The sequence below is a fragment of the Coccinella septempunctata genome, chromosome 5 (assembly GCF_907165205.1).
Source record: "Coccinella septempunctata chromosome 5, icCocSept1.1, whole genome shotgun sequence".
Classification (NCBI taxonomy): Eukaryota; Metazoa; Arthropoda; class Insecta; order Coleoptera; family Coccinellidae; genus Coccinella; species Coccinella septempunctata.
This window is the reverse complement of record NC_058193.1, coordinates 30,163,719-30,392,196: the sequence shown is the minus strand read 5'-3', so window position 1 is coordinate 30,392,196 and position 228,478 is coordinate 30,163,719. Positions and strand designations below refer to the sequence as shown.

The window sequence follows — 228,478 nt, the reverse complement described above, 5'->3', positions numbered from 1 at the left end:
GGGAATGGGTATCTCCCGAAGGAATTAACAGATAATTACAAGAATGTTAAATTCTTCAACAAAAATCATCTTGCATCAATATAAGTAAAAGGAATTAAAGGAAGTTTCAAATCAAGATAAACTTCACCTTTGAACAAAAATTTCACATGAATAAACAATTAACAGGACAACTGGCGCATATTTGTGACTGTTCATCTTGATACATTGATATAATAATAATAATTAGGTATATATTGGTACCTTGAGATATTCACAATGTTTAGGACAAGTCAAATGAAAAATAGAAAAATCAATTTTCGGGAACTTATTCTACAATGACATTAATCGAAAATCCTGTAGTAAACTTTTCGCATTAATTCATCCAAACATTAAATTCTCAAATGCCACCACTTTTTTGGGTCTCCCAATAGGAGGAAATTCTTTGTCATCCTCTTCATTCACAATCTTTCTGATTGTGGATATTCAGCTGAAATATAAGTCGTTTAGATTCAGATGAAACACGATATAAATTCACTTACATTGAATATGTTCGGTTCCGTCTGACATATTGTGGATTTTAGAATATCAGGGTATAACTATTTGAATGAGCAGACCTGAATTCCAAATAGCACATCCTGAAACCCTTTATCTTTTTTCAATCACTTTCGGCATTTTCGTCATAAAAATCGATATTAGTTGTGGCAACGGCATTATGACATTAAGGACATTTCATGAGTACCAACCTTACTCCGTTCTAGTTACAAAAACTTGAGAAAATTAATGGCCAACCGACTGCTAAAATAAATGTGAATGGAGTATAGATTTTCCGGCTTTAAAATGAAAATGTGGATAACGCTCGGCCCGTCAATTTCTGATTCGAGGGAGAACAACTTTTCCGCTTTTTTCATCCCTGTAACTTCAACCCCCTAACGGGGATGAGCACAACCCCTTGATTTTGAGTAGGGATGAGGACTGTTCAACTTATTTTAAAGATCGTATCGAATACCATTCAACCGTTAAATTACGCTTCAAAATATCCATCAATAATGAAATAACAGCGAAAATAGTGGAAGAGGCATGTTGTTAATTTTTTCTCCAAAAAAGTATTCTTTTTTGTCCAAAAAAATAGACAGACCATGTTTTTGATTTTCCTTAGTCTATCGTGAATTTTTACAAGTGTGTCAAAGCGATTGTAAATTTGCAGTTGTGTATTGTATTTGCCAGAAAAAAGGATTTTTTAGATATAACAACTGTATTTAGAATACAAGAAATAATAAAAAACTAATTATTATTAAGAATGTCGGTTAGAGATGAGTCAAATTCTTGGAGATTCAAAAAGTTTGATGTGAACACGATAATCTACATATTCGCAAGGTTGCGAACATTCCAACTCTTCATAAATTCCTGAATCCTCAAGCCAAATTAACCTCGTTTCACATCCACCCTGAAGATGCTTTTATGTTTAGGACCCTCTTTCAATTGAAAATTGTGCAAACTTCGTTCAACTGAGCAACTGTTGTTTTTATGAGGAATATAATCCTGTTCATCTATCAAGGAAAGCAATCTGTATCCACATTTTATGTCCAATCATGCGATTCAATCCCTGTTTATGTTTCTCGTGATTCAACTCGATTAATGAAATCCTCTCAGGATAATTGGATCCATGTTTTATTGTGGACACTGGGAAGATTGAATTTGTTTGATGGAGCCCCAATTATGCATTGAAAAGAGCGAAATATTTAGGGCAGTTCCAAGATATGCGATGTTTATGGTGGTGAAAATATTGATAAAGTTTCTATTTTTTGTAAAATTCCCTGTTTTCTAGATGTTTCCATGGAAAATAATCCTTGCCTCAAAACAGATTACTCAATTTCTTAATTTTTGTAAGGAATTCCTCTCAAGCATGAAGAAGCCGTGTAAGGAAAGGTAGAAGGTGTAAAATTAGGTACATGCGATTCGAACAATTTCATCCTTTCTATTTGAAATGTGGAAATATTTGACAGTATATACAGGGGGAGTCTTTGACTCGTAGAAATATTTAAACAGTAGATTCTGGAGTTCAAAAGAAACGCTTTTTTCCTTTATAATTATTTCCGAATCGGCTCGTTTTAAAAGAAACAGACTGTTGAAAAACCATAAAAATATATTATTTTTAGTTCTCCCTCACGGCCTTATCGAATGAAATGAATTTTGGTATATAGTTCCTCATTTTTTTGATGACTCTTTTCCGAACACAAGATATCACCCACGTCTTCAAGTTGTCTCATTACGACCTTTACGTACCATAAAGTTACCAAAAATTCCAAGAACCCAACTCTTGAAACTAAGTTGGACGCTATCTAATGAATATTTGAACGTTTTATAAAATAAAAGTATCCCAGCAAACACTGAAATCCAGCCACTGTGCAAAAACTGTACAGCGTTTGCTGCACATGAATGCATTGACTGTAATCCATAGTAACTGCACCAAAACCGTATATGTGCCGCTGAACTGTACAGTTACGGCGTAGCTGCACTTCAAATACAGCGATGGTTTTGCAATCACTGTACAGCAAGCTGCACTTAAAATGCAGCGTCACTGTACAAAAACTGTACATCACACTGTATTTTAAATGCAGTAGCAAAATGAATCCCCAAATGTTTAACTGTTGACCAAAAGCGTGCAAGGGTAGAAGCTCGATTTGAAAACGATGTAAACTTCTTAAACCGAATTGTTACTATGGATGAGACTTGAGTACATTTCTACGATACAGAAACAAAGCAACAATCGATGGAATGGCGACACTGTGGTTCTCCAAGACCAAAGAAGTTTCGTGTCAAAAAATCTGCTAGAAAGTTCTTGCTTAAGTTTTTTGGGATTGCCATGGAGTAATCATGATTGATTTTTTGGAAAAGGGTAGAACAATAACCGAAGATTACTATTCGACATTACTGACCACTCTACGGGAAGGGAAAAAATGAAAGAGAAAATACGCGGAAAGCTATCCAAAGGTGTTTTGTTCTAGCAGGACAACGCCCCTGCACACAAATCTCCTGTTGACAAGCAAAAAATTCGTGATTTAGGGTTTGAATTACTAGAACACCCCTCTTATTCACCAGATTTGGCTCCATCCGACTATCATCTCTTTCCTCAACTGAAAAAAAGTTTAAAAGGTCGTAAATTTTCTTCCAACGAGGAGGTAATAAAAGCTGTAGAGGTCTGGTTTGCAGACGAAGAAGGAACATTTTTTTTGAAAGGTCAAGAGACGTTGCAGGTTCGCTGAAATAAATGTATCTAATTAAGAGGAGAATATGTTGAGTAATAAAATATTTTGACATTAAAATTTTGTTTGGTTCTATAGTAGGCTAAGAATTTTTCAATATATCGTCGTACGTATTAGATAAGAAATTTCCATACAAAATGCAAAACATAAATGAACACGTCCACAAATCTTTCAAATACAGAATGATAAACAGTAATATGTAGGTATTGTAGATGGAATTTCTCGAAATAAAATAACGCATCAACGATAAAGAGCCCCCATTCTTCGAATACATCCTCGAAATATAAGAATGAAAGGTAGAAAACAAGAAATGCAGGAAAATCTCGCTGAGCCGTACGTTTGAGAAGGATCAAGACGCACCTACTGGGAGTTTGCAAATCTTATTCCCAGATTACCCAGGCTTTTCCCAATTGAACCTGGACTGGACTCTGCGAAATTTCAGGATGGCGGATACTTCGGTAGGGACAATCTACTTGAGCCAGGGACTCGGGATTCTATTCCTGTTTGCGGGAGTGTGCGTTCAATCGTACAATTTGCGGTAATCGTGGGATCTCGAGGTTTGGAATTGTTCAAACGATTTATTTCGAATTTCTGAGTGAACTATCGTTCAGATAAAATTCGAATTTGGTGGATTGAATTGATTATTCTCTTTTCGAAGGACTATATGGCGTGGAAAATAATATTGGAAACATAGTATCAATATAAAATATACTGATACTAAGGCGATGCAAGGATGTATTGATATCTAGTTAGCCTAGACCAGATCCATGCATAAATAAAATATTGCGTTACCATAGCAGCGAACAATGACTCATTAGAAGTGTCAGTGTGAAGTTTGAGGTCGAAAAAGTAGACCAGAATGACGCAAGAAATAAGAAAAGAAGATGTCCTCCGAAATTGTGAAAATCGAAAAATTGGAGTATCGAGCCATCATGAAGTAGCTGTATTCAAAAGGGTTGAGAGGTAAGCAGATTTACGAAGATATGCTCAATACCCTTGGTCTCTCGAAATATAGCTTCCTTTGGGTCCAATTGTCATATCCTCCAAAAATCTGACACGCTCGAAAAAAATTTTTTTACCATTTTCAATTCTACAGTACGGCCAGCCCCACCACGCAAACTGTCAGATGAACATGAATTTATTATCAGAGACACGTAGGACATATACACCATCTTAATCTGACACGCTCGAGCATGTACACTTGACGGTTTTTTTACATCTTTGAGAACCTGCAGACGCTTTCCCCACCACTGGAAGTGCATACATCATAGAACCTTTTTTTCTTTATACCATCTAATCGACAAATCCACAAATCACGGTTTAGCATCGTCGACTCCCCAACTATAATGAAAACGCCCAAATCATAAGAAAAGCTCTGCCAAAGGGTTAGTTGGTCATCAAAACTTTTAACTACCCTTTTCCTCTCATAAAATATGCCTGACAAATTTTCAATTGCACATGAAAAGTTGCGTAATTTGCTGTAAAACTTGTTCGAGTGAGGGGTATTCTTCCACAAAATAGTGAATAACAAAGATACGAATATCACGAGAATTCAAAGGCAAACATTTGTTGTTGAACAAGAAATCCGCATTCTACACCATATCACAGCCGAGCTGCACATAAACTCGCCTTTCATATCATTTCATTCGAGAACAATATCCCCGATACGACACGTAATGTATTCAGGAAAATTTGTGTAGCGTTATTCAAATTTCGGTATTAAATATGATATAACGTAACATGTTTAGCCTTAGAAGCATCTGTTGTTTTTCATACTGTGGCATGTTGTTCAGTTATTCAAATGAAGACAACTCGTCAGAGGAAAATTGTACACGACGACTTTCATTAGAATGACACGCTTTGATGCCATTCTCGAAGTTGTAACATGCACGGAGTATATTTGGCTTTTCATAAATCAGCATACGGGAATATTGTAAACATCGCGTCTTTTCGACAGCGTTTCTGTGTAAGGTTTCTGAGCATATTTCTAGGACACTATACGATAGACACTTACCCTATAATGCCAGCAGAATAGCCAACCACTAGATAAATTCAGGCAAGTTCTAATAAATTCCTTCAATACCGTTTATATTTTTTTCAAAAACCTTCAGAATTCAAAATGGACCAAGTTATCAAAAATTAATTTCTCGATGGTAGTATAACATGAATAAGGCGAAAAGTTCCTTGTGAAACAAATTTCAGGTCTTTTTTCTGACCTTGCAGTAGCGAACATAGCCAAATTTTTTTGTACTGCCTCCCTCCCATAGGAGAGAGAAGAGAAAGTCTTCTCAATCTAATTTCTAATACTTTCTTCTGCGACAAGAAAGCACCCTTTAAATTTTTCACACGTTTTCATTTCAGATAATAGTCTTTTTTTGAATGAACTAGATCTACAAACAATTGTGTGAGTAACATCTACTTAGTGCTTCAAATTATGTATAGTTTTATGGCTCAGTGTTTTTCAGTCATCACCTTCCAAAGGCTGTATCTTGGAAGGGTGGTCGATTTCGAAAAAAAATTATAGGAACAACCCCTCCTTATTTTCATCGAGGAACCATCGCCTTAAGTCCTTCGCATTTGTTTAGACACTTCTGTATAGTTACACAAGTTTTTTGCATATGAATCTCTCATAAATGATGAAAAATTGATGCTTATTGGTCGAGTGAACTCGGAAAATTTTCCAGAGAAATTATCACGTCAAACTAAACTCTCCATGCACCATGCCTCTTCAAGTTCTCCTCTCAGCACATACTCGCACTTTTTGTTTTGGATGACAAACTTCCATGTCCATTTCTTAACGAATCCGAAAGTTATTCCATCCTCAGCGAATTCTCACGTGAAAAAACCGGAGCACCAAGTGAATTTATGCTTCCATCCACCGAAGTAACCCTTACTGCACAAATGACGAAAACAAACAACTCAATGGATTGGTCCTGATATTGCATAATATATACCAGCTATCTGTCTCAACTTTGGGAAATCGTTTCCTATCCAGGAACCCCATCGTAGCCATAAAATCGAGAAAAACTTCCCGTTTATCAGTATATATGTATCACATCCATCTGATAAACGGATGAAATATATCTACAGTTGGAAATGAGAATTGCGATGGGAAAATGCACATTTATCACTCGACAAATTATTTCCGTACTGTGGCCAGATGTATTTTGTTACGGATTGTTTCCTTTAGCGCTGATAAAAATAGAAAAAATTCTTTATTTCAAATGAAGCTTATAATTTATGATGATATTATTCGAAAACTACTCGGAGCTCGTCTAAATTTTGCGATTACTTCCTTCTCTGGGTACTTTCAGTCCATTGGTCTACTACAATATTGAATCATTGCAATTTTCAACTGAATATACTGCTCCACAAAAGATAAGGAAGTTGAGACTCTTTCAAAAATTGCTGAGAAACTAGAAAGGTGACGGATAGACCGAGAAGTTGACGACCAAGATCTACCACTCCCGCACAAGATCGGTTACTGATTTTTCTACCAATCTACCATAGAGATTCTTTGAGTACTTGTCAAAACATGCGACAGCAGCTTTTGCATGCTTCTTGTGTTTTAGTATCGACTGAAACAGTTCATCGAAAACTTCGAGACTTTAATCTACATTCTCGAAAACTTTTGAGAAGGATTTCACCAACTCAAAATCCATTTAAATGGGCCAATGAGCAGATGAATTGAATCGATCAAGGTAGGTCTGCATTGATAACAGAAGAGTCAAGATATGGACGAGCCAGTGTGTTCGAGTATGGACCCATCCAGGGATCAGGAATCGCAGATAGGTTCATCCTTTCAGAGGTGGTATAGTTACTGTTTGGGGAGATATTTGTTTCAATAGACGTATAGAATGATTAGTGCTCGATGCTATCATGAATTCACAGTTTTTACAAGGAGCACATCATTGACAATATTATTCCTTTGTTTCACGCTATTATTGAATGAAATTTTTCAGTTTTGGTCGATAAGGTTGGGGCCTTATCGACCAAAACTAAGAGGATAGTCATTGAAGCTCTGGAAATTCATGGTGTTTCTTATTTGGCCTAGCTCTCTCGGTCGTCAGATCTCAATCCTATCGAAAATTCTGGGGATCAGCTACAAAGGGCTTAAGATTCTCATTAACCATCTCCACAGACACTTCAAGAACTCAGACGGATGCTGCGACTCTGAAGAGACATCAAGATCAAGGCTACTTGAACAATCTGATGCGAAGGCGTTTGATCTCATAAACACCTTATTATGGATAAGTATTTTGAGAAACAATCGTGAATTACAATAGCTTGCTAGCTATTTCATGGAGTGACTAAGGTCTTGTCGCTGAACTTCATTTCATCAGACATAACATTATTCGTTGAAAAATGATCTATTATTGGGACAACTGAAAATATCTACAGATTGTCTATGCAGACTACAGCATATTGAAGGAAATGAGAATTTTTTCAATCAAACTACCGACATCTAGCGAATAGGAATTGAACAGATGTATCTTACAAAGAATATTTTAAATCGAATAGTATTCTCTTCGATGAGAAAATTTTCATTATAAAGTGGTAGAATTCTGAATTCCTGATGAAGCATCCTGCGTTCTTACCCCTATATCACTAATCGATAAGGTATGAAGGGTCTCTACCCTCCATAGTAGGAGGGTTATCGAAGAAGCGCCATCTTTTGCAGGTTGGTGTAAATTATATAGGTTTCCACCAATGCAATACTTCATTGATCTCCAAAGTCTCTAATAAAATGGTTAAAAGATCTAATAGAGTCTTTCAAATTATCTCAGTTGGCTTCGAATTATTCTGCGCTGCTCCTTACCTAAAAGGTTTTACACTTAAATATCATACAATCATTTATAAATATGTACGATTAGCGATAACTGGCTGCTGCTGAAATTCCCTCCGTTAAAAGTTCAGAACTCTTTTTCTTTTCTCTTTTATCATTTCATATTTCTTTCTTTTCATATTCTTACTTCTATTACTGCGTTTAGTTAAGTAATAGGTGGATATAAAGATGAATAATAATCGATCAATAAAGATACGGAAATATTTCATATTCTGGAACAGTTTGTCTACCTATAAAAAAAGTTCTTTTTCGTTTTTTTCTTTCTTCGAGTTTTTTGTTTCAACGCAAGTACTAGATACTGGAGTTCATTGTTCCTTGAAGGAGTATTTTCGCTAAAGAACTTTAATCGATTTCTTGGTTCTATGCTTGGAAACATTAGATACAAAACACGTATAAGAATGAAAATATATTTGAAACAAAAAATAAATATATATACAACATGTCATCAATATCAATTCATAACAAACTTGAATAAACATGTATACAGGAATACGAAATACCTATACCCAAAGCTTAATCCATTGGTAATTATATTACGTTGAAGAACCCTATATTTTATTCGATCAGTCTGTGTTTATATAATTTATAGAGTAAAAGATCAATAATAACAAACAATTATTTGTCGGAGTGATTATCTATTGTGAAGCACATCACCATAAAAAAGCACCGATTCCAGAAAAAAACATTAGCTTAGTTTTAAATCGGGTTTTTCAGTAGCAAACATCTATTCGAATCTATAAAAATACAATGGAATTTTGTAAAATATGTTGTTTTTGATTTGTTTTCCTTCAAAGGCATGAGTTTATCGGAGGTTTTAAATATTCATATAATTTCGATTTTCTCCTAGTTCCTTAAAAACAACGAAATCTTGAAAGATTTCCAAATATACAACATGGAATGTCTTTCATCTCACAGCGTTTCTCGATTCATTCGAAGTCCAGTCTCACTATACAAAATCATTTTGGTTTTTCATTTCGTTGAATCACTCCCTTTAGCCATATCCGTATAATATTGGGGGTCTTCATTTGACGGTGTTTTTACTGCTCGTGGAATGTTCACAGGGCTCTCGTATCCTTGATGAATGTTATTCGTATTCTCATAACCATTTTGAACAACTTTCTTTTCTAGGGTATCCACGATATGGGGTAGAAACTTTTCTGTTTCACCACATTTTTCCTCAGAATCGTTGTTCTTCAAGTAGTTTAATTTGTTGGATGGTTTATCTGAAATGTAGATAAATAAAGATTTGTTTTCCTGGTCAGTTTTATACAGGGTGTTTACTCAAGATGCACAAAAATTTTAATGGATAATTTGCTTGAATGTGATACTATGAAGGGTAAGCTAAGTCGAAGGGCCTTTACCTTCCAGGTCGTCAAACGGAGAGAAGAAGTAACTCTTGTTTTGGATTACGTTATCGGATAGGTCCATGTAATCAACGCCATCTCCAAGCATTTTTTCCAAAACTCCGGCCATGTCACTGAAACGTGGTCTATTCTCCGGTTTGATCTCCCAGCAACTCCTCATTATCTGATATCTTAAAAAGAATAATCAATGAAAAATTTGCTGGATGTGAAAATAATAGCTTACAATTTTTCCGAGCAGTTATTAGGTCGCTCCATTCTATAGCCTTGTCTCAGCAAATGGAATAGGTTTTGAACTGCTATGCCAGGGTATGGTGAGGCCCCCAAAGTGACCAGTTCCCATAGCAGGATCCCAAAGCTCCAAACGTCTGATTTAGTTGTGTAGACGTGATCTTGTAGAGATTCTGGAGCCATCCATTTCACAGGAACTGAAAAATTTCAAAGGATGCACAACATATCGGTTATCAGGCTGAAGGACTTCGGTCGATGGCCATTAAAGAACAGTTATTATTATTCATATCGGTTATCGGATTTCATAATTGATTCAAATATAAAATCGATTGAATTAAACCCTTTTTGAATGATAATATTTATGATATAGCACCATTTTTCATGATGCAAGAAGATAAGTACCTATTACTCACAAGACGAAAAGCAAACAATACCTATGATGTACCTATATCTAATAATATATGCGATTGATATTGGGAGTAGAACAAATACAAGTGGGAGTCCGGGAGAGTTGAACCCCTTTTCACTCTGAAGCCACTTAAGTTGTATCTGTAAATTTTTTTGCATGACCAAATAGGTAACGATAGATAATAGTAGAGTAATGGTGAGATGAACATTTTGAATACAGCAATTCTTTTTTTAGGAACCGAAAATTGGCTCTTGTCTCCCTAACCCATGGGAGAGTTGAACAGGGGCGAGAGAGACTTGACCATAAGTTTGTTCATCAGGAAGAAAATTGAAAGAAAACAATTTCCAATGACCAACGATTGTCTATGTCAAGGTTTTCATCATCAGATGTATCAGCGTATGGAATACATATTTTCTATTTCAGAGTCAATCTCACTTATTTCCGAGATGTTTTTCACTTTTTTTGAACCTTTGTATATTCTTTTATATTCATTTCTAGCTAGATTTTCATGAAAACACACGGGTATTCGACTCTGGGGTCCAAACTAAAATTGTCATCTACAAGACTATCACGTTTCGTCCTAGAAACCCATAAATTCTATATCCCTTTTATTTCAAGAGCACCCACATAAAAAACCTAATAAAACCTATAATTCATCAGACCTTCTCCCCTCACCTCTTCCTTTACTTCGCTTAGTGTAGGCGTTATCCTCATATATGTCCCTGGTCAGGCCAAAATCGGATATTTTGCAGATTTTGTCTGTCGCTAGAAGAACATTTCTTGCTGCCAGATCCCGATGGACCAACTGAAAAAGAAAAATCATGAAATACGTTGTTTTTTTATTGTTCATGAACTAACCTTAACGCTGCTAAGGTAAGCCATTCCGTTGCAAATTTGCCAAGCGAAAGACAGTAGTTCCTTCGATGTTATCTGGCTGGTTTTTGGTTCGTCGTAATGGGAAGTTTTCTGATCTTGCTCCGATGTTTCGGAAATCTGGGAGATTCTTATATTCCGACTCCTTCTCAAGTAATTCCTGTTTGAAAAGCGGAGAATTAATTAATGTTCATACTGTTTCTCAATTTCGTAGGTGAACTATGCAAATAATGAACAATGTTTTGGTTTCTTTCACCTAAACTTTCAGTACAACTGATGATTTTCGAGAGAAATTCAGGCATATAACGCCCGCTGATATAAAATCAATAAATGTTAGGTTCTGAGTCGAACTAGCAAACCATCCTCACTCAAAGTATCAACGTCGAGCATATGTTTCGGCATATGTTCACCTCGTCAGTGCCGAGAATTCGAACGTTTACCAACGCCCTCCCTCCTGAGCTAGACATGAATGAACATAGGAAATCCCAGAAAAGTCGCAACGCAATTGTAGACCCGTTTCGGGATCATTGTCCCTCATCAGTACAGTGTAGCGCTGAATATTCCGAGCTGAGACAATGATCCCGGATCCGGTCTGTTGTTTCCATAAATTTGATATTTCCGACGTACCTCTTGGTAATTCATCCTTTTTTATTGTCAAGATACATTTGATGGTTGATGGTGACAATATTATGGCCTGATACATCGTAAAGTTTCATATATAAATGGTGAAGAATGTACATAGTTGCATTATTTGATATCTGTGAAATTCGACAAATGGGGTAGTTTGACCGAATGCAACTCTTTTTAACAGATCCACAGATGCGTAGTGTCACAGATTTAGCTACCGCGTAGATTCAGGTGACTTGGGACGATTTTGAAATTCAACTTGTCATATTTCAAAAACGGTGACTTATTTTCATATGAGAAAGAGGTTCAAATATGCTCAATGACTCAGACTATTGATTCAGAATTTGGATATAAATTTAAAAAAAAAATAAAATATGCTTGTCCCAAGTCACCCACCGAATTGGAAAGCTTGGGACACAAGTTAAAATCCATTGATTTCTCAACTCTCAAATGATATAGTTGACTTGGGACGGTGTATAGTTCTGAAAAATTAGAATTTGTGATTATATAGTTGAAATTCGGTAAAGAAATTAAATGATAAACCCCTATTTCAGCGAAAGTAAATATATTGCAACTCAAATGTAAAAGAACTGAACAAAACAAAGGAACTTTGATTTCCTTCATTCTTTGGTGATTTCTTTGTGGAAATATCGTAAATAATAATATCCTGCGAAAAATCTTATATTTCCTGCTGCCAATGCGCCTCTTGTATCTATTCGGCATTGTCCCAAGTCACCCTATAAAACAACACAATAAATGAATGAGATCCGTGTTGCCGTTTGATTTGTAAACAACCTTGTTTCATGACATATCCAATATCTCCATATCCCACGTATACAGAAAAAATTACACATGCACAAAGTGAAACACATGTACAGAACACTAGAAAGTATAAGGGCCATAAAAAACGCCCTTTTACTCTCCTGAATTCGTTGAGTTTTCCTGTCAATTCAAACGCTCTAGTCACGGCAAACTCAACAGGAATTAATTGTTAAACTAACCGAAAAAACGTCACACAATCTTATAAGATTGTCCCTTCACTCATAAATGTTAAGAAACAAAGAAATCTGCAATGAGGGTAATTGTCCCAAGTTACAAAACTGTCCCAAGTCACTCGAATCTACCGGTAGTTATTTGTGGCACAGCTCATTATGAAAACTTAAAATGGCTATATCTTTTTATCAGGGCCGAATCAGAAGAAATGGTACGGGAAAAAAGTGTTTCTTTTGACCTCAAGAATCTACTGCTGAAATATTTGTATGAGTCGAAGATTCACCCTGTATAATCTTCCTACATGACACCCTAAGTATCTTCAAAACTAGACATAAGATTTTTCAGTGCATATGAACTTTTTTGCCGGGGAGTTCAAAGTGTACAATATATCAAAAATTCAGGAATTCAACCGAATGCAATTTTCCCTTAAAATGGTTCTGGGTAGCATTCATTTGTTCAGTTTCAGCAACAGACAGAAATAATTAGGTTAGACTATGACCCCGTCCATTCGAAACCCCTACACCTATTATCGCCAGAACTATAACCCAGCAAAACTCCCTTGCACCATGTGCATCCCCATATCAAAATACAACGAAAATTCAACCCTCTCAACTATAACCGAATATCATCAACTTACCGAAGTGCTCCGTGTTCCGCATACTCTATAATCAGATAAATGGGCCCGCCAGGCGTTGTGCAGACTCCGAGTAACTTGATTACGTTGGGATGTGAGACCTCCTTCAGCAGTTGGTATTCGGACAGGAGGTCGTTCAGCTCAGACTCGCGAGCGTCATCCTTCAGTGTCTTCACGGCCACAGTCGTGATTCCTGAAAGGGAAAGGGTGCAATCTGACTGAGTCTGTTCTGTTTCGCGTGAACCCGAAGGCAAAACACTTTTTTAATCTTTGAAATTGAGAAATCGACATTCGTCAATGTATTCTCTTAGGAAGCTGGGAATCTGTGTTTCAGATTGATTTTTTCATACTTTCCTACATTTCCAACACTCATTCTTCAAAATCTACCAGAGAATTTCACATTTGTCCCCTTCGTTTTTTTATGGTAAAAAATTCGGTTATTTCAAAAAAAATTCATGAACATATCACTCAAGGTATTATTCTCCAGCGCTGGCTACTACTTTATTTCACCTCTCAGGTTATTTCCGAATACCATCTCGAAAACATACGAGGATATATTGAAAAATTCTTAGCCTACTATAGAACCAAACAGAATTTCAATGTCGAAATATTTTATAACTCATATTCTGCTCTTAATTGGATACATTTATTACAGCGTACCTGCAACGTCTCTATTGAAAAAAAAAAGGTTTCTTCTTGCTCTGCAAACCAGACCTCCACAGCTTTTATTACCTCCTCGTTGGAAGAAAATTCACGACCTTTCAAACTTTTTTGTAGTTGAGGAAAGAGATGATAGTCGGATGGAGCCAAATCTGGTGAATAAGCAGGTTATTCTAGTGATTCACACCCTAAATCACGAATTTTTTGCATGGCAACATGAGATTCGTGTGCAGGGGCGTTGTCCTGCTAAAACAAAACATCTTTGGATAGCTTTCCGCGTCTTTTCTCTTCAATGTTTTCCCGTAGAGTGGTCAGTAATGTCGAATAGTAATCTCCGTTTATTGTTCTACCCTTTTCCAAAATATCAATCATGATTACTCCATGGCAATCTCAAAAAACTGAAGCAAGAACTTTTCCAGCAGAGTTTTGGACATGAAACTTCTTAGGTCTTAGAGAACCAGAGTGTCGCCATTCCATCATTTGTTACTTTGTTTCTGGATCGTAGAAATGTACCCAAGTCTCATCCATAGTATCAATTCGGCTTAAGAAGCCTACACAGTTTTGGTCAACATTCAAACATTTGGGGATCAATTTTTCAGCAATTTTTCTCGTGTCCAAATTGACGTGAACTATATGATGAACGCGTTCTTATGAAATATTCAGTGCTTCAGATATCCGTTTCAGCCCAATTCGACGGTCTGATAAAATCATGTCATGAACTCCATACATATTTTCGGGGACTGACACAGAAACTGGCCTTCCCGATCGTTCATCATCTTCAATGGAAAATTTACCTCTTGCAGTCCAATTTTTCACTGTCGCATAAGGACATTGATCACCAAGGGTATTAATCATATCTTCGTAAATCTGCTTACCTCTTAACCCTTTTAAATAGAGTTACTTGATGATGGCTCGATACTCCAATATTTCGATTTTCACAATTTCGGTGGACATCCTCTTTCTGGACGTTCTAGCCATTCGTGTAAGACTTAAAGGGGGAAAGACTACCAGAATGTGGGGTGTTGCCAGAACACTTGAACGATAAGGAGAAGTTTCGAAAATTACAAAAGTTTCCACTTTCGTCGAAAAGATTGCAGCACTCAACAAACGTCTTTTTTTTTCAATTCCACCAGGATAGGAATTATAGCCAACGGCGAGACTTTTCGAGAATTTTTTTCCTCTGGAAATTCATAGAAGAGATAATTTCACCTCGGTAAGTTAATAACATGAAGGAATATTTGTTCTTCAATGAAAAAATGTTTCATTTATTTTTTCCGGTGGACGAATAAAAAAATTTCTGACTTTCCGAGGTGACGAACTGATTGAGTTGAATTTTAATGAAACCTCCATACAAATCAGTGGTTTCTGAGGTAAGATATTCATCTTCTCTTTTTGAACTGACCACTAAAACGGTGTAGACCACTTTACGAACAATCCTAAGTGGAAAAATGAACAGTGTTATTCATTAAACATGCAGATCGATCAATTCAAAGATGAAACAATTTCTTTTAAATAGTCCAACCAATATAAAAAGCAAATTTTTCATGTAACATAATTGAGAAAAGATATTCGTTTCCCCAGATGACAACTACCAAAATATCACTCGGTTATTTGGCGACGTTAACAGACGACAATGTGAATAAGACATCAAGACCCTACATACAACAAAGCATCTTGTTTATCTATCACAGTTACACCCCCATGATTTCGCAAGTCATCCTTGGCCCCACCCCTAGATAATCCCCTTAATCTCTATTGAAAACCTAAACAATCCACCATCCTCCCCGATACAACGCAAGAAGACAAGATGAATAGTTTCTTACCGCTCTGCCCATTAATGTCTGTAGCCTTAGCCCTCAGAACACGTCCAAACTCTCCTTCTCCTAAAGTCTTTTCAATTTGCAGCTGCGTTCTTGGAAACTCCCATTTTGGGTCGGGCTGAAACAAAAAAGATATTTTTCATAGGAGAGATTCTCAATCAGATGAAGGTAACTTTCCAAGTAAGGAAACTCGTAAAGAAAGATTCATCAGTTTTTATTTATTTAACGAAATAGATGTCAATCTTTGTGAGGAATGATTATTAAGTAAAATAGAGTGCATATAGACAGCGTGGAAAACAGCTGGAAAATAGCTGTTTGAGTTCAATCCTTCAAAATCTGAAAGGTTAAGGAATAAACAATCATTGTAGCTGTATAATTTGAAAATCAACTGTGAAGGCGAAAAATTCACGAGTGTTCTGGTTTGAAACCTGAAAGTATTACAACACAATGAACATCTACTTGTTTCCAATCAAATCATTGAGTTTTCATCTCTCAGAGAAGCTGAACTCACCTCGTACTTCTTCAATAGATTCATGATGTTCTGATCTATCAGAGAAGTGACCATGTCGAATTGAATTGGCAGATTCATATCGTTCCCATCGGTCCTGGTGTACTCAGACAGTGTAGCCATCATTTCTTGGTCTTCGAATTTCTTATGCACGTCCTTTTTAACGCTACTGAGTCGCCAGCAGAGCACTATGAAAGAAACAATGGAACCCACCACAAAAACGGCAGCTACTAGACCGATAACGCAAAAAGTACCGCATTTCGATACGTGACCTGAAAAAAAATTGAAAACGCAACATATTACATTGTAATAATACAATTTCTTTAAAATCATAAAGTACTTACCGAAAAATTCGCCTGTGGTCACATTCAGGGTTGTCGAGTTATCCATCACTTTATGAAGCGTCGTCTTTTTCTTGGTTTTAGCCCCAATTCCGCAATGGCAAGCCCCAAATGAATCACATATGCAAATTCCTGATGCTACCTCTATACCCCTGTGAGTTCTCGGGTTTCTTTCTGTCGGAAAACCCACACTTTCTGGAAACAAAATAATTTTATCACATATCTGACGAATGTGATCGAAAAAATTGAATCTGCTCAAAATTTTCATGCATTTTTTACCTGTGCAATCTTGTGGACACAAACTATGGTTCAAGTATTCTAATGAATCGCAAAAACCATCTGGACAGGTCATTACGTCAGGTGTGCAAGTTGAGTAAAAAGGAGTTTTCACAAATTTAGATGGGTTTTTGTCTCCTCTCCATTCACACCTGTGGTAACCTACGGAATCCCTGAAAATCCATCGAAATTACATCTCTTATAATTACTAATTGATGGCTTATACACTCTCGTTCTGATGAATTATACAGTTATGAACTTTCGGAATATTTAGCTGAGTAGCCCCTTTTATATTGAAGGAGTAACTTTATAGACAAACTTTTTCTACGTTTTCTTTTATTTCCCTTCGCTGGAAACACTTAAAAGATTATTTGTCCCCTCGACTTCCAAACACTTCCTTCTCGCTCAATAACAGCTTTCTCTGGAATAGTTGAACGGAAATATCTCAAATTCTCGGAATTTGAATGGTTGTGAAAACTACAGAAACTTCATTGCTATTCGTTAAAAAAACTTTCTCGGGAGACATTACAGATTGTTACTATGATTCGATAAATCTGATGAAGATGGAAGAGTTAGCCAAAATAAGATGAGGGTAAGACTCGGAATTTTCTCCTCCATTGTTATTGGTCGAAATTTCTCTTTCCTAATTTTTAATGGCTTTTCCTTGTGCTAGTCAACCACGCCGAAACTATCCTGATGAGGTAAAAGGGTCAGATTAAGAGAGTGGATACTTTTCAACATGTAATTAACCACATTTATCTTAATCTGACATGTTTGAATATGTACGAGGATATATTGAAAAATTCTTAGCCTACTATAGAACCAAACAAAATTTCAATGTCAAAATATTTTATTATTCAGCATATTCTCCTCTTGATTTGATATATTTATTACAGGGAACCTGCAACGTCTCTAGACCTTTCAAAAAAAATGTTTCTTCTTGCTCTGCAAACCAGACCTCCACACAGCTTTTATAACCTCCTCGTTGGAAGAAAACTTACGACCTTTTAAACTTTTTTGCAGTTGGGGGATGTTCCAGTAATTCAAACCCTAAATCACGAATTTTTTGGATGGCAACATGAGATTTGTGTGCAGGGGCGTTGTAAAAACAAAACACCTTTGGATAGCTTTCCGCGTCTTTTCTCTTTAATTTTTTCCCGTAGAGTGGTCAGTAATGTCGAATAGTAATCTCCAGTTATTGTTCTACCCTTATCCAAAAAATCAATCATGATTACTCCATGGCAATCCCAAAAAACTGAAGCAAGAACTTTTCCACTAGATTTTTGGACACGAAACTTCTTAGGTCTTGGAGAACCAGAGTGTCGCCATTCCATCGATTGTTGCTTTGTTTCTGCATCGTAGAAATGTTCCTAAATCTCATCCATATTAACAATTCGGTTTAAGGAGTCTACATCGTTATCAAATCGAGCCCAGATCGAGCGCGATGCTTCTACCCTTGCACGCTTTTGGTCAACACTCAAACATTCGGGGATCCATTTTGCAACAATTTTTCTCATGTCCACTGGGTCTAAGGTCACCTTGTATTTATCTGACATGCTCGAGTATACCTATCCCAAATTTCCCTCTTGGTCTCCCCAACTATCAACCATGAAGGGCCATGATTCTGGCTGTTTAGATCGAAGCACAGCCGTCTTTGGAGAAGTACTTCAGTACATCAGAAGGCTGTGGTCAAAGCCAGTGTACAAAATCTACCGATATTCTTATTCACTTCGAAGCTTAATCTACTTTAAGCTTGTTGTCGCATGCACTAACCATTTTCAATCATGTCTCCATTTTTTGATCACACAAAACTCACCTATTTTGTACAGCATTGTATCCACCAGTTCCGACAGCACAATTCGTATGGGTAGTACAGTCTTCGTGATTGTCAAACTCGGAACAAAAGTACCAGAATGAAACGTTCTCGCAATTCTTTTTGGGTTCGTTAACCAGCCTCACCTCCAATTCATCGTATTCCTGGATACCATTTCGGGTCCAGGTTATGTTCAACCTGGAAATTTAGCCAAACATGGCAATCGAATTTCTATAAGGACAACAAAAAATGATATAAAATGATCTCCGAGTTCTATGGCCTATTTCGGAGGTCGAAAGATATGGAGATTTTTTTTACAGCGAGTTTCAAACTTCAGAAGTACTCACATAATGTATTCCTTCGCCTTTCTGAGTGCTACGTAATCGTAGACATAAACTATACCTTCTGTCTGCGTGATATTGAAGACGCTCTTCATCCCTTTCCTGGCCTTAATCTTAAAATCTTTAGTTCCGTTCATGAGGGATGACCTAGGCTGTGCCACCCTGGCAAAAGGACCAGCGGTTCTGAAAAAAAGAGAAATTTTTCCATGGTAATGATCCCTAGAGCAGATAATTGCAGTTCTGAATGCGTGACATTCATTGATGTACAGGGCCACCCAATTGAACTATCTTCATACAAACAGAGAAGCCCTGTCTTTTCACAAAAACAACCCTTATCATTCGGAATATTTCGTCGTTCAATTGGGCCAACCTGTATGTGCGAATACGATATAGATACTAGCAACTATACATTCTGGAAATACCAATCAAGCCACCTCCCCTTTATCAATCCACTACACTGTTGTTAAATTCACGCTAATGGAAATTCGATAATTTAATCGGGGCAGATTCCAAACCCCAAAATTCCAGTATTTCACACTGCACATTCTATTCGGCGTAATCGGGGTCTCTTTTTAATGGGTTCGGCGTAAAGATTATTATCAGCTATGGAAGGGCTTCCTATCGCTTTTTACCTCAAAATTCTCAACTCCTGCACAGGATACAGCTTCAAGCTCCGCAAAGAACTCCTCTTCAGAGCTGCTGGGGTCGATGCAGACATGTTGTTGAAGTGGATGTGGATGGGGACTTTGACCTGTGGAAAATTGATGTTTTAGTGTGCAATTCCCAAATGGGTTTGCTGCCAGTAAGTGATCATTCCTGTCTATCAGATACAACATGATTAAATCATCGGAAAATATGCCATTTCGGCTTATATTGACAAATCATAGCAAGTAAGGCCAACAGAATGTTGAAAATACATGGGTCATACTCGAATACTTATTTCAGCGCACCTTCCCACCACTTAAAGTTACTTTGTGCTTTGTGTGAAGTTACATTTGGATTATGAGACGTAAAATTAGTATCTATACTTGTTTCAGCTCTCGTTCATTGTAGATTGTGATTCACTGATTCCACTAATTCAATAATCGATATCAAGGATATTGCAAGTGAATTACCAACCAACACTCAAGAAGTGTTAAGAGAATTAATATATTTCTGGGTCCAGAACTGTTGCCATCATTACCAAAGAAATTCTTTTCGCACATCGTTCGAAATAGAAAAAATACCACTCCTCACAAATTCACCCTAATATATTCCTGAAAAACAGTTGAAGCCATTTAATCAACGTAGTATAAACGGATCACGCGAAAGAAAACTTGATAATGACAACGCGGTCCATAATTATACGGAACTAAATACTCGGAATTAGAACAGGATTCGAATAGAGCGTTTCGCGTTAGAACCGCATCATCAGTATTCATAAATTCGGCGGGTAACAGTAAGTCGTTACATTTAATGAATTTTGAAGTTGACAAGGATCTACACCGCTCATATATTGATTTTTTTCAGAAGGGTCTTCATTTTCCTCAGCATAACAAGTTCGGAATATTTTACGTCTTGAAAATGTGGGATATCGCTAGATCCTCTTAATTTAATCGTGTTTAAATCGGAAAAAAACAAGCAGAGAATTGATTGTGAAAAAATCAGAACTGGCTAAAACTGGAATCACAACTTTTTTCGTTGATTTGTCCTGCATCTTCACTTTATTGAGCATTACTCTGATTGATAATAAAGAAAAACTACCTGTTGAGTACTAACTCACCTCTTTGCTTAAATTCCCTTCATAACTCTCATCAACCAACTTTAATTCCACTGAATATATTTGGTCCTGGAAATGAGCATCTTTTACGAATTCCAGTTCTGCAAGAAAAATTGAAATTTTGGAAAAAAAGGATTAATTTCTAGATACGTTTTTTGTGAACTATAATAGATAAGTAGATATTCATAATTCCCCTTTCAATCTCGCTTGAGTATTTTCAACTATAATGGTGGTCAATATATCCAATTTCGAAACTTTTGAGGAGTTAAATATGCTTGAATACTCACTGCAATGGATTATTGTCGTCTCGATGATACGATCATTTCGGGAAAAATCATCACAGATTGGCCTGAATATATGATTGGTATCATGAAGAACACCAAAAGTGTAATTGTTCACTGCCAAAGAATCGGCATCTTGAAATATGATACTATGCTCTATTTTATGTCCCTGAAAAAAATAATGCAATGATACAAATAACTCCAGGAATGGAAAAATGGAGTTCCAGCGTTTTTATTTTGAGTAATTGGTTGAAAAAATATTATGACCACCCCTGTACAAGAATCGTGAAATATGGTAGGTAATCAGTGAGGCATTGTAGATCGATAGAGATCCTAGGTTGTATGAAGCAGTGAAATTATGCTATAACTTCTTCTGAATGCAAATCATTATAATATATTATTCAACAAGCATATTATAATACCTATTATTCACCCAGATAACATTCACCAACCAAGATGGAGTCGAGTGTGATGAATCATCTAAGTGAATAATAGCTCAAATATGCGATTGTAAATAAATTATTTCTAAAATATCTCACTTCATTTTCGATAATATCTTCAGAAATTTCAATATCTCACAGCTCACTTTAGCAACTTCTGATATTTCAATATTGCTATGTATACAGGGTGTCTATAAACGAATGCAAAGAACTTGGGGGATGATTCTTCGATGAAAATAAGCAGGGGTAGTTTTTATAAATTTTTTTCGAAATTGACTCTCTTCCAAGATACAGCCTTTGGAAGGCGATGACGAGTTAACAGTTTTTAATTTTTTTATGGGTTCTAAAAAACACTGTTAATCACACAGTTTTTTTAGATTTCATAACTTTATTATCAGAGGTTGAAAATAACAAGCCCTCATGATTACCTTCAAAATCTTTTCGTGGGATAGATTTTGGAAAAACAAAATTCTCTTATGGTTTCCCATTGAATTCTGGAAAAAAAAAGTCTCCTGCAAAATTTCGATACAGTCGATACTTTTATCGGAATAAATAAAAACTTGCAAGCAGTTCTGATCACTGTTCATTCCATTTCATCGTATAAGTGTTCCATAGAATGACTACCTTCCGCTAAAATACATGCATCAACTCTCTGCCTCATAGACCTCTTCGTATACTACTTGTAAGTTTTTATTTATTCCGAGAAAAGTATCGACTGTATCGAAATTTTGCTGAAGAGTTTTTTTCTCCAAAATTGAATGGGAAACCATAACAGAATTCAATATTTCGAAAATCTATCTCACGAAAACAATTTTTGAAGGAAAATCATAAGGGGTTGTTATTTTCAACCCCTAATAATACAGTTATGAAATCTAAAAAAATTGTGCGAGTAACAAATACTTAGTGCTTCATATTATGTATAGTTTTATGACTAAGTATTTTTCAGAACACGTAAAAAAAATTGAAAACTGTCAACTCGTCATCGCCTTCCAAAGGCTGTATCTTGGAAGGGAGGTCGATTTCGAAAAAAAATTATGGGAACTACCCCTGCTTATTTTTATCGAGGAATCATCTCCCTAAGTCGTTTGCATTTGTTTACAGACACCCTGTATATTAATACCATTATGTTTAGAACCCATGTCTGTGGTTGTGGCCATGAAGTTCAATAGACCATTCAATAATGGTTCATAAAACCACTAGTGATTTTTGAATATCCTACTGCTCAGGATTATGCTTTTTTCTGCATGGTACCATACTGTCCGCATTATGAATCAAGTAGGTAAGATATCTGTAGGTAAATCAGTTCTTCTGTGAGCTCCCTTTGACTGCCCCATATCATCTGATTTTCTGGCTTGAATACTGTCATAATCTCAAGCGATGTAGCTCCAAGCAAAAACCGTCAGTATTCATCCACCGTTTCCTCTTGTTTCCAGGAATGATCAGGTCCTGCCCAGAGCAGTAATCTTCCGCGTTTCCGTCTGGTAGAGCAAATTTTTCTGGTTTTATTACCCTGGCAATTTCGCCTCGTAATGTTCTCATACAAATTTCATCAGCAACAACGGAAAGATCGATAATGGCATAGAAGAGTCGCGATAAAGTGACCCACACATGACTCCCTATCAGATGAACCGTGAAAGACCTTCATTCTATTTCCCGAGGGATGAATTAACGCTTTTTTATCTGGAACCCTTCCCGAAATAGTCCATATAATGACCGCTGTGAACGATGAAAGAAGTAGACCGTCGTGACATCCTGAGATTTCATGGAGGAAATATGTTACATCTTGACTACTTTTATTCTTCAAAATGGCCATATATTCATTGAAGATTGTGCAACTCACAGTTGAGAGTTGAGTTCTTAAAATTTCTGGTACTTTTATGGTATGTAATGATCATTGAGACTTTTTCACAGGGGTAAGGACCACGAAAGAAAACAACTAAATGGCAATGCCGACGTTTTTTCCCTATATTCGGAATTCTTCAAGGCTTGAGCTGGATATTGTTCAGCTATTCTACAATCACATCATACCATTAAAGAAAAATATCTCCAAACGTTATCTAATACCCTGTTCACTCACCTATTCAGAAGGATCTGATTCAGCTATTATATAAATAGATATTCTGATTGTTTTTTGGTCGTTGTTCAATTGATGTACATGATTTATTTTTCATCTAAGACAGATAATGCACATCAGATGGTTCCACAAAGTTTCGAAGTCTTGCAACGCGCGAGTTGTACAACAATTGAGACTCAAGCAACGAGGGCCCGACTCAGATGGAGCGGCTACATTCTGAGGATGCAAGACACAATACTCCCCAAAATAGCTCTGTATGGCGAATTCACAGAGGGAGCTCAGAAACCAGGAGGCCACTATAAGCGGTTTAAGGATATACTGCATCAATCCCTGAAATCAGTTAATGGCAATTATAACTGGTAACAACTAGCATTGCACAGGTCACAGTGGAGGTCTTTGGTACACAGTTATAATGGAGACTCGAGAAGGATACAGCGGTGGCCAGATCTGGTTGGTGATTATTCATGCCCAGAGTGTGGAAGGATCTGCAGGTCACGGTTGGGTCTCTTCAGTCACAGGAGGGCACACAGTCGCAATCAGCCCTAAAAATTACAAGTCTGTTCGCACCTTTATTTTTTTTTTCCTTTTTTTGTCTTTTTGTAGATTTATTCCCGATAACGGGATGCAGCAATGAAAAAAAACTACATGATGTATTTTATTGTTGCAAATCTTGAAAAAACTCTATATACAGATGGAGTTGACTTCAAGAAACCTTCAGGGGTAGTAGATAGGTTAAATTTTCAACTACGGTTGAAATTCAGGCCAGATTTCTAAGAGGCACTAACAAATCTTGAGTCTCAAATCAACAGGTTGAATACGACTTCCATCCAATTCCACACTCGAACACACGCAGTTTTCAGCAACATCAACAAATGAATTTCCCATTTCCCGCAGAACTGAAAATAGACGATCTCACTTTCTCCTCTGACGAAGACGTGGTTGCGTTATTCAAAACTTTTCCTCCTGTCAGAACAGGACGCTAATAAATCCTTTCGCTCAATTCACGTTTAAAGACGAAGGCAAACATCTGAGAGGGAAAATCGTGCCAATAAAACTTTCGCAGAGAAAGTATGAAAACCCTGGTAACTTTTCAATCCGGGGATGCTCTGATGAATGCGAAAAAGGGCGAGACACGAATAGTGCAAGTTTAAAGAAAACCTCATCGCTGAAATTAATGAAATTTCGATTTGATCATTCTAGCTACCAACAATTATTGAGCAGAATATACACAAATCGTTTTCTTTCATCCCCATCGTACCTTCCTCTTTGTCTGAACAATTCGTGGTAGAAACACGTTTTATAGTTTTACTTTACATAATCCTAAGCATTTGTAATCAACACATCCCATACACACGTACAAATGAGTTCCTGTTTATCTGCGAACCTGCGAAATACTTGATTAAGTTGTAGTATCACGTAAAGGAGCAGTAAAATTCGTGGAAGCTCTCAGTTGGGGGGTTTGACATGCGAAATTCGGTTGAAATATAGTCTGCCATTAGTTATTCGACTTACGCCATTTACCTGCTTACTTATTTTGATATCCACATCTACAGAACTTCGAAGTTCTGAGTTTGGGGTGAAGCACGACGTATTGAAGCTGAATATGCACTTTGTATGTAGGTGTAAATCGAGGAGACTATCAGGAATAACAACAAACACCTCAGCATTGCTTGGAATGAATAATCGAAGGCAAAGGTCTTGAACTCTCAAAATATAAAATGTAAAAATCAATCAATTCAATATCAAGTAATACAGGACTCATATAAAGGAAGTTACTACAGCGATAGAGTCATTTCGGTAAACTAAGCAGAATGCATCATCATAATTCGAGAAATGGAGCTGAAACAGTAACCCAGGTTGTAAAACTGATATGCTTCAATAGATAACTCAATTAAGATGTTGCTGAGACTTGCATTTTCATTATATGGCTCCTGAGAGAAGAGATATCAAGTTACTGGTATGAGAAAATATAATGAAGGGTTTTCCACTTCACACAACATCTTTACGAATTGAAATGGAAGTTAAAAACGTCACACAAGTATTCCTGATGTATTCCTCTGATTTCCGAATGAGCAGAAATACAGACCATCTTGAAATCTATGATATGAGAGCTCAGCAGCTTGACATTTTTGATCGTTTCTTTTCAGGTTAATTTCCACGCATCGTCATATTGCTATCTATCGATGATGCGATACTTCAAAACAAAGGCTTTCAACTGCTGCGAGCTCAAGATCCCAGCTTTCGTTTGGTTATAGTCTCTTATATTCGATCATAAGGTACTTGAACAAACTGAGCATCGAATGAGATGGTTCGATAAATTCTTACGAGAGGATATTTCCATAAAATAATCTAGAAAATGTAATCTAAGTTTCATGGCGGATTATATCTAGCTTTTAAAGTCTTAACAGATTGCCCCCACGTTCAAGAACAATAGTCCCTATCGTGTGCACACTAGAAAGTAATCAGCAATTCACCTACTCGCACGAAACACATGATCGCGAAAAATAAATTGCTGACTGTCGAATTAAGAACGCCCACAAGGCCCATATAAAGCGGCGATAAGTTCCCTCTTGAAGGTCAGGCTCATTTTCCAAACTTCACAAAGTTTTCCCACATCATAAACCTGTTTTACCGACCATAACAGCATTCCGTTGAAAAGCCCAAACTTGCTACACATAAAACGGTCCTAAATGAAAGGTTCGGGCTGTACGTTTTTTCATTCGACGCTTGTACCGTGTATCTAAATTAACGTTATAAATTTTCCGGTATCAACGATTGATGATAACGCGTCACGCTATGGAAAATAATTCGAATGATGAGTGGAATTGATTACTGGATCAATATGGAGCCAGGCAGATTCACAAAGAGGTGCATAGAGTGATAAATAGTTATGTCTGGCAGTCATGGATGGGTGTAGGATTCTACAGAGTGATTGAAGCTTGGTTCAATCTTGGTGGGACAGATGGCGTATAGTGATGAGGATAGAAAATATTCCTCAAGGCGATACGCCGTTTTCGCTTAAAGACAACATCCATCGGTGGAAATATTTATCACTGCACTGCTCTGATGAGGGACAATAAAGATGTCTACAGTTTGTGTACTGTTCCATATTTTCGCCATAGCTGTTTCGATAATTGCTGATATGGGTAGGCCTGTAAGAGGTGTTGGAATAATATTCAGATTTGACGGAGGCCTGTTTAACCTGAAGCGCCTCAGAGCAAAAAACCGTACGAAGTTTATCCTCAACTCAGAGTTTCTACAGGTAATGTTGGACACCTATAAACATATATTTGACAAATCTTATTCCCAGTTCTAACATCGATATTGATGGTTGTGAGGTTGAAAGGGTTGAACCCTATATATATCTTGGCCACGAAGTTCGTATCTCGAGAAATAATAATCAGACCACTGAACTGAACAGAAGACTCACTCTCGCATGGGCAGCCTATGGTAAACTAAGGGATATTTTCAAGAGTGATATTCCTATCCACCTAAAAAGAAAAGCTTTCAATAAGTGCGTGCTTCCAGTTTTAACATACGGAGCCGAAACCCTGACATTAACAAATGCAACTGCAAGAAAGCTGAAAGTGACGCAAAGAAAGATGGAGAGGTCAATGTTGGGTATAACTCTGAGGGATCACATAAGAAAGGAAGATCTAAGAAAAAGAACTGGCGTAGAAGATGTTATCACCGTTGTGGCAAGAATCAAATGGAACTGAGCAGGTCATGTCGCACGGATGAGAGGAGATCGGTGGACGAAGCGACTGTTGGAGTGGAGACCGCGAGCGGACAAGAGAAGTAGAGGAAGACCGCCTACACGCTGGACAGACGACATAAAAAGAAAATCCAATAACTGGGTTCGGACAGCACAGAACAGAAGAGAGTGGTATAGAATGGGGGAGACCTATGTCCAACAATGGACGCAAAGGGTTGCGTGATGATGATGATGATGAGATTGACAAAACCAAAATCCTGGTAAGTCCGCCAGAAAGCCTTCAAACAGATATCAGCCTGGAGGATGAAACTCTAGTACAAGTCGAGCAGTTCCAATACTTCGGAAGCTTCATGAATACTAGGGCTAACCTGGACACGGAAATACACAGCCGCATCAATTCCGCATCACGAGCATTCTGAAAGCTGAAGGACAGAGTGTTTCAAAATCACGACCTCAATCTGAAGACCAAGACAGCTGTTCACAAAGCAGTGGTCCTCCGATCGCTTCTTTACGGAAGCGAAAACTGGACGCCCTACAGGCGACATATTAAACAGCTTGAACAAACGCAACAATGTCATCTAAGACAAATAATGCACATCAGATGGTTCCACATAGTTACAAATGCAGAAGTCTTGTAGCGCGCGAGTTGTATAACAATTGAGACTGAAGTAACGAGGACCCGACTCAGATGGAGCGGCCACATTCTGAGGATGCAAGATACAAGACTCCTCGAAATAGCTCTGTATGGCGAATTCACAGAGGGAGCTCGGAAACCAGGAGGCCAGTATAAGCAGTTTAAGGATATACTGCATCAACCCCTAAAATCAGCTAATGCCAATCATAACTGGGAACAACTAGCGTTAGACACATCACAGTGGAGGTCTTTGGTACACAGTAATAATGGAGACTCGAGAAGAATGCAGCAGCCAGATCTGGTTGGTGACTATCCATACCCGGAGTGTGGAAGGATCGGTAGGTCACGGTTGAGTCTCTTCAATCACAGGAAGCCACATAGTCACAAGTAGCCCTATAAAATTATAAGTTTGATCGCACCGATAGTTTCGTTTTTGACTTTTTTTGTAGATTTATTCTCGGTAACAGGATACAGCAATGATGATGACAGTTTGTGATTAAATGTTGCAGCCTCCCTAGGAATTCTTGCGCTGATAACTAGCTCGCATTAATGGAACGACAATTCTTTGAATTGACGTCTCCGTTTTTGATAAATACTAAGTTGAGGTTTTCTTTAAATTCCAGACTCTGAGTGCTGTCCTCATAAAGCCACCTCCCAGAGAACTTTGATTCTAATCGCGGAAGATTCTCCCAGAGCAATAATAACTTTTCATGATAATTCTGCAAATACTCAGTTTTCATTTCAACCACTAACCTTTTGCACGATGTTTCTCTCCATAGCAACATTATACTCAGCTTCTTGAGGAATTGGTAAGTTGTCGTCTACATCCAGAACATCGACTGTTATATTCTTGTCTATTTCCCTTCGATTCTCTTTGCCATCCTCTATCACACAAGTAATTGAGATGGGTTCCTTGCTGGTGGGTACGTCTCTATCCAGAGGTCTCGAAGTCTGGAGTTGCCAGGGTGTTCCACGCTTCGAAGGCGGCAGCAAGGTAAATCGTTTTTGACCTGGAACAAGGCAAAAGTAGTTTAGTGTGTGCTTGGCGACGGATCTGGGAAGTTCTCGATTGATAGTGAAAAGAGTACCTATGCTTGCAAATAATACACAAAATATATAAAGTGATACAGAACACAGAATGCCTTCAATCAATTCATATAAACGTTGATTATATTCATTGAATCTCTTAGAATAAATTATTAGACATACGTTATTACTAAGACTTTTGTGTTAAACGGAAACCAGGAGGTCATAACCTCACTGTGGAGTTTGTCAAATTTCTAAGGCCAACCGACTGCTTTTGGGAAATTGAAGGAACTATAGATAGGCATGAATTTTCAGTGACATCTTCATTCAATTCCAAAACTGTGATCCCAACTAAGCCCCACACTCGTGAGGTCATCCTCGTGTAAAGCAATGATTAAAATACGTTCATCGAATTATAAATCATCGAGATTCATTGGCAATTTCGGGTAGGTTCCGCCTCTCATAAATCCACGAAACTCACCACGTTTCATTGTATAACTGAGTACATAATCCGGGCACTTCCTCACCAAGTTGGGATTTGAAAGTGTCCCCAGAACTGTCCTTGGTCTGTTCTCCTTGGTTCGATATTCCACAGATGTCCAGAAGCAGAGATCTGGCAGCATGAAATCGCAATCGGATGCATCCAGTGGTAAAGTCTCGATTTTCTTCGAAGTTGCATCATGAAGAGCTACGACAGCAGTTTTATTGTCCCGTCCTGGAAATGACATATCAATAAGGTTTTTATCGAAACGAACAGAAAAATTGTAATAGCAGTTACATTGGTCACTTTTGTGAGAGTTCAAGGAAGGGGAGTGTATTCAATGAACGGTTAAAAGTTCTCAGTGAATTCACGGGGAAATTGAATAACATTTTTCTCCGGATTCGATGGAAATCATCTCGATTTATCTTCCCAGAACGACAGAGATAATTCGTTTTTTCTATTGTGTGTACTCGTGCTTCAGGATATCCCCCTTTTAGGGATGTCTTGAAGTTCGATATCGATGGGAAATAACTGAATGCTATTTGCAACATAGGTCGACAAGGGCTCTAACCGGGAATTGTACACATACCTACATTTCCAAATTGTTTTTACGAAAATTAGTGAATTGATGTGGCCGATACTTGATATAAATCCATAATTGAAACAAAAACTGTTATAATATGATTTCCACTCAACATGAGTTATTAAGCCACTTCACTTGTTTCGTTATCACAGTAGCATCTTCAGGTGAGTGAGGGTAAACTGAATTTATTGGTACCGCAGAAAAGATATACCTAGGTATAATCGATACAATGAAGTCCACTCCAAATGATCTCAATTTGAACATTTTGTAAAATAAAAGTTCTCTTCATATATTCTCGTATAATGCGCCTTTTCTAAGTATGTAATTTGATGTTCAAAAAATAAAAAGTATATGTGAAATTCGAAAAATAGGATACTTTGACTGAATACAACTCTGTTTAAAAGAACCACAGATGTGTAGTGTCACATATTTATAGCTAGTTATTCTGAAGGTTATTTTGTTTCCTTTAAGAAAGAGTATATTCAACCATTATGTGGACAAATTGGACAAATTCTCATTATTGTACAGGGTGGGCAAAATTAGTGATACCTGAACCTCAACTTTCAAACCATAAGGGCTGAAGCCTATTAAACATTCAATAATTCAAATTTCAGATATACTTTATATTTTTCATATCCTCTGAATGAATTTGAGGAGGATATATTATATATTTTTGAAATGGAAAAAACAGTCAAAGTCCAAGGAAAAACAGAACTTTATGATATAGCTCAGTTAATGAACCTCTTGGAAATAAATCAGAGTACGCCACTGGTTTGCTATAAAAAAGTGTAAAAAAAATGACCAACAAAAAGAAGAGGAAAGCAGTTGATGTCATTACCAGTTTCTCAAAAAAATATAAATGATGTGTCATTCATTTTCCTCTATCTCTCAGGATTAAAGAGTTGAAGTTCAGATACCATCAGTTTTGCCCAGCATGTACACATAACTTCAGGTTAACTCAGTTGACATTCCCATAGAATGCCAACTTTCTATTTAATATTTCTGCTTGATCTTTTCAAAGAAATTTCGTGGGAACCAACTTCTTGGAAATAGAGAGCTGTATGATGAGGGGTATTCGTCAAAAGGCCTCTTGATCTTAAAAATTGTTAGCGTTATTTTCATGCCGGTCATGGTGAAACAGTCCTTTCGGTGAAAAATGAATAAATAAATTCCCTCCAAAAGGGAAGACAACGGAAAATTGGAATGTCAGAGTAAATAATCGCTTAATTGGAAATTAATTGAACTGGGTTGAACAGAAACGGAAGCAAGGGGTGGTGGAGTTCTGGGATATTCCATCAATGAATAGAAAAGGGGTGTCTAATGATGAAAAATGCCGAAACAAGTTGAAGACCTCCTCTGAGAAATGTTTATCTCGAAGAGGACAAAAATTCATGAATATCGTCCCCACAGTCCATTAAATATCCTTCACGATTTGAATACCGAAAGCCATCTGCATGTCGAAAGTCTTTACACTATGACAGTTCATGAATATGTTTGCGAAAGCATCCCTTCAAGAAAACCCAAAGATTACCAAGAAATATTTTCATACTGAAGAAGTAAAACATTGTATGAACAACAAACATGGCAGCGGTTCATATAATCCGCAGTATGAATAAAAACTTCTTGGTGACCGTCAAATTTTCGTGGAAATTAGTCCCTATAAATACCTACCTTCGTTATTTACATCTAGATACAAGAACGGAACGTGTCCTGACCTTTGTCGTCGTTCAAGGACATGTTCAACACGCTATGCACCCATAAACAGTTATATTTACATAAAAGTATTACAGAAAAAATAGATGATGTTTCAATGGATCCATTCATCAAAAATATGAATTAGTAGAAAGACATTTTTAGCAAAATAGTCCTGTATTTCGATTGAAAACTTTTACTCAGATAATTTTGATGGGGAGGCTTTAGATCATGAACATGACGAAACAAAAACGCCATTTATTAATCAAATCAATACATCTGGTTTAATAGCAGTAAACATTGCAATGAGAAAATCTGCAATTGATGTTGATGCTAAGACAGTGCAATAGATTCAGTACAACATGCTTTTGATAGCAAAGGATTGAACCTTTGTTGTAATATAAAGTACATACTGAAGTTCTTTATCAGCAAGTCATGATCACCAATGCATATGAAGACATTCCTGAATAAATAATACCAACAAATAAATGCTGCTTCACTTTTATTTTGACAATGATTGAGGAAAAATGACCTATTTAACTATAGAAATAGTCGAATTTTCAATAATTCTATCCAAATCTATGTCAATCATCTAATTTTACCAATAAAGAAGACGGTAATCCCTTATTTGACCAAGCAATATGAAGAATCATTTCCGGTAGTAGCATTTGAAATTCAATTCAACAAAGTCAATCCACTAATTGATGTTTCGCTACAAAATACATATGTGCAATGTGTAAAACATGAACTCGTTTCTTTCCCTCACAAGGCCTGTTTGCCTGGATATGCTCATAATTTCCATCAACGATGGATCAATCACCTTTTTGACTGTCGCTGCACCATTATAGTGTGGTTCTAATTAATTTGTTGGCCATTGGATAGATCATAAAGAGACACGGAAAATAAATCGTATAGGGGTAGTTTGTTGTTTATGGGGTGTAAAAATAAGTATAAAGATCCGATCTTAGGTTAGCTGGGTTTTTCTCCTTCCAATTATGAGAAACTGTTTGGTGAGAGACAAAAAGTAATAAAAAATTTGTTTTTTAACTCGTTCATCGAATGGTTGCCGAATAGCTATTATCTGCCATCAATGAAAATATCTGAAAATTTTGAATAATTTAAAAAATGTCCTCTTTCTGATTCCATCTACAGAAAAATACAAGTATTCAGCCGATGGAACCAGAAAATCCGATTTTAGATACATAATTTCCGTAGTTTATTTGCATAAATTGATTTTGACTTGATTTTTTCATTGCTTTGGCAGATTCAGGGAGTTTCATGATTTTGCAGCAGATTTCGGCTTAATTTCAGAGACTTCAAGCCCTTTTGAGAAATGGAAGGAGGTTTTTTGCGTGATATTTGGAGATTTCACTGATAACTATTTGTGGAAGGAGTAAACTTTCGATACACCTGATACATGAAAATGTTATCGCTTATATAGGAAAGTAACTGATAAATAATCATCATTAATACTAGATTAACATATACCATTTTCAACACATTTGGTCATTTATAGAAAATTGATAGATAATTAATTAACAATTAACTTCGCTTCAGATATGATTCGTAATAGCACTTAGTTTTTCAATTTTTGTTAGGTCCATTTTTGTATTCGACAACTCTTTAAGGATCAACGAGAAAAGAAGCCCTCCTTGAATCAGTAAAGGATATCCTCTGATCATGATTCTTGATTCCTTCAGTTTAGTAACACTTTTTTCAACTCACAGAAGAAACCAATTTTCTGCACTCCTAAGTGTAATCCGTAGCTTTCAAACAATTTTTGTTATCAGAATGCACCATATGTCCTATCATTTCGTTATCAGTAAATGACGTTCATTAAATTCAATTCGCAACAGGTATTTTATATGTAATATGTGCGAATATATGTGAAAATCTCGAAAACTCCGCAATGATAAGCATATTCTCGAATGTGTACCTACCTATTGGACAATATTGAAGGCCTGAAAATAAAAATTTAATCAAATTGTTTAGTTTTCATTATGAACGATGTTTAATATTCCAATTTCTAACAGTTTTAGCGTTCTTTGGAAGAAGAAAAATGTATGAACACCAGCCATTACAAAGTGAAACTACAGTTTCTCACCATGTACATTGAATTTCCACAAAATGAAATATTGTTGAGATTTTTTTTCGGAAACCAATTCACATCAAATAAAATATCTTAGTCATGGGGCTAAAAAGCATGGAAGTTTCAAATATTGAAAGTAGATCAAACGAAGAATTCCCGAAAGGTCATAACACTGAAACCCAATCCATTATGCGAATCTCTTATTCATTCTTATCAACCAACCTCAAACAAATTATTCATTGCTTCGTTAGAAGATCCGCATCTCGATGAATTAACATCCGATCCAAGAAAATATCGAATCATTTACCGACCCCCTGATAGACGTTGATTGATATGTTTCGAGCGATGGAAACGCGATAGAAATTGCAATTTTCCCAGAGAAATTCACGAGGATGGTTTGGGGGATAATCCGACTGGATTCGATGTTGGAGTAAATATAAATTCATCGATTAGAATCGGAGTAGAGAACGCCTCACTTTAACATGCATAATTGAGAAAATATCGATTTTATTCGTGGCCGATGATGGTTAAAGAAATCCTTTTGAATTTATGTCTTCCTCAGTTTTCATAATCAATAATTCAATTTCAGGTTCATAAGCAGCAATTTACCACTGATTAGTTACTCATTCAATGTCAAGCCAGCATTGACGTAAAAGAAAAAACCCGCAAATGTTAACACTAACATCTAATATATTCAACATAGTAAGAAACAAGTTTTGTGCATGCAATTATAAGCAATATGAATTGAACATTATGGACTGATGTCTGACCCCTCTGAATTCATCAGAACTAGCTACCACTATGAGACATCAATAGCAGTCAGAGCCATTTCTCATTCTCATTTCTCCCAATAGAGTTGTAATAGCTATGAGTTTGAGTTCTGGTATCACAGAATATTCATCATAGATATTTACGAGGATATATTGCAAAATTTTTAGCCTACTATAGAACTATAGAAAATTTGAATGTCAAATTATTTTATTACTCAACATATTCTCCTCTTAATTGGATACATTTATTACAGCGAACCTGCAACGTCTCTAGACCTTTAAAAAAAAATGTTTCTTCTTGCTCTGCAAATCAGACCTCCACAGCTTTTATTATCTCCTCGTTAGAAGGAAATTTACTACCTTTTAAACTATTTTTCAGTTGAGGACAGAGATAATAGTCGGATGGAGCCAATTCTGGTGAATAAGGGGTGTGTTCTAGTAATTCAAACCCTAAATCACGAATTTTTTGCATGGCATCATGAGATTTGTATGCAGGGGCGTTGACCTGCAAAAACAAAACACCTTTGGATAGCTTTCCGCGTCTTTTCTCTTTAACTTTTCCCGTAGAGTGGTCAGTACTGTCGAACAGTAATCTCCGGTTATTTTTCTTTCCTTATCCAAAAAATCAATCATGATTGTTACTCCATGGTAATCCCAAAAAACTGAAGCAAGAACTTTTCCATCAGATTTTTTGACACAAAACTTCTTGCTTGCAGTCTAATTTTTCACGGTCGCATACGAAGGATATTGATTACCAAGGGTATTAAGCATATCTTCGTAAATCTGCTTACCTCTTAACCCTTTTAAATACAGGTACTTGATGATGGTCTAGACTAACTAGACATCAATACATCCTCTTATGTTTGCTACATTCTATTTTGATTCGAGGACTCACTTATTATTTCGTTTTGTTTCACTCAAAACATATCCAAAATAGGTTTCAACTATTGTTTTTTAGCGTTTGATGATAGAAACAAAATGGCGTATGAACCAGGTTCGAATATCATGTAAAGAATGTTTTTTTATGTAGCTGATATCATTATGTTCATAATTCGAAATAGAAACTGTTTTGATCAGAAACATCAGTCAGAGTATGCCAAATATAAATTCAATCGTGAGACAGAGATACAGAGCTTGTGTGATCGCCATTTCAAAACAATAATAATATATCATATCAGTAAATCTTCTTCCATCAAAGTTTCCAAGGATGACAGTCAAGTGAATTCTTAATAGCTGACATTTGTTGTCCTACATTTTGTTTCAGAAATTGAATCAAGCCATTCTCACAAAAAAATATGTTGGGATGAAATCAGTGCTGTGTGGTTGCCACTTCAAGGCCCCTGTCAGACAGAGTTGCTAAAAAGTTACAAACAAAATTCATATATTCGGTATTCAAAAAAATGCTAAAACACTTTTTGCCTCAGATGAGATATCGACTGATAATATAATGTCAACTACATGCAAATGTGATAAAAGCCATTAACCCCTTTCCTTGCCAATTCGCCAAATCACCGAACAACCCTCCCAAAACCATCCCATCATCCCTAATCCGAATTAATTTCGATCGCGAGGTCAAAGAACCACATACGCGAAGGTCGGATGCCATTAAAAAATTGAACGATCTACCAGAAATCACTCACTAATCCAATAAATGAAAAAGCAGTTCCATAAATACGTCGGCAATCTGCGGCTGGGCGTCAGAGACGCCCGCGTGGGCGCAACACGACCATGCCACAGGTTTTGCGGATTACCCAAATGGAAGGCTGTCGTAAATTTGCGAAGTATCGAGAACCGGAGAAACTATACGGAAGGGGCAGTTGTAAAAAACAGGACTGAATTAACTGCATTTCCCTATAAAGTTAAATAACGGGTGGTGTTAAGACCTCCGTCCTATCGGAAAAACTTCATTATGCAAATGGTGTTTCCGATCCACTGGATAAAAACGGCGCGGTAGCCTTAAGGCTTCCTAGAACGAAATGAGATTAGGTATATTGAAACACAGGGCATACAGTGAGAAAAAAGGATCATTCTCAGAACTTAAAACATACATTACCTTTTTGATTCATTTAGCAATTAACCCTTGACCTTAACTCAATATGCGTGATCAATAAGTTGCAATATAATTTCATTTTTTAACGTTTATCTCCACATGAGGTTGCTCTGTGTTTGATACCCAATAAACACAGTTGTCTAAAAAAATTAACGCTACTTTTATTTCTCATTGAATAAATGGCAAAATTTAATTAAAAAAACTCGTTTCATAATAGATTCATACCAACGTTACCACATCACGTGGATTCTAGGTTTGTTAAACGTAATATCTACCCTCTTTGTCGCCAAAATTCTAGGGATAAATATCGATGCAAACTTGTTTCGACATAATGCTGTTGACTGTTGAGATACGAATTCTGGACGCTACAACAGTATTCTTACTCTTGTTAGCTAAGATTATTAACCATCAATCTAATCACATTCTCCAATAATCATGGTTTTGTCATCCATGGACATTTACCATCAATTAGTTTTCATTCATACTTTGTAGACAACACAAGCACCCATAACAAGTCAGGACTTGACCCAGGGCTGCACTGAACAATGTTTCAGTATGAGGTACGATCAGATTCAAGTTTGAATAAATTTCGATTGGAATAAAAAATACCATGAGTAAGTGACATAGAAAACCAAACACCTACTATTAATGAATTTATCAAAGGAATTTCTAAGAATATAAAAGTTACGATACACAAAGAATAGATTTTTCAGCTACTTTCAATTGTTCATCATGCCCAGAGTGAGAAAATGGGAATATGCTGAATGTGCATGGTAGGGGTCTTACACGTTATCAATTTTTTTTTTCTACGGTTGGAATTTTCTCCAATTTTTATTGATAACTAACCTATCCAAGTATACAAAAATTGTTGTGATATAAATTCATTAATACCTGATGTTCTGTTTTCTGTGTCACTTAGTATATTTTATCCACACTGAAGTATAGAGGTGATGTAAGTTGTAATATCTAAATAGATTTTCATGTAAACTGATGAAATACATTCGTATAAGTTCAAGTTCCAAGAAACGAGTTTTTAATGTGTCGCGCCCTGTGATGGTTGCGTAGGCGTAGCAATACTAATTATCCAGTTTAATTAGTCGTTTTCGGAAATTGTACTATGGCTGTTAATTCAGAAAACTTCCCCCGAGACAAATTAGTCAAATTGCTGACCGAAATACATTAAAATGCCTACGATGGCAAGCGAGAATATATTCATCATTTTCATAGCAGTTTTATGTCATCAGATATCCAGATATTTATCGAGAAGGTTATTAGTCAAATGGTTAAAAATTTTGCATAATCACTAACGAAAGTAATTTTACGAAAATTGGCTATAGGCGTTTCTTTAAAAATTCTAAGCATCGGAGTCCATCAGTTTTATTGCATTACGCTGAATATTTCCTGTTTCGCAAGTTATCATCAGAAAAATCTGAAATACTGGGTATATTTAATGAACTCATATCATTAATAATATACTTGCAGGGTCTTTACAAATTATTTCAACATCGTAGTGGGGTTGATGTGTTCTTGGCCTCTACATACTGACAAATATCATGGAACTTCGAAACTGAGAGTCATTTAATTTAATCTGATATAAATTCTTACCGGAATTTCGAGAACCTTCCACGTAAAAATTACTGTTATCTGCAAAATGGGGAGATTTTTTTCGATATGTGTTTATTTTGTTGCATATTGCGAAGCACCAACTCAAACCCATTCAGTATTATAATATTTCATTGGAATGTTCCTGTGACCTTATATTATCCTTTTATTCGCACTCTGCGCAACTAACTTCTTATTTTCACCTCCTTCCAAGCCACCTTGCAGCCAATTTATCCCGATAAACATCAGTTCGTTTAGAATCTTTTAATAAATTCGCCAGAGTCGGGATACAAAAACTAAATAATAAAGAGAATACGTCGAAAATACCCATGATAAACGCGCTGACCTAGGATACTTAATTGAAAATTGAACGACGTTATATTTTAAGTTAGACGTAAAAGGAATCAGAACCGAGAAGTTCTATTTCATATCAAGCGTCTGAAAGGAACATACCTGAGTAAATGGAGTGAAAGAGGGGAAAGTAAAGGAAACGGCTTTAAGATGGCTCCATTATTTCCACAGCTGACCACGTCTATTGATTTTAGAATATTTCACTTTGGCGTTTTACTATACGTCTCATGCAGTCGTAGCAACAGTTATGGGAGCTATGAATTCTTTGGTAGCCCTCCCGGAAATGGATGTTAGGAATTATTTCCAAGTATCATTCATTCATTGCAATATCCCGTTACCGAGAATAAATCTACAAAAAGAATCAAAAACAAAACTATTGGTGCGATCAAACTTATAATTTCTTTGGGCTACTTGCGACTGTGTGGCCTCCTGTGACTGAAGAGACCCAACCGTGACCTACAGATCCTTCCAAGTTCCACACTCCTTGCATGAACAGTCACCAGCTTTGGCCGCCGCTGTATTCTTCTCGAGTCTCCATTATAACTGTGGACCAAAGACCTCCACTGTGATTTGTCTAACGCAAGTTGTTCCAAGTTATGATTGGTATTAACTGATTTTAGGGATTGATGCAGTATATCCTTAAACTGCTTATACTGCCCTCCTGGTTTCTGAGATCCCTCTGTGAATTAGCCATAGAGAGCAATCTTGAGGAGTCTTGTGTCTTGCATCCTCAGAATGTGGCCGCTCCATCTGAGTCGGGCCCTCGTTACTTGAGTCTCAATTGTTGTACAACTCGCGTGTTGCAAGACTTCTGCATTCGAAACTTTGTGGAACCATCTGATGTGCATTATTTTTCTTAGATGACGTTGTTGTATTTGTCCAAGCTGTTTAATATATCGCCTGTAGGGCGTCCAGCTCTCACTTCCGTAAAGAAGCGTTGGGAGGACCACTGCGTTGTTAACAGCTGTCTTGGTCTTCAGATTGAGGTCGTGATCTTGAAACACTCTGTCCTTTAGCTTCCAGAATGCCCGTGATGCCGAATTGATACGGTTGTGTATTTCCGTGTCCAGGTTAGCCCTAATATTCATGAAGCTTCCCAATTATTTGAACTCCTCGGCCTGTCCTGAAGTTTAATCCTCCAGACTGATATCTGTTTGAAGGCTTTCTGGTGGACTTATCAGGATTTTGGTTTTGTCGATATTGAGTCTAAGGCCTAAACCTTCGTATATATGTTCATAGGTGTCCAACATTATCTGTAGATCCTCTAAGCTGCTATCGATAAGTGCGCAGTCGTCTGCATATTGAAGTTCCGTGATACACTTTGTACGTTTTTTTGCTATGAGGCGCTTCATGTTAAACAGGCCCCCATCAAATCTGAATCTTATTCCAACACCTCTCACAGGCATACTCATGTCAGCAATTATCGAGACAGCAATTCGAAAATATTGAACAGTAAAGGTGCAGAGTTATGCCATTATGCTAGCATTATTTTAGCGGTGTTGTTGATATGGATCAAGTATCATTCAAGTAGCTGATTATGAGAGGGGTATTTCAAAAATCATCCAGAATTTTTTATAGAAAACCTGTTATTTTCGAAATCCGAGCATACTTACAAAAAAAAACTGTCTTTCATTTACTGCATTTTTTCCAAAAGTTAGAGACTCGAGCTGTATATCAGTATATCAGATTACAAATTGAAAAGATTGAAACACCGGATTTTTCAGAGTGCAGTTTCCACCCCAGGTTTCGTTGCTATATAATTAAAACCTCCCTTGTATAATAAATTCCCCTAAAGACGTATCGAATTCACAAACGCCACAACAAAGTCCTGCATTCTGTGTCTACATCGAGACGTCTCACTCACCATTTCTGTATTCCCAAAACTGCTAAACTAATTTTTGTCCCGAATGCTTATCGGATTAAGGATATAGGGTGCGATATATCAGGAGATACTCTCTGGGAAAGCCCCCGCTTCGGAATTTATCGAACCGAGGGGGATATTAAAAGAGGAACGAGTATCCTTTTGCAGGTTCAACGCAGGTTTCCATTCATTATTAGGACGTCTGCGATATAAATCTTAACGAGTTGACTTTGCCGAAAGTTTTAGCGGGATTTTGGTGCCAGGGAAAGGCACTACAGTTGATGACCGTGTAATTAAAGGGGACAACGCTAAGCAGGTTATTGCATATTTCTTGCTGAGTGCTCGTTCCCCGAACTGCAGATTCCGATGTTGCCTTTTGTGATGTTTGCCTCAAAAAGTAAACATTACAAGTATTGAGATGGAACTTGATTCCAGGTATTCAAGGTGAATCTCTGACTTCCTCAGATCAAAAGAAAAACTTTTTTTTACCAGTTTTTCCAATTCAACTCGGTTGAAAAGATACAGGCTGTTGAAAAACAATGAAAAAAAATTATTTTTAGTTCTATCTCACAAACGGTTTTATCGAATGAAATTAAAACGTCTTTAAGTTTGACGATTTCGTAAAGTTCTCATAACTTTTTTGTCTTTGAAATTACAAATCTGAAACTTGAACCTTCTACAGGCACTTTCTTACGTAAAATCCACTGACGAGCTCAGAATATTTTTCATTTCGAATCATTAGGAAACTTTTGTTTTTTTTTCAATGCAAACTTTTATTGAATTTGTTATTTTTGAAATGGAAAAAAGTCTTTTCGTCAGTAGATTCTACGTATAAGAGTGCCTGAGAAAGTTCAAGTTTCAGATCTGTAACTTCAAAGACAAAAACGTTATGAGAACTTTTCGGAATCGTCAAAATCTCAATTTTTGTTTATAACTCTAAATCTAAAAATGATAGGCCGATTCTGTTTTCAGATTGGGATTAGTCATGAAAAAGAAGAAGAATGTGTCATCCGTTTTCTTCTAACTGCTATAGTTCTCGAGATCCCCTCAGTAGACAACGAATTTTGCCCACCCTGTACAAGTCTAAGACTGGTTTATAAAGAGTGAGTGTTTAACTCGTACAAATATTTCAACTGTCGATTCTTGAGGTCAAAAGAAATACTTTTTTCTTATACCAGTTTTTTCAATTCGGACCTGATAAAAAGATATAGCCATTTTAAGTTTTAATAATGAGCTGTACCACACCTGGAAAAACAAAATTACCTTCAAAATAACTAGCTTAATCTGGGACACTACACATCTGTGGATCTTTTAAACAGAGTTGCATTCGGTCAAAGCACCAAATTTTACGTATTTCACAGATATTTTTTATTTTTGAAATTCAATTACTCGAAAACGGCGCATTATACGAGAAAATACAAAGAATAATTGTATTTTACAAAACGTTCAAATATTCATTAGATGGCGTCCAACATAGTTTCAAGAATTCGGTTCTTCATTTTTTGGTATTTTAATGGTCATAATGAGAAAACTGGAAGACGTGGGTGATATCTTGTATTCGAAAAAGATTCATCAAATAAATGAAAAACTATATTCCGAAAGTCATTTCATTCGATAGAACTGAAAAAACTAAAAATAACATTTCTTTGTACGAGACAAGGACATGTAAGTATACATGTATGTAAGCTTGATCTGGGAATCAACGCTTGATTGACGAATAGACGTCCATTTGTTTTCAATCGATGATTCAGTCATGATCATTCAGAACATCATTCTCGCATCAAATTAGGATCTACATACGTCCATTCAATTACTCTCAATTGCTACTTCTTCTATATGTTCAGAAATGAAAAGATTTCAGTGATTTCGTTTTAGAAATCGACTGACTGTCAAATCGTTGATCGGGCAATCAAAATTTCATGAAATCCGCTGTTAGTTTTCGATGCCATGAGAAAATATATTTTACATTTTGCATGAAGAGTCAGCCTTCTTCTCTGTAGTTCTACTGCTATATAATTGATTTGAGTCTTCTAGAAACTATCACTATCCCCTTTGGATAAATAGAGTAGAGTTGTTAGTGAATATCATAAGTTTAAGTTTAATTTTTTTCATCAAGTAGGTATAGGCCACATCAATTCAATATTGGATCCACTTCTATACTTCATTCAAATTTATTTTAGCAGTCGGTTGGCCATGAAATAATTTTCTCAAGTTTTTGTAACCAGAACAAAGTTAGGTTGGCACTCATGAAATGTCGTTAATGTCATAACGCCATTGCCACAACTTTTATCAATTTTTATTACGAAAATGCCGAAAGTGATTGAAAAAAGAGACAGGGTTTCAGGAAGTGCTATTTAGAATTCAGGTCCGCTCATTCAAATAGTTATACCCTGATATTCTAAAATCCACAGTACGTCAGACGGTAGCGAACATATTCAATGTAAGTGAATTTATATAATCTTTCATCTGGATCTAAACGACTTATATTCAGCTGAATATTTCCACAATCAGAAAGATTGTGAATGAAGAGGATGACAAAGAATTTCCTTCTATTGGGAGACCCAAAAAAGTTGTGGCATTTGAGAATTTTATGTTTGAGTGAATTAATGCGTAAAGTTTACTACAGGATTTTCGATAAATGTCATCGGAGAATAAGTTCCCTAAAATGGATTTTTCTATTTTTCATTTGGCTTGTCCTATACATTTTAAATATCTTAAGGTACCAATAAATACCTAATTATTATTATTATATCAATGATTAAGATGAACAGCCACAATTACGCGCCAGTTGTCCTGCCAATTGTTTATTCATGTGGAATTTTTGTTCGAAGTTGAAGTTCATCTTGATTGAAACTTCCTTTAATTCCTTTTACTTATATTGATGCAAGATGATTTTTGTTGAAGAATTTAACATTCTTGTAATTATCTCTTAATTCCTTCGGGAGATACCATTCCCAACCACTGCAACATATGCATTTCATCTTCGGGTTAATATTTTTGAAATCTACAACTGATGTAACGTATTCAAACTTAAGCCAAAGAAGATAACGAACATTAACTCTCCTCAAGCTAGTGCATATTATGATATTATACTGATCTGTTGTATTTTCCATGCAAATAACTGGATTTGGTATGCCTTCAATCAGTTTGTATAAACTTCAATAATGTTCGTCACATATTTTCCGAAGAGATTCGACATTGTGATAAAATACGTAATAACAGAAACTTTTACGTAGAACGGGCAACATAGCGTTGATTTCAAACCCAAAAATGTTTTGACAAGCTTCATAACCCCACATTTTCGTACTATACAGAGTGAAATGTGTCAAATTTCCATGTCCAACCGACTGCTAAAACAAAAGTGAATGAAGTATAGTTGTATAAAGACAAAATTTGCATTGATCGTTACTGTACTTCGGGAGATACTCAAACGAAATTGGTATCCGGTGAAACGTGTTAGGAAACCAAATGATACCAATACACTCACGTTGCTCCTTCAAGGACCCATCAAGCCACTCGACGCCCCAATATCATTTTCCACTCATCTCGGATGCTGGCAAAATGGGGACCTGAAGGAACAATGAAACCCGAACTTCGACGTGAATCAAAGTCATTGGATGAATCTTCATTGATATTTCCGTTGTTAGTCTGATGGATCGTTCCACGATAACGATACCCGGAATTTTATGAGTTATTAATCTTTAATGGACGCCGTTCAGGGTCCTCCAAGGATGACGAACTCTTTGTTCGTACTTGAAGGAGGTGCGTTGTGTGAGAAATTGCCTTTTTCTGGCTGTGATCAGTAGGGCGAACACGGGGGTCCGCTTTATCTGACAGGTTGTTGAAAGGCTTCTGTGCTAGAATTGGATGGAAAAGGCAGCTGGAATTTCCAACTATTCTAGCTAATTATGTTCTGGCGATGAGCTTTCAGAAGGTGAATGAGTCGCTTCTAGGTAATCTCTGAATAGTGAGCAACTAGTAATAGGTATGAAGTTTCAAAGAACCTCTGGATGAATTGAAATTTGTAAAGCATTCGGCTGCACTTGAAAACAAGATTAAATTTTTGATTGGAGAACGTTTTCTGCCTGAATTTTTTCCGAAACTTAGAGTTTCATGGCTTTGATTTCTTCGAAGAAGATTTTTTATACACAGCTCTTACTTACTTACTTACAAAAAAATTAACGCACATTCTGAAAATCTCAATTTTAATGAAAGTTAACTCTACATTTACTTTATAACTTATTTTTTATGTTCTCTCGGGAAGGTTTTGAATGAAACAAGACACATTAAATGGAAGAAAAATTCAGGATTTCACCGAATCTTATGTGAAAGAAGAGAAATGAACAATTTTCAAAATACTGAAATGCTGATAAGTGATTTAATACTTGGTATTTCCACCCCTTGCGTTAATTACAGCTCGGCAACGACGGTTCATACTCAAAATTAGTGATCTTAAAATGTTCTGATCTAATCCTTCCCAGATTTCTCCGAGTTGGATTCCTAAGTTATTAAGAGTAGCTGGATGATTTTCTGAACTTCTCAGTCTTCTATTGAGGTTGTCCCAAACCTGCTCAATCGGATTGAGATCTGGGCTTCTTGCTGGCAATTCCATTCGAGAGACTTCAACCTCTTCAAGGTACTCCTAAACGATGCGCGCACGATGAGGTCTGGCATTATCGTCCATACAAATGAAATTTTCACCAATGTATGGGGCAAATGGCACTACATGCTCTTCAAGAATGTTCCTTATATACTTATCAGCATTCATAGCTCCATTATCAACGACCACTAGGTCTGTGCGAGCAGTCAAAGATATTCCACCCCATACTATAATCGATCCTCCCGCGAAACCAGTAGTATCCAGGAAATTGCACTGAGCATATCTTTCATGTGGACGTCTGTATACAAGGAAACGTCGATCACAATGGTAGAGGCAGAATCTAGACTCATCTGTGAAGAGAACTCTTTCCCAATCGGCCCCTTCTCAATGGATTTGCTCTCTCGCAAAATCCAAACGCGCCCTTCGATGGGCTGGGGTAAGAGCTGGGCCTTTTGCCGCGACACGAGGCCTTAAATCATATTCCCTGAGGCGATTTCTTATTGTCTGAGTGCTAATTTACACCTCATGAGTTTGCTCAAGCTGAATTTGAAGGAGGCGAGAGGTTGCTAATCGTTGTCTCAACGAAGAAACTCTCAAGTAACGTTCTTGAATGGCAGTTGTTACCCGTGGTCTACCCTGTCCTGTTCTTCGGACATTCATACCTGTCTCCCTGAATCGCTGCAACATTCTGGACACACTTGTATGGGAAACTCCAAACCTTTCTGCAATTCTTGTGTATGTCCACCCTTCTTCTCGCAAAACTACCGCTTGGGCACATTCCTCTTGGGTCAAATTGCGTGTTTCGCGTTGCATAGCGATCGAGTGTAGAAAATCAAACGAAAGAAAAACTATTGATCACTAGAATTGATCGAGAACAACTGATTTTAGAATGGAGCCAATACATTCAAAATCTGATAATATCATCTTTTTCCATCCCTGCTGGGAAAAAACATCTGTATTGAAGAAAACCGTTGAAAGTGGATTACATATGCATGCATAATTCTGATAAAAATAATTATCATTGAGAACACCTTCAGTTGTAGAATAAATTTGAGATGATTTGAAATTGTGCGATAATTTTTTTGCGCAGTGTAGATCTCTTATCTGTTTCCTAACCATCTATCAATAGCAGGTCAAAGTGCATGGAATGGTAAATTGTGAACAAATCTGATCGTCTTTTCCTATGAGAACTTTCGTCATCAAGTAGGCTATGGAATTTGGATGGTCGATATTCTGTGTTTTAACGTAATTCTTAGCTTGTAGATATTGGGAGTATTGGGACCCATTAGGTAGTCTAAAGCTCGCACTCCAGTTGTAGAGTTTTTATGAACTCAAGTATCTGAGTAAGCTTCAAGGGAGTAAACTTCCTCAATTCTACAAGATTCTTCTTCAAAGAATTTTTTGCGTTGGCTTGCAATGGTGGAGTTTCATCCCCCTCCCTACAGAATCTGCACTCGTCGTTCAGTCAATACTCTGGAGGAGCAATAAGATCTTCATCTTGTACAACCAGCAATCGACAGATTCCTATCACAGGAAAATCATCAATCCAAAACATGTCCCCCAATCGACTAACAGACCCAACTAATGGGAAAGTGTACAAATATTTACGAAGAAAAGCGCACACGCTGTATCGAAGCGAGCAATGTAGTTTCCCCAGTTTTCAACGATGCCTTGGATGACTCAGTTATCGCAATGGAAATATCAACTCTGCATCCCCTATTCTCTGCAGATTTGAGGAAAGATTATTTACAATGCCAATAAAGTTGATTGAATGCAGGATTTTTCTTTTGTTTCCTTTTCTATCTGCATGAAGCGTTATATTCGGTCTAGAATGGGGCATTTGCATAGAGGAGGGAACTTATTTCATTGGAGATACTTCAGATCCTTGAGAAGATCAGGCTTTCACATATCTTTACAAAAAAATCACCAGAAACGTTTGTTCAATCGGTTTTTGGATCAATACCTGACAAATTATTTGAGTTTTTCATCTCAATCGCTTATCAAAATCCTCTACAATCTTTTTCTTCCCTTGGTTGAACAGGATTCATGAAAAATGTTGCCATGTAGTGGGAGAAACTCCTCTCCACAATTCCAGTGTATGGTATAAGCGAGTTATGCAGAAATCTGATGAAAAAGCTTTTCTGGTGTTACTAATATCGCTCAGAAGTTTTAATTTCCTTTTTTTTTCAATTTTTCAATGGCAAATAACCACTTTTTCTTCATGGGTTAATTCCAGCACCTGAAGATCCTATACCTATAGTGTAAATTGATCCTTGAATATAAACTGCTCCACATGAGTTAGGGATATTGACTTAAATTGCAAAAAATTATAGTTAAAATAAGATTTTTGTGATGAAAATTCATATTAATATGATTTCAAGTTACAAATTAATTTTAGCCTGTAGGTCTGCAGCGTATACAGGGTGGTTAAAAAAAATCGAGTAAGCATTTTAAGACTATCAATACAATGTATGGCCCCCAAGGCATCAATAACAGCTTGACATCTTCTTTGCATACCACACACGAGGTTGTTGAACATTTCTTGAGGAATTTGGTTCCATAAACGGGGCAGAAGCTCTCTCAGATCATTTAAGGATTCTTGGGTAGGTTGATGATTATCTGATTTTCTTTGGAGCATATCCCATGCATGTTCTATGCAATTCAAATCCGGTGAGTGCGGAGGTATTGGTAAATGTGGAATAACAAGCTCCTCGCGCGCATTCTCAACTATGGCTGTACGGTGCGGTCTAGCGTTATCGTCTAGAAATTGAAAAGTTTCACCAATAGCAGCGTGAAAATTTGGAACAACATTGTCAATCACATGCTCCCTATAGTGTAAGGCGGTCATATTCCCAGGACAAATGTGTGCATCTGTGCGCCCGTTGAAACATATCCCGGCCCATACCATAACACTACCCCCTCGGAATGGATGGACTTCTTGGACATAGCGACGATTACGGGGTATGCGTAGGATTGTCCATACCCTTATTCTTCGAGAATCTGAAAATCGTCCATATCTGGATTCATCAGTGAAAAGGACACTACGCCATAGATTTCCAATTGATATGTTGCCTTGCCCATTCCAGTCTTCGACGCTTATGGTCACGTGTTAATGGAACTCCTCTTAATGGACGCCTAGAATCTAGATTCACCTCTCTCAAACGTCGTCTGATGGTTTCGATGGAAACTTGGACCCCATTTGCATTTTGAAGAGTATTAAGTAGCATTCTACACGTAGATGTAGGGTTTCTTCTCGCCGAAACGGTGATGAAACGATCCTGAGCAGGTGTTGTTTTTCGTCGCCCACCAAGCCTTGGTCTTTCCAAAACGGAACCTGTCTCCCTGAACCTATTCCAAAGTCGAGATATCACACTTTGGCTGACTTGGAGCCTTTCCGCTACAACAACCTGAGTTAGGCCACCCTGTAGCATTCCGATAGCCCTTATTAGCCTCAGCGTTTGTTGATTTACGTCTTGGCATTTTCAGAAAACTCGTTTCAAATCGAAGCCGTTGATAAACTGACTTCATTTCAAAATAAGAACATTCATGAAGCACATGCATTGACATGCAAAGAACCAAACATCAGAAAAAAGGCGACCAGATTGACGAAATGTCTCATACTGTTTTTTATTGGATCGATTCAAGTTGTTATTGAGTTTTAAATGATTTTACAGCGATTTTCTCGAAGATTACATATTCTTTTGAAAACGATTGAATACGATATCCCTAACTCTTGTGGAGCAGATTATTTTCGTTATGATCAGGCAAATTTCATATCGTAAAGATTAGAAATTCATAATGCAACACAGGAAAACACAAAAAACAACTGAAAATTGTTGGAATCTCTGTATTGTGATCCAAGAAACTCAACGAATAAGAAGAATTTTTGATTGTGAACAAGTAACTAACTCAAAACCATTATTGAATGATGAAAAATCTCATTCTTCTGAACCAACACATCGCCAACAGGTTATGGGCCCACATGCTCGAATACAAGCTTTGCAAACTTCGGGGAATGCTGGTATATTCGATGTTTACCGATATTATGCACTGTTAAATGGGGATATATCACAGACAGAAGCATATTCGCGCTCCATCAACCTCCCATTAGTCACGTGACCCAGTTAACCCAAAATCAGTCATTGTCCGAGCGAAATCCTCCTACTTCTCGAAACTATGATAGCTAGACGTGATTCACATTTTCGCAAGATGAATCTACCCCGACGTGGTGCGGGGGTGCAGACTTGCAGACGTGAATGTCGACACACACAAATATCTGAGTCATCCCAGGCACGCCTCGCTGGAGCGGGATAATGTGGAACGTTTGTTATTACAGTCTGGATAGTTTGTTCGGTTTGTTCCTGGTTTGGTGGCGATTTGATTATCGAAAACTGGAGTGGGTTATTGCCTCTCAGCGGGAGTTTTGGAACCGGTCATAACGATGGATGGGTTTCCGTTTAGCTCAGTTCGTTCGAGACATGAAATTTTGGATTGGAAAGTTTCGTTTTATGTCTGGTCTTCATCGGTAAAGCTCGAAGAATTCTTGATTTTGAATAATTCATATCCGGTACATAAGGGGAACTTCTTGAATATCTGTTCGCAATTTTACTTTGGGACAACGTAAATGTGGTATTTTTCTACATGCAGAAAGTGGATTGAAAATTCGATGGAAATATTTCCAACGTCCACCTATAATTTTCGACGTTTATTTTCTGTTTTGTATGAAAGATTAAACAATTCTCTTCATGAATTTCCAGAGTGCATGTAGCCATAAGATAATTCAGATGAATTCTCATAAAAGTCTTGTCCAGCTAACACCATGAAAAAACATTATATAAAACACAGGGTGTATTTAAAGGTGAGGATTTTCTTAACACAAGATAGAACTGGTCAAAATAAAACGTTTCAACAAAAATCACCCATACAAAACTTTCAAAATGACAAATTTTTCAGACAAATCCTGGATCATTTGCAAAGCAAAGAGAAAGAACTTATCTGATTGCCGAATTTTTCGCAATATTTCGTATATAACTTAAACGATTTCATAAAATAGCTCATTTCGATACCAACTGACAAAAAATCACTTAATACCAAGTATAAAAAAAATCCTACTAAAAAAATTCGTCTGAAATATTCACAAATTTTTTCACAATGGTGATCACAATCTTCTTCGAAGAACTCTTCAGCAATCGTTTCAATTTTACCATGAAATAGGGTGACAATAATAGCACTTTGTCAACATAAGGACTTTCAATAAACTGCCTCAATTTTCTGCAATTTTTTCACCTTAAATCTCACGATACAACAATTTTTTCAAGTGACCTAATGCAACTAATCAGATAGACCCGCAAGTACTGAATCATTCATAGTCCAGCCGTATGTTTATGTTTCGTTTCGTCCCATACTTGAAATTTAAAGAAATTTTGTCGAACTCCTAATGGTTGTACCACAGCCATCTTGAATATTTCATGTCCTAGACAATTCTTGGTGAAATTACTTATTTGATGACTTCTACCTTCTGTCGAAAAAACCCAACCTTTGAGAGGACCCTGTATATACTACATAAAGTTTTTTTTCATGAACCGTCTTGGTTCAACGAGGTCTGAAAGAGTTGTGTATTATACTACTGGCTGTAAAGTGCATCGATCTTGTCTATAGGTCAGGATGAGTCTACTCTCCCAACAATCATTCATAAAAGTAGATACGTACTGCCTTCTCAGCATTATACTATTCCTTTTATCGAAAAATATCACTGCTATTTTATTGAAAGAGTATCCAAGAAATTGTGAAAATTCTTTGTTGGCCAATAAGTTAAAAATAAATAGTTACCACTATGTACCTACTTATATGCATTCGAACAATATACAGGGTGGGCTAAGAATTTGCATATTGGGGTTTTCCAAAATAAACGTTCTACATAAAATATTTTCAGACCTCTGCAGCCTCGGATTATTCCAGGAACAGCCTACTACTTTCTTATTTCAAATTGCACGCACAGTAGGTATATATGTATTTTACAATCTATGTCTTGGGAAAAAATTCGGGGTTTATGAATTAATCCTATAGGTGAAATGGAAACTTTCAGGCTGTCACCCAATATGATAACTTTGCACAAACTGAAAATTAGTACGACTGAAAATACATCGCTCAGTAGATTAATACGATATTATCGTGCAAAGTCTAGGACAATTTTTCGCGTTATTAGGCTCGTAATAGCGTGAATAATTCACAACGGATCGAAAAAGTGTGCCAGAAAAATTGTTTCATTCCATTTCTAATTTTGCTACACGCAATTTGCATAACTGTACAGCGCGACAGAGTTCCCCAGGGATAAAATATAGGTTGGAACACATAAATTATTATCTTATGACGAGGGTAGAAATATAAATTTCTCGGGGCTGGTTCAATGTTCGATCAGGTTTTATTTCATTGCAGAACATTTCCCAGAAAAGGACATGGGGAAGATATAGGATGAGACACATTCGGAATTCACGAGAAATATAAGAGATTTATTCCGTTTCGTCTGAAACACTATGTGTTTCTTCTTAATTTAACCATTTCCAAAATAAAATACGAAAATTATTAATATGTAGGTACGTTTTCACTAAACTTGAAACTAAAAACAGCTAAGTATAATTATATTATACAGTAGCTTTCAAAGCTCTGATAGATATTGATTAAATGATATTTTGTGAAGAGTAGGAATTCAACTTTCTGGAGAGTTTTTTTTTTCTTCTATCTACAAGAACTCAAAAATAACAGATCTTTTTTGACAAAAATAATTGAATGCAATGAAAATGAAATTTCGTTGCATTTGACTGACAAAACTACAGATAAAATTTGGTAAAACGTCTCCAATGAGCACGAAAAGAAGAGAAATTTTTTTCCGGTTCCTATTTGGTGGAATTCAGCCTTATGGTCGTGAACTGCATCAACAAGTGCTACAAGTTAAATCCAAAGCCAACAATATCGCCCTTTCTGTTCCAGAACTACGGCTACCACACCAGAGCTTTTCAATTTTATTTATGGGGCTAAAATTTAAGCTATTAGGTCTGCTGCAAATTACATCATGGCTACAATACGAATTAAAGTTTCAGCTGAATGAAACAACAGCAGTTCCAGATGTTGCCCAATTCAATTTAGGACTGAAATTTTGCAGAGGTTTGAATACTGCAATTATTGTTAACAATAAACGAGAATCTGAGTGGATAATTTGTCGGTCGAATCAACTCAAATTATTGCAGATCTGAAGGAAAAATTGGCGCTTTTGGGAAGTTTTAGTTATCGAAATATTCTCTAAAAATATTATGAAATCTCTGAGGAATAGGTGAGTAAGGTTTCGTTGTTTCAGAGATTCAAATATATCGTTTTATATATTTCTCAGCATTATTTTATTGCCCTATTACTAAGATGGAGTATTCTGCATCTCAGAAACTAGTTTTCTTTTTGATGAGGTTGGTGTTATCAAAAGATTCATTATGTCCTACCTAATTCTAATGAATTTTGTACGTTACTCATTCATTTTTTAATTTGAAACCCCGTTGTCGAATAATATTATCCATGTCAACTCTCCATGTTCATTCACAACGTAGTGGAAATAATTTAAACCTCTTTATCAGGAGCTTCCGCCATTTTGTAACCCTGAGTGCTGTAAATATTTTCATTCCACATGCGATGCATAAAGTGATCATCTATAGGTTTCCTCAAACATTATGATATCCATAAATATCCATAAATGTCTTGTGATTAATGAACTGTTGTTCACTGATTTTCTATTAAACATTCATTAATTAGTAATCACTTGTGATTTATGAGCTATTATTATTTTCTGGTCTGTCAAACTTAATACTCAGAATTACAGAATATTGAAATGTTTGAAAAGTCCATTGTCAGTATTAAAATGAATACCGATATTATTGAAAAATAGATCAGATATTCTCAAAATGATCTTTACATATTGTTGGATAGAGAAAAATATTCTACTCACATATTATACAGTGCGCGTCGAAATTATGGAACAAATTCATTTTCTCAGAAGAAAAATATTTCCTGAAACAGGTCAATTTTTGTTTCACTTTTACCAAATTTTTATGTATTTTTGGAGGATTTTTGTTGCACCCTGTGCCATCCCCATCAACCCTCTAAATTTTTTGAATGGGGAAAGTGGGTCATGTGGTACTTTTCTGGCAAGGTTTGTGCACTTTGTCATGGCTCATTTACTTTGAGACGATGGTACCTTATGAAATTTGTCACCCAATGAAAGTCGAACATTACAGTTTTGTTCATGCACAACTTTCAACCCCCTCACGTGAAAAATTAGAATGTGTGAAACACAAAACTGTAATGGTCGACTTTCATTCGGTGACAAATTTCATCAGGTACCATCGTCTCAAAGTAAATGAGCCATGACAAAATGCACATACTGAAAATCTCTTTGAACTAACAAATTTTTCAAAAAAGAAATTTTTTCTTGAAAATTTCTGCACGCCTGTAAAGAAAATACAAAGACCTTGCCAAAAAAGTGCCACATGACCCACTTTCCCGATTAAAAAAATTCAGAGGATTGATGGGGATTGCACAGGGTGCAACAAAATCCTTCAAAAATGCATAGAAATTAGGTAAAAGTGAAACAAAAAATGACCTGTTTCAGGATTTCGTTGCCAAATATTTTTCTTCTGAGGAAATGAATTTGTTCCATAATTTTGACGCGCACTGTATACTTGTGAAGGTTGATATGAGGTGTTTTAGTGTTTCGACTTCAATTATCTTGTTCTAAAATACACAGGGTGATTTGAAACGTAAGGGAAGTTTAGAAACTGTAGGTTACACATAATGATTCGCCTCTTTTGATTACAGGAGTATTTATTAATTTTGTTTTGTAAAAAATAATGCCTAGTATCTCGTGAACAGTAAAAAGTGAAAAAGAAATTTCATCTGTACAGTATTCACTATTCTGTAGGAGACTGCTTGAAAAATGCAGAAATGGTATACCTTTTTCTTCTTTGGTTGGGTTTTAATCAAATCCTATTTTCATTGAAAAATACTCTTGAGTCTTTTAGCTTGTCTTAAGAGTGATTGATGTTTTTGAATTGATATTTAGAACATGCATTTTTCGTAAGGAAGTTATTGTTGAAAGATAAAAGAAAAACGCATCCATGTTCTTTATTTTTCAATTGTAATTCCCATTTCAGATGATAATCAATTATTACTCTACAAAAATGACATGTTTTCGGTAACAAAACCTCAATCACTCTCCAAAATGTCATTTACCTTAAAATAAATTTATAGTAAATTCCCCTAGTAAAATGCAATACATAATATCCTTACAAAACACGCATTTCAATGCAACCATTCAGAGAATTTCCAGAGCATTTCCAAAGGTCATAAGTCGCCTTCTACTCACCTATCCATAATTCTCCCATAACGATGACAACGACCGCAAACAACAACATGATGCTGCCGAGAAAAAGTCGAACGCAAAACGTCCGTCCGCAGAAATATGACCAATTAAAGTCGCGGCAGACCATACGTCCGTTCGACCAGATAAATCACCCAAAAGCTCCGCGAGAATTTCGAGTACGCGTCCCGGCGCTTGTGATTCCCGCGACGCCGACACACGGCAGGACGTTTGAGGGACAAATGAGCGCCGCAACGCCAACGCGATGCTCCTAAACGCCCCCCGAAGGATTCTCTTGCGTGATAACGACCGGCAGGACTTATCGCGAGGACCGGTAGGCCTTGGCGCAGGAATGGAACTTCGAAGGACCAAGTTTTGTAAGAAGTGAAGTCAGGCTCAAAAAATTGCTATGTTCTTCAGTTGTGTAGACAGTGCAGATGCAACAACTTACGAGCTTTATTCTTCTTAATATGAAGCGTCAATTTCAACTTGGAGATTGTAGATTGTGGATTATAGATTCAGACCATTTCAAATTCGAGCCAAACTCAACATGGAACCTAGTTTAACCTGTCAAAATTGTACGAGACTGTCAAAGTTGAGCTGGGCTCAAACTTCAAGACAGCTTAAACTTGAACTCTACAACTTGGATTTAGGGAAGGTTTGATTTTACTGCGACCTTAAAGTTTATGGTGCTACCTATCAAAGTCATTACGTAGTCTAAAGCTCGCCTTCCACTTGTAGAGTTCTCCAGAATTCCAATATCTTGGATAAATTCGAAGGGGTTACTTCCTCAGTTCTACAAGTTCCTTTTCCAAAGGTCAAAGTGTTTCAAAATCACGACCTCAATCTGACGACTAAGACAACTGTTTACAAAGCAGTCGTCCTCCCAACGCTTCTTTACGGAAGCGAAAGCTAGACGCCCTACAGGCGACAAATTAAACAACTTGAACAAACGCAACAACGTCATCTAAGACAGATAATGCAAATCAAATGGTTCCACAAAGTTTCAAATGCAGAAGTATTGCAGCGCGCGAGTTGTTTAACAATAGAGACTTAAGTAACGAGGGCCCGACTCAGATGGAGCGGCCACATTCTGAGGATGCAAGACACAAGACTCCCCAAAATAGCTCTGTATGGCAGATTGACAGAGGGAGCCCGGAAACCAGGAGGCCAGTATAAGCGGTTTAAGGATACACTACATCAATCCCTAAAATCAGTTAATGCCAATCATAACTGGGAACAACTAGCGTTAGACAGGTCACAGTGGAGGTCTCTGGTTATAATGGAGATTCGAGAAGAATACAGCGGCGGCCAGATCTGGTTGGTGACTATCCATGCCCGGAGTGTGGAAGGATCTGTAGGTCAAGGTTGGGTCTCTTCAGTCACAGGGGGGCACACAGTCGCAATTAGCCCTAAGGAATTATAAGTCTGTTCTTATTTTTTTTTAATGTCTTTTTGTAGATTAATTTCCGGTAACGAGATACAGCAATGAATGAATGAATGAATGAATGAACAAGTTTCTTTTTCAAAGCAGTCACACAGAATCTGCTCTCGTCGCTTTCTGCTATACACATTCTCATTAGGTGCTTCCTGAGGGTAATTTGGGACATATTTCTTTATATGTCTTCGTCTAGGTTTCGATCTGGATTGGATTGAATCGGATCTCATTTCATAATGGGTGACGCTCGAGTACTACTCGATAATACTCAGAAGCGTCTGCCAGTATTTAATTAGGGTCCATCAATACTAAACGCTTTTCCGTCGAAGAAGGAGCTGTGTTAGTCTGAAGAGGTCCAATGAGACCGAAACCATGGTCAGCATCTGCTCTTCTTCGGTGGAACTTCTCCATTGAGTTGTCCTGACGATGGCAAATTGGCTAGTTCAATTCGGATCATAACACTTGTTGATATTCAGATCAGCGGTTGGTATGCATCTGAAGTAATTCTTTTTATTCACCTGTAACAGGTGAATTTCTGAGCCAATAAAAAAGTTTCTGCTCCTTCCCTGACAAGTGTGTAGGACTCTTCATTAGCTTTGATTTCGAAATGGAATCTGAAAATTGCCTGAGAAGTGGAAAAAAATGATAGCCAGCGATGAACAATACTTGGCATGATATGTTTATCAATTTTGTGCAGAGATAAATGCATTTTCAACATCAAACAATAATTATAGAATGTGAATGAGATACAGTTTTAGCCAAAGCTAGGGAAAACACCAGTAAAAAAAACTTTCTCCCCGTGAGTGTAGTGGATTGTAAGAGATGAACCAGAGACAAACTCTCTGGATGAACTGTTCACAAAATAACCTGAAATACATATTTCATATTGAAAAGCCTCTCGCACTGCAAAAATTGACCCTTTCCTCGAAGAAAAAGAAAATTTTATCTGAAATAGAAAAAAAAAACAAAAACATAAAATTAAGAGATAATAAAAAACAACCCAACAATGATTACCAGATGATTTATGGTTTCTTCTGGTTCCCCGCATTCACAACTAAGGCTTTCAACTGAATTCCATCGGAAAAGCATACGTCCATGACCTGTTCTTATACGATTCAGAACACACAATATTTTCCTAGGAAGATCAAAACCAGGAACACTATTCGAGGGATCACTAACTAATTCTTGGTTGAAAATAGAGCCCATATTCCATTCAGGCTGCCAAATGTTCCTTACATTGGAATTAAGGAAAGAATTGGACCATAAGAGTTTACGCGACTTCAGTCTTGGAATCGTATTTAGTGGAATATAGAACAGAATTGGAAATGAGTTGGGAAAGGAGTGAAATTTATTCCAAGAATTTATAACTGCAGTCTGTCTACAAATATGGGGGTACAATGTTCAAAAAAACTGGTAACCCTTGAATAAATGAAGATCTTATAGTTTTAGTAATATTTCCCATAGAAATATTCAATTTTTTGCACCTGAGCACTATCAACCCAAACGGGGCAACAATATTCAGCAGCCGGAAAAACCAAAGCATAACCCTTTCAGCGATTTTTTTTAAATGTTGGTTTCTACATGTAACCACCAGGACTCAACTAATAATACAAGTAATATTATTATTTCTTGTGGAAGGCAAGAAAACGGTTTTTTTGTCACCTAAGCAAAGGCCAACTTTACACGCTGTACAGCTCCATTTTGCAGAACTATTGCAATACAATCCGAGAGGAAGCCTTTGACTTACCACTGTTGCAGCTGTTTTGAGATGTAACCATAGGGACGCATGGAATATATATTCTTAGAGGTGGTTTCATAGTGAAACCACTAGGACTGAAAGGGATAAACTGTATTGTCCCCCACGTTACCTACATCATGAAAAAAAACTTTGCTACAATGCTAAAAACTATAAGCCTCAAGCAATAAAATGATAGAAATATCGGAAGCATTTTTACGAATTAATTAGGCAAACCTCCCTGAGGAATGTTTACCAGGGTCAGTGGGCCAGTACAACCTGTAATGGCTCAATCCTCTCCCCTATTCTGGTGTATCGTCGCCATATTTCGGTGCAAATATTTGTTGGTGTACCTTTGTAAACAAGTATTCATTAGCTGCAACGCCCTTTTATCAGTCTAGCGTCTATTCATCGAACACCCCAGTCGAATTAACTGCGGATGGTCGCATGTACGCGAAATATAATTTTGCCGCTCACCCTGTTCAAATATGAGATACGTAGAGGTCATGTTTGTCAGGGGTGTTCTTTGGGGAGACGATCTCCGTCCAATAACGCTAAATGGTGCTTTTTAGTCATCGCGGAATTCCTCAAGCGATATCCAGAATTTATTAGAGGGAAAGGTTAGCGTAATAACCTCTACGATCATTCAGTATCAAATGTATGATCATACAGGCTGAGTCTTTGACTCGTACAAACAGTAGATTCTTGGGGATAAAAGAAGCACTTTTTTCCTTTACTATTTTTTTCGAATCGGCTCAGTTCAAAAGATACAGACTGTTTAAAAACCATAAAAAAATTGTTTTTTCAGTTCTATCTCAAAAACGGTTTTATCGAATGAAATGAATTTCGGAATATAGTTTTTCCTTAATTTGATGGATCTTTTTCGAACAAAAGATAGCACCCACGTTTTCCAATTTTCTAATTATGACCATTACGTACCATAAAAATACCAAAAATTCAAAGAACCCAACCCTTGAAACCAAGTTGGACGTTATCTAATGAATATTTGAACGTTTGGTAAAATAAAAGTATTCTTCATATTTTCTCGTTTAATGCGACGTTTTCGAGTAATTTGATGTTCAAAAATAAAAAAGTAGGTATATATGTGAAATTTGAAAAATTGGGCACTTTGGATTAATACAACTCGTTTTAAAAGTGCCACAGATATGTAGTGTCACAGATTAAGCTATTATTATTCCGAAGGTAATTTTATTTTTTCAGAGGTGGCACAGCTTTTGTCAGGGCCGAATCGGAACAAATGGTATGGAAAAAAAGTGTTTCTTTTGACCTCAAGAATCTACTGTTAAAATTTTTTTCCTCACCCTATATGAAGATATAATTATTCGGATATAATCAGTGAGAGAGATTCAAGATTTTGAATTTGCGTTAAAATAAACTAGGTACATTTTTTTTGAGTCAAAATTATAACTTCGAAGGTGTATTTCATATTTACAAATGAAATACAAAACTTTCTTTCACAAATTTTCACTATTAGCGACTTGACAATGTTCCAATCTGAAATAAACACTTTGAGTGGAACTTTGCTGAGTTTCTGGGGGTAAACTTCCATAAAATCTCTGGTGGTGTTAAATCAGCTGTTCGAGCAGGCCACTGATAAATAAATGCTTTATCTATTATGTAATTGAACTTTGTGTTCATTTCTTTTTAAGAAAATGTAGATTAGATTGCTTCAAACAGGTAGGCAAAATATGAGTACCTACTTGTTATTTCATTTTTTTGAGGTGAAGGAAATGAGAACACTGAAAATGTTCATGATCGACTTCACAATGTATATGAAAATTCGAATTCAATGAGTTCAGAGATCCCTCTAATAAGAATGGTGTGATTTAAAAACCCTATCAACGACTAAATCGTGTTCAGCAACAAAAGGTCTATCCAAAAGTTATGATTGCACTAAAAAAAATTTAACTATCCCCCACCTCTCGTAAAGGGTGCCTGAAGAACTCCTGAATTATACATTAAGCCAGTAGCCTACCGATTATGGAAAAAATTTCAACCAGAGTATTAGTGGAATAGTTTCAGATATGCCCCACTATAAAGAAAATGGCTGATATGAAAGTTATAGAGTATTAAATTCTGCGACAAATGAGACTAAACGCATTTACTTTTGACTACCTGTTTTGGTTATGCAGGACCTCAAAGTGTGCGCTATATTTCAGAACCCCAAAAAATATTCGTTTCACAGTTTTTGGGAAAAGTAATCTCTACAGAAGTTATTCAGCATTAAATTCTTCGTCCAATAAAAACAAGATCGTCTATCTAAAAAAGTAATATATTTTCATCGGGCAACATGTCTTCTAAACACTGAATAGCTTGAGGTAGGTATTATGACTCTATTTCGAAAGATGATAAATTCAAATACGGCCGCAAATTGCGGATCAGTACTGATGTTAACAATGCATTAGTTTAATGAGAATCGATCCCTGTGTCTCTTTGCTGAAACCGAATGAAAAGTGGTCTGACCGAACGTGAAAGCGATACAGATGAACGTAAACTATCGTAGCGACGTCTGTCTAGACTTTGTAGTCCGGAAAAAGTAGAAAATCGAAACGGGAGGAAAAACGGTATGGGTAACGAGCGTTTACACGAAAATTTGAATGTATTGCTGTGGTGAAAACCTCAAGGGAATTTCGTTTCATACTGGAGTACACTGAAGCGAAAAATACAAAGAAAATTGACAAAACAAATCAGGAATAAAGGCAATATTCAGACTCATAGGAATCTTCTTTCAAACAAAAATCCAAAACTTGTGGGCTTTCAGAGGTTTCAGAGGAGACTTATAGGAATAAAGGAATTTTGTTGTGCAGAGGTACCTAATCTCAACAGGCCTCATACACCAAGTGTATGAGACACTTAGTAATTCAAAGAAACGTGCAAACAAAAAAATTATGATATACATACATACCCTCTTATTTCTAGTAGTGCCTGAACTTTGTTTTGAGTTCTAGAAAATGGGGTCATTCCCGAACAACCTACAAAAGTTTCATTCAACTTGGAACTTTTTCTAGATTCATTGTACAGGGTGTCCGCCAGAAAAAGACCCTATACCTTATATGTGAAACTATAGAAGCTACCGAAAAAAATTTCAAGTGAAATATTAATCGCTTTCATTAATAACCTAGTTGATTAAATAATTATTTCGAGTCAAGATTCGCCCTGTATAGTTTTATGGGTCTCAGATTGCCCGTTCAGAATTTATTGATAATTTTCAGCCAAAAATGGTCCAATATTCGAAATACTTTCAAAATATCTCAACACTGCTTGACCTTTCAGAAATGATCTGTTTATAAAAAGGGCTGAATAAGTAAGATATTCTTATTTTTTGAGCAAAAACCGTAAGGTCGATGGCTAGAAAGATAACCTACTTGAAGTATTTCGAATATTGGATAATTTTCGCTTAGTTATCAATAAATCCGAGATCCATAAATCTATATATATATTTGATTTTGTCTTCTTAAGCTCTATTCAAATGTCAAAGGTGACTTTGTATTACCACACTGTATACAAATGAGTTAGTCGTATAGTATTAATAAATTATTGAAGACTGCTTTATCCAGAACAAATTCTACTCGATTTTTTTTTCGGTAGCTTCTATAGTTTCGCATAAATCAGGAAAGACCGCATATTTAGTAAGTGGTAATTCCAAGTCTGAATGCATCCTGGCTATCCAGAGTCGTTGCTTCTTCACCCAGTTTCCAACCGGAGCTATCTTCCGGAATGTGGAAGTGTTCTCAAATTAAAAACCAAACGACGCAATAATGCGCAACAGCCTCTTCCTCATCCGACCTCTTTGCATACTGAGATCAAATTAAATCGAAAGTAGGATAATGACCAACAACATGTGAATTCACTGAATTCAGATGAAGAAGGGTGAATATGAAGTGAACATTGAGATATTTGCGTTATTAGTTAGGGCGGGTTTGAAGGAAGAGTCTGGAATGGGGGTTGTGCTATCTGTTGCACATTATTTTCATATACCTATAGTGGTATAATGAGTGAGTTTTGACACAGGACGAAGTCTATTTGAAATTTTCGAATTTTATTCAACTATACAGGGTGTCTGTAAACAAATGCGAAGGACTTAGAGAGATCAGAGAGAGAATCAAGCTATTCTCACAAAAAAGATAAGTTGGCATTAAATCAGGGCTGTGTGGTTACCACTCCGTGGTGCCTGTCCTAAGAATCAATTTCCAGGTAAAACTTCCAGGAGAACATGGCAGAGACATGTTGAATGTAACAGATCTTCACTGAAACCATGTTTATTGGCAACTAGACTATTACAGCTCAAATAAACTGTAGATTTCTTGAATATTACTATACAGGATGTCTGTAAAAAAATGCGAAAGACTTAGGGATATGATTCCTCGATGAAAATAAGCAGGGGTAGTTCCTATAAATTTTTTTCGAAATCGACCTCCCTTCCAAGATACAGCCTTTGGAGGGCGATGACGAGTTGACAGTTTTTAATTTTTTTTACGGGTTCTAAAAAACACTCATTCATAAAACTATACATAATATGAAGCACTAAGTAGATGTTACTCACACATTTTTTTTAGATCTCATAACTTTATTATTAGGGGTTGAAAATAACAATCCCTTATGATTTTCCTTCAAAAATTGTTTTCGTGGGATAGATTTTCGAAAATTGAATTTCTCTTATTCGCTTTCAATTCTGGAGAAAAAAAGTCTCTTGCAAAATTTCGATGCAGTCGATACTTTTCTCTGAATAAATAAAAACTTACAAGCAGTATACGAAGGTCTATGAGGCAGAGAGTTGATGCATATTGTACTTTAGCCCTTTACGGGATGTAGTAGTCATTCACAGATATTTTGCATCGAAATTTTTGCAGGAGACTTTTTTTCTCCAGAATTGAATGGGAAACGATCAGAGAATTTTATTTTTCGAAAATCTATCATACGAAAACAATTTTTGAAGGGAAATCATAAGGGGTTGTTATTTTCAACCCCTAATAATGAAGTTGTAAGATCTAAAAAAATTGTGTGAGTAACATCTACTTAGTGCTTCATATCATGTATAGTGTTATGACTCAGTGTTTTTTGGGGCCCGTAAAAAAAATTAAGAAGTGTCAACTCGTCATCGCCTTCCAAGGGCTGTATCTTGGAAGGGAGGTCGATTTCGAAAAAATTTTATAGGAACTACCCCCGTTTATTTTCATCGAGGAAACATCTCCCTAATTCTTTCGCATTTGTTTACAGACAGCCTGTATATTTTTATTTCTAAAGAAAACCTAGTCGACTTGTTTCAGCTATCAGAAACCTTGCTTATAGTTTTGGTTAAAATGAGTCGTTAAAGGTCGAGGACCTTCTCCTGAGTCCTTAAATCATAAATTCCAAGCTCTGTAAAAGGGGAGCTGCAGATACAAGCGGCCCAACGGCTTCGTATAAATATTTCAACCTCGCAATATTAATATGAATTCTTGGAACGATTCTATATGTTTTTCAAATGCATTTTACCCATCCCCTTCCCCGCCGTGAAATATTTTAAATCCCCGGAAATCGGTGGTTCACGGGCAGCGTGCTTTGTCTTCCGTTTGCCAGAACGATTTATCAGCGTTGCTGACGACGATTAGGACTACATGAGCGGACAGGTCCTTTCGAATGATGAGTTTCTGGGGAAAAAGGTCCAGTGAATCGTGGACGTCATGAATATTCAGAAAAATGATCTCCGGGGTGAGATAATGGAGTTTTTCTCTTGCTATACACACCGTTTCGTATTTACGATGCTAATGGTGGCATTACTTCGTGAAGAACAATTACATTGTTTATTTCGGGATAACTTGGTCATTGAAAAGTACAACAACTTAGGTATACAATGTCTTTGTCCTACACGAGGCTGTTTTTCTTCATATCAGCCTTGTAAAACTTATAATTTATTTATTTATAGTTTTTCAAAGTATTCCCCTACACAGTTGATTCATTTTTTCACCCACGCAATTTCAAAATCCAATTTTCTACTGTAAATTCCAATCTTAGCTCACAAAGTCACGTGTATCCACCAAGGTATGCATTGCTTAATGGGAACTCTGCAAAAAATAGCTATCAAATAGGTATATATCTCTTCAAACATGTCAGCGCAATCGATATTTTCATTTAATTTATTTTTCCCTGTTGACACAAGAAATTCATTCTGTTGACCCAGCTTATTCCATCGAATGAGATTCAGGTTTGTATACAAAATGATATTTCTCGATATATACACGTAGGATAATATGATTCTGAGTTCTCATTACGACTCAACTTCGATTCCTTGACATATAATAGGTATAATGAGTTAATGTGTACAAGTACGATTTATACGTGTACGATGAAGTATGAACTGCTATTTTTCAACAGTGTATAAGAGAATTACGCTCACTGACAATTGAAAAAGGTAAAAACACAAGTTAAAAAAAAAACATTCAGTTATATACTATTTTTCATAAAATTGAATATTGCTGATTATGGAAGGGAATATTATAATAAATTCTTAGGAAACCACTATCAGTGTTCATATTGTTTCAGAATTCCATATTTATCAGATGAATTTACATGAAACTCCACTACTATTTTCTACTGAATTTTATGAACATCAGTAATTCTTCATATCGGGAATGGTATGAAATTTCATTGAAAAATATGAATAGATATGAAGAATCCGTGATACAGACTGAAATTCAAAAGAAAAGGTGAAATGTTTTGGCGTGCCAATGAAAATAAAAAGAGAGGAAACATCTGTAAGCACATGTTTATTTCATATCCCTTCATTGTTCAGAATCATGAAAGAACCTTTTACAGTTATTAAAAGTACTCTTAAATTACTACTTCACAGAAAGACACAATCAAAGAAAAGGCAAAGATACAAGAAAAATGGGAATGGCCGATTCTGCGAACTATAAAATAGAATAGTTATTGTGCCAACCACCTTCAGTGCCTACCTACCTAGCCTGAAGAAATAAATAAATTTCGGAAAAGTCATGCAATGTAAAATCGAAAAGTGACTCGGGGATTCATAGGCATAGAGAATAAACAAAATTCTTATGTTGGAAACACTGCAACTTGACATTTAAATATTTTTGTGATTTGTAATAATTTCCATTTTCTATGTCTCAATATTTGTAAATGTAAATGTAAATCGATCGCACTTCGGGATTGTTCGGAACTTCCGCGACTGGTGATTAATCCAACCGCTACTTGTCATCCGTCAGTAGAGTTCATCTGAAAAATCCAGAATCTCCTTTTTAGGGATCAAGTACTGCAAGTGCAAGAAGGCACTAAACTGACCTGAACTCTAAGCGACTCGATTATGGTGATATAATAGTGCCTTTATCTAAAATTCCTACAATTTTGCTATTCGGACTTGGGGACAACCTATCCCACATTTCGTAAGTACTTTTAAATTATTGTTTACCTTCTGTGTAAATAAATATTTGGAAATTAGGGACCAAAACGGCAAATACTTGAAATTTTCGATTCTTGTAATCATTTCGGTTCAAATGAATTTTTGTTAGGTATACAATCATTTTCGTTTTAAACGTTAATTTTAACATCTTGTTTGTTCCTGTGTGGGCGCTCTTCAATTTTCACAATATCCATAACACTCGATTTTATTCATCTTTGTAAATTGAAAGTAGAACAGCGAGCTCTCATTTTACCCAAGAATCACCTTTTATTTTTATATTTAGTCATGAATTTATAATTGGGTGTATGACATCATAATTGTAAGGAAACTTAGTTATTTCTTGGAACACATTGATCAGGGATGCATCAGGAATCGGGGTTCAAGTGTGGCTATTTTGGGAACTCTCAGTTTAATCTGTGATATCAATTAGTTATTTTTATTTGTTGTTATTATTATTAGACTGCTGTTATCCTTGATTTTTGTTGTAGTATTATGGAGATGAATAACCTCAGTTTGTTACTGATAAGCTGTTGGATAGTAAGCTGTGTTATAGCACAAATACCAGAACAGTTGTCTGCACAAAACCCATGCATTTCCAAACCGAATTGTCATGAATGTATTCAAACACCTTCATGTGCTTGGTGCTTCGATCCCAATGTAAGTACACGTCAGAAAATAATAATATACCATCATTCATAACATAAATTTATTCAAAGAGAGAAAGTGATAGGGCGCGATGCTTCCAACCTGCCTATGATATCAACCCAAACCAAGAACAATGCCCAGAAGAGTTCACTTTTAACCCAAATAGTATCATGAGCCTGGTATCGAATATGGCTTTGACAAAAGCTCATGGAAAGGCAGCTGTAGCTGGGGGCACAATGGAATCTGGATATTCTTATTCAAACTCATCGTCATCATCATATTCTTCTTCTGCAAGTGCGGGGGAGGAAAGTAATTGGTCTGAAAGTGCTTCTAATCAAATTGTTCAAATAGCTCCACAAAGGATAAGTTTGAAGTTACGAGCAAGTGAGTTTTTATTGGGTGCGGAGTGTCAATATTTATTCCTCATTCATTCATGATTTCAGGACAATCTTATAGTATATACATGAATTACACCCAGGCTGAAGACTATCCTGTCGATCTCTACTATCTTATGGATCTCAGTAAATCTATGGCGGACGATAAGGAAAAACTGTCGCTTTTAGGAGATCAGTTAGCTTGGACTATGAGGAATATAACGTCTAAGTTTGCGCTAGGTTTTGGTAGCTTTGTAGATAAAGTGAGGATGCCATATGTCAGTACAGTTCCTGAAAAGTGAGTAAATTCAAATTTCTTCGTCTCTTTCAAAGAAAGTTGTGCCAATTGTTCAAGTAAGCTTCATTTCTCGCTCTCACTCAGAACAACATGACTTTTCTACAAAACACTTCTGTTTTAATTTTTTTATCAGTTTCCTGAAGAATTTTAGGAATCTAAAGCAGTGTTGCCATTTATTTTGGTGATAAAATTTGTTAGATTTTAGTACTTTCATGAAAAATAATCTGAAATTTGTGTTTTTTCAATTATAAACATATGGGTGATCAAATTTCAGGAGAACTTGGGTAAAAAATTCTGTCCATATTATGAATGTCCTCCTTTGAATGAATGATTTATTTTTTCTATAGAGAATTGGAGACCATAACACATGAATAACATTAATCCTATTCTCGAAGCGTTTTAAAATCGAGATAATTATCAAAATTGATTTCTATGCATCGAATATATTCACTACTTCTTAAACTGATATGAAACAATGTACACGTCCCACAAGTATGTCAAATCACATTCTCACCTTCTGTTGATTAATCCTCTTTTACTGAATAATGGAAATACTATTAAACCTTCAGGTTAAAGCGTCCTTGTACTGATTGTGTCGCTCCATATGGATATCGTAACCACATGACTCTAAGCCAAAACACAGAGCAATTTTCAGTAAGTCTAGGATCACATATATTCTCTCACTAACGATTCCCTCCAATCCCGTCCCACAAATTATTGCTAGTCATATTGAATACAGAATGAAAGTTCATTCAGTAGTCGATATAGCTAGTGTATAATTCATCCCGTTGAAAATGTTATATGTTCGTCCTGAACGCAAACAAATTTGAGTGTCCTCTGTATCTTTCCTTGACTCTTTTGGAACATCTGAATGCCAGGCATGTTTTGTAAAGTCATAGGTATGCACGGTATCTTGGTATATTGATTCTTGGAATGCGTGGTAGGTGGAAGATGCATGTAGAAGAAGGAGCACTCTGAGAATGGTACCATTTTGGTTTGCAGACTTGTAGTAGATCGTAGAAACATGGGGTCTCTTGGTGGTGATAGACTTTTAGGAAAGTGTTGGAATCGAGAACCTAACCTCAAATAATTCACAGTAGTTCATGTTTTTTGGAAATTCTTTGAAATATGGGGATGATAAGGGAAAACAGATCACTTAAGCAATGAGTTTTGATGTTCATATATCCATAGCCTTCTCTGGCTATGGTATATCGAATGCAAGGGTTGGTTGGGTTGATTGAAGCTACATATAATTAGCCTGTGAAAGCTATATCTCAAACTAGTGCATGTTGTAGAAATACTAGGTGAAATTTATGGTTATAGTTTGTTACATCCTTGTCCTGATTGCGCTGCTCCTTATGGTTTTCGGCATATGATGCGTCTTTCCAAGGATACCTGCCGATTTTCAGTAAGTGTAATTGAAACCGCTTGTGATACCTGGATGTGGTTTTTTCCGGCAATCCTAAATAACAGAGATATTAATCGCTTCAGAGTTTTGACGACACGATGTAGCGTCTTCATAGCACTCCACATAACAACGAATGACAAGATTAACAATTTTTCTTCCGAAGATTTCGAATATACAGACGAAGATTGGTGTAGGAGAAGAAATGTAGCTTGTATTTGGCGGTATATAGGTTTAATATTACGATAATAATTTTTAATTCGCGTGGTGGTAAGTACTCATTGTAACATAAAGTAATAAGGTTATTCACCGATACTGTAATTTTCCAATTTCTCCTAATATTTGTGCTAACAGTTGTTAACAAGTTTAATCGTTCGTTATGTGCATGTTCTGTTGGTTGCTTCAGCAAACTTTCCACAACTAACCTTCAATTAGAGGAACAAATATTCACTATCGACTATGAAGAACCAAATTTCGAAGAATAGTGGTAGTTTCTTGTTTTAATATACCAACAACTGAAAACGGGAATTAATTCGATCATTCTGTAGATGATGGTGAAACAAGCAGAGGTGTCAGGTAATCTAGACGCGCCCGAAGGTGGTTTCGACGCCATCATGCAAGCCATAGCTTGTAGGGAACAGATTGGATGGAGACAGAAGGCTAGGCGACTTTTGGTGGTTTCAACCGATGCCGGTTTTCACTATGCAGGAGACGGAAAGGTTAATAACTCATATTTCATCGAATTTCGAGATCTAATTCATTCTCTACAAATTCGATCGAAACTTACGAGGGCGTTTATCGTTCTTCACTTGTCACTTGTCAATTCCAGCTGGGCGGCATAGTTAAACCCAACGACGGGAAGTGCCATCTGGACACAAGAGGCTATTACACCCATTCGGACCTCCAGGACTACCCTAGCGTATCTCAGATAAACGCCAAGGTGAAAAAGAACGCCATCAACATCATCTTCGCTGTGACGGCCGATAAGACGGCCGTTTACGAACAGCTGAAGTCGCACATCGAAGGAGCATCCGCGGCCACCTTGTCCAGCGATTCTTCCAACATCGTCGAGCTGATCAAGAACCAATATCAGCAGATCTCCTCCTCCGTGGAAATGAGACATAACGCGTCGTCGGCCTTGAACATCAAGTTTTTCACCAGGTGTTTGAATCAGGATGGCGCCATGATCAACACGAACAAGTGCGGTAATATAAGGGTGAGATATTTTAATCCATCAAGCCTGTCTCATCTTTGGTAGCCTCTGTAACATGGTCAATTTGTGACTTGTACAGATGCACCACATAAAACCCACCGCATAAGAAAGAGGGCACAAATCAGCAAGTGCGAAAAGCAAGATGGACCAATAGAAGCTTATCCCCCCTTAAAACAGCACGAACGGTAATAGAATATACAGAGTGGTATAGGGAAGATGGGATAAGTAATTCCTCATGTGAAAGGCCTCTCTATTCTGAATTTAGCATATTGAATTTTTTTTTATTCAATCCTTTTCTAAATATGGGGTTTCCCTTCAAGCATGCTGTGTAAATCATTCGAATGTATAGTTCATTCACTTCTATAAAAGCAGGCAGTTAACCTTGAAAATTTTACACATTCTACAAGGACGAAAATGGGCGGTTTGAAGCTTGTCAAAACGTACTTAGGTTATAAATTAGCATGTTCTTCTTAAAAGATATGATGCAGACAATTCTTGAATTCTGGAAAGAGTAAAAGGGTTCGAGCGAGGACTCGAACCTACGACCCTTGATTGCCGGTCAGGCACTCTGCCATCTGAGTTACCGAAGGAGACGTACTATTAGAATTAAAAGATTTCAACGCAAACTGGTACTTCCTGATACTTTTTCTTCGCATTGTACTTTCGGCATTCTCTGTTCGGCAATTCAGTTGTGAGCCGATTGGAAAAGTGATGACGTAGAGGGTGGCAAGGTCAAGCTCACTGACAGAACACGTATCGTTAGCAGTGGCGTAGCATTAGTCTAAGAGAGGCAAATAATTCAAAATACCTTCAGATTTTGTGTGACAACGTTGTTTATCTAATGACTATGTCATAGGAAGTGCTTCACGTGTTTTTCGAGTTAGTAGAAGAGATTAAATTATTTAGATTTATTCCACCGTCAATTTACAAGAACTGGAAGTGGTCTCGTCACGTGGCTTTCCAAGAAGAAAAGAAACCTCTATCTATCTTGCTCTTTCCAGCTGACTATGGGCTCTGTTTTTTATGCGTTGGAAATCGTTTCTCTTGAAACCTATTACATCGTTTATGTACAGGGTGGGCAAAATTGGTGATACCTGAACTGCAACTTCTTCAACCCAACGAGATTGAGAAAAATGCATGGCATATTACGGTCGTCATTTTTCGAGAAACTAATAATGCCATCAACTGCATTCCTCTATCTCCCTTTGTTTTCGTGTTATAGGTCAAAATTGAAATTTCAACTTTGGTAATTTGGTCGTTTCCGTTTGTGCTAGGATGTTGAAATGAAAACATTATACCGACACTTTGTGTATAGCAATCCAGTGGCGTTATTTTTTTCCAACAGGTATATTTGCTGAGCTATAACATAAAGATGTGTTTTTTCTTATGAAAACAGTAGTTTAAAATGACTTATAAAGACTGAGGGCGATGTATGATATATTTCTGAAACGGAACAAAAAATGGCGATTCTTTCGGAGTCATTTTAAACTACTGTTTTCATACGATAGAACGCAACTTAGCTCAGCAAATGAACTTGTTGGAAAAAATCTTAGTACGCTACTGGATTGCCATAAAAAAATCTCCCTAATGTTTTTATTCCAAAATCCTAGCACAAACAGAAACGGAGATAATGACCAAAGTTGAAATCGCCCAAATTTCAATTTTGGCCTATAACTCGAAAGCAAAAGAAGATAGAGGAGTGCAGTTGATGGCATTATTAGTATCTCAAAAAAGGCACATGAATGGCACACTCATTTTTCTCCATCTGGTTGGGTTGGAGAATTGTAGTTCAGATTACACCAATTTTGCACACCCTGTGCAAGGCTCACCATGTGTTAATTTTACATCGGAACCGTTTCATAGGTCGGAGACATAGTGAATTTCATGATCCAAATAGAGGTCGTGAAGTGTCCTAAGAATCCCAAAGACTGGAAAGAAACCATCGAGTTCTACCCGGTTGGTATCAACGAGACCCTGGTTGTGGACTTGGAGATGTTATGTTCCTGTCCTTGCGAACAACCCGACAGTCCGGTAAGTTGCTTTATATAATTGCTTTAGGCGGAGTAATCCGTTTAATTTGTTGATTATTGTTGCCAGAGTTTTGTATTGATACCTGATTTTCTTTGTTTGTTAGTCATTTGTTATGTTTTTTATTGTAACTTGTTTCAATCATTTTTTTAAATGGGTTGTACCGTTACTTGTGCCGAGCTTTGGTCATGTCAATAAATACATTAGTTCTCGATGTCAAAGCGGGAAATTTCTCATCCGAATATTATCATCTTGGCGCAGAACTACCAGGTCAACTCGCCCCAGTGCCACAACCACGGCACCTACCAGTGCGGCATATGCGACTGCAACTTCGGCTCCTTCGGTCGCTTCTGCGAGTGCACCACGGAGAAGATCAGCCAGAACACGACCAGGGGATGCATCCAGCCAGGCAGTCCCAGCGGCCTGGAATGCAGCGGCAGGGGTAGCTGCATCTGCGGTAGGTGCGAGTGCGAAGCTAGGGGCTACAACGAGAGGATCTACGGGCCGTATTGCGAGTGCGACGACTTCAGTTGCGAGCGACACAACGGCCAGCTGTGCAGCGGTCACGGAGTCTGCGACTGCGGACATTGCATCTGTACGAATGGGTGGTCCGGCAACAACTGCGCCTGTAGCGAGGCCAAAGAGGAGTGTGTGAATCCTGGTGAGTCCATTCGGTTGGAATCTATGGTTATTTGATGTTAGACAGATTCGTCTTTTTTGACGATTCGTTTGTTTGTGTGAACTGCTCGATGAAAGTTCGTAAGTTCTCCAGCAGTTTTTATAGGTCATTCGCAAAGCAACGATTTCTTTGCCGAACCTGTAACAAATCTTGAGCATTACAAGAGGCACCAGAAGTTTTTTTAAGGATATGATGGATTATATGAGGATATATTGAAAAATTCTTAGCCTACTATAGAACCAAACAAAATTTCAATGTCAAAATATTTTATTACTCAACATATTCTCCTCTTAATTGGATACATTTATTACAGCGAACCTACAACGTCGCTAGATCTTTCAAAAAAAAAAGTTTCTTCTTGCTCTACAAACCAGTCCTCCTCAGCTTTTATTACCCCCTCGTTGGAAGAAAGTTTACGACCTTTTAAAATTTTTTCATTTGAGGAAAGAGATGATAGTCAGTGGAGCCAAATCTGGTGAATAACGGGGTGTTCTAGTAATTCAAACCCTAAATCACGAATTTTTTGCATGGCAACATGAGATTTGTGTGCAGGGGCGTTGTCCTGTAAAAACAAAACACCTTTAGATAGCTTTCCGCGTCTTTTCTGTTTATTGTTCTACCCTTATCCAAGAAATCAATCATGATTACTCCATGGCAATCCCAAAAAACTGAAGCAAGAACTTTATCAGCAGATTTTTGAACACGAAACTTCTTAGGTCTTGGGGAACCAAAGTGTCGCCATTCCATCGATTGTTGCTTTGTTTCTGGATCGTAGAAATGTACCCAAGTCTCATCCATAGTAACAATTCGGTTTAAGCAGTCTACATCGTTTTCAAATCGAGCAAGATCGAACGGGATGCTTCTACCCTTGCACACTTTTGGTCAACATTCAAACATTTGGATCCATTTTGCAGCAATTTTTCTCATGTCCACATTGACGAGAACGTGAACTATATGCTGAACGCGTTCGTATGAAATATTCAGTGCTTCAGATATTCGTTTAAGCCCAATTCGACGGTCTGATAAAATCATGTCATGAACTGCATCGATATTTTCGGGGACTGACACAGAAACTGGCCTTCCCGATCGGTCATCATCTTCAATTGAAAATTTACCTCTTTTGAAGCTTGCAGTCCAATTTTTCACGGTCGCATACGAAGGATATTGATCACCAAGGGTATTAAGCATATCTTCGTAAATCTACTTACCTGTTAACCCTTTTAAATACAGATACTTGATGATGACTCGATACTTTACTAATTTTTCGATTTTCACAATTTCAGTGGACAACTTCTTTCTTTCAATTTATTGCGTAACTCTGGTTTACTTTTTTGACCTCAAACTTCACACTGACACTTCTAATGAGTTATTGTTGGTTGCTATGGTAACGCAATATTTTTTTTATGCATGGAACTGGTCTAGGCTAACTAGATATTGATACATCCTCGTACATTGATGTCTACATACAGTTAACCTGTTTAAAATGGCAACGGTAAGTAAGACTGTTGTGGAGAAATGAACAAAATGTACCTTGTGGAATCTGCAGGCCTCAAAAAGGTCATATTTTTAAGAAGTTGTAGCAGTTTCAGAATGAACTGTCGTTTTGCAATTGCATTTTTTTGTACAGAAAACAATGAGGTTTGCTCTGGCCACGGCGTTTGCGAATGCGGCATGTGCAAATGCCAAGTAACCACTGAAGGGAGATACTCTGGCAGATACTGCGAGAAGTGTCCGACTTGCTCGGATAGATGCGAGGAATTTAAGGATTGCGTCCAGTGTCAAATGTACGAAACGGGTTCCTACAGTAAGGAAGAATGTCTGGAGAAGTGCAAATTATTCACACCTATACCTGTTGACAAAGTAGTCGGTAAGTTTCGCTTTTAATACCTTTTGTTCATTTGTACTGAGTCGATTTGTTTCTGTGAAGTTGACGAAAAGAAAAACGAAATTTCCTGCGCCTTCTACGATGAGGATAATTGCCGTTACGCCTTTGTGTATTACTTCGAAGCCGGACATTTTGTGGTGAGGGCTCAGGAACACAGAGATTGTCCACCAAAGGTAAGTCACTATCGTCAAATGTCAACGCACATTCCACTTCATTCATTTCTGTGATTCATAAGGTGTTCTTGCTGGGAATCATTCTGGGAGTCGTTGCTGCAGTTGTACTGATGGGCTTGGCCATAGTCTTGCTTTGGAAACTGTACACCACCTTGCATGACAGAAGGGAGTTCGCTAAGTTCGAGAAAGAGCGTATGATGGCTAAATGGGATACTGTTAGTATATTAATCATTATTTCCTGTCGTTTTTGATGGATCATATTTCGAGTAAATGATTTTTTGCAGGGTGAAAATCCGATTTACAAACAGGCCACCTCGACCTTCAAGAATCCCACTTACGCAGGGAAGAGTTAGATCTGATGGAGTTTAGAGGTTTGTCGAACACTTTAACTGCCATTTGTTGTTTTTCAACAGTCTTCGGATGCCATATTTGTTCGCAATTACGAATATTAACGTTGAATATAACGTTAGTACGTTATGAATGGTCTATTTTCCAAGAATATTCCTGAAACGGCTTTTCATGTATAGTCTTGATAGTGCCTTAGATTTGTACTTCGTACTTAAAGTGTAATATTTGTCTAATATGTACTCTCGAATTTTTAACTTTTTACTGTAGATTAACGCAGCTAATATTTTTTGGAATGTTTTTCGTCCAGGTGCTTCTTGTAGTTTACCGCGTTTTTGTGGAGAGACAATTTTTTCGATTCCCAAAATCTTTAGTGTTCGTGTTTTTTCTTTCAATTAATCGCAAAAGTGAAAAGTTGTTTGATGCTGTTCCCATGTAGCGTGAGTTGGAAATATGGGGCTTTTCCTGTATAATTTAGGTTAAAAAAAATAGAGCATTTGTCACTATTGATTTTGGCGTATCATGAACAACAGTGCTTGTTTGAAAACACAATACTTACCATATCCAGAAGTATCGAAGATTTTGAAGTCGAAACTCATAAATATCTCAATTTTCTGTTGAATACTATATGTCGTCAAAAATGAAATAAATTGCTTATTCATTTCTTAAAATACAAACCGTGCCAAACACTCAACACAATAACGTTTCTGTTGTGCTTTTTGAATGATTATCGCTTATTATTTTTTAAATGGCTGAATCATTCGAATGTAAGTATCCTAAAGAACCTTCGGTACTTTTAAAAGTATTTTTGTTTTCACATAGACGCTGTGTTTAGACACAAAGGCGTAGTAAGTACAAATTGTTAATTCAGCTGTGCATAGAATAAATGGGAATCTCTTCGCCTTATACGGAAAATATAAGAAAGGTAATTTTTTTATTCCGATCTTATATATTTCAAGTTTTTTTAAGTGAATAACAAATATTCATATTTATATAGACATAAGACTGAAATTCAATATTGGAATATGTTGTCTGCCACAAATTGAATTTGCCAAAGACTAATGAATGAAGTCCTGAGTTTTATCTTTGATTCCTCATAAACCCTGTGCGTAAATGTACTCCGGTTGATATAAATCCGTATTATGAGAAATTGTTAGCATATATTTGGGAATACTTGTTGTTTATAGCATTTTTTTAGATTTGTAATTATTAAAAGTTTACTAATTGGCCTTGAAAGATTTAAATATATTTATTATAGAATTAAATCAAGTCTTTCATTCTCAGTACTCCCTCACATCACTTTCAGCAGCGCTAATCCTAAAAACGAGAACACTCCAGATCCCAAGAGAAGTAGAAAGAACAACATGGCGATCGTCACTGCCCTGTCTTTGTCGGAGCCGTCGTAGTTTCTACAAGAATAATACTGAAAGTTTCATATCACGTTCAGCAGCCGTTTAATACTTACTTCGGTAACATTATGACACATATATTGGTCAAATATCCGTTACTGACAGCAAATAGTATTATAACCAAGATGTAAACTGCATCGCTGTTGAATAATACTCTTGTGTTGTGTTTTGAGGACAAATTGCAGAAAAGCAACACAGGAATCAACACAATCCGAATGAAGGACAACGATAAAACTGGAATTTCATCAGTAGGCTGAAATTTTAGGAGTTAGAATAAAGGGTGAAATGATTATAATCGGAAGTCTGGGTGACCGCCGGAAAATTTTTAAATAATACATTTCCAATCTTATATGGCTTAATTGGATGTAGTCTACCACATTTTTCCTCTGTGAAAGCTGTGTGCATATGGTTAACCAACCTAAAACAGCAACAGTAGCAAGACTTGAGGGTCAACATGGTAGAGAAATGAACAAAACAAAGTTACATCTAGTGGAGTCGCAGGCTTGAAACAGTTTCCTTCTGATACAAATCTAGGTTCGATATCTGCTCCTCTACTTCTTCTTAAAGCTCTCACACTATTCGGCATTGTGTCAAAGAGGTTATAAATGAAAGTTTGAGGAATGTTTTGTCAAAGCATTGGAAGCTGATATGATGTCCGCGGTGGGTAAGCTAAGCGGTGTTATGGCTGTGACATTGTATTCAACGGTCTTCAAATTCTTGTTGAATTAACGCATGTTGAACTCCTGACAATTAATCCACAAGTGATACTAAACAAGAGGAGTTGCAATAGCACATTGTAGCACATACAGACCACAAACAAAAATATACACCTAGAAGCAATGTCGATTTTCTTGTAATCGCCATTAAGCGTTTAGTCACAGCCCTCTTAACAGTTGTTTAAGAGGTAACAGTGTTTAAGAGGGCTGTGGTTTAGTGTCCTGATGACCATATTTTGTGTATTAAACGCCTCTCCACGTGGTATATACAACAATAGTGGAAATTTGATTCGAGTACAAAAAGTAAGTTTTCTCTCGAATATCCACATCAATTTCTGAGCAGTGTGACTAGATATTGAAGAGAAACCGCGTAACCTACTTTCTGAGAATATTCAGCAAAAACAACCAATGTTTTAAGCAAGGAAAAACGTGGCGCACTACATTCAAAGCCACTTGAAAAGATTATGTATCACTATGTTTCCGACGCCCGAGCACCTAGACTAACAGCTTTAAATAGGTATTCAATACTCAATGCTCTTAGTGACTTACTCTTTCGACCTTGAGGGCCATTTCACGTCCAACTAAATCCAAGAAGTTATATACGAAGAAGGTAATAACTGGTACAAAGAAAGTATCTGAAAAGAAGTTTTTAAAACGAATTCAATTCATGTTTGGGTCATATACGATACCATTCCATTTATTTCCAACACCAGCTCCAGTAGATTGTACAGTGGCAGTTATTCCAGGGTGCACCATACTACTTATCCCAACAATGAGCAACAAAGAAACGAACACAAATTTCTGCCGTTTCCAAATTGAGAAAACCAATTCTTTTGGTATATCTACCTTCACTATATTTTTAGGGTTCGCCCTTTCCACGTGGTAAATGAAGAACTCTGAATACTTCATACAAGCCACAAATGTGACGCATACCATAGCCACAAAAGCTACTGTTGCGGAAAAATAAAGGAAACCGTTAGTTTCCGGTTTTGCATCTATACTCAACGTTAAAATTTGTAGCGACGAAGAAAAAATTCCACAGAGAGCTTGGCCGGACAATATGGCTGATATGTACACGGGTGAAAATTTCGAGCACATTTGGAATAGAGTAACGAGAAAAACTGCGTTTGTACCTGAAAATTAGAGTTATAGAAATTGGGTAAATGATCTGTAGAGAACTCACAAGATATGAGGAAAATCAAGAATAATGTCAAGTAGAGAAACCCTCTCTGCCCTGAAAAAAATTTTTGGTTAGCTGTGGGAAAGGAACTGAGCGAGTTTCTTACCCACATGAATCTGTATCGATTCCGACGAAAAACACAATTATTAGAAACAGGATTATATAGACGAAAAAGCAGGCAATCATCCTGTTGACTATATTCCATCTTCTGGTGTAGATTATGGAAATTATCAGGGCGAAAATTGTCGTAGCGTTTCCAACTAAAGCGAAATCAGCAGTGAATTCATCTTGTAAGTCTGTAGTGGCATTCGAGGAAGGGTTCCAAGGGTTTCCTATATCCCTCAGTTTATACTTCCAATACTAAAACGGTAATGAATTCGATCAGTTAGGGCAAATAAAATATAAATTGCTCGTCAAAAGATATGAGGATATTGAAAAAAAATAGTGTTTTATCTTCAGAAAACCCAATTACCTTTTAAATGAGGACTAGTAAATGTAGAGTTCTTCTTTTGACGATCAGTTTATTTAATATGAATATTTTTTGGGCTTACCAATTGTGCATTAGGGAAAATAGATCCAGAAATTTGCGCTAAAGTCCCCAAACAATACATAAGTATGAATGTTAGGTTGAAACTATCCTTCTTGACCTCCTCATCGCATTGGACCATTTTGAAAAACAAGGCACTTTCCGAAAAACTAAATTTCACTATGATTCATTGCGATTTGACGATGTTTTGCTACGTCTACACACAGATTTTTCGAGACTGATGATAACTAGGTACATACATCAACAAATCCCCTTATCATGTATCGTTCTCACAGGGAAGTTCAATTCAATTGGAGTGAATAATTGAAAAAATTTATTTTTATTTCATAATCTTCGATACGGAATTATGTTTGTACAGGAATAATATTATCGACTCGTGATTGTATACGGAGTAGAGCGCGCTTAAAATCGTAGCGAATTATTGTAAAATTAACAAAAGTTCTAGATTACTATTGTATTTATTTATTGAATCATTCTTCGAGAGGAGTTTATTTGAAAATATCGGTTAGGGAATTGAATAAAACACTGGTTTTTTGAAAAAGTGTTTACGGTTATATTAATCGTTCAAAAATACTGATTTCGACAACGGGAACTTTTTGTTTATAAAAATTCTTATCACAAAATTTGGACACACACTTGACCCATGAAAGAGGCTAGGAAAAGGATGACTCCATTCGAGGTAGACAGGAGGGAAAAGGCATCAGTCTTGACATCCGAAGGAACCAAGCTGGAAAAAAAAAGGATTATTAGGTATTTAAAGGCCGGAAGCTTCGTTTTCTGCTTCTTTCAATTCAGTTTGCCAAATTCATCACTTACTTTTCTACGTTTATATAAGCCACATTGGCCAAATATCCAGAGGAAGCACCAAATGTTATTATGATGATCATGTACTGCCAATCGTGCGGAAACAGCACCGGTAGATTTCTCCTAGGGCGAGCATTGCACATCATCACGGCGGGTACAAAAAGAAGAAACCGAAAAAGGGATATTATAACCAGGGACGGACCGTTGAGTTTCTGCAAAAGAAGGCAAATCAAAATTATTTAACAAACTTAATTGTCGTTCCAACAGAGTGCGAGCTCATTAACGGGCGTAAGAAATCCCAGAGAAGTCGAAACGGTCAAACACCAACTGTAGGACGTTTTCGAGGTTATTGTCCCTCGTCAGAACAGTGTAACGCTGAATATTCCGTGCGAAGGATGGTGTCTTAAACGAAATCAAGGCGACGTTTTGAGAAATTCTCATCTCGATACGCCATCTACCTCGCAAAGACTGAACCAAAACCTCGCTTTCTCTGCAGACTCCTACACCAATTCATGACTCAGAAATTCAACTACTTCCTGCAGTCGTCGAATGTATAAGCATTCATAAAGCGACCGCAGGCGAGTCCAGGGGGTTCGCACGCAAGACGCATCCAAATTATTTAGTTAAAAAAATAGATACCTTTTTCACTTTGGATGCTGTTATCCTCCCACATACATCAGATATGCAGTACATGAAGTATGTCGTCACTGGTACGAAAAAAAGGTCTGCAAAAATAATACAATAATTATTTGTATCGCATTATTACATTATGTTATTGTTTGAGGTATGAGTAGGTTCTATTGTTTTCTCTTAAAATGATTCATTTTCGATGGATGTGGCACAGGAACTTGCTGATTTGTTCTTGACGTCAAGCGACTAGGATTGAACAGATGCATGAGGGTGGGGAGGATCTCATTCTGAAGGGGATATCCTGATATGTCGTGTACCCACAGACGATCCACAAGGTACCATCAAGCATTTTCCTGCAGAACCTACTTTTTCAACAGTGGTTTGATACTCAAAAGGGTTAGACCAATGACTATTTATCGCTCTAGTTTTGTATGATATGATATACTAAATGACAAAACATTATTTTATTTGGTATTTTTTGTGATTTGGTTTGGCAAGGTTCCTAATGTATCAAACAACCACAATAAAAGGTACCTGACATACAGGATCAGTTAAAACTTCTTACCATTCCACTTGCCATCGCCCAGGCTGTCGGAAACGACCAAAGACGCCACCGCAGGATACACCGGCAACACCGTGAATATGACCAGACCCATTATTGCCACACTGGTCCACATCCTCCGAAATATTTGGAAAACCTCGGTGTAGCTCAGAACTTGAGTTCTTTTCGTTATCAGTCCTGTCGTCACGTGATGCTTGTAGAAGCTAGTCTGTAGCGACAGTACGAACATCATCAGGGTGAAGCTAACGAACGCTATGCCTGAGCTGAAGTATATTATTGCCGTCAGTTTGGAATCGGCTCCTATGGCTAGTGATAATATTTGGAATACTGCGGAAAAGATGCCAGCTGTACCCTGGCCTATTAAGTATGGGATGAGGTAGCTAGGGGGGAAGGAGGAGATCACCTCGTAGATGCTGATGTTGATGAAGGATTTCATCGCTGAAAGAGTAGAGAAAACAATTATTGTAAAGAAGATAGAAGCTTAGAAAGGAGTTAGTGGTTCCTCGAGTTTCAACAGTAATGGGGAATTCTCCTCACTGCATATGCAAGTTTAAACTGAATAATTATGAGTTTCATTCAAGATTTTTTCAAATGCACCGCGAAAACTATTCAAAATCATTCTTCAAATATGGGGTTTTAAAATTTAAATCGCTTGGTTTCGAGTTTACGATTTGGCAACAGCGCCTACTAGACAATGAAAAGAACTATGTCCGATCAGCTTGTTTATAAAATAACAGCTGTTGATTTACAGGCGCGTACCTACTGGCGAGCCACAACTGCAACCGGCCATAAAAATCCCATAAAATTTTACGACCTTCCTCGTTCGTCGCAGACTTCATGGACAGCCATCTTTGTCTATCTCATCAAGATAATGTATTTGCTGCCTTTATTATCAAGGCATATTTAAGTCGATGTTGCCAACTTGTGCAATCGAAATGAAACGCTTTAAATTTTAAATACTCATTTTTATTTTTCATTTTTGATTTTTTTGGGAAACGGTTGAAATGGTTATTTCAAAATGTGACGTTTCAAAGATATTTAATAAAAAATACATCATTTTCGTCAGATGTAGTATTCCCTATTCAGCAACAATTCTTAAGATGAAGTTATTCCAATACAAACTTGGTATTCGGACATGATACTCACAATTTATCCCAGCTACAGTGGCCATCGTTAACAAGAAAAACTGATTTTGCCCTGAAAAATATAATTTCATAATCAAACTGTAAGCCTGAACATTTTCCAAACTCACATGCGTCCGTATTGACGAAAATGAAGCTGAGGACCGTCACGAAAAGAATAAGAATCATGGAAATCGCGCACAAGATCGTTATTCTGGTGTTGAGTTTGTACCTGATCAAGGTCACCAACAGGTTGAAACACATACTGGTCGTCTGCGATATTATTGTCAGCACTGATGCGAATTCTATCTGCCACCAAGTGCGGTCTTCTACTGTTATTTCGGCTATGGTTGTGTTGCGAAATTTGTACATCCAGTACTGCCCAGGAAAGAGAAGAGAAGTCAGTAGACAGTCACTAAAAAATCGAAGAGAGAGCTGCCTGAGGGAACCCAATTTCGCTATGTGCCTTCGACTCATAGTGTATTCTTATTCTGATTTGTTTTCTCAGCAAAAATCATCAGAATTTATCTCGACTGATTGCGACCAAGAATACACTTTGAAGAAAAAGCAATACAATAAACAGTGGTTCAGTGGACCAAGCCAAACCCTATTTCAAAATATTCAGCCTTAGCATTTGCCTAAGCTTGAACGCTTTCTAAAAGAACTATGCACAGAGATGAAATTTTGATTACATTATCTACCTTGTAGAGTATTAAAGGAGTTAAGCCCACTACAGTTCAATTTTTTAATGAATCATAAAAGCTTCATCAACTTACGTGACTGGCGGTGGTGAAAAAATGAAACGGTAGAAGTAGAAGCACCCCAATCAGAAAAAAAGTTATGTATATCAAGTAAAAGGTATCCTTAGGTGGTGATGCCTTATCTGCAATCGACGGCTTGATTCCATATTGTATTTTATCTGGAATAAGAAGTTATTTGTTACGAAAAACTGGACTTTTTTGGTACGATGAAAAAGTTCACTGACTTTCGTGTTTCTCGATATCCATCAGAAATTTGAATTATTATTAACATCGTTTCCAAAATGTAACCGTTCTGAGTGCATTTAAGGAGTCCTTGACTTACAAATACACTGATACTGATGTATTAATTTAGGTGTTAAGAGCTCCCACTCTTTTTGGCATTGTATCAGTGGGGTTATCAATAAAAGTTTTAAAAATGTTTTGCCAAATATCCGTCAATGCATTGGCGAGCTCTTGTAAAATCTGCGGTGAATCAAAAGTAAGCTGTGTAATTGGTGTGACATTGCAGACCAAACATATTCAATATAATTTTGGTCTTACATGCATACTCTTGAATTAAATAAACTTGTGAATAATTTATCGTAAAATAAACATAGACTCGCAATCAAATCTCGAAAATATCTATAAGTATCTTTTTTTTTAATTGTATTTTAGCTGAGAACCTGATACATATCCGTTCTGTATCTATTTCGTGTTCGTTCTAGTCGTCTTATATCAGTTCAATATGTGCCTTATTATTTTTATTTGCTAATGTTAAAAGTGGATATAGAATTCTCCATTATGGACCTCAAAATTCCAAAGAATTATCGGGCCGTATTTGTTTGAACCATCTTTACCCATTTCATATCAGAGTATATTCACCATATACATACTCGTGATATGAATGAGAACGTATTTGGTATTTCCTACCATTTAAAAAAAGGAGCTAATCGATCAGGTAATAGAAGGAAAATACAATTTGAACAAAATTATTATTGGTATGCATTAAAAAGAGCAATCAATTGTGGATTGTCAGGTCGAAAGGGATCAGACAAAGAGCATGTAGAGTGTATTCTTAGAAATAATATTCTGTAACATTCCCATTTGAATGCGGTTAATATGAAAATGTTGCATAACTATTAATTAATTTGAATAAGAGAAAGGCACTTTTAATATCTTTCTATAATATGATCTATCATATGGGTATACAGGTACGTAATTGCCCAAAGATCTGATTTGAAATATCTCTAGAGAAATGTTCAGTGAGAGGAACTTATAAAAGTTACAAGTCGAAAGCTCACCTTTAAAGCTCATTGGGTGCATGATGATATTTATGAAATCTTCTGTTGAGACGCACTTTATGCAGCAATTGTTGGATAAATGCATCTCGGAAGAAATGGGTCAGTATAAAATTATCTTTCTTTGTTATAATCACTACCGATAGTGAAAAAAATTTTATGTTCATTCTTCACTTCGAATTGAGACCAAAAGCATAAACACATATCATTTTAGATTGTGGTTGCTTGAAAGTAGCTAAACGTTAAAATCGCTACAAGATGCTCGCTCTCAGATTTAAGATTTTGTTGAATTATTTCATTGGTGTACTGCAGTTGTACTACTTCACAGACATAGAGACATGGAGTGAGCAATGCCTGCATGAAATTGGCTATTTTATAGAAAGAGATAAATGATCGTCGGGCCGTTATCGGTTTCTTTTTTGTTCACGTAGAGGTGAGTGCGGACCAATCAAAATTCTAGAAAAAGACAACTGCATGCCCGATGTTCAGTTTCTCTCTGTCAGTTTTTTTGACCGTATTTCATGCATAGATAGAAAGGGAAGGCACAGTCCATGTCTCTATGTCTATGTATCGATAGATTTCATGTGTGACGATATGAGAATACTCAAAAATTTCAATTATCATCAAATCATAGTCTAGGCTTATTCTCTTCAAATCTAACTCGAATTCAGAATCAATTTTCTGAAGAAGAGAAGGTGGATATTTCCCTTCATGATTCTGCTTTCTGTCTCATCTGAGTGAGGAATATTTGGAAGAAAATTGAATGCTGAATGTTCACTAGTTTTTGAAGGGTCATAAAAGTCAACTTCCATGAAAAATTTCGACATCTATGTACGAAACCGATCGGGATGTCAATATAAAGTGAAAATTTCCTAGTTCCCGAAAACCATCCAATAGTCTCTTGAGATTATTGTCGAGCAAAGAAGCGCGTATCCATCTCATTTACCTTGAGTCATCTTGGATGGAAGATCATCGTTCATCTTGCACTTGATGGCATAACTTAACTTCACTCCCCGCACCGACCTATCATTTTTTTCAATCACAAAATGAACTGGATACCAAAATGGGAAATAATCGATTTGTGAGGTAGGAAATAATGGACCGAAACTATTGTCAACTTTTTTATATACATCCAACCGTTTGTCGGCCAATTTCCACAGGCAATTCGTTAAATTGACAACTTCCTTCACAGTCATTCCGCACTCGTGGAAAGGAAGATAGTGAGCTTTCGCAGGAGCTTAATTGGAGGTTTTTTAACGGAAAAGGAGATTCTCCATGAGTCATTCTACTATCGGTGGTCGATGAATGAGTGTAATTGATTTTGTATTGTTACCAACATATTTCAGAACAACCATGGTCGAATCAAGCTCAGAACATTAAATTCTGTCATTGAAAGCTTTGATGGTAGGAGAATTAGGTTTTAGAGAACAGCAGACTTTGTTAATATGACTCCTATTTATACCAATTTACTCCGCCACTGCTAGAAATTGTCTTATTCAAAAACCACCGCATAAGGAGGTGTATGCAGGGTTAATCTTTTTGACGTACATTTTAACAGTAGCTTCTTGAGGTCAAAGGAAAAACTTTTTTCCTTTACCATTTTTTCTGAATCGGCTCGGTTTAAAAGATACAGGCTGTTTAAAAACAATGAAAAAATTTTATTTTTAGTTTTAGCTCAAAAACGGTTTTATTGAATGAAATGAATTTCGGAATATAGTTTTTTGTTTATTTGATGAACCTTTCTCGAACAGAAGATATCACCCACGTCTTCCAATTCTCTCATTATGACCATTACGTACGATAAACATACCAAAACTTCAAAGGACCCAACTCTTTAAACTTAGTTGAACACCATCTAATGAATATTTGAACGGTTTGAAAAATAAAGGTATTCTTTATATTTTCTGATATACTGCACCTTTTTCGAGTAATTTGATGTTGAGAACTTTGACCATATGCAACTCTTTTCGAAAGATCCACAGATGTATAGTGTGTATAGTGTCACACATGTAGCTAGTTATTCTGAAGGTATTTTTGTTTTTCCATCGGTAGCACAGCTCATTATGAAAATTTAAAATGGCTATATATTTTTATCAGGGCCGAATCGGAAAAAATGGTATAGGAAAAAAGTGTTTCTTTTGACTCCAAAAATCTACTTTTGAAATATTAGTACGAGTCAAAGACTCACCCTGTAGGTATATACAAGGTGTAAATGTTAAGGTGTTATCCCTTGTCAGAAAATAGTATGGTTCTCTCATAACTTCTGAAAAAATCGATATCATATTACCAGAAATTTTCAATTTTTATATAAGATCTTTATCAATTATATGTATTTGGCAATGATGTAGATCTGAAAAATATAGTTGAAGCTATTTTTGAGGAAAACCTCTTGAGTATAAGCTGAAAATTAATCAGAACGGTAAACACGTATGAGTTTCTTTGAATGATATTTCTAAAACTTTGCCTTTTGATAAGGAGAAGAACCTAATTGGCATTCTGAACTGGACGAGTCCTTTCAACCAGCATTTCTCGAATATTCCTCAAGTAATCCTACCTTCTGTGTTTTCCTCCTGGCGGAACCTCAAGACAAACCGAGCAATCTTCCTCTTCCACCAGCATTTGCCCAGTTTTGTCACGGGAATCATTGATGTGAAAACCACCAAAGTTGAAAACACAACTAAAGACGAAACGTCGAAGAATGTGCCAATAGTTATCGTATCTTTTACGTACAGAAAACGGATCACAATGCTCTTTGTTTTGCTAATCAAACGTAGGCATGATTAAGAGCTCTTTTCTTTACAAATACCCGATATTTCGTATCTGAATGTTAATTTCCTCATTTCTTGTTTTCATTTTCTGACGATAAAATGCCGCAACAATTGTTTGTTTGTATCATTCTGATGTTTTACGTCCGATTCCGATTTCAATTGGTGTTCGTCAGCCAGAATAGGCTGATGGCATAGGAGTTTAGAGTCATTTCAATGAAGACCCTATACTTGACGATATTTCGAACCATTCTTCGATCTACACCAAGAACAAATTTGAAATTTTTTTTCATATCAGCATTTTTTTACCTCATATTCAAAAATCCTGCACTTAGATAATGGCTCAAATCATCTCTGTTACACGTAAGTATCGATCAATATCGCACGATTCTTTGAACTGTCCACGATGAAAATGAAACTAGCCATAATTTGAGGTCAACAATATCCTGGGACATAAAGTCGTCTCAAATTTGTACCATATTCATGTTCGTTGACTCGTACAAATACTTCAACAGTAGATTCTTGAGGACGAAAGGAACACATTTTTTCTTTGGCACTTTTTCCGAATCGGCTCGGTTTAAAAGATACAGGCTGTTGAAAAACCATTAAAAAAAAAATTATTTTTACACAAACATTACGTACCATAAAAATACCGAAAATTCAAAGAACACAACTCTTGAAACTAAGTTGGACGCTATCTAATGAATATTCGAACGTTTTGTAAAATAAAAGTATTTTCCATATTTCCTCGTATAATACGCCGTTTTCGAGTAATTTGATGTTCAAAAATTTAAAAGTATCTGTCAAATTCGAAAATATTGAGTACTTTTGCTGAATACAACTCTGTTTAAAAAATCCACAGATGTGTAGTGCCACGGATTTAGCTAGTTATTCTGAAGGTAATTTTGATTTTCCAGGGGTGGCACAGCTCATGATGAAAACTTAAAATGGCCATATCTTTTTATCAGGACCGGATCGGAAAAAATGATAAAGGAAAAAAGTGTTTCTTTTGACCTCAAAAATCTACTGTTAAAAAATTTGTACGAGTCAAAAACCATGTCCATAAAACTGAAACACAGAGGTTTTTTAAGGCATGTTTATTGTAACTTCTTCAAAAAATAAATAGAAAACACAGTCAGAACAGCTATCCAAGCGACCTCTACTCCCAATCCCTTAAGGACACCGTAATTAGTGAGATCCCATCCTTTTTTCAATACATTCCTGAAGGATTCTGTCGGAATTGTAAACGGTGTCACTCGAGAAATCCACTGCAGCACTTCCGGCTGAGATTCGATTGGCCAGAAGGTTCCTGGAAAGTGAATCATAAATTGGTAACATTTTCAAATGCAGTATTGCTTCGATTACACAACTAACTATTTGATGTTGAAGGAAATTCAGTAAAAATCATTCGTAAACACCATAAGTAAATTTCTGGCATTCTGGCATTAGAGACACATAATATAAGATGCATAGTTACTAGCTCTGCTAGTAATTGACCAGCTGGTCCAGTTGACCAGCTGGTCAGTTGACCAGCTGGTCAGACATTCTCATGACTATCAATACTAAAAGTTTACTCACAGCAATCATCCAGTAGGTTGGTACCTATACTCTGGAGAAATGAGTGACAAGTAAAAGTACCATTTCAAATAAGTGTTATAAATTAAGTAAATAACACAACAAAGAAAAACCTTCTTTTTCAATTATCGGTATAAAAAATTAAATAGAAATCGTATGAATAATTATAACAGAATATAACAATGAAAAGCCAATATAAAGTTATTGTACTGAGATAAAAGTACAAAAAAAAATATCAATGTGCAATATCTCAGTACCAAGAGCTACTAAAATAGGTACAATTCAAGTTGTAAGATTTTGCTCACCAGAGATCAACACAGTCGGGTAAAATCCTCCAGCAATGAACACATTGGCATTGAAATAGCTTTCTTTACTGATGATAGACATTAGGAATCCTGAAAAAAAAATTTGTGAAGGTAAAGAGGGTATGTTGAAAATATGCGACATTCTAGATCCGTTATAAAGGGTGGTCCTAGTTGGGAGGGGGGGGGGTCATGGAGATAAATACTTTTTCAAATATCGAAAAATTATTTCCCTATTCAAATATATGACCGAGTTTCAAAATAGTTTTCTTTCATACATATAGCAGTATTTCAAATATAAAATTATGTCCCCACCCCAACATCACTCTTGGAACTGCCACTGCAACGAGATTGATGAAATTTCGAATATTATTACTAGAAGAGTTGCTCTTTCAGAATATGTATCACATTTTGATCTGCAATTATTTTTTTGGGAGATAGATGCGTCAAAAGTTGACCTTCGAAAAGTTCGAAAAAGACACTATAGTAGGGATGCCCACTGACTTCTCATAGGGTCCTCTGATATCCCCTGCCCATGGGTCAGAAAACAGGGTGTAGGGAGGGTCCTTAATGCAATTTTCCATCGAGTTATCAACCCAACATCTTCTTTCAATCTTATTTGAAATGTTCAGATACAAACTGACACGAAGCTACTTTCATTATTTTGTCAAATTCAGAATGATAAGAAGCCACTCTTAAGGGGAGGATTTCCTCCCATTATTTACCGTAACATATCCCATAGACTCCTTGCAATACTCCAAACAGTGATAGAATCCAGAAACTCCCCTGCATTTCTGCCCCGTAAATAACGAAAACAACCACCAACACTTCGAACATCTGGACCAACATAACGCTGAACTGCAGTACGAAATGCGTTGACAGTACTTCAACAACAGTGACTCCTGCCACTGCAGATCTGTCCCATACTCCACTGAGCCTCTCAGAAATGATTATTTCGCAGGTTAACATGGTGGACATGTAGGAGATTAAGCTGAAAAAGATATGTAAGTTTAATTGATCAAAGAGTAGTCTTTGAATTCACCTTATGAAGAAACCTGGGATCATCGTTTCTGTTGATGATCCTCCAATATTTCCATGGATTGGTTCGAAGGAGATGAATTTGGTCATGAAGTCTCTGTAGCCACATTGATGTAACAGTTTGGATATGTGCTTTTGAAACAACTGGAGTAGTTTTGTGTGTGCGGAAATTCCGACGATGTAGTCTGAAAATATGTTTTGATCTAAACTAAGCAGCAAATGAACAGGGACAGATCATAAATTGTCTATGTTCGGCTAGTTATAACTTCGACATCACACATTGATGATTGTTGATTTTGACCTGGAGATGCAAAGCCTCTTCTTTCGCCTATATTACAGGAAATATAGGAATATCTTGTTGTTGCACAGGGTGTGAATGCAAAGCATCCAAAAATGTTATTTTTTTGTCTAATAACTTGGGAATGGTAGAGGTCTTTACAAAGTTTTTTTGATGCTGGGTGGATTGTTAGGTCAACACCTCTTTATCTTAAAATTCTAGCTATAACTTCGACATTTCTTCGTCGATGTTGGATTTTTCGCCACTGTACAGGGTGAGAATATAAGAGACCGATAAATTTACATCTTTTGGTTTAGAATTCAGAAACAGTGGGAGCCTTACGAAGTTTTTCTTTATGTTGGGTGGATTGTTAAGTCATTATACCTCGGCGTGTGGAAATAACGCTTTTCCATGAAATTTAGGTTTTGTCAGAAAATTCGTTTTGAAAAACAATAGCATAGATTGAGTGCAAACTGCATCAAAGAATATTCGTAATGGAATGGATCAAAAACAGTGGTGTGCATAGGAGGTAACTGTGTGATAAAAATACCAAGAAAAATCCTTTATTTTCATTTAACGCATTTATATGCGTTTAAATTGGAGTTCATTGAAAATAGCATTCTGTATTTATTTCTATGAGATTTCATCTGAGAGTTTCTGGCTGACGTTGCTTAAGGAAAATCTTCAAGTTTATCCAATTGGATTGATGTCTGCAGACTAGATCCTCATGAGGATCTAGGAGTAATTCACTACTATTTAAGGATATTGCTTTTGACGATACTTTTACACCCACAAAATCAAAATCCGCACTCCAAGGTACCTTAAGAGATGTAGTTCTCAAAAAACTGTGGAAAATGTTATGTAAAATTAGATTCCATTTTATTGATCATATATCATAAGTCTTATGCGCGTCAATGCAATTGATCTTCTAAATAATATCCTTGATGCAGTTTAAAGGATATCTGGTATCTTTTTATGAAATAAAGTAAATGTCTCGAGAGAAACAGAATTTCATAAAATCTTGAAATTCTTATAGCAACGCAATATATCGAGAAAATGACGAAGAAGAGTAAGTAATGACAAAAGCCTACACTTGTTATCAAAAAACAAATGCCAAATTTGTATTTCAAGATAAATGAATTTCATCCTAATGAATATTTAATCGCAAAAAAAGTCACAATAAAATTGTTTACCAGACATATCCATGAATACTTTGATCGTACTCAGATCCACAACTTCTGGTGGTGATTTTTGACCAGTAAATACTCTTTCTTCGATTCCATAGGAATGATTTCTTGGAATGTAAATCGCCCCTGTATACTTGGCTGTACGAATCCCTTCCACTGCTTCGGAAAGTGAACCAACAGCTTTCTTAAAAAAATTATTCAAAGAAATATTGAGGTACTTTTTAAACCAAGTTATTTCTTAGATAAATATACATATAAATACTTGGAGGATCACTTTTATACTTTTATATACTAAATATCATAGAAAATAGAGCATCTAATATTTATGAATTTATTGCAACATTTTTTTGTATACACATGTAATTATTTTTTATTTTTATTTTATTTTAATTCTATTTCTAGAACGAATGTAGGTATCATTGATGGGGTTCTAAGTTTTTGTAAATTAATTAAGTTAGGTAAGTGTTATGGTGAGTTTGTGCTACTTAACACTAAGTAATACCTAAGCAAAGAGTATTAATAGTTGGCTAAGATCTAAGAAATGGATGGCTTTCGCGCTGTTCATTACATTGGTTTCTTTCTGAGGTACTTAGTTCTTAGTTGCTCTGCATAAACCCACCTTTTTATGGCAAAACAAGTTCAAGTTAAGGGTAGAGTTCGGTGATAATGCTCACAATTTTACAAGATAAGTAGTGATGATTATTTCTATGTATATTCACATGTAGGTATGCATACTTACATGAATGAACAGAGGTTCGTTTTTCACGAATTCTAAGAATATACACCCCAAATTTTCCATATGGCATCTTCCGTATTGAACGGGTTCAATAGAATTAGCTAGAGTTACATTAAGGCAGGTTGTATCTTCGTTGATTATGGCAAACTTCAAGTCTTTCATATCCGCTCCTATCACGAATATGAAAATCATGGAGCACAAAATAGGAAGTACGAAAAGAAGGAAAACCCATCCACTATAAACAGGAAGAAACGTAAATAATGAACAACCATTATACAGTACAATTTGTAATTTTTTCTACGCTCTGATTTACCTGACATTTCGATAAAGCTGCTTCCAATTCTTGTCCAAGAGAGCCAACAACCTATTTTTGTGCATTCCTAGAGCACTAGGTGTTATAAGTCCTTTCTCATCTATATTTGGTTTCGCTGTGGACATCTACGAATGGAATAGTTGCACAATTATTCACAACTTCAGACATTGTAATTTTTTACGTACCAGTGGAAATAATTCTAGTTCTTGTAAACCACTTCCGTCATAATTGTTCATGCTAACAGTGGCGCTGCTCGAATTGGAAATCTTTTTTTCCTGTTTCAAACATAATTCTAAGAAAACATCTTCGAGAGTTTCTGCTTTGAACATATGGATGAGGTTGTCAGGTGGAGCTTCAGCCAGCAGTTTGCCACCTCTCATTAGACCAATCTGAAAAGTCGGACGTTTTTCAATGGCAACTCAACATTGGTGCATTTTATTATGAACCCTCATTCATTTAGAATATTTAATGCTACGAAAATAAGATCTAAATTTTATTCGTTGCTTTTTACCCACTCTGTATAGAAATATTACTGTCCACTGTACTTTTTCAGCTGTAATTGTTTCTAATTGATGACAAATTCGTAATTACGGTGTTTATATAGATTTTTTGAACAACAATGGAAGTTGACGTATTGATTATAAGTAATTATAGTAATCAATATTGTGATTTGTATGGAATTGCAGCACTTTTTTACACTGCAAGAATCATTATTGGGTTAATCAACCTTTATCTTTCAATTAAGTCTTTTTATATGCATAGTACTCACAAAATCAGATCTTCGACTTTCTTCAATGTAATGCGTTGTGATTATCACTGTTGTTTCCTTCTTCATTGTGAGGTCTTTCAAATATGTCCATATCCTGAAAGATACCTCATTTTATTTGAATATTTCAAAGCATTTTTTCTTTTTATCTTGAATCCAACAAAAAATCTTCACCTATCTCTCAGAAGCGGATCAACACCTGCTGTGGGTTCATCTAAAATCAGCAACTGAGGGTTGTGTATTAAAGCTGAAGCGAAAGATATCCTTCTCTGTTGTCCCCCACTACAGTCCTTGACTAACCTAATCAAAAAATTTGTGTCAATCATCATCGGAGTTCGTTATTGAAGAAAACAGGTACCTATCACTTGGAGGAAGTTCCAGCAGGTCTTGCAACTCATAAAATCTCTTCTTGATCAACTCTTCGGGTACTTTCATCAGTCTTCCAAAAAAGTATATGGTCTCTTGGGCTGTGAATTCAGAGCACAAGGCAGTCTCCTGAATTTTGACACAAATATGGAATTATCGTGAAAATTATATTGGATTAGATTCGACAAACCTGAGGCATGTATCCTACACCCGGTCCTGGTATACCGCTACCAATTGTTCCAGGTTTACCACCTAGGACGCAAATTTCTCCAGAGTCTAAATGGTTTCTAGCTACGATGCAGCCTAATAGGGTGGTTTTTCCACAACCACTTGCGCCCAAGAGACCATATCTGGAAATTAATAGGAATAATTTAAACGCAGATATGACGTTTAGGGATGAAGGGCAAAATACAGAAGGTAATCCTTGTCCAAAACATAAGTATTTCGTGCAAAAGCATGCAGTCAAATATGCACCTCTTCTGAGAGAAGATGCAAATTTGTAGATGAAAGCATCATTCTCTAAAACCTTGGGAGTGTCAAGAAAAGTTACTGCAGGGTCTAATGCTCTAAACCTAACGGTTTCCAAAGAAAACTACCTGAAAAAAGCGCAAACAATTTCAAACAGTTTTGTAATATTATGGTATACCGGGTGTCCCACCCTTATAACTAGGTTATTTCAAATAATATGCCCCATAAAGTAGGTATATATTTCCACACGGAATATTAATAGGTACATCACGTATAACTCGCTCAAAACTAAAGGGAAATAATTGAAATCTAAGGGAATGTTTCAAGTTTGCTGGGAATAGTTTTTCTCTGTGCATCCAATTCAACGAACGATATTTTAACATAACCACGTGTCAAACACCGACCAAAGCGTAGCAATTATTAAGCTATAACATCATACGCCTCTATTTTTTGTCGTATCCTTTATAGTATCCGAAACATAGTAATGTTTACATGTAAATGCTCTTCTTCGAAGCATGTTCGTTAATTAATTCGTCAGAGCCAACTTTATTATTCAAAACTAGAGGACATGTAGAGGAAGGAAACTTGACATGGAAATATGGATATGAGAGCACCAGGGCAATGGTGACGTTTACAATGAGGATCATTGAATCCTTTTGAAATCATTCAGTTGGAATTGATTATGCACGAATTTTGGTATAACCGGTTGAATAAACAGAAAATTTCACATGAGTAGTACGTCAAGAATAATTGAATTTTATGTGAATCGGCGGATTGAATCACAATAAGAATAGTTTTAATTCGGAAAAAACTACCACCCATTTAAATATTCCGGGCTTTAACATTGAGATTTGTTCACACGTGTAAGCACTTCCTTCTGTTCATCGTAGCTCCACTTTATTCATCTATCGCTTCAATTAGCTCAGTAAAATAAGCACACAATCCTAAAAAATTGCAAATTGCAACCATTTATTGTTCGAATGGCTTCATAAGATGTCCTAATATGAATATCCTAGTTTTTCTCTTCGGCGGCGTTGTGCATAAGATGAAACATTTCCTGTGGGACTAGACTTTTCAAGAAAATGGTTGATATGAAAGTTGCGGAGCATTAAATATAGCGCCAAATGAGTCCGGACCCATAAATTCTTGACTACCCATTTTCGTTTTCGTTATACAGATCCTCAAAGTTTTAGTTCTCCAGAATAATGAATGGTGTTTTAAGACCAATTTTTCGAAAATGTCTTCCAAAATAAACAACCTTTTAATGATAAAAACGATTTCCATAAATGTTGTTAAGCATTAAATTCTGCGTAGATTGAGATCAAGCGTTTTTCTGTGTACAACACATAAAAACAATTATATTTTGAAGTTTAAGCACTTTCAATAAAAAGTGAGCAATGGTGTTCGAAAATATGATAACTCAGGTTCAAACCAAGGGCGGTTCCAGTGGGGGGGTCATGGAGAAATATTTTTTCGGATATTTACTTCTAGCGATGAGGCTGCTCCTTTAGAATATTTATCAGATTTAGATCCACCATGATTGATGAGATACGCGTGTCGAAAATTGACCAAAAATAATGCAGGGGTCATTTAAAAAATCCTCAACCGAACAGTTGCACAGAGCTGGATGAAATATCGGGATTCATCACTAAAAGAGTTGCTCTTGTAGAATATTTATTGCATTCAGATGTAGGATGATTTTTCTGGGAGAAAAAAACATTCCCAAAAAGATGAGGTCAGTTAAAAAATCGTCAAGACCGAACGGTTGTACAAAGGTCCTTAAATTTCGAGATTCATCACTAGAAAAGTTTTTTTTTTAGATTCATTCAGAACTATATACAGTGATAGATGCCGAGCAGGGCATCACAGCGTCTGGCCAGCTTAGCCCTGGTTTTCTCTGTTTTACAAACAAAACCAGAGGTTTTACTGCAGTAAAACCAAATTTTAGACCACTAAAATGATCATGTTTTCTGTCAGCATGTCTGCATGGTAAGAATTTAACCCAAGGCATCTGCTTCAGATTCTTGGTACAAACAAAATCTGTATCTTCATCTACACATTTATTCGAGGATGTTTTCTTGTCAAATTCGAGAAATATTTTTCGTAAACAAGTCGTGAATATGGCGCCGTTGATTTCAGGCTTTTATGACCGACGCTGAGGAAGCCATAAGAAATAGAGGAAAATCATCAAGTACAATTTCGTAGAGCTCAAAAAGTTCTATGAAAAGATCCGAGATGGTATATGTCCTAATTTCGAGGATACCCACTACATATAACCAATTTTAACATTTGCTACTCAACAGGGCTTTCGACTAGCATGGAATGAGTTAATATGAAAATGAATGGGAACCTTATCTGCTCCATTAATTAGTTTTTCAATGAATAATTCGCGGAATATGGCAGGTTGAAGAAGCGCAAATTTAGGCAAGAAATAAAATCGACCCGGAATCACTGTCACATGACGGCTACTTCGAGACCCAACCGATTTTATTGGCTCATTTTATCGGCAAGCATTTGACAGGTGTGGAAATGTTTCTCAATGAACAATTAGATTTTTCTGGTTAGTGGCAGAGAATGATAGGTAATTTAGCTTGACTTCTGTAAAAAAAATTGTGAAGGAAATATTTCTTCTTTTTTCTTCTCGTCAATAAAAATTCATATCTTATGTTCTGCAAATTCACTTTTCAAAATTCTACCACCGTTTGATTGGGTTTTCGATGTAGACGCTTGAGAAAAAAATCGAATCAACACTTCCACTTACATCGATCCTTTAGGCACCGTCATAGATAAATCGGAAAGCACTTTACAACCCTGCACATAGCACTTTTCTGCATTACGCACAAAAACCGCCGGTACCTCCGCATCCATCCTCTCGCCAAAATTGAAACAGAAAAAATTGCAAACGAACTGCACCTACTCCCTACTTGATCCAAGCATATATTACCGAAAGTTTTATAAGTTAAACTGCCTGAAATGGCGAGCTATTCAATATTTTTATATGTGTGAAATTCAAAGCCAGGGCCGAACTAAGAACTTTGTTCGCGTGAGGACAACTGAATAATTTGTGATTTCATTACCATTGAAAATACGCATTATCCACTAGCTTATAGCCCGCCACTTCGCGTGAGTAAAGGAATTTCGGTATTCATTAACTTGAAGAGAATTGTAAGTAGATAATTTCGGTTGAAAATTACACCCTTACAATTGTCAAGTATACAGGGTGCCCAGAATGAATGAATAAGCCAGGAAAACCTCATAGTATACTGTAGAACTAGTAGAGGTACTCTGAATGAAAAACGAAGAAAGTATTTCCCTTACTGAAATATTCTTCAAGAATCATACATATATAGGGTGTTCCATAATTGGACGTATAAGTGAAGGGGGAAAGTTCTGCAATAATTTAAAAAAAATCTGCAAAAATAATTCCGCAAATGCTTCGTTTTTGAAATGCATTCCGAATATTTTTTCAAGTTTTTTCCTCATACCAAGCACTTCACAAGTGAACAACTGAAATTTTTGATAAATAGGTACTACAATAAATTTGAAGTTCGGTGCATATTGATTTCGTGTAGGAGAGGTAAGAGCTAGGAGTAAAGCAGCTGATTTAGAGTGTTGGGAAATCGGTTTTCTGTGAGCTTTTCGGCTGAACCAATTTTATTCAACATTTTTTTAATCCTTTCTCATACTTCGCAGAAAGTTATATTACAGTAGAAAAATCAGAGAAAAGTTTCCTGAGACTCTGGGAAAATCAAGAAAACAAGCGATGCAAAAACGAAACTTCTGAACCCCGCTCTTGCCGTTTATTACATGTAGGTATAATCTCAATATGATATTTGGGGGCTTAAATTATTCACACATGGAACAATATTAGACAGGATGAACCACTTCAAAAAATATTTATCCTCATAAAATTATAATAATTGAGTAAAAATGAGTCATATATAGTATCTAGCTACATTAGTCACACAAATATACCCAAATGTTTTTCAATTTTTTTGTTGGTGGAGGAAAACAAACTATGTATAATTATGTAGGTACCTATATGGAGGAATTCATATAAAACAATGGTATAAAATTCGTTAAGTGAAGGCTGTGCGTGTATCTTCATTAAAATCTATCAATTGCCTGTTTTATCTATTCGTGTTTCTCGAAAACTATCATCAAAATGGTCGACTCATCTCAAACTGGCCGTCAAAACATATATCTAATATCCTGAACTGATTGAATATAAGTTAATTGGATGATTCGTACTTTTCTTAACCATTCACTCTGTAGATGACTTTAATTCTGGTCAATTTCCGCAATTATGCTCAATCGGAGGATTTTGGGTGGTACACTTGTTTATAGAATCGTGCATTGATTCAATTTTTTTGATACAGTTCTGATATATTGAATTGTCATGGAAATTATTCGAAACAATTTCCAGGAACAAGTATGAAATTAGAAATTATGCCAGAACTATATAACAAAATCTATCACCCAAAACATAATTTTTTCTACTGACGTTTCCCTAAAATTATCGGGAAATATATTCACAAAGAAATGACCTAGGTAGGTACTATAAATTCATAATTGAGTCCAATGTTGATGATGAATTACTGAGTTGTTATTTTTACACTTTGTCAGTATGTTGTGATGAGAAGTTCATGAACATTATTATTCATATTATTATTCTTGTGATTTGTAACAATCGAAATGATTTATTTTTGAGCTCGAATTTTTTTCAACATTCGTTATATAAGGTTAACGAGAATATTATGGAGGTAAAAAAGATTCAGACACAAAAAAAATGGCGTCCAAAAATATTCTTTTATTTTTCTTCTCAAGGGTGCAATCAAGAGCGGTTCTAGGCTGAATTTCTGGGGAACGGGGTAAATAATTCAATGAAGAATTACAATTTTGAACTAAAACTTCAAATATCCCCCTGTAGGTACATATCAATTAAGAATACGAAGCATTTGCACTCGCATATTTATAGGACTTTTTTTTCTTAAAATTGTACAAGGAATTTCTCCTTTTCATTTCATTATTATATTTTTTTGTCAGTTTTTTCATAAATAAAATTTAAAAAATCGAAATGGTTGTACTGCTCTGAGGGAGGGTAATTACCCCTTTAACCCTCTACCCCTTGTAGGACCGCCCTTGGATGCAATCATAATCATAGACAAAAGATGTGCTATGCAATATTAGTGTTCTGTGGGTGCACTACTGTTTTTTCTAATGTTGTTCACTCTGCGCTCTGCCCTACAGAAAATATTTGGAGGTTAGAATCTGTGTGTTTGAATTCTGTGGTTTGTGTTTTTAAATGTCAATAATTTTTATACATAATAAATTTGCTTCTGAAAGTAAATTTTTTTGTCAGCTGTACCCTAAATTCATTTCATTTTGTATTGAAAGAAATAATCCGATCAAGAAGATATTGCTGCTTTCGCTATCATTAAGATTGGATATGTATATTCCTCAGAGTTTTTATAAAAGTACTGAATTCCCATACGTTTCAATGGAATAGATTGGACAATTATTATCGCTCAGATAATATCAATTCGAGTACCGATAAGGATAGTCAATGCCCTACGTTATTGTACGTGGAAATTTAGCCGCGTACGGCCAGCGGTATCCTTGGAGAGTTTTAGTTTCTGGATTGAAAGCAGCAGATATTGAACAACTGAAGAGGTTTGCTTCAGGAGGATATTGTGACGATTGTACTATTGTTTATATGCACCACCCCTGCGTTATTTTGTCAGCTTTGGAGGTCTTGGGATACAAGGTGGTTGCTTCATCTTCTACCTCAGTAAAGCAAGATTACAACGAGTATATGTGGACTATGAGAAAGGAGTTTTCGGAACCAGAACCTTGTGAAGACGTCACAACTAAAGAAGAGTGTTCGTAAATACCTAATTACTTTCCATTATCATATCATCTTATCTTTTTTCAAATGGAAATACCAGCCAGTCTGCTGATGTCCTCTGGATCTTTTGCTTACGTTGCTGTCAAAGCTTCCCTACATGCTTCTGAAACGGCAGTTTTTGGACTTAACAATGATGAAATGGGAGCTTTGTCTAAAAGATTTGGGGATTGTCAGAAATCTGTTATTAATGGAATATCTCTGAAAGTACCACCGATGCAAGTTGTTAATGCATTAGGTTTATTGGGATATAGAGTAGTAGGAACTACTGGAGAAACTGAAGTTGTTTGGACTCTACAGAGAGACCTTTGAAGACTGCCAGATTGACCATAACATTGGTCATACCTCAATATTGAGGTATGATTATTTTCACTCACCTTCTTTGTAGGGATGTAAAAATCCTATTAATTATAGTATATTTTTCTCAAAAAAAAATATGAAACTCTTGAATAATCAAGAAAGCTTTTATTTTTATGGAACAATTATTTGAAAAGTTTTTTAGGTAGATGGCAGGAAGAAAGTAAAAAAACAAATATCCAAAGTTTTTTAGCGATTCATTTTAGACATTTGAATTAGCACTAGATGTGATTATATTCATTTTTGAATTTGTTTGTTGAAATATATATAAATAATATGAATGTTTTTCATAATTGAAAGCACACAAAATATTTTATCTCTAATGCATAGGATGTACTTATTACATTAGAAATGTAGTGATCAACATATTTGTTTCATTTCTTCTATTTATTTTTATGTGCCCACTATATTCATGAGGTGATGATGTCATATTAACACAACACCAAAACTTGTTCATTCCAGCTTATTGAACCTACTTCTCAACACTTCTTGTCAATTTTCAGAAAAATTTTGTATCATCCCAAACATAAAACCATGTTTTTATGAAGGAAAAGGACCAATTTTACTAAAAACTTCAAGTGTGACAAATAGAAGATATAAAGATTAACCATTACTAGTTTCATTCCCAATATATTTTTGTAGATAATACCTGCATAGCAGCTAAATAATACTGGTATCTCAATAAAATTATACATTTGGAAGTTCTATATTTTATTAGCTCTGGTAAATAAAAGTATTTTCACGTGCTTTCTGAGATTCTGAAATTTACGATTAATTCGATCTGATAAAAGGTTCCAATCTACTTTAAATTCGTTCTAAGGTACTATCGAGGACTCATTACGTAACTTTTACATTAACTCCAGCATATATATATTGGATTCTCAAAGACGTAGTAGTAGTTGTGAATGTTATGTATCACACAAGTGTGTTAATTGTGCCCCAAAGCAACCCATATACCTAGGTTGCTTAAAATGTATATTACTGTGTTCGCTGAAATCAACTACTATATGATCTATAAAATTTTATTTGTGCTGTATTACATTTTCAATAAATAATCATATCGCCGAAGACTTAAAAAAGTACAAACTTTCATAAAACTCCAACATATTAAAACAACCTATATTCTAAAACCTTACTGGAAAAAAAATATTGGTACAATGTAAAAATAAAACATCACAAGCAGAAAGTACAGGGGTCTCAAAGTCCCCGATTTCAGCAGTTTCTTGTACTCCTAGGCCGAATGGACAAAAATATCGAAAGGACTATCGATCACCATGTTCATTTTGGGAATTTTAGCAGTTCGAAATTCTTTTTGATATATATGAAAATGGTTAAAACAGAGAATTTTAACCGTTTTATGATATATCAAATAACAAGAACGATACTAGATCAAAGAAATTGACAAATTGGGGTCATATCCCTGAAACAATTCTGGACAAGATTTTCAGGAAAATCGAGATCTGTAGTCCTTTCAACGTTTCGGTTTATGAGGCTAAGTACAATTAATAGCGTAAATCAGAAACTTTGGGATACGCCGTACAGTTACTCATTAAGTATTTAATCCAACATTCAGAAGTAAAAGACAGGAAACAAACTAGGTAGTTAGCACCCAATTAGAAATTTCAACAGTGAAAACTATATAAATAGTGAATAAGGCAGCACACCAGGCAATAAAAAGCTAAAATGCTACGCATAGTAAAAAACGCATTCGAATCTTTTGGAAATATTTAATATAGGTTATTACCACAGCTTTATACATTGTAAAGATTAAGTATACATGACATAATAAATGGATTTGTGTATAATCAGAAGTTGATTTCGAATGAAACCTCACTCAGGTGCAACACCATACCTTCAACAAACGAACAAAATATAAAAACATATAAACATTTTCTTTTTGAATAATGTATAAATTTCATCAAAGAAAAACTATCAGACTAACCATATATCCTATAATTTTTTCACAACACTATCATTGAAACGACGCCTTATGTCAGTCATCTTCACTCACTATCAACAAGGTAAAATTTTCCATTCTAAACTTTGGAAGATTTGAAATACTCTTTGAAGTTAAGAGAATTTGGCCAAATGGACTATTCCTTAAAATTAAAATATTTCGTTGAAGAAACATTCGAAATGTAAGTTGAATAAAACGAACAGACAGTGAAAAACATACTGATTGCACAGGATTCTGGAACATACACAAGGCCAGATTTACAGGAGAATATCCTGGCATCGAGGATTAAAAAAAAGATCTATTCCTTTGAGGCCTTTTCAATCAATCAGCAAACATGCCTGTGATGTAACACTCTCGCTGGAGTTTCACGTGTCAATCCGTCTCCATAATAACCTAAACTTTAATAAAGTGAAATAAATAGGATTCTAATCGTGGAAAAGTAGTTCAATTTGTTGCCGACTCCGATAACTGATCCGTGATAAGTTTGTTGTCTACAGGTGAGTTGTCTTTAACAAATTGCTGATCACCGTTGGTATTCACGCTATTCAATTCCTTTGGGGCGTTATTGACTATTATTTTTTCGTTGACTACTGGAGCTACACCGTTCAGCTTAGGCTTGCCAACCTTCGTAGTAGCCGTTTTATTGGTCTCTGATGGTTTTTTGATAGGTGCTTTAGATGTTGTAGTCGTTCGGCTTGTTGCAGTTCTAGTTCCAGTTACCTTGAAATATTGAAAATTTCTCAAAAACTTGAACAAAGAATCTTCAATTTGAAAAGAAAAATTTCTCACCGTGTATCGTTAAAAAAAAAATAAAATTACCTCAGATTTCTTAGTAACAGTTGTAGTTTTAGCCAGAGACTGAATAGTACTAGTAGTTTTCGAAACTGCTCTCGAAGCAGCTGTCAATTTGTTCGCAGTCTCTTTAACTTGTTTTTCTGTGGTTGATCTAGGTTTCGATATGGTCCTTCCAGCAGAATCCTTCACATCCTTGTTAACCAACGAGGATGAAGTTTTTGAAGCTGTAGTTCTAGATGTCAGAGGCACCCTAGGTGCAGTTGTTGTTCTCGCAGTTGCCGGCTAAAATATTACAAGCTTAGTATATGTCTTCTTTGAGGCATAACGGAGTTTGCCATTTCAGATAAATGTTAATCTGTGTTTACCTTAGGCGCATCCACAGTCTTCGTAACAGCTGACTTCAAAGTACTGGGTCGCTGTTTCGGAGCAGCTGTGCTAGTTGCGCTCCTAGCTGACGCTAAAGTAGACTTGGCGGTTGTAGAAGTCGTCTTGCTCTGACCTGTAGAAGTTGCGCTTCTCATACTGGATCCTAATGATAAAAACAAACTATTACCAACAAGATCAAGGAGAAAATGAGTGGTATACTAGCCTTCTGTGGATTTCTTGACGGTACCAGCGGATAATTTAGTAGCTGGCTTCGCAGCAGTACCATTTGTTTTGTTAGTTGTCGTTGTCGTTCGAGAAGACAATGGAACCCTGGCTGTTGTGGTATTGGCCTTGGAAGCAGCAGTAGTTGACGATTTGTTGGCAACTTTAGAAAGTGCAGGTTCAGTCTTTGAAGTGGAATTCACCTTGGAGGCAGTAGTATTCGTCTTTGAAATTGGTTTAGCAGCTGTAATGTGTTTCAATAAGCATTAGTTGTTGAATTTATATATTAAATGAAGGCTTTACATACCAGGTTTTGGACTAGGCTTTGTTGTTGTGGTTTTGGTGGTTGGTGCCAAGGTAGATTTGGTTGGAGGTACCTTTTTAGCAGTTGTTGACGAGGTCACCTTGGTCTTTGTTGCGGGCTTTTTGTCTGCTTCTTTAGCTTTGGACGTCTTATCATCAGCTGGGGACTTTGCCTCTGTGGCCAAAGATTTAACTACCTCCAATTTATCTGCTACTGGAGTGGAAGTAACTTTAGATAAGTCTGGTTGCTGCTCTCTCACAGGAGATGATTGTGAAATGTTTATAGATTCCTCTGTCTTCAGTAAACTGCTGGTTTCTGGAACCAAATCAAATTGATCATTATAAATCAGGTAATGAAGAATATCAATATATAATTGCTCATTAAAAGTTATATTTACCACAAGACGTAACCGTGGGCTCGTTGACAGACAGATTGGGACTAATAGGACATTTCACCTCTTCAAACAAAGATCGCTCAAGGAACGATGCCGTGTTGATTGAAGACGTGTCAGCAGCAGACTTGTTTAAAGAACACTGAATGTTTGAGACGTCGATTGAGTTCTCAGCCGCTTCCAATGTTTCTTGCAAGTGAAGATCTACATTAGTCGTGTCAACATCCAAAGACAAAGGCGCAACACTTTGTTCAGCTGAAACGAAGGAGGGTAATTCTGCTTTCGAGTTGTCTTCGGATTGATCGAGCTGTACACCGGATTCATCATTGATCTCCAACAGAGAATCAGCTTTTAGAGATTCGTTCTCATTTGGCGGTGCCGGTGAGGGACATTTTTCTTCAAGTGGTGGAACTGAAAAATCAAAATGAATGGTTCCAGGATATTTGGAAAGAATTCTTAAAATAAAGGTAACGTTCTGATTAATCCGGAAAAACTCTGGTTGTTGAGGAAGTCTCTTAAATTCAGAAAAAACTAGGATGGCGTGATAAATTCTATGGAAAATGAGAAAATTTTTGCTTAGAGAGCATACAAATCATCGGAATATTCAAAACATCGATCATTTGTTAGTTCCAGAAATGAAAAACTCCACTAACTCTACTCCAAGTCCTCTGAACCGGTTTTCGTGAATTTTTTCCTAAACGTAAAGGGGCGTATATCAAGCGCCTATAAGCAAGGGAATTTTTCGGCCTTTTGCACAAAATCATCAGTAATTTTCGATATTGGTACACATCAAAATGATAACTCTTGAAAAAAAAATACTATTTACCTGTGCTCAAACTATCTAACTGCAATAAATTCTCTACATTTTCTTTGGCCTTTACTTCTTCAGACTTTTCAGTTTCAACTTTAAGGAATTCCTCATCATTCGGAGATGGAGCAGACGCAACGGGCTCTGGTTCCTGTTGGGGACTTTCCAGATTATCACAGGTCGTAGTTACTTCAATGGGTTCAGTTGGAAGTTCGCCTATCGACGGCTCAACAGTAGCGAAATTATCTTCATCAATTTCTGCAGTGGATACTTCCTGTTCCAAAGATGGACTTTCCACCGTTTCCCTGACTAGTACACATTCTTCTTGAGGAGATAAGACGATATCTTTCTCTTGAATCGAGGTTAAATCTTGGGCAGACGAAACTATTTCCTCCTCTTGAGTGGGAGAAGTCATATCCCTTTCAAATGTTGCCTGAGACGTTATTTCTCCGTCCTGAAGTGGAGAAGCAACCTGCCTTTCCACTTCCGGAGTAACAATGCGTTCTTGTACGGATGATGCAATTTCCTCAGCAATAGGAGCGGTGTCCATTTCTGAATCCGAAGGGCTAATTTCTTTTTCCTGGACTAGGGAATCCTCAACTTCTTCCTCTGGAGAATATAGCTGTCTTTCCTGAACTGGAGAAATAATATCCCTTGTTGAATCTGGGGAGGCTATGGCTTCTACCGGTGAGAAGTTTTCTCTCTGCGGCTCCAATACATCTTTTTCCTCTATCACTTCTTTTTCGGCCACTGATTCAACATCTTCGAGTTGTTTTTCTTCCATATATTTTTCTTCTTGGATTAAGTCTTTTTCGCTAAGCAAATCTTTCTCCTCAAACACTTCTTTTTCGTCATTCCGAGGTTCGTTTTGTTTGCTGATCAAACAACAAACATCGTTTTCTTCGACTGGGGAACAAACGTCTTTTTCTTCTTGCGTGGAGTACATTTCCTTCTCTTCGTATGGAGAAGGCGACTTGTGCTCTTCAACAGGCGATGATATCAGATGCTCATCTTCGAATGGAGAATACAGTCTGTTTTGTTCGTTTGGCGATTTCGATCTAGTTTCTTCTCGGTCTTGAATATCCAAATGCTCTTCTATTTTGGGTATTTTGCATTCTTCAACCGGCGAGGCTTGGCTGGCTTCTTCCACCGGCGTTCTGATTTCCTCCCTCGGAGAGAGCACCCTATCATCATCGACGGAAGTCTGAGTATCCGAAGGGGACTGGGATCTATCCTCTATTGGCGTACTCGATTGGTTGAAGTCGAGTTGTTCCATATTTTTATCCTCGTGGTCTAGATCTGTAGTGAATTCTGTTTCGGCCAGTTTCGATTTCTCCTCGGGATTACCTTTAAAAAAAAGACGGAATCTATGACGAACCGAACTGAAAAAGTGGCTGTAAATTACAGTAAACCAACCATGCAAATATAGAACAAAAGAAATGGAAAGAAAACCTGCAAGCATTGAAAGAACCTCGACTTACCCAGTGGAAAGTGCTCTGTCAAATCGGAAATTGTGTCATCGAACAAGGAATTGGCTTTGTCTTCTTTGGCTATAAACTCGTCCACATTTTCGGGCAAAACGTGCACCTTATTCAGGTCGAAGAGATTGGAATCGTCCGATCTGTCCTGGTGGAAGGACATGGACATAGGGTCATCTTTCTGTACGAAATCGTTCTGATCCTGACTGAGCATGGAGTCGTTGAAGGATACGCCTAGCTCAGACTCGTCGCCGTAGTTAGCCCTCGTGGACGAGGTCTCAGACTGATCCAGCAGTTTGGCTGGCGTGAATGGAGCCGCGTTAGGTCCGAAGTGGAATTCATCCAATCTACTGTTTAACGCGTTAATAGCGTTCGTTTCGTTGTTGAAGGCGTCCTAGGATTTTTAAAAATATGACGTGAAATCAACAGAGAACAAAATGTCCGAGGAACAAAAATATGTTAGCACAATGTTTAGGCTCTTTTAATGATTCTTCTTCATTCAAAAAGACGAAACAAAAATATACACAGATAAGACAAAATTAAAACGGAGCCCTGTTTAGCGTTGTAATCGCATCACGTAAAAACGGCTGAACAAAATTAAATCATTTTATCTTTAAAACCTTCCTCATACTTTGTAGGAGGTGTTAACATAAGAAAAATTGGTAAAAGTTTCTAGGGAAATTGGAAAAATCAAGAAAACTAGAAGAAATTCAAATTTCACGCGTAAGTGTATGTTGGGTAGTCTACCTTCCACGCACGAGTGATTGACATTTGCCGACGGTTGACATTTGACAAATGAACTTGACAACTAATTATTTATCTCCAATTTTCAGTGCAAATTGGCTCACCTGATGGCCGTTGCTGAAAGCCTCTTCTATTTCGTGCGGTTTCAACGAGATGTCCTTTTCGAAATCGCGCTGATTGGGGACGTTTATGTCCACCTCCGTCGGAGGCGGCTTCTTTGGCGACCTTGAAAGTACCTGGTCCTCGTCCAACAGCCTGCCCAACGGAGACGCTACAGCGCGTGCAGGCGACGGGATGAATTCGGCCGCGTTCGGATTTAACTGGGACATTGCGTTTTCTATGTCTTCGTCCTCCTCCTCGGCAACCTGAGGAAAAACCTTGATCATTGTTGACGTGGATGATTCTTTTGAAATCGATCAATAATATTTGGTTTTTAAAAAGATCTAAACCTATACTCCGTGCAAAAATTATTGACATCTAGGCAGCAGTGGAAAATCGAATTTGAGATGTTAATAGCCCCTAAAGTAAGATTTTGACTATGGAATTTAGGTTAGAATCGCCAGTAAACACTTATCCATAGACCAATGAAATAAGGGTTCATGCGCTGACGAAATTTGTATTTTTGTTTATATTCTTGGGTCAATCGAGCAAACTGACAAAATTATTGTATACATTTTGAATGATAATTCATTTGCCCTGAATTCGAACATTTCTTCTTTTAAAATACTTTTCTACATAATATTTATATATTTCAGTTGCGTGAAAGTACAGAAATTATTCGGATCTCTTGTGACCAGATTATTAAGTTGGATCTGGACTTCCAAGGCCTACTGGAATGTCAAGAATTCTTGAATAGACTATAGTTTTACCAACGGAATTTGAAATCTTAATCTATGTTTGATGATTTGTGATCTAGTGCAACACAATCTGAAGTGCCTTATAGAGTACTCTACGATTTGTCAAAATCAGCTGACCGTTCGTGGCCATGGGGCACACGAAGTCTATAGTTATTAGACTATAACTTTCAGTGATAATGAAAAGCTTTGTGTGCTCCACGGCAACGAACGGTCAGCTGATTTTGACAAATCGTTAGACTACCCTATAAGGAACTCTAACGATTTGTCAAAATCAACTGAGCATTCGCTGTCGTGGGGCACACAAGCTTTTCCCTCCAAATTCGCATGCTGTTTTCGTCGAGTATTGTGTTTTGCGCATGTTTTTGGAAAACATGTTCTTCCCGACGTTAGATTAGAGTTATAAGACTATAACTTTCTCAGAAATACATCTTTATAGTGATAATGAAAAGCTTTGTGTGCCCCACGGTAACGAACAATCAGCTGATTTTGACAAATCGTTAGAGTACCCCATACAGTTTAACGTCAGTAAAAAGTGAGGTTGGCACAGACCACAGACCGATTCGACTCATCGAGTAGTGCTTTTTGGCCTCGGTATTTTTAGAGTGAACTTCAATTTGTCCTCTTTAATTTTGAATAAAAATCAATTATCAGATCGCTTCGGTATACAATTTTTTGGGTTTTTTTCTGTGGCTTTTTCCAACTCACCTGTGAGCTCAGTGGCAACGGGTTGGCGTTCTCTTTGTTGGCCTCTTCCCCCCTGACGTAGTTCCACTCTTCTTCGTCCTCCTCTGAATCGCTCTCTGCCCCTGCATCAATTAGCTGAGACACATTGTGGACTGCAAACAAGGGGATTTATTGCTTAGAATTTCATGTGTATACGGGTCGAGACATTCGGAGGGATATTTGCCCATCCGACTAGAAAGATACGGTTTCAGGAGAAAAGGTTTATCGAAGCTAAGAGCTCGGGGAAATGGCACAAAGGAAAGCGATCTAATAGGAAACAGAGCAATTTTCTTTTTGGCATGAAAAAAGGAAGACATCTGCATACAAAGGCCGCCGCATACATGGGCGTTTTCCATTTCACCAAGATTCTCGAAGTTCAATGCCAGCAAATTTATCAATGAGCTATTATTAGACGGCCGATATTTGTAAACATTCCAATGGCGTTCAAATCCGCGGTAAACGCGAATCTACCGAACATAATAATCATTGAGGTGTAGAGTGATCCGGCTTTATCACCACCAACAGAGTGAGTGAAGAGAATCACGTTATACCTAGTTATGAAGCACGTACGTATTTTTGAGGAAGAAGGGAAAAATGATTTATGTGTGCGCCAATGCGCAATTAACGAAAGAATAGATAAGTAGCTGTTACTTGACCCTTGGGCAACGCCCTCATTAAACTCGAAGTTATCATTTCAGGGCGAATTTTAGGTGGATATTACGATTTTACCATAGCCGCCTGAGATGTCGAAGACGTATAGCTTTCACTACTGATTCCATAATGTCCACCGAACAAGCCTTCCTCTGAAAAATACCTTTCATACCAGAAATGAACATAAAAACGCAAAATAAATATCTTATTAAAGCGAGGCATGAGTCACTTCGAAAGAATTTCGCAAGAAACTTGCAGTAGCAGGAGTGCGTTTTTAATTGCACCTTTCGACTTTCTCAATGCACCCGATGTTACGTAAGATGGAAAAAAATGAGGAAACACGAGACGCGACGATTGCTGGACATCAATAACAACACGGTAGAAGCTGGTCGTGTTGATTGACGTGCCCAAGTTTGATTTCTTTGGCATCAGCAAAAGGAAATCTTCACCGAACAATGACCATGATCTGATTTGTTCGTGTCCTAAGATATAAACAATAGAATTGAGAATAATGAAGCTGTTGAATTGATCTGAATAAATTCAGCATATCAATATTCGCTACAAAAATTATTGTAAACTCAAGTGACTGGAAAATAGAAATTATGTTGGTAATGATAATCTCCCATTCAGTATTTTTAGTTGAGGAATTTAGGTTGGTATTGGGAATAATACTGACCCATAGACACCATTACATATATGTCTATGCACCGACTGAATTTTCGGTTTAATCTGATTCTGGCCGTTTCTTCAGACATGCTTTTCTAAGTTATAGTTTGAAAACAAACATTTCATAGATTCATGCTGGTTTTGTATAACATTTTCTATAGACTTAAAATTCAGAACGTGGTTTGAAAGGTTGGTATCGGAACATACCCCATGCTTGAAATGTCACAGACATATGTCTATGTTCAAGGCATTCTATATTCTGTGCTACTACCAAAACATTTTATGTTTATGAAAAGTATCAAGTTTCGGTTGCAATTGCAGAAACTGGAAGATGATTTTTAACCGAGAGCATTCGAATATCGCAATCAGATTTACAGACGGCAAAACATCTGTCGCGAAATGGAAGCGTTAGGTTATTCCGGTCGTAAACGCAACTGCATAGCAGAACATCATTAAAAACTTAATGGTCTAAACACTGAGAAACTCCCGTCACAATAGGTACAGGGAATTCAATAAATTTAACATAAAAAAATCGAGACTAATGAAATTATTCTGTGTTCTATCCGAACAATCGTTCTATGCTTTCAAACTGCACATTTAGAATCAATAAAACTGTCGAGATTCTAGTTTTACGGTTAGCGAATTCGCCAACTGAGCAATCTTGCCAGCAGCTGTCGATAAAGTATTGCCAACTAACGAAATACAACAATTTCTTCAGTCTACGTGAATATTGCGCGAAATAATCAATTTGGGAAAGCACTTTATTTCGCTCCAGACAATTTGAATTACAAATGTTAAAAAAACAAGAGCCATGCCGGTTCCTCGTTGCTCTGAAACGGGCATTCCTCGAGAATTATGAAATAATTATTCATGAGCTAATTTAGAGTAGGCCGACAAGTGGCGTCTGTCTCCAAGGCTCTAATCCTTCGAGAATATGAACGTATTACCTCCTGAACGGACATGCTAACAGACCGCACAAACTGCAATAACACATTCATCGCAGTCATCAAGGGGAGATGAGAGTACCACAAGAACAATATTTCGAATTTTATGGTCTATGTGGCTATAGATATACACACTCTATGACTACGACAATGTTAAATTGGATCCCAGATTGGCCGTACTCGCACGGAAGTTAGGCAATCATAGAATATGTATATCCATGTCTTAAGGAATTTTTCTGAAAAACACTTTCTTGCAAGATTTCGCTCCTTAATCATTTGATTCCGATGAACCATTGGCGCCACTGCGAATAAAAAAAAGATCTTATCCTTTACTTATCAGATTTACTTACAGATTTACAGGCGAAAAAGAAACTCGTGCCTCACAGACGTTTTTACAAGATACCAATTAAAACGCCGGCTACTAGACGGTTAATTGATTTAATACGGTCACGCGTCTTAACCTAACCTGTTCATCAAAATGGAAATGAGAGAACAGGGTCGCTGACTCGGTTCTGTTTCTCGGCAAGATACGAATCAAAGCCATAGTCAAGTAATGTACCTGTAAAAACGTAATTTACGATTGATGGCTAATATCACATCCAGTTGGCACCAATATATTTTTTTCTTCAAGTTGGCACACCTGTTTCAAACCGAATCACTACTATACTTCATTCAACTTTATTTTAGCAGTCGGTTGGACATGGAAATTTGACACATTTCACTCTGTATATAAGATGTCTAAAACTCTGGTGTGTGCACTTGTCACTTTTTGCAAGCATCAACATTTCAGAAAATCGGGGATATGGGATCAGTTTCGTGGCGGCGCCACCATGTCATTTGCTTCGTTCTATCCTTGTTCTACCAAAGGAAGCCAATGATACTCTCTCGTTTTATTTTGTTTTGCATTGATATCGAATGTCGATCAACGTCCAACGAGTACAAAATATGAACTTGAACTGGTGCATTTTGTCAGCTTTTAAGGAATATTTGTGCTTTACAGTTCAATTTTCGTTGTAAAAACAAATTTGTCAATATTTCAACACTATGGAATAAGGGTTCGAATGAGGATTTACTGTTCTTCAAGATGATTTCCGTTTGACAACTTGAATTCGTGGGGGGATAATTCAATATGATTTTAATAAAACAGTTAATTGGTCAAATATGCAATATATTCAGTTGACGGAAAGGAAATTTTCACTATATCTACTCAGGAAAAATATTTGAAGTAACAGACTCGAATAGATTTATGTATTTCTGATTCTCAATACATGCTCACAATTCACATTACGTATTTCCAATACAGTTTCTTTGAAATATTGCTGAAGTTTCCATGAAACTTAGGTATATCGGTCCCGAATGTTCGTTCATCTGATTTGGTCCTGCTTCAAATTCCAACAACACCAAATTCTTAGCTGTAGCTCCTGATTGTCCATACAGAAAACTGAACTTACTGAACGACATGTTGAATAAATGAATGTTCTACACCCCTTTCTCGAAACTAATACATTTTCACACACCAATAATCGCTTATAAATACAACATATTCGTACGTCGTAGAAAAGTATTCAAATTATTTTCAAATATCAAATGACAATGCTATGTCAAATTATAAACAGCGCTACCTACAGTGGGAAAAACGAAACTGATCCCATATCCCCACGAAATTAAAAACAAAATCGAATCAGTGAATACACCAGAGTTTTAGACATCTTATCTGTATAGTACGAAAATGTGGGGTTATGAAGCTTGTCAAAACATTTTTGGGTTTTAAATCAACGCTAGGTTGCCCGTTCTACGTAAAAGTTTCTGTTATTACGTATTTTATCACAATGTCGAATCTCTTCGAAAAATATGTGACGAACATAATTGAAGTTTATACAAAATGTTTGAAGGCATACCAAATCCAGTTATTTGCATGGAAAATACAAGAGATCAGTATAATATCATAATATGCACTCACTTGAGGAGAGTTAATGTTCGTTATATACTTCTACATCATTTGTAGATTTCAAAAATATTAACCCAAAGATGAAATGCATATGATGCAGTGGTTGGGAATGTTAAATTCTTCAACAAAAATCATCTTGCATCATTATAAGTAAAAGGAGTTGAAGGAAGTTTCAAGTTAAGATGCAACTTCACCGTTGAACAAAAATTCCACATGAATAAACAAGTAACAGGGCAACTTGCGCGTATTTGTGGCTATTCATCTTAATACATTGATGTAATTATAATAAATAGGTATTTATTAGTACCTTAAGACATTTACATTGTATAGGACAAGTCAAATGAAAAATAGAAAAATCCATTTTAGGGAACTTATTCTCCGATGACATTTATCGAAAATCCTGTAGTATACTTTTCGCATTAATTCACTCAAAAATAAAATTCTCAAATACCACCACTTTTTGGGTCTTCCAATAGAAGGAAATTCTTTGTCATACTCTTCATTCACAATCTTTTTGATTGTGGAAATATTCAGCTGAAATATAAGTTTTTTAGATTCAGATGAAACATTATATAAATTCTCTTACATTGAATATGTTCGCTATCGTCTGACGTATTGTGGATTTTAGAATATCAGGGTATAACTATTTGAATGAGCGGACCTGAATTCTAAATAGCACTTCCTGAAACCCTGTCCCTTTTTTCAATCACTTTCGGCATTTTCGAATTTTCGTAATAAAAATTGATATTAGTTGTGGCAACGGCGTTATGACATTAACGACATTTCATGAGTGCCAACCTAACTTCGTTCTAGTTACAAAAACTTGAGAAAAATATTTCATGGCCAACCGACTGCTAAAATAAATTTGAATGAAGTATACTTCTCTTTGTGTTATTTATTGTATGCTTCTAACCTATTGATAGTGGAGGTGATCACCCACAAATTTTACATGAAAATAATAAAATTTTGAATGATTTCTCTTTTCGCTTGGATTAAATCTGCTGAAGGCAGACATCGTCTGATAGAAATGAAGACGAGTAACCTTTTGAAACAGACCAGTAAAGATTTAAAAATAGACTTCTAGAATGAAGCGCGAGGGTTCAATCTGAAATAAAAATGTCAACGTAGCACCACGTTTCCAAAGAGGTGGAGTGGTAAACTCGGTTCAAGAGTAAACCTTCAGTCATAGAGACTATCTCTATGTCTATGCCTTCAGTTCAGACGTAGCCTAATTTCTGGTTACAAAATGTAACTGCTCAATTTCTATAGTTTCATCATAGAAATGAAATATATAAACATAACCTAGAAAGGAATTTGAACCGAAAGAATCTTTGAATCCAGAATTAATCTATCAGCATTCAGAATTGATACAATTATTATTCTTAACAGACAAAATTAAATTCAAATATCTTGGGACTGCTACGCAGTCGGGCTAATTAATTCCCAATGCCAGCTTGAATTCTTCAACTCAAAATCTTACTGAATGGGCTATTACAATCAGAAGTTCGATTTTTCACTGCCTTCTGAAATGTCAATAATTCTTCAAACTAGTATAGGTTTTATTCAAAACCTTTCCATAATACTTTGGAATGGAGAAGCTTCAATTAACGCTGTATCTGCATTGTCATTGAGTTTTCTAATAGGGAAGTGTATTTTTCACCATTTTACCTCTTTCTAGCTACACCAATGCTTTCGTACTTTAATACAACAAACATCCATTCCATATAACAATTCCTTTTTCACATCTACCCAAACAATATGAGACGAATTGTTAAACCCTTCTCGACGTTGACAGTTCCCTGTACAAAGTTTCCAAATTTAACATTAAATTTCATTTCTAACGTACCAGCATTCGTCAATAGCTCCAAATATTTGTCGTCCAAAAGGTCTTCAGCGATATATAAAATGGTATTTAAAATTTTCAAAAAAATTCGGGCTAAGATAGTCAACAATTTGAGGTACACACTTCGTGCCATATTTTTTCAAGAAATAATTACGATCATACCGATTCATTAACCGAGTCCAACTGAGAAAACATTGAACATGGTTGCAATAAAAGATGAAATTATCGCAGCTGATCCAGATGGCTGGGCAAGTATGACAGCATTACATATTGACAAATATTAAACAAAATATTTTGGGAGATTATCATGCCTATGTGATATTCACAAATTTCACTGGATATTTATAGTCGTAATTATTGTTGAAAGTAGAAAAAATATGAACATATTCAGAAAAGTGAAATAGTAGTCTCTATAGACAGATGTTGGGGTAGGTCGGAGGGCAAGCTCAAGCCTCCTGAACTGCCAGGAGACGGGGATATCCTGATTTTATCTAGCAGCAGGTCTAGGTGCCCGGACAAAAGGGCAACTACATCTATGGAATCGATAAAATAACGTCTGGACAGACTCTCGAATATTGCAGATTCACTTGTTGCAAACTAGCAGTTTGACGTTTCGTAAAGGCATCGCCCACAGCAAAGAAAAGGCTAGACCTATCGTGAAAATTCACGAACCTTTCGATTGAAAAATTCCTGAAACTACCCATGTAAAATACTTCACATGAAAGGAACCCCTGTATCAGAACAAAGAAATTTGGGGCTGCTCGAGAGTTGAGAATGGCAGAGATGTGAGGAAGCTTCAAAATAGTTCAATGTCAAATCACCTTTCCAATAATCCCATTTCTACGCCTACGAAAATAGGAAATGTAACGAAAATAAACCACAATTTGATGCACTCACACAGAAACTGCGATCTCTCAATTCTCTGAAAACGACAGTGAAATAAATAGTCGTCGTGGGCTTAGATTTCAAGGGGAACACAAGAATGGAACGTTTGAAATTCGAGGTCTCACCTCGTCTGTACCTCGCTCTTCTAGACTTGCTATTTCTATTTAAAATGGATGTTGAATAACTGAAAGATACCAAACCGGAGTGTGTTCAGTCCTGTGTTATTCTTAATCATGCCCTATTCCATTACATACCTTACTTATATCTAGTGGTCCTCGATATTCTAAAAAGACACTTAAATCTTATATAAATAGTATAAAAACACGTAAAAAATACAGGCACTTTCAGATCCACAGAACACGACGTCAATCAAACTTCACAAAGCCGGCTAAAACACGAAATGGAATGAGTCGGCTGTCGGGGGAGCTCGACGCGCAAGCTCGAACTACGTTTCTAGAGTCCCGGTGGACGAGCTAGAAGAAAAAACGACGAATTCGAGGTTCTGAAGGAAGCACGAGGTCGTAGAGGAATTTCGAACGGTTGCAGATGATGTTAATTAAAATATTCACACGAAGGAGGCCTACTTTATGGATTTGCTCCGTGAATAAATTCGAATTATTCGCTTTGTTTCGATACGAGGAAACATAAACAGTGCGTTGTAACGGATAATCATCGAATATTTGGCGCGCTTGATGCACAAATTGATAGCGCATTCTGTAACTTAACATCTAGTACCTTTTAAAAATCGTGTAAGAATAGAAATGAAGGTTGTAAAGATAAAAGATAAAGATATAAAGATTATAGTTGTAATCTTTGATTTTTACTTTACTGGACGAGTAGACAAGACGCAAAAAAAAACCGAACGAACCTCATACATATTTTCTTTGAATGCAGATTTATTTCAAACATAGAATATTCTTCATATCCTACGACATGTGCGAGATGCGCTCAGCTATAAATCTGTGAGTTAAACATGTGTTATTTAAGGAATTTCAACGAAAGAAGGGTTCATTAACACAAGATGCTCCTTCGAAAATAAATGTCCCCGACTTGCTTCCAGCTCCAGAGGTCGCAAAATAGATCTTCGTCGCATCGTAACTGGTTATTTTTATTACTGATCATAGTGTGGCAGACAATGCAGACGGAATTATCTTTATTGATATGAAGGATTATGCGGGAAAACACCATCCTACTTGGTGGTCTATTAACCATCTCGTTAATCTCCCTACAAAATCGATCAAAGATTGACACGATTAAATTTTCAGTCAAATCTGTAATTGTTCGAGATAACATTTTGAAATAACTATAATTACGTCATTTCGTCCATGAATAATCTATTTAGAACAAAATTATCTGGAGATCATAATTGAAATTGAGATAAAATTTCACTAAATTTCGTACATAGTTAGTGCTATATCATCTATGATGTCATGCGATCACACCATATCACAGAACATATTTACACCATACAGACCGACTGGAGAGAAAGAAAATCTATCATTCCATAGCACCATAGAATTTCGAGAAAAGAAAAGTGTTGCCAATCCAATGAGAAAATATCCATAGAATCAAGAATGCGGGGGACATGTAATGGATGAAGAATATCTATTAAAGTAATAGAAGAAAGAAGTGTTCGATCGAAATTAGCGTCAAAGTCATAACAATCTGGAGTTAATGCTCTGACGGACGATTTATATCTATCTCGCTAGACTATGAAAAATTGTTGGTAGAAGATTGAGAGTGAGGAGCTCAGGCTTCATATACGCGCCACCATGACAGATATACGATGTGTGTTCAGCTGCTACGATCACAGAAAATATCAATAGATTTTAGTCGATGAAAATTCATTTATCACGTGGAAAGGTCGTTTATACATGGATATCTGTTATTATTATTGCCTTCCCGACTGATTTACAACTGCTGCAGCGAGTGTTTCGCTTTCTCGTCGGATTTATGATTAATCCGGTACGGACTTTATCGTGATCTCATAGTTATTCATGGAGTGAAAAAAATTTTAATGTTAAACTTCAATATTGCTCGGCATAAACAAACAGTCCGTTAGTTATTTAACTGTTATCATGGCAGGCCTATCGCCATTAGCGGATATTGCAACATTTCATGTCTGTTTAATTAGAGTTCAATAATTTCGCAGAAAAACACCCTTCTTCTTAGTCTCGCCCAATACTTTTACTTTAGGTTTACTGCAACTGAGTATCACGTACTGAAATCCTTGGATCATCAGAGATTTATTTATGGTGCGTATAGCCAAAGAGGTATAGCCACATTTCAATTGGAATCTTCAATTCAGAGGTAGAGGTGGCGAATTTCAGGACTCATCTTGTATATAATTGAGAGAACTATTGATCCGGAACGAAATATCGAGCTAACGATGAATTTCATTTCATGCTCTGTGTTCCGTAACCAAATTTCTATGTATACTGGCCATCCCTACCGCAAGGCTCGACAGCTGAAAATCTCTCTGAAAGGGTTTGGCAACGCAGGGGTCGAGTGCAGGTGTTGTTTTGAGTGTTTCCTTTGAAACCAAATACCCAAAAACGATTCCAAATGCTGAATCCACGTTATCGGCTATTGACCTTGGCGTTTCGTCCGTGATAACGTTATTTTTTCAAGCCAACAAGAAAGCATCCGTATCCGTCAATCTCCCGGAAGGAACAACATGGTAACAATTAACCACCTGTATCGAATTTCGGCTTGAGATGAAGCCTCGCGTGGAAGCGATTTATCGCTTCGACGTTGCCAATTGTCTAGTGCGGCTTCCCGGAAGTCGTACGCGGGCTTCACCGACAACGAATTCCTTCGGAAACGATGGTTAGGTTGCCGCACCTGATTAAAACCATAGACATATTGATAATAAGTCTATGATTGAAACCTTGCTATTCTATGTCACAAAGATGAACGATGGAACACAGAATTTCGAATTTTGACATCTGTCATACTATATTCCGCGAAATATCTCAATATTTTGATTTCAAATAATGCAAAAGTCATTAAAATTTAACAGCCACCTGTTGGATCGAAATCTGGTCGGATGAGTGGACGCGCGCCGCCGCTGCCATATCCCCATCGATATGACGAAATAGCTCGGAAAATGAGGGAATGAACCGATGGGCAGATAAGAAGCGGTAAAGGCCTGTTTCGGATTTATTATCGGGATCGAAAGAGATTAATGGCGGGCCAGGAAAACGGATTAAGATCTCCGTTGTCCGGGAGGGGCACTCTACAAATATTGAGGGTGGAGTGGTGATATATCTCCCTCGCGCCGCGTCGTGTGGCACGAAATGAGTAATGCGTTTGTGGGGGTGACTTCGACGCCTGCCTGGTGGTGTGAGAACCGTCGAATTCGCTTGATTCGGGATTATCGGAGGACTTCTATCCAATTTTACATTATAGGTTCTTTTGTCCGACGAATGGATTATTAACGAATTCTTTCATTCAACTATTTTACGCAAATTAAACATTGGTTCAACCACACTCTTCAATATTGTTTTTTTCCATTTATAATATTTTTCCATGAGGGTATCTTTGTGTGTCCCTCAAGGATGGAATTGATTCCATTGACATTTCAGTATGTTTATAGATCGCAACAACCTGAATCAAAAACATTTTTTTATGGGTCTTTTTTCCTGGAAGTCCGCCATCTTTTCCGAGTCAAGGTTGGCGAAACTGGCATCGTCGATCATAGAAAAACCTCGCAATTAGTGGCATCAGTCGATTATCGCTAATTTCGATCCATTATATCCGAGTTTATTATTCCACCAGAAACCGTAACGAACTGCGGACCTAATTGAGAACCGAACGAGAAAGAAAACGCATCGTAAATCGCCACGTAGCTAGGTAGCGCATTTCGACCTGTTCGACTTTCGTTACATAAACGTCTATGCAAGTATGCAACGCCTTCTGCGAATCGCGTTCGCTCCCGATTCTATGACTCACCTGACGGTTGAGTAATTACGGGGACAAGACAATCGATGGATGGGGAAACGAGATCTTCGAAACGGAGAAAACAAACAAAAAATACACTGATCGCATAATCGGTTACGTAAAACGTGTAATTATTTTATATCCGTCGTTGATGACCTCCTCCTAGGTACCTCATTATCGATTATCGTCACGTTGAAATCAAGAAACTATAAACATAGTTACGAAGGAGGCAACGAACTCCTTCAAGCCAGAGAACACAGAATGACCCATTGAAATTTAAGGTCAGATTTTGACATTTTAGCAGCTTCTTCTGTTTCTCCAGTTTCTCTCTATGACCTGGTTACTAGCCCATGTGGTCAGGTTCAAGTATTTTCCTGATAGAAAAATCAAGAGGATTTCTGGATCCCTTTCCACATCCAGATCTCCACCAGGGTCCCGATTCTCGAATGTGTAGGAATTAGATCCTATAGGAACATGATCCCATGCTTTTAGTTCCCATAGGAAATCATAATTTGACGTGATACCTATTCTCGAATTCGATGGAATAGTTTTTCCCATAGGATTGACAGAGTGAGGTTTGTCGATGATAGTGTCTTGTCCTTTAACGAATACACCAATGCGAAAGATGTAAATTATGTTGGTAATATGTAACATATTCTGTGGTATGTAGTTCTGAGGTTATATTATTTTGACATTGAACTCAATGAATGAAAACTTCATGACTTCAATATTGTGTTCAAAGTGTTTTGATATATTTTTATTACTACTTGTTCATAATACATAAGACAGCGAAGAAAGATGGATAGAAACGGAAATAAAAGAGATCGAAGAGGGGCCAATATCAGTAAGGAGTAGAAAAAACTTCTTATTGAAATAATGGAGGGGTCTGAGGACTTGAGAGACTTAGGTCATTGGCGAAGAAAAGGCATATACCAAATAATTATATATGTACATATATTATTAAGTCAGCATTAAGTTTTCAGATTGGTTTGTTGAAATGTTTCTTGTTGAGTTTAATTATTTATTATTCAGATTCTTGTTTTATTGTCACATAGCCTGTTCGTTAATTGTTGTATAATAATTTCGTTTACAATGATAATATACGCTGAATTTTCTCTACTGTTTGTTTTGTTCTCAAACATATAAAAGAATATTTCATGATAAGGGGTAAATAATCATAAAATGTGATAAAAAGAATATGTTCGATATAAAACTGTAACATCCAAATTCAGAGGAAATATTTCCGAAATGGTCGTTACGGTGGGATGATTACTTTTCCTCACGTCACATTTTGGAGCTCCCTGAGTTGAAAGTGTTTCTGAATATTTTCTGTTGTCGACGTTTGTGAAGAAAATATTTCGAAAATGTTTGGTGATTGTTATGATAATCAGTTATTGTGACGAAGTTTGCAACGCAGCTCGTTCCATGTGTAGATGGCGACCAGCCAGGCACATTTCAAAAAATTCAATGAATGAATATGTTCCCAATCTTGAATTCCGAAAAATATTGATTCGCGAAACTGTCGAAATGAGAACATAAACGTCAAACGACCCTGTAACGTCAAATTCTCCCACTGGAAACAGCTCATTCCCATAGAAAAAACCATAGGAAGCAGTTCCTCTGGAATGTAGAGGAATTTGTTCCCATACTTCAGTTCGAGAATACAGAATTTGAAAATTCCATGGGAAATGTCATTTTTTTCCTATAGGATTGCATTCCTACACATTCGAGAATCGGGCCCCAGGTAATCCTACTCTCCCTTTCATGTGGCACTTTTTCCCCTTTTCAATTTCTATGGTCTCACTTTGAAGTTATGTTCTATGGAGAGTAGAGAGAAAGAGAACGATCACTGTACTAAAAATGTGTCTTCAAAAACGGAGCAAATATGAGTCGCTACGATCGCTAGGTTGATAGATCAGGGGTGGGTATTCAAGCGTCAATTTGAAATAAACAGCCTTCATTTTATTTTAGGTTATGTGTGCCAAACCATTCTTACATTAGCACACGCTTCAACATTTCACCATGGTCATATGTTGTTCTCTAATCATCTGTCACCAGGAAGACAGTTCAGAGAGCCAACTTCAACTAGTTAAATTTCGCCATCCCGTGATCGCCAACGCGGCTACTGGCAAAAATATGAACTACCTATTGGTACATATTTTAGGGGACAAATAATCTGTGGTCTCTAAGCAGCGATCGTTCTCGTTCTCTCTACTCTCCATAGCATAGACGTAGAGAATGGACTGAGCATTCCCTCTAATCAACTGTACAGTGAATATGGCAGAAAAATGTGAAATAGGTAGTATTCTTTCTCTATATCCACAGAAAAGAGACAAGTAATGGCCGTTTCTCTCTTTCTACGAAGTGGGCACTTTCATGTGGGTATTGCTCAGTGAATTCTCGTCTATGGCTTCAACATATTCAAGATTATATTTAAATTTGGGGTTAGGAATAATTATGACATGACGAAAAAAAAATTTCAAGAGTTAACAAGGTGTACCTTATCGTGTTCAACGGAAATGGTTGAGGAAAGAGAAATAAAAACAAGTCTCTCTTGTAATGCCCATAAGAATAACTTTTTTTTTAACATTTCGAATCGTGTTGAAAACTGCCGTTCTCAATAATGTTTTCCTACTGATATTTATGCTGTATTCGAACATAAACTACTTTCCGCACACGATATCCGTTCGTGCATAGAACTTCTACAATCTACATCGATCGCCGATATCTTGAACCATAGAAAAACACGAGGTATTCTTCTTTTTACTCACCGGAATTCGCAGGCGGAACGCATTCCTCCACGGTGGGCGATGTCAACCCCTCGAAGGTGCCCGCTTTCAGGTTCAGGTTCAGCTCCAGCGACTTCTCGATGTCGTTGAACGGATTACTGCAGTTCTGGTTGTTGTCGAGGGCCTCCGTCGGCCGTTTCATCTGGTCGAAATTCGGCGACGTCGGGCCGTCGTCCGGCACGTCGACGTTGGTCTCCGGTCCCAGGTTGTCCTTGTCGAAGTCCGGGGTCAATCGGCCGCAGTTGGATTTCTCCAACATCTGTAAAGGAGAAGGGTGAAAACGAGGCGTTAGGTTACGTAAAATTGGACGAGGCAGCTTCGGGGCTTTCGAAAGTACCGAAATCAGGCCAGGAAGGGCTTTTTTACTTCGTTTTCCAAATTGGTAACACTGTTCTGGTGCTCCAGTTTGACAGATGAGCAGTGCTGATAGTTGGAGAGCCGACGATGTTCGATCGGGATTTATACGAGCATCGTGGAGATCTACTAGATTTTGAAGATTAGATGGAAGGAAGAAAAAAAGGCTCTATGATGTTTGTACTTTCAGCGGAGGGGAAAGCGTCTGCAGGTTCTCAAAGATGTAAGAAAAAAATCGTCAGGTGTACATACTCAAGCGTGTCAGATTAAGATACTGTATATGCTCTACGTGTCTCTTATAATAAATGTTAATCTAGACAGTTTGCGTGGTGGGGCTGGCCGTACGGAAGAGTTGAAAATGGTAAAATAAAAAAAGGCGTGTCAGATTTTCATAGAGATGGTTAATCTCGGTGTTACAGACGTGTTGACCCATTAATCTGACACTGATCAGAGGGGGTTTCTTAATCTGATGGTTTGAAGATGATAACAAGAATTTTTTTTTTAAATATCTCTCTTCCTGTACCTCTAGTCGTTTCTGTATTCATTATGAAAGTTGTAGATAATAAAATTCTATACAACTTTTGTCCTAAGCAATTTTACATACTCTTAACCGTGTTCGAGTTAGAGAGCGATAAGGGCGAGGAGCTTAGCCACACATGCGGAAAGCCAAGGTCAATATAGAAACCCAGTCTAATGTACATTCATCGCCATATATCTCGAAAAAGTTCAAAGGTAGAAAAAATTGCTTCGGACAACATTTGTAGAAATTGTTATGCTCTACAACTTCTATAATGAATGTGAAAACAATTTGAAGCCCAGGAGAGGAGATAATTCAAAAAAACTGATTTTTGTGACCTTTATTGCCAAGTTTCATTGCTTCGGCTTGCTGAAACTGTCAGATTATATTTTTTCCAACATTCTTGAATCATTAGCTTCAAAATAAGAAAAGAAGCCACCGAGCTCGAGAATGTACACATAACGTTTTTCTGCAAGTTTGGCGCCCTCCTACACATTTTCAGGGGTTTCAGTGAGGTTCAGAGCTGAAGTGAACCAAGTCCATTCAGCCTAATTTTGAGATGAATGGCTTAGAAGTTGTTTATCACCCATTAATTCAAATGTGACTTCTTTAGATTTTTAAAGGTTAGAATGTAAGTATATGCTCACATAAGAATATTAATAAATAAAGAAGGCACTTTTGAATTAATTTTGAATTACATCTTCTAAGCCATTCATCTCAAAATTAGGCTGAATGGACTTGGTTCACTTCAGCTTAATTGTCAGATTGAGAGAATATATACTTTTCAAACTGTAATTAACCACATATATCTTAATCTGACACGCTCGACTATGTACAATGATCTTTTTTTTACTATTCTGACAGGCTGTACTAGACAATTCCCCCTATATACAGATTCAATTTTTGGTAGAGGTTCTCTACAGGGTCCAAGGTATCTCCCCTTATGACACGCTCGAGTAAATTCCGGATTTTGGGCTATCCAACTATGAGTAGCACTTCAAAACTTATTCAATACAGAATATTGGAGACAGAAAAAATAGAGAGTGTTACCAAATGTGGAAATTTTTTTGTGACAGATCAAAATAAAGCATTTTTCCAAAAATCGTCTGCCTAAAACATTCGAATTAGCGAAGCTATCATCTCGAACGACTGTATTCGTCGTGATTCTTCTTCACTTAAGGGAATTTGTTGAAACATGCATTTTCACTCACCTTGATCAGGTCGTTGTTCGGTATGTCGTCCTTCTTCAGTTCATCGGCGAAATTCAGCAGTAGGTCATCGTTGTTCGTCTTGTTCGGTATGGCGAAGGGGTTGTTCGCGTTGTCCAGGGTGTCCATGATTACGAGGCGATTGTCCCACCTCAACCCCGAAGCTATCTGGTGCGGATCTCTGAGGAAGACTACGATCACCGAGATGTTGTCAGACGATCCGTTGCGTTTGGCCAAATCCACCAAGTCCCTGCTGATCGTCTTCGCCCTTTCTGCAACGGAAAGATTCGAAATGTGAAATTGATCGAAACTGTCAGGTTGATTGGAGGCATAGACCAAGAACATAAATTTTGAACGACGGCTCACATAGAGAAAGATTTCACTGATTTTGAAATGTGTAAGGGAGACAGAGCGATCTTTGCATCCATGGTGAATTGTCCGAGAAATTCGAGCTAACCTAAGTCGTCGGTTTGACAAAAATGAAATTACAACCAAAAACATATGGTAAAGGAAGAAGAAGAAGAAGAAACATATGTCTATGGTTACAACAGATCACAAACAGGGGTGGGTAGTGCCTCCAATTATTTCTGTGTTTTTATCGACGGGTCTATAGCCGTGTGAGATCTTAGAACATAAACATCTATGTTCCAAGTGTATGCGTCTATTCAGAACGAAACAAAGTTGTATGTAAACAGGAAGACTATTGTTTTAGTGCGAAATGTCACCTTTCCAACGAGCATATCTTTGAAATTGTTCAATAGATACTTTACAACTATCCACCATTACAGTCATCTACCAATACAACAATGGATTTCTTGTTCCCAAACCCAATATTATTGATGAACATAAAAATCTCATGAAATATCAGGATTTTCCCTCGCTCTTCTTCCATATTTCCTCCTTCTCAATTATCCTAATCAGGATTGGTGAGCGCTGTGCTGTCAATATTTAGATTTGAAATTGAAATCGGAGAAATCCATTAGTGAATCAGAATAAGCGTGGCAAGTATCGTACAATGACTATGACTGAATGATCAAGTTGCCAATCCTCCAATCGCATATTTTAGAATTTTTCCTAATTAAGGATAATTCAGTTCATCGAACAAAATAAGATAGAGTTCAGGGTAAACGTCGTTGTTAATTAACAACTATAAGAACTGAGAAGGATGACTATAGAAAAATGTCTTAAAATTCGGTAGAGTTTATGAATACAGCATATAATCTTATTTATAGGGCCTCCAACGAACATTCTTGGTAAAATAACGAACATCCAAAAAAATATATCATCTGAGAAGGCAAAATAAACAAGCGTTAAGACAGAACATGCATATTCGTATATGAAACGTATCCCGTTCTCGAAAAGACCGGTCATACTTCACCGAAATAAACGGCGAAATCCGAAACTGCGCAAAAATAAACGTATATTTAGACGTTTTCGCTATATACAACCGACAGCGCGTCGAAAGCAAGAATTTCTTTCCTATCGGGCTTCGATGTCCACCTTGCAACATTTGGTCCTTCGGGCTGGATCAATTGATCAGTGTCCAGTAATGGTTGACACGACATCCCTCATGCCTATGTGTGAAACTGTATGACTAAGAATCTGTTATTTTGAGACTTGAAATTCCTTAGTAGATATTCCATTCAATGAGAAAATTATTATAGTTAATTTCTAAATTGGTTAACTGTTGTATTTCAACCTACAACTTCCATAGAAATTGAATGAGGACCATTGAGAGTTAAGACTGTCTTTGGGGTCATCTGCCAATAGCAGACAATCGAAAAACAACAATTGTTATTTCGGATTAAACGTTGCAATTTCCTTTATCTCGTTTTCAAAATGTTTGCCAATTTTTTTTCATTACCAGATAAGAAGCCGTTGTTTGATAATGGCCTCGTTTATCTCAGTCATGGCGGATTAGGGGGATATTTCGTTGATATAATGAATGTTTTAATTATTATATTGCGACTGGTAATGTCAACGATCACTTATAATTAAGTATGACCGAGAATCGGGATGCTAAAATTAGAATATTTCAACAGACGCGCACTCATCGCATAGTTTCGAGTTTGGGGAATCGTGGTATTTTAGGAAAGGTGAATGGATGTACATGGAATTCTTCGGTAAAAACGTTTTTCACACATTATTGATCTTTCTCAAAATGAACTTCTGTGATTGGTTTCAACATACTCGGTTCAAGAACTACTGAAAGATTTAAAGTATTTCTGTGCTCAGATGTGACAAAATAATATCTAGGAATGTAGTACCACTGTACAAATATCAAATTTAAACACAGTACCTTTAAGGCACCATTAACCATAGCGACACCTAGTGGCCTTATTCCTTCATAAACATCTTTTCCATCGAATCATTTTATATTGTAGTAAGATCTCTATGATTAAAAATACAGAAATCTCGTATTTCATGTTATACCAGAAAAAGACGTTTCGATACTTCGAGTATTTTATATTCTATGTTTCGATACATCGATCATACTAGGCGATGTTTTTATTTCCTGATGTTTGCATCCCTAGGTCGATGTCGTGCATAAGTGTAGTGATAATAATATCATGGTGAACATAGAAATGAACCATCTTCGCCGCATTCAAGTATGCAGATTCCTTCCACCCTTTTCGACTACACAATCATAATGATCAAGGAACACATTGCTAAATTTCGTCATTAAATAGTTATGCCTAAGTATCGGGGTGTTAAACTTCCTAGTTCGTAATCACCGAGTCTACAACAATAAGAAGAACACCGTCACCGTTCTTCTTCTTGCTCGCCTCATCAGGCGGCCACGCCTATCTGGCCACGTGGGCGCGTTCCTTTTGTTTAAGAGTAGTGTATCAACGCGGCTCCACGCCAACATGCGAAGGGGTGTAGTCTTCATTCTTCTTCTTTTTTCTCTTTCAAATTTCTTAACCACGATGAGTTATCGGAACGGGCGTAGTCGCGGCTCTGGCGCGGAAACGATTTATGCACTTACGTTGCAGTTTCGCCAATTTATTTAATTGTACACGAGGACCTCGGACTCAGTGTTACCAACCCACCACGATTGACGATAAAAGGTAGCAACGATTAATGAAGCAACTTCTCTGTGAGATAGATTATATCGTCGAAAATCAAAACATTGAAAAATGTTTACGTAAGGAAAACTAAATAACAAATTTTTTAATTAGTATTACCCACATATATGAGACACTTAAAGAGTGTAGATACTTCGACAAAAGGCAGTGCGCGGATAGACCGATTCTGGCGGTATCTAAAAAACAATCAGATCACTTACATCTCATATCATCAAGTCACAAACCGCTTAAATTTCCCCCCTCACTTTTATGAACTCGAAGTAATCAAGGAAAACATATCCTACGAACACAACACTTTGCGAAGACGACAGGAAGAAAAAGAAAACGGCTCGATGCCTGCCAAGTCTTCGCTCACGGTCTATTTATCAGTGCCGCATTAAGTTCCATGCTCTATAAGATGAGAACGAAATAATGATCGTTACTGAGTGAGAAGAGACCGAAGACTCCCCTTGGATTCAACAAGAAAGTATATTATATCGGTTCACCGACCCAACTGAAGTCTTACTTGACTGGTCGACTGCAGACGAGTGGATTCGGTGCATATAATCCACACACAGGATCCTCCAATCCTGCTGTCACCTAAATGTCACCTGGAAGTAAGATGTCTTAAAACATCCTACCTGGAAGCTACCTAACCACAACTCTAATTTTATGACCATTACCCAAAGTTTATAGAGTTATATCTTGATCATCAAGTGACAGGGCTACACTCGTCGACATGTGTCAAATCCATAAAACATTCGAGAAACTTTTTCAGTAGAGATATACATATACGTTTTCAAGCTGTCATGATTTTCTATGAAAATTTGCTCCTTAAGGAAAATTAAACTGTTGAATGCATGTTGGGAATATTAAGTAGTACAGTTGGCAATATGATTCATGAAAGGACGTATTATGATCTATGCTTCCTTCTCAGTTTTGGCAGTTTAGTTCATGACTGATGGCCACCTAGACATTGTAACACCAAGTTCTGTGCATTAAAGTATTTTATAGAAAAACAAAACTCTTTTTATTAACCATTTAATAACAAAGATTCTACAGTGAATCTAAAAACAACAGAATTTCAAGAAAAATCCTCTAAATATGGGCTTAAATGTGTAGGTACACTTCATGAAATACTCGACATTTGCGAGAACACAATGTTAAAACTCGAATATGGCAAATTCCCTCTACTTCTATACATTTCAGCGTCAATAGTGCATCCAGATCCATATTTCCGATCCTACGCCACTGTAGTTCCTCCTAACAGCACCATAAATAGGGGACAGGATATGGGATATTTTTGTCTTTGTTAATCATACCGACACGATTGCAATTTGATTCGCGCAACGATTGTCGCATCAAAATTCACGACGTCAACTCGGTAGTCGAAACGCTTCCAGCTATTTTGATTGACTGCAGCCGAAACAATGGTGCCTCCAATAACTCCTCAGAGGAGAAAAACATCTCCGGTCGACTTCACATCGTTTTAAATTATTGTACACATCCTTTTTCAGTACATTCCACGTATTATCGATGGAAAAATTCGCCATTGACATGTTCACCAATAATGAATGGTTGGCATCACTGCCATACGGTCAGAGAGAACGTTGTGGATGTGGACACCCCTAACTTAGACATAGAGACAGTCTTTATGTCTATGGCCTCTAAGTATTAGAGTCATAGATTCAGCCAATCTTTTCAGTTGGCTTCTCGTTAAAAAATCCTCTGATATCATGTTGATGAAACCTTTAGGGCTTCAGGCAGTGTAAAGGATGGCTACGATATCGGTGCGGTCCGATTCGCTATTTCGGAAATGGTAACGAGGAGATGATAAAGGAGCCTCATCAGCTCTGTCAACATAATTTATCGTTTCATTAATATGGACGCACTCATAATGAGATAGAAAACAGGATAACCGCGCGAAATTAAGGTGTGCAAATTTAATTTGATACGCCTAGATCGATAAATGTACCTGAAACACGCTTGTGCCATGACTGTCGCGCGAATGGACGTATGCAGCAAGCCGAGGCTGGGAAGCAAATCAAAACAGTGCCCTTACGTAATTTATTTATGTATCCCACATTATTCAACTTGTTTGAATTTTTTATCCTGTCGTTTCCCACACATGTCCCCAATGCAGGCAGCTTCTGGAACGTATCACACATGTACACAGAATTATATCGGGTTGTGCATCTTTTTCTGTGACGTTCTCATAAGGGAATTCACTGTGGATTTTCGGATAGATAATAACACGGTGCTTGCTCCGAATAGTTAAAAGATCTCGAATCAACTCACGTTATAATGCATTCCGTGTTGACAGACGTGAAATGAGATAGCTCCAGCAAAAAAATGCGAATGGAGATGTGTTTCAGATTACCTACCTACTTGTATGTTGGCGTCAACCAACTTTTGATTGGTCAAAATCCCTCAAAAGTGTTAGTTCGCAATTAAAAACAGACCCCATAAATATATCTCGATTAATTCAAGGATGTCGGACAATCTTGATGAAACAGTTGCATACATCGAATAATGCAGTCATTTGTACAGTGAACGTGAGAAAAGTTGATATATTGAATGGGAAATATCCTTGTTTGTCTTCTAACAATGACATTTCAGCCAGACCATTGTTTATTACGACAACGCCTTTTAGTTCCGAAGACGTGAATCATGAGACTGTATTCAATTTATCGTTAAGTGAATGGGATGTTGGTCGAGAATGAATTATTGTGCATAGAGGTAGAATAGAACTTGGAAATGTCTACAAAATTGCAAAATTGGATGCAATCGTAAAATTTCGAGACGTTTTAGAAGTCGTAAATTTCAGTTCTAACGTGGAAGTGGATGAAATCATTGTTCACTGAAGATCAATTGCATTTGGTTCAATATCACTTTTTTTGTTTAAGAAATCGACTTTTTGCTCCTTCTTTCATCTTTATAAATAAGAATGGAGCCCTGTTTTGCGTTGTAATCGCTTCACGTGGAAACTGCTGAACTGATTTCATTCATTTTTTCTTTGAAACCTTCCCCATACTTTGTAGAAGGTTTCAACGCCGGAAAAATTCGTAAAGGTTGTCTGGAAAACTGGGAAAATCAAGAAAACAAATTCCGAGCGCATGTATGTTGGGTAGTCTACCCTCTACGGACAAAACTACCGGAAAGGAGAATCACTTCTCATATCATTATTCGATCAGACGAATCTTTGATATTCACGAACTGAGGCGGCTACCAGACATCGTTTATGGAAAATTGCTTCGAAAAAGAAGGCAGGAACGTGATATAACCAGCCAGAACACTCCCTCCCATCCGCAAATGCATTAGTCGAACGGAATCCGCTTGGCGTTCCAGTCTAGAACTTCAACCCCCGGTTTTCATCAGCTAATTATTTTACATAACGACTAGGGCTTGCGCCACGTTCTCATTTGATTTTATTCTGGAGAGGAAAAGTCTGCGACTGACGCTCATGATGATATGACTCGAATGGCTCGTGCTCAGAGGAAGATTAAAATTGAATAGGAAGGAACGGAATCTGTCGTATGTCAGCCTGCAGGATGTGTATCTGCTCGACGAAGGAGATGCTCGAGAGGCAGATGCCAAAAGATGAGAGGTATTATGTCTTAAACATCCTCTTGACGTTGAACCGTTTCGTTTGGTACTTGTGCGGGATATAATCCGTCGTTAATAGGATTCAACATGCGGCTGTACAGTTTGAAACAAGAAGCGAATCTCAACAAGGAAATGAGAAGCGATGTTAAATAGAGAATTAACAGGATCTTGTGATATTGAAGTCAACTGATCTACGCTCGATCTATTCAGAGACTACTGCAAATTTAACACCTCTCTAAATCGAGCTATTCCCTTTCATTTGTCATTATAAGCTGACTCATTCAACTTTGGAATGAGTAAACTGATCGAGCAACTGACTGTTTCGAACTATATTTGTCTAAGTCTAAGTCATTAATTCTTTCCTTGAAATATGAATTGAGTGGTCCTTAACCCATCTGAAGATGCTATTGTGATAGCGAAACAAGTGTCGTGTTTTAACAACACATGCTATTGAAAATCCTATAATTCTGTTTTTAGTTCAATCGTGGATTTCCATCAAGTATGGGCCACATCAATACAAAGGTTTTCAAAGGCAGGGGTGATTTTAATGGTTTGAGGTAGGTCTGAGATCGTTTATATTTACAATCGAGACTCTTAGGTGGCGTTGCATTCGAGGTAGAGATTCGTTTCTAACGCCTGGTACGAACCAAAGACTTAGGTTAGGTTACCTAACACAACCTAGGGTTGGGTTAGGTTATGTTAGGTTAGGTTCGTGGATTTTCATCAAGTATGGGCCACATCAATTCAATGGCAGGGTGATTTCAATGGTTTGGGGTAGGTCTGAGATCGTTTATATTTACAATCGAGACTCTTAGGTGGCGTTGCATTCGAGGTAGAGATTCGTTTCTAACGCCTGGTACGAACCAAAGACTTAGGTTAGGTTACCTAACACAACCTAGGGTTGGGTTAGGTTATGTTAGGTTAGGTTCGTGGATTTTCATCAAGTATGGGCCACATCAATTCAATGGCAGGGTGATTTCAATGGTTTGGGGTAGGTCTGAGATCGTTTATATTTACAATCGAGACTCTTAGGTGTCGTTGCATTCGAGGTAGAGATTCGTTTCTTTAACGCCTGGTACGAACCAAAGACTTAGGTTAGGTTACCTAACACAACCTAACTCTATAATCTAAAATACTCTACTAATATAACTCAATAATCCAAAGATTAGGTGTTAGGTTACCTAACCTAACCTAACGTTCACGTACCTACGTACCAAAGATTATACAGTCAGGTTAGGTTACCCAACCTAACCTAGCTCCATAGGTTAGGTTACCTAACCTAACCTAACTCTATAATCTTTGGTACGAACGTGACGAAATTTTATATGGAGGTTCGGGTAAGACTCTGGATGGCTTAGGTTCACAATGGAATTCGTTAGGTGGAGCCACAGTCGAGTTAAAGATCGGCTTCTGGTGAAATATTGTGTTTTCCGATATGATTTCGGCTGATTTAGATCCATTACTGGTTCCGACAGGTGGATTTGCAGTTGAAATTAAGAATTTTTCAGAATGCCTCCTAAACGGCTGGCCAGACTTGTAAGATCAGACTCGAAAGACATTCCTTTCTACATAGCATAACATTAATTTCGAAAGCAGAGTTCAAAATTGCCGATGATTTCAAATTATCAAAAACTCAACGTAGGTAAGCATCCACAGTCAAACAAAAATAGAAACATTGAAGTAAAAAGTTACGTTTATGCTGAAGTATATTTTTTATAACAAGATAGCGTCTGTCGGCTCAGCTTATATTCAAATAAAATTCCCAACCTCCCAGTGTGATAAAACAAGATTAATCAGCATCATTAATTAACTTAATTGCACGTGAATATAATAGGTGATAATGGTGAATGTGGGTAACTATAAAACAAAAATGAGATTTCGAAATGGGCCAGTGCTTGAGGACGATGAAAAACGGAAACGGATCATTATTCCAGGACCTTGACTAGTGGGAAATTCTTTCTATCGAGGGCAGTAAATTGAAATGACTCATTCAACGTATAAACGATCGTCTTTACCGCAACCAACCGCTCCGTAAACAGAGCTAAAGAGAAAATACTCGTTCGATATCACGTTTTACGGTTTTACTAGCAATAAGGCAAAGGCACATAATCTCCTGAAACAGGATGCATTTAATTTAGCTACCAGGACTCTCATACCAGGAGAAACGAAGAAAGATTGGCTTCTGTTGAGTGCGGAATCTGTCCAATAAAATTATCCAGGTCAAGTTTTATCCTTATATCCCTGCTTTTTCCCATAGTTTATTTAGTCTAAGATCGGAATATCAAACAAGTAATATGTGGAAGAAAACTTCTTAATAAGTGCTCGTAGTGTCAATTGGAAATGCCCTGGCACCACTGTTAGGCAAGGTTCTCCCGGCACTCCCTATAGTCAATTCCAAACCTCATTCCACGAATATTATTGCCGAAGTGATGGCTCAATCAACGAAATCGTCGATCACAGATCCCACGCAGATATTATCTGCGTTAATCCATCGAAAATAATTATCCGACGTGTCAACCCTTCCCTTCCAACCCTTCTCCCTTTATGGGGTTGGCCAAATGTCGCCTTTCAAATGAGATCATCGAATTACGACTTCATTATTATCTGTCCCCTGCTGATTATCCGTTTTAAGCCCCCGTAGGCACAGACAGTAGGAGAGAGAGAGAGAGGGAAAACTGGCCTTAGGCGACCTGTCTACACTTTTGTCCCTGTTATGTAACAAGAACCTTCGGGCTACATTTCGTGATGTCAATACCATACGAAGAGCCACTGAATGTTTCCCTTTGATCGGAACTCGGCGTAATGAAATTTTTACCCCAAAACAGGCAGGTTTTGAATTATCAGCGATGCGGAACAAGCCAGTTATAAAAGGTGTATCAAATATGAACAAGTCTTTGAGGTATATGTCAGGGAAATTCCTCTAGAGCACTTTGGCAATCTTCTGTCGATGTTTTTCATGCCCATTTTGCATAATAATGGCGTTTTCAAGGTCAATGTGTGTCTATGCTTCAAATAGTTCAAATAACCCAGTCAATAGGGAAAAATATCGTTGATGTTTACCAATTAGCCACATCCTATAAGGACAGAGAGAAGGCTGCAGAATGAGCTAAAAGTCATCATAATGAGAAAAGACATTTCAATGGGTTTTCTGAAAAAAAAGGATGCTTGACAACAGGGAGCTTTCATAGGATACATTTTTATGATTCAGAACGGTTGCAGCCGTGAATTCGAAGGTTTCAAAGCCTCCTTTTGATAGTCCCGAAAGTTTCCAACTAGGTGGAGCTACGGTATAGTGATATTTCGGTTTCCGTCGAGGAGAAAGTTGTGTTGCTCTGAGGAGATCAAATGAGACCGAAACCGTGGTCAGAATCTACTCTTCCTCGACGGAATGGTCTTTCTCCCGATACTCCAGGTGTTTGGCTAGTTCGATTCAGATCGTAACATCGGTTGGTTTTTACAGCGAAAGATTCCACCGGTGCTGGATGCAGAATTATGCACCTGTGAGTTGTGACGTACGGGATTATCGAGTTGAGAGCCCCAGTAATTTCGATGTATGCGCGCAACCTAGAAACAGCGGCATATGGCAGATAGCAGGCGATATCGAAAAGAGAGTACAATATATATAATCGATCGGATCGGCTTTAGTGGTCCTGGTGCCAGACCGGTCTGTCCACTGGAGTGAAAACTGCATACGGCTGGCGATTTCTCGAATCCGCATATTTCAAAACGACCGAACGTATCCGCACTTTAAAACTTCTTCGAATGAGAAACTGGACATTCGTTCAATCAGTTTGGGCAGGTCAATGTTTCAATGTTTGAAAGAATACGAATGTTCGAACGCCAATGAAGGAACCTATGTGAACACAGATTAGGATACGTTTGATTCTGTGGCGGAGGCATTTCCAAATCCATTCGAACGCTTTCCAACGGTTCGATGGCGTTCTGGAAGAGATTGGAAGGTTTCCAGTCGTTTATACATAAGTATAATCATTTCCTGACGTCGAATGGTTTCAACTCGAACATGATGCTAATTGGCATATTCCATGGAGTTTAGGTTAGAGCTTTGGTCTGGACGAAATTAGACAGCCTTGGCCTATCTGACTAGGTACATCCATTATCTTGATGTCGCAGTGCAAAGCAGCCTCCTTAAAAATCTAGAATCTGATGTGGCGGATTCTTGATGAAAATTCAAATTAAGAAACCAAATTACACGATTTTCGCTAAAATGAGTTTCTGATGACCTCTGCACGAGTTTCGCTGTTACAAGAGCTTCTTCAGTACTTCGGTATTACTTCAGCAGTTTCTTCAGTAATCGAATCATATTTTGTATTTTGGCCGAACGACTGACTCTGTTTAAAAGATCCACAGAATTAAATATTTGCTACGTAGTCATTACTACAGACATACTGAATAGTTAATCTGGTCACTGCAGATGTGCAGTGTCATAGATTTAGCTTGTTATTCTGCAGGGAATTTTGTTTTTATTAAAGTGTTCTGTGTTTGTTAACTTTATTTATTCATTTACATGAAAAGTTTGAATAGGTTGAATTGAATATTTATCGCCAATGAAATTGCGGTAACTCATTTAATGTATTATACAGGGCTAATGTTTGGACTCGTACAAATATTTCAACAGTAGATTCTTGGAAACACTTTTTACCTATCCCATTTTTTCCGATTCGGCTCTGGTAAAAAGATATAGCCATTTTAAGTTTTAATAATGAGCTGTGCCAGCACTGGAAAAACAAAATTACCTTCAGAATAACTAGCTAAATCTGTGACACTACAAATCTGTGGATATTTTAAACAGTGTCGTATTCAGCCAAAGTTCCCAATTTTTATAATTTTCACAGATACTTTTTAATTTTTGAACATCAAATTACTCGAAAACTGAGCATTATACGAGAAAATATGAAGAATACTTTTATTTTGCAAAACGTTCAAATATTCATTAGATAGCATCCAACTTGGTTTCAAGAATTGGCTTCTTTGAATTTTTGGTATTTTTATGATACGTAATGGTCATAATAAGAAAACTGGAAGACGTGGATGATATCTTGTATTCGAGAAAGATTAATCAAATAAACAAAAAACTATATTCCGAAATTCATTTCATTCGATAGAACCGTTTGTGAGGTACAACTAAAAATAACATTTTTTTATGGTTTTTCAACAGCCTGTATCTTTTAAACCGAGCCGATTCGGAAAAAATGGTAAAGGAAAAAAGTGCTTCTTTCAACCTCAAGAATCTACTATTAAAATATTCGTACGAGTCAAAGATTATATTTTTATATACGCCGAATGGGAAAAAATTATGAAGGAATTAAGTTTCCTTTGATGTACTGCTGAGATATATTAATAAGCGGAAGACTCATCCTGTATAATCTAGCACAGTGATTAAATTGAAAAAGTTTGTGCCTCTCAGGGTGTACCTTCAATCGAATTACCCGTAAACGGCATGCGACCTCAAAAACAGCCGCGGTTCCTAATCTACCTGATGTTATTTTTCTATTTCCGCATCCCACAAGCTCGCGTACGTGATTCCAGACAGAATCACATTATGTACGTATCGTAAAACGAATTTTTCAACGAGTTCGAATCCATCAGCCTTTCCGCGGGCTCTCTAACGAGCCTTCGCGTCCATTGAGCCCGTTCTGGTTGCACGCCTCATTTCCCCCGCAACCTCATGAATAATCCAATCCACTCTACATATTCATTATAATCCGTAATTTCGTTTTGCGGTCCGCTCCTGCGACCGTTCCCGGAGCCTTCGAGTACACAGGAAATCGATCCGGTGGTGCATTTTGTTCCCGGATTCCTATTACTTACACACGTCGATCTTGAATTCGGACAAGTGCATAAGCACTTCTGGCACACGGCGGGTATATCGTTGCTTTGAGGTACGTTCTTTTCGTTTAAGCCGTTTTTTATCGATTTCGATCGCGCCGAGTTGCATTCGGCGGATGCTGGAGAGCATAAAGCGGTATCGCGAGACTCTTGAAAACGAGTCGGAAAGAATGAGATATGCAGATGGAAGAAATTGCGAGATCGCTGGGAGTGATATATGGAAGCGCCAAAGATTATAGGGTTAATATTGAGTGCCTAACTCTACAGGCTGAGTCATTGACTCGTACAAATATTTAAACAGTAGATTCTTGAGGTCGAAAGAAACACTTTTTTCCTTTACCATTTTTTCCGATTCGGCTCGGTTTAAAAGATACAGGCTGTTGAAAAACCATAAAAAATTGTTATTTTTAGTTCTATCTCACAAACGGTTTTATCGAATGAACTGAATTTCGAAATATAGTTTTTCATTCATTTGATGAATCTTTTTCGAACACAAGATATCAGCCACGTCTTCCAGTTTTCTCATTATGATCATTACGTACCATAAAAATACCAAAAATTCAAAGAACCTAACTTTTGAAACTAAGTTGGACGCTATCTAATGAATATTTGAACTATTTTGTAAAATAAAAGTATTCTTCATATTTTCTCGTATAATGCGCCGTTTTAGAGTAATTTGATGTTCAAAAATTAAAAAGTATCTGTGAAATTTGAAATATTGAGTACTTTAGCTGAATACAACTCTGCATAAAAGATCCACAGATGTGTAGTGTCACAGATTTACCTTGTTATTCTGAAGGTAATTTTGATTTTCCAGGGGTGGCACAGCTCATCCTGAAAATTTAAAATGACTGTATCTTTTTATCAGGGCCGAATCGGAGAAAATGGTATAGGAGAAAAATGTTTCTTTCAACCTCAAGATTCTACTGTTAACATATTCGTACGAGTCACAGACTCACCCTATATAATCTATGGGAAGCACACTGTTCATGTACAGTGATACATAGATACATAGAATGGAAAATAAACATTCTAAAGACTGAGAGAGTTGCGTAGTGTCGCCAATCACAATTGAGACAGTCGACTCGGACATCATTTTCACATCAATTTTCAGTACGAATAGATAGGAAGCCTTAGTGTCGCGCTAGACAGAGAAACATCGAATGTGTGTACTACAAAACATTCATTTGTAGCACTGAATGTCCATTACATGTATCTATGGTCTAATGTTATAAATATCCTTTCAAACATAGTAATTTTTAGGACTGTAACGTGCAGTTTAATAGTATCAATGGAATTTTGCAAATACATATGTCTAGATTCTAGATTTTAAATGGGGTTGCGTCGCACAGCGACCTTAAGATCTATTGTGTCCCCATCAGAGCTGTTTTCGCCACTATATCACTCCAGTATCTGGGATAGCTTCAAAGAAGTTAGCTTCTCGCTCTTTCAAGTCACTCGTCCATCAGGTGATTTCATTCTCCTCCCTAGACAATCTGCACTCGTCTGGACCCTTTCCATTAGGTATTTCCTGGAGCGAAAATGCCCAGTAAGGAGGTGCAGCATGTTCTTGCTAAAATCCAGATATGTAGTTCTCAGATCTCGCAGTGTTAAAGTTCCCATGAAACATTTTGGAGTGTTCCAGTCTCGGAAGATTACAAATGATTTCACTCCATCAACACGCCACTGACGTAAAGCCACTACTCGATGGTGCGATAGCCTTGGAAGCGGAGCTGAATGAACCGTCGACCATCGAAAAAAAAAATCAATCAGAGAGACGGTCGTTCGCGAAACCAGGCTTCTGTCACTTCTGTGTGGTTTCGATGTAAAAACCGATGCATTTTCTGCATGACCAGTCACCCCTCTCTCATTATCCATTACTTCTGGCGGGCCTTGGACTGCCGCGGCTTAGGAATCCTGACATTTTAATTCGAATGAAACGAAAGGCTAGATTTCTATTACACAGCTATTTTCGGCGTGCAAATCGAACGACTATTACGTCGCATGTCTGTGCGCGCGAGGTAATCGAAGAAACGGGCAAATGATACGGTACATGATTCATAAGTTGGCGACACTGATGTCATCAAACTTTCCAAATTCTATGAGCTCTTAGGGATGCCCAAAGAGTTGTATCGACGAAGTAACGCGGAAGTGCATAGAACTCAATGATTGTTTTCGTTGCCGCGTAGACTGTCTCCCTCAATTTCACACCAATAAAAGCTCCCGCTTCCGAAACGCTTAACCCTCGCGGATCTCGAGGCTTCTTTAACGAAACGGAAAACCCTCCTGGCAACACAAAAGGAGCGAGTTCCAGACTCCGCGTCAATAATTAATGTATTTTCGTGTATAAACACTCATTATTTCGCGCCTCGCTCGTATTATATTGTAATACTCGAACTCCACTTAAATGGCACTACAAAACCCATTTTGGCATTCAGTCCTTTTTCATTCCCCCATTCGATTGATACGTATCCCGACTGCCCCACGCGACCCAAGTGACTGGGGGAGGGTGGCACCCCTTGTTTTTTCAACCTGATTTACTGTTCATCTGAGAAATTTACACTGCCATCAACTATATTGCCTTGTAGCACTGAAATCGATTATTTCTATGAGACTGTAGACATTCTGATTTTGCGCATTCTGAAACAAAATTTATCGCCACTAAAATTCAGAAAAGGCAAATTATTTCTGCTAACCACCTATAATACTAAATAATAAAATTACCATAAAAAATAATGGAGATTTGAAAATATAATTGCAATGGACGAGTTCAGCAACGTTTGCCAACCTTGTAAATAATGGAAAAAGCTCTTTCAATGGAAATGTACTTTTTCAAAATTATATTTGTGCCTTTCGCTTGCTTTCATCATTTTGCAATCCTTGGAATGTCTTCGACTCTCAAATCCAAGTGATAAGAAAGAAAATTTATATTGTATTTGGTAAGTTTGAACAATATTGATACGCTTTTTTCGTTTTTCGTGCATTATATTTATGGTTTCATCCATAGACAAGGATTTATTTATTATTAAACTATGGTTTCATCACAGAACACATTTTTAGTTTAGGGGTTCTGTGATTAAACCATAATGCATAAATTATTAGTCTATGGATGAAACCATAAATTTTAGTATCCAAAGGCGCAGTCATAGATTATGCCAAAGAAATCGGTCTGCCTCTGTGTTTTCCATAGTCCAATCGCACTGACATTGACGGTCCCTTATCAGGCTTGCCACCAGTCTAATTCTACAACTCCCTTTGACAGAAGAAATGGTCGGCCATAGAGAACCAACTCCACGACCAGTACGGGAAAAAACCATTATATTATAAATTTGACATCCATTACTTCCCAGAAACGGCCAATAAATTCAATATTTCTCGTCGGGAGGAACAAATGACACGACCGGGGATCCAATTCGAATAAATAGTGAATCTTGGTAGGGGAGTTCCCCTATTCGACGAAATGCACCGCACAATATGCACCCTCCGTCTTGCGGCCGCATTCTGCCGGAAAATAAAGGTTTCAACTTATTTCGCCGCTGTGATGCGATAGCTCCGATCGATTTGACTTATCGCAATGTTGGTATTCACGACGTGGTGCGATCGTAATTGAGGCTGCAATCAGCGTCTCGAATCTCCCTTGTTTTCTAATGAGAGCCGATGGGATTTCAACTCTTGGGAACAACTAATTACGGCAAACAGAAGAATTTCTATTGGTAATCGACAGCAAAAAATCGAAGGCATAACGATTAGAGACTCGAATAATTCTATAGACATCCTTCTGTGTTTATAGGGCATCTCTGTCTATGACAGAATCTTTTTATGTCTATGAACAACTCCCAAGTGACCGAATTCTATACCCTGAATACATCATAGACATAGGGACTTAGAGTTTCTATGTCTATGTTCGAATGAGAGTATTGTGTCGAAGATTTGAATTCTGTGGAATCCCGGTGAAGGTCTGCGTTCGGAAACGGTCACCGAGTACGGAGTAAATGAACCGGAGTTTTCGAATTTCTCGATTTTGCATACTTTCCTTGCTCTGATAAGATGCATTCCGTTCGATCCGGTAACACGTAACCGAAACAGTTATTTTAACATACTACGAAGGGGGAAATGAGAAATGAATGATTTACCATCATTACCATTATACCATGAAGCGCGCCATGAGCCGCATCAATTATATCGTGAAAATAAAGAGGCGACTATCGAACTCCCATTTGTTCCATTATGAGCGAATACTTGTTAAAACATTTATTTACTAGAGCAAGACCAAGATTAGAAGGCGTCGTTTTTTCAACAAGAAAGGGGAAGAACGACATCTTCAGAGTTGATCCAGATAAGGAAGGCTCAAAAAATCCCTAATCAGCTATTTTATTGGAATCTATGGTTTGAACCATAAAAGCCATTTTTGCATGAACCATCAAAACTATTCGTTTTCTTCTTTTTCCAGTTTTGAGTTAGTTGACAAATTTATGACACCGTGATACTGCCCTAGCTGTCCGCGTCGAAGATAGGAAAGGAACAGAGCAATGAACTAGTACGGGCCTTAATTAATTTCATTGTAATGCAGAATGAAATTTACATTTCACGCTCAGTTTCTCACAACGGGTAATTTCACGGCAGATATTGCCGACAGAAGGTTGGTGCATAATAAACAATGCAAACTGTTCATTCGTTATGACACTGCAGACCGCACAGCGACATAACCGAAAACGGCAATTCCACCTAGGTTTCTTCGAAGAAAGGAGAAATTTTTTTATCTTTCGACAAACTCTCCTAACCGGGGGAAAATTTGGAGATCAAAGAAGATATCATCGAAAAAAGCGGTGTGCTCAGTGAAATGAGAGATTTAATTAGGGAATGGCTAGGCTGAGGGAAATTTATCGTTTAATTATGATACTATTATATGGGAGTGGTCTAGGAGCTTCATAATTTTTAGTAATGACACAGTCTGATGATTTAAATCGCGTCCTAGATCTAATTTAAGAAACGCATCACCGAATCGAAAATACTCTATGCAAATATAAACCACAGATTTCTCGGGAAATAGCATGAATCATAGAAGTATTCTGGGGTTGTGAATAGGGATAAGGGAGGTCGTCAAATTTACTCGTAGGCATAGAAGGAGGAGGAGATTCTATGACTTTTTTCAGAAACAGCTACAATGGAAAAGACTTGATAAACCGCTGAATTATTTGCTTGGAAAAATGTTCGATCTCCAACTCACCTCTTCAGCTAAAGTCGGCTAGGCTCTCCAGAGGAAGGTCCTCTTGGCACAGAATCACAGATCGCGTAAATGAACACAGAGATAATCAAGTCGAATGCGGTGGAACTCGCGACCGAATCACTGAATATGATACGGGGCACTGTCTGGTGTTCCGTGGTTTGGCTCTGCGTTTGCGAGAGTGGTGAGAGTGTATGCCAATCGCTTGGAGCGGCCGGCTCACGGCACGATGATGATGAGTCATCGGGAGTCGCGCCCCCGATCCCCCCCGGGGCCGGCGTTGCTGACCGTATGTCATCCGGCGGCTGGAGGGCCCGGGAGAAGCCTCCAGTTTGTCCTAGTCGCGGGTGGGTTAGCGTTATAGTTATTTCTGTATATTCGTGTAAACAAAAATCCTTTGTACGTCGTTTCGGAATTCGGGAATCCAATATTTTTTGCTTTCTCATTGAGTGGGAACTCAACACAGAAATAATGCGGGTACACTTCCACAGGGTCTCCATAAATGATTGTAAACTCGCAGTGGGTAACAATTTTGTGATTCTATGATATTTTTGTTCAAAACGCCTACGTAAGGATGAAAATCCATATTCAAACTTTATTAAATATAATATCTATTTAGGGGTGCAAACGATTCATAGATATTTTATACTCCCCATAGAAAACTCGCATAGAACATGCATAAAACAACGTACTTCACTTCGATTTCTATGATTTCTGCGAACTTTCAGCACGAATCTCGAAGATCTATAACACCACAGAAACTCTAAAGCATCTCCCGAACCTGCCAACATAACAAAATAATACGCGAGATAGTAGCGAAATGTCCGAAATTTAATTAGATCCCTACGGACGCAAAGATAACGAAATTCGGGCGTCGGGACGGAGGTCAAGGCGACAAGTGACAGCCATTCATTCCTCTCCGCAGAAAATGATTAAAGTTGCAGGGTCACAGGCTCGGCCGCAACGGGATAACGGTAAAGGTGTTCTCATGAATCGTTTGGACTTTTTTTTACCGACCCCTACGAAATCGTTCGTGTTGGTATAAAGTATGATGACTGCGGGTTATTCGCTGAACTGGTCGGTGTTTGGTCTATTCAGTTGGTAATTGGCTGTGTTGAATGTTAGCCAGATAGTCTAGAGGAAAAGGATGACGATAATGCTGCAATTTGTACGAAAAACGAGCGGATTTTTTTGTTTGTGACAAGCGAAATTTGTTTCCGCGAATTTAATCAAGGTTGAGAATATGTATTTAGATATGTAGTTAGTACTAGATGAGTACAAGGCTTTGTTTACACAATGTTACAAAATCGATTAACTTTTTCAAGTGGTTCGTTCCCCACAATTGATCTGACTAAGGATGGCCAAAATACATCGATGTTATTCGAAAACAAATCTGTGGTCTATGTCCCCCGATCTGGAATCAATTTTGAACGCATCAACGACAAACAGCAACGATCATATAGTATGGTAGTCTATAATCGTTGCACAAAAAGAAATACACACATCGAAACGAATGATCCAAATCAAAAGGATTGTACAATCTTCATTCTGGCGCACCGTTTCAACAAATCGTTTTTCAAGATAAAACGGTTCAGTATCGCAATCTGCATTGCAAAAACGCCGGTGACTGTTTTAATCATTAGAAGTGAGTTAATCGAATCACAGAAATGCGCCAGTTAATCAGCGGACGTAATGGATTCTATAGCAGCGGAATCTCCTGAGGACAGAAAAACCATGGCATGCCGTTTCATTTCTTCGATTCATAACGAGAATCAGCTTCTTCTTATCTTATTAATTCGATACGAATTTTTGTATGATCGCATCTTGTGCATTTGTCTTTATCCGATTGAGTTCGAAATTATCCCGTAATAAACATCACCGACTCATGAACTTTAATGAAATCAGATTAAACTGATAATAATCTGTAAATACGAATTCGGTGGTAAAGCACAGAAATAACTCCGTGACATTTCTCGTCACAGATAAGGAGATCATAGATAAGTTGGCCGTGTTCCGGGTCGGAGAACCGCAATGAACTTAGTTCGTTCATTGTAGAATTTGTTGATCGACGTCTAAAGGATCATACGATCGAGACAATGTTATAACCATCACGAATGACCTCATACTTGGCGTCAATTAAGTCTGCCGTCCGATGTTCCTTATTAAGTTTCCTTTTCGCAGGATGCGAGAAAGCTCGAATCCATTGATTAATTCACGTCAGCTTCTCCGTACGTGTCACGTGATGATGGCCCCCCGAGAATTACGGTGTCTTCGATTTTAAGGCGTGTACGAATACGAATAAGGGCCCAAATATGAACGCAAATGAGAAGCTACAGAGGTTTATCGAAGGGACAGAGAGGCACTGTTTAAGCAGGATCACATGCGGTGGCATTTCCACACCCTGTAACTAACGATGGAGAGCAAAGCCCTCTTCTAAAACACAATGAAGGAGATTACAGGGTTTTTTAAGGACTGCGCCTCGTTTTTTTTCGACCCTGGTTAATTATTCCACTTGTGACACACTTTCAACTTGTTCCATGACACCGCACGAAGAGCTTCGGGTTGACATCATGAGATAAAAAGGGCGATGACGTATATTGTCCGATTTGATAAAGCAGTAGTGTACTAGATGTTTTCGCGATAATTTCGAGTCGGATAAATTTACCCTGCACGAATACCCAGCAGGGCAAACGTCTCCTGTGCCTGTTGCCATGCCGTAGAGACCTCTCGTCGATTAGCTTTGCGAAATCATCAAACGTCGTGACGCCGCAACGTAAAAATCGCTGTAGGAAGCGTTCATTAGGAACGCCGTTCACCGTGAAAATTTTTCTCCACTCAGACCGCGGACGCGTTCCGTTATTTCTTCAATTACATGATTCACATAGCACGAGATCGTCAAGGCCACTCCGAACTGTTACGTTTAGGCATCACCTCATGGAGGAAAGAAAAAGAAAGAAGTATTTTTTAGGAAAACGCTCCACGCAGGTTGGGCCTAAATGCAGAGAGTACTGTGGATCAATGGAGTGTAGAAAGAGGAGGTTTATCGGTACGGCACTTGGAGATCTGCAGGGCAAAGCTCTCCAATTTGTCATGAGGGCCATACTTTGGATGTGTATAATGCGAAAACATACTCCTTTCCACAAGGAATGTATGTACAGCCATACTGAAAATTTGATTAAAGTGCTCCAAAAAATAAGTTTCATCTCGAATATACACTCTTCAGGCAGTGTATATATTCCACCTACCGTAGATTCGGGTGGCTTGGGACGATTGTTGAATTCAACTTGTCATATTTTCAAATCAGTGACCTATTTTTATCTGCAAAAGAGGTTCCAATATGCTTAATGACTCATACTATTGATTAGGATATGCTTCAGTATTCGGATATAAATTTTGAAAAAAATAAAATATACTTGTCCCAAGTCACCCACCGATTTGGGAGGCTTGGGACACAAGTTAAAATCTATTGATTTCTCAACTCTCAAATCAAATAGGTGACTTGGGACGGTGTATAGTTTTAATAAATTAGAATTTGTGATTATATAGTTGAAATTCAGTAAGGAAATTAAATGATACACCCCTATTACAGCGAAAGTAAATATATTGCAACATAAATGTGAAAAAACTAAACAAAACAAGGGAACTTTGATATCTTTCATTCTTTGGTAATTTCTTTGTGGAAATAACGTAAATAATAATATCCTGCGAAAAATCGGCATATTTTCTGCTGCTAATGCGCCGCTTGTATCTATTCGGCATTCTCCCTAGTTACCCTATGAAACAACAAAATAAATGAATGAGATCCGTGTTGCCGTTTGATTTGTAAACAACCTTGCTTCATGACATATCTAATATCCCAATATCCCATAAAAAAATTACACATGCACAAAGTGATACGAATTTACAGGACACTACAAAGTATAAGGGCCATAAAAAAACGCTCTTTTACTCTCCTGAATTCGTTAATTTTTCCTGTCAATTCAAACGCTCTGGTCATGGCAAACTCAACAGGAATTAATTGTTAAACTAACCGAAAAGACGCTACAGGATCTTATAATTTTGTCCTTTCACTCATATATGGTAAGAAATCTGCAAGGGGGTAATTGTCCCAAGTTACAGAACTGTCCCAAGTCACCCGAATCTACCGGTAAGGATGTTAACCAACTAAAAATATGAAACTACCGAAGAACCCAATATCTACAGCTATGAATCAAAGTCGGCTAGGTCCATCTACCTCTACAGCAGCGTTATCAAATTGTGTTCTTTCTCCGCGATGTGGTGTTTCCGCAACGACTTTTATTATTGTTAAATGATCATAGCAGTTTTTAACAGGATGCAGCTCTCAACGGCTCATAAAAAAAAAACTAAAAGAAACGCCTCGCAAGAATTCATACTGCGAATCCGCACCTATACTTTCTTCATCCGGCTAGAGAGATGGACGCTGACGAAAAAGTTCATTGTTTAGCCTGCCATTCGGCGATAGGTAAGAGGATCAGATAAGGTCTCTTTGTTGTACGGAAATATGAAGTGAAATTTAGTTCGACGCAATATTTCACACAAAGAAAGAGAGTTGTCTGTTGGATAATATTGTGATTGCAAGAGATATGGGAAATGATTTCGATCATAATGCGGTACTGAGTTTAACTCGGTTCAGTTCCTGAAAACTGCTGCAATAATTTTTCACATTTGGTTTTCTATTCGTTTCGGATCTTTAAATTGATAGTTTATCCGATACAGTAGCGCTGCTGCAGGTAGGTATATACCTGCTTAATTCTTTCATATAAATTGAATTATTTTCATTAAATTCTCTGAAGAAGACTGGCAGTTTAAATCTCAGTATTCGATATATTCAATTAAACAGGGGATAAATCAAGTATAAACTCTCGTTTCAAAGGCTTCATATAAATCACAATCAATATATCCATTATGTTCTATAACATGACGCAGAGGTGGACTCGGCTCTTCCGTAGAATATATAGTCCTTCTTACGCAGAACCGTTGGTAATTGAACAAAAACGAAATATTCAATTACTTAAGGACTGGATGTAGTACTCAGAAATGCTTCATCAATTTTAACAGGCAACAATAAACTAATTTTCACCGAAGGTTAGACTGTGTTTGCAGAGGGGGCAGAATCTGAAAACTACAAACCCTAAGGAACACCTTCTACCCTCACCACAGCCCGAGCAATCGGCTCTGAGGTACCCTGTACGACTTTAAAATCGTAATGTCACTTATCCCCACAATTCATCAGCGCTCAATATTTGAATACTCACCTGGGCTGAAATATAGAGCCTCATAAACAACTTTGGCAGTTTTGATCTTTGTTAAATGATCCCATAAACCATCTGAAGCAAGGATGAGGAAATCTTCCTCCCCTCCCAAAGGGATCTTTACTATATCAGGTGTGGCACTCACGTAGGGTTTGTAATCTGCATCACCTACGATGAAAAAAGTGTTCCAGGATGGTTTCAACACTTTAATATTCATCAGTTTAAAACAACTTACCTATTGCTCTTGAAACACTAAGTTTGCCGTTTACCCTCCAAACGCCCCAATGCAGGATCGTACCGCCTTCGTCGACAATTCTTTGACGTTCATCCTGCGGACAAAAATACATTAGAATAATTCTCAAAGTAAACAGAATATTTTCAATCACCTGTCTATCCGGCCTATGGGGTTCTACACAGGACCGTACCTTACCCCCGCTCACTAGAGCAGCCTGGGAATCTCCCACCCAAGCCACGTACAAAGTTTTCTCCTTAGGTAACAAGAGGGCGCAAACGGCTGTCGTTCCAGAATCGATTTTCTGAAACAAAAGTTCTATTGGTACACTGATGAAGATAAACGCACCAGGCGGAAACAAAACCAAAACTTTTCTCATGTGTTTGAAAAAAAAACGCCACTAACCTCAGTTTCACATTTCTTGATGAACATGCAGTCGGTTTTGGAGAAGGCGTCTCGTATTGCTTGTTCGGGATTTGAGGTAAAATTTGTACTTTCAGCGAGGTATTGATGTAAATGGTTAGCACTGTAGGCTGCTGCATGTTCGCCGCCATGACCGTCGAACACTGCGTAATAATGGGACGGTGTAGTATCCTAAAAAAAATTCATTAGCACATCTAAGGTCAGTTCTACGTGTATTGCAAAAAACCCAAGTTTTGTGAGGAAATTTTTGGACCCTAACCAGTAGTTGTTGGACAAGCATACCACATAGAAAAGACAGTTGGAAAATCTTTAAGAATCAAGAAAGCTACTTGTAGATTGTATTAAGTTTGGCCCAAAAGTTTTCCTACCCCACCTTGGTTTTATATGTCAAGCCAACCTGTTTGGTAAATATTGTATTCAAATCATGGACAACTATCAATCGATCCTCCATTTTTCTCCTCATATTCTTCAAAGCCGACGTACTAACTACACTATAAACGTCTTCAGGTGCGGGCAAGGGATATGACACAGCCATGTTTTGTCTGTTTTGTACATTCAGGCTCGACTTATAATTAAGGCAGACCTCATTTATCACCTCTATCACTGTATGCATCAATTTCAAAGGCCCATAAGCTGAAAAATTATAATTGTATACAGTTACATTCAGTTACCAGAAGTCCTTCCTTACCATTTTCGGATGGATTGAATCCACATTGGACAGGTTGCTTCTTGCAACGTTTTCTTGTTTCTTCTATCACTATTCTTGAAAGGAAAGAAATGAGGTGCCGAGGGCATTTTCTGAAAACAGAAGGATATTCGTATAACAAAATACCATTATTGAAATATTGCAAGAACAATTAACGGCGCACAGACAAATTTATAAATTCTTGAAAACGTGTTCCTCCGGACGGAATTTGAACCCACGATCTCAAAATTGCCAGTCGAGCGCTCTGCTATCTAAACTAGAGAATGTGACAAACTCTACCCTGTACTTCGAACAATCGCTTTCGCCAGAATTCAAAGTTCGTAGAGTAACCTTACGACCCTTGTGGACATCAGTGGTCCCAAGGTTATATGTGAGAGGAAGCTCTTCTTTATTTTTCATCATTATAAACAACCTTTGTTAAGTATCTCTTTTTAGATCTTTTGAAAACTTGATCTAACGCTATGTGTATTTCAGTGGTAACTGCTATACAAATCAGAGAAATAATTGAGGCTGATAAGTCTGCCCTGAAAGAGTCCCACCTTAGTAAAACTCTCTAATTTTCATAGAAATCATTCAAGAATGGAACAATATTTGATCCGCCATTGGAGAGACGCCTACCAATGGACCTTGAATTGTCTCTGTGGCGGCGTCTTTAAACAATATTGAGTTTAATTTAGAACAGAAGGCTGTCACCTGATGTGATATCATGTGCGAAATCCTTCAAAGCGATATGATGAGTTAAAGTGCAGTGGTACTATCAGTGTGGCTTTACACAGTTGATAACCCATTAAAATACATGATCGAACTAAGGAGGTGCGATTAAGTTCAGAGCCTGTTGGAAGGGTGATGACGTATTGGGTGGCCCTGTTAAGCCTACTTTTTAATAGCTACGTCAGGGCGAGCTAGCGTGTGGAAACACCCAAGTTCTTCCGATCTCCTAAAGCGTCTCTTTTCTACATCTTCTTCCTTCGAACCATACTTTTCTTGAAGTGACGTGTCTTTCCAAGATAACACGTGAGTCAGCGTGACGTGATAGCAGTTTGTGGCCACCCTAACAATCCATGCATATACAATCACTACTTTATTTTGCATGAACTGACAGCGCTTCTTAACGCATTCGTGTAAAAAGGAAGGAGGAAAAAGAATTAATAAGAATATGAAATATCTAAAATATTTATTAACACTCGGCTGTTATACAAGTATTATAAAAAAGTGATTTTACACATATCTCATGAGATTGCATAAAATAATGATTCGTCTAACACAACAAAGAGGTCCAATACACATTTTCAACATAACCCATAAGCTGTTTCCTGCAAATTCGAAATGAAATACAAAAATTGATCATATGATTAGACTAGAAAATTTATCGAAAATCCATGAATACTGCTTTAGCATATCATAAAATATATCTGGTCATGCATTGAAAAATCATGCTTCCTCAAGATCATTAGATTACATTGTTGATTCTTTCTAGTTCATGCATAAGTAGGTACAAAAATTCACGTAACTAGTTACTCGATTAGTATCTAATCTACTCGATAATTTTCCTCAATTTCACATTACATTTGGTTGAAAATACTGAAACAGTTTTATGTTCATAAACACGCTCGGAAATTTTGAAATATCAAGAGAAATTTTCGATGAAAATAGATCAAATTCTATTCACAGATTCATTAGGAACGGAGATTTCAGAAGAAAATTGCGCTCTGCGTGGTTAATGCGAAAAAAACCTGAATAACTCCAAAATTACACACTTGACATAGAAAACTTTTCGAGGTTATGTTTACTCTAACCGTAACCATTCATTTCTATAGGCAGCGCTGATTTTCTTCGAAATCCGAGTTGAAATTCCAATTGAAGCTTAGACAAAACGACAATTGGCCGTTTTGATATGCGATTCAAGATGTAAAAACGCGGCTATCCCCTCCCTCGCGAAATTAATCCCTTTTAATGCGCTTCCGACGTATTCAGGGCAGGCGCTTTCAGGCTTCCCACCCATCGTATTTACCCCCTATCCGATTGAATGCCCTCAGTTTTTGCCTCATATCCCGTACAGACTGATCAGTCGCATCTTCAACGGCTCAGGGCACTGTTGATAAAAGACAGTCCAGTTCTCTTCCCCGCACTGTTCCTTGAAGGAGGCCAATATCGACTTTATGCTCTCCTTCAGATCGAGCCGCATGCTGTTCCAAGAGGCCACTGCGTCACAGAAGTACATGAAGTTCTCCTTGAAGAAGCTGGGATGCGATACGACCGCTTTGCAGAGTCCCCTGAAAGCCAAATCCTTCTCCTCCGAATCTTTGACGTTCCTTATGAGCATACAGCAGTTTTTCAGAATCAAATCCAAATCCGGTACAGTTATGTCGTTGCTCACGTAACAAATTATGCAGAATGATAATGCTACAGTTCTGAACATGGGCCTGTTCAGATTGGAGTTCCTCAAAATATTGACGAATGGTACCATCATGTCCGATATGAAGGGGTGCATGGCGGAACCCATCACAGAACTGAGTTTTCCCAAAGCCCAAGCTGCGTTGTTGCATACACCCTCGTGTTTTTCATCTAAATTCTTGATCAATATGGGGATGTATTCGCTAACGGTGTTCGACAGATAAGGAAAACACAATATGATGAGCTCGCCATACAAGGCTATCGCCGTTTGTCTGATAAGGGACATATTTTCCATCATTGTGGTATGCAACAAGACCAATAAGTTACTGTTCATTACGTACTTGATGAAGTGGTTCTTGAGACCTAGAGCCATGCTGTATAAAACATCATGGGCTACATTCATAGGTTCTTTGTCTGGAACATCGTGCTCCCTGGGATTCTCGTTGTAATTCATCGTTGAATGTATAGTATCGGTTATTATTCTCAAGCAATGCCAGTAAACTACCTCTGAATATGGCAAAAAAGAAATTTCCAAAGCCGGAATAATGTTAGACAAACATTCCAGCACCGCTATGAAATTATCATCGGAATAGTTATCGCATTGTGAAAACTTGTGCATCAACTGAGGCATCAATTTGTTTATATATTCAGGTTTACTCAACTGGTTGCCTACCGATTGTGCGAGAGCACCTATAGCATCATATAATAGATACAGACTACGATATTGGAATCTCTGAAACCCTTGTTCAAATCCCTCCAGTATAATATCTATATAAGGTATGAGTTTAGCTTGAGCGGTCTCTTGAAAAATGCAGAAAGCGGAGATCGCAGCTCTCTGAACTCTCTTATTATCATCAATGAAATGTTTGAGTAAGACAGTCATTACTGGTATGAAATAGGTGTGTGGGGAGGGATCACTGTTGATTATCCAAGGTACATAACGTCCCAAAGTCCAGCAAGTAATAACTCTAATGACAGAATGTTCGTCATTCATTGAATTGATCAAATAATTAATCAAAAATGGAAGGTACGGCTTTAAGCCCATCATACATCCTTCAGCTACGGCGCCTAGAGCTAGAATCGCCGATTCTTTAATGTAGTAATCCTGGTGTGATAAAATCTCATTGAGGTAAGGTACTAGTAAAGGAAGTAGATCTTCACGAAACCTAACAGCAATTCCATCAAGAGATGCTGCGCTGCATTTCCTAAGCGTCCAACCAATATAGCAATCATCTACTTCTTCATTGAAATTATCTTCATCGTCACTGTAACATTCTTCATCTGCATTTTCCTTGTTCTGAATATTCTGATATCTAAAATTTTCAAAGAATCAGCTATGCCTTGATTTGATGAGAAAGCTCAAATATAGAGTTGGTGCTGAAAATGTTCATAGTACTCAAAAGTAGTGTGCTGAAAATAAAAAGAAGTAATAAATGTACTAATGAAAGATAGTAAATTATTCCAGGAGCTTAATGATGGCTACTGTTCACGAGGATTACATTTCCATCCATAGAAAGCAGGTGAAATAGGAGGTTCCATAGTATTTGGGATATTAACCCGCAGACCCACGTCACACTAGCTTGGTCGTCGTGGTTACGCTAGTGTGACGTAACTTCAGGGCATTTTCCGAAAATTCCAAACCTCCTATTTCGCTTCCCTTCTATATATATCTTCTTGGCCAGGGTCCTATTCTGTCCAAATTTAGATTCTGTGGTTTCAACCATAGATGTCTCTATTTCTGTGTTTGTCACCATGAAGTTAAATAGACCAGTGCATAATGGCTCATAAATAACAAGTGATTTATGCATGTCACAATGCTCAAGGAAACAAATATTATATATGATCGGACGTGAATATAATATATTTAATAATAAATGAAAGTAGAGTTAGGAAAAAAATTCAAATTGAAAAAACTTGGTGGAAATTTTATGGAAACAGGCAAATTTACTCAAGATAAAAAAATGATCACTGCTTTCAATAATTAAAATACAATTGGAACATGCTGTTTCACCATTTTTAGATATAACTTAATTTTTTGTACTGAATATCATCTGATAATTGCTCGAAGATGTTTATTCCTGAGAATTATAAGCTAGTAATAGAATTTATTGGGCTTTTTCACCATCTTGTATCAATCTTTCCTTGAAAGAGCCCAATAAATCCTATAACAAATTCTCAGACATCATTTATGGCACTGCAACAACTAGTAATATTCTTTTGTTTAAGATTCAAATCGCAAATTTTCAGCACAACTTCCATACTTGAGCCATAAAACTTCTCACCTATAAATATCTTTCGACGAATCCTTTTCATTGGAATCGTTACCCAAGCAGTCTTTCAGGGCCATCAGCTCATACTCAGAATACTTCATATTTTTCAATAACACTGGAAGCAGTTTTTCCATGTAAGGTGACAGTAGCTCCTTACAGTTTGACAGCTTGGTGGCAGTAAACCAAAATTCACAGGCTTGTAAAGCAACTTCAGTATCTTTATGTTGCGTTTTAGCCAGCAGATAAAGTATAACTTCATGCAAATGAGGCAATAAACTATCTTCTCTATTATCTAAATATAAGTCGAATGTCATAGAAACCTGTTTTTGCATCTCTACATCTTCAGAATCAGCATATTTCATTATATTCCTTAAATAGGATCCCAGGTCTAAAGATTGTTTGACAATCATAAAATACTCTTGAAGGAATTGATTGACAAGCCTGATAATATCATGATTGAAGGTACATTTCTCCTGAGAGAGCATTTCATTCAGTTTAGGGAATACTTTCCTAGTTATTCCATATATTTCTTCATCAGATTTGTTATTTCTTATCAGTTCTTCGCAGATTTTGAAGAGAGTGTTCAAGGCAATTTCACTAAACTCGTTAGAGGCATCAAAGGCGTTTATGAGAAATGGAACCAGCTCGGGCCAAGAAGCCAAGTTATCTTTGGCCAGCATAACAAGGACATTTGAAATACTAATTCGAATGTCTTTACAAGGATCTTGCAATAATCGCAGGCATTCTTGGCGTATTCTCAACAAATACTCTTGTGCTATCGAGTCATAAACTGAGTTTATATTATTTTTCAATAGAATACCACTCAAACTTCTTATTTCTTCTGAATAATTTGGGTTGGAAATTATAAATAGGAGGTAATATGTGAAATCGCCTATATTCTGTATCAGATTCAGCTTTTGCTGCACATTTTTTTGAATCTCGTTGTCAGGTATCAGGGCTTCTTGTAGAACTTCAAGAATTGAAAGCAGAACATTTTCTTGGGGTGTCCAATCTCCCCAGTTCATATTGATGTTTCAATTTTTAAAACACTGGAAGAATAATCAGAAATATGAGCAAGAAGCAAATGTAGTTGATGAAATATTCAATTGATCGATTCCTCCTAATGTGGTAATCGAATTTATTGAGGTATTGATATTTTACTCACCACAAAACAGTCGAAAAATTTGACAGCCGGTGCAGCAAGTAAATAGCGCGAAGTTAGCCACGGACTCAACATTTCTATGGTGCATAGAATTATCAAGCAAATCAATACTGACAATCCGAGATTTAAATATCACGCAACAGTGTCGCCAACGCAAATGACCGTTTATTTGAGCCTTTTTCAAAAATTGTATTTTTAAATACCATATTATCATTCTTCTCTACAGAAAAGATTAAAAGTAAAACCGATTACAGTTCAGCAGATGATAGAGAATGTTACAAAATTCCACAGCTGAAAGAACTGACCTGATTGACTTCCATTGGTTTATCTCAAAAAATACTTACTTAAATGTAGATATCCATGCGTATAATATAGGAAAAAATGAGGAATAATAAAATTGTTTGAAAAAGTTCAATTCCTTGGACAAACAATGAATTCTTCAATTTGTTGTCATTTTACAGGGAAGCAAATCTCAAATATCGTAATGTGAATAATTTTTCAGTAACTAAATGATATAGAAAAGAGATGTACTTTGGTGAAACCAAATTCAGCTATATAATATTGAAACAGCGAGAGCAGATTGAGTTACAATTCCAGTAACTTCTACAATTCAACAATTAATTTGGATGATAATCATGAGTCATGAACCACTCCTAAGGAAAAACTCTTTAAGCACCATTTGTTTCATTTGAATTCTCCCAGATATGAAATTACTTCATGACGAATCTAAGGAGCGAAATTAGCAAAAAAAGTGTACTCACTTATCATTTAAATACTGATTCGTCCAGTTGAAGATTGCACCAACAACTTCTTCTTTAAACAACCTATAACTAGATATTCTAACAGGTAGTTGATCATTAGGATCTAACGTTTCATGAAAATACTGAAAAAAATTGCGATAATCGTTCATACATTCGTCGTTTGCCATTTGAGCAATTAAAATATTGAAATTCACAAAAGGATATCAACATATACACATAATTCGTTGTGAAAATGAGTGGGTAGTCTAATTTGTACTAATCACTAAGAAACATTAGGTAATTCCTTATTATACTTTTAAAAAAATAGCTTTTTGTTCTATTTGGTGTTTTAGTTAGGACAAAAGGACATTGACAACATCGGTGTTGACAATTAAAAGGGCTAGGTTAAACCACAGAATATTAGACTTTTTGTGTGAGTGAAGAAAACGCCCAAACATTTGAAAATTATCGTAGGTACTGAAACAGCGATAAAAATATTGTACCATTTTTCGTATTCTTGATAATTTTTTATGTTTTTGTCTTAATATATAACGCGATGTTTGACGTATTTTCCCCAATGAATGCAGAATATTCAATATTACTCTGTTTTCTGATTTCGTAAAAATTGTGAGAAAATGATTCCCAACGGAAGGTGGTAAATACTCGCAGCAAAAATCTATCCTAATAAATATAATTCTTGCAAACAATACCGTCAAAACCTACTGATTTTAAAATAAGCAGTCTGAATTTATTTGGATTGCTAATGCCCTTATACTTGAGGCAGTATCTTTTTCAATGAGGATTTCGTCAGAATACACCATTAATCAATAATAAAAACAAAAATAATCAGAATTTTTTATTTTGCTAAAGAAAATCAATGATTTGATAACATATATATACATATCTAGCATACAACACTTTTTAAAAGAATTTTTTTTAGCAAATGTAAAATATAGTCACAAATTCTTTAAAAATCTCACAAACAATTTGAAATTGAACAAATTTATGAATAACCAAAAAATGAGGAATTGGACATCAGAAGTGTGCGCTTTGCTTTCTTCTTCTTACCCTTCTCACTACAACCTGATGACCCTACAGGAATGAAAAAAAGACCAATGTAGAACCATAAAAAACCTTTTTCCATCAAATTATTACCTGTCTGTTCTTGCCGAGACGCCTTATGCAGGGCTTGAGCTATAGCATCACCAATTGTCACCCTCGATTCAGGAACAAATTCCTGGTCAATACCACCATCTTGTTCGTCGCTTGTAGCTGTACAATTCGAATTGTATCTTCTTCTTCCCGATATATCGCTCAAACTTGTCATTTTCGATGAACTGGTGGGAATAGCAACTGATGGGCTTCTAAGACCTGGCCAGGGATTCGATTTTGTCCTCACAGTTGCTGCCATCTGGAACAAAACAAAAATTTGATAAGGAATTTCGAGGAGCGCCATTTCATCAAAGATATTACTCAATACTTCAATTGATTTTGGACTTTCATTCTATGTAGATATTACCTTGGCAAACGAAGGACCACTGCATTCCCAGCTACTACTGCCAGGCTCGTTTTGTTCAATGCCTGCATGAATATCTGAACCCGAGATGGGAGGGGACCCAAAAGAAGGGAACTGTTCTGTGGATTCCAGTGGAATATGAGTTTCTGGGTACCTCTTGAAGATTTTTCGGTCTTCTTCTTCTGCTATACGCATTTCGCGTATCTTTTCCTCTTTCGCTTTCTTCACCCGTCTCCTTTTTCTTTCCTCCAACTGAGCTGTGAATACAATTCAGATAATTTCACAGAATAACCTAACGGAGAACTGATCAATGTTAAATATTATATTGAATTTGGAAGCAAACATGAGCATATTGAGAAGCTGCCAATAGTATTCATTTAATTGTAGTAGAGGGGACTGACCTTGAAAGCAATTAATAAGTTGACAAGGTTAATTATCCTCGCATTTCTCTAGCACGAAAATGTCACATTTCACGTTGAAAAATCCGCGAAATTTTGAAATTTCGTGCAAAAAGACTGGAAGCATTTTTGCAATATGAAGCAATATTTGGGAGAAAACTTGCACATATTGAGGAGCTGTCTATAGTATTAATTCAATTGTAGTACAGGGGACTGACCTTGAAAACAATTAATAAGTTGACAAGGTTAATTATCCTCACATTTCTCTAGCACAAAATTGTCACATTTCACGTTGAAAAATCCGCGAAACATTGAAATTTCGTGCAAAACGGCGGGAAGCATTGTTGCAATATGACAAACTATCGACTACCTCAAAAAAGTAATTCATACCATTAAAGAAATCCAACGTTTCTTGTGTAACAACGGTATTGTCCAACTCTATCTCCATAGTTTCAAAAGGGCATGTGACCGGTAAGTGAGCGAGATACTTGAAGCACTTCCTGTACTCCTCACTCATGTAATCACTCTCTTTTGATAGAATCTTAGCTGTTATAGTGGTTGGGGCATACTCCAGGGAACCGTAGGTGTGCTTAAGCATTTTTACATTCAAACTGTGAATGTATATGTGTTGTCCATCAGATGCTGAAATTGAAGTTCTTTCAAATTGATACAAAAATTACCGGTGACCAACCAGAATTGGGTTTGAAATTAATTGAAAGCCATTGTTAACAAAGAGTGAGAGGTTTTGACCTGGCTGATTCCCGCCCTCTTCCTCATGAATAGGAAAAAGCTTCCAATTGATTTCAACTCCCACAAAAAAAAACAAACCCAACGAGAAAATGTGAAAGGTAATGAAAAATATCAAAGCGTTCAAATCTCACCTTGATAAAAGTAGATGTATTTGGGATTCATCTGACTTTCTGAATCATCTTCGGTAGGATTAGAAGCTTTACCTATTCCCTTCAAAGTTACATTAGGAGGGGATTCGGAGAGTCCCATTTCATTAACTCTATCCCCCAAAACCTTGGCCTCCCTTTCTCGATTATAGTTGGTGGCTTTCTCTATGAAACACACCTCAGAATCCTCAGCATCGAGCAATTGTCGTTCCAATTCCGTTTTTTCGCGATCGATAATTGAACAAATGTCGGAATTTTGGGCCAACAGCAGCTTACGGTACATTTTGGAGGGTTCGTCTTCAGAAAAGTGTATCAAGGAGTTTTCGTTTGAAATTTTCTGCTGTTCGGCTGGATAGGGCGTAAGCGAGTTCTCATTTCTCTTCATCAATTTAAAGGTGATGGTGTCACCAATGTTGAAAGTGTTATGAGGAATGATAATCACGCTGTGAATGGGGAAATCTTCATTATAATGGAGATATATACATATGCAATCATGTAGAAAAAGGCACTGAACTTGAAAACAATTAATTTCACAAGTTAATGAACCTCTCAATGTTTTAGCACATTTTATCGAACATTTTGGAATAAATTATACAAAATGGCTACTAGGATTCAGTGCGAATAGACTTGGGTCTTTTTTCTAGTTGCAATTATGAAAACGCTTTAAGTTCACCACCCACCTTTTCAAATCTCCTTCGTAAACATTTTGGAAGCAGATTGGACACTTTTGATAAGAATTGTCAGACAGATCCAAATAATGCAGAAAGCAAGACCAGCAAAAAATATGACCACATCTAGTAATTTTAGCTGCAGAGGGTGTACAGCGACATATCGGACATAATGGAAAGTCGTTCACTTGTAAGTTCTTGAAAACAAATTTCATGATTATTGTTGGAAAACTTTTAACCCAATACATAGAAAGTTCATAATAAAATTTACTCAGCGAAAAAAAATTATTCATTACATTAAACTTACTATTTGTTCAATGTAGTTCCAGTCCACTATAGCATCAGGATTGCTCAAGTGTTGTTTATAGTCTCCAGATGTATTAACAACAAACTGGCAGCTGTAGAAGAATCAAAATTAAGTAGATGGTACACCTAACATCTTGAAATAATTGCAACTTACTTAGCTTGAAGAAAGTGTTCTTTCACATACTTGTGTCTTTTCACACAGTGATTTCCATTTTTGTATTTTTTATTTCCATTTTCTCTTTGTACCCCATTTCTCGGAGCATACGTAAAATTGGTCAAATGGTTGATATTTGCTTTTTTACCTCCTGGCGTGTGAGCTGAGCCAAGTTCAGGCAGTTGATTTTCTAGGCTGGATGTCTCATCTCTAGCCACAGCATCTTGTTGGCCACGTGGCCTCGGCCGCTTATCAGAAGTTTTGGAACGTGGAAAACTTTTACGAGGAACCTCTGGCTTGACAGAGAGGCTGCCAGAAGCTGGCTCTCTACGGTAGCCTCCTTTTGCCAATGATTTACCATTATTATCTGAAAATTAATCGAAAAATAAAGATATCTTTTTTTTTAAACTTATATTAACCAAGCCTTCAAAGAAATCTGGAAGTACAACAATTTAGATAATTATTATACCATTTGACGGCTAAGACCAGTGGCGTACGGTCAGCAAACTGGATTGTGTCTGTTAATTTAAAACCTATACTAACATTAAAACTCATTCGTGGACTACCAGGTTTTCAATACAAAATCTTGAGTGCTGAGATAAATTGTTTCAACAAAATCAATATTCGACTGTACGCCACTGATTCGAACCTTTGGATATCGAGCAGTCCGATAACCGATAACTATGGAAATGTTTTCTGGACCGTGGTAACTCCTTAGATTATTAATAAAACATCTATGAGTTATTCTCCATCATCTTGGAAATATTTCATAATGCCTATTAATTCGTATCCGAAAATGGGAGCCTTCAAAGTGAGAAAAAATTTCTAAAATGATATCCACAAACTCTTTGTATTGAAACACATCATGTGCATCTTGCTGCGTTGTTTACAGTCGAGTTAAAAAAATAATACAAAAAAATAATATGACTATCTCCTTCTGTTTTTCATTAGGTCAAATTTTACAGACATTGTGTATTATTTAAATCTTTCTCGTGTGTGGCATTTATTTTCTTATTCAGTTATTCTAATTCACGCTACAGTTACCGAACCACGAAATTTCAAACCGGAGAGGCAGATAGGTGAATTATCCTAGGTTACGCCACTGGTTCCCTTTTTTTTTATTGTATGAATTGGTAAAAGAACTAATATTTCAACTAAATACGATGATATAAGCAATCAACAAGACAGATTTCCCCTCTCCTCGAAAAGTCAAGATTGTTAACACATCAATTCTCATCAGTAACGTGATAAAAGAATCTGTTCGTGAGCCGCCATGTTGTTTTGAAATCTTGATATTGAAACAAATTAGAAAACTTACCTTGTGTTTTTTTGTCAAAATTTGCCCCCTTGGCCAGAGGTTGAACTGAGCGGGCAGACTTTTTGTCCATGACGTATGAATTTGAATGAACAGCGTTCGAAGGAGCAAGAAACTCCGAAAGGAGGAACTACGCACGTCTTCAAGAGAATCATCTTAAAAAGCCATGTTTAAGGGTACTCTAGGTTAAATAAATAAAACACCTTTTGATGATGTCGTTTGTAAGACAAAAAGAATAGATGTTAACGTCACAAAAAATAGTTTGGGAGCTAAAAGACTCCCAAATCGTCGAAAACGACGAATTGCCAATTTACACCACTTTACGGACGAACCGCAACTGCTGCAGTAATCTAATTAATTGCCAAATTGCGCTTGCGTCTGTCATCAATGTCATCTAATTTTTTCTGGCATGATTTTTTTTTTTTCATTTTTTTGACGTATGAGGGTAGGTTCCTACAGATGAATCTGCTATTCAAAATTTGAAAACTAAAATATAATGAATCAACTTTTCAACATTTCAACTTCTCTATGCAAATTAATTTGATTGAAAAATGAGGAGACAACTGAGACAAGAGTACTTAAAATTTGAAAAAGTTTGTATTGTCAAAGTGTGAAATAATGGAATATGGCCACTCAATGTCAAAATACTAACATGTCAAACTGATTTTCATTTCACAGTATTTCCCCTTGACTTGATGAATCTGATATTTTCTTCCAAATAATTTGGAACATTTTGGATTGAATAATTAGGTTTAGAAATAACTAAAAGAATGGAAAAACCATATAGACTAAGTTGCTGCCTTTACGGCCATACTTTAGATGTAAGATCATTAGCAGTTTCATCAGGAAACGCAATTTTAAGCGGTTCAAGAGACAAATCCGCTAAATTTTGGAAACCCAACGGGTAAGCGACTACGAATTATCCGAGTGATGAAATGAATTTTTAAGTATTACAGGTTTAACGCGTCATATAATGAGTTCATATCTTATAAGGATCAAAAGAATTTTGTTGCCAGTGTTTTGTATCTAGAACCATCTAATGAATTTCCTGAAGGTTTAGTCATTACTGGTGGCAATGATAGTGTAATCTTAATATACAAACCTTCAGAGCCTTTTGCAACCTGCTCTATTAAAGAACATAGCAATACAGGTAAAATTAATGCTTTCTAAGCCATTACGTATACCTCAATTTTCAATGTGATTATTTTTAGTTAGTTGCTTATCAAAGGGAGTGGCACCAAATTCTTTTATAAGTGGTTCTTGGGACACTACAGCCAAATATTGGGTTCTCAGTAAAGACTCCCAAAACCAAGCCTCTCATTCAACTATGAAAGGACATACAGCAGCAGTATGGTCAGTTATTCAATTACAAGATTTAAAAATTGTAACTGCCTCCGCAGATAAGACTATCTGTTTTTGGAATACTGAGGGAAATTTGATCAAAACATTGAGTGGTAATTATTAGTAACATATCCTATTGAGAAATTCTGAAAATGTTTACCTTAGGTCATTTGGATTGTGTTCGTGGCCTTTGTGATTTACCAGAAATAAATGTCTTCATTAGCGTATCCAATGATGCTTCTATCAAATTATGGTCTTACGATGGATCAAATATGGATACCTTATATGGCCACACTAATTATATTTATAGGTAAGAAATGAAGCTCAAATATCATTGTGAAATTGCTTGATCTATTTCTAATGCTATGAATAATATTTTTCCCCTTCTAATAATCCTAATAAATAATCTCTGCCTGAAATTGGCATCTGCTAGTTTCCTTTTTTTTTCTATGATTTTGCATTTATAGAATAGGGTTATGTTTCAGTGTTGCCAAATGTAAAAATGGTATAAATTGTTTCGTCACCTCTGATGAAGATAGGACCGTTAAAATTTGGAAAGATGGTGCTAATACTCAAACGTTCCAGCTCCCTGCTCAGTCAGTATGGGCGGTAGCAACACTTGAAAATGGGGATATAGTAACAGGGTCAAGGTAAGATATTCTTAGGAAATAATATGATTAAATGTTCCACTTGCAAGAGAACTTATGTTTTTATTTTAGTGATGGTGTTGTCCGAATATTCACCCAAGATGAGGGTAGAATTGCAGATGCCTTCACTCTCTCTAAATATGAAGAAGAAGTTGCTGCATTAACTGTACAAAATAGCCAAGTTTTAGGGGGATATAAAGTTTCAGAGTATGTTCAAAACCTACTTAAAATTTGTTGGAACCTCTTATCCAATAAAATATTTTAGTTTACCTGGAAAAGAAGGTCTGTTAGAAGATGGAAAAAAGCCAGGACAAATGAAAATGATAAGGGAACCTACTGGTGTTGTGGCTTACACTTGGGCGGTTGAAGGAAATAGAAGTTATTGGAAAAAAGTAGGAGATGTTGTTGGTGCTAATAATGAAGACAACAAAGGCAAAACACAATTTGAAGGAAAAGTAAGTCTACAAAATATTGTTTACTCGATTTGAAAATTCTTCATAGATCAAGCTATGATGCGTTGGTTTATTATTTTCAGTTTTATGATTACGTATTTTCTGTTGATGTTGAAGATGGGAAACCTCCATTAAAACTCCCTTATAACATAGGAGATGACCCGAATAAGGTTGCTCAAGATTTTCTGGTGAAAAACTCTTTGCCTTTCGTGTACTTGGAACAGGTATAATGATTTGGATAATATTGTAAAATATGAAATGATCAATTGAATGTTGTAGGTTATTCAATTCATACTAAAAAATAGTAACCAACAACAATTGGCCACTACAAGTAATGAATATGTGGATCCTTTTACTGGTGGTTCTAGATATACACCATCAGGAAATAATCAAGCTCAATTTCAAGGCACTAATGTTGATCCTTTTACAGGTAAATATTATTTGGAAGCATTTTTACAAATGCGGTAGACAATAACCAATTCTTTCAGGCGGTAGCAGCTATAGTACAAATTCGGCAACAGCAATGAATATGCAAGTTTCAACAGGCTCCAACGCGGATCCCTTCACAGGTGGCATGAGCTACACTACTGCAAGCAACAAAGTCAGCTCATATTTTCCCCAGAAAAAATATTTACCCTTTGAAATTGGAGACCCCAATGTTATTTTGAATAAGTTGAAGGAATTCAATCGAAAAGTAGGCGATGGGACAAACTCGGTAGATGAAAATCAGCTGGAGCTGTTTGTCAGCTTATGTAAAGGAGTAGCTACAGATCCAGATGTTTTTGATATTATGTTCAAATTGCTAGAATGGCCAGAAGGTTTGTACATGATAAATTTTCAATATAGTTATTAATCGATATATCAACATAATTTTCAATGCTTCTAGACATGATTTTCCCAGTTTTGGATGTAGTGAGAATGGCAGTGAAATATGAAAAAAACAATGAAACATTAGTGGCCTTGTACGGTGATCAACTTATATGGAAACTCAAACATTTTATTAGCGAACAATGTTCTGTGATCAACAACAAAATTGTGGCACTGAGAACTCTGAGTAATCTGTGCCTTCACAGTCCTGGGGAAACATTACTATTCAACAATCGCTTTGATGTTGTTGAGAGTATTACCTCAATGAGGGCTCTTAATAAAAATGCACAGGTAACACATTTTAATTATGAAATAAATTCATAATCTTTACTTGTTTCTTCTTATTTAGGTTGCTGTGGCCACTCTTCTCTTGAACCTGACAGTTCTATGCCAAAAAAAAACTGATGATTTGGGACTATCGGTTTTAGCTGATGTTATTCAAGATATTCTTGCCAATCTTTCTGATCCTGAATCTCAATTTAGAACTTATGTTGCTCTAGGCACATTGCTGACGCCTAATTCAGTTGATTGTAAGGAAGTTAGACTTAAACTTAAGACCAACAGTAATTTTATGAAATTATTAAATGAACACAATTCATCTTATACTGGTGATATTGAAAAGAAAAGAATGGACTGTGCTAAGGATGTAACGAAATTATTGTAATTTCATTTATTTTAATAAACTAAAAACTTGTGTCTACTGGTATTTAATAAACTATGTTGTTTACACTTCCAATTCACCATTTTTAGCCTTAACACGAAGCCTTCTCTCTCTTTCATACTCTTTCATCCTCATCACGTAACTGAAATTGATCATATATTACTTTTAGCATAATGAGATGCTCCAAACTTACTCTTCATATTCGCAGGTCAGATATGCGTGCTTTTCATGGTGGCAATTAACAACCCACGGCCAATTTTTTTTTCTACAGACATGATAGTCGATCAATTTATGGGCACAATAATCACGAAATTCTAGTGGTATCTTTGCAGACATCATTTCTTCTTCAGTTACATGCATCACTATAAATTTAATTCTCAGTTTTTTTTTGTTTCAAAACCAAATGTGATTTATATTCGAATTATATAACCTTACCCCTTTCTTTTCTTGGCTTGTTGAATCCCAAATTTGGGTCGAAAGAGGGCTCCTTGGAAGGGTCTGGGACAATGTCAGGATTTCTATAGCGATCAATTCCACTATAATATATATCTAACGATTGCCCCATTTTAAAACAAATATAATTTTTCCACCAGATTCTTAATTCTTTTTTTGACTTTGACAGTATTTATAAATTTCAAAATTTAGGTTGACATTTGAATTCTTTTTTTGGTTGTATGTCAAAGTGTTCTTCTTTTTTGATTGATTGGAAAGACCTTGAAATTAAATGACGAAGAAATAACCACCACTGAACCCAATCTACGAATAAGTTCTTTATGATAGACAAACTGATTCAATATTTAGTGTTTTTTAATTATTATTCAAGCTTTCATCGAGTTCTCAGATACAGTCACAGAACACTAACTTTGCTTTTAAATCTGTGATTGATGCCACATCTCATCTGTGATCAAAACGTACCGTAAATCTATGGTTCATGTAGAAAATGATTCCAAATCCAAATGAAAATAAGGATTTATTGCATATATTTATTATTTTAAGAGTAACCGTAACATAAATTCAACCATATGACATCAAGAACTGAACCTTCTATTCCTACTAGTTCCGAATTTGTTGCAAAAAATGAATGGATGGTAAAGCTGAACCCTACATAACCTTAAATATTTGATACTCTTCGATTACCGATTTACAATTCCAGAATTATTAATATTCGTATTAAATCTTAATTCAATTCCATTCTTACAGATAAGACCTAGCTCTGAATATGAGAGCGAATACAAAGAATGCTCTTCCATTAAAGCTAGAATTAACCAATACTTCATTTTTGGGAAACCTATTGACTGCTCAAATTGGAAAAGAAACTCTATAAACGCTGCTAAATGGGAAGATTCAAAGGATGAGAAAGCAGCAGTAAGTGCGTGTGTCGTAGTATAAAGAAAAATATTTTTTTCTAACAATTTTAGGTAGAAGTTATCACCAATGAGCAACAAAGAAGAAAAGAAAGATTGATGTCCCAAATTAATAACGACGTTTGGGAGAAAAGGAGCTCACCACCTGAAAATTGGAATGCTCCGCTGCCCGATTATATACTTCAAAACTATAAAAATTCCTATTTACATTTTAAAGCCATGGAATGGAGAGGAGAAGCCAGTCGTACCACTGATTTCACTGCCCCTAGTCTATGTACAATATTATAATGTCAGTTGTTTTCTGCTGAATAGTAAACAATTTTAGTTGAAATCATCTTTAACAACTTTTCTTTACTTGCATATCATTCCTCACAAAAAAAATTAGTCTCAAAGAAGGTGCTATAAGTTTGTTAGGTCCTGCAAAGTCGGTGCTTTGTTACTATCTTGGATACGTTAATCACTTGTCCGTCGACTGTAGACTACCCAACATACACTTGTGCGCAAAATTAAAATTTAATTTAGTTTTCTGGATTTTCTCAGGCAACTAATCCTGATTCTTTTTCCTTCTTCGAATAATGAGGAAGATTTTGAGAAAAAATTGAATGATATCTATTAAGCCGTTTTCACGCGATGACGACCCAAAAGAGGGCTTTATTTTCATTATCAACAGCCAGCAAGTGACAATCACTTGTCAGTGGAGGGTAGACTACCCAACATACACATGTGCCAAAATTGAAATATCCTTTCAGAGACAACTTTTCATGATTTTTATTCCGTTTTATGATATATACCTAACCTTTTACGAAGGAAGGTTTAAAAAAAAATTTAAAAATCAGTTGAGCAGTTTCAAGTGATGCGACGACAATTCAAAACAGGGCTCCATTTTTATTCATAAAGATATTCTGCGTGTTCTCTCTTCGAAAACCTATATTTTCAGATTTATAGGGTCTCCACCAAAGATTATAGAGATTATAGAGATCTATAATCTTTGGTCTCCACTGTCTTGGGGACCCACAAGACGCAGTACTTATTTGGCATTGTATATTGTAACCTACCAAATAGAACCGCATGCGTCGGAGCATGCAGTTATCAGGGGCAAAAAACCTGGAGAATACCACGTACCACGGGTGTGCGAAAAAGTGTTCCATTTGCGACATGAAGCTTTCCAATGTAATGTTCAATTTATGGGAGAATATCAAAGAAAAAGTCTTATTCCTCACTCAGTATGCTTCATCTATTGTTGTCAATGTAACTACATACATGTTTCGGCTTTACGCCATCATCAGGTTACAATTTGATGAAACCTCAGAAGCTATATAGCATAGCAGAAAGGTTCTCTCCAACATTAGCAAAGCACCTCTAAATCGTCAACAGAAACACATTAATTCGCATAAAGTCCAAGACTGTTCTTAAACGAGAAACAAAAGAAAGTATGGTTCTCTAGACAACAATAGATGAACCATATACTGAGTGAAAAAAAAGACCTTTTCTTTCATCTTTTCCTGTTGATTATCCGTGTTTTATCTGGGAGCTACGTGTGAAGAAAGTTGAGCTTAGAATAATTCCGAAAAAAATGGGTTGACTTGAAAATTCGTCAAGACCGGACGGCGAACGGTTGTACTGAGGTGGATGGAATATTGGAATTTCAAGATTCATTACTAGAAGAGTTACGTTGCCAGAATATGTATCATTTTTAGCTTTACGATGATGTTTCTCGGGGATACGCGTGTCGATAAGTGATCTTCGAAAAATTCCTTAGAAGATGGGGTGGAAATCATATTTATCTAACATATTCAATACAAGGTTCTGTTTGAAATTCAAAGCGATATGGACTCAATATCTGACGACTGATATCTACCCTCCCTGAAATCACCAAAATCAGCTTCTACTATATATGAGACGTTAATAACAATCAAAACTTTTTTTAAAACTGACCGAACTAATTTTGACATACTCTCAATAGTATAAGAATAAACACTGACAATTTGTTTACATTTTTCCACCAATGTACGGTAACCATAACAAACTGTTCAATATACTTATATAGTAACTGTATATTAACAGAAACTGTCTCTGACTGTATAGAGGTACACCAATCTACCATCAATCTACATAATCTACAACATTGGTATGTTTTATGTATTGGTGCAACAAAAAAGCTCTCAACAGACAGAGGGTGGTTTTGTTTTCAAGGCATCATGCGTTCTATAAAATACTTGGTTGCAGGATCTGTTTTCGAAGCTTATGACATATCAGAACTATTTTGGATATAACGAACCTTTTGTATAGAATTTGAAGCAAAGAATTTTTCCATCGTCATAACATAGATTAAGCAAATAAAAATATTCTGATTCCGCTGTGGTAAACATGAAAGCCTTTGTTAACGTAGTTGATAATTCAAATAAACTTGGTGATAAGTTCGGAGTCGTAACCTTAGCTTCGAAGAACTTACAGAGATTACGCATTAGATTGACCTCTTCTTATTAAATTACTACACTAATAACATAATCGTTTTATATTTAGTGTGGTTCAGTTCAGTGTCTTGTCAAGTGAGTTAAAGATGAGGTCTGTTCTATTCGTTATTTTCGTTCTTTTTGGTGAGTGATTAGCCACATATCTACTAAATATATATGCATATACTTAACATGTGCTCTTTTTGAAAAAAGATGTATTTTCGAATACTTTAGACACATATACATATTTCGAAGCATCGTTTTCGAAAACAAACCTTTGAAAGCAAGAAGAAAATGTCTGAATTCTAGTTTATTAATATACATTATTGTTAAATTTTGTTTACATGTTTCGACCAAAAGATCATCTTCAGTACAAATATCCCCAACCCTGTGAGAAACAAGTAATACCTAAATCGTTTAAAACATTTATTCATAAAGTATCTACTTTTACTAGGGTTGATACAAGAATCTCAAACAACACAAATGCCATCTACTCGCTGAGAATTATTATAGATTGTGTTTTTGAGGATGAGTTTATTTGCTTTCTACTTTCTCTACTTTTGTATCGACCCTTCTACATAATCCTTCATTGAATGAGTGCGTATTAAATAATTTATTGTTTGTTTTTTACAAAGTTAAAAGTTGTTGTTGTGAAGATTCACTTTCAGTTGAAACATGTGAAAAATATCAATTATATAGGTATAAGGATATCAAAATAAACGAGAATTAGATCTTTTCTGTTTCTGTTTTTTACGTTATCACAGAGTTTTTAAGGTCATTATCAAGGAATCATGCACTGCTTACACATTTCTTCGCAACTATTGATTTTCACTTTTCACCCTGTATAATATATCTAAACATGAAAACATGTTTCATGTGACTAAATTGTTTATCGATAACCTTTGGCGTGTTCTCCTTTATCTTTATAGGAATCTTATTTATTTGTCCTAATGTTTTGTTTTGTTTTGTTTAGGAATTTCATATGCTCAACTAGATGTAGAAAATTTAGATACCATTGACGATTCTGTGCTCAGGGAAAAATGTGATTCAAGGGGAGGAAAGGGAACCTACGCTAATGTACAGGTAATGTCATAATTAAAATGTTTAAAGTAGTGCAATAGTTTGAAGTTTTCAGAATACATGAATAAGATTGGAGTATATTTGCGTTCATATTATCTTAATTGAAACTTGAAAATTAAACATAGTTCACCATTAAATAGGTACTTAATGAATTCTAGTGAAACAATCAATGGAGAATGAATTCTACCGAATGTAGAAAAATGTTTCTAAAAATTTCTGGTTTTGCGTATTCGACATTCGTGCGAAATAAAGAAGATAATAAATTTCATAAAGAGCAAACATTTCTGCCCAAGCTTTTCCTCCCTTTTTTTCTATTAATCAAAATAATTTTTTGTGTGATTCATTTGAGGATCAGATAAAAAAAGTCCTGAAGAGAATAGTTCAAATGATCCTACTCAAGGATGAAAACAATTCAAATTGAAATTGACAAACGTTTTATTACCAGTAGTTTCTTCCTGTACGTATAAACCACTCTTATTGGTTTACAGAAATCAAAGGAAGTCCTTCAAGTGCCATAAACGGTTACACCGAAGGGAATATGCCGAAGGCAAAATATATATAGGTACTCCTGAATGGTGCATTATATTTCTCTTCGAACAAAATGGCGTCTAGACCCTTTTTTTTTATCTCCGAACCCGGTCATTTCAAGATTCGTACGAAATTCTACTTGTTTATCACATTTTTAGTTTTTTTCCTCAAAAACCTTACGTTTCATGAAAAAGAGACAAGAAAGTTTTTCAAAATGGTCAAATGCTCACTAGTGAGCGTTCAACTTACTTTTGAGTAAGTTCTTTGAATTTCTGGTATTTTTATGGTATTTAGATAGCTATATAATGGTCATACTGAAAAAATTGGAAGATGTGTGTGGAATTTTGTGCTCAGAAAAAAATCTCAACATCATGAAGCCCTTTATTCCGAAAATCGTTCGTGAGACTTTTTTATGGATTTTCAACAGCCAGTATGTTTTTAACCGAGCCGAATTGGAAATAATGGATAGGGAGAAAGTGTTTTTTTTATCTCAGGAATCTTCTGTTGTAATAAACGTACAAGTCAAAGACTCATGCACCTTTATTTTTCTAGTATAATTATGTCTATTAGTGTTTCCCTCAATTTGCAACATCTTTTCCGCAGACCGCGAGGGACAACCTACAAACATGCATAGAAGACTTAGTGGACCTGGACACGATCAAAAAAGAGATCGAAGAATCGAAAAAGACCGGCTCTATGGACGAAGTTTTCGGAAAATACTGCAAAAAACGCCCGGAATTCAAGAAATGCGTCGATAAATTCTTGGAAAAACTGAAATTGTGTTTGATCGATGACGAGAGGAAAAACTTAGAAACTGTTTTGAATTTGATCAAGGAGCTTGGAGAGTTCGCCTGTTACAAAGATGGAGACAGAATAGCCAGTGAGTAGAATAAATGAATTTTCAGTGAGCAGTTTTGCCAAATTCAAATTTTTTAGTGTTTGTCGCTGAGGAAGGACCGGAGTGCATCAAAGCTCACGTTGAAGGAATCAAAACTTGCGTCAATAACACCCTGAAGCTGTCCACTACAAGCACAGTGGATTCCCTCCCTAGTTTCCTCAATGCTACCAAAGTGTGCGAGTAAGTTGACGTGTATTTCGAATTTGATCTTACAATTCGACTTGACTCTTTCTAGTCGCTCTACATCTTAACTTATGTGCTTTTGATTCCTTGATTGAATGATCGACCAATTTTTCCTTTCAGTGATCTCGCTAAAATACAACCCTGTATCGTGACCGAGCTAGAAATTTGCGATAATACAACCCCTGCCAATGTCGTGGACTCAGTTTTCCGGTTCATAAGAAAGAGGGCTTGCAAGACTGGAAAACAGAGAAGAAGTACGTATTTTTAGGGACACCAAGAAAAAACTATGAAGACGAGTTTATGTAATGTTTAAATCTGTATCATTCTTATTTTTTATTACGTTTTTGAAGGAAGAAAATAAAAGATATAGTTAAGATAGTATATTGTCTTTCGTGGAATGATTTCGAGAACGATCTAACGAGATTTCCAATAAGAGGTTTCATTTTGAACAGCACCCACTATTTTCGAGACTGTTATACAGGGTGTATCTGAATGACACCGAAAACATGAAAGAGGTGATTATTTGAGGAAAATTAAAGAGGGTATTTGGTATGAAATTTTTTGGAAAACTTCTCCCTGGAAAAGTTACACCCCTCCGAAGATAAACAACAAAATTGTTTTTCTGTTTTATTTTCCCTGTATATGACAGTGCGAAATCCTGGTACATATCGGTATTATTGTTTTTATGATTGTCATGCCATTGCAAAGCTCAAACTTCATTGAATTTTTTTCTCGTCAATGCTTAAGTTGCCGAAAAAACTTGTAGAAATAAAAAGTAAGTGTATGAATTGGGATTTTCAGCAACGTTTTTTTGAAAAGAAAATTTTCACCCAAAAAAAAGTTGTGATAAAAAATATCTTAGAGGTTTACTAGGTACTTTCTGAGCATACTTAAAGGTTGAAAAAATTCCAACATATGTTAAATTTCATTGACAAATGATATTTTGAGTTTTGTGTCTTTAGCTTAATATACAGGGAAAATAAAAAAGAAAAACAAATTTTTTGTTAATCTTCGGAGGGGTGTAGGTAACTTTCCGAGAGGTGTGTGGTTTCAAAAAACTTTATACCAAATACCCACCTTAATTTTCACCACAGGATCACCCCTTACATTTTTTTGGTGTTATTCAAATCTGCATAAGGATGTGTCGTTTTTGCCGTTTATGGATGCTATCCTGCATGAACGCATGCAAAGGGAATTTTTGCCATCGAAGCTATCGAAGGGTGCGAAACTCGTGCTTATGTCTGCAGATGCCTGAAGATGACCCTATTTTTGTGAGGGTCGAAACATGTCGCGATTTTAATAAAGAATATTTGGAGCAGACATGAAACTTTCTCTTCCATTGAAAAAGTTATTACATATTTATTCAGGATCGATGAAGTGATCATAATCTTTTCATTCCTTCAAACTTCTGTATTTCAATTGGAAACATATTTATGTGTGGGCTCTTTGGAAAGCTTACGGAAAATGGAATCCTACCATAATTTTTTATTTCTCTTTACTTCGTATATAGATATCAAATTAAACCCGAAAGTATTTCTTGAAAAATTAAATAAACTCAGTAGTTTGTCAATCAATAAATTAAAATGAAGACGCGGAAAAACCTTAACTGTATTCCAATGTACTTTAACTGATTTTTTGGCAATAAAATGGAATATTTTTCTACAACCCCTTAGCCACAACCCCACCCAACAGCTCAAGGAAAAAACGTCAGTAGATTCCTTTTTTTTTGACACATTCCAATTATGCATTATTTTGAAGAAGAATGATGAAAATAATTTTGTGTTTTACATTTAACTATTGTGCTCAACTTGTGCAGTTTTTCATATATATAAAATACCTACTTCTAAGGTGAGTATTAATGAGCTGATTGGCAATTTTCGTCAATTGAAGGACCATTTCGAAAATTTCATTCCAAATATGTTTTCGAATAATGATCACATGATATCTTGTGATGTTTTATGACTAATATGTATCTGTATTCAAAAATATCAATAAATACTTGTTTTTCGTTATGGTCCATTATTCGAAACCCCATAATAAGAATCCTGAACCAATTAACATAAAATACAATTAATACAGTGTGTGTCCGCCAGAAGACCCTATACTTCATAAGCTAAACTATTATGAAAAAAAAAAGTAAATATCAAAATTACGATACCCTTTTCGAAGATGGATAAAGTATAAAGGTCTTGAAAATACACACTTGTAGTTCAGAAGAAAGAATAGATATAGTAGAAAAATAATCAAACGAATCAAATACTTATTTAGTTTTTTAATGCTTTTTTATAGAAGGCGTCAAATTTGTAAAATGGAATCATATAGGTACTAGGTATACGTTTTTAACATGTAGCAAAACTGATGCTTCTGAAAACATTCTGTTTATGTTAAGGGCTCAAAATCTTTTTGAGTTTCATGTAACATGCAAGGTATATAAGGTCTTTTTCTGGCGGAGACATTGAAAAATGTGATCGATTAATGAGAAATTGTTAATGAAAAAAAAAGGGAAAGTGATCTTCGACTTCAGGTTCTTATTTATGATTCAATTTTTCTTTTTCTTTTCTAGGTATCATAACTAAAAGATCTTTACCGATTGCGCCAAGCTATTTGAAAAAACTCATCAATACTTATGTCAAATTTGCGAAGTCGAAATGTAAAGGAGAGGAAGAACTTCAGAAGTTGGAAGTGAGTACTCATTGACATTGTCATAATTGAAAGAAATGTATATTTAGGAATTTCGACTTGTGGGTTTGAATTAGGGACATTTCGTAAAAAAAAATGTGGGGCATTACAACGCTTTTTGGAAAAACAATTGTGTTGCATTTCAATTCTTTTTTCTTTTTTACCTATGTCTGTCTCTAGATGGAACAATTTTTAGGAAGCACTGACAAAAACGGAGCAGTGCGTCGTAGATAGCGCATATCATAATGCATTATCACTTTTCAATCCTCGGAAAGTCAAAGAAGATGTCTTAAATTGTACCACAGATTTCGTAAAAGCTTCAGAGAATTGCTTACCTGAAGACGAAAAGTATTTTCCCCAGCTTTCGATGGACTTAATGGGTGGACTGATAGATTTGAGCTTAAAATACAAACGAAACATAACTAGTGAGTATTGGAGACTTGAAAAAATTAAATGCTTCAATTTGAACCATGTTTTTCAGCATCATCTTGGAATCCGGAGGTCCAGCAGTGTTTCCAAAGTTTGAAATATCAAAGCAACAAACAGACTTTAAAGAAATGCTTCGAAGGAGACGTGACGCAGAGCAAATTGGGAAATTCGAAGGAATATATTTGCGAGTACGTCATATTTCTCATTACCTATCAGGGTCCTTTTTGACATAAAAATTACACCAGTTAGCAGCGACTATTTTTCAACGTTAGTGATAGAGATGAAGGTTGATTGTTTTATTATATTCCTCAATATTTACTGCCCTCTCGTATTAATTAATTATATCTAAATTTTTTGGAACAAAAAAATTAGGACAGCCTATACTTTTATCTACTCTCCAATTTTTTTTCAAAAATTGTAGAGCTAAGTAGCTAGAATTATTTATTGGATTAATGCAAAAAAATTGTGCTGTAAATTTGAGGTTTGAGTTGAAACGTTGACTCATTTTATCGTTGAGGACCTTTTACATAACATTTTTATACAATTGGCAACGTTGTAATACGTTTATTCAAAAAGTTTTCTATGGAAATATCCTTTTGAATTTGATTCTTTCTGTTTGCTTTAAGTATATAGAAGTAATTTTCACGAAAACCATGCTTTTTTCTAGGCAACTCCATGAGTTTAAAACATGCGTAACAGACGCTATCACATCCATTTGCGTGCAAGGTATTTCAGTGGATGAATTCAAGGAGGAATTTGAGAATCTATTCAAGAAGCCTTGTGAGAGTATATCGAGTGAATAAACTGTTGTGTCTGTTGTTCATATTTTGTTGAAATAAATTCTTCAGGAACTTGATATTTTCAAGTTTTGAAACAGTATCTGAACATTGGGGGTTTGATTTCAGTTCATCTGTTCCTCAATTCTTCTATTTCTACTTGCAGAACAAATTAGATTTGTTCCGTCATTTGTTAGGAATTTATTCACAAAAATATATTATAACTTGATTATGTTTTCGCAATATTAGGTCTTGATTGAACTTATCAAGTATCATCTCCCGATTTGTATTTTGATATCGCATGAAAATATTCTGAAATCCAACTTGATTGAAAAATATTTTACCTATTTACGTAAAATCCCTAATAAAGTAACCAGTCAGCCTGAGGTAATGTTGAAAGTTGAAGAGCTCCATTATATCTTAATGGCTCAAAATTAATCCTTCAGTCTACTGATAAACTTGTCAAGTTGGCAACGTCGCTCCACTAAATAGTGGAGCGACGTTGCGAATCCGGCTCGAAGGACCAAATGATCCTTCGAGCCGGATTCTCCGGTTTCGATGCCGGATAGCCACCTTCCGGAGCTTGTGAGAACTATCCGCTCATTCGTCTGACCCGACACGCTCTACTGCTTGTATCTCCCTATTCTATTCTCCCTATTGAAACGGTTTATTGGAGAAGAGGAACGCTCTATCCGCGACCTACACGATCGCTTTCTGCCGCTAACAAAGATGTCGCCCTATTAGTCCGAGAGTCGGGTTCAAAATGGCAACAAACAGTGTTTGACTACCTGTGAAATCCGCTGTATGTTTTCGTCGTCCTTTAAGTTTTCCCCGTTTTCACTCGCCGGAAAAACAGAGTTCGGTATGTGGACGATTTTGGTTACGGATTCGTGTTGAAAAATTTGAAATCCGAATGTTTTAATTCAACATTTTGTGTTTGGAGAGTCATTGCACCTGCTAATTAGAGGTCTGCACAGGGAAGGGATAAAAAGGTAAAGGTGAGATGAATGAATGCCGAGGAAATGGTATTCGATTCTTTGTTTTTTTCCTACGTAGCTTGTTGGTATTGAAAAGTAAGGGTAGTATTCTATTGAAATTCCTATTCAGGTAACGAATAGGCGCAAAAAACAAATAATCTTGTTCGTGAATGTGAAAACGCTGGAGGTATGTAATTTTTCAAGAGTTCTAGCCCAAGAGCCAGGCAACTGTCTAAGCATGATTTAAACGCATTCTTGATTCACCAAGCGTCTCTTTAAATACCTGCCAGCAATTTATGATTTCCGTTCATTGCCTTATGGATACATGTAAAATCATTTTTGCGTTCCTGGATGAAGTTCGGCTGAACACTTTTTGAAAAATCATTACGTATATTTCATTTATATTCATTTTAAGAAAAAATTGGATTGGAATATTGCCTTATTGAGGCCATTCAAATAGAACATATCGGATGAGTCAAAATCATCCCCTAGGTTAAGAACAGGGTAGGACTGGTACAGATATTTTTCCCTATCTAAATATTTCATTACAATAAATTTGCTTTGAATTGTGAAGCCTTGGTAAATATTAATTTGAGAAAAATAAAATATACAAAATATTCAAAAATAAAATAATTCTGAAGAAAAAAAAATTGAAGAATGTATATGTATGTACCTAGAGAGAGTGACTCAAGGGTTTGTACTTGGTCCACAACTTCCGAGACAACTTCGTTTTTATCCGAGCTATCAACATGACTTTTTTTTTCAAACAATAGGCCCGAAAATGAGCATATATACTAAAAATGTTTTCATTTATGTATACAGGATACCGGAAAATTAAATAAACACATGGGTAATGTTTTTTAAATGGCAACCTCTTGTTTAATTTTCGTATTTGCCACAAAATTGTCGATATAACGCAGGCTGTATTTTGGCGTCAACGTTCTTCAAAAATATATATTAGGTTTTGGCTTTGCAACGGTGACGTCACACACAAAAATGTTTCAAAATATTACGTGGATATTGAAAGCATAGTCCGAACCGCAAATCGCTGTCAATCACAATCGTATGGGCCCAAAGAAAAATTTATAACTTCAGAACTATTCGCATATTTCATCCATCTTTCTTCCAGTTGATTCCTCAGGTTTCAACCTCGGTTTCAGAGCATTTTTTGACATGTAGTCGAATTAGAAGTCGATGCTCTGTCCCTGTCGCGTAGATACTACGATTTCCTTTATTTAACAAATTGTAAATTGAAATAACTCGACTTTTTTGAATGCAACACCCAGTATTTCATTGCACCATTACAGGCTTTCACACATTTCCCCTCGCATTTCCCGATTTTGTAAGCAACTTTTATCTGTTACTTATTTATAACAGATTTATTTGTTTATGTAGTTTCTCAAAAATTATGTGCTTGGCGGTTTGTTTAAACCTTCCTGTTTCGAAATATTGAATCTGCTCCGGTTCTCGGAAATTTTTTTTTTTTAATAAATATACATAATAAAATTTTTATCAATAACTTCCCATCATGTTTAAGGAAATTTTCGAGTTTAAACTGGAATTGTTGAGATCTTATAGATTTGCGGTATCTCCACCCCATGGAAAAACTGGCAGATTCTTAAAATAACAGTTTGCTTCGCAAAAATCGCTGTTCATGCTCTAAAACCCTCTTCAGAATCTCCCCTTCCACATAGCCCAATAGGAATCGGCCACTTGATTGCCTTCCCCAATTAAGGACCCGACACAAAAGACTCCAAGGATACAGATATTGTACGAGAGCCGAGAGAATCTCTTCAGATTGAAACTCGTACGTTTCAGGTGCTGTTTAGCTGTCTGAGGACCTGATAAAACAACACCGTAACAAAAAGTTTACGGAGCGAGCTTTCATCGAAACAAAGCAGTTTTCGAGGGCTTGTCAAAGTACTTTCGAACGAATATCCTCATGCTCTGAAGGAATGGGGAGAACTTCGAAAGCTCAGCAGACATATTTATGAGGTTTGCTTCGAGCTATTTGGGAATGGATATTCTCACACGTTACCTAGGGAGCGTGAAGGAAGATTGACTTTTAATTATACACGGTTGGGGATTTCTTCTGTATCTCTTTTTCCTTTTGATTGGGCTGAAATTACCGGGAGTTCAAAAGAAACGTCGTCTAGTAGAATTTTGGGCGATTAAGTTTTGTGTTTGATTGTAGCGCTTCCATTCTGCTATCCTAAAGCGAAAATATACAAATACAGTTAGAAATCGTTGTATACAAATTGTAAAAAAACAAGAAATTCAACTCGAAATTCAAGGACTTTGAACATAACCACATCTCTTCCTCAAACATCAGACGTAATTTTTTGTTTTTCTATGTTCTAGTTCACTTCGAACCTTCAAAAACAACAAAATACGTTGAGATCAAAAGAGTAGAGGTACTATTATGCTATTCATCTTCCTATAATTTAAAATTTCCCCAAGATATGCTGTGTTGTGTAATGAAATTTTCGAAATTATTTTATGTTTGTCGAAATATCATCAGATTATGAAGGTTAAAATTTGAATAGCACTGGCTGGTCGTTAAAGGGAATTCATTTAAATTTTTGAAACCCACCTTCAACATTCTGTGCCATCATTGGTTGCTGAGATATCTATGAAAAGAGAAATCGAGAGAGAAATTAAAGCTAAATAATCAAGGTATCCTATCCTTATAGTGGTTAAGCAAAAGAAAATTTTTTCAGGCCCAAAACTTGTCGCTGGTTTTTCTGAGATTACCCAGAAACCGCTGAAGCTACAAAATTTGAAAATTGTAATCCAAAAACTAGGCACTAGGAGCTACAATTTCCGAATTTCCTTTCTTTTGATTTCTTGTATTATACTACCATTTCTCTCGAAGTAACGGCCTTTTGAAATTCGACCAAAAATTTGGAATTTTTTTTGATCCCTTCATTTTTTCCAGTAGTGTAGTTTCCATCATAATCATCGATAAAGAGAAATGACCTCGGAAAAGGTTTCAGATTGAAGAAATATATCGAAATGAACAGTTAGAAGAATTTTGGAAACAGAAGAAATTTGGAAGATATATAATCAAGACAAGAAGATACATTTTGGCTGAATTTACAAAGAAGAAATTGAATATGAAGAAAAACTTGCTTACTCAATGGAACAAATTTTTGAAATGATATAAAGTGTTAAAGATAGTTGAACCATTAACATTGCAAAAGAGGAAAATTATTGGAGAATAAAAATTATTTGGATAAATTGATTTTATCATATCTTTTTTGAATCCAGTAAACTTTCCCCTATATAACAACCCATAATTTCGCAAAACTTCAATAGGATTGCTTTATTACATTTGTCGGTTGTTCATTTTCGAGCTGTGGGGAAAGAAGTAAATTGAAGAGCAGCTATTAAAAATGTTGAATAAGTTCGACGCAGATAAAATATTCTAAATGTTCAAAACTGAAATATTGATTGAAAAGAAATTGATATGGGCTTGGGTCCTTGCTGAATATTCGTACCACTTTAAAATCAGATTTAGAATCATAATCCTCTGACCAAAATGATTCTATCAGATCAGATCAATCAAACTTTTCCGAACGAATTGACAATTTTTTAAGATTTTCGGTATTCTGTTTATACTCTAGCTAGCTATAGACTCTAGGAGTTTAGGAATCTAAATTTCACCTGGATTGTTGGTATATCCAAACTATATTAATTGAAAATCAGCGAATTGAAAATATTTTAGTGAATCTTTTCTGAATTTCAATTATCGTGCTGAAAAAAGCAAAAGTCCTTGAACCTCCTTGGGATTGAATCACGCAATCCATTCAACCGCACGATTTTAAAATTATATGCGTGAAAAAATTAAGTCTCCTCAGCCAGACTGGTCCTACACGAAAGGTGAGTGTTGTTTTTCGGCATTTCAGCGGGACAAATAATATAAAATAACGTGCTGCATGTTGTGCAATGAGGGTAATATCGATCCACCGAAATACATACGAAGCATGGGGCGTTAGGATGGGGACGGTTCTGAACAGGGGTGTATTAAATGGAAATCAGTGATGCCCGTTCGCACCTACTTTTTTGAGGTTTACTTATTTGAGTGATTGCTATAGAAATCACTGTAATCAGAAAACCAAGTAATAAAGCCTTTTTTCTGCAATGAGTGAGTGCAAAAGTTCATCAGTGTTCTTTCGATTAAGTAGTATATACTCCATTCACTTCTATTTTAGCACTCGGTTGGGCCATGGAAATTTGACACATTTCACTCTCTATAGTACGAAAATGTGGGGTTATGAAGCTTGTCAAAACATTTTTGGCTTTTAGATCAACGCTATGTTGCCCGCTCTACATAAAAGTTTCTGTTATTTTATCACAATGTCGAATGTCTTCGGAAAATATGTGACGAACATAATTGAAGTTTATATACAAACTGATTGAAGGCATACCAAATCCAGTTATTTGCATGGAAAATACAAGAGATCAGTATAATATCATAAAATGCACTAGCTTGAGGAGAGTTTATGTTCGATATCTTCTTTGGCTAAAGTTTGAGTACGTTACATCAGGGTAGATTTCAAAAATATTAACCCGAAGATGAAATGCATGTGATGCAGTGGTTGGGAATGGGTATCTCCCGAAGGAATTAACAGATAATTGCAAGAATGTAAAATTCTTCAACACAAATCATCTTGCATCAATATAAGCAAAAGGAATTAAAGGAAGTTTCAAGTCAAGATGAACTTTGAACACCATTGAACAAAAATAAACAATTAACAGGACAACTGGCGCGTATTTGTGGCTGTTCATCTTAATACATTGATATAATAATTAGGTATTCATTGGTACCTTAAGACATTCACAATGTATAAGACAACTCAAAAGACAAATATAAAAATACATTTTCGGGAACTCATTCTACGATGACATTAATCGAAAATCTTGTAGTAAACTTTTCGCATTAATTGACTTACGTCCAGTTGCAGGACAGTCCATTACAATTTAATACTTCATTAAAATCTTCATCCTCCCCTTCAAAAATGACAGTTTTAAATTTTGATAGGACATCAAATCTTAATGGACTTTCCTGCAACTGGACGATAAACATAAAATTCGCTACCGTCTGACGTATTGCGGATTTTAGAATATCAGGGTATAACTATTTAAATTAGCGGACCTGAATTCTAAATAGTACTTCCTGAAACCCTGCCTCTTTTTTCAATCACTTTCGGCATTTTCGTAATAAAAATTGATATTAGTTGTGGCAACGGCGTTATGATATTACCGACATTTCAGGAGTGCCAACTTTACTCCGTTCTAGTTACAAAAACTTGAGAAAATTATTTCATGGCCAACCGACTGCTAAAATAAATGTGAATGGAGTATAGATGGGTTACACATAAATTTTCTTTGTTTGTTTTGTTTTCATATTAGTCTGATGTTTGCTGTTTAGATGCAACCACATTTTTCCTTTGCTCGAAATGTACCTATTTGTGTTGAAAACGATAATTGGAAAATCGTTTTTATATTCGTGTTCTGTTCTACAACATAGGTATAGGTATAGCTGTTTTATTTCGTTGCTGACATTGCTCGAATTATCCACGGTTCTACGGCACTGATTTCGCTAGCTTCCTGACCTTTATTTCCCGTTTCTGCGAAATCGTAAAAGAAATTATTAGCTCTTCAGTAATATTTGAATGTCAACGGTGACCTGCGGAGTCAACGGCAGTATTATGTCTCAATATAAATACCCTGTTCTCTCTCGGTCATTCGTTTCTACCATGGAAGAACCAGATTTCTTTTCGTTTTTCTCTTTCTCACTTCATCCACACCGATAGCTCGAATATTCCACGCTCTGGATTTCTACGCGAGAGATGATAAACCGCAAAAATGTTGTGGTGTACTGCCCTGAAAACTTTCATCGCGGTCGAATGCTTCGATCGATATTTTAATGTGCTCAAACAGAATCGAATCGCATACTAGAGACGAATCATTTTATCTTGGAGACCTCCTCTTGTATTGTATAGTCAGTATTTTTAATAGCGATGTCAATTCTGAACAGATTCTGAATCAGTGGGAATTCCTTATCTCCACTAATGCAAATATAACGAAACAATCCACTATCACCAGCCCACATGGGAATTATCTTGTGCATTGGATGATTAGTTCTTATTGGAGAAGTTGTGGCCATAAAGATAACACTAGAAATTTTCGATTCCTTAATGAATAGCTTATAATTCTCTTAGTGCATTTCTCCCTTGCTCAGTCAGGACTACTGGTAGATATTGCCCTTGGAATACTTGAGATAAAACTGCTCCGCATCCTTCATTTGGAGCATCAGTCGAAATCATAGGTTCCGATAAATCAGGGTTGATTGTTCTTTATGTCCCTAATGATTGTGTCTTCTGTCATTAAAGGACTGAAAATGATAGAAGATATACAAAGTTATACTTATCTACACTAGCAAAAGTTTTTTGTTAAGTTTTGCATAGCGCAACTTGATGTATAGTACAACAAGATGCCTCTTATAAGTCTAACTTTGTGTCTTCTACGAGGATATATTGAAAATTTCTTAGCCTTCTATAAAACCAAACAAATTTTCAATCTCAAAATATTTTAATACTCATATTCTCCTCTTAATTGGATACATTTACTACAGCGAACCTGCTAGGTCTCTAGACCTTTCAAAAAAAAATGTTTCTTCTTGCTCTGCAAACCAGACCTCCACAGCTTTTATTACCTCCTCGTTGGAAGAAAATTTACGACCTTTTAAACATTTTTTCAGTTGAGGAAAGATATGATATGAGTCGGATGGAGCCAAATCTGTTGAGTAAGGGGGGTGTTCTAGTAATTCAAACCCTAAATCACGAATTGTTTGCATGGCAACATGAGATTTGTGTGCAGGGGCGTTGTCCTGCGAAAACAAAACACCTTTGGATAGCTTTCCGCGTCTTTTCTCTTTAATTTTTTCCCGTAGAGTGGTCACTAATGTCGAATAGTAATCCCCGGTTATTGTTCTACCCTTATCCAAAAAATCAATCATGATTACTCCATGGCAATTCCAAAAAAACTGAAACAAGAAATCTTCCATCAAATTTTTGGACACGAAACTTCTTAGGTCTTGGAGAACCAGAGTGTCGCCATTCCATCGATTGTTGCTTTGTTTCTGGATCGTAGAAATGTACCCAAGTCTCATCCATAGTAATAATTCGGTTTAAGAAGTCTACATCGTTTTCAAACCGAGCACAGACCGAACGCGATGCTTCTACCCTTGCACGCTTTTGGTCAACATTCAATCATTTGGGGATCCATTTTGCAGCAATTTTTCTCAAGTCCAAATTGACGTGAACTATGTGATGAAAGCGTTCGTATGAAATATTTAGTGCTTCAGATATCCGTTTTAGCCCAATTCGACGGTCTGATAAAATCATGTCATAAACTGCATCGATAATTTCGGCGACTGACACAGAAACTGGCCTTCTCGATCGGTCATCATCTTCAATGGAAAATTTACCTCTTTTGAAGCTTGCAGTCCAATTTTTCACGGTCGCATACGAAGGACATTGATCACCAAGGGTTTTAACCACATCTTCGTAAATCTGCTTACCTCTTAACCCTTTTAAATACAGGTACTCGATGATGGTTCAATACTCCGATTATCACAATTTCGGTGGACATCTTTTTTCTTTTAATTTATTGCGTAATTCTGGTTTACTTTTTTGACCTCAAACTTCACACTGATACTTCTAATGAGTTACTGTTCGTTGCTATGGTAACGCAATATTTTTTTTATGCATGGAACCGGTCTAGGCTAACTAGATATCAATACATCCTCGTAATTCCCAAAATTATCTAGAAGATGAAAAACTACGTAGGTAAAATATATCACGAGATCGATGGGGCTTCCTAGGTTATTATGGGAGCAGAACTATTGCTCTTCGTGGTATGACCATGAATAAAAGCATTATACAAGATATCAGCATCTCACGAGTGATTAACATTTTCCTGATTTGTCACACGATCTATAGCAAGCTACAAACGGTTTTTCATGATGGATCGCAACACTTTTTCATTATAGTAAACCGTAAATGCTATAACGATAGAAAGTTTATTAACCCGTGAAGGTTACAAGGTTGCTATTGGCCATTTGTTGTTTCAGCGGTATCTTTCATCTCTACTCTATTATTTGCTGGAAATTGCGGAATAATCTTGTTCCCTGCGCTTATTTTTGGAGCAACTGCAGTCTTCCACCTGAATTATACGCGGATTTAATGGATATGGGCATGGAGAAATTTGAAAGCTTCCCTAGATGAAGAGTTGCGTTATATCTTCGAGTATTAATTGATAAAATGAGTGAGTAGATTGATACTCAATGGTTTAGAAATCACTCGGTGGGGCATTAAACGTTAAAACCACATAGGTTGTGAAATATTTCATGTGCGGTCCCAGTAGGCCTACTTGTGGTAATTGTTGATGATAGATAGAAATCTGATTTCAGTTGGTATCTTAATTTTGAATGTATACCAAGCCTGACTCCTTTATATTCCGTAATAAGAGATGAATGCAGAACTTTGTTGACCAATTAACATACGAGGATGTATTGATATCTAGTTAGCCTAGACCTAGACCGAGGCCTAGACCATGTTTGAATGTTGACCAAAAGCGTGCAAGGGTAGAAACATCGCGTTCGGTCTGTGGTCTATTTGAAAACGATGTAGACTTCTTGAACCGAATTGTTACTATGGATGAGACTTGGGTACATTTCTACGATCCAAAAACAAAGCAACAATCGTTGGAATGGCGACACTCTGGTTCTCCAAGACCTAAGAAGTTTCGTGTCCAAAAATCTGCTGGAAAAGTTCTTGCTTCAGTTTTTTGGGATTGCCATGGAGTAATCAAGATTGATTTTTTGGATAAGGGTAGAACAATAACCGGAGATTACTATTCGACTGACCACTCTACGGAAAAAAATTAAAAAGAAAAGACGCGGAAAGCTATCCAAAGGTGTTTTGTTTTCGCAGGACAACGCCCCTGAACACAATCTAATGTTGCCATGCAAAAAATTCGTGAATTGAATTGAATTACTGAAACACCCCTCTTATTCACCAGATTGGGCTCCATTCGACTATCATCTCTTTCCTCAACTGACAAGAAGTTTAAGAGGTAGTAAATTTTCTCCCAACGAGGGTTAATAACAGCTGTGGAGGTCTGGTTTGCAGAGCAAGAAGAAACATTTTTTTTTGAAAGGTCTAGAGGTCTTGCAGGTTCGCTGTAATAAATGTATCCAATTAAGAGGAGAATATGTTGAGTAATAAAATGTTTTGACATTGAAATTTTGTTTGGTTCTCTAGTAGGCTAAGAATTTTTCAATATATCCTGGTATTTATTGAAGACATAACTAGGCGAATTTCCTCACTTCAGGAGTTAAAGTTCCTCGAGAGAGAGCATATTCAAGCTCTTACTTTTACTATATATAACAGTGCAAGTCTCTAACTTGGAATAAATTTAGTAAAACAATCTTCGTTAGCTACTCTCCTTCCTTATTTTCATTTAACTTTTTTGTTTGACAAAGAATGATAAACAGATATTTTTCGACCATCCATTTTGAAACTGCCTGACTGATTCAATTCAGTTTGATCTGATTCCTCCATTTTCGATTGCTTTCCTTGTCCGAAAACAATTTTGTGGAGAAATATTACGTCAAATATGCACTGATTTCCAATTATGCAATGTAAAGAATTCTCATTGACAAATTTGAAAGCTTCGTTCAGTTGCAGTGTTCTCAAATGGTTTATGTGAGTCTGTGATTTTTTTTTTCATTACAGAAAAATGTAGCTTAAGGCTATGTTTTTGGTTGTGTCGAAATCTCAAATGTTAGTTTAACTGACCCGTACAGGACTCGCATTCCTTCGTGAAATCAACTCAATGCTGGGTTAGCTTCGATAGGATTAGATTGAAAGAGAGGATTATCATCTTGACTCTCTCGTTTTACTACTTTTCCGTTAGTTGTGCACGCTTCAACCGTGCCCGATCGAGTTTTTCCGAACGTAATTCATTCTCATTTATGCATTGAGAATTGCAGAAATGAAATGTTTTATGTAGGGGCTAAGCCCGCCCCACCAATGTTGCCAGATCGACATATAGAAAACTACCACACTATAATTTTGCAGTTGATACTTCCATAACTCCGAAACTCTGCATCAACTGATAAGTTAATGATTATAATATAGTTGGTTTAAAATTCTGTTGTCACTCAAACTAGATGCCTCTCCTTCAATTACACCGATACGCGAATACTGTACAGGGTGTCCGAGTTAAAGTGTCCCTATACCTTATTGTGGAAACTAAAGGAGCTAGAAGAAAAAGTTAAATACGAAACTTGTCTGTAATCAATTGAACTTTTATTTTTTATAACCCACCTCAATAGAGGGTGCTCCGTTTTTTCCCTGTTGGTATCAACTTTCCTATTTTAGATGGAACATCCTGTATATTATTGCATTTTTGAATTCCTTGTCAAATTTCAAGGTAACTTTGGTTGGATAACCATGGTCTTATACAGTAAAGACCACGTCAAACGAAAACGGAAAGTAGATCAGAATGTGCTTCACCTGATGTGAAAAAATCGTTCATATGAAAGTCTCACAGTTTTCGAGATATTTGATGTTTCATGAAAATGTTGAATTTTTTCACTTAAAATGCTTTGTCTCTTGCGGAAGCTACAATTAAATACTTTTCGAATCAGTTTTTTTTCCGTAAATTCTATTGAATGATTACTTCAATTCATGCAATGAAAAATACCACAAAATATTATACAGGGATTCTGAAAAAAAAATTAAAGTTCATGTTTTGAAGGAAGTGTTTTTTTGTGCTGAATTCTATCTGACGTGGTATTAAAAAAAGACACTAGACCTTTTCTGCATATTATGTTGAAAAGTTGCCTATTTTGTGAGCATTCCGAAAAGGTAAAATACAGGAGATAACCTTCTTCACGAAAAAAGATATTTGAATGTGAATGAAAATGGTGCATTTCTGTGAAAACCTGATTTTTTCACCTTTTCCATAAATACTTTCATTTTGCACTTCCTGCTGAAAATAATCAATCAACAAATCAATAAAATGTTATTAAGATGCTAATTCACTGACTGAGTTTTTTTATTTCTTTTTCTTTGCCTAAAGAACTCTCGAACATCGATATGATGTGATGCGATTCAATGATTCACCAGACTTAAATCCTCTGGATTTTTTTACTGGGGTTTTTCAAAAAAAGAAATTTATTCGAATCCTATAAGAGATGAAGCACAACTTAGGGACCGCATTCGTATTTCAGCAGCCAAAATAGCGGGAAGAAGTTTGTATGGTTTGAAAAGGTCATTTCTCAATAGATGCAGGGCATGTATTAGCGAAGGGGGCGGTCATTTTGAGCATTTGCTCTAATAAGAATCCTAAATTTTTATTATTGATATTTTCATAAAGTTTCTTCACAATAGATTTGTTGATGTTGAAGGTCCTGTGCGTTATTACATTATATCATTGCAATTAATGAATAATTTCATTTTATAAGTAATTTAAGGACTAACTGACATTTTTCAAGAGAATTATTCAATATGTTTCAGCAGAATCTGCAAAATGAAAGAATTTGTGGAAAAGGTGACAAAATCAATTTTTCACAGAACTGCTCCATTTTCGATAAGCATTCAAACATCTTTTTTCGTGAAGAAGGATATCACCTGTATTTTACCTTTTCGGAATACTCACAAAATGGGCAACTTTTCAACGTAATATGCAGAAAAGGTCTAGTGTCTTTTTTTTATACCACGTCAGATAGAATTCAGCACAAAAAAAAACTCCTTCAGAACATGAATTTTCATTTTTTTTTTCAGAATCCCTGTATAATATTTTGTGGTATTTTTCATTGCATGAATTGAAGTAATCATTCAACAAATTTTTTCGGAAAAAAACTGATTCGAAAAGTATTTAATTGTAGCTTCCGCAAGAGATAAAGCATTTTAAGTGAAAAAATTCAACTTTTTCATAAAACATCAAATATCTCGAAATCTGTGAGACTTTCTTATGAACGATTTTTTCACATCAGGTAGAGCACATTCTGATCTACTTTCCGTTTTTGTTTGACGTGGTCTTTACGGGACACCCTGTATAGCACCGATTCTGAGATATTCGACTTTTTCCTGAAATGTTGACAGCTGTTGGTGCTCACTAAAATAGCTTATACCAGTTTTCTGATGAATGTATCAAAACTAAATTTTGCCCAGGTTTTGTCAACATCTTGGATCATACGTTACATCTGTACTTTTAGCAATCTGATATACAGGGTAAGTTCGATCAAAACTTAATTTTTTCAAATGGCAACCTATATTTTTTCTTGTTTATTATGTAGAGCAGCTTGAAATGAGCAGAAAATGTTTTTGAACTCTTTCTGTTATGTGAATAGTTTCAGAAATATGGACGAAAAAGTGCATTTTCCCGTAAGAACCAACGATGTATAAAAAATAAAAGTTCAATCCATTGCAGACAAATTTTGTATTGAGCTTTTTCTTCTAGCTCCTTTACTTTCCACAATAAGGTGGAAATAACCCTGTACCAAAGAAGCTGTTAGGAGACGACTCTAGTAACCTGAAGTAACTAAAGAGATAAGAGAAACCTATGTTTACTTGGCAACGTCGACTATATCTATTACTAAGGTTCTTCTAGTTCACTTCTGTGGTCCTTCCTCCGGTTTGTCTCGAAAACTAGAAAATCAAGAAACTGACTATGCTCCATTTCTATTTGTTGAATTCACACGCGACCCCAGAGAGACAGGTGCTTAAGAGGTAGATGGTCGATTATTGAAATTGCCTCTCCGCATGATTAGAGCAGGTATAAATGAAAAGGTTTCGTAACGACTCGAGCTCGTGTTTAGACAGTGATTTATACGAGAAATTCCAAGGAGTTTTGTGTTGAAGATTGAGATCCAACTCATCTTAATATGAACATTATCTTCCTCTGCTTTCCGAATAAAACTTAAAAGAGTTTATTATCTTAGAGTACCTGAAATCATATTCGAATTTGAAAAAACTAGCAAAAGCTCCTGACTTCACGTTAGTGCTATTCCCGAATGGCTATTCTTGTTCTTCAAATTGAAACTAACGAATGTTGGAATCAAAAGAAAAATTTTTTTTAGAAAAGTAGCTATTTGATGTGGTAATGTGACGGATTCATACTGGTGGTGCGTGGAATTGAAAATTAACTTTTATATGTACCTATTTTAACATATTTTTCGTTGACACCTACTTGAAAGCAGCGTCTTTCGAAATGTATAAGAACAAGCTTCAAAGTTATCCTTGTAGAGTGCCAGAGGTACATAAACTCCATTTCACGGCCCTTGAACAAATAGTCGATGGTCTGATGAGAACCAAATAAATCAAGGTCAGCCTCCACAAAGAGCACGTAACACGTTGAATTCAAAATGTAAGAATTTCAATTTACATATTACCCAAACATGTAACAGAATTCTTATCTTACGATTCAATTAAGGCGGTAGATTCCCAGGAATTTTAATGAATGTTTGGTTATCGCAGGTATTCAGAGGCGGGAAATTATTTATTCATAAGATTCAGGGGGTTCTTGGTGGCACTGCTTCATCGATAAAGCAGACTCAATTGCTTGGATAAATGTTACTGGGTTATGTTCTCTACCAGTTGAATATCACTTAAGTTTTACTTTTGAAGTGCTCTTCTTTGACTGAAAAAGAATAACGTGATCTGGCACACTTGTTGTATAGGAGTATGCCTCAGACTATGCTTTTAACACATATAGAAGCTTACTTGCAGTGGACTTCTCACCCAAGAGACCTCATCCGATCCTCAATCATCGATTCAGAAGTCATGAAGGATTTTCGAAGCTTGGCATTGCACCATAGTATTTTGGCATCTTCGTGAGATCTTTGTTTAACCCTTTCAGCGCACCCTAGTGAAAAAATGTGTTCGAAATTATTCCCCAATTCATATAAAGCCAGAGAACCGGAGATTAGTATATTCAATTTATAAATCTGATCACCCTGATCTCCGCCCTCTTGCTTTTTTATAAACTCTAGAGGGACAAATACAATATATATGATAACCGATGTCCCTACAGAGGTACAATTACAGTGAAAGGGAAAATTATTTTGCTGGCATCTATGGAATTGAGCTTCAACGATTCAGACATTAAAGTCTAGATTCAGAAACCACACTATTGAGGGAAATGTGGAGTGAATACCTAGCATCGAACAAAGGCAATTGTCTCAGAAAATAGTTCAATAAATGTGAGAGGAATCCAATGCTGAAAACCAGAGAAAAATCGAACAATTAATAGATAATTCAATGATCATTGCAAAGTTAGAAAGCACCCTCATGAATTGATAAAGGTGACTTATTTTTTGTAGGTCTTCGGAATGCTCTGGAGAATAAAGCAAATACTCGTTCTAAAAATACAAAGCATAAGCATTTTGAAGACTCAATCTTTTAAGAGATGAAGAGCCCACATACATCAGAGACGAGCTTCTCCGAGAAATTCTTCTCTCCGATCATGAGAGCTCGGAGCAAAAAGGGTTCTTTGATAACCAAACAACCTTCTCCTATCTGATCTCATATTTTCAAGATGTGGACAAGCCTACACATACATACTGCCAAGTTAATGCCTTATGGAATTGGGTGTAGCGTGTAAGCGTTCAGCGGATTATAATGCATCAAAGAGGCTAAGTATTCGCTGAATTACACAAAAACACAAAAAATTCACAAGAGGATCATTGAAACTGAAAATAACCACTAATCTCCATCTCATCTGAACGAAAAGTTAAACAAAACTTCATTTTAATTAATTCATATTATATTGTGAACTATACAAACGAATCATCATCCAACCTTCGAAATCCTAATGCAGGGCATCATCCCCTTTCGCTTGCTTTCTCCACGTGTCGATTTGACTGATGACATAAGCGCCAGGTGTCAGCCATATGGTCAACATAATGGAAGCTAAAACTGCCCTCTCCGTCTTCGACACAGGGTTTCTCGGTTTGGTACCATGCACGAACTTCCATCTGATTTGAGTGAATTGGATGCGTGCATGTTGATTCAAAAAATTACGACGTACCATATCGACTAAGCTCATTTTGCTGGGTATCCCGTACTTTTTATAGTTGAAGTATCTACGTGAATCTGTCAAACTTTATTTTCTAGTTGGGAATTTGTAATGATTGAGTTCTTTCCTCGCATTTCTGTGGCTACCGCAGAGAAATAAAAAGAGAATTGAAAAAAGAAGAATTTTCAATTCAAATGCGACGAACTATATATTTCTAATGGATTCCTTGAAAAATACTAATTCCCTCTTGTGTACTCTAGCCACTAGCTATTTTAGGAGTTTAAAACCATAGAATGTTCGTGTTTAATTCTTTATTTTTCTTCTAGAGACTGCATCGGGGAAGATAGAAAGGAAAGATGTACAGAAGGCTGAATTATGCTAAAAGCACCTCTCAAACCATACCAATTTTTCATGGGTAGATTGAACACCTTCCTCTTGTTTTTACTTTACTTTGGACAAACAGCTGCCTACTTCTTACTAGTTGACAACACCCTCAAACCTGGAGATACCATCTTCAATTCCTCGGTATACAGGCTCGGCTCCGAACGCCAATATGAGCTCAACACTAAGAAATCAGCACCATTTGTGGGGTCCCTGATGAGGATCGATCCAGTTTCTGGCGAATTGAAGCTGAGAGAAGTGCTGAATTGTGATGAAGTTTATTACCCTAATTTATTCACTGTACATATTGATTCGACTTCGAAAAGACTTACAGATATAGATTATTATAGTTTGCCAATTCGTATATTTATCGTTGGAGACCACTGTGAAAAGTATGATGAAGAAGATGATGAGTATCTTTATGACACCTACAGGAGGAGGAGAAGAAGAAGCATTTCACCCAATCCTTTCATGCACCACCTTCACCAGTCTGTAAAGAATAGGATAATTGAGGCTAAGCAATGGATTTCAGAAACATATGCATCCTTTGCGATCCCCACCTCAGGAAGATGGAGGAAGATTTGTTTGAAGAAGTCCCAGTTCATTAACTCCATAAGAGCGTTCCTCCCGAAAACCATCAACGACCATTGCAACGTTACATTTCACTATGTGAACGACGATAGATTCATGATCGAACACAGCCAAGGGGATCTTGTAGCTAGCAGGGATGTCTGCCTAGTCGAGCCTATGTGGAAAGTTACGATCCTATTCTCGACATTTTGCAACGATGTAAGGGTGATGAATACAGAGCATCGACTGAAAGTTGTGTATCATCATCAGGTCTTCAACGATTCTGATATAGCCAGGAGAGTTCGTAGGGAGTTGAGAAACCAGTCGCCTTTTTTCGAACTCCACCTGTATATTGCGAGCGTCTTGGAAGAATGCGAACCAGGTAATTTGAACTCTACCTATAACTCCAAATTACATTCAGTGTGATGTTCAGTTCGAGATAATTTCATTCTAAAACATTTCTCTGTTATTTTCTGTTCTTCCTACTCATGGGAATTCCACCATTATATTGTATATACTCTCTGTACTGTTACTGATTGTCAAGGAGATGAGCACTGTATGAGAACATCAGCCCTACCAATGGGGTTCATTGTGGCTTACAAAGTCTTCTATCAACTAGATTTCACCTAACAATCCCATTTTTGAATGGGTTCCTGTCAGTTATTATAGGGTTCGTTTTCATGCTCTTGACTCCAACACTTTCAAAGCTAGGTCTTGTAATCTGCGACACTAACTATGCACAAGAAAATAACTGAAGAATGTGCATGTTTATCGAGAAGTAACTTTTACACCACTTCTCTTATAGGTGTTGTAGTCACAACTGTCAAAGCTAGAGATCCAGAAAACAGCCCAATCACTTATTCCATGACCAGCTTGCTCGATTCAAGAACCCAGTCCATGTTCGACATCGATTCAAAAACGGGAGTGGTCACCACCAAAGTCAAACTCGACAGAGAACTAGTGGACGTACATTATTTCAGAGTGACGGCTACAGATGACACCTTCCCTCCAAGATCAGGCACCACCATGCTTCAAATCAACGTCTTGGACGCAAATGACCATTCTCCCGTGTTCGAAATGACAGAATACGATGCCAGTATCAAAGAAAGCGTTAGTATCGGTTCCACCGTTATTACCTTGAAGGCTACAGACCAAGATGTCGGTAAGAACGCTGACGTAGAGTACGCCATAGAAAGCATCAATGGTGGAGGAGTATCCACCGAGGAGGAAGACAATAAGGCTTTTAAAATAGACGCTAAAACTGGCGTCATAACAACCAGGACAGCGTTGGATCGTGAAAGCACGGAGGTCTATACTCTTTTAGTCAGCGCCACAGACTCTGCCAATCCACAATCAGCTAGAAAGTCATCCACTGCCACTGTTGTCATACATATTCTGGACGATAACGATAATTATCCTCAGTTTTCCGAGAAGACCTACACTGTTTCTATTGACGAAGACATCAATTGGGTGTCCAATCCTGTTATCTTACATATAAAGTAAGTATTAGCGAAATAACTAACCTCAGTTTGTTCTTCTTCCTTCCTTATGCTCACCATTGAAATTCTTTAGGGCAACAGATGCGGATCAAGGTAATAACGCAGCCATAAGGTATGCCATTACAAGCGGAAATACCCAATCCCAGTTCGCTATTGACAGTTTAACCGGGGATATATCCCTGGTGAAACCCTTGGACTACGAAACTATAAGAAGCTATCGACTAACTGTTAGGGCGCAAGATGGGGGAAGTCCAGCCAGATCCAATTCCACACAGGTTTTAATCAATGTGAGTGAATTGGATATTTTAATGGAATCTGATACATCTTATCTATCTGAATACGTTTTGGGACAAATCCCCTGATAAGCTTATTCATAGGTCATCGTCAACATATTGGGTTTGAGGGAAATTTTGTTAGATTTCAACACGTGTCTTTGTTTTGGATAGAATTTCAATTTCTTTTTCCTGCTTGATAATTCTATTGATGCAATTGTAAGACACGATAAAGTACTTGTACATGTTTATTTTCAGCCAATACGAAATGCCAAATTTATAAAATTGGCAAATCATTTCCTTACATATAAAAACTCCATCGTATAAATACTTGTGCAATTTCTTTGCAGGTCAGGGATGTGAATGACAATACACCTCGCTTTTACACTTCTCTGTTCCAAGAGAGTGTATCTGAAAACGTTCCAAAAGGCTATAGTATAGTTAAAATTCAGGCCTATGACGGCGATGAAGGACCCAACGCCGAAATTAGGTATACCATGTCGGAAAGAGACGCTAGCGGAGGAAATACTAAAGATCTACCTATCGCCATAGATGACCACACGGGTTGGATCTACACCACGAAAGAACTCGACAGGGAGGATAGGGCTAAGTTCATGTTTCAGGTAAAATGAACCTTCATTATACCTACCTATACCTTCTAATTGAATTCTTTAAAGGTTTTCGCGACTGATCAAGGAAAACCTCCCCAATCTGCTAGCGCCAGCGTTGTCATAACAGTTCAAGATGTCAATGACAACGACCCAACCTTCGAGCCCAAAATATACGAAGCGGTAGTAGCTGAAGACGATCCACCGGGCACTCCTGTCACTACAGTGTCAGCAACAGATGCCGATGAAGACACTCGTCTTCACTACGAATTAACCAACGGCAATGTTCGCGGACGGTTCGCCATTACATCCCAAAATGGTAGAGGAGTAATAACTATAGCTCAACCTCTGGATTACAAGCAGGAGAAAAAATATATCTTGACCGTTACGGCCACAGATTCTGGTGGCAGAAGTGATACAGCAACAGTTTATGTCAACGTCACTGACGCCAACAATTTTGCACCAGTTTTTGAGAACGCTCCATACACTGCTAACGTAAGTTTTTTTTTGGGTTAGGTATGTTCGGAGTGTCTGTCACCAGCCACTGTACTTCTATTATCTCTTCTTACAATATGTAAGTTGCATGATTTATCGGTTTCATAGGTGTTCGAAGATGCTCCGGTTGGTACAACGGTTCTTGTAGTTTCCGCAACGGACAACGATGTAGGATTGAATGCGCAAATCACTTATTCCCTCGCCGAGGGCCTGGGAGATCCTTCAGTCACGGAATTCGCTATAAATCCCCAAACTGGTGCCATAACAACCACTAAACTCCTAGATCGCGAGATCAAAAGTGGTTATCTCTTAACTATAGCAGCCAAAGATGGAGGTTCTCCCGCCCTTTCCGACACAACAGACGTTGAAATAACCGTAACAGATGTCAACGATAATTATCCCGTTTTCAAACAGTCCTCTTATTCTGGCAGCGTTCCCGAAGATGCTTTAGTGGGTATGTCCATCTTCAATTGTTTCTTGTAGATATTTTAATCGATATTTCCAGGTACATCTGTGGTTCAGGTATCTGCTACTGATGCCGATATTGGGCTTAATGGCAAGATACGCTATACACTTAGCGAGAAGGACCAGGAGGAAGGGTCTTTTGTGATCGATCCAACAAGTGGGGTTATCAGAACTAACAAAGGGTTGGACAGGGAGTCTGTAGCCGTATATGAACTTGAGGCTTATGCGATAGATAGGGGATCGCCTACGCTGAGTAGCTCTGTGCCTGTCATCATCAGGATAGAAGATATAAATGATTCTCCTCCAGCTTTCGACTCTGATAAGATCGTTCTCTATATACCAGAGAATAGCCCAATTGGTAAGAGCATTGTCTAGATAAGTTGAAAAATGTGGCGTTGTTGCATCGTCTTTTCTCGTTTTGATTTCTTTAGTTCCACCAAAACTTAACAATTTTCTTCATCTACTTCGAAGGTTCTACTGTGGGATCCATCCATGCCAAAGACCCAGACGAAGGCCCAAATGCCATTGTGCAATACTCTATAATCGGCGGTGAAGATAGCGAAAGTTTCTCCCTCATCACACGTCCGGGCTCCGACAAGGCAGAACTCATCACCATGATAGAACTGGATTACGAGAGTCCTAAGAAAAAATTCGACCTAATTGTGAGAGCGGCCAGTCCACCGCTCAGAAACGATGCCCATGTAGAGATCATAGTGACGGACGTCAATGACAACGCACCAGTGCTTCACGATTTTTACGTCCTTTTCAACAACTTCAAGGACTATTTCCCCTCAGCTCCGATCGGCAGGATACCAGCCTTCGACGCCGACGTCTCCGACAAGCTCTACTACAGAATACTATCAGGGAACAACGCCAACTTGATCGCATTGAACGAGAGCACCGGGCAGATACAACTGTCGCCGCAACTTAACACTAATGTGCCTAAAATTGCCTCGATGGAGGTGTCCGTATCGGACGGTCTGAATGATGTCAAGGCCATCATGCAGCTATCCGTGGTCCTCATAACTGAAGAGATGCTCCTCAACTCCATCACCGTTAGGTTGAACCAGATGACCAAAGAAGCCTTCCTGTCGCCTTTATTGAATTTTTTCATCGACGGATTGGCTGCTATAATCCCTTGCCCGAAAGAGAATATTTTTATATTTAGCATTCAGGTGAGTTTGAGAGGTTTTAATTTTGCAGACAGTTCTTTTATATTTCCTGTGATAGATTTAGATTTTTGATGGTGTCGAAATTTTTGGATAAATTAATATCTAAATAGAGATCTCGGTACCTATCTCAGAAAGTATTCTCCAGAGGACATTAAAATTTTTTGCAACTTCGTGCCAAGTATAGGTTTTTAGCTGAGAATGTAGCCTAACCTCCAACATAATGCTACTACTTCATGTAGTTTTTCCTTTTGTCTTATTGAACATGGCGAAGAGAAATTTAGAACATACATGAAAGGTTTTGTTCAAACACGAATCTCCTCCTCTTCTAGGACGATACGGATGTCCAATCCAAAATATTGAACGTTAGTTTTTCCGTAAGAAGACCAGATGTGCCTAGGGAAGAGTTTTATATGCCGCAGTTTTTACAAGAAAAAGTTTATTTGAATAGAGCTATTTTGGCCAAGTTATCAACCGTTCAGGTAAATCCTCAAAAACAACTCCGATATTTCTTACTACTTCTCCGAAAACTTTCAACAGATCCTACCCTTCGACGACAATTTATGTGTCAGAGAACCGTGCCTAAATTTTGAAGACTGCCTTACCGTTCTGAAGTTTGGTAACGCTTCAGAGTTCATCAGCAGCGACACCGTCTTGTTCAGGCCGATCTACCCCGTAACCACGTTCACCTGTCAGTGTCCAGAAGGGTTCACAGGTGCGTTGAAGTTGAAAATATTCAATTGTGCTATGTCTTCCAGATACACGCTTGGAAAAAAGATTAGATTTATCCGTTTCAGGTTCAAAGGAACATTATTTGTGCGATACCGAAGTGAATCTATGTTATTCCTCACCGTGCCAAAACAACGGCACTTGTAAAATAAGGGAGGGTGGTTACACCTGTGTTTGCCCCACGAATTACTCAGGTAAGATCAGTTTGAAATTTCAAATGCCTGTTTAGTTTTTTGGCGGTTTTCTGAGCGAATATTCCTTCAGGTAAAAACTGCGAAATTCATACTGAAGAGCAGACATGTAAGGCGGAGTTGTGCAAGGATGATCCAACGTGCAACTCAAGGAAAGCCACGATAGACGATATCTGCGAAGATTGCTCTTTGGAAAATAAAGCGGATTTGTACACCCCATTTTGTGAATTGAAAAGTAGGAGCTTTGGGAAAAATTCTTTCCTCACTTTACCAAGTTTGAAGCAACGGCATCGTTTGCACATCAAATTGGGGTAGTTACAACGAATATACACTTGTCGGACTTCGTTTCTCATTGGTGTTTTTCAGATTTGCTACCCAGTCTCTCAACGGCCTCTTATTATATAATGGAAGATACAATGAGCATCATGATTTCATTGCTTTGGAAATAGTTAATGGGAAGGTGCAGTTTTCTTTTTCTCTGGGGGATAAGAGCACTCAAGCTACTGCAGCAATTCCTGGTGGGGTTTCAGATGGCAACTGGCACACTGTCGAAGTCCATTACTTCAACAGGGTGAGTCAAAATCGGTCCTGAAATATCAAGTGACAAGATTACATTCCAACCTTTATTGCAGACGGTGACATTAGCCATCGATGATTGTGATACAGCATTAGCTCTGAAATATGGCGAAGATTTAGGAGAGAGATGGAATTGCGCAGCATACGCTGAACATGAATTGGAACCAAGATGCGAGTCTCCAACAGAAACGTGCCATAGATTCCTCGATTTGACTGGACCTTTGGAATTGGGTGGTTTACCTTCCTTACCCTCGATGTTTCAAACCAAGAACGTCGACTTTGAAGGATGCATTGCAAACTTTTATGTCGACTACAAACTGATTGATCTCAACGAGTAAGTACGAATTATGGTCCTTATATCGACTTAGACATATACCAATTTTTTTCGGGAAATACGTCTTCGATCATGGTGAGAATAGAAGTGATGCGAGAAGCAGTTGAAAGTAAAATAAATTCATTCTCTATTCGAAAAATAGTCGCTTGACTTGATCTTAATGTGTTAGTGTGGTATGAAATGAAAACCTCCGAAAATTTATTTCTCCTTCAGTTTTGTCAGTGACAATGGAACAACATCAGGATGCCCAGAAAAGAAATCTTTCTGCAAGTCACTACCTTGCCAGAACGGAGGCACCTGTAGAGACGGTTGGAATATGTATCAATGCGTGTGTCCTAGAGGCTTTGGCGGCAAAGATTGTAGCGAATGTAGGTAATTCTCTAACGAACCATTGCTGAATCAATTGAACGAACTTTTTTCAGCCATAAGTTCACCATGGCATTTCAATGGAGACGGAACGTTATCCTTCAATCCTTTACTTAGACCTATTCAGTTACCCTGGTTGAACGCACTTTCCATAAGAACACTTCAAGCAGATACTTTCCTGATGTCCATACAAGTGGGACAGAACAGTTCGGCTGTATTGTCGGTAAGTTTTTCATTATTGAAACACGAGGTGTGGTTTCTGTGTTTTAAATCTACAAATCTTTCTAGTTGAGAAACGGTTTGCTAGCGTATACCTTCAACACTGAAGAGTTTGAATTGAAAACTAAGGTCTTATCAGATGGACGATGGCATCATATAGAAGTTACATGGATAGGTACAGAAATAAAACTTTCAGTCGACTATGGAGATCACAGTGTGATTATACCATTCTTCGAGAAAATCCAAGGTCTTTATGTAGGAAAAATCCTCATTGGTGGCCCTGACAACAGTTACAGCAGCCTCAATGCCGGCTATAACTACCTGGAAGGTAATGAATAGTGATAAGTTTTGTTTCACTTTTGTATATCTTGAAATTCTGAAAATTTTAATTTGATCGACGAATTTGTGTGAATGTCTGCTATTTTCCGTCATAAACTAACCCCTGAGACTTTTCAGGCTGCATTCAAGATGTAAGGATTGGTAACAATCAAACATCTCTAAGTAGACCAACAGTGAAGGAGAACGTACAAGAAGGTTGTAATGTCCTGACTGAGTGCCAAAGTGAATGCACCGACAACGCAGAATGTATAGTAGAGTGGGGAAAATCCAGATGTGAATGCGATAGGGGTTATATTGGGGCTCTTTGTCAACCAATCTGCAACATCAACCCTTGCGAAAATGGCGCTGAATGCGTGGAAAATCTAGAGTTCACCAAAGGGTACCAATGCAAGTGTAACTCCTCGGAATATTCTGGAGAATACTGCGAAGATAAAATGGCTCAACCCTGCCCTTCGAGTTGGTGGGGATATCCAGTCTGTGGCCCGTGTCACTGTGACGTAGACGCCGGCTACAATCCGGACTGTGACAAGATGACGGGACAGTGCTACTGCAGGGAAAATCATTACCAGCCCAAGGGTAGCACCAAGTGCACCCCTTGCGACTGTTACCACATAGGGTCTTACGGTTCTCAATGCGATCAAGAAACTGGCCAATGTAAATGTAGGGAAGGTGTCATTGGTCAAAAATGCGATTCTTGTCCGAATGCTTACGCCGAGGTCACTTTGAAAGGTTGCGAAGGTTAGTTCTTTATAACTTTCAGCAAATGATGAAATTATTTCAACGAAAAATATTTTTTTAGTCATATATGATGGATGTCCAAGGAGTTCTTCGCAGTCTATCTGGTGGCCCAGAACACTCTTTGGTGCTGAAGCTATTGAGCCATGCCCTAAGGGGTCCCAGGGTCGAGCTTCTAGAAAATGTGATAATGAATCGAATGGCTGGCAAGAAGCAGACCTCTTCAACTGCACATCCGACAAATTCGTGCTGCTCAGGGAAGAGGTGAGTTAAATTTACTGGATTCATATGTTTTCAACAAGCCTTCTTAACTTTAGACAGTGCTATCTATATATTATATTCCTGCCTCGATTTCGACGAACTAAAAAGTATCACAAAATTGAATTAAAGATTTAGAATGAAATATCTCCCACAACTTCCTGTTGGCCTTGTTGGCTGCTAGGTGGCGCTTGAGTATTTCGATATTCTGTAGAACTTGCCAGTATTTAATATAGTCAATTAGTCAAGAATTTTTTTTAGGTTCTCATTGCGGTGGGAGTTGTTTTTTTGACATATTATATAAGATCGAAACCATGTTCAGTATTTACTTGATCAACTGAGCAGTGGACAACGATTTTTATTGCCTGCAGAAGCGATCGTGGACTTCAAGCAGCATGTTTTGTAGCTATAATTTTCTGACTAGAACAAGTGGTTTGATGGGTGGTTCAATCGCAAAAGTATACGAGTTTGAAAAGCCAATGTTTCGAAAAGCTTATACATCTTCTTTCTTTTCTCGATATATCAATAGAATTATTCATCGCAGATTGCTTTATGGCATAGGCCAAGGATGAACTTTTTTCCTGAAAAATTGCCACGTTGTAGAGCCTATAGGAAATACTGAACTATCAGGAAATAAAAATGTTGTTCAGTTTTATAATACCGACTTTTTCATGTAATTGTCAAACTGACATGCTTGATGCTTGCTTCTTCATCATTAAATTATTCAACAGCTATCCCATTTGGAATCTGGTTCTCTCAATATGAACACCTTCGTTGCCATCAAGTTGTCTTCAGATTTATACAAAGCTACGAACAAGACAACACAATTATACGGAGCCGACGTTTTGGTAACTTTCGATTTGTTGAAAGAACTACTGCAGTACGAATTCAGGTTGTTTGGGCTAAATTTGACACACAGCCAAGACAAAGACTACATTCGGGTAAGTTTTGTCGAAAATGCACAATTTCATCCTGAAATAAACGAATCATATTGGGTTCCAGAATATAGTCCATTCAGTGAACACGGTACTAGATGCGAAGTATGCGGATAGTTGGCTCAGGATTGAAAAATTGACAAACGAACCTGTTGATAAGTTGGTGGCTCTTATAGAAAAATACCTCATGGTCTTGTCCCAAAGTCAGCATGATACATACACCAGCCCTTTCGAAATCATATCGCCGAACGTAGGTAGGTATCGAAAAGAAGCCAAATGCAACTGTTAGACTCAACTGATTTTTTTACCTTTAGTTTTAGGATTAGACGTAGTAACGGCGGAATCTTTATATGGTTTCGAAGTCGAATATCCGAACGCGAACAACCAGATGTACACAACAGAAAAAATTGTGTTACCCGACACCTCGGACTTCTTGAAACCAAATGTCCAAAGTCTAAGTTCGCAAGGGCCTCTTGTTTCTTTTCCAAAATACAACAATTACATTCTGGATAAGAGCAAGTTTGATCAAAACACGAAGCTGTATGTCCCGTTGAAACTGCTGGGAATAGAACCTCTGAAGAGTAACGAGCTTGTCACTAAGCATTCCCTACCCCAAGGTGGAGCAGTGGTTAGCTACGCTCAATTCAGGGAAGCCGGTCTTCTATTTCCCCAGAACTACGATGCGTCAGTAGTTAGTCGATGGGGCGTGGACATTACGCTTGGTTCACCTTTGATTTCTGTCCATATTCTTGTGCCTGAGTATGTGGAAGCTGTTAAACCTTTACCATTGGATATATTGAAGTTCCAAGATTTCAAACAGCCAGATGTAGTTCAGGATGAACGAGAGTGGTTCAAGAAAATGCCCGAAGATGGCACCATGAAGATTCACAAAAACGATCCCCAGTTCTTGGTTTACAACATTCGAAAGAGGAGAGATGATATGTCAACAAAGAGACTTCTATATAAAAGTCTTTCAGGAACACAGCTGAAACAACCGATACGTTTACAGATCTGGCTCAATTCCAGCCATACCATCTTCAATGAAAGATCGAATCCACAGTGCGTGCATTGGTCGACAGCTAGAGGGTAAGTGTTTCGGTCCCCAGAGGTGATCAAGTGCTGAATGAATATTTTGCAGTATTGGAGAATGGTCTAGGGTTGGATGCAGAACTGAGTTGTCGGAAAACTGGTTTGATGTAGAGGAAGGCTCACCATTGATGATTAACTGTACTTGTAATCATCTGGGAACATTCGCTATCTTGGTAGACGTCGTTGATTTGGAGGTGAGATCTTGTTTGAGGATGATTCTCCTACTAGGTACTAACATGGCAAATTTTTCAGTATATACCAGAACCCTCATTGTTGGAAGATGTGACCAGTTACAGCTGCTTCAGCATCTCCTTACCACTTCTTTTAGCCACCTACTTGATTCTCGCACTGATTCGTGGAGTACAAACGAATTCGAACGTTATACGGAAGAACTTGGTTTTTTGCGTGTTTCTAGTAGAATTACTGTACTTTGTGGCTTTGAAAGCAAGAAAATCTTTAGTCCACAATGAGGTAAGTAAGGGAAACTTCAAATGGTGTCTTTTTGATTCAGTTGTTTTTTTTTTCAGATCTGTTGCAAATTGATAGCCATAAGTCTTCATTACCTTTGGTTGACATCTTTCTCGTGGATGCTTGTGGATGCAATACATTTATACAGGATGTTAACGGAAATGAGAGATATAAATCATGGCCCAATGCGTTTTTACTATTGCATGGGTTACGTTATGTCAGCTGTCATTGTCAGTTTGGCTGTTGGAGTTAGAGCTCACCAATACGGAAATTTCTATTTGTAAGTAATCGACTGGGTGGTTGGAACCGAAGACCAAAAGCAACTATGGTTGTTCTGAATTCATTCAGTCTTTGACGCATCGATAAGTGTTACATGAAATTTGTTTCAGCTGCTGGATGTCTCTTTATGAAAGCATTATCTGGAGCATGGTTGGGCCTATTTGCATAATGGTGTTTGTGAATTTTATCATTCTTGCTCTCTGCATCAGAGCTGCGTTCACTATCCAGGATCACATACTGGGCTTCGGCAATTTGAGGTGAGTTGCCTGGAACACAGTTGAGTAAGGTTGTTCAATTATCAGACTGGTTTCAAGACCAAAAAAGATTTGGTCTTTAAACCTTTCTAACGTCATCTTTTGATATACGAATAGTTTTAAAATTCATACTGATAATGATTCATACCAATTATTTTTTAGAACGTTGCTGTGGGTGTCTGTGATAGCTTTACCTCTTATGGGATCAACTTGGGTGTTGGCCTTGATGGCAGCATCAGAACGTCATCCCTTTTTCACTCCGGCGTTATCTGCTGCTGTTTTGATCCACGCTGCCTTCTCCTTAGCAGGATACTGTTTCGCCAACGAGCGTGTTAGAGAGAATCTTTTAAGGTGAGAAGATTGCTTCAATTTGAAAAAACAAGTTCTGATAACCTTTCGTAGATCGCTGATGAGATGTATGGGAAAGAAAGTGCCTTTGTTGGAAACCAATTCTGTTGGAGGAATGCCCAGCACCAGTAGTCAGAATATTAACATACAATCTGTGAGTAGAGCGGTTAAATTCAGTTCGGACTTGGACTTTAAACGAACGTTTTTCAGAGATCCGCTCTTGCTTATCATTCGGGGTTGGACCAAAGAAGAAATATGGGTATTTCGAACTCTAGCACAACATCTAGATCAACGACGAAAACAGGTTCCAGTCCTTACAGGTATATCTGATTGTACACTGGCTAAAAACATGGTTTCACCACAATTTTTCACTTCCAGGAGTGATACTCACTTGAGACATACTTCAACCAGCACCTCAAATTACAATTCCACCAGTGACGTCCCGTCATATATGAGAGGCTACGACACTGGACTCCACAAACATAGAGAATTACCAGAAGAGACGGAAGATAGAGGTAGAGAGAGAAGGAGAGACAGCGATAGCGATTCAGATGGTTCTGAAGGCAGAAGCTTGGACTTAGCGTCCAGTCACTCAAGTGACGATGACGAATCTAGTAATAGACGACATAAAATGAGAGGTTCGTAATTTTATTCAACAAACTCTGGTTATATCGATGCTCATTTTATTAAATGATTTCAGGAATAGACAACAGACAAGGCTATTTGCCGAATATAACCGAAAACGTAGCATCCAGGTGTGGTAGTCCACCATCTCTGAACGTTGTGACTAATTCACAACTGTTCCCTTCTGTGCCGCCGAATTATGGATCAAGATGGACTAGTCACGTCCCAGAAAGCTATTTGCATAGTCCAAATAGTAAGTGAACAACTTTTCCTTAAACCGAGTCTGGATTCAACTTTTTTTTTTTCAGTTCCTGAAGTTGGTCGTTGGTCTGCCGAAACGGGGTCCGATAACGAGATGTGTCATAAGACTAGTTCACCAAACCCCCTACCTAATCCCAATGTTCCTTCTGACACATGTATACAGCACTTACAGAGTGAAAACTATGTGGTTCGGCCACATTATGATAACCATTACAATCCGAAGAACCAGGCTTACAAGAGCAGTTACGTCCCCAAAATGATGCCACACGAAAATATGAACTACCAGGACTACAATGAGCGGATGTCAGATATAGAGGAAAAACATCAGATGAATGACAAATATCTATTTCCTTACACAGGTACATTGTTTTTTAACATTTTTTTCATCTATATTTGATCAAAAATCCACTTGAATGATTCGTATTCCTTTTTATGCCTTCAGAAAACATGTCAGAAGGTTTGTATTCAATAAAATGAAACCCAAATGTCATTATATCAGTTTAAATTATATTATTTTTTCAAGAAGCAAACCTTTTGACGACTGACGTATTTATTTGACATTATGTTTTGACAGCCGAAGAAGACCACGCCCCTATGCACAACATATATCCCACGCATCAGACAGGCCACCATGATGCCAACAATCCTTGTATGGATTATCACGGATCTGCAATGGGTTCTCGCATTGGATCGGTGTTGGGTTCTTTTCATGGATCGTTAGGAGGTAGTGTGAGAAGTTCGCCGTCTCCCCTGATGCCTCCTGTATCTATGATGCACGCCGGACACCATCCAGATCCTCATCAGTAAGTCCTTTCCAAGTTTATTGGTTTGATTGGAGTTTTCGGTTTTTGGGAATGAAAGGAGGGTTTTCTTGGGTAGCAAGTTCACTAAAAGTCAAAGGGCTGAAGGTGGTCGTACCTTTAAATCATTTTACTCTTTGATCTTGTGTGAAATGTTTGTCATTCAGGTCTGACCTATGTTGAAGTATACATCTGGTAGAAAAATTTATACTGAACAGAATCATCTTGGAGTCGCCATTCTTTTTCTTTAACAGATATTCTATAATGCATTGTCATCAGAAGGATCGGATTTCATCGAGTGCTTGAATGAATTACTCTAATATACCAATATTAGAGTAATTCATTCAATAAACTACTGAACCTCAGACAGAAAAGATAACAACTGAAATAAAACTGGTCAAATACCTAACGACAGTTATGTCATCATAATAATTAGACACAACTGCTCTTAGTAGGTGTAGTAAAATTTAAATTTCACTAGAAGTAGTCGAAAAAGGGTTAAAATTTCTTCAAGAAACTCCTCCTTAGTGGTATATGGTGGAATATAATTAACTAAAATCGGTGTGAAGGTCATAGTTCCAAAATTGTGCTAATTTATATTGTTTTATAATTATTAATAATAAACTTTTCAATAGCTGGTGTTGGGAATATGAATGAATTAACAACTAGAACTGTAATGGTAAGACTAACCTTCTATAGACACACATGCGAAACTAAAAGAGGTTTTTTCCTTAGGAAAGCAGATGACAACGAAGAAACTTCAGTTTGAATGCTTAGGTTTTAAGAATATAATGAATGTACAAATTGGATAAGGATATTTATTGTCGATACTCAGCTTAGCGACTATGTATAGAGCTTTTAAAGAAAATTACTGGGTCATTCTTTCTTAACATTATACGGAAAGCTACAAAAAATGGTTTCATTAAATCAACTTTTTTAGTGTTCTATCCGGGATGATGAGAAAATCTAAAATATTTTATTTTCGTCACTGTAATATACATCAGCTTCGAAGATATTTGAGCTTTCAGACAAATATTCTCTATCCGTGATGATCATGAAGACGGCGATAGCGTCATCACACATTGAAAATGAATTTAATGAAAATATCTTTTGTATAATTTATAGTAAGGTTAAAAGAAAATGACCTTGTATAAACATTGAAGTTTTAGAAATTTGGAAACGATTTTCTTTCTAGACAAAGTTATTTATGATACTGTTTTATTTTGTGATATTTTATTTAAAATACTTACTCCATGAACATTTTTTTAATGTGGAATTGTTCGCTGTATCTATTTTCCTTATACGTATTTGTCGTTTCCTCAATTTTATCTGTGCTTTAATTTATACAGTGAATCACTGGATACTGTGATTTTTAGGTACTTAATTTTGTTGATCATAGTTTCTATAGTAACTAAGTAAGTGAATGCTCTCTTTTTGGATTCAAAAATACCTGCAGTGCCCAACTAGAGATAAGTAAATCTGATATTTAAAGTGTGGAACGATTAATTAGTTCTCTAATACCTTCGAGTGTGAATTCTCAGATCAAAAACCGAAGTGCTCAAATATACAGAGAGCTGGCGAATTTTTCGTTACATAGTAATGTTGATGTTATATTGATAATAAAAAACCGATACATACAACTTTTCGATTGGCTCCAAATAGTGTTAATAGTAATGTTGAAGATGCTCTATCATACAGCCAAAGATAGAGCATCAGATGCCTTTCTCTTCACCAGATATTCTTTCGTACAATCAAAATGAATTTAAAGACTGCAACCAACTGGAACAATCCGAAAATGTCGAATTTATTTGTACACTGCATGAATTTACACCTAGGATAACGCCATTCGATGTATTTTATTATAGCAAGTAAGTTCATATTATATTTATAAAATGATGATAGGTTCTTAAGCCATCAGAGGAAAAGACTAAATTATTTTTTAAGCTGTGTAACGTTTTAGGTTGCTCAAAACGAAATATTTTTTCATGAATTTTGTATGGAAAAGTGTGCCTAATAGCTTTATATTCGTTTTTGTATGGATGATTAGGTAATTTAGCCACGAGATCTCAAAGTTTAGGTAGTTTTTGAAAAAAATTGGTCTTTCTTCCTGTAGGTTATGTTATAACGTTAGGTTATGTTGTGACCGTACTATTTATTTTACAGTTTTTATTTTCATGTGTGCAATCGAATATTCCATTTTATCAGCTGAATTTTATAATTGTAATGAAATATATTCTCACTATATTTTCTTTGGGTTTTATTGGAATCCAGTATACTTTCACAATATAATTTAGAGCTGCCGAAAATTAATAGTCGATAACAAAAGTTAACTGAGTCGATATTTTTATCACAATCACTTTTAAACAGAACAGCTTTAATCGCCGTACAAAATCGGCTTATACTTTAGTTTCTGGTCAGAAAATGTGGAATTGAATACAAAGCTTCAATTTGAGATATCGTTGGGCATTCGAACATGAGAACTGGAGTACTGCCTGTTAACTATATTCAATTTCGTCTGTATGAGTCCGATGGGATAAAGTTGGTGTGGCGAGAACGAGGTCAATAGTGTAATGTACATTTTATGACGCGAAAACTCTTTTCGGTGGTGGCTCAGTGTGCGTATCCTTTACGTTAGCCCTAGGCAACAATTTTATGTTAATCGACGAAAATGCTTGTCTATACCGGGTCATAATTGTCAACGACCGCATAGCCAGCGAGCCTATCCACACCAAAATTGTATTGTCTTGTCTGGTCTGCAAAGTCACAACCATTACACCGCTTACCTGACCCACCACAGACAGACTAAGTCCACTAAAAGAGCTAGGGGATGCCCCATATTAATCAAATAGAAATAATTTAGAAATATTTTCAATGGATTTTCTTTTTTCTCTTCATTACATTCATGAGGATAGATTTTATTATAAACTTGCAAACATACGCGAATATCACAGACAATATCAAGAGAAATGACACAACATCGAGAAGTAAATACTGATACCACTCCAGATCCAAAGATGCCACTCTCAAGTGTGGCGCACCCTTATGTCTGATAACATAATCCACCCAGAAATTAACAGCGTCTTTCGGAGAAATGGGCTTGTCTCTCATAATTTTGGACCTTTTCATTGCGTTTTCTTTGTATCTGGAAAAACACTCATTTGAGAAAAATACCTACTTTTGGGTTATCGTGTTTACCTTGGATTTTCTAGCATTTCCCTCAAGTAAACTACTAATTTCTCCTCGGTTAATTCATTGAAAGGTATAAACATTCCATACCCATCTGTTGCAGCTCGAATAGAATTCATATTCTGTTCAGCAAATACAGGAAATGATAGCATGGGTATTCCGTGATATATTGCTTCCATAATACCAAAAATACCACCATGATTGATGAACAGTTTCACATTTTTGTGTGCTTAAATCAAAGCCCTGTAAATATGGTTAGAAATTCTTGTATCTGGGATGAATTTACCCAAAATATCACTCTGAGGAAACCATTTCCTCGTGATGACGTTTGGAGGTTTTCCTGTCAAGTTATCCTCTTCATATTTCCACAAAACTGTTTCCTTCAATCCTGAGAAAACCCTGAATAATAATTCCAACTTTTCCTTCGGCATCATGGAACTTTTCAAGGTGGATCCCAAGCTGAAGTATATGATGCCATCCTTTGTATCATTTAAGATAGTCTGGAGGTCTTCTGGAAGTGGTTTTGGTTCCTTTAAGTGGAAACCCCCTATGTTGACCATACTTGGTACCTTAGGTACTGGAGTGTGAATGCTGACATCGGAATTCAATAGTGCTAAAGACACGTTGTAAATAATGTCGTCGATGTCGGGTGCCCCAGGGAAATACTTTTGGACCAGTCTATTATGCATCGGGATATTGATCAAAACCCTGACCAAATTGCTGTAAACGTAATAGAAGGTGTTGTGGACTCGTTCGAAAAACGACATTTGGCAGGAGAACTTGTGGAAAACGTTTGGTATGTAAGCTGGAGAATCCGGATTGCCCAGATAAGGGTTGGTCCACTCGTTCGTATCCATCGACGAGTAAATTATCAAGGGGGCTTTGAAATGATGCGCGAGATATTTTACAGCTTCCGATTGAAATTCTTCAACGATTACAACGTCGAAGGTTTGGTTCGAACCCATGAATTTACGGAATTCCGTGTGATTGAACATGTCTTCTATGAGAGAAATGCTCATTTTGTTGAAATCGAATGGTCTGTCGAAGGTGGTGAAGGTTTTATCGAAGAAATTTGGCCTGAAAGCTGCACAAAAATATTCAAAGTAACATTAGATTAGGAACACATAAATGGTTTGATAATTTTTCATCTACTATACAGATTAGGTATGAAATTCGGACAATAGAGTTTCTGCAGCGATAGGAATCTTCCGGGTCGATGGAACAAACTTATGGGAATGCTACTCCATTTTCGGTAGATCTAAGATTCACGATGAATTTCACAGATTTACCGATGGAGGAACAAATTCTACTGAAAATAGTCCACCGCTATGCCTCTAGGTAAATATTTTCAATAAAAGAGACTGGATAGAAATTATAACAGTACGAAGATATGCAACTATTTCTGTTCACTCAATGATTATATAGAGACTGCAATTACGAAGAAATATCATGAACTTCAAACTGAAAATTCAAGTTGATAGGTATTCAATGGTTTAAAGTAACATGCTATGAAAACTTGATGACTCTCATTTCATGGTGCTTTATTCTTTTCTCATTTTTGCTTACCTCTCAATTTTTCGTTTTGTCCAGTCAAAACAACTTGCTTATAGTTTGGCGGTGGGTTTTTCTCAGAGAATGCTGCAACTATCGTCACATCGTGTCCATTTTCTGACAATATTCTCATCAAACTACTTCCAGCTAAATAATGACTAGGGCCGCACATATGAAATACGCCTAGAATCTTCGCACATTCAACTTGAGGTGAAAAATCGTGAAATAACGATAAAAACACAAGGTATTTCATCCACATCTCAAAATAATGTTTCACTTTTACCGTTATCTATCCTGCTTCACTAGATCTTCATTGAAGAATCACATTCCAAGGACATTGGGCATAAATAATTATTAGGTATACAAATAGGTAAAGCCCCCCAGGACACACTCATAAGATTTGAATCGAAAGGGAACCAAAGTTTATAAATAAACGATGTTATCAGATGAAGAATACCCCTTTAGTTATCTGTTTCGACATGTGGTGATTACATACAGGGGACACTCGAAAAGACATTCGCTCCAAACTAATTAGCATAGATTCCATATATTTCAGTCTTGGAATCACTTACATTTTTGGAATTCTTTAGCAGAAATTTTTGCAATATATCTTCCATTCTTCATTATTATCCATACAGGGTGATACTTTAACTAGAACAAATATTTTAACAGTATATCCTTGAGCTCAAAAGAAACACTTTTTTCCTATAACATTTTTTCCGATTCGGCACTGATACAAAGATATAGGATTTTTGGGTTTTCATAATGAGCTGTGACACCACTGGAAAAACGAAATTACCTTCAGAATAACTAGCTAAATCTGTGACACTACACACCTGTGGATCTTTCAAACAGAGTTGTATTCAGCCAAAGTACCCAATTTTTAAAATTTCACGAATACTTTTCAATTTTACTCGAGAACGGCGTATTATACGAGAAAATAAGAATACTTTTATTTTACAGAAAGTTCAAATATTCATATGATTGCGTCTTACTTAGTCTCAAAAGGTTTGGGTTCTTTGAATTTTTGGTATTTTTATTGTACGTAATGAAAAAGCTGTGATATCGTGGGTGATATCTTGTGCTCGAAAAAGATTCATGAAATAAATGAAAAACTATATTCCGAAATTCATTTCATTCCATGCATACAACCAATTGTAAGATAAAATTTCTTTTACGACGAAAACAATGTCCCGAAGAAGAAGAGTCGATGCCGACCATGATTTCGCCCTCATTTGACCTCGTCAGAGTAACACAACTTCCATTCCGATGGAAAACGGTTATAATGACGGACCCTAGTTAAATTCTAGTAGGAGCTTTTGAGTATTATTAAGAACCTACTCGAGTGCCATCTATTAAGCAACGAGACCCAATTAAATTTCCCCTCCTCGAGATAGGACCCTCAAATGAAGACCAAATTTTGAGGTGAGATATTTAAGAAATAATATTTTCACAATCGTCAAAAATAGGCAGTACTCACCATAATACACTAGTTGAAAAATATATTATTATTCATATACAACATGTACTGTTTCACAAAAGTAAATTTTTTGAGGGTAATAAAAATTCAATTTATCATAAAAAATATTATTTATTTTCTTTGAGTAGAATCAATATACAGTTTTTTTTCAATATCAGTAAAAAATCAACATAAAAAAATTTAAAAATAATGATATTTCACGTACCCGTGAATAATCAGTTTATAATTAAAAGGCATCTGAACACATTTATTCCATTGGGAATGTAATATCAATTCTTCTTCTCCTTTGGGGCCTTTCTCTTTATTAACCGTTTGATTAAGAATTTCAGAGAGACAATGATAATAGCTGCTACAGCTAGAATGAAGAGTACAACATCTATGAGTAAATATTGGTACCACTCTAAGTCCAGAGCGGCGACCCTTAGATGGGGAGTCCCATGGTACCTTATCACGTATTCTACCCAATAATTGATAGTATCTGCAGGGTCTAAGGGTTTGTCCCTCATTATTTGTGACCTTTTCTGGGCATTCTCCCTGTACCTGTAAATAATCAACGTGACACACAGACTATAGGATTTTTGCTTAATGTAGTTTTTTTATATCTGGAAATACATATAACGAAAGCTTTAAAAAATTACTAATTACTGGAATCTAGTAAGGAATCATCAGGTAACAGGAATTTGTTAATTTGAATGGCTTCAATTATATTTAGTTTCTTAGTTCGAATTAGATCGTAGCATTTGTTGCTGTTTTAATATCAGCATCTGAATTAATTTCGTTTGTTATTTTTAACCTTTATTTCAAATTCAAATTTGTAGATATGGAAAAGTGCGGATTTGGTAGAAATATTGTACAATGAGTTGATCAGAAAATGGATGCCAATTTTTTGCTGAAGCTAAATGAATTACCATCGCTGAAACAAAAGCTTTCATGCTATTGCGAGTTCTTGACTTAGTCAGGAATGGTCCCGATTCAATTATCAAAACGTCTGAAGGAATATTTGTTTAAACGAACTCCAATCTAATTAATTTGGATCTTCATGTAGGACTTATAAATGGCGAATGTAAAATGCAGTTATAAACTTACTTCGGATTACTCATCAAGTCATCAAGGAGTTCGCTGAAATTTTCCTCAGTGAGCTCCTTGAAAGGTACATGCCTAGCTAGTCCGTTCGCTTCTGCTCTTTTTCCGTTCAGTTTCTGCTCTGCAAAAACAGATATGGCCATCACAGGTTTGCCATGGTATACTGATTCCATGGTACTGAAGAGACCTCCGTGCGATATGAACAATTTCACGTTTTTGTGTGCTGAAATTGAAAAATATGATATACTTCATTTCGTAACTGTGTATTAAGCTGTAATGCCTCTTGGAAGAATACTTCGAGGACTATTTTTTCACGTTCTGAAGCTTTCACTCACCTAATATGTCATTCTGAGGCAGCCATTTCCTGATGACCACGTTGCGAGGTTTGCCAGGTAGTTCAGGATCTTCGAACTTCCATATAATCACTTGGTTCATCGTGGAAAACTTCTTCAGGATGAAATCACGTTTGTGCTTAGGCATGTCCTTGCTCTTTATATTCGATCCCAAGCTGAAGTAGATAACTCCATGTTTCGCGTCATCCAGAACTTTCTGGAGATCTTCGGGCAGAGGTTTGGGCTTCTTTATGTGGAAACCACCGATATCTATCATGCTTGGCACTTTGGGAACAGGCTCGTGGACACTTGGATCGGAATTTAGAAGTACCAAGGAAACGTTGTAGGCTATATCCTTGAGATCTGGAGCATCTGGATAATACTTGTGCAGAAGTTTGTTCTGGGCTGGGAATGCTATCAAGTTGAAAAATATCTTGGAATATGCATACATCAATGTATTCTGTACCCTCTCCATAAAAGACATGTGGTTTGTTAGATGAGACAAATAGATGCTAGGGTGGTAGGATGGTGTGTCTGGGTTTCCTTGGAATGGATTTGTCCAGTCGTTTGCGTCCAGAGCACTATATACAATGAGAGGGGCGTTGAAATGATGAGCGACGTATTTTATAGCTTCTGCTTGAAATTCTTCAATGATAACTGCATCGAAAGTTTGTTTGGTGTTCATGAATTTCTTGAAAGTGGTGTGGTTGAAGGTGTTTTCGATAAGGTTATTGGACATGAAGTTGAAGAATACAGGCATTACGACAGGGTTTGGTGTGGTCTCGAACCAGTTCATTTTGGCCGCGCCCTCTGTAAAAATAAGAAAAACGCCATATTTTCATGTTCCACCTTCATCAAATCTACCAGGTAATATTACCGTAGAGTTACACATCTAAAACATCTGAATGAACAAGTTTTCAATATGACTTGAAGAATAAGTAACAGAGTCCACGTAAAAAATCGGTTTCTTTAAATTCTCCAGATGAATTCAATACAGGGTGACCCATAATAAGTGGTCAATCATTCTTCGCCACATTTGACTCCCAAGGTACCACCCCTCTTGGCAAATACCAAGAGTCATATCTAACCTTCAATCTAGATGTGCCTCAAACTGTTAATCATAACACAGTATACATGTTCACAGTTGTATTGTGAGCTCCTAAGTAACAAATGTTGTGCTAAATTTTATGGTTCTAGCTGTGGTAGTTCAGAAGATAATGAATAAAATACTATTTTTGAAGGAATGTAGCTCGGTGGAGAAAAAAAAATTAACTTTTCTCAATATTTTTGATCGTTGAATACAGTGAAAAATTATTGACCACTGATACTGGGGCACCCTGTATAAGAAATGCTTCAGTATATGTGAGAAATTCTCGGAATATGCATCTTACATGTTTCGAACATACCCAGATATCTTTCGTACAATCCATTCAGCACAATTTGTTTGTAATTTTTCAGCTCATTTTCTTCACTAAAAGCTGCCACAATAGTAACGTCATGCCCTCTTTCAGCTAGTGCTCTCATCAAGGTACTATAGGCCAAGTAATGACTTTTAGCTGGCATATGAAAGACGCCAAGTAACTTAGCACCTTCCGATTTCAGAAAAAGAGTGGCGAATATAACTGATAGAGTTGAAAACCTCATTTCGACGTACAATCTGTTTAAATTTCCATAAAATCTTCACCGAATGTTAGGTACCTATACATAATAGCCTTTATAGAGATTTGAAGAATGTTTAGAAAGAAATATTATCTTATCAAAGAGTCCTCAACACAGATGTATGTGGACAGTACAGTTATTATCACTTCAGTGAAGTTGATAAGATATAATCGATTTATCATTAAAAAGTCAGTTTGGATACAGATAGGTTCAATAGCCGATAGAAGGTGGTCGATTGATTCATTATTATTGTGAATTTAAGAAAAATTTCGGGGAACATTTAATTAACTCTGTTTTAAAAAGATATCAATAAGTATTAATCAATTTTATTCGAAAATAGAACTGTTAATCTTTATGTTAGGTTAGATTGCCTTGTCTTGATAACTTAACAGTTACAGTTAAAAACTGGAAGCACAAAAATACTCGATTTCTATGAATTCAGCCTCATATTTAATAGCGTTTATTATTGAAAGAATCAATATTACGTACATATAATTAACTTCAAACTGGTTTTTAAAACCTACAGTCGAGAGTCTAATACCCGATTTTTCAGAGTTTGACAAGGTGGATTTAATCTTGAGTATAATATTAGACAGGTGTTCATTCAATTCTTGTTAAATCAATTGAATATTTCATAAATCTCATCCCTTTCCGATTCTAGCGCATTTTAAAAACTCCAAGGGCAATTCATGTATTTATTACATATTGACCTCTTGTTCTCTTGTCTTGTCTTGTCAAGCTGTAGGGTCTGTCGTCTCACATAACTAAAACGCGGTAGGAAATACTGCCACCTACCTTCAAGCAATTCGTGTAACCCATCGAGATGAATCTGATGATAATTTTTAGGCGGATTTTTATCTGTAAAGGCAGCAACAACAGTGACATCATGCCCTTTCTCAGCCAGAATTTTCATCAGGGCACTGCAGGACATGTAGTGACTAGGCGATGGCATGTGAAAAACTCCGAGTAATTTAGCTCCTTTCACCCCATTCAGAAGCACCAGAAGCACCCCCACAAAACCTAAAAACTTCATAATCGACGTGAACTTGGAATGCACATGAAGACAGCTACAGATAGCTGCTTGTAGGTTATGTAGTTGGAATAATTATCCCCAGTAAAATCCGCTAATCACGAGGAGAATCCTCCTGACTGATGTTGAAACATTATTGAACTACTCCCAACATTTTGGTAGAGGGGACAACGTCCAAAAATATTATGTTGGACTCTAGGAAGTGTGACTTCCACATTACCTAACCGATGATAACCTTGACTGTAATATGCGTGTGTTATATACGAATAACATCACCATTACTTCATTATATTTGATTTGTTTTGAATTCGATCACAGGCGTCACAACAGACGGGTCTGAACGCAAAATATTTTTCTGAATATTATCAGACCATATAACAAAAATGTAGGAAAAATCATATATTTATGGAGTACTATACTATTATGTCAACCAGATAGTACCCTTTTTAACACGAGACGAATTGTTAGGTTTACTGTTATCTGTCATTGAAACATAATTGTTTAAAATTCGTTTGGATGAGACTGAGGAGTTTCAAATGGACCAATAGACGTCAGAGAAGTTTAGGTATGAAGACAACGAAAAAACAGTATTTTCACCTTTAGATCAACCCCATCCATTCCCTTACAGGTGAGAGAGCACTTGATCCCAATTTTCGACAAGCCGTTTTCGAGTAATTTTTTTTAGGTTGCTATCTACGACCATTGTGCCATGAAAATTTTTTGGGATAATTAAATGAGTATATATAACTTAGAATATGTAGATACAGTATTTATTTCGAATATTTATATATGAAAACATAAGGCATGAAATGACTATTGACTCGAATATTGATGTAGTAAATTTCCATAATTTTTTTTAAACCGATATATATTTCTCAGTCTCAGTTTTCCTCTTTACAACGAACCTAATTCTCCTTCAGTTTATAGCTCTTTCTCTTCCTAGACCATTGTTTGAATAAGTATAGAACCGTGTAAAGGAAGGCACCTGTCACTACCAGTATGAAGAGCACAACATCTATCAACAAGTACTCATACCATCTCAGGTCCAGTGCTGCTGATCTTAGATGTGGGGCACCCTTATGTCTGATCACGTATTCTACCCAATAGTTTATAGCATCTGCTGGTGACATAGGTTTATCTTTCATGAGTTTCGATCGCATTTGAGCATTCTCTTTATATCTGTGAAGAAGTAATACGTTTGATCAGAGGTGATCCCTTATTAATGGGAGTACTAGTACTTAGTTTATTTATGATCAAAAATGCGTTCATTTCAGAACTACATAAATGAATGAACAGATCATTCAAAGTGTTCCCCATCGCTGGCCTAACCTAACAGGCAGTTTTCGAAAAAATACCTCGTCTGCCGAGGCGATTCAAGTTGGGTGACACTTTTCGATTTCTGCGAAAGGAGTAAGCCAGTGACCTGGTGTAAATATACTCAAACACTGTTCTGAGAGGTTCCAGAGATAACTTTGAGGAAAGTATACAAAATACAGACGAACAAAAAACGAATAAAGATGTACTCACTTTGGATTCTTCAGGACATCATCTAGGATGTCACTGAACGTGTTTTCAGTGAGTGCTTTGAATGTTATGTGTCTTGCAAATCCGTTATCTTCTGCTCTTTTTCCGTTCATTTCCTGATCAGCAAAAATTGAAATAGCCATCACTGGCAGACCGTGGTAAACGGCTTCCATCGTACTGAATATACCTCCATGCGTTATGAATAATTTGACGTTTTTGTGGGCTGAAAAATCGGGGAAATATTATAATGAACGATAAATTTTCGAGAAATATTACCTACCAAAAATATCGTTTTGTGGTAACCATTTCCTGATTATTACATTGTCAGGCTTTCCGGGTAAGTCCGGGTCTTCAAATTTCCAAATGACAGTCTCTTTGAGCTTCGAAAACTTCTTGAGTATGAAGTCCCTTTTTTCCTTTGGCATATCAGCGCTTTTTACATTTGAACCCAAGCTGAAGAATATTACACCATGTTCGGCATTGTCCAAGATCTTTTGGAGGTCATCAGGTAGAGGTTTTGGCTTTCTTATGTGAAAACCACCGATATCTTTCATGCTTGGCACTTTGGGAATAGCCTCGTGGACGCTAGGGTCGGCATTCAAAAGCACCAATGAAACGTTGTAGGCTATGTCCACTAGATCTGGTGCATCCGGGTAATACTGATGAAGAAGCCTGTTCTGGCCAGGAAAGGATATCAAGTTGTAAAAAAGTTTCTCATACGTGTAGAATATCGTATTTTCAAGACGCTCCAGAAACGACATGTGATTCGTGAGATGAGTCAATGCTCGGCAAGGGTGATATGAAGGTGTATCGGGGTTTCCTTGGAAAGGATGGATCCATTCGTTTGCATCCATTGCGTTGTACACGATCAAGGGAGCTTTGAAATGATGGGCTACGTATTTTATTGCTTCCGCTTGAAATTCTTCAGTGATAACGACGTCGAATTCTTCTTTCCCTTTCATGAACTCTTTGAAATTGGTGTGGTTGAAGGTCATTTCTTGGAAGTTCATTCCCACGAAGTGTAAAACGATTGGTACCACTACAGGGATGGGTTTCAACTCGAAAAGGTTCGTGCTTTGTCCTGAAAACTTTTCCTGTTAAAAAACTTCTTGCAAGAAATTACAAGAGAATTTATTTGTTCAAAATGAAACAAGCTTTCAAAATCAAAATTTTCACTGTTATAATATGAATAAGGAAAAGAGTTTCTTCTCTTCAACATTTGTTCTTATTGTTCGTTCTCATAGAACATCTGCTCAATTCCATTTCGTTCAGTTGTTTGGTTTCTATGAAAAAATTTAGTATTGATTTTCAGATTCAATCTGTAGATAGCTGTATCTAAGCAGAGTCTGCTCAAAAAAAAAAAAAAATGATATGAAAGACCAAAACTATTTTCTGCCAAGGTATCACCCCTAATATTTTTCTCGCAACTCATTTACAACTTGTGTAAGTGACTATTTGAATATTAAACATTATGGATAACTGCACCACTGGCAAAATGATAAAATCCTCTTTTCGAAATAGGCACCTCTGTTATGTTCATGAAATTTTGAACGAAATCATGATATAAATAAACGATTATTTGACTCATTGAAAATTCAACTCCAGCAATGGCAAATTCATGATGTACTAGAAAACACGAACCTTGCGGTCCTTGTGGAAACATATTATCTTTTCAAAATCGTACGTTTCGAAAGAACTGAACGCTTTTTAATTGGTTGAGAATTGAAACAACTTAACCATCGTTGATAATAGTGAATCATGTCGAATAAATTACCTGCTACCTGCTTGATTCAAATCGAATGTGAACAATTTCATCTACATCTTACCTGAAACCTGTTCATAAATCCCATCGAGGTATATTTGTCTGTAGTTCTTCGGTGGATTTTTCTCTTTGAAAGGCGCGATAACTGTTACATCGTGACCCCTCTCCGCTAGGATCTTCATAAGAGTGCTGCATGCCATGTAGTGGCTCCTTCCGGCAACATGAAATACTCCTAAAATTTTGGCACATTCTATTCCTGTAGCGACTAGGAGAAGAACACAAAACGAACTTACAATCTTCATTTCGAATTCGATTGATAAACTGAGTTCCTACTGATGAAACAGCACTTTTTGTCAGCCATTCACTACATCATTTCATGCAAAATCAAGAGATTAATTCGGAAACCTCCTTATCTAATCTGGAGTGGTGATTAAGATCATCTGTATAATTATTTCAGGGGGTGTGAATGATATAAATGAATTACATAATGCTTTCTCAGGCCATTAAAGAAAACATCTGATACAACAGTAGTTGAAGTTTCTAATCCATAGAAGTACAAACTAATTCATAGGAGCTATATCGAACTAATATATAATAAATAGAAAAAAAATTAAAAAATCTTAAAATTCGATCTCGATCGATCTCTGAAATTATCATGCCCTTGATCTCATCTACATAGCAGAGGGCTTTCCACAGCAAAAAATCTAAATTTCCTGATAGGCAGACCTCTCACCCAGTGTATTCAAACTGGAGATCTTGGGAGCAATTCAATAGAATCTCTTCGATAAATCCAAGTACCTACATGTCTTTTATGAAATGAATCTTTTAGAAAATTGAATTAGTATTCTATGAATGGCTCTCAAGATCTACAGGCTTAACACTATTGGGCTCTCTTTTATGGAGGTCATAAAACTATTTATCACTGTTCTCGACAAAGAACTTTATCAAGTCGTTTACTCCTTGGGTGGGATGATTTTATTATCGTTCAAAAGTGGCATACACCTCTCAAACAAAATTTTGAAAATTTTGTTAGATTAATATATAGAGTATGGCTCATTATATCGATACTCTCAATTATATCTGAATGTTAAAACTTTTTTTTTCGGTTCCTTGAACATCAACATCGCTGTGCCTTAATACCTAAATGATTGTAACATCACAGTGGGCGTTAATTTTTGAATTCTATGATACTCGAAACTCTGAAGTAAGGAGCACCTCAACGTGACGATAAAGGAAACAAGCTTGGTAAATATTCACTTCGATGTTGAGTAGAAAGGAATATTGGGATAGGAAAGTCCATAAGAACTGTGGAACTCGACTGGATATGCTAGGAAATAACAAATAAAATGGAAAATACGATAAAAAACGGTTTTCATTTTCCCTTCAACATTTCGTGCTCACATTTAAATCACATTCCATTGAGAGAAATTATGTCTGATCACATCATTTTCATATTTCTAGATTTGGTAATGATATTTTTTATCGTTTGGTGAAAAAAATTCTTGAGCTATGATAATGACAATATTATCAAGAATGAAGTATTTTCAGAATCAAACAGAAACATAATCATGATTTCGCTGAGAAATAACTACACTAATTTCTAAATTTTTACACGTAGCAAAAACTTGTCCCTGTTAGGAATCTATTGAAATTCCTTTTTGTCCCTCAGTCTTATAAGTCCATATGAACAAAAATTAATTCTTCTTCTCTTTAATGCTTGATCTCCTCTTAGACCATAGCTTGTACAAGTATACAACAGTGAAAAGGAAAGCTCCAGCCATTGTTAGAATGAACAGCACAACATCTATCAACAAATATTCGTACCATTCGAGGTCCAATGCAGCTGACCTAAGATGTGGAGCACCCCTGTGTCTGACTACGTATTCTACCCAGAAATTAACAGCATCTGCAGGGTCCATGGGTTTGTCTTTCATGATGCCTGAACGTTTTTTAGCGTTCTCTCTGTATCTGTAGTGAAAAATTAATTAATTGAAAAACCGAAACAAACATACTGTACTAAGGAAAAAATTATAGATTTCTTTCTGCTGAATACCTAGTGATTATCGCATATGCCTACTGCTACATCATACTTACTTTGGATCGCTTAAAAGATCGTCCAAGATTTCACTGAAAGAAGTCTCAGTGAGTTGTTGGAATCGTATATGTCTTGCGAATCCATTCGATTCAGCTCTTTTACCGTTCAGCTCTTGTTCCGCAAAAACTGATAAAGCCATAACAGGCAGACCATGGTAAACAGCCTCCATTGTACTGTATAGGCCTCCATGAGAAATGAACAATTTGACGTTTTTGTGAGCTGCAAACAATAAGGAAAATAAGTTGACACTTTCAGGCTATTAGAAAGAGAGCTGCTTCACTCACCAAAGATATCGTTTTGTGGCAGCCAATTCCTGATGATGACATTGTCAGGTTTGCCAGGCAATTCTGTGTCCTCGAATTTCCAAATAACAGTCTCCTTAAGCTTCGAGAACTTCCTAAGTATGAAGTCTCTCTTTTCCTTAGGCATGTCCTTGCTTTTAACGTTTGATCCTAAACTGAAGAATATGACGCCATGTTTGGCGTTGTCCAAGATCTTCTGAAGATCTTCAGGAAGAGGCTTGGGCTTTCTTATGTGAAAACCTCCAATATCTTTCATGCTTGGTACTTTCGGAATAGGCTCATGCACGCTAGGGTCAGTATTCAAGAGTACCAAGGAAACATTGTAGGCTATGTCTTTGAGGTGAGGAGCATCTGGATAATACCGGTGTAGAAGCCTGTTCTGGGAGGGGAAGGATATCAGGTGGTAAAAAATGTTGTTATAAGTGTAATATAACGTATTTTCTACACGCTCCAAAAACGACATGTGGTTCGTTAGGTGGGGTAGAGCAGTACAGGGGTGATAAGAAGGTGTGTCAGGATTTCCTTGGAAGGGGTTGGTCCAGTCGCCGGCATCCATAGCACTGTATACGATCAAGGGTGCGTTGAAATGATGGCCTACGTATTTTATAGCTTCGGATTGAAATTCCTCAACGATAACTGCGTCGAATTTCTCATTCGTTTTCATAAATTCCTTGAAAACTGTGTGATTGAAAGCCATCTCTTGAAACATGTTTGAGATGAAGTGGAAAACGATTGGAGTTATGGCAGCAAAACTTGTTGTTTCGAAGAGGTTGATCGATTGAGCTGAAAAAGTCTTATATTAATATACAGCTATGTGAGGAGATTTTTATCAACCCTTTTTATTATAGGCTAGTTAGAGATGAACATATCGGAAAAACAAAAATTTAAAAAGTCAACACGTTTCTGTCTCAAAAAATGGTGATGCTACCGGTGGATTCGGGTGACTTGGGACAGTCCTGTAACTTGGGACAATTACCCCCTTGCAGATTTCTTTGTTTCTCACCATTTATGAGTGAAGGGACAAACTTATAAGATTGTGAAGCTTCTTTTCGGTAAGTTTAACAATTAATTCCTGTTGAGTTGTGTTTCATTTTGTGCATGTGCAATTTTTTTTTCTGGATACGTGGGATATTGGGATATTAGATATGTCATGAAACAGGGTTGTTTACAAATCAAACAGCAACACGGATCTCATTTATTTATTTTGTTGTTTCATAGGGTGACTTGGTACAGTGCCGAATATATACAAGCGGTGCATTGGCAGTAGGAAATATGCCGATTTTTCGCATGATAGTATTATTTACGTTATTTCCACGAAGAAATCACCAAAGAATGAAAGAAATCAAGTTCCCTTGTTATGTTTAGTTTTTTACATTTGAGTTGCAATACATTTACTTTCGCTGTAATAGGGGTTTATCATTTAATTTCCTTACCGAAGTTCAACTGTATAATCACAAATTCTAATTTTTCAAAACTATTAAGCGTCCCATGTCACCTATTTCATTTGAGAGTTGAGAAATCAATAGATTTTAACTTGTGTCTCAAGTCCACCAAATCGGTGGGTGATATTTTATTTTTTTCAAAATTTATATCCGAATTTTGAAGCATGGTATGTATCCTTATCAATAGTCTGAGTCATTAAGCATATTCGAACCTCTTTTTTAGATGAAAATAGGTCACTGTTTTGAAAATATGAAAAGTTGAATGCAACAATCTTCCCAAGCCACCCGAATCTACGGTATTCGAAGGAACTCTATCCTCCATACTTCGTAAAATTTGCAGAACAAATTCCTCAAAAGATGCGTTTTTTCCACAATATAGTTAATAAAAATACGAATTTTAAGTTATGAATACTTTCATTCCAACCGTTTTGAAGCAAGAAGGAGACAAAATTTACACAATTCTTTTCTCACATCGAAAGAAACCTATGTAGATGCGCCGCTACTGATGAAATTGGATATTCCATGACCATGAATCAATCCGAACTATTTGGTTACAAATTGAATCAAACTGGAAGACTCTGTTTGTGAATGAGTGAAACATTTTCTTAGTGTTTTTTCTTGAAAGATTTCATGAATAATGTGGCTCAAAATTGTTCCGATTCCACAACATTATATTTATCTCACCTGAAGTCTGTTCGTACAGTCCATCGAGATATATTTGTCGATAATTCTTCGGTGGGTTTTTCTCTTTGAAAGCTGCGACAACTGTAACATCGTGGCCCTTCTCAGCAAGTATCTTCATAAGAGTGCTGCAGGCCATGTAGTGGCTCTTTCCAGCCAGATGAAAAACACCCAGTATTTTGGCACATTCTGCACCAGTCACGATGATGAACACAAAAGCACAAAGTACACCGACGATCTTCATTTTGATTTCAATGATGAACTGAGCTTCTCTCGCCAATACAACGGTTTATATGTATAAAATAGGCTTGCCACTTCAAGGTTCGCGTTCGAATATTATACAGCAAAAAATTGTAAGATTACCTCAAAATTTCGCTTATCTTATCTGGAGGGTGGAATGATTCAGCTCAACACGTTGATTGGAATGGATGTTATGGAATAGGATAGTACATGGAGGTAGAAGGTTTCTTTGACTTTTCCTAATAAACATTCATGTTTTTTTCTTCGTAGAAATGAACACATTCCTTTATGAAATATTTGAAACGAGATAAATAAATTGTATTTAGGTATTAGGTATACATCATTACACTTCGAATATTGTCAATTGTCATCTTACTTTTTTAATCGCATTATTGTACTGAAAAGAGAACTCAAGCCTTAGGTTAATATTTAAAGAATTGTAAATGGTTCTTTGACTTTAATTCAAGATTTTTGGGCACCATTACCAAGCAAAATATTTGGTTTTGCTGTATTCAGCTAATTATATTGATATCGTTCAAAATTTCAGCAATTTTGCATTTTTTTCCAAAATATCTGATAGCTACAAGATATAATTGGTATAACGGCTTGAAAAATATAAAAAAAAAATTGGTTTATTCATGAAATGCTCCTGTAGAATTGTTCGAGATAATTGTTTTAGTTTTGAAGAATAAGTAAAGAAACATATTTACCTTCTTCAAAGAATAATTCATTGATTTTTTTTATTTTATCCTGAAAAATGAAATAAACGCTGAGATTTATGAGTTGCGAGGCTTTTTCTTGAGATATAAAGAGAATTCAAGTAATTTAGGACGCAAATTCAAAGCCCCCACTGGTTTTTTTTAATTAGATTACTCATCGATTATGATCTGATAGAACACTCTTTTCCTAATTAACAGCTTTTTAGGATTCATATCTAATGTTCAACCTGTTTTTCTTGAGCTTTTTTAACTCTGATTTTCTACTTTCAAATGATGTATCACAAGCCCATACTTTCTATTTAAAAAATTTAGTGTTTCACCTATCGTTCGAAGAGGGTTGAAGTTGGGGTTCGTATTTTTTCGTAGAAGAATGACACGTTAAAATTTTAGTTCGATGTGATTCAGGAGATTTCACGAATATTTACAGTAACCGCGAGATAATTAATTTATTCCATTTGGCTGTTCCACACTGTATATTGCGATTTGTAATCAAGTGAGCATACTTCATCGAAAATTAAAAGTTTAATGTCAATAAATAGTCTGTGGAATAATTGCAGTTTAATCGAGTGAGAATAACGGTTATGTAGTCATGATTCGCATTTCGACTGAATTATTAGGCAAAGGTAGATTTATATATATAAATCAGTTGGGACTCGAAAAAAAAAGAATACAGTGAATGGTGGAAATTAATTTAGCTATTTTCGTCAGTGAATAAATAAAAACATTGTGTTTTTATAATACCGAATTATGTCAACACAATTATAACTGGATATTTTTAGATCTTCATCTATACAATGGTTACCAGTTCTTTCAAACGTTGTTCCGTCCTATATTCGTAGATAGACTGCAGTTATAAATTCTTGGAATTTGCTCAGAGCATGTCTGGGCAGAGATGTCTAGACCACACTTCTCGTGAGATGTTGGATGTTTGGACATATGGGTCCAAAAACTTCATAAATTGTCCCATCGTAAGTATGCCTCAAAGAGTAGAATGCTTGATAGGCGAGCTTTTCATTCATTCATGCTTTTCTAAATGAAACAAGGAAGGAATCATAAATCAATAATTGAGCAGTGTATTTGAAATATTCGATTTTTACATTTTATTAGGTATCTAATATTATTTATGTAATGGTTGATGTTTTTCATCAAATATTCTTGTTGATATGAATATGAACTATTCTTCAATTATGCTGGGAAATATCAAATGAAAAACAAATACATACCTACTATAAAAAACGTTTAAAATTGGTTGAATTCAAATTAATAGAAATTATGCGAAAGCTATGACTTATTTGATAATATCACATTGATTTTTCTAATTATGTAATAATTATAGTTTCTATTGGATTTGAAAAATGTAATAACAATATTATCCTTATCAACTAGTTATCAAAAATGAGGTATTTTTTAAGTGAAAAAATTTATGGGAAGAAGACAATGATGAATATTCCATTTGCCGATCACAGACAATATCCTGATTATGATAAGATATATATAGTACTTTCTGAATTGTTACAATTCGATGGTATCTTTATGATCTATTTTCGAATCATTAATATTATAGTTTTGAGAACAATTCCATGTTGCTCTTAGAAATCGAGCACGAATTAATTCTTCTTCTGTTTAATGCTTGATCTCCTCTTAGGCCATAGCTTGTACAAGTACACAACAGTGAAAAGGAAAGCTCCTACCATCGTTAGAATGAAGAGGATAACATCTATCAACAAATATTCGTACCATTCCAGGTCCAATGCAGCTGACCTTAGATGTGGAGCACCCTTGTGTCTCACCACGTATTCTACCCAATAATTGATAGCATCTGCAGGGTCCATGGGTTTGTCTCTCATGATGCTCGAACGGGTTTTAGCGTTCTCCTTGTATCTGTGACCAAGAGGTAATTTTTTCAATCATAAGTGTGAAGATTTTAATATTGCACTAGAGAAAATCATTATGATTGTATATTTTTTTTGGTGGACTGGGGATTTAAGGAACATACGGAGTGCATATTGTTAATACTTACTTTGGATTGCTCAAAAGATCGTCCAAGACTTCACTGAAAGAAGTCTCAGTGAGTTCTTGGAATGGTAAATGTCTTGCGAATCCACCCATTTCTGCTCTTAGAGCGTTCACCTCTTGTTCCGCAAAAATTGGCAGAGCCATCACAGGCAGACCATGGTAAACAGCCTCCATTGTACTGAACAGGCCTCCATGAGAAATGAACAATTTGACGTTTTTGTGCGCTGCAAACAATAAGGAAAATAAGTTGAGACTTTTAGCCGATAAGAATGAGAGTTGCTTCACTCACCGAAGATATCGTTTTGTGGCAGCCAATTCCTGATGATGACATTGTCAGGTTTGCCAGGCAATTCTGTGTCCTCGAATTTCCAAATAACAGTCTCCTTAAGCTTTGAGAACTTCCTAAGTATCAAGTCTCTCTTTTCCTTAGGCATGTCCTTGCTTTTAACGGTTGAGCCTAAACTGAAGAATATGACGCCATGTTTGGCGTTGTCCAAGATCTTTTGGAGATCTTCAGGAAGAGGCTTGGGCTTCCTTATGTGAAAACCTCCAACATCTTTCATGCTTGGTACTTTCGGCATAGGCTCATGCACGCTAAGGTCAGTATTGAAGAGAACCAAGGAAACGTTGTAGGCTATGTCCTTGAGATCGGGGGCTTCTGGATAATACCGGTGTAGAAGCCTATTCTGGGCGGGGAAGGCTATCAGATGGTAAAAAATTTTGTCATAAGCGTAAAATAATGTATTCTCTACACGCTCCATAAACGACATGTGATTCGTGAGGTGTGTCAAAGCATGACAAGGGTGGTAGGAAGGAGTGTCAGGGTTTCCTTGGAAGGGGTTTGTCCATTCGTTCGCATCCACAGAACTGTATACGATCAAGGGTGCGTTGAAATGATGAGCTACGTATTTTATAGCTTCAGATTGAAATTCCTCCACGATAACTGCGTCAAATTTCTCATTGCTTTTCATGAATTCCTTGAAATTTGTGTGATTGAAAAACATCTCTAGAAACATGGTTGTCATGGAGTGGAAACTGACTGGTGTCATGAGAACAGAGCTTTTTGTTGCGAAGAGGTCCTTGGTTGTGGCTGAAAAAAGTCTAATATAGTTACACAGCCAAGTGGGGTAAGCAAAATAGGCATCAGGCATAGGAGGATATATTGAAAAATTCTTAGCCTACTATAGAACCAAACAAAATTTCAATGTCGAAATATTTCTTTACTCAACATATTCTCTGCTTAATTGGATACATTTATTGCAGCGAACCTGCAACGTTCCTAGACCGTTCAAAAAAAGTTTTTCGTCTTGCATTGCAAATCAGACCTCTACAGCTTTCAATTCCTCCTCGAATAAACAACCTTTTAAACTTTTTTCAGTTGAGGAAAGAGACCGAATGGAGCTAAATCTGGTGAATAAGGGAGGTGTTCTAGTAATTCAAACCCTAAATCGCGAATTTCTTGCATGGCAACATGAGATTTGTGTGCAGGGACGTTGTCCTGCAAAAACAAAACACCTTTTGATAGCTTTCCGCGTCTTTTCTCTTTAATTTTTTTCCGTAGAGTGGTCAGTGATGTCGAATAGTATTCTCCGTTTATTGTTGAACTGTTGAATTTTTCTTCAAATTCTGCCAGAATCTCTCGTGACGATGATTTGGCAATTGATGGCATTTTTCACCAACACTATTTTTTTACTTACTCATAGATGCTTTTTCTGGGGTGATAATCGATGGAAGATGAAAGAACGTATTAATTACATGTCGCTTTATTTTTGTAATTGTCATTTTTTACTTCAGATGACTCATCAATTAGTTTCCTAGAAAAATGGCATGTTTTCGATAACATCAATTACTCTTCGGTCATTGACCTCGAAATACATAAAGATTGAAAGGTCTAAAGCCAAATTCTACTCTTACTTCTACCCTATAACAAGAAAAGAGCTGAAAAAAACTGGGAAACTCTGTTTGAATATGATCAAAACCTTAATGTTTTTTTTTGAACACTTTTCATGACTTATGGGACTAAATATTTTTCTTGATGTTTTAATTTTACAATGTTATTTTTATCTCACCTGAAGCCTTTTCGTACAGTCCATCGATAACTATTTGTCGATAATTTTTCGGTGGATTTTTCTCTTTGAAAAGTGCGACAATTGTTACATCGTGGCCCCTCTCAGCAAGTATTTTCATGACAGTACTGCATGCCATGTAGTGGCTCTTTCCCGCCACATGGAACACACCCAGTATTTTGGCACATTCTGCTCCAGTCACGATGATGAACACAAAAGCACAAAGTACACCGACGATCTTCATTTTGATTGTAATGATGAACTGTGCTCCCACAAATATTATACAGCAAAAATTGGAAGATTACCTCAAAAAGTCGCTTATCTTATCTGGAGGGTGGAATGATTCAGCACAACACTGAATGTTGGTTGAAATTGAAGTTGTTGCAACTGAGCTGCAACTTTCATCATATTTTATTGAAAAATATACTCGCATAGTTTCACTCAATGAAAAAACTCGGTAATGCTTTTCCCCATATCACAATCTTTCTTGAAAATATCTATCTTGAATTATTAAAAAGATAAAATTTTTATTATATATGTTTATACATCGTGTGACACTTGAAATATGATATGGATAAGTAGACAGGCTTAAACAGTTTGAAAACAAGAAATATTGTTCAGGAAGCGAGATGTAGGATATGCAAAAATCAGTGAATTTTGAAATTTGGACATTCTTGGAAGTCGCCATTTCATTCTGTACAACTTTGAATTCAAGGCAGCACAATAATTTTTTGGTCAGTCTTCAATGAACAACTCTAAAATATCAAAATCGATGAGAAAATACCGAGTAACCATATAAAAAGACGAAAGACGAATTATTTTAATTCAATATATTTTTTACGCCCAAATAAAAAATTTTTGTTTTATCCGATTCAACATATACTAGGCTATGTGGTTTATAGGGATAAGCTTCCGGCATATTTTACTCAGGATCCATAAATAGCT

The 228,478-nt window shown here is 36.8% G+C and overlaps 20 protein-coding genes across 32 annotated transcripts; 7 read left to right on the top strand and 13 right to left on the bottom strand.

Moving 5' to 3' along the window:
* Positions 1-8,940: 8,940 nt before the first annotated feature.
* LOC123313451 (proto-oncogene tyrosine-protein kinase receptor Ret) lies at positions 8,941-54,606 on the bottom strand. The gene is made up of 18 exons (XM_044898336.1): positions 54,387-54,606; positions 29,386-29,619; positions 28,632-28,888; positions 21,022-21,184; positions 20,738-20,835; positions 19,608-19,726; positions 18,982-19,158; positions 18,638-18,832; positions 16,825-16,994; positions 16,549-16,740; positions 16,208-16,476; positions 15,700-15,814; positions 13,220-13,409; positions 10,948-11,122; positions 10,765-10,894; positions 9,676-9,877; positions 9,450-9,622; positions 8,941-9,311 (listed from the first exon to the last, which is right to left on the bottom strand). The coding sequence occupies exons 1-18, from the start codon at positions 54,508-54,510 to the stop codon at positions 9,058-9,060; spliced, it is 3,237 nt and encodes a 1,078-aa protein (XP_044754271.1). The 5' UTR covers positions 54,511-54,606; the 3' UTR covers positions 8,941-9,057.
* A 10,117-nt stretch (positions 54,607-64,723) lies between these two features.
* LOC123312862 (integrin beta-PS) lies at positions 64,724-75,283 on the top strand. 2 transcript variants are annotated; one of them, XM_044897417.1, is made up of 13 exons: positions 64,724-64,956; positions 65,462-65,630; positions 65,690-66,002; positions 66,062-66,290; positions 67,614-67,698; positions 68,244-68,414; positions 68,525-68,911; positions 70,772-70,939; positions 71,198-71,597; positions 73,243-73,482; positions 73,543-73,673; positions 73,736-73,888; positions 73,958-75,283. In XM_044897417.1, the coding sequence occupies exons 2-13, from the start codon at positions 65,466-65,468 to the stop codon at positions 74,024-74,026; spliced, it is 2,511 nt and encodes an 836-aa protein (XP_044753352.1). In that variant the 5' UTR covers positions 64,724-64,956; positions 65,462-65,465; the 3' UTR covers positions 74,027-75,283. The 2 variants fall into 2 exon arrangements, with proteins under 2 accessions (XP_044753352.1, XP_044753351.1); XM_044897416.1 differs by lacking the exon at positions 67,614-67,698 and adding an exon at positions 66,860-66,944 and having other exon boundaries at positions 64,726-64,956.
* LOC123312864 (equilibrative nucleoside transporter 3-like) lies at positions 75,243-78,137 on the bottom strand. Its single transcript, XM_044897423.1, has 7 exons — positions 77,875-78,137; positions 77,434-77,683; positions 77,327-77,377; positions 76,833-77,276; positions 76,693-76,778; positions 75,484-75,680; positions 75,243-75,427 (listed from the first exon to the last, which is right to left on the bottom strand). The coding sequence occupies exons 1-7, from the start codon at positions 77,989-77,991 to the stop codon at positions 75,310-75,312; spliced, it is 1,263 nt and encodes a 420-aa protein (XP_044753358.1). The 5' UTR covers positions 77,992-78,137; the 3' UTR covers positions 75,243-75,309.
* Positions 78,138-78,288: 151 nt separating this feature from the next.
* Positions 78,289-85,794, bottom strand: LOC123312863 (equilibrative nucleoside transporter 3-like). 4 transcript variants are annotated; one of them, XM_044897419.1, is made up of 8 exons: positions 83,972-84,352; positions 81,764-81,906; positions 81,119-81,365; positions 81,013-81,063; positions 79,870-80,304; positions 79,314-79,399; positions 78,687-78,886; positions 78,289-78,597 (listed from the first exon to the last, which is right to left on the bottom strand). In XM_044897419.1, exons 1-8 carry the CDS (start codon positions 84,219-84,221, stop codon positions 78,486-78,488), a joined length of 1,524 nt encoding a protein of 507 aa, XP_044753354.1. In that variant the 5' UTR covers positions 84,222-84,352; the 3' UTR covers positions 78,289-78,485. The 4 variants fall into 4 exon arrangements, with proteins under 4 accessions (XP_044753354.1, XP_044753355.1, XP_044753356.1 ...); XM_044897420.1 differs by lacking the exon at positions 83,972-84,352 and adding an exon at positions 85,580-85,794 and having other exon boundaries at positions 78,382-78,597; XM_044897421.1 differs by lacking the exon at positions 83,972-84,352 and adding an exon at positions 81,977-82,078 and having other exon boundaries at positions 78,382-78,597.
* A 1,078-nt stretch (positions 85,795-86,872) lies between these two features.
* Positions 86,873-95,821, bottom strand: LOC123314109 (ABC transporter G family member 23-like). Its single transcript, XM_044899226.1, has 13 exons — positions 95,580-95,821; positions 92,541-92,700; positions 92,343-92,479; positions 92,159-92,284; positions 91,988-92,081; positions 91,404-91,607; positions 91,219-91,343; positions 90,909-91,140; positions 90,176-90,353; positions 88,710-88,890; positions 88,393-88,658; positions 87,671-87,760; positions 86,873-87,099 (listed from the first exon to the last, which is right to left on the bottom strand). The coding sequence occupies exons 1-13, from the start codon at positions 95,684-95,686 to the stop codon at positions 86,888-86,890; spliced, it is 2,112 nt and encodes a 703-aa protein (XP_044755161.1). The 5' UTR covers positions 95,687-95,821; the 3' UTR covers positions 86,873-86,887.
* A 2,299-nt stretch (positions 95,822-98,120) lies between these two features.
* On the top strand, positions 98,121-98,708 carry LOC123313696. The gene has a single exon (XM_044898674.1). The coding sequence runs from the start codon at positions 98,385-98,387 to the stop codon at positions 98,706-98,708; it is 324 nt and encodes a 107-aa protein (XP_044754609.1). The 5' UTR covers positions 98,121-98,384.
* Positions 98,709-98,753: 45 nt separating this feature from the next.
* Positions 98,754-99,444, top strand: LOC123313697. The gene has a single exon (XM_044898675.1). The coding sequence runs from the start codon at positions 98,754-98,756 to the stop codon at positions 99,033-99,035; it is 282 nt and encodes a 93-aa protein (XP_044754610.1). The 3' UTR covers positions 99,036-99,444.
* A 644-nt stretch (positions 99,445-100,088) lies between these two features.
* LOC123313693 lies at positions 100,089-154,798 on the bottom strand. Of its 2 annotated transcripts, none has more exons than XM_044898671.1 (19): positions 154,439-154,798; positions 147,834-147,943; positions 147,543-147,778; positions 147,128-147,316; positions 146,877-147,026; positions 146,726-146,819; positions 146,494-146,658; positions 123,476-123,744; positions 121,376-121,652; positions 107,708-107,838; positions 106,250-106,522; positions 105,405-105,795; positions 103,942-105,270; positions 103,122-103,526; positions 102,728-103,039; positions 102,422-102,664; positions 102,198-102,361; positions 101,857-102,114; positions 100,089-101,757 (listed from the first exon to the last, which is right to left on the bottom strand). In XM_044898671.1, the coding sequence occupies exons 1-19, from the start codon at positions 154,603-154,605 to the stop codon at positions 101,482-101,484; spliced, it is 5,439 nt and encodes a 1,812-aa protein (XP_044754606.1). In that variant the 5' UTR covers positions 154,606-154,798; the 3' UTR covers positions 100,089-101,481. The 2 variants fall into 2 exon arrangements, with proteins under 2 accessions (XP_044754606.1, XP_044754607.1); XM_044898672.1 differs by having other exon boundaries at positions 106,250-106,510; positions 154,439-154,797.
* On the bottom strand, positions 149,011-153,962 carry LOC123313695 (transportin-1-like). The gene is made up of 3 exons (XM_044898673.1): positions 153,681-153,962; positions 152,528-153,564; positions 149,011-151,558 (listed from the first exon to the last, which is right to left on the bottom strand). Exons 2-3 carry the CDS (start codon positions 153,538-153,540, stop codon positions 149,896-149,898), a joined length of 2,676 nt encoding a protein of 891 aa, XP_044754608.1. The 5' UTR covers positions 153,541-153,564; positions 153,681-153,962; the 3' UTR covers positions 149,011-149,895.
* A 462-nt stretch (positions 154,799-155,260) lies between the features above and the next one.
* LOC123313455 (RING finger protein 10) lies at positions 155,261-160,031 on the bottom strand. The gene is made up of 9 exons (XM_044898344.1): positions 159,674-160,031; positions 158,356-158,722; positions 158,203-158,293; positions 157,908-158,092; positions 157,213-157,670; positions 156,722-156,973; positions 155,937-156,190; positions 155,573-155,828; positions 155,261-155,509 (listed from the first exon to the last, which is right to left on the bottom strand). The coding sequence occupies exons 1-9, from the start codon at positions 159,741-159,743 to the stop codon at positions 155,421-155,423; spliced, it is 2,022 nt and encodes a 673-aa protein (XP_044754279.1). The 5' UTR covers positions 159,744-160,031; the 3' UTR covers positions 155,261-155,420.
* A 300-nt stretch (positions 160,032-160,331) lies between these two features.
* Positions 160,332-163,673, top strand: LOC123313707 (phospholipase A-2-activating protein). The gene is made up of 12 exons (XM_044898690.1): positions 160,332-160,574; positions 160,627-160,820; positions 160,882-161,124; positions 161,177-161,321; positions 161,497-161,661; positions 161,731-161,865; positions 161,924-162,113; positions 162,194-162,334; positions 162,390-162,540; positions 162,599-162,928; positions 162,997-163,268; positions 163,327-163,673. The coding sequence occupies exons 1-12, from the start codon at positions 160,441-160,443 to the stop codon at positions 163,639-163,641; spliced, it is 2,415 nt and encodes an 804-aa protein (XP_044754625.1). The 5' UTR covers positions 160,332-160,440; the 3' UTR covers positions 163,642-163,673.
* On the bottom strand, positions 163,617-164,277 carry LOC123313708 (NADH dehydrogenase [ubiquinone] 1 beta subcomplex subunit 7). The gene is made up of 3 exons (XM_044898691.1): positions 164,074-164,277; positions 163,832-164,000; positions 163,617-163,780 (listed from the first exon to the last, which is right to left on the bottom strand). Exons 1-3 carry the CDS (start codon positions 164,201-164,203, stop codon positions 163,702-163,704), a joined length of 378 nt encoding a protein of 125 aa, XP_044754626.1. The 5' UTR covers positions 164,204-164,277; the 3' UTR covers positions 163,617-163,701.
* Positions 164,278-164,552: 275 nt separating this feature from the next.
* On the top strand, positions 164,553-165,336 carry LOC123313540 (UPF0545 protein C22orf39 homolog). Its single transcript, XM_044898467.1, has 3 exons — positions 164,553-164,726; positions 164,839-165,003; positions 165,057-165,336. Exons 1-3 carry the CDS (start codon positions 164,661-164,663, stop codon positions 165,288-165,290), a joined length of 465 nt encoding a protein of 154 aa, XP_044754402.1. The 5' UTR covers positions 164,553-164,660; the 3' UTR covers positions 165,291-165,336.
* Positions 165,337-167,440: 2,104 nt separating this feature from the next.
* On the top strand, positions 167,441-174,137 carry LOC123313821. Its single transcript, XM_044898860.1, has 9 exons — positions 167,441-167,599; positions 168,429-168,538; positions 169,667-169,943; positions 170,000-170,141; positions 170,265-170,398; positions 172,708-172,826; positions 173,020-173,248; positions 173,305-173,440; positions 173,920-174,137. Exons 1-9 carry the CDS (start codon positions 167,563-167,565, stop codon positions 174,053-174,055), a joined length of 1,320 nt encoding a protein of 439 aa, XP_044754795.1. The 5' UTR covers positions 167,441-167,562; the 3' UTR covers positions 174,056-174,137.
* A 446-nt stretch (positions 174,138-174,583) lies between these two features.
* LOC123313270 (protocadherin-like wing polarity protein stan) lies at positions 174,584-206,612 on the top strand. Of its 5 annotated transcripts, XM_044898086.1 has the most exons (37): positions 174,584-175,020; positions 190,428-191,434; positions 191,858-192,551; positions 192,625-192,838; positions 193,174-193,446; positions 193,501-193,926; positions 194,035-194,380; positions 194,432-194,749; positions 194,863-195,566; positions 195,893-196,042; positions 196,101-196,275; positions 196,343-196,483; positions 196,554-196,791; positions 196,847-197,051; positions 197,113-197,390; positions 197,604-197,758; positions 197,813-197,979; positions 198,045-198,303; positions 198,432-199,052; positions 199,114-199,313; positions 200,039-200,248; positions 200,310-200,496; positions 200,557-201,328; positions 201,381-201,525; positions 201,584-201,802; positions 201,859-202,079; positions 202,189-202,335; positions 202,495-202,683; positions 202,735-202,834; positions 202,891-203,000; positions 203,059-203,318; positions 203,381-203,557; positions 203,613-203,924; positions 204,008-204,022; positions 204,140-204,368; positions 205,001-205,044; positions 205,101-206,612. In XM_044898086.1, exons 2-36 carry the CDS (start codon positions 190,477-190,479, stop codon positions 205,020-205,022), a joined length of 9,837 nt encoding a protein of 3,278 aa, XP_044754021.1. In that variant the 5' UTR covers positions 174,584-175,020; positions 190,428-190,476; the 3' UTR covers positions 205,023-205,044; positions 205,101-206,612. The 5 variants fall into 5 exon arrangements, with proteins under 5 accessions (XP_044754021.1, XP_044754023.1, XP_044754020.1 ...); XM_044898088.1 differs by lacking the exon at positions 205,001-205,044 and having other exon boundaries at positions 174,585-175,020; positions 196,358-196,483; XM_044898085.1 differs by lacking the exon at positions 205,001-205,044 and having other exon boundaries at positions 174,585-175,020.
* Positions 206,613-207,216: 604 nt separating this feature from the next.
* On the bottom strand, positions 207,217-209,560 carry LOC123313269 (UDP-glucosyltransferase 2-like). Of its 2 annotated transcripts, XM_044898083.1 has the most exons (5): positions 209,480-209,560; positions 209,118-209,445; positions 207,838-208,635; positions 207,561-207,780; positions 207,217-207,507 (listed from the first exon to the last, which is right to left on the bottom strand). In XM_044898083.1, the coding sequence occupies exons 2-5, from the start codon at positions 209,359-209,361 to the stop codon at positions 207,234-207,236; spliced, it is 1,536 nt and encodes a 511-aa protein (XP_044754018.1). In that variant the 5' UTR covers positions 209,362-209,445; positions 209,480-209,560; the 3' UTR covers positions 207,217-207,233. The 2 variants fall into 2 exon arrangements, with proteins under 2 accessions (XP_044754018.1, XP_044754019.1); XM_044898084.1 differs by lacking the exon at positions 207,217-207,507 and having other exon boundaries at positions 207,653-207,794.
* A 1,117-nt stretch (positions 209,561-210,677) lies between these two features.
* On the bottom strand, positions 210,678-214,926 carry LOC123314367 (UDP-glycosyltransferase UGT5-like). Of its 2 annotated transcripts, none has more exons than XM_044899621.1 (4): positions 214,452-214,926; positions 212,001-212,807; positions 211,669-211,888; positions 210,678-211,122 (listed from the first exon to the last, which is right to left on the bottom strand). In XM_044899621.1, exons 1-4 carry the CDS (start codon positions 214,687-214,689, stop codon positions 210,852-210,854), a joined length of 1,536 nt encoding a protein of 511 aa, XP_044755556.1. In that variant the 5' UTR covers positions 214,690-214,926; the 3' UTR covers positions 210,678-210,851. The 2 variants fall into 2 exon arrangements, with proteins under 2 accessions (XP_044755556.1, XP_044755557.1); XM_044899622.1 differs by lacking the exon at positions 214,452-214,926 and adding an exon at positions 213,404-213,695.
* Positions 214,927-215,428: 502 nt separating this feature from the next.
* On the bottom strand, positions 215,429-218,403 carry LOC123314368 (UDP-glycosyltransferase UGT5-like). 2 transcript variants are annotated; one of them, XM_044899624.1, is made up of 5 exons: positions 218,266-218,403; positions 218,037-218,204; positions 216,491-217,291; positions 216,214-216,433; positions 215,429-215,865 (listed from the first exon to the last, which is right to left on the bottom strand). In XM_044899624.1, exons 2-5 carry the CDS (start codon positions 218,170-218,172, stop codon positions 215,592-215,594), a joined length of 1,431 nt encoding a protein of 476 aa, XP_044755559.1. In that variant the 5' UTR covers positions 218,173-218,204; positions 218,266-218,403; the 3' UTR covers positions 215,429-215,591. The 2 variants fall into 2 exon arrangements, with proteins under 2 accessions (XP_044755559.1, XP_044755558.1); XM_044899623.1 differs by having other exon boundaries at positions 218,037-218,357.
* A 923-nt stretch (positions 218,404-219,326) lies between these two features.
* LOC123314366 (UDP-glycosyltransferase UGT5-like) lies at positions 219,327-222,830 on the bottom strand. The gene is made up of 4 exons (XM_044899620.1): positions 222,496-222,830; positions 220,352-221,152; positions 220,067-220,286; positions 219,327-219,940 (listed from the first exon to the last, which is right to left on the bottom strand). Exons 1-4 carry the CDS (start codon positions 222,734-222,736, stop codon positions 219,667-219,669), a joined length of 1,536 nt encoding a protein of 511 aa, XP_044755555.1. The 5' UTR covers positions 222,737-222,830; the 3' UTR covers positions 219,327-219,666.
* Positions 222,831-224,658: 1,828 nt separating this feature from the next.
* LOC123314108 (UDP-glycosyltransferase UGT5-like) lies at positions 224,659-228,058 on the bottom strand. The gene is made up of 5 exons (XM_044899225.1): positions 227,518-228,058; positions 227,382-227,388; positions 225,757-226,639; positions 225,472-225,691; positions 224,659-225,332 (listed from the first exon to the last, which is right to left on the bottom strand). The coding sequence occupies exons 1-5, from the start codon at positions 227,775-227,777 to the stop codon at positions 225,059-225,061; spliced, it is 1,644 nt and encodes a 547-aa protein (XP_044755160.1). The 5' UTR covers positions 227,778-228,058; the 3' UTR covers positions 224,659-225,058.
* Between the last annotated feature and the right edge of the window lie 420 nt (positions 228,059-228,478).

Coding starts and splice junctions, on each gene's coding strand:
- LOC123312863 (XM_044897419.1), bottom strand. CDS start 84,221: ATGACTGTGAAGGAAGTTGTCAATTTAACGAATTGCCTGTGGAAATTG. Junction 80,305..81,012: donor CACTGTAGCTGGGATAAATT/GTGAGTATCATG, acceptor CTACTCTTTCAG/CGATGAAATCCTTCATCAAC. Junction 78,887..79,313: donor CAGCATCCAAAGTGAAAAAG/GTATCTATTTTT, acceptor CTTCTTTTGCAG/AAACTCAACGGTCCGTCCCT.
- LOC123313695 (XM_044898673.1), bottom strand. CDS start 153,540: ATGAACTGGGGAGATTGGACACCCCAAGAAAATGTTCTGCTTTCAATT. Junction 151,559..152,527: donor TCGTCGAAAGATATTTATAG/GTGAGAAGTTTT, acceptor TGAAAATTTTAG/ATATCAGAATATTCAGAACA.
- LOC123313693 (XM_044898671.1), bottom strand. CDS start 154,605: ATGGCAAACGACGAATGTATGAACGATTATCGCAATTTTTTTCAGTAT. Junction 102,362..102,421: donor CGTCAAGAAATCCACAGAAG/GCTAGTATACCA, acceptor TTTTATCATTAG/GATCCAGTATGAGAAGCGCA. Junction 101,758..101,856: donor CTGTTACTAAGAAATCTGAG/GTAATTTTATTT, acceptor CAATATTTCAAG/GTAACTGGAACTAGAACTGC.
- LOC123313540 (XM_044898467.1), top strand. CDS start 164,661: ATGACATCAAGAACTGAACCTTCTATTCCTACTAGTTCCGAATTTGTT. Junction 164,727..164,838: donor TTGCAAAAAATGAATGGATG/GTAAAGCTGAAC, acceptor CCATTCTTACAG/ATAAGACCTAGCTCTGAATA. Junction 165,004..165,056: donor CAAAGGATGAGAAAGCAGCA/GTAAGTGCGTGT, acceptor TAACAATTTTAG/GTAGAAGTTATCACCAATGA.
- LOC123313821 (XM_044898860.1), top strand. CDS start 167,563: ATGAGGTCTGTTCTATTCGTTATTTTCGTTCTTTTTG. Junction 167,600..168,428: donor CGTTATTTTCGTTCTTTTTG/GTGAGTGATTAG, acceptor TGTTTTGTTTAG/GAATTTCATATGCTCAACTA. Junction 168,539..169,666: donor GAACCTACGCTAATGTACAG/GTAATGTCATAA, acceptor TCTTTTCCGCAG/ACCGCGAGGGACAACCTACA.
- LOC123313451 (XM_044898336.1), bottom strand. CDS start 54,510: ATGGTCTGCCGCGACTTTAATTGGTCATATTTCTGCGGACGGACGTTT. Junction 11,123..13,219: donor GCGGAACACGGAGCACTTCG/GTAAGTTGATGA, acceptor CTTTTCAAACAG/GAATTACTTGAGAAGGAGTC. Junction 9,312..9,449: donor TCCGTTTGACGACCTGGAAG/GTAAAGGCCCTT, acceptor TCTACATTTCAG/ATAAACCATCCAACAAATTA.
- LOC123312864 (XM_044897423.1), bottom strand. CDS start 77,991: ATGGTCCAATGCGATGAGGAGGTCAAGAAGGATAGTTTCAACCTAACA. Junction 77,378..77,433: donor CGGAATCGATACAGATTCAT/GTGGGTAAGAAA, acceptor AATTTTTTTCAG/GGCAGAGAGGGTTTCTCTAC. Junction 76,779..76,832: donor TGTTGGAAATAAATGGAATG/GTATCGTATATG, acceptor ACTTCTTTTCAG/ATACTTTCTTTGTACCAGTT.
- LOC123312862 (XM_044897417.1), top strand. CDS start 65,466: ATGGAGATGAATAACCTCAGTTTGTTACTGATAAGCTGTTGGATAGTA. Junction 66,291..67,613: donor GTCAGTACAGTTCCTGAAAA/GTGAGTAAATTC, acceptor TTATGGTTATAG/TTTGTTACATCCTTGTCCTG. Junction 68,912..70,771: donor ACAAGTGCGGTAATATAAGG/GTGAGATATTTT, acceptor ACCGTTTCATAG/GTCGGAGACATAGTGAATTT.
- LOC123313270 (XM_044898085.1), top strand. CDS start 190,477: ATGCTAAAAGCACCTCTCAAACCATACCAATTTTTCATGGGTAGATTG. Junction 192,839..193,173: donor CCACACAGGTTTTAATCAAT/GTGAGTGAATTG, acceptor ATTTCTTTGCAG/GTCAGGGATGTGAATGACAA. Junction 202,080..202,188: donor CAATACGGAAATTTCTATTT/GTAAGTAATCGA, acceptor AATTTGTTTCAG/CTGCTGGATGTCTCTTTATG.
- LOC123314109 (XM_044899226.1), bottom strand. CDS start 95,686: ATGGATGCGGAGGTACCGGCGGTTTTTGTGCGTAATGCAGAAAAGTGC. Junction 90,354..90,908: donor ACGAACCTCTGTTCATTCAT/GTAAGTATGCAT, acceptor AATTTTTTTAAG/AAAGCTGTTGGTTCACTTTC. Junction 87,761..88,392: donor AGTCTATGGGATATGTTACG/GTAAATAATGGG, acceptor TTTTTTTTTCAG/GATTCCTAATGTCTATCATC.
- LOC123313269 (XM_044898083.1), bottom strand. CDS start 209,361: ATGTGGATGAAATACCTTGTGTTTTTATCGTTATTTCACGATTTTTCA. Junction 207,781..207,837: donor TCCTCAGAGTGATATTTTGG/GTAAATTCATCC, acceptor CTTTGATTTAAG/CACACAAAAATGTGAAACTG. Junction 207,508..207,560: donor GAAATGCTAGAAAATCCAAG/GTAAACACGATA, acceptor GTGTTTTTCCAG/ATACAAAGAAAACGCAATGA.
- LOC123313707 (XM_044898690.1), top strand. CDS start 160,441: ATGGAAAAACCATATAGACTAAGTTGCTGCCTTTACGGCCATACTTTA. Junction 160,575..160,626: donor AAATTTTGGAAACCCAACGG/GTAAGCGACTAC, acceptor TAAGTATTACAG/GTTTAACGCGTCATATAATG. Junction 161,866..161,923: donor GGGGGATATAAAGTTTCAGA/GTATGTTCAAAA, acceptor AAAATATTTTAG/TTTACCTGGAAAAGAAGGTC.
- LOC123314366 (XM_044899620.1), bottom strand. CDS start 222,736: ATGAAGATCGTCGGTGTACTTTGTGCTTTTGTGTTCATCATCGTGACT. Junction 221,153..222,495: donor ACTGTACGAACAGACTTCAG/GTGAGATAAATA, acceptor AGACTTTTTCAG/CTCAATCGATCAACCTCTTC. Junction 219,941..220,066: donor GATCTTTTAAGCGATCCAAA/GTAAGTATGATG, acceptor TTTTCACTACAG/ATACAGAGAGAACGCTAAAA.
- LOC123314108 (XM_044899225.1), bottom strand. CDS start 227,777: ATGAAGATCGTCGGTGTACTTTGTGCTTTTGTGTTCATCATCGTGACT. Junction 225,692..225,756: donor GCCACAAAACGATATCTTCG/GTGAGTGAAGCA, acceptor TATTGTTTGCAG/CGCACAAAAACGTCAAATTG. Junction 225,333..225,471: donor GATCTTTTGAGCAATCCAAA/GTAAGTATTAAC, acceptor TCTTGGTCACAG/ATACAAGGAGAACGCTAAAA.
- LOC123313696 (XM_044898674.1), top strand. CDS start 98,385: ATGCCCTACGTTATTGTACGTGGAAATTTAGCCGCGTACGGCCAGCGG.
- LOC123314367 (XM_044899621.1), bottom strand. CDS start 214,689: ATGAAGTTTTTAGGTTTTGTGGGGGTGCTTCTGGTGCTTCTGAATGGG. Junction 212,808..214,451: donor GTTACACGAATTGCTTGAAG/GTAGGTGGCAGT, acceptor TTATTTTTACAG/AGGGCGCGGCCAAAATGAAC. Junction 211,123..211,668: donor GACTTGATGAGTAATCCGAA/GTAAGTTTATAA, acceptor GATTATTTACAG/GTACAGGGAGAATGCCCAGA.
- LOC123313697 (XM_044898675.1), top strand. CDS start 98,754: ATGGAAATACCAGCCAGTCTGCTGATGTCCTCTGGATCTTTTGCTTAC.
- LOC123313708 (XM_044898691.1), bottom strand. CDS start 164,203: ATGGGGCAATCGTTAGATATATATTATAGTGGAATTGATCGCTATAGA. Junction 164,001..164,073: donor CAAGCCAAGAAAAGAAAGGG/GTAAGGTTATAT, acceptor TTAAATTTATAG/TGATGCATGTAACTGAAGAA. Junction 163,781..163,831: donor CTGACCTGCGAATATGAAGA/GTAAGTTTGGAG, acceptor GATCAATTTCAG/TTACGTGATGAGGATGAAAG.
- LOC123313455 (XM_044898344.1), bottom strand. CDS start 159,743: ATGGACAAAAAGTCTGCCCGCTCAGTTCAACCTCTGGCCAAGGGGGCA. Junction 158,294..158,355: donor GAACACTTTCTTCAAGCTAA/GTAAGTTGCAAT, acceptor ATTCTTCTACAG/CTGCCAGTTTGTTGTTAATA. Junction 155,510..155,572: donor GTCTCGGCAAGAACAGACAG/GTAATAATTTGA, acceptor TCATTCCTGTAG/GGTCATCAGGTTGTAGTGAG.
- LOC123314368 (XM_044899623.1), bottom strand. CDS start 218,274: ATGAAGATTGTAAGTTCGTTTTGTGTTCTTCTCCTAGTCGCTACAGGA. Junction 216,434..216,490: donor ACCACAAAACGATATTTTTG/GTAGGTAATATT, acceptor CCGATTTTTCAG/CCCACAAAAACGTCAAATTA. Junction 215,866..216,213: donor GATGTCCTGAAGAATCCAAA/GTGAGTACATCT, acceptor ACTTCTTCACAG/ATATAAAGAGAATGCTCAAA.